Genomic DNA, 288,358 nt, shown 5'->3' with positions numbered 1-288,358 from the left:
GGATGAGTCATCTTTACAGCAGTGTGATCTTTGTTTCCCCGTTGTTGCACGTTAGACACCATAAACTATAACTAAAGGAGACTTTTTTTAGTTGGTGAAAGGTGAGAATTAATGTCCTCTAAAATGCTTTCCTGTTGATTAGAAATAAGTATAACAGTCATTCACTGGACTGTGGTATCAAGCAAAAAAAAAAAAAAATCTTACTAGGTTGTAAATATGCAACATTATATAGTCCTGTTACTGAATATATAACACAACAGTGTTTATGTGTGCAATGAATGGTGGTACCACTGTTGCTCTTGTTTTAAATAACTTGATTTCACAGTTTTACTGTTTGTCACAAGAGTGAGGGGTCATCTGAGAGTGGGAGTCCTTCGTCACCAGCACTGAATACAGATGCCTGAACGGATGAAGCCTGAATTTGGCAGTACTCTGCCACGTCTCAGTGGCATGTGAAGTATGCGTGACGCCTCTTAAAGGGTCAGTTGCGTTACTGCAGCTCAAGAGGCAAAAGATGTCAGTGTTAGAGTAGAAGTGATCCTCATGTCGCAATCTATGGTTTTCTGAGACCGTTAGCATGGAAAAGAAGCAGAGGACTGACTAAAGGCAGGAAATACAGTTAACCAAAACCAAGTACAACTACAAAAATATTTAATTTAGGAAGATTTACAATATAAAGACTTGCATTATCTTTCACAAAGGACAAAAATCTTCTAAGCATAATTTCAAGCGACATGGAACATGCTTTTTATGGAAGGGACACATCAGAATGTTTTAGCTACAGAACTAACAAAAAGATTCGTACTAGTCACACTTATCAATGTCAATTACATCCACAGTAATGGCACAGTCAAATAATATCACATCTACTGTAGGTAGCATGCCTGCATCTGACAGTACAAACTGGAACATTATCCATCGTAGAAAATAACTAATTAAAAAGTAGAACTTACCCATAATTTATTAAAGTTGTTTCCCCAACTCACGATGTTAACTCACATTGAACACATCATCTTATTTTGTGGGAATAGGCCACCAAATGTACCCTTTAATGGGGAAATTTGCATTGTTACAGCTATGTTTGTTTAGTTTTTTTTCCCACCCAGCTGGTTTTTCCAGTGTTAGTTTGAAGCCAATGTTTAACTGCAAACCAGTTCTGTTTTGACTGCCTATGCACTGGTTCCAGTACTGAAAAACTGGTGCATTTGAACCAAACAGGGCTTGTTTTTGGCCCAGTGAAAGCTCCACATATGATAGAGACCACCAAACCAGCTAAAATGTCGTATTTTAAAAACCCAGAGCATTTAATCCATTAAATTCAAGTGAGAATGATAAAAGATCAAGCTGCACATAGATGTGAAGCTGAAGCAGCAGAGGAAAAAACATCAGCACAGTGTTCCTCTTGTTTTTTTATATCTTGCTAGTGGCAGCTATGAACGCTGCCCCACTGCATTCTGTAGAACTGCATTCATGTTTGTTACTAAATTTTTAACATTGTCGGGTGCTGTCAGCCAGATCCAATCGAGGCATCCTAGAGCTCTTTTACTAATAAGTGGAGATTTTAACCATGCCTCTCTTTCCGCCTCTCTCCCGACATTCACTCAGTACGTCGAGTGCAACACCAGGAACAATAGGATGCTAGATCTGCTGTATGTGAACGTGAAGGACGCGTACACATCCGCCCCCCTCCCCCCACTAGGACGCTCCGATCACAACCTGGTCCTCCTGCTGCCCCAATACACACCCAAGGTGCGAAGGGAACCTGCGCAGAAGAGGTCTGTGAAGGTGTGGACTGTAGAGGCCAATGAGAGGCTACGGGACTGTTTCCAGACCACAGACTGGAGTATGCTCTGTGATTCTTTTGGTAATGACATCGATGGCCTGACGCACTGCGTTACAGACTATATTAACTTCTGCGTGGACAGCACCGTGCCAACCCGGAGGGTACGGTGCTTTTCCAACAACCACCCATGGGTCACCCCTGAGCTTAAAGCCCTGCTGAACCAGAAGAAAAGGGCTTTCACCTCAGGGGACAGAGAGGAGCAGAGGAGAGTTCAGCGCGAGCTCCAGTGGAGGATCAGGCAGGCTAAAAAGGACTATGCTAGGAAGCTGGAGGAGAAGCTGGCCTAGAACAACGTGCGGGATGTGTGGAGATGGCTGAAGAACATCTCCGGATTTGGGCAGAGTGTCAGGGGAACAGCTGAGGGTGACCAACACTGGGCAGATGAGTTGAACTGTTACTTTAACAGGTTCAATTCTCCCTCCATCCCTTCTGCATCCTGCCTGCTCCCCCCTCTTCACATGTCTCCAGTCCAGGGGACACCTTCCCCCTCCCTGGACCACTACCAGCTTCACCTGACCGCTCCTGCCCCACATCCACACAGACTGTCTCCAGCCCCCCTCCACCCCTCTCCCTCTGCAGTCCACCCCAGTCTCCCCCTCACTCCCCCCTCTCCCTCACGTCAGACCAGGTGAGGAGAGAGCTGAGGCGACTGAAGCAGAGGAAATCTCCAGGACCAGATGGTATCACTCCCAGGCTGCTGAGGACCTGCGTGGACGAGCTCAGTGAGGTTCTCTGTCACATCTACAACCTGAGCCTGAGCCTGGAGAAGGTCCTTGTCCTGTGGAAGACCTCCTGTGTGGTTCCAGTTCCTAAAACAGCGCACACTAAGGAACCAGCCCACTACAGACCTGTCGCCCTGACCTCCCACCTCATGAAGACCATGGAGAGGCTTCTCCTAGAGCACCTCCGCTCCGTGGTGAGCTCCTCACTGGACCCGCTGCAGTTTGCCTACAGGCCTAACATTGGGGTAGAAGACGCCGTCATCTACCTGCTGCAGCGGGCGCTCACCCACCTGGAGACCACCGGCTGCGCTGTGAGGGTCATGTTCTTCGACTTCTCCAGCGCCTTCAACACTATCATGCTGACGTTGCTTCGAGGGAAGCTGGAGGACGCGGGAGTTGATGGACATCTCGCTGCCTGGACCATTGACTACCTCACTGACCGTCCACAGTATGTGCGGCTGCGTGGCTGTGAGTCAGAGGTGGTAGTCTGCAGCACGGGGGCACCTCAGGGCACAGTCCTCTCGCCTTTCCTCTTCACCATCTACACCTCGGACTTCACCTACAACACGGACAGCTGCCATCTACAGAAGTTCTCTGACGACTCCGCCATTGTGGGACGGGTGTTGGAGGGAAACGAACTTGAGTACCGGTCGGTCATCATGGACTTTATGAACTGGTGTGAGCTCAACCACCTGTGCCTGAACACCAGTCAGACGAAGGAGATGGTGGTCGACTTCAGGAGGAGGACATTACCACACCTACTGGTGAACATTCAGGGGGAGGACATTGAGGTAGTGGACAGTTTTAAGTACCTGGGTGTTCGCCTCAACAATAGACTGGACTGGTCTCACAACACTGATGCCCTGTATAAGAAGGGCCAGAGTCGCCTCCACCTTCTGAGGAGACCGAGGTCCTTCGGAGTCTGCAGACCTCTGCTTAGGACATTTTATGACTCTGTAGTAGCCTCTGCTATCCACTACGCCGAAGTCTGCTGGGCCCCGGGCAGCACAGAGCGGGACAGGAAGAGACTTAACAAGCTGGTCAGGAGGGCCAGCTCTGTCCTGGGCTGCCCACTGGACTCTGTAGAGGAGGTGGGTGAGAGAAGGGTGTTGGCCAAACTTACATCCATCATGGACAACAGCTCTCACCCACTGCACCAGACTGTAGAGGAGCTGAGCAGCTCCTTCAGTGGGCGACTTAGACACCCTCAGTGCAGGAAGGAGCGCTACTGCAGGTCCTTCATACCCACAGCTGTTAGACTGTACAAGTCCACTGTGTAAATAGTGAAGATGCAGATGTACATATCTCGTACGTATAGACAGATGTATATATCTTATATATAAATATATATTTTATATATATATATATATTGTATATTACATCTTTAATGTGCATTGTATATAGTATTTTGCTCGTCTGCTTGTTTTTTTAGATTTTTTAACTCGTTGTGGATTTTAGTTATATTTTTATTTTTATTATTATTATTTATTACCTATTTGCACTATCTACTTTGTTTGCACCTTTCATTACTATTCGCACCCTCCTTGTTGTTTCTGAGAGCCTATGTAACAGTGAATTTCTCCACTGTGAGATAAATAAAGTCTTATCTTATCTTATTTTTTATCTTATTAAGGTCAGGTAGCCTTTACAGACAGGGCCAACCCAAGGCATAAGCAAACAAAACCGCTGTTATGGTCCCACACCACCATTGGCCCACCCAAAAGACATTTATATGTCAAAATATTCTGATTAACAACATAAAATTTAGCAAGACATAATTAAATAATATAAATAAACATGATCATTCACAAAAACAAAACAAAACAAAAACAGATCTTTCATATTACTTTAATGGGTGTGGTCCATCTATAAGTTTTATTCTGGGTCATGTGCGAGCATGTGTGTGTATATGTGTGTGTATGTATACACACTCAAACATTAAGAATCAACTCAAATGTTCATACTGTAGACACACAACATATTCCTCTTAGAGACTAATATTCACTTCACTGCTTTTTGGTACCTTAAGGGCTGTAGTTGACAGCTGCGTGTCAGTCTCACATGCATTTTATCGCTTTTTCTTTTTAATTCTCAACACCCTGCTTTGCACCTAATCATTCAGCAATTTGCCAGGTGTATGAAGGGATACGAGTTTCTCGATAGAAAAAGAAAGCTGTAATTCCACATTTTAGATCTGTTCTCTTTCTGTGTAGCAGTTGGCTTTTCACCCATCCTGAATATGGCTTTTTTAAAACGTATTCACGCTTGTGCCTCCCCATGAATAGCAACATCAGCTTAGTCCTTGTTACTGACTGTTCCACGGAACCCTTCCTCTTTAACCAGGTACCTTCGATAAATCAGTCAATCAGACTTAAGTTGTGAGGCACTTTGGATTACAACAGAATGCTATATAGAGCGCAAATAAAGCTACAAAATAAACATAAAGAGTAAAACATTTCACTCCACCACAGCCCATCTACAACCAACTGAAGGGTTTTCTGCATTTTACTCAATTTACGCTCCTGAACTAAGGAAGTGTGTGTGCAAGTGCTGTTCCTTGAATTTCAGATTTGTGTGGCTAAAATGGGCAAAAACTGTTGCAAAACCATTGAAGAAGTATGGAGCATCCAGTGACGTCACTTTTTACTGTTGCAGACAGTGGGTAAGCTGCTGAAAGCTCATTACACAGGAAATGTTATTTATTAGTTATGCAAATAAAGAAAACAAATGGGTTGATTTACATCTGTATGATTGATCTGCATATATAAAATAGATTTATATGTCCCCATTGATGTGGGAGCTATTCATGGGCTTATGTTTAATCATTGTACAAATGTCTGATCACAGAGAGTGTAAACCTCATGTGCTCAATAACAAAGACTGTTTGGTATGATTGCTGAAATACTTGATGTCAGTTTGAATTACAAATCCATGCATTTTCACTGCAATAGTGATTGAAGTAAAACTATTTGTCAGGTTAAAATGAATCTGAAAAATGTTAAGTTGTTTTCAAAAGTTTTAGTAAAAACATTAAACTGAGTTACAGTTTCTGTTTTAGAGAAATAAAATAATGTCACAAGTTCACATGCATTAGTGTATTTGTTGTGGGTTTGGGGTGGGTAGTTTAAGAACATTAAGTACTTTGGTGGGAGAACCGAGAGGTTGGCAAAAATGGGTTGTAGGGAAATGCTGAACATGTTAATCAAAAGTTTAAAAAAAAAAAAGTGTGAGGAAACATAAATGAATGGCCATGTGAATGCGCACACACACACACACACACACACACTCGTGCAAAGAGCCAACCCTCAGACTAACAGAGATCCCTGCTGTCACAACAAACAGAACAGTGGGTGACCCATGGAGTCTGATATCAGCTGTCTTTGTGCAAAAACAGTCTCCTGCTGTCCGAGCAGTCAGGTCAAACTCAGCGACCGGTGTGGAAACACGTGCAGAGAGCTGTGAATTTACAGATAATATCAATATACATGGCAGTCTGAGTTTGAGAACGCAATATCTGAGCAAACCTGATGAGCTACACTTTAGCAGCTGTGATACAAGGGTTGCATCCAGATCTTCCCATAGCAGACAGGAAACAAACAGTTTAAAGGGACATTTATTCAGCTGTGCATTTTAAGGACCTATTATGGTTTGCAGAAATAGTCTGTAAAAGTATTTGCAGGGAGATAAAGAGTTCAGCACATTGCTGCTGGGGAGTTGGCAGGGTCATAGTTGGCTCATGGGCAACTGTGCTGCACAACCTAATGGTTTGTATTCTTTCAGGTATTTCAAGAAGTTATTTTTTAAACTTAAACAGTTTAAACAGATTTTCTCTAATACTGCAGTCTTTTTTTTTTTTTGCTGTCCTGTCCAGCCTCACAGCATACAGCACGGCAATCTGTGTGCCATATTTTTGCCAGACAGATTTGCTCTGTCAAGGGAGACATGTCATGTACATTGCTGCTCTTGATATTCTGAATATTTTAATTATTATTTTTATTTAAATCATCATGTGACTTGAAATGGGAGTGCTGGACCTGACAGGGGAAAATTATAAGAGAAAAGAAATAAACAAAAATGAAAGAAAAGAAAAAGAACAGAAAATAGAAACTACTACAGTATTACAGTATAACAAGATATAAAAAAGTAAAGAGCGAAAAGAAAAGATAAAGAAAGGTGTTTAAGCTGCTAAAAGCCCGGTATTTGCAAAAACAATTAAACCTACTACAGTATTACAGTATAACAAAACACATAAAGTGGAGTAACAACGATATGCAAAAAAAAAAAAAAAAAAGGTAAACGCGTACACACACAACCGTTATTGGACATACCGGCAGAGAGACTTAACAGATAAACATCTGCAACATTTAGTAGGAAGTAGGTGGAAAGATTAACACTTTTGTGGGCATGGGCATATGAAAGTGCAACCTGTGGTCATGTCATCAAGGCTCAACTGAGTGTTAGTAAGGGGAGCGCGACCATTGTCGGGGAGGAACCCAAAGCCCCCAGAGCCCCAGCAGGTCCACCAAACACAGAACCCAAACATCCAAAGTAGAGAGTGCTGCCGTCCACTGAGCCCAAAGGAAGCACCCAGGCGGGAGCACCCAGGCAGGAGAACCCAGACACGACGGAGCAGGGGCACCGAGTAGCACAGGACGATTGCGAACTGGAAGCCGAATTGCAGGCCGGATGGAGACCCAGCACCCCACAGGCCCCAGGACCACCCATACCACTCTTAGTTGCACCTTGGAAAAAAGCGTTGTAATTTTTTCCAATTGCCTTTTTTTCCACATCCAGCAGGGTGTAATTAGCAGGATTGCAATAACGTGCGAGGTTGAACTAAACTACAGTAAAGATGTGACAGACTTTATTGTTCAATGTGAAAAGTTGTTTAAGATTTATCAAAGTGTTGAAATGTTGCAGGGAGCACTGTTGGAACAAATCCTTCATATTTAACTGTGATATTTGCAAATAAATTCCTTTGCTCCTTAAAGTGTGCAGCTGAGACCGATAGTTCACATTAAGCAGTCTGCAGAACTGCATGCCATCACACAAGCAACAGCTAACAACCGACAACGGTGCTATATATTAAATGCTGCATTTGAACCCATGCCTTGTATGTGTACCTGTGTACCGGTGCGCAAAATGGACCAATTGCTGAGCTGACTTCCGTTTTGTCCAATCACTGGAGAGGATTTTAACATTTAGCAAAAATGTGAATAACTTGAAAAGTTTACATGTTAGAAAGACCAAAAGTCATAGCACATATTACCTGAATGAGCTGAACAGTATGATATTTGACTGATTGAAGTGAGGCAATAGGTGTAGGAGGAGTAGCGTGCCAAACATTTTGCAGGAAAGACACTGGGGATGGGAACTTGATGAACCGGACACTGCAAACTGGTGCAGAGCTTTGAAACTGTTCAGTTTTTAGCTCATTATGCAATCGCAGAGCTGAATTTTTGCAACATCCAATGCACAGTGGGTTTTAAAGACTTTCATCCAATCACAAGGCTGAATTAATTTTTTCAAAATGTTGAATATCTCAAAAACTACAAAGATTTGAAACAACAAAAGTCATAGCACACTTCTCCTGAAGGAGCCACAGGGTTTAAGATCTGAATGGTTGAAGTGACTTGAACAGTGTAGGAGGAGTAGCACGGCAAAGTTTGGCGGAATAATAAAAATGGACGAACAGGATCTCAATAATGTTAATGCCCATAAATAAATACATCAGAGAGTAGGCAACCCTAGAGCAGTAGTTTCCAACCTTTTTCCAATGTCACTAAGCTAATATCGATTGGATAATCAACAGTTTTAACATCTGATGTTTGAGAGGAAATAAAATGTAGGCTTATAAGATTTGCTGATAATTGCTTTTGGTTTTTGTTTACATTTCGCTGTGTAAGTTAAAACATGAAACATGTCAAAACCTGTATTAAAATGTATCAAATTATTCCAAATAATTCTTTGCTATATCTACATCAGATCCTCTTCTGTGGGACTCACTCCTCTAGTGTTTGTTGCTAAGTGTTTTATTGTAAATGAAAAGATAACTGAGAAAGTTAAGGTTAGGTTTAAATAAGAATATATGGACTTCTTTTCCTGTCCTGTTGTATATGAACTTGTTTTCTGTTACAAATGAGCATCTTAAAAGCTATAAGATGAAAAAAGTGTTTTATACTACTGAGAGAATCTGCAAGTTGTGAAAAAATTTGCTACCTTACGCAACCCCTCTTACTCTACGCAGTCAGCATCTTAATAGCATGGAAAATATAACTGCAAATTGTTCTTGTTGGGAAGCGATGGCTTTTACAGGTTAAATGAGGTCACAGAAACAACTTTGATGCAAAAAAGAAGCATCATGCCTGATAAAAACGTCTTCCCTGTGGCCCCTCATCCTTCTGCAGACAGCAAGTTAGCTGTGTCATTGACCTGCCAATGGTAGATGTTATACATGGCTGTATAATAATAGAAGGATGAGCTGTCAGTAGTCGTGTGACAGGTGCATTTTTACCCAGAATGCTTTGCAGCTGTGCTTCAGTGCATCACTGAAACCCCTTAAATCTTTGGCTGATGAGCCAATCTCTCATGGACACAAGTATTCAAGCTTCTTTCCAACCGTACACCACAAACTGGAGACTCTGCAGCTGCTTTGCTCCCATTCTTCCTCTCTTTCACCTCCAATCAAGCTAACTCCAGTTTTCAGCTTAACCAGGGTTGCATGCATCTATTTATGAGACACAAAGAAAGAGCTGCTGGAAAGAGCTTGGGAGAATAAATGATGCTTATGCACACAACTCCCACAGCTAATAATGATTTGTTACAACAACTGTCAAAACACCTCATCCAGTAATGGAGTGTGGGAGTGGAGCCCTTGTCATTCATTTAAGCCCATGGAGCTAACGCATCGTCACATCAGCAGCCATTTATTTACATAACAGAGTTATATAATGAATATAAATTTCTGCTGCGGCAGCACGTTGCCAGTTTCTGTCAGATCATTCAGGATACAAACATTTATGCGCATCAGACTGAACTTGCTGTGAAACTGAGATTGCATTCGCAGGGTCAACTAAGTGTAAGCATACACACACACACCCACACACACACATTTAATCATTTTATTTATTTGATATGTGAAAAATATATCAAATATTGACATGATTAACTCAAACATAACAAAGAAGATAGATAGATAGATAGATACTTTATTCATCCCCAGGGGGGAAATTCAGGGTGTTCCTTTAAAAAAAAAAAAAAAATTGATTAAATTAAAGATTAATATTAAACAGTCTAGTTGCGGCTGGAGTGAAGGACCTTCTGAACCTCTCAGTCCTGCATCAAAGAGAGATCAGTCTCTCACTGCAGCTGCTCCTCTGTCCTGCCAGGGTATTATGAAGGGGATGTTTTTTGTTATCCAAAATACCCTGAAGTTTTCTCCTCATCCTCTGCTCCACCACAGCTCTGACAGGGTCCAGACTTCTCCCTGACCAGTTTGTCCAGACGTTTGCAGTCCTTGTTTGTAATGCTGCTCCCCCAGCAGACACCAGCGTAAAACATCACACTTGCGATGAATAGGTGATGGAACATCTGCAGCAGGTCACTGCAGACATCAAAGGACCTGAGCCGCCTGAGGAAGAAAAGGCGACTCTGTCCCTTCCTGTACGCTCTGTCTGTGTTTGCTGACAATTCCAACTTCTCGTCCAGAACCACCCCCAGGTACCTGTAGCATCAGAAGCATTAGAACAGAAGGATGAAAAGTTCAGGATTTATTTGTCAAAACTAAAAGATTACCAGTCAGCAGGAGAAGTTTCAAAGCTGAATGAAACTGCCTTCCTTTCAAACACAAAGGAAACAATAAATCAAATGACAATGAATCTATTCCCAGAGTACAATTGTGAGTTTAGGCACTGACTTTGGTTGAGGTGGCCTGGTTCGCAGTCTCCGCTGTAATCCTAAAGGTCTTCTATTGGGTTGAGGTGTTGAACTGTGTGGGCGAGTGAACTTTCTCCACATCAAACACAGTCAAACCATGTTTGGACGTGACATCTAAACGTTTAGATTTTATTTCTTTTTTAAAGATAATCCAATTTGATTAGTTGTCCTGCTGTAGTTATGAGCAAAGCTTAGTTGGAAGGATCCTGCTATTCGAGCATACTTCTTTCAATACAAGAGAAAATGGGCACTTTGCCCTTAGCTTATTAAAGGCCATTCAACAAAAGTAGGCCAACAGGAGAGGACGTAACACTTTTCAAAAGCACAATTGAAACAGTCAGTTTTACAGCCCAGAAGTAATGTTTTGGGTTATGTCGCAGAAAAATGTGAAATGATACATCTTGCTGTGTTTATTTTCCAGGCTAGATTCACAACGAGTCCTTCCATGGAGTGGGAACAAATTTATCTTGGCACTCACTTCCCAGCAACAGTCGAACAAGCCCTCAGTGAATCTACTGGCTGTCTCAGAGTTTCTGCACTATGACAAAAAAAACCCCAAAACAATTATTTTTAGCTGCAGTGTATTTTCTGCTGTGTGTGTGTGTGTGTGTGTGGGTATGTATTTGTGTCTTGGTGTGAAGTAAACAAAAACATGTGCTGTCAGTTGGCTATACCTTCAAATCTGTTCAAAATTTTTTTTTCCCTTTTGAAATATTTACACAAGGTGTAATATTCCAGATCTGAAAGCTGACACACACACTGTCCTGTGAAAGGTTTACACAGTTCTGGAGGGGCTGTCAAGAATCAAAAGACCAGCAGAAAGATTTCAAAAGTGTGCCATTAAAATCTACCAAAGTAAAGTTGGACCCTTTTCCCCAATAACCTAGGCATATGGAACGTATATTAATGATTTAAAGATAGTTCAACAACAGCAAGTTTCAAAGTGATGTTGACTGCTGATGAAGTATTAAATGGCCAAACCATAGACTGTATATAAAAGATGGACGTAGCCACGTTGACGTTACCCACAAGTTTCTGAGGAGCTGGATTGAAGCTCATTGAGCAGTTCTCACCGTTACCATCTTAGCAGCATCATATGTGTCGTCTCCCCTGGAAAATACAAAAATTGGCTAAGAGGTAGAGCTAAGAGGGCGGCTGTGAGCGTGGCAGATAATGACTGAGGTCTATCAAACTCCAACCTGCTTGTAGCTAAACAGTAACTGAGCTAACCCGGAGCCAATGGTAGCTAATGGGAGCTAACTGAGGTAGGCAGGCTAAATCATGCTATTAGTTAGCTAAAAACTGTGGAGGTGCCTATTTGCAGCGGGATATTAGGTACCTGACACTCCAAAGGACATGTCCCTAATTAAACCAAATCTAGAGATGAAATTGATTAAAACCGATAAGTTATTGAGAAAAAAAATCCCTCCCCCAACAGTTGTCATGAAGATAAGTCTGACCTATGAAACCAACAACGGTTTTTTGTTCCAGGCTGTAAACATCTTTGTTTCTGCTATGAAGCTGGTCTTTTTAACATGGGAGTCTTTGGAGATTTTCTCTGTTTTGGAGCCCCTGGTGGATGAGGGGGGAACTTCCATTTTTGACACATCTGCATAAGCTTCACTTTTAACCACTGAATATTAACAAGCATTCACTTATCAGACAGAATATGCTAATGCTGGGTGTTTTGGAAAAATCCAATACCTACCTCCGCCAAGGAGGTTATGTTTTTACAGGCGTTTATCTGTTTGATGTCTATCTGTTTGTGTTCAAGATAACTCAAAAAGTTATGGCTGGATTTTAATGAAATATTTACAAGTTGTTTGACATATGAAAAGGAAGAATAGATTTAATTTTGTTGGTGATCAGGATCACCGTTTGGATCCAGGAATTTTATAAAGGAATTACCCTTGGCGAAGGTTTGCTCTCCAAGTGCTTTTTTTTAGTTCAATTTTATATGCTTGAATTCAGATACAAATGCTGAGTAAAGTAAAACTTCAATTTTCTTTAATTCTTTCTCATATACTAAAATCCATCCATCCATCTTCTGCTACTTATCCGGGGTTGGGTCGTGGGGGCAGTAGCCTAAACAGGGAAGCCCAGACTTCCCTCTCCCTAGCTACATTTGACAACTCTGCAGGGGGAATTCCAAGGAACACCTCACCAGGGAGGCATCCAGGAGGCATCCTCACCAGATGCCCGAGCCACTAAAACGTAATTCTATAAAAAATTTCCGCTAGGAGGATACAGGAGCCTGACTTATGTCAAGGTCCTCAGGACACAAACATGGTTTCAGTGTCAGAAATCAATGCATGAGCTGAAAGAACTTTAGTTGATTTGGAAAATGATCGGACCTTCAATCTCTGCATATAAAATGACTCCACAGCGTGTTTTCATCAGCTATGCATCCTTCATCATTAGACGAGGGATAGCTTAGTCATGCGGAGAAAGGCCGATCTGAAAGTGGACATTCAAGCTTTGATAATCTCAGCTAACTGTAGAATATTTATTCTCATATCGCCCTGGAAGCCATAAATATGTAGAATTTACATGGCTAAAAGTTGTGCTGCTTTTCTGAGCGTATTCAGTGGCAGTTTGTTCCTTCTATGTAGCAGCGTCATCTGTTCAGATTCAGCCTGTCAGAAAATGTCATGAGCAGCGTAGCAAAAATGTGTAATTTATAGAAGTCTCAGATTGAAAGTAGAACAGCTAAGAGCCTCAGTGTTAAGTAGAGATGTGGTAAAAATGTTGTCACAATATTATTTAATATATTGATGGATCTCTGTCTTGATCACATTAGTGTTTGTTATTGCTGTCAGTTTCAAAATGATGCCCAGAGTGACTGCAAGCAGCATGATGTCACTGACCCATGATAAACGAAGGCACTGTTGTAATGTTTTTGCTTTGATTCAAGAGCTTTCTCTGAACATGACAGCCACAAATGATGAGATTATACTTTTCTTTTTTTTTTTTTTTTTGCTGAACCTTTTATATTACTCATGAGGGGCCTTTTTTCAACTACTTTAAAAGTTTGGGAAGATAATGCCAGTTCAGTCTGAGTCTCACTCCCACTTTAATGGCTACACTCATGTTCTCCTACGCTTCCACTCAGTTTCAACCCACAGGCAGGTCATTGTAAATTTTTTCTTTCCTTTTGGATTGTCATGGCACAACATAGGTGGATTACCACCAACTAGATGGGGGTGTTATCAGACATACTCAGCTGGTTTTATAGATAACTAATGGTGGCTCATGCCAGCTCACAGAGATCACCACAAACCTAGTTTTGATCTAGTTTTGTCATTATATTTGTGTGCAGTACTGTTGAGAAGTTTTTAAAAGAAATGAAATGCTACATGAGAACTATAAACACGTGGCTTTCCGAGACACCAGTTGCACTTCTCTGGTTTCCTGATTATAAAATTGTTTGCATAATTTTGTTGTTTGGTTTCTAATTTATTTGTGGTTTCTTAATGATGACCAAAAGCTCATCAGAATTACCATTTTAATGTCGCATGTATTATATTTCACATTCAGTTTTGAAGACCTTTTGCATTATTTTATGGTGAAAACTCAAAATCCTGTTGTATACAATCAAATATTTGTACCCTGATACTCTAATAATAAATAATGTATATATACATATATATATATATATATATATATATATATATATATATATATATATATATATATATGTATATATATATATATATATATATGTATATGTATATATATATATATATATATATATATATATATATATATATATATATATGTATATGTATATATATATATATATATATATATATATATATATATATATATATATATATATATATATATACATATACATATATATATATATATATATATATATGTATATATATATGTATATATATATATATATATATATATATATGTATATATATATATATGTGTGTGTGTGTGTGTATGTATATAGATATATATGTGTATGTATATAAATGTATGTATATGTGCGTGTGTGTGTGTGTGTGTGTGTGTGTGTGTGTGTGTGTGTGTGTATGAATGTTATTTTTAAAAAACAAAAAATAAAGGCAACATTAAATACTTGGTTCAGTCTTTAAAATCTTAAATAAATAAACTGTCAAAATCACAGCTCTCTTGACTTTATGTACAAATAACTTGTGCTTTTTTTTTTTATTTGGTGTTATCAACACTTTCATTTTTATCTCGAACGTACTTTAAAGATCTCATTTTTCCTAAAAATGAACTCTATAGTGGTGAGAAAACCCCTGGACTCCCTCAGGATGTCAGGATTATGGACAAGCCTCAACATTCAATTGTTATTTTTTTGGCTTTTCTGAGTTACTGGAGGCTGACAGGACAACTTGATGCCTGCATCAAGGTGCACTGTTCTGTCTTCACACTTACCCTCACCCTCAATATTTATATATTTCTTATTCATAACAAACTGATCTTTGACTATCCAAGCCAGTTGAATTATTACCAAGTGCCAATGTTGGATGTTAAGCGTTAAAACTGTGTCGTATGAAACTGAACCCTGGTTTGGCTAATGAGCACAGTGTGTGTGAGTCATTGCTCTTTCATGTCTATTTATGCAGATTGAAATTGGTCTCACCCATGTCTGTGATCCATATTTCAATGCCTTAGATAGCATAATTGCAGGCTATGCTGTTTCTATTTCAGAGCTTTCATTGGACTCTAAGAGCTCAAAGGGAATTTATGAAACCCTGTTTTGAACCACTGCAGAGAAGTGGACAGAGAACGTATTTAAAAGCAAATAAATGCTGACAAAGTCATTGTCTTTGCTGAAAACTTTACACAATTGTAAATCTTTTATGCTGTCGCATGTAACATCCAACTTAGCTTTTATTCCTCAGTGTGCAGCAATGCAATTATTTCAAGACTTCCCACCTTGGAATAATTTTCTGCAGCTTCGAGTGGAAAATGAGCACATGTGGTGGAAATGGACTCCCACACAGTGGAGTCAACAAAGCCCCGTCTTTGTGCTAAATGCAGTGCTGATGGACAGTCTGTGTCCAAATGAATCTGTCCACTGTGGAGCTCAGTAACACGTCCAGGATATCCACCTAATTGTTTCCTTAACTGAAGAGAAGTGGGCCCAAGCAGCACAAGAGTTTAAGGATATAATATAAACAATTGAATTGACTACATTAATAAATGCTGGCTTTGGTTACATTTGTAAAATGGTTTATGTAAATAAAAAAAAAAAAAGAGTAATGTAAAGATATGTGATGCAAGTTATAATCTTTTCAGAAACCTCGCTTAAAGGTGGAGTATGTAAGATTTTCAATATTTTCAAAATAAATTAACTAAAAAAATAACTACAATCATAATTAGATAGTTTTTTTTTTAAAACATGTAGGTTCCAGTCTGTCCATATTTGATGTGTTATTAAATTACAAGTTTAATTAATGACAAAGACCCTTCTTAAATGTTTGCCTACCACTAAAAAAAAGTGCTTTTTGTCATTAATTAAACTTGTAATTCAATAACGCATCAAATATGGACAGACTGGAACCTACATGTTCAAAAAACTATCTAATTATGATTGTAGTTATTTTATTAGGTAATTTATTTTGAAAATATTGAAAATCTTACATACTCCACCTTTAAACAAGAATATGAGTGAATAAAACAAAAACTTTGGCTTTTGATGTAAATAGACAATATATTCAATTGTGAAAAACAAGATACGCTGTTGTAGTTATGACATTATGATTGAAATAGTCTGATTCATAACATGTTTTACTTATATTTAGCTCAATACCAAGAATTACAAAAACAAATAATGAATTCAATTCAATTCAGTTCAGTTCAATTCAACTTTATTTATATTGCGTCAAATCACGGCAATGCCATCTCAAGACGCTTTGCAGACAAAGAAAAAAAGACATGATGAAAGGCAATTCATAATAGCCTACATCAGGAAACCAACAGATTGACAGTGATAATAAAACACTGTCATTTTTAATTTTGTAGAGCAAAAAATCCCAGCCAGATGCTGCTGATAGCTTTGATTTGATTAAATGAATCAAATCCCAAACTATTACAAGTCCATCAGTCTGTGTAAAAGTTTTGAGTGGAAAATATGAAAACAGTTTTCAATCAGGTGCATAAATTCCAGCAAGTTCAGCCCAAAGTCAATGCTCAGACAAAATACACCACACACACACACACACACACACATATATCCACATATCCACATCTCAGAAGCCCTAGTTAGAATGTAAATGTTAAAGTTCATGGCAGTGCATTTAATAAGAAAAAAACAAAAACATTAGCTTTAACACTGCACTCTTGATCCTGTTGAAACGTGTTCTGTAAGAGAGTTTCTTACTTGGGGGGGTTGTGGTTTTGTTGGAAATGTTGTCGAGAAATGTCTCTTCTCTCTGAAAAGAACATGGCAGCATGGCTTTGCAAGGTTTGCAAAGTTACATCTGAACAAACCACAAGACCTCTGGAACAATATTCTTTAGACAGACAAGACTAAACTAAAAATGTTTGGTTATAGTGTGCATCACCGTGTGTTTGGAGAGAGAACCAAACACAGCATATCAGCAGAAAAACCTCCAACTGTCAAATAAAGTGGTGGAAGGCCGACAATTTCTCCCTTTGCTTCAACCCCATTGAGATCCAGGCTGAAACCTGACTGAAATATTGTGGATAGACTTGAAGACAGCTGTGAATAAAGGCTGTGAAGCCTGTGTTAACAGAAGATTGGGTCAAAATTCTTTCACAAAAAGAGAAATTGATAACATAACAATTTTAAGTATTAAGTTACAGCTGTGTCATCAGGTTTTTGCACACTTCAGCATTTTGGCTTGTTTTTGTTGTATGTTGTACATGCATCATGTGACTGTTTCATTTGTCTTGTTGTTGTTCAGAATTTATTTGTATGTGCTTGTACACATCAGAATATTACACAACCAATCCTTTGGGCTCCTACCACAACTTGTAATCTTAGAATTAAGGGAGTATGCACAATGTATCTTGAAATCTATTCAAAAAACAACTTAGAAACAGTGCCACAACACATAGCCCCTTTTTCTAACACACTTTCTAATACACCAAGACAAGGCAGTAGCCTGTCATGCCGAGAGCAGTTGTGTCCTCTCCTCATGATGAAACAGTGGCGTCTTGTGATGATTAGCATCTCCTCCCTCAACACTGTTCAACACTGGGTTCGTCTGTTTGTTTTGACTCCAGAGGAGAAGATCTTATCTGTAAGGCGACGCGGCTCGTTCTGCATCTGCAAACTTCAAGAGGAGGCCTGGAGCCACTTCTCTAACAACAAAGTACAGTGTTGCTGCCGATCAGGAACATCGTGGATTTCAAAGCCATTTGCCTGACATGCTTTACCCACTTTACAAAAAAGAAGAAAAAAAAAAAGAAGAAAAAACTTTAATCCTGAAACAAACTCTTCCCATGCAACCCAATGTGTTTATTGCTAGCTTCTCTGGTTTAGTGTTAATATATATTTAATGTATTCAAAATAAATATATTATCTGTGATAAAATAAGTGTCTGGTACATATACTGAAAAAAACTACATTTACACCGGCAGTTAATAATTTATGAAAGGTAATCTGTTAGCTGTTGAGACGATTAGCTTAGTTAACAACAAATGTAAACGTATTGTTAGGAAAGTGTTGCTTAGCAACATCATCGGTTCAGGGCAGAATTCCAGTGATCCAGTGCAAAGCTTTTCCCCTTCGTAAGTTGAGTAAAGCGGTTCCTCATTTAGCTTTTATCAGCAGAAGAAACCAAAATGTCATGTCGATCCTGCTGCTGCTGTCATTTATAAGATTAGAGCTCAGTATAAAGCCATGACAACATAAGCATATTACAGATGGAAATGAATGTTTGCAAACAATTTCAGAGTTTGTATTTGGAAATCTAAATTTATCATCATTTAGATCATTCCCATGTGACGTTGCATTATTTGTTACGCCGCCCTGCTGGGTGGCAAAACGTGTTTTTGCTGTTAGCTGTTTCTCATAAAGGATGGTGCGAGCTTCACACTTTCTAAACCAGTTCAACAATCACTTGGTCAGGTCAGACAGTGATAAAAGTGGGCTTGTTAATGGTCAACACCCAAATATTTTCAAAATCCTTGTTTACAACTCTCCAAAACGGCCAATTGATGGAGTTATTGCCACTGGATTTAGCATACCATGACGTTTGCAATTACCTGCTCAGTTGATAGTCGCTCTTCATGAGGCAGAATTAAAAGCTTGAAGTCAACAGAAGCTTATAAATATTTTATGACTGGATGACTATCAAACTTTCAGTAGGAAATATGTTGATTGAAGCAACGTATTTCCTCTTCATGTTTAGGTGCAGGAAAATACAGCAGATGCAAATAACTTTAACACAATGTAAAATGGATGACTCAATGTTATATTTAGGAATCAACAGCAGAATTATTTAGAGAAATCACTGCTATTTTACAGCTGTTTATTGACACAAAGAAAGAAAATAAACACCTGTAACTTTTCATTAACACTGACACTGTAGTCACCGTATCCCACATTTACACTGCGGTGAAGGCTGAACCTATCAAATATCCAACCAACTTTACTCCAGTTGCATTTTCAGTGTAAGAAACTTAAGATTTACAATTTATTACAAGATTACAAGCGAGCACCTATCCAGAAGGGCTTTCGGGTATCTCGTTTGATGGCAAAGACCTATTAAGCCTGTTTATTTTCTTTCTTTGACCCTGAACAACAGGTTGCGAGCACTTTGTTGGTGTTAAGCTGTTTAGCCTGTTGTTCAGGGTCAGCAGACAACAAGTCCCAACACTGGGAAGCCGACTGAAACATGCAAAGGCACAGCACCAATCACCTTTATTTTTCCGACATGAAAAGCTAGCTGTTGCAGCCAGTGACTGCTTTGTTCATGTTTTCACCGCTCGCGATCTGATGACAAATCAGACCTTCCAATCAGAGAGCCTGCAGGTTCTTAAAGGGGAACAGACATATTTCTAAGATATTCTCCAAGTTTTATAAATCTATGTTCATAGAATTTTGTCACAGAATTGTTTTGGAGAAATTAATGTGTTTATATGAAAACAAAGTTTTTGCCAACTTAAGTGAAACACAGTATGGGAGAAAAACAGGAGCAGCATTAGTGACAGCAAAAAATTGCTATCTGGACTGGACTGGCCTTGATATGCAATTACAACTAATGGTGTGTTTTCACTGCCGAGACGTGTGGGAGTTGTTGCATTAATCATTTGGCGTCAACTAAACTTTGGAAATTAACGTTAAGATACTTTTCCTGTTATTGTCTTAGCTGTCTGGCTTTCTTTGTGTTTCATTCTGAGGTCAACCTCACCCATCTATTATAGAGGTTAAAACAAACAGCAAGAATTAATTGGAGCCATGTAATGATTTGGTCGTAACTGTTGTTCTTATAATAAAACATATTGTTCAGAGTCATACGGTTTCAGCAGTTTTTTAGTATTAAGAAGCTTACAGAGAATGATTCCAAAGTCTGAGACAACTTTAGACATAATCAATATAAACCACTACATCCAGAGGCTGTCAGGAATAAATTGTGGCAAGATATGAGAGGACAGGTGGAATGGATGAGAAAGAATGTGGGAAATTTTCTGAACCTTGTAGATGTACATCAGAGTGAAACAATAGGTTCAGGGCACCACAACACACTGCCTCCAATACGGCAGTCACACACAGCCAACCAAGCGAGGTGAGAGTTCATGCAATTATCACTGCCACAAGCTGCAAAGAGGGAGGCAAATCTCATCAGCCATGTAGTCAGCAGCTGTCTGTCACTATCTGGTTGTAAGATAGATAGAAGCTGCAGAAGACTCTGACTTATAATGCATTTGACATGCCAAATATTTTCATGTCAAAGTATTAGCACCAGCTTAATTTTAATTAAAAGAGTTTAGCTAGAACAATGAACTTAACAGAAAGACCCTTTTCAGCTAAATGACAGTCGAAATCAGAAGAAATACATCTTTTTCTATTCATTACTCTTTTTCACCCTGCTCATTGTTGCAGTTTGAGATTATTATTATTATTATTATTGTTATAATAATAATAATAATAATAATAATAATAATAATAATAATAATAATAATAATAATCATAATCATAATAATGAATTAATTTAGCTAATTCAAGCAAAGAGATATCCAGTCATGTGTAAGGCTTGTGGCCTTTTCCTGCATGTCTTCCATATTTTCTGTTCAGCAACTTAAAAGAAAGGTTTCTAGTGTCCAAAAATTATTCTAAGTCTGCTGTTGCAGTGTCAAAGGCAAAAGATGGGAAAAATGTTAGCTGTATTGGAAGTGTCACATGTATCTTTACAAAGATTAAAAAAGAGAAAGAAACACAATACCCACATATGTTGAGACAAGTAAAAGCTTTGAAAGCTCACAGCAGGAAACAACATCTCACGGAGGTCACAGGGATTTGCAACTTAACAATTATTGGCAAGTTTAGAGATGAGAAAGAGAGAGAAAAGCAAAGAAGAGGCAGGAATCATCACACAAATCTCTTATGAACATGTATATGGCAAGCTGATTGAGAGATCTAACATTAGAGGAACTCAGCCACAGCTGTACAGCTGGAAAATGTAAAATACAGCTGTACAATGGAAAAACTTGAGTTTAATTTCAAAAGTAAAGACAGCGTTTGCATCCCGAAGTGGGAGCCGGTTCTACAGGAAAGAGGCCTGATAGCTGAAGACGCTGCAAAAAAATTTGGACAAAGTGCTGACCAACAATACTGGATTATGTCTCCTTGTTAGTGGTGAACAACTAAAAACGGAAGCCAAGCTTCATTTTCATTTTCATAAAGCATTTTGTTTCTGGCAGAAAAAACACTTCATTACAACACAAGTTTGCAGTTCATAGAATGATGAAAACACCAGTAACATTTTGTGTAGCTACTGGGGATCTGCCCAAAAAGAAGGCTTTCTGTGTGTGTGTGTGTGTGTGTGTGTGTGTGTGTGTGTGTGTGTGTGTGTGTGTGTGTGTTGTGATAATTATCAGCTGACATATCTTGAACCGCTCAGGATGCAGCCAGAACGTCTACTCCAAAATTTGTTATGTTACCATGGTGACAATTTATGCCCATCTGGTTTCCTGTAAAGCATCAGTGACACAAGTTCCCTGAGGTGGAAATGGTTTTCAAAATAAACTTTTGGGCACAAACTAAAACCAAGCCCACTTTCCCAGTTTTGCGGATGCAGCTAGACCACTGGTTTAAGTGTTTTAAAATGGAAGGATGTATTTTCATCATGCCTTGTCAGAGTCAGAGTCACATCATCCCAGAAAAGGAAAGTTTGGAATACAAAGTGTGTTAATGACAAACATGTTTCCACTTCAGGTCTATTGCTTACAGTAAACTGAAAGCTCTGCTTTTCAGAGGACTGACGCTTTCTGCGCTCGTAAGCTGTGCATGAATTACTGATTAAACTGGACAGATGCTTGGGCATCGGATCCGACGTGAAGCCGAGAATATGCATTTTCCACTGCACATTCTCTGAGACAGGCTCCGCCTGCTGCAAATGAACAGAATTAATTCAGCTTGCCTTTCACTGATGGAGTCCGACAGTTTTAATTGAGTTGTTTTCTGAGTTCAAACTGGCAATTTAATCCCAGTGCAGGTGTCAAAGGCTTGAAATGGAGAGAGGCTGATTTGTACTCACAGACTCAGTAACCGGGAAACCAAGCTCAGCCTTAATTACAAGTGATTATCATTCATAGATTTGTGAATCCCTGGAGGCTGTGCTTATTGAATCTGAGGTCTGAAATGAGAAGCTGGATTTCAACTCAACTGCATGATTTTTAAATAAAGAAAGAGCAATAAAAGAGGCTTCATTATCGAAGGGACAATTTCACATGGCTGTATATTCAGTAGAAGATGATTGGTTTAGCAGGACTGTGTGTCTTTCCAAAGTATGCTTCTTCAGTTTCTGGCATTTCAATATAAAAGCTTAATGTGTAAACAAACATAGAAATTAATCTATATGTTGTGTCTATTTATGCAGAAAATCAGTAGGTCACATGGGGGATTCAGTAACACTGTAAATAAAAAAGAACCATAATATCAGTTTACTTTTCACAGTATTTACAAGGTCATGAATCAGCAATGAGAGTACAATAAAAAAATACTGTTATTTTTTTAACACTAATGAAGATAAATATCTTGAGAAAACAGAATCTGCGACCAAGAGCAGCTTTGCAGAATCCAACTCTGACTGAAAACAAATTCCACTTACTTGCGGATCAAGTGCTGGCTCCAGTTGTACCAGCACTGGACAGCACATGGGGTCCTACCATACAGGTACCCTGCATAGAAATCCCTGGTGGACACAGTGGAACACCTTTTCTATGTCCACAAAACAAGACCTCCAAGACCCTGCAGAGGATCCAGAGCTGGTGGCTTTGACTTGTCTGACAGATGCTCTTCTCCAGGACCCCTTAACAGACCTTACCAGGAAGGCTGAAGCCTCGTCTTGTTGTTGAAGCATCAATGAACTGTGTTAATAATTTAAACCAGTGGTGCTCAACCTTTTTGCAACACAGTACCCCTTGTAAAATATTTTTTTTCAGCCATGTACCCCCTAACCACTGCAAAGTATTTTATGGTTAAGAAAAAACATGAAATACAGCACTTTGTCATTTGTGTTTGGTTTATTGAACTTTTAACTGTGCAAAACAATGGAAATCTCTACAACGCTTCAACCAGGACTCCATTGTTTGCGTTGTCAAGGGAACAGTGACTGACGAACATGCTTTGGCTCGTAACGGATGGGGTTCAATTCACGTCGGAATGTGGGATTTTGGGAGGAATGAAATGGAGTAAATCTACATGTAAATTCAGTTTATGAATGTATACTTATGTGGCAAGAGGAGAGAGGTACATCGGCTCTCGTCGTTTGCGACAACGCCACCTTGGGAATTTCACCCAAGGAATTTTTTAACAGAAGGCACACAAGTTTGTCTACTAAAAATATCGGAGACTTATTCCAAGTTTAAGTTTTATTTAACAATTAAAAACAAAAAAAACTAAAATGGAGCACCAATTAAAAACTTGCAGGCGAGGCTGTGGAAAAAGGGGGGTTAAAACCAAGGGGACATCTCAAACTAAAATCACCCCACACACAAACAACTCACCATCACGCACAAGCACGCAGTGCCATCCCAACGGCAAGGTGCAGAAAACAACACACAAAAGGAGATGTCACCACCCGGTGGACCCGACCGCTACCATCAGCTCTCGTCTGCTGTAAAGAAATAAATATATAAAAAGAAAAACTCCACAATTACTCACACTGAGATCAACAGCAAACTAAAAAGCCTCCCTCAGTGGTGAGTTAATAAAAAAAAAAGATTAAAAATGTTCTAAAATAAAAAAAAGGACAACAGCACATTAAACAGAGTCAACTTCCCCACAAAAGGTAAAGCTAGGGGGGGAAATCGTCCTCACAACTGGACAACGCGGACCAGTCGAATGACGCCTGCGTGGAGGAATTCGATTTCTCTCGATTCCGTCCAAAGTATAAAAAGACAGAGGCAAAGCAGCAGCCGTTTTCCAGCGGCCCACTTCACGAGCCACGGCCCAGGAACTTGCTTTTATTAGCCAGGCCTTCAGTCCCGATCAGACATCTTCGCAGTCACTCAGAGAGCGGAGCAAAAAGCTTGATGCTTTTTCCCACGGTGAAAAGACCAGTAATGAACTGATCAGCGGGGGTGAAGGAGACCCACAAAGGGATTTATCTTGAGGAAGGACGGCCAGCAGAAATGTGCACTCAGGTATTTTCAGAATGACGCTGCTGTGTGCAGCACTTCCTTTATACCAGTCAGCCAGGTGCTAATCAGACTGATCACCAAGTGCCAACATCTGGAGAGGTTCTCTCACCACACTTACATTGAATGAAATATATTTAATATTTATAAAATTTTATATTTATATTATTTTGTTTAAGGATGCTTTAAAGAAAACATAAAAACATATTTAACGTACCCCCGAGAATGGCTTGAAGTACCCCCCAGGGGTACGCGTACTCCCATTTGAGAAACAGTGACTTAGATTTGTTGGCACATCTGAGGTGTTGAGGGGGTTCACTTTGGTGGTCTCAGGATTGGGTCACTGCTTCTTGCAGATGAATGACCATTTAAACAGGTGAGTGGAAGCGAGGAAGCCTTTTGCTTTTGTTTTCTCGTATACTTTTCCTGTATTTGGATCAAACGATATTTGATCTGTACTTTGCCCCTCCATGTGTGCAAATGGCCTTAAAATATGTTTGAAAATCCCAAGAAAAAAATTATTTTAGGTCCAAAGGCGAAGGAAAATGTATCCCTGCATCAAACTAACTGTGCCATAATTCACATGCAATTCTTCTGCGACATTAAAGCATCAGTGCTGCTTTTCTCTTGACAGGATCAATTATGGGAATGTTTTCTCTTCTAGTGGGTGGAATTTGTGGCGTAACCATGGAAAGTACAATTTAAAAGTATTATCTACAGAATCTAAATGTTCATTAGGCTGTCACTCACAGAGCAGATGCAGGTCGGTCGACCACAAGCCACTCTGAAAAGAAAAAAAAACTTACTGTAAACATCTCTTACTGTCATTTTTTTTTTCATTTAAAGCAGATGTATAGCTGTATGAAAGCCTGGCTGTTGCTCCAACTGAACAAAAAAAAAACAAAGTTTAAAGATGGGTTTGATCTTTAAACTTTCGCCATGTTGCCTGCAATTTTACAAGACTTAACAGGTTGTTTTATGATGTGTGTGAGGTTCTGCGTTTGGTTGGCATGGTGCATATTTCGCCTCAGGACAGAATCGGACATCACAGATTTTTTTGTGGTCACAAGAGAAGAAGTACGTTTTGACATTTAAATATGTATTGAAAGTATAAACAGAAATATTCCATAAACAACATCTGAAACAATTTTACAAGAGGGGATTTTTTTTTTCTTACTGAGTTCAAATGGATATTTCAAAATAAAAGTGTTATTCTTCTTGAGTAAACTTTTTAAGTTTAAAGTGTTTGTTAAAGTGAGTTTAAAGGAGTTATAAGAAGGATTTTGGATTTTTATCTGCATCAGAGTAAGATGATGCTTTGTTGTCCAGTCAGCCCAAATAAATAGATAAGCAGATTATCTATAATAAATAATGCTTTCAGATGTTTTTTCTCCTTTAAACCTCGGAAAATTCATTTTTATGGTCTTTCAGATAACACATTTTATGATGTTTTGTCTTTAGAATAGATTTATCTCTGTTTATTTATAGATAAGCTTTCAAAACAGAGATTTTTATTGTAGATTTGGCTTCTGCTTTATGAATATGTAGGTGTTGTAACGTCGCCGTAGCAGCAAACTACCCTGTAGTTAAACTGATGCAGGTTCTGTGTGGATGCAGTTCTTCCAATCTTTACCTCCGCTCCTCCTCACCTCTAATTGTTGACATCCTATTCAGTGATACTGCCTGCTGGCAAGTTTCAGCTCAGACCGAGGTCAGCACATTATCACCTCTGATGAATATGGAGATGGGCCTTTGGGTTTTTGTTGGAACACTGCCTAAAATGATAACTCCTCCTCCAGTACCTCCTCAGGGAGCCATATATGATCTAGTCTCAAGGTTAGAGAGACATTTCCTTGTGAGGATCGTCTGGTAGGACAGAGACATGCAAAGGAAAGTCCAAGCAGACAATATTTACTCTTTGTTTGTTTAGTGTTGTTTTAAAGGACCTTAAAGGATGACGGAGAACTTTGTGTTTGGGAGATTGGCACCTTATAGGTGCTTTTCCCTTCTCTGGCTACAAGGGCCAGCAAAGGATTAACCCTTTAACAATCGCACTAACAAAAAGGCCAGAGGAAGTATTTTTAGCAAATGGTTGAGATGTTAAAAAGAAGTAGAATTTGAAAGAGTAGTGTTAAAACACGTCTTTTGGGTTTTTCATACCCAAACCAATTTGTAGAGAAGTTCAGGCAGGTTTTTCTTTCTACAAGTTTTTAAAGAAATTCATCAGTTACTACAAATTTACCTCTACCAAATGGTAGACCAGGACCTTTTGGGTTAGGACTATGTGTGAAAATGAGCAGTGTTTTTCTTTGATGCTCTTCTGCATGTTTCATAGTTATACTGCAGTCAAATGATCCGGGTGTGATCAGATTAGACACAGCTTTATTTAAGCTTATAATGGGATGGCTGTGTTTTTGCCTTGTTGTTTCTAAAACTTGAGAATGAGTTCAGTTCTTAAAGCTGGGGTATGTACTATTGCTCAGAGAGATTTTTGTTTTACTCTGGGTGAAGTGGTTCCTCGTCTATACATTTTGTAATCATGAGCAATTAGAAATATAGTTAGACGCCTTAGTTTGCTGTAAATCTGTAAAAACTCTGATCAATCCAAACGTTTGGACCAACATGGAGTTGTTCATTTTTAATATTTCTGAAGCTTATTCTCCCAGCTCCCCTCCTCCCCCTCCCGGAGCGCATACCTGAAGGCCACACTCTGCATATAAATAGCTTGCTAGGGTGAAAATACAAAGTAGTGAAGAAGCTTTAATATTTCCATGCTGAGTGTTAAACCATTTGCCTTATACTTTAGACCTACAAATCACAACACCAGAGTGAGTAAATAATATGGATTATGTTCTCTGTTGTCCAGCTACATTTCTGTTGTCCTAATTTTTTCTTTTTCTTAACAATTTACTGTTTTTTCTTGCATTTTTGCATGTCTGTCATTCTGTCATTGGGGGAAATCTGTAGTTTAGCATCAACACAAACATACTGGAAAATAACTACAATAGGATCTTATCTAAATCATACCAGCTGGTAGGGGCCACTTTATCTTCCCTGTTGTGTAGCCGTATACAAAATATGACCCAGAATAAGCCTCACTCAGTCCAGTTGAGCCAGTACACCATGATGGATGAAGGCATACAGTCATGTGTGCACACAAACAGCAGCTGTGCATATGGGGACACAGTGAGGAAGCAACGCCACAAAGCTCCATAAACATCTAAGAATTGATCATAAGACAGAATATGATGAGGTTACGATGAGGCAATCTGAAGAGGAGGACAGGGACTGTTGCTATGAGGGCGAGGCAGCCATCTTTTTTCCAGTCCTTTGGTCCAGCAGGTACCATTGGCATTTCAAAGGGAGAAAACATGGAGATGTTGCCAACATGTAGCAGTGGTATGACACACTCCTGTATCCCACTCAGATGGATTTTCATTCATTTATCAATATTCATCTCTCACCATTAAAACATGAATGTGTTTTTATGTAAAAGATATCTGATCGAACTAAACAGCTGGGAAAATTTCCATGAATTAAATTGACACCAACTGGATGAAATGTGTTTTTAAGGACTCAATATTTTCCTACTTCAGCCTCACGTTTTATCAAAGTAAATCAAAGTAAATCAGTGTTCTTGTGTCCAGATGGCAGAATCCTGACATGATGAGTCCTCTCCTCTTCATTCCTGAGTTGGCTGACTCAGATCAGCTGGTGAGTTGTGGGAAGCTAATTAATATGGACAGTACAGGGTGTGACAGTCTGAAGGATGGCGTCTCTCATCCACAGTCATTTTCTCTTATCTCCATCAGACACTGAGCAGCTTCACCTTCCTCCTTAACACCCTCCCTTTGGCTCACAGGGGAGACGTGCGTGGCTGCATGTTAATGGTCGCTGAGGCCACAAACGGTTGCTAAATAAGAAGAAAAAAAACCATAATTAATTCTCTGAGTGATGTGATTTGTTGCAGCTTACCACACAACATGTTTTGGATGCTCATCCTGGTTTGATTTCATGATTCCACTGACAGGATGATGTTCATTATTCATCCAGGACTCCTGGAAATGATTAGGAAATTCAATCCATCCGTGTTTTCTGTCAGCTGAATTTTTATCTGCTTCCTGAGTGGCTTGAGCTCAGTTGCAGTCTGGGCTTCTTCATGCTGTCAAGAGAAATCTCGCAATCTGACAGAGTAGCACAGCTTGCGGAAAAAAAGTAGGGAGTGGTAGACATACAATATTTATGATTATTACTGAATCATTATGACTGTTCATGTGAAGTTAAAAAGAAAATACACTTTTTAATTCTAAAGTTTCACATAACAGAACATTGTAAAAAAAAAAAAAAAATTCTGGCCCTAAATACAAGTGTAGATGGACAAGAACACACCATATCACACTTCTACATAAAAAAAATTGCAGAAACAGAGTGTGAATAAGTATAGTCTATGATTTAATATCTTGCAGGAGTAGTTATTAGTGGCTGTAACTTGATCAAATCATTTTCATATGAGGCATCTCTCATATCACCGCGGAGAAATTTCAGCCCATTTTTCTTCATAACGTTGCTTCACTGCATCGGGCTTTGTGGGTATTAGTTCATGCAGAGCCTCCTCATGCCAGCTTCACACTGGGAATGTGGTATGTGGAATGTAATTACTTTCATTTCAGCTCCCATGTTAACAGATTAGACCAGCTACACCGGCTGTGTGAGCCATGCATCTTGAATGCAGCTCGAGCAGTCCTTCACCTTCTGGAGTTTTGATACGTTGCCTGTTTTTTACGGCATGAGGTAAGCATTGTGGAACTGGTTGTCATCAAAATGTGCAGTAAAAACGTGTGCTGATTGGATATTATTTTCATATCAGCTGTATGTGCCTTTCACCTTCAATGTGTAGGCAAAATGTCATCGACACCAAAGCTTACTTGTTGTGATGATAACGAATGTTTTCATTTCATTTCAGCACCCAAATATGATTGTTCTGAAGTTAGAGAGGAAACTTTCGTGTCTAGTCTTTTTAGACCATGTCAACAATGGACAGCAAAAACCTGAGTCTTCGGCATTACCAGAAATATACTATGTCAAAAAATAACTGCAGGCAGTTGCTGTATGTTGCTTCCACTCACTCCCAGCTGCTGCAGATATTTACAGTTATATGTGTCACTTTTGTCAAAATGGAGCCTCATCTGCCATTTTCAGCTCTTTGTAAAGACTAGCAAGCTGTTCCCCCTGCAGATCCTCCAGATGGAATGTACCTCCAGCACAAAGTCCAATGCTAAAGACCAACTGGACTCTGTACTTTGGTATCTATCTATAAAATTGGCTTATTTTTACTATAAAAGAAAAAAAAAAAAAAAACTCAACAAAGGCACCCAAACTGAAACTCCATCTTTAAGCTGCGTTCACACTGGACAGTCCACTAGACTCTGTTAGATTTGAGACATGATTCGTTTGTACTGAGGCTGCATTAGTGCTACTTCTCAAACAAATAGCATGTTTTAAAGAACATGTTTCACTCTTCGGCTCCACAGTGGCATAGTGGTTACCATTGTGACCTCACAGCAAGAAGGTTGCTGGATTGCCGGCCTGGGCCTGCTGGGGCCTGTTCCCCCTGACTGCGGGGGACTCTGGTTGGGGCCCTCCTTCGCCACCTCCTGGGTGGATGCATGGCTGGCTCCGGAGTGGGGTGGTTGGGGTCTATGCTTGGGGGTGACTGCCGGTTGCCCGGGTCTCTGGGTTCTCCTGGCCTGCCTCTAGCCATGGGTGGGCAGGGTCACATTGGCATGATCATTCTTCTCTGAACACGTTCCACTCTGAATGTTCTGCATGTGCCACAGTCACTGAAGAAAGAAAGACAGAGAAAAGTAAAAAAAAAAAAAAAAAGAAGATTGCTGGATCATTCCTCAGCTGGGGGGAGGCTTGGACAGTGGCCTTTCTGTGGTAGAGTTTGCCTGTGTGGATTCTCTCATTGTACTCTGTACAATGAGAGAATTGTACTCGTCCAAAGACATGCATGTTAGCTTAATTGGCTATTCAAAATTGCCCATAGTGGGAGCGTGAGTGGTTGTTTGTCTCTGTGTGGTCCTGTGATGGACTGGTGAGCTGTCCAAGGTGTACCCTGCCTTTCGCCCCAAAACTGCTGGAATAGGCTCCAGTTTCCCGCAACCCTTCATTGGTCTAAGCGGTTAGGATAATGAATGAATGTTCCACTCTCCACCAGAGATGGCGCTGCACCAACAATTCATGAACCAACATGCACTTTGTTTCGTGGTCCGATTCCTGTATTTGATCCGCTTAAAATGGATCGAGACCTGGGTTTGTAGGCGGGCCAAGTCCACTTCTTGCAAACTTTCTCAGCAAATGGATTTGAACCTTAAAAGCTGGAGTTTGAATGTAGTCTATCAATCTTTTACACTCAATACATTTCAAGGTTATGGGATGACTGGAAACTATCCCACCTGCTGTCAGGAGCCTTCCCGCTATGCGGTGACCACCACACCACCATACAGCCTCCAGATTCTATCATCAGATTAGTCACAGCTGGCTGATATAGACAAAAACAGCATTATTAGATGTTCTGTCAATTCTGTTCTCTTCACTTTTCAAACTTCAGTTGGATTAAATTATGCATCATAGACAAGATTAACGTAATAAAATATTGATAATTAGGAAGTGGAACTAAAAGTAATGAAAAAGTAATAAGGAAAAAATTAGACTTCCAGGAAATTAGATCTGAAGAAAAAATGGAACATTTGGAAAAAAAAAAAAAAAAAAAGTCATCCACAACTGTATTTAATTGTAGTTTTCTTTCTTTAGGCTTCATGAGTCCTGCACAGTTATAGTGATTTATTTGTACAAATTTTTGTCTGTTAAGTAAATCACTCTTCAACCAGTTCAGAAAAATGCCTCAGAAGGTAGTCTGTTACGCCAGACTAAATAATTTGTCAGCAAGGATATATTTAGTATATGCTGATTGCACATATAAAGAAAATATGTAAAAATAGAAAGAAATAGCCTAAATGGGACGGGATGGTCCCACAGTTTGCTAATCATCCTGCAGTCAGGAGGAACATTTGCCATCATTTATTCACTCAGATGACTAACTTATGTATATTCATGCAGACATGAATTTCCAAGGCTGATTAGGTGATGTGACATTTAGGCTATTTGGACTTTTATTCACTGTTCCACTCATCTTACAATGAATTAAACATGTCAAGTTGTCTTTTCCCTTTTAACAGAATCCTGCAGCCGGTGGCGATGGAAGAAACTTCTATTCCAAACTTCACAAAAATGGGATTCATAGTGATGATAAACATCGTCTGAAACAGCAGTAGCTTCAAGCTGTCTTAGTAAAGCATATCAGACTTGCTGTTACTATAGCCGCATGGATATGGGAGCTTTTTTGGAAACTACTTGAAAGGTTGTGAGGCAAAACAATTTCCGATCAAGTTTTTTTTAAAGTCTCTTTATTTGAAACCCTTCTGACTTAAAATGCAAAAGATAAATAATTTCAAAGTTTAACATTTAATCAGTCACATAAAATATATTAACAGTATATCAGCTGTACAAAGTAAAATCTGACTGCAGTCATCAGAACATTATTTTAACCTTTATTTTTTTTTAAATTTACAAATAAAATATATAACTCTACACCCGCTAGAAATGACTTTCTATAATGCAGGTTTGACTGATTGTGAAACCAGCGCTATCTTGTCATATTTTACATTTCACACAGCATTTCAACCTTATTTGGAGATAAGGTTGTGTGGTTCACGCTTGTGAGCATGAAGGCTTCAAGAATACAGACTATTTGATCTCAGGGATCCTTTCATACTTATGCAAACAGTTTTTGAAGCAGAACCAGAACTTTTCCTTTTGAAAATCTTAAAAGAAACTTTGAAGTTTTGAACTTTTTCTTCTTCACCTCTAGGATATATTGGTAGGGAAAGGGGGAGATGTGTTTTTATGGACCTTTTGTGTTGTTTTACCTTCCCAATCTCACAAGACGATGTTTAAAACGCTTCACATGTCCACATGTCCAAAATAAATGTCAGAATAAAGATGCACACATGGTAAGCCTCCATATAAACTGTTATGTTGCAACCTCACGTTGTCTTTGTACAACAAAATGCAAGCCAGAAACCTCAAATTTATTAATGTTTAAGCCTGATGCGGTGATTGTTATGTAAATATAATTAACAGCAACTTGGAAAGGTCTTTGGACTAAACTGGTAAGTAACTGTAGAGATCCACTGTATAAGGCTTTGCTGCATGACTAAGAAGCTTCCATTTAATACACAGTTGTGCAACTAGCTTGTTGTGGAAAGTGTGCGCTGTTGGCCTTTATTTTCAGAAGCTTGTGCAACAGTCTTCCTTCTACAAAAAAAAAGCTAGTTTATTAAATAAATTGTGTTTTTGTTATGAATAGAACAAAACTATTCTTATGTAAGAGAGGTAAAGATTGATAAAAAGGCCTCTTGTATGTTTGATTATACATATTTATAAGAGAGAACATTAGCTATTTGATGGAATATGAACAAAAACAAAAAGGCAGGAGTACAAAAGGTTATTTTTCTGTCAAAAAACATGAAAAGAAACACAAGTTCAGGAAGGTTAAAGGTATCTAAAAGTATCAGCTAGTATTTTCATTATCACACATTAGCTAAACATGCTAATGTCTCGAGTCCTTTCAAATGCTGAGATGCTTCAAAGAACAAACAGGTTTTTTAAAATGCTTATTCAGTGAGGAAAGAATGGCTTAAAGAGAACACAAATCAAAGTGGGAATTGGTTTTTGGAGAAAGGACGATTCATTTAAACCCATTGGGTCGTGCTGATGTACATTCAACACCCTTTCAACTGTTTTTAAAATATATTCTTCTGGTCTGTAAGTCTAACCAAACCATCATGTCTAGATGAGCTTCCTTGATCTTTTATTTTTAGTCAGGCAGCCCAGAGTGTAACCTCACTGCTACGTCTCAGTAGGAGGCTCACCACAGACAGTTTGGATCAGACTCATTTCTAGGGGGGAGAATGAAAAGGCTTAGTCCAATTAATGGTTGAAATGCTCCCTTTGAGAACCACCACACTCAACGCAACCACCGCCCCACCCAAACTGAGCAGCACGCCAGAGCGTGGCGTCTCTAGCCACCAAATACAACTCCACCGCTCACATAAAAGACTCCAAACTTGTCTCTTCTTCTGACACTGCATTATGTAACATGTAGAGTGTAGCCAAGAAGAGCATTGTCAGCAGTTGGACTCAGAACATGTCACTTCATTGTCATCTGTTCAGGATGCTGCAGGATGACATGTGTACACGTGGGGGTGGACACAGTTAGAGCAGAGCCCACATATAATGTAATCAGCTTAAACAGAAAGCATGAAAAACTACCATTCCTGCTTCCTTCGCTCCTTTTCTTTTGCACTAATTCAACTCTTATGTTAATATGCAATACATACATGTTTGCTACCTGTCTACTTAACTGCAAGACCTCTACTATTACCTTTATTCAGCTATCCATACCCACCTATTCCACTGCAGGGCCACCGGGAAGACTGGAGCCTCTTCCTGCAGCGTGAGCGGCAGGGTATGCCCTGGACAGACTGGCAGTCCATGACAATGCCTCTGCTTTTATTTAAAGAGAATTTTGCATTTTAAAGCTCAGAGAAGTGATTAATCAACTTTATTGAATTTTCTTTAATCTATCATTTTCACCAAATGATAGCTGGGATAGGCTCCAGCTTCCTGCGACCCTGAATTGGACGAAGTAGTTAGGAAAATGGATGGATATTACATCATATCTTGGAAGATGAGTTTGACATGAGTTTATTTTTACCAGCTCAGACCAAAATCAGCTGTGGAGATACTCATTTTAATCCACGCCAAGATAGGAAACATAGTTTGTTTTCATTCTCTTCAATTTGAATCTTCTTTGAGACTTTCTTTAAAACCATTTCATGCAAAGATTCATTTTGGCTTTTGTGGAAGTTTTATTGCATTTTTACATTTATGAATGGATCTAACCAACATATAAACTGATGTAAAAAATGGCAACAGAAAGGTGGCTTTTGTAATTTACTGAAAGTGAACCAGGAGGATAAAAACGCCAGCAAAAACCTAAAGCTTTGTCCTGATGAATAAGCTTCATTTGGGTATTTTGGGATAATTATTTAATGTCTACGTACTGGTCTAGTTTATTCTGTAGGGGCAGACACAGTTTATCAGATTAGGAAATATATGCAGGGCATTGTCACAGGAGGCAATGCATGCAGTTTAATAAAGGAAAAACTTTGTCAAGAGAATAAAATGTTTCTTCAAGAAAAAAAAAAATACAAGTAGCTTTTTTCTTTACCTCTTAAAGATGATCATGCGAACCACATGAGATTTTCTTTTTTTCAGTTCACTTGTTCACCAGCTTCACCAGCAGTACATGGGTCTGGGGAGTAAGAATGTCTAATACACTAAAGACTCTTTATAAACTTACCAGTTTAAAATCTTGCAGCTACTGAGTCTCAGCAACTATAAGTTTACACCAGTCACACATGTCCAGATCCACATGTGCAATCATATGATTATGTTTATCATGTTCATATTATGTTAAATAGGACATGTAAATATGAAATGTAAAATATTTGTAAAAGAAATGCTTCTGCGTAGCTTCCTTACTGTGCAGCCTTGGTTTATAAAAGAACAGGACAAGCTGCTCTAAGTCTGAACACGGCAAAGGACAAAAGAAATGTTTCCAGGCAACAGAATTCATTTTATCACCGGGAGCCAGCCAGCAAATGCTCACAGGTTTGTGTGAGCTGAACTGGATTATTTTTTACCCATTTTTAAGTTTTGAATGTTGATTCTCACAACAGGTTACAGAAGAAAAGAAAAGAAAAGACAAAAAACGCAAAGAAATATTTAATATTTTATCATTCTTACCAGAAATGACATAAAAAACTAATTATTAAACAATGATTATTAAAACTACAGTTATATAATAATAAAAAAGTACAAAAACTTTGATTAAAGGACCACACATCTTTCTTCTGTTCCATAAAAGGCAACATTTGCAAGATGTGATTGTGATTAAATGTGATTGTGATTTATTTCTAAACTTAAAAAAACTTTTAAACTAAGTCTGTACCACGTATTCTTCAGATGTGACAATAATTATACATTTACAAAACCTGACTGAATGTTAGTGGCACTATGCTAAGAAGTCAAAAAGACATAAAAACAGAAAATGCAGGGTTGGAAGCGGCTCCAGAGGGACTGTCAGGAACAGGTGGTGCATTAATGACGCCAGCCTCCACCTCCTACTTCCTCACTGATGTTTTTGTTGTTGTACAAATGACAACAAAGGTTTTTATGTGGTGTAAAATGCAGGCATGTCATCCAGTTTTCAGTGGCATATTTATGTAGATGTATGCTTATTTTGGGGACTGAAATTAAAGCCTTATCCTATTTTTAACTGTATTTTGTACTTCAGATGCATAATCCATGAAGAGTGATGTGTTATTTCTAAGATTGTACCCAACTATCCAGTTTGCTCTGTACATACAAATGTTAGTTTCCATTTTTGCACACTATAAAATAGGGCTGCACGATTATGACCAAAATAATAATCACGATTATTTTAAGCAATGTTGTAATCTCGATTATTAATCACAATCATTCATTGTCACGAAAACTATTTATTTTTTAATGCACCACTGGAAAATACAGCTGCATCAAAACACTGAATAAGAAATATGAGATTCCTTTGTGTACTTGTTTTTATTTTTCCAAAGGGGGGTTGCCTGCGCTGTATGAAAATATTGAGGAAATAATGGGGGAGAGCTATATATAAATATATATACATACATACATATATATATATATATATATATATACATATATATATACATATACATATATATGCATATACACCACCACGATTGGCTGTTTAATCTAAACAATACGTTTTACCGGCAACAGGAATGTCCAAACAAATCCAACAATACTTAACTGGCTGCTGGTAAAAGAAGTGCGCGCTTGGTATTTAGGCAGCTTGATGAAGCCTTAACCACCCTTTCGCCCCCTGGTGGTTGGCAGACTACTGGTTGAGAATTGTGTGATCAGGGACGCATGCAGCAGAGCTCGCGGTTTAAATGTAAATATCGTTGATCAGTTTTGTTTAATCGTAGCCATCAAAATCGTGATCACGATCAAAATCCGATTAATTGTGCAGCCCTACTTTAAAGATAATTGATGTTACTATGCTTAATATTAGCTGACAACATCTAACCAGTATTGTGTAGTTGATCCAGGTGAAAATAGTACCATTCACATATGCAGTGCATTTGCACCACACACTGATATTTATGTCTTTGAACCCTTAATAAAATTGTACATTTTACAATTAAGTCTCAAAAAAATGAATGACTTAACCAAATACTTTCTGCACACTCACTGAATACTAACAAGTAAAAATATCCTGAAAAATAAAAGCTAAAACTGAAAATGAACAGAATTGACACATTTCACTGATAGAGGAAAAGGCTGTAGCCTCATTTCTCACAGATCCAGATCTGCTTTGCAAAACAGCCGTCATCATTCCATACTCCTTGTGGTGATGCTTGCACAAATTCCCCACAATCCTGGTCTCCGTTGTAGCCATTAGGCTGCCCAGGTTCCCAGTACCTGAAGACATAAAAGGCTAATTAATTTCTCTTTTAGTTTGAGCTTTTGTTTCAGACATAAAGACAGATTATGAAAGTGATGTTCTATTCATTAGTTTTGCTTTCATAGACACAGTATGGAGTATAAATAGTAGATCCCCAGCAATGATGAACCCAGTTCGCCTGTGCCACCCAGTTTTCAGTATGTATTCTAACACTGGGATCCTCAGTCCTGGTCCTCAAGGCCCAGTGTCCTGCAGGTTTCCTTAATGTCTCTGCTGGAACATACCAGACTCAGACATGCTCATATCTGCTAAATACACATTGATTTGAATCAGGTGTGTTGCAGCTAGGACACTTGGAAAATCGGCAGGACAACGGTCCTTGAGGTCCGGGATTGAGGATCCCTGTTCTAATAGGACAATTTCAAAGTATCTGAGGTTTCAACTGCAATTTCAAAGAAAGACAAACGCAAAGAAAAATAAATAGTAGTTCACATGCCAGGCCTCTAGTCAACAGTAAAGTTTAACAACAAACCCAGGTGTGAGCCGCATCCTCATAAACACAAGAAAACACAAGCGTTGCATGCTAACAGCTAGCTATCTGGAGCACCTATCTTCTGTGACTTCTGTGACAGTAGTAATGTTTAGCCAAGTTTTGCTTAAACAGACCAAATAAATTCAAAAACATGCAGTTGCACAGATGTGACACAGTGGTCTGCTATTGTGCTTTTCACAGGGTCAGAGTGAGCGAGTTTAAAATGACGTGAAAGATGTCAACGTCGCACAAAGATCCTGATTCCAGTTTACACAGGCAGGATTTGCCTTGCGTTGGAATAAAAATTTAATTTCAGGCGGCCATTTTCATGTCATCGTGGTTTCATCCACGCAAAGCTCTGCAAAGTATAAATGAGAGGCTGGAATGCAAACAAAATTTTCAATTTTAATGTCTCGGCATTGTTGTGTAAACAGGGCTTAAATCACAAAACACTAAAAGGGTGCATTGCAGATTGCTGCGGCGGGTTAAAACTAAAGTTAACATCAAAGGTAACAGTGAGCAGTCATTAGGGATTGTGTGATTTCCAGCTAAGAGAACGTTATGCCAAAGGTGCTGCACAACCTCCTGATAAACTCCCGAGACAACAAGCAGCAGAGCCAGGCACGCTCGACTGCAGGGTCATGCCTGCACTTAGAGACTGTGACCTTTTCAGTGTTCTTAAACAATAAGAGAGGATCTGCCTTTAAGACATGCTTAAAAAACACTCCCCCACCCACCCTCCAGCACACACACTTAGACACACACTCTTTACATAAGGAGGGAGACATACATGCAGAATTGCAGACATGAGACAGAGAAATGTAGAAAATGAAATAAAGAAATAACTGCAGTTGGAAAAATTCATTGAGGAAAAAAGTGCAAAATATAAATTAATGAAGATATAACTGAATTAAAAATACACAGTTATAATATAGTCAATACTAAAGAATAATGATATGGGAGATGAAAACAAAATACAAAAATAAATAACTGTAGAAATAAAAAAAAAAAAGTAAAATGAAAATAACAGAAATAAATATAGGGATTAAAATAAAGCAGGAAAATAAATAAATTTTTTGAACTGAAAATTACATGCAAACATAAAAAAAAACAGGAAATTAATACAAAGTGTTAATACAAACTGTTTATTGAGCCATTTTGATCATTTTAGTTTTGTAATTTGATTTTTGACAGGTTCAATCCAGCATGCTCCAAATTTATTCTTAAAGTAAAAACCAACAAAAGAAACTGATGGTCTGGACAGATTTATTTGTTCTTCCAGTTTAAACTTACGTTTTGTTGACCGGGGACCCATCCGCCCACGTCCAAACCCCTTCGATGAGACTGTCAGTGAGACCAATCCAAGCATTTTGATTTGCATTCAGCAATCCATTAATAAATACCTGTTAAGAGCAGACAAAAGTTAAATCTGCTTTTCAGACTGGCCTGTCATGATTTTGACATCTTTTTCAAGAATTTATCATAATTTGTAGGCTTCACATACACAAGCACAATAAACATGAAAGAGTGCTAGTAATGATATTTTTGACCAGACTTACAAACCAGAATAAGTTAAACCGTAAAGCTCATCTGCTTTATTATCTTGGCAAATAAACACACGTGTAGTATTAAAGGAGACTATTGGCACTATATCCACTACTTTGATCCATAATATCTCTTTCATCTTATGCCATTTGATCCACAGTCCATCAGATATTTCTCCATAGTCCATTTTATAAACCAAATGGTTTATTCAACCTCAGCCTTGTGTCAAATCTGTCGAATATCACAGTGGCTGGAGCAGCATCACACATCTCATGGCATGGCTCTCATTCCTCATGTCACACCTGTTCTCTGTGGCTGTTTATGACCGCCAGATCTGCTCGCTCAGCAATGCAGGCTTTTCTGCTTTCCGTCCAGTTTTTCTTTTCACTTGAAACATAATAACAGCTTGTATCAAACTTCCTCCAGCTTGTTGGACAGAGCATGCCTGTGGATTTGGAAACATGGATATTGACCCAAAAAGTGTAAGAACAGCGAAACACATAAACTCTCTGTGTTGAAACAAAGCGTACCTCTGACTTTAACGGTCATCTTATCCATGTCTTTTTGCAACTGATCCTTGTCTGCAGCCAGATCGCTGTATTTGGTTTGTAACTGTACCTTCTCCTTTATCAGATTGTTAACGCTTGTTTGCAGTTGGTTTTTGTCTTCCCAAAGTGACCGATAGCTCGTCTCAATTTGATTCTTACTGATATTCAGCCAGTCAAGGCGGTTTTGCAGCTGGATCTTGTCCCTCCTCAGTGAAGAGAAATTGCTCTGTAACTGATCTCTGTTTGCTACAAGTGCATTAAATTGTGTTTCCAGTTCCTTCTTTTCTCTTTGTAAGTTACTGTATCCAGTCTGCAACTGGTCCATGTTTGCACTAAGTTTGCTGCGATCACTCTTTAACTGATCAACACTCTTCTGCATCTCATCATAGCTTGTCTGCAGCTCAACATGTTCTTGTTTTAGGCTGCTGTAGTTTGATCTGATCTGGTCCCTTTCTTTTGTTACAGTCTTGAAATTTGCCTCCAACTCATCTTTTTCAGTTGACAGAGACTTGAAACTGTCCTGCAGCTGGTCGTTTTCTTTAGTCAGGTCGCTCAGTACGACTTTAAACTGATCTTTCTCAACATTTGAAGCATCACGACTGTAATGCCCAGCGACCCTCTCATTGTTCAGGATGCCATTACTGATCTGTGTTGTGTTTGCTGATGCAGGACGGCTGATTATTTCATCTGTGAACAGGAAAAGTAAGAACAGGTTCAGTTATGTCTACAAGGTAAACGTAAAATGAAAAGTTCATAATGGCTAAAGTAAAGTTTTCAAAGTAAAAAAAAAAGAAAAAAAAAAAAAAAAGGGGGGGCTTACAGAAGATAGTTTGTCCAACATTACCAGCCAACAGGACAACACACAGAAACCCCAGACAAATGGTCACGCAGCTATTCGGCTTGTTTCTTCTGGTGAGATGCTCTTCATTAGAAAAAAAGAAGGTAAGAAAACATCTTTATAAAAGTTCATTTGTTATTCTACTTAAGCTTTATTGCATTTCACATGGGCCTGTTCTGTCAAATTAAAACCTATCCCAAATGATGGAGCATCTTCATTACATTTGTGATCACCTTTTAAAGATTTAAGCACTTTTCTAACAGAAGGTATTAGATTTAGCAGTTTTTAACCAGACGTCACCTCTGTGTCTCCTCCCCCACCGAGTTTCATAGAAACTGTTTAAATAATACAAAAAAAGCTATAGTAGTCTGACTAAAAATCTGATTTTCTTAATAGAAAATGAGAAAAAGTATTAAAAATGTTGAACCAAATGTAGTGTCTTCTGACGTCTCCATTTTTTTGTAAACAAAATGATGTTGTCCTGTTTTACATTTACTTCAAACATTAATATACAGACAAATAAGAAGCTGAAATAACTTGACTGTACCTTGATTCACAAGGTTTTTATAAATATTACCATCGCAGTGGTCATCAATTTCCAAAGTTTCCATGATTTTTAAAGTCTTGCAGATTTACCTGTTTAAGTGAAACAGACGTATATTTTCAGCAAGCTGTATCATTGTTTAACAAGAAAATGTGTTTCCTTTAAAATACTAGTAGATAGATAGATAGATAGATAGATAGATAGATAGATAGATAGTACTATATAATAGTGTAAAACACACTGTACTTAAAAGTTAATTACTTAAAAGTTAATTGCCTTATAAAAAAATCTGCATTAACATGTGGACAATGGTCTTTTATCCTGAAGTATAACAGCGTGAGAATATGCACTTACCTTGCACTTAGCTTCACATGCTCAGTACAGCTGCAGTCACAAGAGTCTTCTGGAAATTTAAACAAACAGCAAGATCGACTGCATGATAATTCAGCAAGTTTTATTCTTCAGGAAAAGGATGCGCTATGAGCCCATGTCATCAAATATGTACACCTACACTGATTGGTTCAGAACAAGTTTACAAAAAGGCACCAATGTCTTGGGTCACATTGGAGGTCATTTTTGTCCAAAATTGGTGAAAAAGAAGAATTAGCTAATTTCGTTTCGTTTGGGATTTACATCGCTGACATATTATCTGCTTATTCAATCTTTCATCTAAGTTTTTGTTCCCTTTTCCCACAAAGAAACTTCCTTTAAAGTTAAGAGTACCAGTACTACATAACGTTAGAGAAAATGGACTGGACTGACTCATCAGAATTAACCCTAACCCCCCCCAATAATGTTGTTATTAGCTACATTTATACACCTCGCAGTTTAGAACAAAGAACAACTTTGTGTCATTATTTAAGACGTTTTCCAGTGACCAATAATAAAGATTTCAGATGACCTGATTCATTCCTACATTGAGGATTATGAAGATGTCGCTCTCACTGGTAAAACTGAATAAATCAGACCTAAAAAACCAAAATGTGACCACCAACTGACCTACCATCTCTCTTCTTTACCCCTCTGGTTCAGCTTACCTCTTTTTATCCTTCCCTTTTTCTCTTTATCTTCCTTATTTTTATTTTTCTGTATTCTTTCTTGTCTTTCCAGTCGTCAACATATTCTTTAAAAGAAAAATGCATTTTTCTTTTCGCAGTGAGATCTTGCAGCTCTTTGTATGCATCCTTCAGGGTTTGCTTCTCCTCCCGCAGACCTTTTCTCTCTTCTTTTCAATTATTCTTTAGCCTACTTAATTTTTCTTCTCCATTTTAGCCACTTATTTCTCTTCATCCAGTTAGAGGTAGAGGAAGGTGTGACTCATCACACACTGTGTGTTGGTTTGCAGACAGTGCAAAGCAGCAAATGTTATGGTGAAACGAGTTTGTGTTTTCCATCTTTAATATTAAGACAAAAGAAGTTGATTGATTAGGATGAATAAATTGTGTGAGATAAGAATTATTCATTAGCTAAAAGTAAACCCTGAAATGAATAAAATAAAACTAGTAAAAACATGCAGAGAAATTATAAAAATTGGAAAAAAAAAAAAAAAATCTTACAAATAAAAGGGTTTAGGGAGACTTTTAAAGACTTTATAAGTGTGCTGCTTTGAAGGCTGTAAATCTGCCATAATAAATCTGCCAGACCTAATCTGGACCACTTTAGTAGTTTATGGTTCAGTTCCAGCCCACATTTGGACCAACTGTTCTTTGCTGCCAGGGATACATGTGTATCTGAGCCCTCAGTGCTCCAAATGGAGCTTCTTTGCATAACACAGTTCACATATCAGGGACTAATTAAATGTGCTTAACAGCAGAACAATCACAAGTACAAAACTATAATGATTATATTTATAAAACATGCATGACCAAGTGAAAGGTTGACAGAAAATATATTTCCTGTCAGTCGTTAAGTTTGCTTTGGAGTCATAGATGATTTAGAACAGATTTAAGTTCCTGCAGGTGAGTTATGTAGAAAAGGACCGAAATGGCTGAAGGCACCATGAGTAGTATGACCATTAATTCTGACTATGACGGCGAAGACGCTTGCTTGATGATCTAATGCCCTCAGGAGTGTTTTCAGTACACATTTCAACAACAAATGAGGAGACAGTCTTAGCAATAAACCAAGTTAAGTGTTGCAATTTCATATTAATTTGTCATTTTAGCCCATGCAGATGTGAGGATGGCAGTGACACCTTCTTGTTCTGTGTTGATGTTCTGTTTGCATTGTTTTAAATCTCTGCTATTGCAGAATAGTTTATTACAACAATCTAATGTAGTAAAAATAAAACAAGAACTAACCTTCCCACATCATTTTGTTACTGGTGAGTAAAACTCGGTGTATAAAGAGTTGTAACCCTCAACTATTGTGACATCAGAGACCTAAAAGACTACGTCTCTTGGGAAATGTGATGCAAAATTGACTGACATAAATGGCCTGTCTAGGAATCCCTTTTTACACCAGTAAAAGGTACGTTTGTCAGAATGATAGAATTGTTAAATTGATAATAAATGTATTTAAAAGCTTGGATTCACACAAGAATCTTAAAACTAAAATCATCAAAACTAACTCAGCCATATAATTATGAGGGTGACTGATGTAGAAACAAAGACAAAGGATAAACTGCATAAAATGAAGCTGAATTATATGATCTGGAGGTTGAATCAAGAGAGAAGTTATTTCAGTTTTCATCACTTATTTCTCTAAGTGCACAAAGAGCAAATGGTTCTTTCAAGACAGAATCCATAGTCCTGGTCTGGACTAAATGAGCTAAAACGTTTGCATTTCTCCAATGATGAGCTTTGTTTTTTATTGAAGTGTCAACGTGAAGTGTCCTGTCCTCACCAGCTGTGTGTGGAAATCATTCTAGACAAGAGGATTAGTTATCTAGAGATTTTATAAAGTAGTGCAATGTGAGATGGAGTAGTCGGCAGAGCTGAGAGCAGACGGCTGTTAATTTCATGCGGCTGCATCAAGCTTCAGGCTGAACACCAACATCCAAGGAACAGGAACAATTAAGGAGAGGAAAAGCCTGACAGCTGATAGTGATTTAATATGAAAAATAAATTTTCTCTTTAACCGTGTTTAATATCAGCGATACTCCACCAGCTGATTCTCTGAAAATCAGCAATACCAAGGTAGTAAACAGCCACCTACATTTTATCTCTGCTAAACCTGTCCTCACGCCAAAAATCTGTTTAACTCTTCAGATCCTTGCTCTTCTCTGGTCTTTTTGACACATAGTATTATTACTATACGGCCTCTGGGTGCTAATATATGATAATATACAGCTGCAGTGGCAGCTGTGGAAAAATCCAAAGAAAACATGAAAAAAAAAAAAAAAACTGCTCTAAAAATGTGTCCATCGAAATTTTCCAAATGACAGAAATGGTTGTCAAGTTGACACAAGCCAGATGTCGTAGCAGCTGATGTTTTGATTCTCTTCTGAATTAGACATTGTGGGGAGAAGACAGCCTGTCAGGACAGCTGCGTGTTCTACTTAAGTATTGATCCATGTGAAGCACTTAGTGTCCCCTTTAACTGTTGTAGGAAACACTGAGAGCGCCGAGTGTTTCTCTGGCTGACTAAACTGCTGAACTGCTTCAGAGATTAGATAGTGCTGAGTGTCAAATTAAAGTTCTTCTGTGCACAATTTCAGATGTGTGGCTACAGCGTGTACCATGGATATGTTCTAAACTTCAGAAATGTGACAAACTAAAAGCACATTCTTTTGACCGTGCTTTCTTGACATTTCCCTTTCAAATGACGAGACGTTTATAAGGACAATATTTTAGCTGCTTGAGTATGTGGGTGGTCAAATCTTCCCTGATATTTTGCTTTTAACTCATGTTTTGAACTTCTGGTATCCATGTACAGCATTCTTCTCTGCACAATGAGTTTCAGGTGCTTAAAGTCAGTCAAGAGGCAGCCTGACCTTTATATCTGAAATATAAAGGGTAAAAAGAACTAAAACTTACTGCTAACAGTTTGATGTTTTAGATTTAGTCTTTTACAGTGACACATCCAGGAGGAACTGTACAACAGGAACTCCTCCGCTTTCTGCAAACTTTGTCTCAATCTGGTTGTGCAACCGCATTTCCTTCAAGTTTTCCATCTGCCCTGCATTCTTTTCGTTTCCTCTTCAAGTTGTGGGGAATTTGGTAAGTTTGTCTGCCCGCAATATGTTTTCAGAGAGCTCAATCAGTTGATATTGCAATCAATACTCATGATATATGTATATATATATATATATATATATATATATATATATATATATATATATATATATATATATATATATATATATATATATATATTGTAAACGTGGTGTAATGGAGAACTAATCTCGTCAGCACAGCCTTGAAATCTGGGACAAAATCTAAAAAAAGGATAATTTGATAATGGATCACCCAAAAGGAAAGCAAATAAAAAGCTATGTTGACAATATGATCAGGCCTAATTAACTCTAGAATAGTCAAATTTAGTGACAAACTCATGAATATTAACTTAAATCTCTTTGTATATTAGAAAACTGACTATAGTACTATACTCTCTGCTCCTTACTGCGTGTGGCTGATCGCCTTTCATAATGACTTTAATAATCATACCTCATGCTGTGAGAAGTGAAATATTTGAACAGCCTTGAAGAAGACATCCAGGCTCCCTGCAGAGGAGGCAGAAATCCCTGCAGAGTAAAGCACCTCTGGAACTTGTCATAACATTGAGACATTAGGCCACCGGCTCATTTACACTGACAGGGAACAGAGTTGTTTAACAGTGAAAACAGGCTTGTGCACGAGCGCCACGATGCTGTTGGGCATGTAGGCAGAAAGTCTTCATCTGTCAGTCGTCCTTTGTGTTCTGAAAAATCACACAGAACAGGGAAAAAAAACTTAAAACAGACACAAGCATGTCTGTTTTCACCAAGTTGGAATCACCATAAATAAAGAGACAAATGTACACAGAGGAAATAAATGAATACACACACACACACACACCTTTACTGCAATTTTATCCAGGTCACTGCTTCACCACTGTAAAAGCATGTTTCACATTCATGCTTAACTGCTTTGCTCTCTGTAAAATGAGAATATGTGAATGCTTAAAGGATATTTTCCCCTCCTGCATCATTAGGGACTGAACTAAACCCCCCCCCCTCATTGCTCCTGGATGGAAATCATAAATCATATAATCAACTTTAAACTGAATTTTGCACAAAAAATAACTGCTGCTTATCCTGCACACGCATTTTCCTTACAAATGTGGCCTTATCTGGGAGGGTAAAAAACAGCCTTTCCATTTGTTGAAGACTTAAAATACGAAGAAGTGTTATTGCAACGAGAAATAATCCACCAAACAGAAATGTATGTACTTTCTATGCTTTATAGTTATAACTTCACACTTCACGGCTGTTCTGCTTAACAGATAAATGTCTCTTGAGATTCCCCATCTCTGCATTCCTCTTTACCGAGCTCCTCCTTTGAGCCATCTTTTTCACATAAAATATTTACTTCCATCAAGGTTTCGAATAGTTGTATGAACAAAGTATTTAAAATAAAAAGGGAAAAAAGGGAATTCATTCATTCATTGCTGCCAAGACATTTTAAATCTCTAACAGACTTGGGGAAGTGCAACTCTGGCTGAAAACCAATTTTCCTTCCATCCATTTTATATTTTGTGGTATCCACCATGCTTTTGGTTTATTTCTTGAAATGTTAATGTTAATATTCCATATGAGATAAAAGTTATAAAATAGCTGTCTAGTGGTTGAATGAAATCTTCTGCAGCATGGTGGTAAGCAGAGATATGACACCACTGATGCATGGAACAGCCCTGTCCTGATGCACTGATTTGCTTCATATCTCACTGACTTTTCTGATATCAATTATAATTTGGTAGTTGCAGACCGAACGTCGTGTGTTTGCTGTAGCAGAATAACAGCAAAGGCATGAGAAGTTTGGGGCAAAAACAGAATTAAACTAACAAGAACAGAAGTGAAGTCTTCAAACATATAGTTGACATCAGCAGTTACTGTCCAGCCTCAGGTCGTCTCTGAGGCAGAGCGGTGACGCACAGCGGCTTGTTTACTGCAAAACATCAAGGACACCTTCCACTTTTTGTGCCTTTTTCGAAATGCATCTTGATAGATAGGATGAAGTGCTTTAAGCTGTTTAAGTGTTATCATTAGAAAAACAAGTATAATGTATGAACACATGAAATTACAGTCAAACATGTTCCATCATTGTGAAACTTTATTTTTATTTTACTGTCTAAGATACATTTCTAAACCAAGATGTGAAAAATAATTACTAAATCCAATGGACAAAAAGTTCAATAAATGCTGAAGATAGCAATGGTGAATGAGGAAATCCGAGCTGTTGAGTTAGATGAGTGTTTGGAAGATGAACTCAATTTATTGTTAATAAAAGCTTACATTTCTAAGTCTTTATATTGTTACCAACTTGGCTCACAGTGGTAACAAAAGAGAAGTCACACATTAGAAAAGATTTATGACCATTATGCTTTATTGAAAAGAACTAAACCAATATACTAAAGTGGGGGTATAAATATGTTAAATATCAGTAGTTAAAATGCAGTGAATGGGTGTGTGATAATGTGTGTGATGTCGTGGAAAGATGCAAAACAAAAATTAAAACATAGTCACCGTAATGTGGAGGTAACTGCTGCCCAGCAAGAGGTAGGAAACAGGAGTGTTTCTCAATTCAGGGTCTGCACACTTCCAAGTGCGCACACCGAAGTGCGCTTACTGTCAGTAAAATGAGACGGCCTATCTAGTGTACGAGAATTTCCCATAGTGCTCCGGCCCTTTGTTGCCTGGCAACTACATAAGCCAAGTTTATCTAATTACTGACTAATTACTGGCGCTCTGCTGCTCATTCTTTTCTATCAGAAACGCAATGAATTCTGGGATAGGAGAGGGCGCTTAGGATACATCTCTTGTAGCCTTCGTTTTAAGCTAATCTGGAGCCAAACGAAGTGCGCATTTGATGGGTGGACTCGAAGGAGCCTTTGAATTGAGACAGCACTTGGTGTGCCATGATGACGCATGCAGCCGAGGAATCCGCACTTCTTGCACGTCTTTGAGGCTTACCGTTCACTAAATTATGGGGTTACTTTTTAAAGGTCTTGCAGCACTCTGGTCAAAGCTATTAAATTAGCTAATAATTTCATAAGAACTTGAAAAAATTGTGAAGTTAATGCTTTTTAAACCCAGAAGTTGCAAATGTTGTGATGTAAGCACCTGTGTGAATCTCCACATTATTACAGTTTCATAAACATCTACTGGCCACGTCCATCTGGTGAAGATCTTATATAATATGACAACCATCGCTGATTCCATCGATAACTGAAACTATTTCAGATGCAAGTGTGTTTTTTAGTCTGCATGGTTATTGAACATGTAGGAAAATGTTAAACTTTGCCAATAAAAGTGGAATCTGAGAAGGAGAACAGAAGCTCTGTCAGATGAAGGAACAATACTGCTGCTCGCATCACCTGCAGGCAAAAGGACCTGGCATACAATTACAAGTCTTAAAAAAAACTACAAAGCGGAGGCAGAGATAGGGGTGTATTTTCTGTCTTTCTCACCTGCAGGTGTTACCTGCACCGCAGTGAGCAGCTGAATGTCTTATTCAGCCTTTAAGTTGCTGCTCCCTCATATGCCCCTCGCTACACGTCTCTGAGACCACACTGGCTTGTTTACCACATTCCTCCGGCAGCCTGGTCGGATTTGATTGACACCTGTGGTCAGTGAGTCACAGGTACTCTCAACCCTCCAAAGCCCCACCAGCAGCCGCTAGCAGTGAGCCGCCTTCACAAAGACAGACCGAAAGCAGTAAGTTAATCTGACAGCTATCCACTTTTTTACCACAGACACCCCCTCCACCTTGCTTCACCTTCATCCTTTTTTCCCCCTTTTGCTATTCTTTGAGTCTTTTCATATTTCCTTTTTCATGTTTCCTATCCTTATTTTTTTTTCTTTCCAGCAGCTCCCTTTTCATTTCCTCCATCATTTTTCACACCTCCCCCATTTTTTCCTTTTTATGCTGTTAACGCATTAATGTTTCTGGTATGAATTAATCATATGAAGGTAAGACGAACTTTATTTGTACAGCACTTTTCACAGACAAAAGGTCACAATGTGCTTCACAACAATAAAAACATACAAAACATACGTTTGGAAAAACACAACAGTATAGTTACAAAAGAGCTAAGAGCTAAAATGCTTCCCTGAACAAATGTGTTTTTAAAAGCATCTTCTGAATCCAGAGAGCGCAGATCCTGGGTGTTACCAAGCGGCAACCTCCGGCGGTTAAAAGTGAAGCCTATGCGGAAGTGCATAAAACTGTAGTTCCCCCTTCATCCACTAGGGGCTGGCTACAAAACAGAGCAAATCCCCATAGACTCCCATGTTAAAAAGGCCAAGTTCACTGCAGAAATAAACATGTTTACAGCCTGGTTCAAAAATCCATTTTCGGTTTATAGGTCAGGTTTACCTCCATGACAACTATGGGGGGAGGGAATATTTTTCTAACTCGCCCATTTTAAAGTAATTTAATCTCGAAGTTCGGCAAATTTAGGGGCGTGTCCTTTTGATTGACAGGTACCAATCTCTGACTTCAAGTAAGAAGAACATAGAACAACTGTTTTTAGCTGGTTAACAATGTGACTTAGCTTTAGCCCGCTTACCTCCGTTAGCTGGGTAGCTCCTGTTATCTCGGGGTTAGCTCGGTTAGCTTTTAGCTACAGAAAGCTCGGAGTTCGCTCAATGTCAATCATCCGCCATGACGCTCATGGCTGCCCTCTCAGCTCCACCTCCATGCCCATATTTGTATTTTCCGGGCTGCCAACATGGCGATGATAGGAACCGCCCACCGAGCTTCAATTCAGCTCTCCAGAAACCTATGGGTGATGTCAGGGAGACTCCGTCCATCTCTTTATATACAGTCTACCGGTGTTAGAGGCGTTTCCCGGACAACCTCAGACTTCGAGCCGGACACTTTATTTAGTACCAATATTTTGAAACAAATACGATATTCGACCGGAAACCAGTGAAGAGACTTCAACACCAGTGCGATATGGGCTTTCCTGCTGGTTCTAGTCAAAAGCCTCACTGCTTGGTTTTGCACTGTCTGAAGACGAGCCAGAGTTTTCATGTTAAGGCATGTGTGTAGGCTGTTGCAGTAGTCTTACCGCGATGGCACAAATAATCATTTTAAGCTCTTCTTTACACACCATAAGTCTCAGCTTTGCAATATTACACAGTTGAAAAAGCTATTTATATACTTGTTTTATAATTAATGGTTAAAGTCCCATCCCTAATATATGTACATATATCTTCCATCATAGCCTCTTACCATGTCAACAGCAGAAATCCTAGTCTGTTATGATCCATGTCCGTAAGGCTTTGGGGCCAAATGCTGGACTATGACTTGAAACTAAACTTGAAACTAAAACTTGAAAGGAATAAAGAAAATTCCAGAAAAAAAAACAAAATTGAAGGACAGCCTGAATTACTGAAAGCCAAGGCAATAATGGTAACGGCAAAGCACAGTGATGGAACAAAGAATAAAGGAAACCAGCAGTTGACGGATTGATGACAAAACAAACAGGCAGGAAAATAAAATAATTTGATGAATGCAGTTTTTTCCATATACCAACGTGCTAACAGCCATGATGTGTGTTTTGTGAAGTCTCTTTAGTTTTTGGTTTCCTGGTTTATCTTGGAGTGTGTTCCTGTTTTGCCTTTGTCTACGTTCATTAGTTCACCTGGGTTCATTTAGTTTGTTTCGTTTCGTGTTGTTTATTTCATTTTAACAAATCACACTAAAATACAGTAACACACCAATAAATACATTGTATACTTGTAAAAATTGGACTCCACAATCTATCTTTAGCTTATAAGCAGGAGCCCAGACCTAACAGTTTACCATAGATATATAATAAGAAAATGATCCCAAAAATTACCACCCCAACCCCCTAAAACTTAGATCCCCAGATTTCCTCGGGTCCACAGATACAAGCCTTCAACACAGATATTGGCACAAAGAAAAACATATATATATATATATATATATATATATATATATATATATAAAATATACAATAGTTACACTAAAAGTGAGTTACATCATTTAATCCTCGACCTGTTATTATTTTTGGGTTAGTTCATTTGTTCCACCTGTGTTTTGTTGTGTACTGTGTATTTATACCCTCAGTTTTTGTCTTGACTTTGCTGGTTCATTTAGTTAGTCTTGCTATTGGTTCATGTGGTTTTTGTCTTGACTTTGCTGGTTCATTTAGTTAGTCTTGCTATTGGTTCATGTGGTTTTTGTCTTCTCACCTGCATTTTCCTGACTGCAGTTTTTTGGTTTTTCTTGGAATTAAATATCCTTAGTCTGCATCCCTGGCTCCCGTCTCTGCTTTTGGGTCACCACCTCCGCCACCAATCATGACACCAACAGGATATATTAAGCAATTCAGATATTACATGATTATTTTGTAAAAGTTTGGTACTTTGAGACTGTTCAATTATTTTCTATGGTATTTGTCCAGTTCAGCGTCTGAAATGCGTAGACAGCAATTTACCAGGTAAGAGGCACGGTATACCCTGGACGTAGCAGTACATTGTTATTTTGATTGTCCCTAATTATTCATACACATTCCCAATACTGACATATCTCCTTAAAACATCTTAAATATTTCTTTTTCAGCATAGTCCACTGATATGGGTTCAGATAGAATCAAAATGGTCTAAAATGTAGAGGTTCTTCTTCTGGATCAGTAGCTAATCTGCGTGCTCGTGGGTGAGTGTACTTCTGTGAGCAGTTATTGTTTCCCCAGAGAGATTCTTTCTGCAGATACACTCGTCCCTCGGACACACGGACATACTTGTGCCAATTTGGCATCAAGGAAATAACCTTGTGTTTGGGATTTCCAGTAACCCAAATGAATCTGTCCCCAGCAGAGACGAAGCATCTTGGCATTGTCTGATCTCCTTTTCAGATCTGGAAGAGGCTGACAGCAGAGAAACTCTGGTGGTCTTGAACGTCTGCCCAAAGAGGTCAGCAAGTGCAGATTTCTTCTCTGAGGGTTAAGCAGTACCAAGATCACTCGCTTTCCTAAAGTGAAATCTTTTAAATAAAACATTTCTCTTATTGAAATTTTTCATTTGTGATATCTTTCATAAACTGTAATATCATAAACGTAAGACAGCGTCTCCAAAAGATTTCTGTTGAAGAGCAGAGCAACACAGTAACATTGCAAAAAAAGATACAGGTGATATATTCCTTATTGTGAGACATTTACCCTTAAAGCTTCAATCCTTAACATCCCATCTTTGGCAGATTATGATTTATTTAATAGAAAGAGCAGCCATTTAAACCTGGGGTTAAACTCATGAAATATAAAGATTTTCCTCTCTGTCGAGTCCTTTCACAGGCTGCCATAAACGGTGAGACCTCCATGATCATTATTTTACTCTAAAAGTGAGCGTGAGCTGTTGCAATGACATAAGTCATCTTGTACAATTGCTTTGGCATCGAAATGTGTCAGTCATACAGCAGTCAACTCTGGGAAACAATGGGAGAAATTAAATTTGACACTTAGATTTAAAGTACATTATGTAATCATGCAGCCATTTCGAGTCACAATCTTCCAACTCATATGGCATTACTGCACAGTTAGTGCATTAAAACTTAGATAAGTGGAACCAAAGACACAACATGGATGAAAGTTGCCTGTTATAGCACCTAGTGTTTGAAAAGAAAATCGTTTTTATCAGAAATGAAGTCGAACAGAAATGTATATTATTAGCATTTTGTTTCATACTGTATGACAAAAACAAAGCTTTATTGTTTAATTTACAGCTAATTGAATTGTTCTGAAAACAAAATACTGAATGTTGGCATTCTGTATGCAGCTATTTGATTTTCTAAATTTATTCATAAACTTTTTCTTTATGATATTTATTATTGTGATATTATCATCCCATGCAAACCCATTCCATGCTTAATGGGTTTTTTGGGGGACATTTGCTGTTTTTGCCCTCATATCTTAAACAAAAATTACACTGAAGAATTAATTTGTAAACAGCAGTAAAATTGTGGCAGCAGAGACCCCATCACTGCTTCAGATATGTTAACCTTATAAATATCACGAATCTGGTACTTTCTGTCATTCAGATTTTGTGTTTCTGATGACTTTTCTGGACATATGTTTTGTATTTGAGACGTTTGCCACCAGTGCAAGACTAGATCATACATATAAGACACACTACAGAACTTTTGGCATTTTCCCCATCATCCCTCTAACAACGGCTAATTCAGGATCCATCTTGCATCCTACCTGACCTGTTAGCTCTCTTTAACCACCAAAAGACGGTCTTCTGATGACTCGTTTTGTCCCCTTCTTTTTTTAATCTTCTCGCATGTCTTTGCTGAATCAGCAACACTTGCTACGTTTACATGAGTTTTAATTCCTGTTTAATTCTGAATAAAAGTTAATCCCGCTTTAAACTGATGAAAAATGAAGATGTAAACACTTCATTCCTAATGCAAATTTCTATTCAGAATTTAACTTAATTGCGACGTAAGTGGCTGGTTTATTCACATTTTAATTCCGAAGTCTTTAATTCCTCTGTCATGTAAATCCGCTCTAAGTTAATTCCGGTCGTTCTGAGCATGCTCGTTACCTTGTCCTGTCCTGATGACATGTGTTGTTTTGCCTCTCGCGTTCGGTGGTCTGGCTTTCTTCTCCTTCTCAGTTGCTGCAAAAAGTGAAGTAGTATGCTTGTGTTGAGCTGGTACTTCAAAATAGTAATAAAAATAGCAGCAAAACTGGTACTTATGTAGTTTTTCACTGTATTGAAAAATGTAGTTTTCTGTCCAATCAGAACCCTTCCCAACCCACCGCTCTAAAGAGGAATTAAGTGAGGACATGTTTCATGTAAACGTTTATTCGGAATTATTGTTTTCATGTAAACTTGTAGGAGAATAAGTTAATTTTGAATTATTTAATTCCGAAATCTTTATTCCAAATTAAAAAACATCACGTAACCGTAGCCAATGTGTGTTTCTTATTATACCCTAGTTATACCCAACTCTGCTGCAGCGTCACGTCACGTCCCACATGTAAAAGTTGCATAGTGTGATTTCTCAGCCTTGGGATGCTGCTGGACAGCAGCGACTCTAGAAATGCACATGATAGATGTCACTGTGTCATCAAACACATCCGTGACGCAAAGTTTTAAGGTCAGAAAGTTAAGTAATGCGTGTTTAAACTGGGCTTTTCATTTTGCATGTCATTATGCTTTAATAGTTTTCCATGATAAAGTATTCTGTTTTTATTAACATCATGTCTGGACATGTCCATGACTGCAGATCACGGCTGTGCTCAGTATCCCTTCAAGAAAAAAGAACTCCTGGACACAAACATGCAGGAGTTTTAGTCACAACCAGACAGAGGTAGGCAAGGAGTAGTGTGTCAGCATCACTTAGTCAACACTCATCTGTCCACCACCCTCACCCTCCTGAGGGAGGGTGGAGGTGGAGAAGGGGGAACTGGTTGGATGATGCAGGTGACCTGTTTTCCCATACGGTCCATCAACTCTGTGACATGCTGTAAAGCCTTGAGGGGAAACACAAAGCTTCTACACATCAACGAGGCCACTGTTCTCAAGAATCTGATCATGTTTTGGGTAAACATCCTGAAAGCCTCTCCTTTAATTATATTAAAATAAAGAGAAAATCCTGGAGATTAGAGTGCTGACAGTTACCTCAATGGAGCTAATTGTGAGTCATTTCACAGAGCAGCAGAGTTGAAAATGACTGTGTTGGCCCGCGGCCCACACGTGTCCATTAAGGAGGGCTCTGAATCGCTCTTAGTAATGGAAGAATAGTCTGGAAGCAATGTTGGAACCAAACAACAATCCACATTTATGTATATCACAGTCAAGAGAAGGAAAACCACACCTCTGAGTGATTTTAGCACCGGCTTTGGTCATTGTTAAATCAATGAAGCTCAGATTGTTTGTGCAAGTGAGAAAAGTAACGTTTGATTAGATCAGATCTGTGTTACAACATTTTTAGATAATGCCCTGTGGTACTTTCAAATTAAAAACCTGCCTGTTGAATGAATTGGAGTGTTGTTGCAAATAGTTTTGAGTGGAGAAATAAAAGTATAAAAGATGTTTTCAATGACTTTCTGTAGTTTGAAGTACACACACATTTAATTTAGACTTGATAGTGTAAGTTTCTCATTTGTCGGCAGGTTGGTTTAGAATGAAATCAACACAACTTTAATAAAATAAAATTATGATTATGATTGCTATTATGATCACTATCAGTAATGATTAAATCAATAACAAATCCATTTAAATTATTATTAAAATACTGACCATAATTCGTAGCTGTATTTGTATTGAACATCGTTAGCTTTTGCTAACAGGAGATACCTGAATGGCTGCGATTACCATAATGGAACAGTACAGGAAAAAAGTGTGATCATATTCCTGTGAATGGCAGCGCTTTTAAAATCTGAAACTATTCGACTGAACAGAGCCAGTCACAACAGATTTCCATGGCACCACCAAAGTCTGCAAACAATCTAACGATCATGGGAAAGTCTACCTCCCAGAACAAACAGCAACTCCCTTTTAAAGTTCCAAGGTATTAAACCTGCACTTTTTCTGTACTTCGTCACAATGATTGACCAACCGCATAACAAAGCAACACAAACACGCAAACAGTTAAATGCAGTGCAAAAGCCTAATAAAGTTTTCACAAATAAAAATCTTAAAGAGTACATCAACTGTCATAAAAGAAGATCGCTGACCCTTCTTAGAGCCTGTAGTTGGCCTGATGATGCATGTCAAGTGGTTTATTACAGCTCTGCATGACTTATGATTCATAGAATGTTGCAGCGCAATTTAACGCTGGTTAACAAAACTTTTTGTGGTTTCAACATAGAAAAGGGACTTTTATACTAGATCACAGAAAACCAACATCTTACTCCTGCCAGAACTTATTTCTTAGAAGGATGTACCGTTTTCCAATTCTATTTATTCATAGATAGATAGATAGATAGATAGATAGATAGATAGATAGATAGATAGATAGATAGATAGATAGCTAGATAGACACACCATTGTGTTTGTGGAAGTATATGTTTAGGTGTTTAGTAGTAACATCTTACACTGTGACTCAAAACTGAAACTCAAAGACAAAGATGTGTTTATATCTTTTTTTTTTTTTTTCTAACATACTTGGAATTACAGTGGATCAATTATGTAAGAATTTTTCATATTTTAGAATCTGTGGTCCACCAAAGCTTGTAGGGTACTGCGTAACACCATCGCTTCATAGTTAGACTTGTCTTCTTGGAGATAGTGGTAGTTACTGGAGCATTTCTAAATACACTGTTGTTCCCATTGCACTGAATAAATACACTATACTGGCAGTGGGATGGGATTTAACTGGCTCGCTTTCCTCACTGCACCGTTGTAAAGAAAGGAAAAGAAAAATCAGCACACTGCTTTTGGTGTAAAAACGGCATAAATTAAAGAGAACTGTGTACATGTGTCTCCTGTCTTCTCTGGAGCCTCAGTGAGCTCAGCGTCTAGGAGACACACACAGTCAGAAAAAACGCGGAGGCTCTGAACATATTATATCACCTCAGCATTACTATAGGTAGCTCAGATGCTAACAGGAAAACAGCCCTTGCGAGCATGAAACTCTCAGTGGAGCTCTTCAGTCTCCAAATCCCCCCCCCCCCCCCCCAGGAAGTCATGAGAACTGTAAGGCCCAAAAGCCTCTTTGTCCTAACTGTACTCTTATTATTGCTCTTTATCTTAAAAAAGAAAAAATCCCTAGAATTTGCAGGGGATTTTCAGAAGAATAGCTAAATTTGTAACAAGTCATTTGAACTGAAGGTCATACAGGAAACACTGATTCACCATGCGCAAATTTAAAGATAAAATAAAGCAGAAATAATAAATGCAACTTTATTGGAATGTGTGCATCATGGCTGAAATACATCCTCTGTCACAGATCATTTGTTAGGTTTACAATACAAACCCAAGACCATCATAACAAGCATGACGAACAGCCTGATCTTGTGTACAGAGAAAGACACAGACCACAGCAGGCACCAGGGCAGATGTGATAAACACATTTTCCTAAAACTGGTTTTCACCCCTCTTGTCGAAACTGCAATCTCACCCGCAACAGAGTGGAACCAGTGTGAGTTATTCTGTCAGATTGAAACTGAGATGGGGTGTAGGCATGTGCAGTTTGTGGAGAATACATTCTGCTTCTTTGCACATTCTTATGCAGAGCGGACAGACGTGCAAGATGTGTAATATGATCTTAGAAAGGCTCTGAAGATGGCAGACCTCATTTTACGCTCTGACAAGAACCAAGATTCACTGTGGTTCAGTAAGTTCGGGAGTGTAGGAATAAATAAGCAGGACTTTATGCTGAAGAAGTACAACACTTTCACATGTTTATAACTGCCGTCTGAAACTGCTGACAATAAAAGTCTGATAAAGCAGAGTCAGTGAAGCATAAATCAGAAACCGTCTGCTTCTTGTGCTGCTAGAAAATACAGATGAAATATGAGATAAACCCTCAGTGCATAATAACCCCATCAACTCCGATCACAAAGATTCTGCATGAGCAATACAGGCGATGGAGAAGATACATGGGTTTTGTGCTTGCATAGTGATACCTAATACTACTTTGTAAAGAGGACATTTCTCCTCAGGAATGCAGGAGCGATTAAACTGGATTTATGACCAGTTATAAATGCCAGAGAGGCAATGTAAGTCACACATTGTTGCGACTTAATTTACTGCCATATCTTTAACTTAGATACTGTATTTCACATATTGTTACACATCTCCAGATAAAAATCTAATCTGTTAAAACCGCATTTATACTATTTCTTATTGTTTCACATTTATAAACATGTATATATAATTAACTGATACCATTATTTTGAACTGTTGGAAATTACTAAGAAAAGAAATCTACAAAAAATCTTTATATCACCAATTCATACAAATATAGATTTAAAATGTAAACATATGACAACATAAAGAAAGAATGAGCCCATACAGGGAGAACTGATGAGCGTAAGGATCAGTAAATAAATATCAGAAACGGTTTTGTGGTTTGGTGAGAACCATGGCAGCTACACCTGTGTGCTGGTGCGTTACATGTTCGCTAAAACTAGATACAATTTATATCATATGTTAGAGTATAAGTAGATGATGCGGTGGCAGAGAAATAGTCGGGACACAACTAAATACCTAAAGCTCATCAGTCAACTTTATTTATCACAATGTGTAACAGGGCAGCGGGAAAAGAGAACAGGGGTGTCGTGGAGAGAAATGAAAACCAAGCTATTATCTTAACAAATAGTAGAAAAAAAGACTGCTTGCATTCATGACAGCTTGATCTCTTACTGTCCCCTTAAAATTAATCCTGCAGTTTTATAGTAGGCTGCTGCAGATGAAAACAGAAGCTGCTGCTTGGAACTGCTGTCTGCTATTATTATCCAACACACTCCAGGGTTTTATATTTCAATATCTTGTTGTTCCCTGAAATTTGATCAAATATCTGTAGATCTAGTGCCCCACCAGGGTGCATTAAAACAGAGCAGCACTGTGCTCTGAATAGAGGGTGTGGCTTTGACCACAATACAGTGAGTTACATGTGCAGCTTCTTTGTCTGGCCAGGAGGAGGTGCTGTTGAGTCGTTTTTAATTAACCCATGAACCCCTCATTTCCAAAATCAACCGGCATCACAGACTATAAGAAAGTATAATTTGAACGATTATATTAAAAAATAATTATAGAATAATTTGAAAATATACAAAGTACTGATTAAAAAGTAATATTTTAATTTATTCTGCGATGGACTGGCGAGCTGTCCAGGGTGTACCCTTCCTTGGGTTAGGCTGGGTTACGCTCCAGCTCTCCCGTGACCCTTTATTAGACTAAGCGGTTAGGATAATAAATAAATTAATTAATTTAATTTATTCTGTTTTTGCTTTTGGTAGACACTGCGTTCCCTGACTGCACACCACTGGTAAGTGTCAATTCATCTGCACAAAATGCCCCAGAACGGAAAGATACTTGATTGGTCGCTTTATTGTGGAAGCACTTTCCTGCATTTATGTACTGAAACATAAAATCGATAGTTGCAACTGAAAGTAACCTATAAGATTAGTTTTCTTTGTAACTCATCCTGAAATCTTTTTAAGATGAACTCAAACGTTATGTTCAATAAAATAATTTCACAGCAGTATATAAAGCCAACCATCCTGGTCAACCCCTGCTTGAAGTCTGATCTCAACACTACAACGCTGTAGGGTGAATGAATTATGAGTTGAACCAGGTCAATGTGCAACTATATTTGTAAGACACCTTTGTGCATCACAAATAACTTGCAAGTTAATATAACGAAAATGCCTCTGAGTTACAGAAGCAAAATTGTTTGCAGATGGTGCCCTTATTGGAATATGAACACAGCCAGTCGTTCCATTTGCATTTGGAAATTGGCTCTTCGCTGAAAGTAACTTTTTATTATTTGCCTGGTTAGCCATGGTGTACTTACATTTCATATATCTGGGTGTCATTTGGAGAAGGTCTTTCCACATGGGGAGCGTTGTCTAGCTCAAGGGTAAATGAGAGATGCCTGAAGGTCATTTAGTCAAGATCAGACTAAGTTTATTTTCTGCATTGTGGTGTATTTTGAGCAGATATTATCATTGACCAATACAGATATACTTTACAAGCATTACAACTGCATGTAAAGCTTGTCTGGGGGTTTGTCGCTATGCTGATAAACAGCCTACACCAGCAGAGAAGAGGGAGTGTGAAGCTCACAAAGCAGACATTTTTATTACTCAGAACCCCTTGGTTTCCAAGGGAGCACATATTTAATTACAGACACGACAAGGAAGGCATGAGGGAGTTCAAATGCAACAAACTCCGACACCCTCCCCCTCCACCTCGGGTTGAAATCTCACTCTCACCACACAGCATTCTGTACAGATTAGCTCGAGGTCGGAAATTACAGAACATCTCCCGACCTCAGTGGAACTCTGCATGAGCTTGCCAACCTTCAGCACCAGCTTCCTCCAGCCTAATGATTCTCCCATTTCCCTTTCAAGCTGGCTAAATAGACCTTTTTGTTCAAGGTTGTTTCTAGCTTATCATACAGGAGATGAATGTTTGCTTTGCTTCATACTGAGTTTGGTAAATGTGATGATAAAAAAAGACTTTACTCTTATTCAAGCATTTTTCTTGCAATAGCTCAAGGCCGAAGTCCCAGTGTACCTTCAGACTTGAAAAATGTTTCCCCAGACGGTGGAGTATTTGATGCTAATGTAACTCAAGGAATGATATTCTTTGCTTAATGGGATGCTTTGGAGATTCATCTGCACCTCTGCTCTTATTTCGTCCCAACGTAACATCATCCATGATATGTGTTCACTGGAACAAGGGACACATATCATGGTATGCCCTCTCCCTTGTAGTCGACACAGCGTGCACTCACCCCCAGTTGGTGCATTTTAAGAGGTTCTCTTTTTCACATTCATCATGCATGGGCCTAACACTTTCAAAGCTATTATTTTCTGTCTTGACAAACATGGAATCTATGCCCCCCGGTAATAATAGAACTGTGGGGGGGATTTTAAAGAGGTGGCTCAATGTTCAGTTAAAGATTTATACACTTCTACTCTGAAGACAGCTTCAGGCTTTTATCTGCCAATGATACACAGCTCTCACATGGCAACAAAGGATCACACACACTTGCAGACCTCCATGCTAAAATCTCTGATGTATGGTGCATCATCCTTACTGTGCATTGTGAAGGACTGTTCACATCCTTGATGCGGGATTTCTATCAGTCAGGAGCAAAATATTAAATGTCTGCATCTAATATTAAAAGAATTGATTTTAATGACAAACTTACAAAGAATTATAATTTAACTACATAGATCATAATAGATAAGCTTATATAAATACTTGTTCTGTGTGCTGCACAAACTCTTTGAAAAGAATAAAAACTTGCTTTACATGTATCCTTATTTGAAAGCTTTAGTTTAGAATAACTGCCCTGAGATATTGCAACAGCCTCTGATTAGCAGACGTCATGCTGGAGATGGATGTAAGATGAAACCAGAGCTCGAAGAACCTCTTCTGTCATTAAAATCACCTCTTTGGGAGCATGTCGGACAAGTAGATGAGACAACAGTGCATCGCCAAATGCTATCTGGAATGAAGATTAGTTGAAAATTTGGAGATTGAGTTGAAGTTGGCCCTGTGATGGAATGACGACTTGTCGAGGGTGTACCCTGCATCTCACCCAAGGTCGTATTGATGATACAATACCAGCCATGTTTTTAGTGAAGGTGCAATACTTTAAGATTCAGTTTTATGTTTTTTTTCTTTTCTTTTTTTTTCTTTTAGTGACGCATTTCAGCGTGGCAGGATCCAGGTGGATTTGTACTCGTATATCAAGCATATTTTTGTGTTTTTGTACATCAAAAAGTTGGGGTATATTTTACATTCACTACAAACTTGCAGCTTAATAAAGAGACGAAGAGGAGTAAAAAGCATTTTCTTACAGTTTGGAGGTTCATATATGTTCCTCAGATATGCAGACTCTGAATGAACCTGTTTTTCCACTAAGGCCATATGTTGATGTAACAGTAGGAAATGTTTTTTAGCTCACCATAATCCTCCTACAAGCTTCTACTCTGATGCAATGCAGCCATCAAGTCTAATGTTGAAATCTAATTGCAGAAATTGCTTTTGTGCCTTTAAGTGCAGATTATTTCAACAGTGAGGCACTTCTCACTATGTAAGCCTGATGCTGCAAGAAACATGGTGTTCCTGAAATCGAGATGGAGAGCTCTGATTATTGCAGGATGATAGTCTGGAAGTTAATTCTAATGTGAACTCATCTGACAGGGCAGGGCCGGACTAAAGTGCATTATCTGAGCATTACAAAGAATTCTAATACTTAACACACGATGCTACTAGCCGGATGACAAATGTGTGCCTTACACATCCCCTCTTAGCCTGCCATGAAACCAACATGGCAAACCCTGCTATGTTGTCTCCTGTAAAGGGAATACTTTTATGGCTTTGGAAACTGGTGCCCCTGCTGATGTACGGCATAAAGTCTGTGGTTCAGTTTTGTGCCAAGACATTTGTTTTATTTGCAGTGAGGGGACTGGTTTATGAAACGTGGATGCATCTGTACTGTGTGAAAATGAGAGGAATCTGAACAAACAGCTGCAGTGTTTGATCTGTTGCAATGAGAATTTGATCATCGAGACAATATGATGCAGCAAGAAGAGATGTTGTCAGCAGAGAACCACGCCGTCTGTGAAGTAATGCAAGCCTCACAAAGTGTGCAGACTCTTTAATAGCCTTTCAGCAGGGGGAAAGAAAGTTACCGATGGTTTCATAAAACATAAAAGCTGCTGTTTCTTGAAAGAGGAATGGCAAGGAAAACTCCTCAGCCAGTAGTGAGTAAACTTCTCTGCTCAGTTGCAGCCATAGACTGTATATAAAAAGATGGACAGAGCCTCTGTGACGTCACCCCTCGGTTTCTGAAGAGCTGAATTGAAGCTCGGTGGGCGGTTCCTACCATCGCCATCTTGGCAGCATCGTGCGCGTCATCTCGCCCGGAAAATACAAATATGGGCAAAGAGGTGGAGCAGAGAGGGGAGTCGTGAGCGTCATGGCGGATGATTGACATCGAGCAAACTCCGAGTTTTCTGTAGCTAAAAGCTTACCGAGATAACCTGGAGATAACCAGCTAACGGAGGTAGGTGGGCGAAAGCTAAGTCACATTGCTAACCGTCTAAAAGCCATGGTTGTTCTATGTTCTTCTGACTTAAAGTCAGAGATTGGTACCTGTCAATCAAAATGACACGCCCCTAAATATGCAGAACTTCGAGATTAAATTACTTTTAAACGGGCAAGTTAGAAAATAATTCACTCCCCCCCACAGTTGTCATGAAGGTAAACCTGACCTATAAACCGAAAATGGATTTTTGAACCAGGCTGTAAACATGTTTATTTCTGCCTTGAAGTTGGCCTTTTTAACATGGGAGTCTATGGGGATTTCCTCTGTTTTGCAGCCCCTAGTGGATGAAGGGGGAACTGCAGTTTTATGCACTTCCGCATAGGCTTCACTTTTAACCGCCGGAGGTTGTCGCATGGTTGCAGCAAACAGAGTAAAAAGCGTGAAAATCAGTAAGCTGTATTTAGTGCTTTTAAACTTTTACCTGCGTTTATTTAGAGCCGAAAAGCTTAATGGTAATGCCTTATATGTATAAAAATGGTGATCAGGGCTGTGCAGTGGTGTGGTGGTTAGCACCGGGGCCTCACCGGGGCACGGGGTTGTTGGTTCAAGTTCTCAGCTGAGGAGGAGTTTGGTGGACTTTCTGTATGCAGTTTGCATGTTCTCCCCAGGTGTTATGACTTCTTCCCACCATCCAAACACCTGCATTTTTGGTTAACTGGTTACTCTAACTTCTCCATGAGTCTTTCTTGATAGAGTGGTGACCTGTCCAGGGTGTACCCTGCCTTTCGCTTGCTGGGATTGAGTCTTGCTTTCCTGTGACCCTGAATTGGCATACATGGTATTAATGGTCATAAATCCAAGCCAGCACATAAAAAGTGCATAATGATGTGTTGTATAAACATGATGGACAACAGGGTTTGACGCTGAAAGTTTAAGCCTAATTTATAAGTATAATTAGAATTTAAAGGTTTCTTAAAGGCAACTTGGTTGCAACACAACTCGTCACTCAGTGAAGCATAAATCAGAAGGGAAAAAGTAGAAATCTAAAAATAATACAGAGTTTAAACCTCAGCCGAGTTTAAAGAAAAAATGTAAAAAGAAAAAAAGGTAAGCCACAAGAAAGGATATTAAGCTTTGAGCAGCTACTAAGTTTAATTAACCATGTTTCGAGACAGTCTGGCAAAAGATGACAGAAACGGAAGGAGTGTGCTGAGTTAGTAATAAGAGTAATAAAAGTCTAAACAAAGGTGCAAAGTGATCAGTAGACAGGCCTGAAACAGTAGCAGAAGAAACAACTTCAGGAGAAAACAATGATATTTTGACTGAGGCAAAACTGCAACCAAGTGGGTTTGAAATGTGTTTTGTCAACAGAAAAAAAGGGAGCAAAATAATCTCAGGCATCAGATTTTCCAGGCATAAACAGAAACTCTTTGTGGAAAACAAGCACCAAGCAAGTCAGTTTCAATCATATAACTGTTTCTACTTTGATTATTAGAGAGAAAATTGCAAGTAAAAAGACATGGGGCCAATTTATTACTGTGTTTGGTGAGCTTATTTGTTCATTAGTTACAGAGTCCAAGTGAAAATGTATTTGGACGTTGCATCTAAGGCTTCAGTATGTTGCATTTAGAGAACTATGTTAATAGAAAAGCAATGTTAAATTCATAACCATGGTAATTATGCATGAATAAGAAGGCTGTTTTAACAGTCATGTTTTATGTTGTCATGTTTTGGAAGCAGTTGTTAAATGGATAAATCATTAAGTAACATGATGTCATTCAGCTGTCTGTAGATTTTCATTGTGAAGCATCATCTGTAGTATTCCGGCTGTTGCCATCCTTTTCCATGTTATGATGCAGTGAAAAATCTGAGCTAGAATTATGAAAACCATGCATTTCCACTGGAAACTGACTTGTTTGTTCTACTTCTTGTATTCTGAATTCTTGCCATAAGAAACCATTAAGTTTTACACACTGCCTCTAAAATTAAAGACCCTGATGTGTTGAAATAAAGCAGTGTAAGTTGCAGATAGGGACCCAACTCACCCATAGTTTGTCCATCTGAGCCCACTGTAGCATGCTGGAGGGTTGAGAAAGGGGTTCTGTAACATGACTGGAAAGAAATGCACAGCAGTTATTATGTTAAAGGAATTTTATTAACCAGTAGTTGAAAGTTGACCGTTGAAACTTCAATAGTCAACCATACAAATTGTTCTGAGTGCTGCTGTAAATGTATAACCACTAATTGTAAAACTGAAAACAAAATAACCAAAACAGCAAAAAAAAAAAAAAAAAAAAAAGACCCAGACATTTCTGAAACTTGTTTCTAGAACCTGGCAACACTTATCCTTCTAGCTTAATATTTTCCTGGAGCCATCCTCTTTGCCTCAGGATGTTTGCAGGAGCTCCAACAAACTCAAACTTCAGCACAGTGCGTTTGAAAGGCCATCCAAATAACAGGGTCCGGTGTGAGTGTGAAATGGGATAAGAGGTCCAGTGAACTGCAACACTCTCCACTCGTTGTGATTTGTCACTGTCCTCACTCCTCTGCAGCTCCAGTTTACAGTTTCATATTAGTTTCAAAGGAATCAAAGAGCAGAGGCTTTTTCATTTTCTTATCATCCTTCAGGATCAGCAATGCATGAGCAGAGCAACTCGCAGTGTGTGTGTTTGTGCATGTGTACATGTGAAAGCTAGTTTGTTGTATCATTTCAATCTGGATCTTTCCAAGTTGAGAATGTTATTGAAATGACTTCACTTACTTCAGACTGGATGCTTTATGCGACCTGTATCAGAGGTTGGGAGTGTATCTGGAGAATTATTTCCTAAATGGCACAAATGAAATTACTTCAAATAAACTAATTTCAGATAACTTTTGCATTTTATCATGCAGAAATTACAATATAACCTTATTAGACTTTAATTAAGATGTGTCCTTACCTTTTTCTTGATATTGTCTAAATGGTAGGTTTTAGGTTTCTTGTTAAATCTTCATAGTGGCAGTATGGAATTTCTTTTAAAGGCGTTTATTTAGCATCACAGACATTTGTTGATTTTTAATTAGTTTTATCTTTTAAACAACAGAGCATAATAGTTGTTTTGCTGTTTTGCGACTACATCAAATATGTGAAAATCAATCATATTTATTTTTTGTTTTCTAGTAATGAAGCATTTTGACATCGGAGAGGCACCATGAGATCAGAGAATTTGATCTTTTCCAACATTTCCATCAGCTTGATTCTGCTATAAGCAGACCAATCTGCTGGAGAATAATCAGTTTTGAAGGAAAAATGCATTTAAAAATCCTCAGGCTGTCTTCATTGTTAAAACAGGACAACAGTGACACCTGCAGGCCAGTTGTGGTATTGCATCTACAGTTACAAGACATTTTATTCAGCATTTTATTATTCTTTTATGAGGTTGTTTTTTTTTTTTTTTTCTTTTTTTGATGGTTTAATGGTTCTTATTTGTGTTTGTCGTCTGGATTTCCATATGTTGATCTGTTGTTATTCTAATGTTAGATTTGGTAACATTCATAATGTTACATTCATAATGTTAATAGAAAAAAGTTTGTCTTTAATGTGCTGCCCTTTTAGATAGATATCTGTAATTATATAACTTGTCTTTAGTGTCCAATAAACTGAAAATGTTTCAACTTTTTTAAGTGGCTGTTATGATTATTTACCTACAGCACCTCTTTAGTGACATTTTTCCCAACAAATACACTCTAAAGATGATCCATGCTAAAATAACAAGAGTGCTTTTGTAGAAAAAATAAATTAATATAACATAACAGTGTTAAACTAAGTATGGACCAAATCTGGCCCCAGTTATAAAATCTGCCATCATGTGTTAAGGTGGTTTCTGCAATTAGAAACATTTACAGCACTTTTTCAATATAATTATCAGTAATAATTACAAACAACTCATAGGTAGTGTTACAAAAACATTATATTAGTAATAGATTGTTTAAAGCTGTTAGACCCATTTCTTGCATTAATCATACATTTCCATGGCAACAATCTGAAAAAAAAAAAAAAACAGCGATAGGAAATTGATCCCAAAAATCATTTGTCCTGTAAAGTACCTGCTCAGCATCAGACAGCTGAAATAATAAAGCAGTTAACGGCCACTGTCAAACTTTTCCCTGAAGATTTTAAAACAGACCATAGTCTCTCTTCAAATCACCCACTGGTTTGTGGACAGTCAACCCGGAGATGTGAGTTTTCCATCATGCCATTGCCAGATTTCTGAAGCAGAAGTAAACTTAAGGACAAATATGTATGTCCAGACGACAGCAATGTCATTTACTTTTCCTTCAAAGATGATTTATGCAAATACAGGCCTCACAAGAATTGATCCAAGGACTTAGTAACATAAAGTGATACATTTCTTCACAAAAACCAAGTGGTACATTTCTTACAATGCCAAGTCTTGTTGTGGTGTGATTTTGGGTAGTCTATGTTAAAATATGGAGATCAAGCATGGCAAACGATGGTAACTCTGACTGGATCTAATATTATTAACCCTTGATTTCTGCAAATGTTTAAATATCTTAACATTACCCAAATCTTTGCTATGAAATAGAAACACCCTGCACTCGATGTAATAAACAATACTTGTGTCAAATAGAGCTGTTCATCACCAAATTAAATAACTGTCTCCTTTCAAACCTTATTTAGAGGTGAACTGTTGTATGACTGGAGCTTTGGTAACAAACAGTGATTTGTGTTTAATTCATGATTGTATAAAAATAAAAACAACTGTTGATTCTGGGAATCTTAATTCGGGGTGGACAGCAGTAAGAGATCAGAAAAGCTCAACAAAACAGAATGACAGAATAATGGAGCAGGACTAGATCAACGTATCTCCAACATGGTATCATCCTAAATAGTTTAGCAGCTGGCAAAACTCTTTTTCTCTATCAGTGTTGAACATCTGAAGAAGTAGACAGAAGGCAGTGGAAGAAGGCCATCTTCTCCTCTACCGTTTTTATTGTTCATGATGAATTTCTGTTTGACAAACAGCCAAAACAGCCTCTGATTCCAGCTGCCTCAGTCTGGTGAATCCTTTCGGCAGTCCTCTTACAGTTAAGGTGATGATTTAATGAGTTTTGATCCTGCTAGAAGATGGACCAGATGAAGAGGTACTAGAAGACAGCACCTGAGACCGAGTGTCAGTTTTGGATCTGTTTCTGAAACAGTGGTGCTGTCATCCAGGACAAGAATGGGTTTATTTCAAACTGCTCAAAGCACATAAACCTGCACCAAAAGCTGAACAGGGATGAGGAACGCTTAGACTGGCCCCCACAGTCCTTATTTTACAAAAACTGAACAAGTCTGGGAGTGAGAGCAACCATAGACTGTATGATTTCTAAAAGATCAGTAACATAAGCCCATGGAGTGATGCATTAAAAATTCTTCTTTCCACTTTTCAAAAGTAGTCTTTCCATACTCCATGTCAGACTGAAAGGGTTATTCCTGACATAAATGGATTAACTTCTAGTCACTTTCCAAAAAACTGTTTTAGCCCAATTCCAGATGGCTAATTGTGAGGTAACAATACAGGAGATCTTATATCAAGTGATTCCTCTATTAAAACAAAGGTTTCAGTCTTATATTCATATTCAACCAATAAATCGCCTTAAAAGTAAAACAACTGGAAGTTTTTACTAAAGGAAAAAAAAAATATAGGAAAAATTCATCTTCTTCACAATTTTGATAAAATAATAACTATTGGGACTGAAGTGTTTTTAGACCTACTGCAAGGATGTTCAGATGTGTAACTGAGCAGGAAGTCTGACTTGAACATGTGAGTGAGTCAAATCCAGAGCAGAAACGGAGTAAATACTGGAGTTGCCTTCACACTACATTTAAAGCAAGTTGCTTGTACAGCTTGGCTTGTACAGCTGTGTTTTTACTGTGGACTAAAAACCATCTCAGGATTTGTCAAGCAGTGGACAACAACAAAACACTCAAGTGTTTGATAGTTTAAATAAGCGCTGAAAATCTGCTAGATTTTCTCAGTGTAAAAAAATCTAGAACAGCTACTTAAACATCCATCCTGCTTCCTGTCTGTATGCCGAATTCTCACCCGTCAGTAAAAGTCAGTCTGATGTCAACACCGTCCTGTCCCTTCCTCTCTTTTTTCCTCTTTCGCTCCAGCAATGTGTGAATCAGCCACAAAGCCAGTCGAAACATGATATCCAGATGATGGCTGGCATGCAAAGTAAACCTCGGCTGTAATGGGATGCTCCGGGCCAAGAAAAAAAAAGCTGTAAAGTGCAATTTCTCAGCCTCAGGACACTGCTGGGAAACAGTGGCTGATGGGACGTACATAATAAATGTCACTGTACCATCAAAATGAGTCAGAAACATATATTTAAGACCAGAAAGTGTCATAGTGCTACTTCAAGGTCTCTGTTGGTGATGCTCCTCAGCACTGGACCATCTAGGAAAGCTCCATTTCTAAAAATGATATGCATCATGCAGACATTTCCCACCGTTCTGCTTATAATACTTCATTAACCTCAACATGCAAGCATGACTCACTATAATGAGAAAATACTAAATTATATCCTATCCAAAGATCTGAACATGACTGTACTGTGGGGCCTTGCACCCCAGTATAAATGACAGGTTTGTTTGGCGCAGGCATAAGGAATATCATCAGCAACACTCACATCATGTACCAGTAACAGTGGAACTTACTGATTGATATTTATGTCCCTGGTGTGAACAGATGGAAAGTGTGAGCATGCAGGCACGCTGGGAAACAGCAGGATCTCGCATTAGAGCCAACAACAAGAGGTCACCGCCGCAGAAAAACCAGGACGACAATTTAAAATCCAGAAACATGTTAAATAAATACAGACGTGCAACAGATCCACTGTCAGCGTTAATGCTTGTCCCTTCACACACACTTAGCGAGGAAAAATGGCAGCGTTGTGTTGCTGGCTCTCACTTCCCCGAGGTATACAATAGCCTTTTTGTGACTCGCTTTTTACAGCCTGTTTAAGTCAACTCCTGTTGCTCGAGACCAAATCCAGAATTTCCCTTGTAAATAATAATAATAATAATAATAATAGTAATAATTATTCTACGCCTTCAACAATCTTTCCCTGTGACTCTTTACGGATGAGTCAGCGCCACTGAATGAAAAGATGATGACGAACATCTCATCATCTATCTTCATTTTTAATTTAACTCAAGTTCAAACTTGATTGTCCTTTTTTGCATCAGTTCACTCAGGTCAGATCCCATTTCCTGGCACTTTGCTGGAACATTGTTCCTGATTAGCTGCTTTGGATTACCACAGCCCTTCATCTTGTCATTGACGTTCGTATTTGATCTTTATGACCGAGCTTTGACTTTACAATATGTTGATAGATTTTATGAGCGTAGGCACTGTAGTTGGACGGTGCTTTTTCAGAGACAGAAGTTGCCTTTGATGATCTGAAGTAATCCTACGGAGGGGATTTCACCTTCCCAACATGTCTCCTTGCTCTTAAAGTTTGGTGTAAGGGAGCCAAAGATTATTTAATCTCTTTGTCATGCTGTTCTGCCCTCAGCCTTCTACACAACTTCTAGAAAACAACACAAATTGTCCTCTTTGTACTCAGGTTTTATTTCAGCTTTGTCGGAACAGAAAGTGTTGCACTTATTTAGACTGGTGATATTGGTTTGTTATGCCTCTGAATCATCTTCCCAGTTAAATGGACCATCAGTTACCAAGCAGGACATGAGAGCTGTAGCAACTCCTGGAATGCACTGAGTATATGGTCAATGATGCACAAACACAATTCCAAAAGAAGTTGGGATGCTTTGTAAACCAAAAATGAAAATGCAGTTTAATGATTTTTAAAGCTCGAAGGAAATGGACAACCTCTGCACAAGAGAACATGAAAGACATTAAACGTTAAGAGTGAGACGTTTACTGTTTAATGAAAAAAATATGATCTAATCCTGGGATTTAATGGCAGAAGCTTCTACAAAAAAGAATGTTGTCCTGTTCCTGAAAATGTTATTGTATGTGTTGTTCCTACACGTACACGTAACATGCAGCCCTTTCGGCGCCTTTCCAGGTGCACATGTTGCCAGGTAAATAGTAACTATTACACCCTCATACCTTTTAGAGATGCAGACTTTTGAACTGAAATCTGATCACAAGCCAGATTTTCCAAAATGAAAGAAAAAAAAGCCTTTTTCATCTGACCACAGAAAGTTCTCCACCGTGTCTCGGTCCATTGAAATGAGTTTGGCTCAGAAGTTCTGCCAGCATTTCCAAAGCACATTAACTTTTTTTTTTTTTTCCATGGCGGAGCATTAACCTGTATGGCATAGCAATGATTTCTGGGATGGATTTCTGTTCCTGAACCCTTACAGTGCTTTCTATGATCTAATCAAACCTTTTTTTAAAAATGCAATGCTGCACCTGAGCCTAAATTTCCCAGACATCTAATATCTAATATGCATTCAATCTCTTTTTTTTCTGTATTTTTAGCACTTTGCATACAGCCTTGCTGAAGGAGTTTTTGAATCCAGTCTTTATAAACCGCTTTCATCTTTTTTTTCTCTTTCTATAAACTTGTCCTGTGGGTTGACTAACAGAAAGGCCATGGTGTCATTAAAAGACTGCATGACGATTTGCCTGTAAGAGCTGAATGGCCAGCCACCTATGCAGTGCATTCGTGTTGACAGAGATGGAAACTTCTGCTTTATTCACTACCTGGACTTTTAGTTTAGTCAGCTGAACACTTGCACTGTCCAGCCTTCAACCACTTCCCAAGCTTTTAAGTCACAACTGCTTCGCAACGTGGGACAACTGACGCGACTTGAGCAGTGCTTCCATTTGTGTGGTCCAGGCTATAAAAAAAAAAAAAAAAAAAAAAAGACAACAAACTAAATTGTTCCTCACATGTCTGACAACGGCACGGCTGACTGAGCCGCAGAGGAATGGGTTTACTTAAAAAGCGGAAACATCCTCATCAATCATTCTACAGTTTAACGTCTGGGACTGATGGAGATCACTTCTAGCCAAGTCAGCCATGTGTGACTGCTGCTCATCGGGGATTAACAAATCCATGTTGTCCACCTGCGAAACACATTTCAGCAGGATTGCGAGTGGCTGCTTCTCTGTGGAGACGATGGGGAGTCTGTGGCTGAAAGTACAGACATGATTAAAACTTCCCTTCTCAGTGTTGTCAGCTTTGTTTTGTTTCACTCTGTGGTGATATTCCTGTTAAGTGCATTTGTTTAGCCTTTAAAATGGCAAATTAAAAAGTCTGTAACAGCAATGTGTCATTTCTAAATGACCACGTCGACTTACTTGGGTTGATAAAACATCCTTGAACAATACTAGAGGGCTGCATGGTGGCGCAGTGGTTAGCACTGTGGCCTCACGGCCGAAGTACCCGGTTCTCTCCGGGTACTCCGGCTTCCTCCCACCATCCAAAGACATGCATGATAGGTTAATTGGTCACTCTAAATTGCCCCTAGGCATGAGTGTGGTTGTTAGTCTCTCTGTGTGTGGCCCTGCGATGGACTGGCGAGCTGTCCAGGGTGTACCCTGCCTGTCGCCCAAAGCCGGCTGGGATAGGCTCCAGCTTCCCCGCGACCCTGAATTGGAATAAGTGGTTCGGAAAATGAATGAATGAATGAACAATACTAGATCAAGCACAGATGTTATGGTGAAGCAGAGCTGTTGGACGAAGAAAATAAGGTGCATGGTGGCGTAGTGCTTAACGCTGAGGCCTCACAGCCAAAAGGTCGCTCGTTTGAGCCTCAGCTTCCGGGTACTGTCTGGGTACTCCAGATTCCTCTTACCTCCCAAAGACATGCATGTTAGGTTAATTGGTTACTCTAAATTGTCCCTAGGACTGAATGTGAGTGTGAATGGCTGTTTGTCTTGCTGTGTTGACCGTACGATGGACTGGAGACCTGTCCAGGGTGTATCCTGCCTCTCGTCCAATGATTGTTGGGATAGGCTCCAGCTTCTCATGACCCTGAATTGGACCAAGCAGTTCAGACAATGAATGGATGGGAATAAAGAAAAAAACAGGTGCTGACAGTGCATGTAAGTGTATGTTAGAAGTAAAAAACAAAGACCACAAAACCAGTAGCCTGCTCCAGACAGGAAGGTAAATTCAGTGCTGGTGCACTGGCTGCCACCTGACTGGGGGTCTTCGTTGTCATTGGCTGGGTCCTCTTCCTTCGGGGGGGTGGAGGGTCACTCTTGGGGCCCTGAGCTGGATGGCCAGTGCCCTGCAGGGCCGGTCTTTGCTGGTCTGGACCCACTGGGGTCTGTTCCCCCTGACTGCCGGGGTCTCCGACTGGGCCCCCCTCTGCCACCTCCTGGGTGGATGCATGGTTGGCTCTGGGTTGGGGTCTGCGCTTGGGGATGGCTGCTGGTCTCTGGATTCTCCTGGTCTGCCTCTTGCCTTTGTGTGGGCGGAGTCACATTGGCATGATCCTTCTTCTCTGAATACGTTCCACTATGTATGTTCTGCATGTGACACAGTCACCGAGTCATCCTGCAGGTTTCTTCACTAACAGCAGCTCGTTTTCTTTCTGCGTGTCTGATTTATATTTAACTTGTTAGTTTCTGGCGCTCCTAACAGTTGTTGGCTTTGTCTTCCCATAGGAGGACCATGAATCTGTGGTTGGCTTGTATACGCGTATGTGTGTGTAAGTACATGCGTATATGTTTGTGTGTATATGTGCACACGCATGTTTTTTTTCTCTCCCTCTCGCTCTACGAAATGCTTTCTCTGTCTCTTCCCTACTTTCTGTCTGCTGTCTTCTCTTTTATTTATTTATTTAATCTTTTTTTTATTTCTTTTTCTGCTCTCTATCGATCGTTTTTCTATCCTCTCCAGCCTGGTCCAGCAGTACTATACAAACTCTGTAATAAGAACACTTATGCCAAATAAATAGAAAAATAAAATAAAAATCCAGAATATCAAGGGGATCATTATATCTATAAAATTCCCCTTGGCAAAGTGAATTTGCTCAGCAGAACACAGCATCCAGACCACCATTCTGCTTGCTTAAATGCTGCATAAGACACATGGGGAAAAAATACAATTAAAAAAAAAAAAAATGCTCATAGTTGTTTTACCAACTCAAATTTCACTGATCTTGATCTGGAGTTGCTCAGCTCAGGGTACGTTAACCTGCTGAGCTTCCCTTTAGACTTTGACGGTATAGCAAAATCCACAACTAACACAGGGTATAAAATTAATCTAGGGCAAAAGCCAATGCAAAGTAAAACCTGAATGAAATGAACATTTAAGAACAAGCTGTTCCACAAAAACCTTCAAACAACCAAACCAAGAAAATGGAATAAAAAGAAAATGGAATAAAAAGAAAATGGAATAAAAAGTAATCATCAGAAAGCAGACCACAACAATGATGCCCTCAGGACAAATACTGTTTAATTTTTTAATTTGGTAATCAGCTGGTTATTTTCGGACCTGATCCCTTAGTGAAGATTTGATTTTCTCAAGATCTCATTACGAGCAGGGTGATGTTGCTTTTTAGCCTATAGCAGTGCTTTGGCGTGATCCTTTACACTGAGAGTACAGAAAATGCGTTTTTAGGCCGAAAGGTGGATGAAAAGATATCTCCCACCTTATTTTCTCACAGGTGCAACACATTGGCTCCATATGTAATCCCATGTTTAACCATTAAAGTTCATACTTATCTTCTCTGCAGTGTGTATACAACAAATATTGTCCCTTTAGTTTCACTTCAAACAGGGCTGTTAGATCACTGTGAATATGACATGTGTGTATGTTTGCTAAACTTGGTCATGTTATATAGATTTATATTATTTTGAACTACTTTCAGTCTGGCCAGTAGATAAATATTACAAAACAATGATATCTTAACTCAGACAGTCTGTAGGAGGATGTGATGACATGATAAAAGTCAAACTTCTTTGCAACCTATGCGACATACTCCTCACTTCGCAGCTGCATTTTCACATGTTCTCATCTGAACTGAATAAACTGAGACATGACAACAAGTTAATGTTTACATCAAACGCCTCCTGAGAGCTCCTCTGGTTCCCTGGTTATCTTCTCTTTATTATATGTGATAAAAGGCTGAATCCATGTCAGGCTGTGCAGCCAGAGCAGCAGCGGCCAGTTCAGCTCACACTTTAATTCAATTATGTTAGCTTAAGGTCCAGCCAGCTGACGCTCTGATTATGGAAACCACAAATTGTCAAATACCAAGCTTGGATAAACATTTATGTCGCTCAAAACCAGGAGGCGTGCAATTATCCCCTGTAATGGTATTTTGCAGGAGGCGGGGGGAGGGGTGGGGGAAGTGCAGAAGTTCAGCAACAAGCATCATTTCATAGAAACTCAAACAGTTTTTCCTCGCGCAATTATTTTCAATTAACTCATTTGACCTGCGCCTGACCCGCTTCATGTGCATATAAACATTCATTACACGAGTGTTTCTGGAATTTATAAGTCTGTTCTGCTCCGTGCGTTTTCTCCACCGTGCACACATATTGACCGTCCCCTGCAGATAAAAGGGACACCAGTCAATTTATGCGGAATAGCACTGTTTGATTATAAAGCAGTTCTTTTTCTTGTAAAGTATTTAATAAATCAATTCTTATAAATCCACTGCTTAAATCTAGGGAAGTACTTGTTCAATATTTTGATATTTTTGTCGCGAACGTTGCTCAGAAGTGAAAAGGTTGTGAACAAGTAAGTCAAAAAGTGTGTGTAAAACAGTGAAGCTAAGAATGGTTGGATTTACTATGTTTACAGATTTAAATTTACTAAATTAGAATGATAATAATTTGTTTGGGCTGAAAGTAAAACTAAACAGAAAATGTCCATAAACTGTCTTTTTCAAATTAGATTTTATGTAAATATATTGATTTAATTTCATTTGATTTAATTTCATTTGCAAGTCTGCCACATTGCATGTGAGTATAAAAACCTGTATGAACTTTACTTTTTGTGGATTTCTTCTTAATTTTGTGGGTCCTTCTTATTAGATTTGAAAAAGTACTAAAAAAAGAATAGATTTTTAAGTTTGTTAAAACAACTATTGAAATTCAATGAAAAATTTTTCCAATGTTTACTTTTTTCTGTGATGTATTTTCATTCATTCATACGTTTATTTGCCAAACCGGTTAGTCCAGTTCAGGGTCAAGAGGCAGCTGGAGTGTATCCTAGCAACGACCAGGCAGGGTTCACCTGGACAGGTCACCAGTCCAATGCAGCTATTGTATTTTTAATTGTCTGTTCATACTGTATCTGTTGCTGTCATTCTCATTGTTTAATACTTTACTATAAGTTTGGACTTAAAAAAAAAAAAATACAATTGCACATATGTAAAATTTTTGTATGTAACTTTTTTTTCTTACACTTCTGGGATGAAATTAATTCAAATGGCTCAGAAACTGAAAGAAAAAAAAATCAGATTTGAACTCTTCTGCTACATCTTTCAGATTTATCTCAGAACTCAAACTAAACAAATCCATGGGGCAAAAAGCAACTGAATCGTTTTCTCTTCCACATATTACCAACACCTTTACTGAAAAGTTGCATTGCAATTCCACATTTACCCACTAGATAGCGCCACATAACCATACTTGACAGACCTCCAGCGCCTCTCGTTTAATACAAATCTCTCACCTGATGGCTCCTTATCGAAACTAAGGGGGGAAAAATACTTTAATACACTTATAATACACACTTTCAAATAGAGATTTCCTTGTAAACCCAAACAGTTTTACATCTCTACTAATTCCATACTGAGTTTTTTATATCCAAATCTTCTTCTTCTTCTTCTTCTTAATAATAATAATAATAATAATAATAATAATAATAATAATAATAATAATAAAAATAATAATAATAATAATAATAATAATGGTAGTTGTGGGTTGCAGAGATGGTAGAAACAATCTTAGGATTAATAAAAGTGAGTTTTTTCTTTAAAATTTCTATTTGCATTGAGTTGAACTTCCTGTTTCAATTAGGTGCTGTGCGGTGTCTTTAAATCAAAACCTTGATGTAATTTCACAAGTTTGGTCCAGCTTCAGCATACCTGGGTGTTTGCAGCTAGTTAAGCTCTCCTGGCGCATCTACCTGTTTTATGTGCCTGACGTCCTCTTCTCCAAGCGGAGAGGGTGCGGCGGTGGGAGGGCGGGCTGGAGCGTTGCTATCCAATGGGATCGGGGATGGGAGGGAGTTTGCCCAACTCAAGCTTTGTCCTAACTTGCTGGGACTCCTGAGCACAATATGACTGAAGCGTCTGCACCGTTATTCAGCGGGACGGTGCGTCTGCTCAGCCGCCTGCACGCGCTCGACACCGCTCACCTCCAACCCCCAACTTTGGATAAACTTTTTTTTTTTTTTTTTCAATTATTATTATTTCCAAGGAACTTGAGAGTTTACTATTTCTTTGTCTTGCAAGACATTGTAAGATTCCCGCACTTGGAAAGTCTATTTTAGGAGCAGAAATGAATCTTCCCTGATCTGCAGGAATCATTTTCTCCATTCAGAGGATTTTGTTGCATTTAAACGGCGCGCTGCGCTGGAAAAGGATCAACTTCTGCAGCACTTCGGGACGCAGTTAAGTGCTGAAAGAGACGCTGCTGGCTTTCTCATTAACTTTTCCCTGCACATTTCCCTGGAATACAATGCTTTAGTGACTTTTCCAGCCTCAGTAAAGTTGATGCATCATCGGCATGGACTCTGTCTGAGAAAGGTGGACTGGTTAACTGACCATGGCTCTCACAGGTAGAGGCTTAGGCCAGTTTCATTTGGTTTTACTGATGTTGTGGACTCTGTCGCGGCACTCAGCATCCAGCCAAGTCCGTCAAGAGTTTCAGGTTCTGGAAGAGCAGCCCATCGGCACCTACGTAGGTACTATAGAGACCAGACCCAGCTTCACGTATCGCTTCAGTGAAAACCACAAACTTTTTGCGATTAACGGGACAACGGGAGTGATTTCCACCTCCTCGGTGATTGACAGAGAGATTTTGCAAAATGATGTGATTAACGTGGTGGTGCTGTCCAGCCAGCCTACCTACCCCACTGAGGTCAGGATAGTAGTTCTGGATATTAATGATAACTCCCCAGTGTTTCCAGACGCCTCGATAGTCGTGTCTTTTAAGGAGGACGCAAGCAGCGGGAGACAAGTGATCCTGGACACTGCCACAGATTCAGACATAGGGAGTAACGGAGTCGATCACACCACGTACAGAATAGTGAAAGGCAACGAGCAGAGGAAATTCCGCTTGGATATCACTGTCAATCCGAGTGGAGAGGGGGCATTCTTGCACCTTGTCTCAACCGGAGGCTTGGACAGGGAAATTACTCCCTTCTACCAGCTCCTGATTGAAGTTGAGGACAAAGGAGACCCGAAAAAATTTGGCCACTTGCAAGTAAACGTCACAATCCAAGACATAAATGACAATCCCCCTGCTTTTGAGAAAGATCAGTATCAAACCAGTGTGTTTGAAGATGCTGCAGTAGGTTCAAGTATTCTGCAGATCACAGCCTCAGATCGGGATGAGGGAGCCAATGCTGAGATCAGGTACTTTTTAGATGAGGGGACACCTTTCCAAATTGACCCTAAAGTAGGTACTATTGTCATAAAAGAAGGTTTGGATTATGAGAGTAAGAAAGAGTATTCTTTGACCATTCACGCAGTAGATAATGGTGTTCCTTCTCTGTCAGGCAGAACAGAAGCCACAATCAAACTTTTAGATGTTAATGATAATGACCCAGTTGTGAAGTTCAGGTATTTTCCCACTACTTCTAAATTTGCCTCTGTTGATGAAAATGCACAGATTGGCACAGTGGTTGCTTTACTAACTGTTTCAGACTCGGACTCCCCCACAGCTAATGGTAACATATCTGTCTCGATTTTGGGAGGCAACGAGCAGAAACACTTTAAAGTGCACACGTCTGCTGTGCCCAGTTTAAGTCTGATCAAAGTGGCCAGTGTGTTAGACAGAGAGAGGATTTCTTCATACAACTTGACTGTGTCTGTGTCAGACAATGGCAAACCCATGGCTAGGTCCTCTTTTGCCAGTCTGGTTATTTTTGTGAATGATATCAATGATCACCCCCCCATATTTCAGGAAAGCCTGTACAGAGTAGATATCAGTGAAGATATACCAAAAGGCAGCTACATTAAAGGGGTGTCTGCAACAGATGGTGATTCTGGGCAGAATGCCAACCTGCGCTACTCCCTGGTGTCTGGAAATGCTTTGGGCTGGTTCTCCATCAGTGAAAACAGTGGTCTGGTAACCAGCGCCGCTTTGTTGGATAGGGAAATAGCATCTGAAATTGTGCTCAACATTAGTGCCAAAGACCAGGGGCTGCAGCCCAAGATTTCTTACACTAAACTGATAGTCAACATCACAGACGTGAATGACCAAGTGCCTACATTTACACAGAGCACATATCATGTTTCCCTTGTGGAGCACGCTCCTGCTGGCACCGAGCTGGTGGTTCTGTCTGCTTCAGATGACGACCTCGGGGCCAATGGAACTATCCGGTTCTCATTTGATGCAGAAACTCCAGCCAGCGTCCAGGAGCTGTTTCGTCTGGATACCATGTCGGGGCGATTAAGCACGGCTGTGGAGCTTGACAGGGAGGATCAGGCCTCATACTTGCTCCACATACAAGCAGCAGACGCAGGCAGTCCCTCTTTGCACTCTATAGGAAAAGTCAACATCACACTGTGGGATATTAATGACAATAGGCCAGTTTTCTACCCAGTGCAGTATTTTGCCAATGTTAAGGAGAATGAGCCTTCAGGTTCTTATGTAACCACCGTTTCAGCCTCAGATCCTGATTTGGGTAGAAATGGCACCGTCAAATACATAATTACAGCTGGGGATGCCTCTAAATTCCACATTAATAGCAATACAGGGAAAATCACAACGCTGGTGCCCCTGGATAGAGAGGAGAAAACTGCTTACCAGCTGCAGGTGACGGCAGCAGATGGAGGAGGCCTGCGCTCTCACACCCAAGCAATTGTGACTGTTACTGTAATAGACACACAGGACAACCCGCCAGTTTTCAGTCAGAAGGTGTACAGTTTTGTCATGTTTGAAAATGTGGCTTTCGGGGCAGTTATAGGGACAGTGTCAGCCACCACTGTAGATCTGAACACAAACATTTCCTATCTGATCACCTCAGGGGATCAGAGGGGGCTGTTCACTGTAAGCAATTTAGGTCAAATCATAGCATCCAGTCAGATAGACAGAGAAGAGCAGGGTTTTTATCAGCTGAAGGTTGTAGCTAGAGCTGGAGAGATCACAGGAGAGGCCTTTGTTAACATAACTGTGAAGGATTTAAATGATAATGCTCCTCATTTTATTCATACCATGGAGCATGTGAGCGCCGTGGAAAACTGGAGCACAGGTCATGTAATATTCCAGGCCAAAGCTTCAGATCCTGACGAAGGTTCGAACGGCATGGTGGTCTACAGCCTCAAAGAAAACCCAAAAGGCCTGTTTCACATCCACGAGAGGCATGGCCTCATCACGCTGACCGGGCCGCTGGAGGTCACCACGAGTTCCTACGAGATTGAAGTCATTGCGTCGGACATGGGCATCCCCCAGCACACCTCCAGCCTTGTCCTCATTGTCAGTGTTTACGACGTCAATGACAACTCGCCTGTGTTTGACCAGCTCTCATACGAGGTCATCATCCAGGAATCTGAACCTGTCAACAGCAGGTTTTTCAAAGTGGAGGCCACTGACAAGGACTCTGGTCTTAACGGGGAGATTATGTATGACATTGTTGGTGGCAACACGGGTGATGTGTTTGGCATTTTTCCTGATGGACAGTTATACATCAAAGCAGAGCTGGACAGAGAAATACAGGACAGATATAACTTAGTGGTCGTGGCCAAAGACAGGGCCGTGGAGCCACTGAGCGCTTCTGTCAATGTCAGTGTGATCCTGGATGATGTAAATGACAATCGCCCTCTCTTCAACAGCACCAATTATGTGTTTCATTTTGAAGAGGAGCAGAAGAGGGGGTCGCTCATTGGGCAGGTTTTTGCTGAAGATAAGGATTTTGGCCCAAACAGTGAGGTCAGATATACATTTGAGACTCCGCAGCCCAACTTTGAGCTGAATACCATCACAGGGGAGTTGACCAGCACACTGCAGTTGGACCGTGAGTCACTTATGAGACAAAGAGGCGCCGCTGTGTTCAGCTTTGTGGTCGTCTCATCAGATCAGGGTCTCCCTAAGTCCCTCAGAGACCAGGCCAAAGTGCAAGTTTACATTCAAGACATCAATGACAACCCACCTAAATTCACCAAAGACATTTACCAGGCCTCCATCTCTGAGTCAGCCCAAAACATGACTCAGCTGCTGCGGGTGTCTGCTTCAGATGTGGATGAGAACAAAAATGGACTGGTTCACTATCACATTGCTGAAGGCAATGAGGAAGGACAGTTTACAATAGATAGCAGCTCTGGACAAGTGACTTTAGTCGGAAAGCTTGACTATGAATCTACATCTTCTTATTCACTGAAAATCATAGCTGTTGATGTTGGAGCTGTGCCCTTATCCTCCTCTTGCATGCTTAGTATTAGCATCCTGGATGAAAATGACAATTCCCCGTCCTTTCCTAAATCATCAGTCTCTGTGGATGTCCTGGAAAACATGAGGATTGGGGAACTGGTGGCCTCTGTGACAGCCACTGATTCTGATTCAGGTCAGAATGCAGACATAACATACAGCATTACAGCCACAAACAACCACGGCACTTTCAGCATCAGCCCCAACACCGGCAGCATCTTCCTGGTTAAAAAGTTGGACTTTGAATCACAGTCATTTTATAAACTTAATATCACAGCAAAAGACAATGGCAGGCCACCCCGCTCCTCCTCCATCCCTGTAGTCATTCATGTCCGGGATTTTAACGACAATCCCCCTATATTTGCACCTGGAGACATCTTTAAATCCATCCCTGAAAATCTTCCAATTTCTGCCTCAGTCATGACCATTACAGCACATGACACAGATGCAGACATAAATGGGGAGCTGGAGTACTCAATTGTTCAGCAGATCCCTCGGGGAAACCACTTCACCATTGACCCGAGCACTGGACTCATATTCACCAACAAGGAAATTGACAGAGAGTTCTCCAATCTTTTCGAGCTGACCATTAAAGCCACCGATCAGGCAGTTCCAGTTGAATCCCGCCGATTTGCTCTAAAAAACGTCACAATATGGGTCACAGACATGAATGATAACGTTCCCACCTTTGTCTCCCAGAACGCCCTGGTGGCTGAGCCCAACATAGTCATTGGCTCCATTCTGACAACAGTAGTGGCTTTTGATCCTGACGATGGTGCAAATGGAGAAGTGGAGTATGAGCTTGTGGAAGGGGATTCAGACACTTTCATCATGGACAGGTACAGCGGGGATATTCGTCTCGCCTCCCAACTGGTTCCTTCCCGACTCATGTACACACTCACGGTATCTGCAACCGACCATGGTACTGACCGCAAGAGCTCCAGAACCGAGATGACCATCATTCTTCAAGGGATGGATGGGCCTGTTTTCTCTCAGCCAAAATACATCACCATCCTTAAGGAAGGCCAGCCACCGGGAACAAATGTCATCTCCCTGGACGCCTCGAGTCCAAGAGGCTCCGCAACCAAAGTGGAGTATTTCATAGTGGCAGTGCGCAGTGGGGGAAAGGCCGTGGGACGCCTTTTCACCATCGGCCGCCACACTGGAGTGATACAGACAGCTGCAGAGCTGGACAGAGAGCAGGGATCCGACCTCTACCTGGTGGATGTGTACGCCATAGAGACTGATGCCAGCCAGCCCAGAACACAGCGTGCTGAGGTGAGTACACTGCTGACTTTTCTATTCTCCATAGGTAGCCAAAGCCTCCTCATGTTTTATACTGTTGGTGTGTTTGATCAGCTTGGCAGAGATAAGGCTTGAACTCACCCACTGATATTTGTTTTAGATATTTTTATGAAATAAGTGTAACAGAACGATGGTTCCAGTGGGAAAAAGAACATTGAACCCTCCAAGTGACACATAAAACAATGCCACCTTTTATATTTGTCTGCTCATTAATTAAATTCCTCTTTTGCTCACAGCTTGGGGTTATATTAAATCATAATTTTCTTGGAGAAGAGTAAGACGGCCCTGTTCTTTGGCATGATAACTTTATTGTTCCCGTTTCCAAAAATATACTAACCATAACAGTTCATCTTGAAAGTGCCTCCTCTAATATTTGAGCGGTCTGGGAAAAGGAAATGTGTTGCATGTCTTCAATACAATCTCCTCTCCTGGCTTTATGAACCGAAAAATCCTTATCAGCAGTTACAAATAATAATAATACAAAGAAGGACCACTTTTTCTCTCCATTGCAGGCATAAATCATTCAAGGCTGCTGTTTTAGTTTAAAAAGTCCCACAATGCTTTCCTCACGTTGAAATGAAAAAGAAAGTCATTCATATGGTCTTTTAGTTCAGGTATGCATGATCAGTGCCAGTATTACTTTTAGCGTTTGAGCCTGAGGCTGTTTTGGCACCGGGGTGGTCTTGGGGTGCCTTTATACCACTGGGGAATTGCTCCACAGGCAATAAGTGACCATTAAAATTGACTGACCTCTTAAGACTTTATGAAAAGATGCTGAGGGCAGTGAGAGCGAAACTTAAGCTGTGTCGCCGAGTTTGCAATGTGTGATGTATCTTTTTCAGGGTTTAATTCTCTTCAGTGTAATATAGGAACTCTTAAAACCAGTTTGGGTGGCTCAGGATTTGTTGCAAGCTAAATGAAAACCAAATGTGATTCTGTATGTTTTGGAAATTTTAACCAGGCTTTGAAATGTCTTGTTTTTACAGACTTGATGGCACAGACTTCATTCAGAACAAAGCAAAAAGGTGTAAGCAGGTGCCTCCCCCAGAAAATATTTTCTTTAAAACTTCATTCTGTAATAAAAAGCCCGATTTGAAGGGATTCAGGACTTTACAATTAGTAGGAGGCCCCTGACAGTTGTTATTGATGCCTTTTCAACTGCTGCAAATGGTATGGAATGGTAATCCAGTACAGTGATTGGTTATTTAGGGACAATCTGACATATTATTGAAATGAAGGATTACTTGGCAAAATCGTGTTAGCAAAGTTAACTTAAAGTTTTGGGTGGGCCAGATGGGAATATCAAATGTTCTTCCACATTGCTTGCAGCAAAGATGACAATCTGCTTTCCTGCAGCCTCTGCTGCTGAGCTAATCAGAGAATATAGTGCTTTGCTGCACCATTCCCAAACTTTAAACTCAAGACTGGTTTCATTTTAAACTTGAACTTTGTCACCCCACAGAGAGATGACTTTAACGTTCCACCTGGCTGCACAGTCAGTCTCCATACTTTTATGAGATCTAAGAACTTGGAAGAATTCAAATGGCAGTTCATATAAGTGGACTGATTTTGCGCTGCTATGCAGCAGGCTTCATCTTTGACCAGATAAATGAAGCGGTCATATTCATAGAGTTTGTATGCCTTCTGTCACAGAGATCTCAAAGAACAGTGTGGTACTACAGTGTAAACTTACAGGCTTAGACTAATGTTTTTCCAGTGCAGTGTTTACACATCAGATACCCAGTAGCAACTTGGGGATTATTTCCATCCCTGGGGTTGTGACCCTTTCACATTCTCCGTTTCCCATTTTCCCCATTGATTGGATACATAAGGGGAAGCTGGCATGTTTCCCTCTGCTATGCAGCATGTGTGATGTTTTGGAAACTCTCAGACAAAGAATTTGGCTGGACACGCTTTATCAGCAGTGGCGATCTTGAACAGCTCGGGAAGTTCGTCAGTGATTGTTGGTTACATCTGTCCGTGCAGGTCTGTTGGTGCCATCTGGATCGAATCTGGGTCGTGCAGTTTCATGTCCATTAGGATCTTCTTTTAGCCAAATGGCAGTGCTGCGTCTAAACGTTAACCAATCATATTTGAACGCTGTCATTCTGCAGCTTCAAAGTGGCATTTTTGGAATGTTTGACAGATGATTTCATTAACCAGAAATTTTTGTGTTTCTTCCTCTTATTTCCTTGTCTGGTTCAATGTGATGAGAAAAAGAAAATTGGCAAGCATTTCAGCTATTGTTGTTGTGGAGTTCATGGTGCTATGAAGGAAGTTTTTTATTTCCCCTAAATGTTTTGACTCATCACATCCTGTGATGTTGTCGTGTCGAGTTGGAGAGAAGCCCCTAGCTCATGCTTGATTAATTTATGTCTATATCATATTTAGCAAACCTCCTTTTTGGGCTGAAGGCTGGTTCTACTTTTTTTTCCATTGGTGGTTTGACAGCAGGTGTTTCCTATCAGCTTCCTCACATCGCTGAATGCAGTTTATATGTTATCTTCCAACAGATGAATCCTCCTCAATTGCTAATGTTTCCAAACAAATTATAGAAACGCTGAAAGGTTTCATCTAAGATAAGTACAATTGTGACGTAGACTTATTTAAAGGATGCTCTGATCCACTATAAACTGGTCAGATTTTTCTACAAAACATTGGTCCGTGTCAAGACAAGGTTGTTCCATGCTCTTTCTAATGAGATATGACACTGATTCCCACTACATTGCTACATATCTAGGCCGGTTGATAACGTATGCACAAGGACTTGGAATATTTTAGCTTTGAATTCTGGATCGTCAGTAGCTGAAGGTAGAGGAATCCTGCTTCTCTTTTCCTGCAACAAAAATGATTTCACTCAGCTTGGCATAGCTTGTTGCAATCTGTACCACCATTTACATTAAGATGTAATCTTTCTAAAAATCAATATCAGACCGATGTGGACCTCAGATATCATTGGGTTAGGTCAGAAGTATCTTCTTCCAACAAGCTTACACAGGTTAGGATGCTAGAAGTTCCCTGCCTGATTGCACCGATGTTGTTCCAAAAAGAGTCTAAATTTCTTTCTTCCACCAATAAAAGGCATTATTCCAAGTGGATATCTTGTACACATTAATTGTACATTTGATTTCTTGTTTTATAAAACATTATTAAGTCTATTTTTCATGTAAGCTATGTTTGTTAAATTTACGCGGTTGCCAATAACCATACTTTGGCTGCCAATGTTTGGGTTGATTTTCTAAGAAAAAGGGGTGGAATATGATACACAATGTTGCCTGCCAATAAATAAACACTTGCCAAGTCATGATACTTTCTGATCTCTTCAAATAGAACTTAGCAATCGTATTAGCAGATGTTGGCTCTTGCAGTCTGTGACTGCCCCAAGAAATCCTGATTGGAAAACACCTTTAATTGATAGATTATCCCATGGGTTCCCAAACTGGGGGGCGGGTCCCCCGAGGGGGGCAGAGTTATCCATGGGGGAACTTGGTAAGTCTAAATAAAACTTGAAATTTTGGCACTGGACAAATTTGTAAAAGTACTCATAGGAAATTATGATAAATCAACAAGAGAGACTTCAAGTAATAAATAAAAAAAATAAAAAAACTATGATGGAGCATATCTGTCCCTGCTTGACCAGTATTAATAATAATCAATGGTGTGTAATAAAGAGCCAGCAGTCTTTTGCATGGACCAAAATATTATCATCTAATATAATGAAGTATGAAGCAAAACAAGTTACACCACCACTTGGGGACTTTTCATCCCAAACACAAAGAAAAGCCTGCAAGTTACTTTGATATTAAATAAACTATTCAACTATCATATAAAACAAAGTTGTTTTACTAAAGCAGCATCCATCTCATAGAAAACTCCACTCACCTAGAGTAGTTTGCAGAGCTTCCTGGTTTAAAATGTTTCACACTGAAGCAGAAGAATGGATAATTGTACTGACACGGATTTAATTATAGTTACCTACAATACAGCCACTAAAACTGGGGGGGGGGGGGGGGTGTCACCATTATTGTCGTTGACAAAAAGGGCTCTGAAGAAAAAGTTTTGAAACCACTGGATTATCCCTTGATTAGTTGTTGTTTTCCCCAAGTAATGCCAGGGACATAAATCCAAATTTCTCAAAAGTCAAGATATAGATTGAACTGAAAATATGCAGCCACAATGACACATCACCTTTAACAATAGTTGCAATAATACTTGTGTTCCACAGATGGTCTGAAAGGAATAATTCATTCAAAAATCTAATTATTTCAAAATAACACCTGCAGTCATGCTTTGCAAGTCAAACAAGGGTATGATCTTTATATTGCTGTTTGAATTAAAATGTTCAAATGTTTTCGTTTTTTTGTTTTTTTTTAAATCTTTTGTAGCTTGTGTATCACATTTTTTAATAACCCTTCAAAAAAGAATTACACAGAAATTTAGATGAGAACAGAACTCAGGATCCTATTGGTCTCTGTTTATACTCCTCTTCAACCCCTATGAACCGGACCACTACAACTGTTTTCTTAACTCTCTGTGAATCAAAATAAAGTGCTATTCATTTTCAGTGAGGTCCTCAAGTGCCACATCGGGCCTTGCCCCTTCCTCTTAAAGGCATTGTTTCCCCTTGAAGGTAAACACATTTGAAACGTTGCACAGACTTCCCTTTGTTTGGCCTTTTCAGATAAAGTGTTGCACTGCCCCGACTGCGATCCGGGAGGCTTTTTATTATTTTTTTTGTCTGTGCCAGCGTCTGGCCATGGCAGATTTAGGAGTGTGTATGGATGCCCCTGTCAGCCTGCTTTCCTCCTCTCTCCTCATCAGTGAGGGACATCTGTAGGGCTGTTTTGCAATGAAGAAAGCAGTGTTTTTGGAAGGCCTGAGGACATGTCAGGTTGTGTTTTTGGGAGTTGTGAGAATGAAGGAAGAGGTGCAGTGATGGGAGGAGTGGTTTTTTTTGTTGTTGTTGGTTTTTCTTCCAGGGCTTTTCAAAGTCCCAGACACAGGCAGAACTGCAAGGATTCATGGGAAGAAAGGGACAAAAGCATGATGGTGATGCTCGCTTGCAGCTTTTAAACATTATACTGGGGGCAGACGGTTGAGCCCAACACTGCTGGGGACAGTTTGAGCTTAGTCAACCACCAACCTGCATGTCCTTGTGTCTTTGCATCTTTATGTGATGCTGAAGCTTTGCTAATGTAAAACAGGATTCAGACATCAGAGGTAGGGTTGAGCTCATAGAAATAAAAAAGAAAATAAAAGAAGTTTCACTGAAACACAAAACCAGCACAGCCAGCCAGGTCAGCGAGCCAGAGGAGGAAGGTCATGTACAGCTGGATGATATGATACCAAGGCTGGTTTTTGTTTGCATCTTTGTGTCTGTGTGTGAGGGTATTAATCCAAATTGAAGTATTGATTACTGTAGTTTCCAGAGAAAGGTCAGGCAGTCTTGCAGATGGATCCACAAGCTCTGCATATCTTTGTTTGAATCGAACCATCAGGAAAAAAAAAAAAAAAAAATGCTTTGCTTGAGCTCAATTCGTACACAAAACTTAGTCTGGAGATTTCATACTTCCCAGAAGGCGCATTCAATAAGCACTGGAACAGGAATGATGCAGAACAAACTGCATCCTTGTGTATTGTAATTCACGGTCTAATTGTCCTTTTCTTGCACGTGCACATGAGCGAAGGGGCTGTGATGCACTAACCAGAACCCAGGTTGTAATTCACGCTGTAATCTGGGCGGACACGCGTTTTTGAAATGGTCATCGAAGAAGTGATGTATCTGCTCAGCTCTGCTCGTAGGTGGTCCCACCGGGTCGATGGTGATCCTGTGGGCGAACCAGTGCTGAGGAAGGCCGCTTGTCTCAGAGCGTCTGAGCGTTTTACGAGACGCCATCGCCATAAAAGTTGAATAAACATTCACTCGTGCATAGATGCGTGAAAGCAGATGTTGCCAAAAGCACAGAGACACACACACAGACACACTGACCACACGCTCAAACTCCCATAAACGCTCACTCAAGTGCAGGAAAACAGTAAATGGTAGTAGCAGTCAAAGTAATTCAGCTCCATTTAGATCATTATGTTCATGATTGTCCAATATGATCTTCGGGAAACTTAAAGATGTGTTTTGCAGATTAAACATGTACCTTAATGAAGCCGGTGGGTTTTTTTTACGCTAGACTGTTAGTGTTTGTCTCCTTCCATTTATTTTTTGGCTCTCTGTAACTTTGTTTAGAAAAGTGTTAAGCGGATCCGACTGCTTTCCAACTCTTGTCACAGATGAATATTAAAGCCACCGTGCTCTGTTCTTTTCTGCAGTTCTTATTTCAAGAGAATAGTTTCAGGTCTTAAAAGCTTTATCTGTAGCTGTACAGCAGGCTTTCTTACAGTTCTCATTGGAAAGCACCGGCTGGCACAGCTCAAAATGCAGTTCTGTCAAACCATGGTGCTGAAAGGTCAAGGGCGGGATAATGTTGCTCTGCTATGTCACGATCAACAAAGCTAAGCTCGGTGTTACAGCAGTGATGAAATAACTAAACATTTTTGGAAAGGTTGAAGCCACCAAAGCTTTGTTTAACAGTTTACTGCACTTTCATCACTTCACCAACTGTGCAGTTACTTTATTGCTTGTTGAATGTGAAGCTGCAGTTTTATCTTAATTTTCCCATCATGCATATTAGTTTGACGCCCCACAGTGTCTCGGTTTGGTTCTTTGCAGACCTTACAGTCCTTCGCTGTCTGATGCCAAGTTATGGCACATTCTTTAGTTTCACCTGCTTGTTCAAACGATAAAAGTTATGGTGTGTAAAGATTTGATTTGCAGTAGTTAATTATTCTCCGTGCTTCTTGGATCCTTGTTTTATGAGCTCGTTGCAGTTTGTGGTGAAGGCTGGTGTTCCTGTTGCTGTATCTTGCATTACTGTCCAAAGCAAACCAAATGTAACTCAACGTTCATGCTGAAATACTGTAAATCCAGATCAGCTTGCAAATGCTCACAGATATCTGGGTGTTTAGCCCTAGAACATTCATTCATTCATTTTCTTAACCACTTATGGAACAAGAAACTGTGAAGTCCTCTCCGTTCCAGTCAGAAAGAGTTGTAACTATTTCTGACTCTACACTACTGGATGCTGCTCTATTCTGCAAGAGTGGGAACAACTCACTTTTTCTGAAAAGAAACAAACTTTTATTGACCCTAATGTCTCACGAGGTGTCTGATTTCAGTCACACCATATCAAGTTGACTTCCACAAACCAGTTAGTTAAGATAAAGTAACTTATTGTCACTGGAAGTCACGTATATGAGCAACTGCATCCCCATATGCCTTGCAGCATACAGTGTCGAAGAAGTTACAGACTCGTCCTCTGTGAAAATAACTTCAATATTTTAATCACTTTTCTCTTTGGGCTTCTGTGATTAATATGACTAATTTCTCAGTGCAATTCCCAGGTTTATATCATGAATAAAGTATCGAGAAAAGATCCAGCAGGCTAAAGATAGTAAAACATAGTAATAAACTCTTTGTTTTGGCACTTGTCTAACTTAAATCACATGATAGGAACTCCGTCGAGTTTAATGCAAATTTTCAGCCAGTCAACATCTAATCTACACAACGTCATCCTTATGGGTAACCTATGTCAACCTCTTGGAAGGATTGGACACAAGCCTGTCTCTGTAAACGTTGCATTGGTTGAATTCCCATAATCCTTTACTCTTCATGGGGCAAAAGTCATGTAAACAGATATATACTACGGGTATAAATCAACCTCCTCCTCCTTAAAGACCTTGAGCTTGTGTGTTTTTTTTTTTAACATTATTTGGAAAAGATATCCATGGCACAATAATTATACTTGCAACAAGTCATGAGGAAAACAGAAAGACTTGATTAAAGCTGGAAAATTAAACTGAATCTGGTGTTGCAGAGACAGGTTTTGTTAACTTTAGCGCCACATAAATTTGTCTTTTGACCACAATGTTTACCTGTCAGAAGAAATCATAGTTGTTAAATGTCAACTGCTATCTGTAAACAATTGTTTGTTGGGCTGTTGCTTCATGAGAACTTTTGTACCAGAAGATTTGAGCTGAACAGAAAAAAAAATAGGTTTGACTGTCACCAAAGCCGAAGTGTTGAGTTTCAGTTCTGAACCCAGTAATTGTTAGATCCAGGAAACGTAAACTAACTTGTAAAGACATGATATTACCTTTGAGACTTCAGTGCCATTGTCTGGACTTTGTAACAGACATCGTGCTGTATTGCTGTCTGTGGGAAAATGAATTGTCCTGGTGTGGTCACCCTGCCCCTCTCTACTCTAAACAGGTTAAAACACATTATTTACATGTTCTATTTTCAAGCATGGCTTGCTGCTGAATTATGTCCATGAGGGGAATGTACATGTGTATTAAAAGAAAAGTCTGTTAGTTCTGTGGTTGACTGTCCACAGCTTTTTTTTTCTGCCTTTCTGCCTCATGTAAAGTCAACGCAGGACCTCAGGTTAGAATAATAAATGACTGCGGCCAGAGCTGTGCATGCTTGGTGGAGTTTTGCATCATCTGGTTTATTTTTACATCAGAGATACATTTCTCTTGTCGTGTGACTTTGATTGTCATGCCTCATTTGAGAAGGGTCGTTTCCTCCATCCTGAGCGAACACACTCAGACCAAATGTGTGACTGAAATAGTAGGAATCTGCACAGGGAATGCCTTTCTGCTTTTGTCTGCATGCGGGATCGGCGCTGATCAAAAAGGGAGATACTTTCTCTACCACAGGGGAAGGAACGCTTTCAAGTACAATCAGAAAGGTGCATCAGAAAGCTGTGGCGTAAACTTTCCAAGCTTGTCGCCACTCCGCCATAGTAAGTTTGATTGGTAGCAGTTGAAGTAGGAGTCAAGTGGAGCTATGATTTGGGTTGTGCATTTTCTCTAGGAAAGTGCTACTCGAGGGAATAAATCCAGGTCGGAGTATGACTACATCCCAAAGATTTCTACATCCCTTCTCTCTGCTCTGTTCTGACTGTGAAGGAGCCATAAAATATACCCAAGTCTCTCCAGTATAAGAAAAAAAAAAGATTCCACTACTTTCACTTGTAAAACGAATGAAGTTGGAGGAAAAGAAGCAGAGTGCTGGGGTTGATTTTGGCACATATTCTCTGTGGTAATAATGGATCCCAGCTACGGAGTGATTTGTTCTTCCACGTGACTTACCAAGCTCCCTAGCATCAACAAACACTTGAACGTGTCCACATGCAGAAAGGCACACGGCAAATTTCCATTGTTTTCAAAGCTCAGACTTCACCTTGGTGCCTTGTTGACCTGTCTCTCTGCATAGTGACTCAAAAAAAAAAAAAAAAAAGAGCTTGCTGCTGCTCTTTTCCACATCTCACTTCCCACTGGCCGTCCATCAACAGCTCCTCTAGAGTGACATTTAGTGCGGTCGGCTCTCTCATACATCCTCCCACCTCCAGGGACATCAAACGAGAAGGAGTGAGAGGCTGAGCATTTCTGCTAAGTGTGCAGTGTTCTCACACACACACACACACACCTCATCTCCCAAGCTTGCGGTAAGACGAGCAACCCGCAGGCAGGAAGGGGTATCTCCCGCAGCCGGACAGATAATTTAGGAGCAAGTTGGGAGATGGAGGGAGGAAAGACAGGGAGGAAGGGCAGGGAGGTGGGGAGAGAAAGGCTAGAGCGGGGCTTTAGTGTCAGAGGCAGGAGACAAGCAAAGATAGACTGGCACCAGAGAATGAGAGCCCGTGTTATTGTTATCTCCCTTTTTATTTTATGAGTTTTCCATCAGGAGATCCGCCGTAGCTCTAGCGCTGCGTGCAGCTCAGTAATGCTTTGTTAAGAAGTTAACCATACCGGGATTTTGCATTTCCACAGAACTTCATTTTAATGTTTTCTAGCTTCGTTGTTGGGCTAAAATAGTTTTTCAAGCTAGCAAAAGCCTTTTGTAAAGACTTTCTTTGTTTGTTTGCTGCTGCTGTCGACTCAAAAGAAAAAAAAAAAGAAAGTTTAAAAAAAAAAAAAAAGCTAAACCACAGCTGATTTGCAGCTGCTTTCAATTTTTGAATTGAAATAGTTCAGCTCTCAAAGTGTCCCTGCATGACTTATCCGGCACTCAATTTTCCATGCAAGTTGTTAGATTTTTTAAACTCATGCAGTGGAGCGTCGGTCGTAACTCTGTCCATGCTCTTCTTTGACAGCTGTTTGGCCTTGTCATGGACGCTGAGATTAAAAGATCCCACCAGATCGACCAGAGGATTCGTAAAATCCATCCTTCCTGCTCTTATAGAAATATGTTGCTCAAAAGTACAGAACATCAGGCTGAAGTTTCCTGTGCTACAATTTAAACATGAAGAATGAAATGAACCGCTCTCAGCTCACCTAATGTAGAAACTCCATGATTTAGCATCTAACAGCAGTTCTATGTACGGATGTGAATGTGTCTGCAATTTAGATCAATGCTTACAGTAAAAGTTAAGTTTCACCATCTTTGAACTTCACAGCACTAACATCAGTCACCAAAACGCATTCACACTGCCGGTCTTAATCCTCAGTTCAGATTTTTACCTTAGATCTCATATTTTAGGCTTTTACACGTTTTAATTTAAAGGTTAGGTAGGGGATGTTTCACTGAAGCAATTTTTACTATATTGTTTGAAATCTCCTTCACACCCCGATCACTGTCAATAAAATGCTCCAGCACAAAAAATAAAAACTGAAAAATAATCGATTGAAAAACAGAATGCAACCATTTCAACTGGCCCATTTTAAATGATTGAACGGTGATATTGCTTTCAATCCCTCCCTTTAACGCCTCTCTGTGCGCCATGTGCTGCGCTTACAGAAGAAAAAAGGGATGGTGGACACATAAGTGTGTGTTTGTGTGTATCTTTTTTGAAGTTGTAGAGCAATCAGAGCTACCTAAGTAAGAGTATAATATAGTTTTATCCTTCGTTAACATTTGATATTGCATCGTCCCACCTCCTCTGTGGTGGAGTTGTGATGTTTATCTCACTTCAGTAACTATAAGTTGGATTTACTTTGAAAGATACTTGATATGTATCTGATTTAATACCAAGAGAGAAAGTCACCTCAGTCAGTTTGTAAAATAAATTTAAAAAAAAAAAAAAAAAAAAAAACTCATTAGTGCTGTTCCAACAAGCTGCAACCAGCCAAGTGAGATTGGTTTAATGTTAGGGGTGCTTCTCCATTTTCATTTCTAACATTAGCCAAGTTCTTTTAACACATAAACCTCATCATTAATAAAACCTGTGTTACAATAAAAGAAAAGAAAATTACCTAAAAGACTGAATAAAACTGAGAGAAAACAGCAACAAAATGAAAGATGTCCTGTTCTGTCCATCCATCATTGTATGAAGCATTTTGCACATGGTGGTAGTCATCCCCACTCCTAAGTTTCAGAGCAGATATGCACTAGCCTGCATGTATGACATGAATATGTTCCTATAAAACACTCTGAGATGGTTCTACAATGATAACATGAGGATTTAAAACACACAAAAAGAAGTTTGGATGCTTCAGGGCTTCCTGGCCTCTCTTGACCAATTTTTATGCTTAAAAAAAAAGCTGTGCTTGGGCTTCAACATTGTTTAGGAGGGCTTTGCTTGTCACATAAATGCCAAGGACAAAACATGGTCTATGTTATGTTGTGACAGATTGGTTTTAGCTTATAGTGCATTAACAGGTGCTCCCCACAGGTCTTTATGTGCAGCATTGGTGTCTTCGGAGCACCTCACCAACACAGAAAACACGCGCTTCCTCACTCGTTAAATTAGCCGCACACATCATCCTCTCCATGGGCCACTTTGCAGAAAGGCTGCGGTTGTTTGAGAATGCAGCTAAGTGGAACGTCTCAGGAAAAGCACTTGTGGTCACCAAGACAATAACTGCAGAGTACGAGCTTTTCTTTGGATGATTATCATCTCATTCGGGGAGTTCTTGGATCAGAGTTGGCTCTGTTGCTGGAAGGCCGCTCTGTATTTCAAAGCAATGATCCTCAAGCATCTTCTTACTTATCATAGAATAAACTGGTTGCAAACTTTGCCTTTAAACAGGGTTTACTGCATGGCTGTGCGTGGCAGCAAGAAACAGCCAGCCCCCTTGCAAGTAAAACGCTCTGTTTACGCAAATTCCGAGCAACTGGTCTGCTGTCAGACGGAGAGCAGCAAGAAATCCTGGCTTAGAATAGCTAACCATTTTGGTGAACGCAGCCCTCCTCTCCCCTCTCCAGTCGGGTTAGTTTAATTGAAAGCAGCTGGTGAGCGTTCTGGGCAGCGCCGTGCGGGTCTAGTCAACGTGACTCGTGGCTCTTGCTCGCGATGGAGGTACCTGAGCTGCCCCGCCCTGGGCTTTGTTGTCTGAAAAAACTGACGTTTTTATTAAAGTTGGTTGCATCTAAAAACGAAAGGAAAATCTGACTGTTCTGAGCTCTTAAAGGGCAAAAGTGAAAGCCGTGGCTCTGGTTTCGATTACATTCGTTGACATTGTGCAATTTTCTGCTCCTTTTATTCTTTTTTTTCTTTTTTCTTTTTCATCCACTCCATGAGTTTTCCAATGCAAATGGTTGAAGTGGTCTAATTTCACTAGACTCTATTGTTTGGGGATGCCGAGGTGTAATTTAACAGAATGCTGTTCTCAGAGTTGATTTTAAGGTCTTTCCTTTCAAACACTGGTCTATTTTGACTCTGCATACATTGCTTAGGTTTGCGTGGGTCTGTGTGTGTGTGTGTGTGCCTGCTCGCCTCACGTGCATGTCTTCTTATAAATGCTTAAATGCTGCAGTCCTTTCACCATTTTTGCACAGTCTACCGAATCTTGGCCCCCTGCGGTAATTTTCTCTGCTGTTCTGCTGCTTGGCGTCACTGGCACCGACACGTAGCTCGCTGTGATGGGAAATGAAATGAAATAAAACAGTCAGCTGAAAAATGAATCATCCAAAAGCGATGTCCAAACTTGGCTGCCTTGCCGTTGACAGACAGATCATAATGAAGTCTCCTTCCCAGGACATTGAGGTCTTATGGTATTACATGGTGATCAGATATTACAATATGTCTTCCATCTCCTTCAGGGGGCGGCTGCTGTTGCAACTTCACTCTTTTTGCAGACTGACTGCTGAAGCCAGTGGGTACATAGAGAAACTCCAACAGCATTCAGAATCTGCCACCTCGCATGCTTTGCTGGCTGTCACTGCCAAAGACCTCTGTTTAGTTTAGATGAGGAGGATGATCACACTGCAGCTTAAATAAACACATGGAAGTGGATGACTGCACTGCAAATTAAGAAAAACATCATAATCAAACAGTCAAGGATAGTTTAACACATACATGGAATAACATTACAACCATGGAATTCAAGTAATTAAGATCAGCTAAAAAAAAAGAGAAAAAAGCATTTAGCTCGTTTCCCCACTTCACTGCCGAGAAGTCGGCTGGAATAACTTTTGATGTCTTTTCTGCAGCAACATTGCTGTCAGTTCTATTCGTTGCACTTTTCTGGCTTGCATTGGGTTTCAGTTCTTGCAGCTCAGTTTTCTGCAGTGCACATTTTAAATTGATGAAAAGGGTTTCTTGATTTGCAGTAGTTATGATACCGTGCTTATTCTTCTGCATATTTTTCAGTCGCCATACTGTTTCTTAAAATAATATCTTAGTTAATAAGTAAAGGTAAAGGTAAGATAAATATTTTTTTTTTAATGTGTATCATTTTTTTCCAAACCATAAAGGAAACTTAACTTGAATCATTTGGATATTTATGTTTTGATGAAGAAAAGCAGACACTTTGCCCACCAGCAGAACATTAAGAGGCAATTTACATTTGTGTGGAAGTGGCAAACATACTTCAGCCTTCACTGAGGTCAATGCTGCATTCAGCAACTTTTACTAAATCGATCCTCTAAGTTGAACATATTCAACCATTTGCATGTATTCTTTGTTTGAAATCATTTGACATGCTAACAAACAAACAAAATGATAGAAATCACATGTCTCCGCCTTGGCTCCCGCCTTGGCAGAGGAATTATAATTGATTTATTTGTCATGGAGACATCAGTAATGAGTTCAGGGTCTGGGGAGGTTCAACAAAAAACTAAATCATAAACAAAGATATTTCTGCAACCGTCTTCATGTCCAGTCGGTGCCTGATAACTGAGAAAGCTAAATGTGTGTCACTGTGCTGACCTTTCGAAGGACATCTTCATCATTGCCCCTCCTGACTGTGCATGTATTCCTCGTACCAGCCATCAGCCCGCTTGGAGCTGCAGTACACAGCTGGCGTGTGTCTGTGCATGCTTTGTGTGTGTTTGCATCTTAGCCCTGGACGCCTGCAGACTTCAGGCACGCCAGCTGCCTCGGTGTTAATCCCTCCTCTTGCAGATTTACACATGATCCTGCAGAGTGCTCCGTGCCACTTGATGCAGCTATTTGATAATGAGTGAGTTATCCAGCAAGAAGCAACACTCTCAGGACCCTTCCGAGTCAATCACGCAACCCCTTCACCTGACTTGGCAGAACTTGAGCGGAAGCACCGCCTCTTGTCTTGGCAGCTAAACAAGCAGTGTGTGTGTCGGAGTGGACGTGCTTTTCTCAAAAGTGTGTGATCGGGGTGTCATCAGGCTAATAAATGTTTATGTATATGTGTGTGTGAGCATGTTAACATGTGACAGAGTCCTGCGGCGTGCTGGACTGGCAGCCCGAGCGTGAACTCTGCATGCTTTCTTTATTCCTCTGACGTCTGACAAGGCTGAAGCGCTGTTGGTAATGATGTAGTTATTACTTCCCATCATGCCTCACTGCAGGCTGAGCCGTAAAACTGGTGTGCTATATTCTCTGTCTCCCTCACTGGCCGAACTCTGCTGCTCTTTTATGAAGACATTTTTTTTTAACTCTTCTGCACATTTGTGGGCACGGTTTCCTGATATTGTTCCACCGGAGACGTCATGTTGGGACGACGCAGTAAAACTTTTGCTACATGTAAGATTCCTGGTTGATAAAAACAGGGAACAGAACAAACCATAAACAGAACATTTTTCTCATCCATGGTTAACGTTGTTGCCTAACTTGTATGAAAGCTTAATCATGAATTTTGTAGTTTGTGTTTACACACAGTTTGAAACCACAATTAACAATTAGTAACAACTATCAGTTCATGATATTTTTTTGAGGTTTTGCACAAGCAAAGTTTAACATGTGCCAGGAAGGTGTCCTAAGTGTTAAACACTGGAGCTGTTATTGTGCCAGCTCCTAATGGATGCTCAATGTGCTTCTGCTCTGTTAACACAGCCTTTTGGTACATTAACCCTTTAAGCACTGTGCCTAGTCTTTCTAGGGGTCTGCTTGAAAATCGCATGTCTATAATAGAATGAGTATATCTTTGAAACCACAAGATCTCTTGGAATACTTCTAGATTTATAGCGAAAGAAACTTGTGAGATTTATTAAAATGTGTAAATATCTGTATATGAGTTACAGGTTTGCTGAGATGAACAAGCAAACACTTAGGATCAATATGAATATTGTCATCTTTCATAATGCAGCGTCTAAATATCATCTCTGCAAAGGCCAACCGTGTTAAAGTGAAGCAGAAAAAAAAATTGAGAAGTTTTGGTGCAAACAGTTCAGACATGGTCTGCAAAATGGTCATTTTGACACAGTTTGCTACCATCTGTTCTTGAGATCAAAGTGTTTAAAGGTTTTTTATGTTTGTTTGTTTTTTTTTTTTTGTTTTTTTTATGATTGTGAAATATTTCAGTGCATTAACAGGGGGTTCAGTGTCATCATGTGGACAAATAATAATTGATGCTGCTTTTACATTTCCAAGAATGAGTGAAGCTAAATGCTCCTTGTCAGTACAATGTTGCTGTTTTGAGAAGGATGCCGTCATTATGCCGCAATGACACAACAATTTTACACAGAAGCTTTCAATCTGGTTGAAGTATGTGAGCTTTTTCTTCTTCTGTACTTGTACCTTTCACATCCTCTGTACCCTGTTAAGGAATTCAGCCTGGTATGTGGTTAATCAATCAGTAACAGGGCATGGGCATCAGATTTCAAATTTTCTTTGAAACTGAAGATTTATTCGTAGGCTTTATGCCCGACCCCTGCTGCTGACTTTTCATGAATCCACTACTTTGATTCAGAGGAAGCTGAAGTTGCCCCAGGCCTGAAAGGAGACTCGCTGTGGTCATATGGAACCAGTTTGATTCCCTCACTGTCAAATGTGGCGTCTACCCCCAGCGTGTCACTCTGTAAGGTGCTGTTTGGTATTAAAGCTTGTATTTACCTTTAAAAATGTGCACAGGAAGAGGTGGGCTTCGCTTGTTACATTAACTCGCGTTTGTAAGTCCATAGCCAAAGGCTAAATAGATAAAGATGATGCTGGCAAACTGGAAACCATCAGCCAGCTCCAGGTAGTTTTGCACCAGGAGTAGCACAATATTTGCATAAATGAGTAAAAAAAAAAAAAGGAAAAAAGAAAACAAAGTCAGTTGTCTGGTGATTCATAAGGTAGAAGTCAGTCACTGAAAGGTTTAAACAAATAAAACAAACATTATTTGGATTTAGAGAAACATGTAGACAGATTGGTGTCAAAAAAAAAAAAAAAGCCAGACTCAAGTGTTGGTCACAGAAGGAAAATCCCCCAAAATCTGCACCTCTTGCAAATCCACATGTGCATTATTCTGGATTTATGCTAAAAGGATGGAACGAGAAACATCTTTGAAGACTCTCATCTTCAGTTTTGTTTGCCTCATTAACCTCGCTCCTCTCAGAACATCCGACTCGTGTCATTACGACACAAATTAGCACACGGCCATGATTACCCAGTCTATTGTTGGTGTTGTTTACATTGTTGTTTTTCCACTGCTCTGCATACATCAGTTCACACCCGCTTTAATTAATTTTTGCGCTGAAATTAACTCAGGAGAAGTCCCGGGATGATTCATTTAGGGTGTATGTGATTAGAGGCAGCCTAGAAGATCAGAGGCTCTTTTCATTCTGCTGCTCTGATGTTAATTCATTTACCATCTCCCCCTACGACTCCCATCCTTCTCACAATCCTTTCCTGTTGTGTTGATGGTTCATTCTTTTCAATCATAAGGCAACCACCCCCCCAACCCCTTTTGCACAGTTGCGTTGAATGGAAATGAGGTTTCTCCATTTCTTTAGGGATGAGATGGATAAATCAGCCAATGGATGGATGGATGGATGGATGGATACATGGGGGGTGAAGTCTCCATTGATCGGAGATTACATCGCCGGTTGGTGGCTGTAAAGCGCGGCGCTCTGCTGGCAGAGACCAAACGGGGCTCACAGGAGTCTTTTCAAACCCCACCATTGTTAGCAAGGGATTATTCTTTGGGTTGTTATCCCATTACCCTGTAATGGTAGCAATTTTCTGCTTTGGAATTTGTCTTTTTCTGAAGAGGAAATACATGCCAGAATGTATTTAAATCAAGCATTTATCATTTGCAATTTGGATAAATTGTTAGATTGCATTTCCACGCTTTCTGACCTTTTAAGATGACTCTAAACTGTCTGCTAGATCTCGTCGGAAACCGTCGAATGAGCGATTTGAAGCAGATTCTTCATGTTTTTGATTTAATGTTGGAGGCAACAGTGTAGATTGAGATGGTGACAAGTATAAGGAGGTTGTTTTTTTACATCTCTGCTGACTGAATGTCAGAATTCCTGACTCTTAATGCTTTGGTCAGATTGAATATTTGAATATTTCAGGAATAATTATTCCTCAGACAAGCAGAACTCATTTTCTTTATCATGAGCAAGCAGAACATCAACAAGGCTTTTCAAGTAATGCTCTTAATAGGTCATTAAGTTTTTTGTTTTTTTTTTGCTTTTTTTTTTTTTAGGTTTTTTGGACGTTTGCCCAAACACTAAAACCTTGTGTCTTTCACGTCTGATTAGTGACACTTTAATAGAGTCGTTTAAAGTTCAGCGGACTGAATTTTCCACCTTTTCTAATGTTTCTATGGTCACAGGGAAACGACCCGCATTCAGGCCCGTACGCAATCTTTTAAATGCAAATCCTTTAAAAGCGACTGTGTCGTTCGGTCTATGGGGGGACTCTCCTGACTTGGCTGAAAGAGAAAGTGTTTTTTTTTATATAAGGCGACCACGGCTGTTTTTCTCTCTGTCTTCTTGATCTGACAGCAATTGACTAAGCCAGTCCTCGATGCGTGACAAAAGCTTGGCAAAATCTTTACATTGCTTTTCCTCTTCTTTCCTTTAACTCTTTTTTTTTTTTTTTTTTATTGGATGGGCCAAGGTGGACAAAGCCTGTCTTCTCTTCCACTTGATTGGGTCAGAAGGCTGAAGTTAAATGTTTGGTTCAAAATTGTCTTAGCATTCCCGGCGTCATGTTTTTTTTTTCCTTTTTTTTCCTTCCTCTTTTAAAGGCACTTGGGGAAGCTTGGAAAACTATGTCGAATCGGCCACAATCAAATCATTTACGGTGAGCTCACAGCGAAGGAATTAATGCATTTTATATGAGGATGCCGAGTCTGAGGCAAAGTATCCTCAGCAACATGTGAGAAAACACTCCCTCTTCCCTTCTCTGTTTTACTTATTGAAATTATAGCTGTCACCCACTTCACAAGGAGGAGAGCCAGGGGAAGCAGGTCATTGACTTGATTTTCATGGGAAGGCTGATTTGGCCATTCAGGGTCTGATAGGTCCAGTATTGACAGCCCCTTTTACGCGAGGGGAGGGGAGCATGCCGCCTTCATTGTACCCACGGTTTGCTGAGGAAAAACAAGAGAGCGCCTGGGAGACAAAGACCTCAATGGGAACAGTAGCCCCTGTGTCCCCTTGCTTCTGACTGCTGCTGCTGGGAGGCTTGTGTCTTCCATTCTGGCCTCAAGTGCTATACTCCCACCCTCTCTGAAACACCCCACCACCCTCTTCTCCCACTTTTTTTTTTTTTTTTTGAATGCCATCAAGTGGCTGCAGAGGTGTTGCCGTTTTCAGCTCTGATTGCCCTGATCCTCTCCTTCTGAGTCCCACTACCTCTCAGCCCAGAGGTTACTTATTATCTTCATTTGCAGAAGAGGATTTTTCACCTCCATTTGTTCTGAATTTTACTGGGAGCCTCGCTGCTGTTTATAAGAAATAGTCTTTTCCCTTTACTCTTCCCTCGTCCTTCTATCTGCTGCTGCTGTTCATGTCTTGCTCTCAAGCGCCTTCTCTTGTTTTAACAAGTTAATGTCAGCCAGAGCGCTCTTGCCATCAGAGCCAAGCACACAGGACTAGGTTTAAGGTTATCGGGTCAGTCTTATCGAGGCCTCTCTTTGAAGTGAGCTCTGGCTTCACTTTCCTCCTGATAAATACTAAATGTGGGTGTAGGGTGGGCAAACGTCCAGGATGTGTGAAGGATGGAATAATTTCTGTTCCTCTGTGTTACACCATCTTTCAAAACACAATATGTAATGTCACAGAGTTTTGCCAGGTGCAACTGTCGAAGACTGACTGGATGCTACTAGATGCAGGATTGCTTTTTAGGTGCAGATTTGTTACGTTTTTGCTTTTGTTTTTTTTTCAAAACATCACTTTATTTAGCTTGCACACCTGGAGGTGCAGAAGTTAGGTGTTGAAAAGACATGGTTGAGATTTATTCCTGGGATTAGTCACTGCATGTTAGACTTATTTATGTCATACATGGTGACCACCTGTCATTTCTTCTTATATGTCACATAATTTGTTCCCATTTTTGTAAATCTTAATACCAAAAAAAGAAGAGAACACCCTTTTCACTGATCAAAAAATCTGATTCCCAAAGAGATATAAGATGAAAAATAGTTCCTTATTCTTAAGAACCTCACTTTTATTTACTATTGATTTGTTCTAAATTACCTTTTTGATTTCATGTTTCATGATCTCCAAACTGAAGTAAAAATAGGTGAAAAAGCAACACATTTAGGAAGCCCAGTGGAACTTTGGCTTAAGACCACTTTACAAGATTAGAATAAAGCCTAATTCCTTGGAAACAACATGCTGTTTGAAGCCAGGAGTGGTGGATCAGGACTTCTGATGAGGACTTTGTATCTGTGGTATCGATGCCGGTTGGAAGGCGGTCCTGCCGCCTTCTCACAGCTTATGTTTTTAACAGAGCAGCAGGGCTGATCCTGTGGCTTTTATGAGCAGAAAAGAGAAACAGAACAGCACAGGCTGAACTATAACCCCCACCTCCTGACTTGACTTCCAACCTTTTTGAGCACTTCTTGACCTCTTCAACCTTTTGGCTAACCCAGGAAATTGCCAGCGCTCCCTCTTGACAGCAGTCAGCAGCATCTTTCTGACGTCTGGTTTGAAGAACCGCAATGGGAACACAAAAGAGTCCAACGCTCTAAAAGCATGCCGTGACGACAGTCCAAAGTCGCTGCCTGTGAATTTTTAGGTTAAGGACATCAAAATGATGAGCCGACTGGTAGCTATTAGGCTTTTTATTTTTTTCAATCGAGCCTTCAAAGAATTGGAAGAACACACACACACACATTAACGTCTTGGGTTTTTCCTTTTCTTCGTGACCACAGGCCTGCAGACTTTGCACAGAGCCTCTATCCTCAACACATCCCACACCCTCCTCCTCCTCACGTCTCTCTAACCCCCCTCTCAATCTAAAACTGGCTTCTTTTGAAGTGCGGATTTTCTGGAGAACAGCTCCACAGCCCCTCCCCTCGCCGCCACCGCGCCATCCAAATCTGTCTATTGATGTATCGGGGCCCCCGGCTTTCATACGGGGGGGATATGGTCCTTCGATATTGGGTTGTGAGCTCTTTATCGTAATTTACTGTATCAGGGAGTGCTTCTCTCTTGGTATGTGGGGATTGAAAGGAATGGTCATGTGCTGAACTGATTAAGAAGTTGGGGGTGACCAGAGGTTAAACCCTCGGAATGGGAGGAGGTGGGTGTGTAAAAAAAAAAAACACAAAGAGCGTCGGAGCGGCCATAGAGGATAGAGGTGCCAAAATGGGTCACAAGTAAGGTGAAAAAAAAAAGTATCCCCCAATCTATAAAGTGGCATTTAAGAGGAAGTGAAACTTTGCATAGACTGAGGTCAAGGATTTATTTTACCCACCACTGCCGAGGCCTCCAGCCTAAAAAAGTTTATGCCATTAAAGTTAACCTTTCTTTTGTCAACCTGACTTGTTTGGGTAACGCCACTTTTTCCTTATCATCCTCCATTAACTTGACATTACTTCACTCCCGCCTCTCCCCTCTCTGTACCCTCGCCACTTCTCATGATTCAAGGCACCGGCAGACTGTTTTTGTAGCTGGCTTGCCTCTTTGGAGGACTGGAGTAAACTGAATGGTGACAGCTTTCCTTGCCAGACGAGATGTGTGGCACAGTGTCTGTAGTCTAAGCTTGAGTTTTTGTTTTTTTTCTTTCCCCCCTTTCGCCACTCCCCTCCCAGTGTTTGATGAGAATCAGACAGATTTAGCGGAGGTTTGAGTGAGCACAGAGGCCGGTCGGCCGGCTCTACACTGCCACGCTAATAGTGGCACAGCCTGGGACCGCTAAGATTATATATTACCAGGCTGAGATGTCCCAAACCATCGGGGGGTGGGAGCTTTTGTTGCCTTCAAAGAGATGCCTGGTCAGTGTTTTCCACCATTAGTTTTCACATTGAATTAGATGACACACAAGAAGGGGCAGAGCATTGGGGAAGGAGTCATGAACTGTGATCAGTCTGAAATTCTCCACTTCCTTTTTCCGTCCCATTTTACAGCCGAGGACTTGCTGTCCGCCTGGCGATGAACTCCCATTTAAAAGAAAATCACTGAGCCTTTTTGATGCTTAACTTAATCCAGCTGAGCGGCACTTCCTTCTGCAATCCGATGTAATAGCATATTGTGTTTAATTTGGAAAAGAAAAAGTCTGTTAAAGACCTTTTCTTTGAGCTTAAGTTGTCGTAATGGGAGGCGGATCGGAAACTTTTTCTCTCCCAAATTGCCTCTCAGAGCGTCGCTTTCTCAGCTTCAGCAGCGTGACAGTAGCCTTATCAAAACTTTAACAATTTAACCCCCGAAGTGAAGATGTCTTAATGCAGTCTTTGTAGGGAAGCCTGTCAGTCACTGCACGGTGAAAGCCGTGCAAAATGGAGCTAAGTGGAATTAATGAGTGAATTGCGCCCTGGAGGCTTGAGCTGCCTCCGTCTTCATTTGCTGAAGTGAATGTTTTCACTGCAGCTCTTTTGGCCTGGCATGGGACTTGTTGAGATCTCTGGGGTCCGACAGGTAATTCCCAGGCATTTCCTCTTGTTTGGCCAACAGAGAAAAGTAGCATTCACCCATTTTACCCATCCGGGTGTGTTAAAGTCATCAGGCATTGAAAAAGGAAAAAAAAAAAAAAAAGAATTGATGTGTAAAGTGTCCGTAAAGCTCAGAAATTGTGTCCCTGTGTGTTAAAACAGAGGCATCGAGTGGTGCATTCTTTTTTTTTTTTTTGACACATTCAGGTTTCAGTAATGGGAATAAAGTTTACTCAAAGAGTACACTCATTTTCCCAAAATGACAGCCTTTCCATTTAACTGTGTGTACGTTAGGATGTGAGCTCTTAAATAAAAATGTGCCATTAATTTCAGCTGTCTCCTCCGAAGACATATGGGATCTTGTTTATACAAAGCTGCGATGGTTTGGGGTGTTATAAAGTTCCTCAGTGTCTGCAGCAGTAATGCTCATAACATCCTTATCCCATTTCAGGTTCGGAGAAAAGACAGATGTCCCGTCTTAATCCTACTTTACATTAATAACATTTGTTATGAATTTTCACCGAATCCTGTTTTTGACATTACAGCTTTACAGCTTTATGCAGCTGTAAAGCGCAACCTCAGTTTCCTTAGTGCAGTGCATTGTGGGACGAGTCAAAATGTAATTAAGGCGGCCTAAATTCACTTAATTTGCTGTCAATTACTGAATGAATTACTGGATCCATAAAAAAGCAAGAAAATAGCTAAGTTTTTTCCACATGCCGTATATCATTTGTTGTGTTCCAAAACTAGAAGACATCCAGACCAGTGTCACAGAAAACACATAAAAAACCAGTTGCAAAGAAGTTTAGGAATATTATTTTTAGTATTTCTGCAGGAAAATCCATCAATAATTCACGGAATGTCTTTTCTACTTTTGTGTGTGTGTTCACAAGGTCGGTGGGTGCTTTGTGGGTCTTAGTGGGGATCCTCCTGGGCCTCAGTGGGAAAATGAAAAAGGCCTTGTGTGACACTGAATCACCAGCCTTTAGAGGATTTTCACGGCCTTGAAAGGCAACTGTGATAATTCAGACACGGTCTACTCCGGTGGTCTTCCAACTGGCAATAACTATATTAGCAATTAAGAGACGAGGCCGAGTGGTGGTTGCAGCGTATAGCGGCCCCGCAGATTGTCCCCTCGTCCCTCCTATCGCGGCCGACTGTGGCCGGGCTTAATGGGCTGTGAGAAGACATCATCCATGTATCCTTTAACCCTCATTCATTATGGTCTCACCATAATAGATAACAGGCTGAAGATAATGTCACCTTTTAATATAACACCATGCAACGTGTTTATTTTCAGCCGCAGCCTCTCGACAGTTGTGCGAGATAATAAACGAGGAGTTCAACGAGCAGCTAAGAGCGACTAAGTTAGAGTTTGAGCTTTCAGATCTGGGTATTTTAGCTCAGATTTCAACACCTCCAGGCATGGTGAGGGATGCGGGGGCCTGAGAAATATCTCCTGAGGCACTCAGAGTAATAGTCTCTCAGGCAGGCATTAACTCAATTCAATTTAGGTTTTTTTCACCAAGGGGATAACGCGGATTTCAGTCCGCAGTCATTAAACACCTTTATTTGGATGATTTACAGATCATCTCACAGACCTAATAATCTGTCAGTAAACCTCCTCATGGAGATCCTCTGAGGCTCTGCAGCATGTTTGCAGAGCTGTTGTTATGAAATCCACATTTATGAAATATTTTATAAAACCCTCTCATTTACATGCATGCATTGAGTAGAATGAAGTTTTTCTCTGTTGGATCCACTTCATGATTTTTCTGTTTAATCCACCAAACTTACAAAATCATTTATCACCACCGGTTTCATCTGCATATAATGAAAGACTTGACTCGATCCCCATGGATTTTGCAAGTGCTGATTTTCAAAGGGAGTATAAATGTACAGTTGATATTTTATTATACTGAGCGAAGACATTCCTGCACAGGTTCAGACTGTTGGCAGCTACGACTCTGTGTGGGACAAACTCAAGGTCTCTGAGCCTATTTTTCATTTCAGATTCGAAATTAAACTTCACTTTTACTGCAACAGAAAACATCGCAGACAAAGTAGAAGAAAAAGAAAAAGTCGATCTTTAAAGCTGGCTGCTGAAAGAAGAATGCGCTCTGAAGTATACATTTGACAGAAGAATGCATGGTTTTCACTTGTTGTTCCTTCTCAGCAACATTTTCTGCATATCTGAGGCTTGGATAAAGGATGCAAGTCAAAAGTCAAAGGGAACTTTATTGTCTTTCAAGCCAAACAGCAAGGAGTGTGTTTACAGCACAGCGGATTTGTGTTTTTCTTCGCTCAATGTGCAGAAACAGAAGTGTGGATTTAAATAGACGTAAATACACAAGCTAATACAGAAATAGTGCAAAACACAACATACATTTATCCACAGTAAATACCCAGGCACAGCACTGCACGTGGAAACAACGACACTCCCATCAATTCTTTTACATTAACATTTCTTTCACTACTAAATAAAGTAAAAACATTTTTTTCTTTTTTGAGAAATTATAGAAGAAATTTGAGCTTATTTAAAAATAAACATGCTGTTGTTTCAGAAGAATTACTGCTTATTTGTTAATGTGACTGATGAACCATCGTAACTCCTTTTCCTCCTCCATGTAGCGGGAACAGCGCGCAGAACGAGCATTAGAACAGCCCTTTATCTGACCGCCGTTTAACTATGGAGAAGTAATAAATCCCCTCTGTATGGTGAAATCTCAGCTGGAGAGGGGAAACTGAGCACAGCAGTCCTCTCCATCTCGCTGCGCCACAGGTTAGTCGGCTGAAGAGCTACGCGGACTCCAGCAGAGAGATGGCTCTTTGATTCCTCTGTGTGTCACTGTGTCGTACCAGATGGATACATTTACTTATCTGTGGAGATGATCGCCTATCTCTCTGCAACCAGACCTGAGTTTTCCTCCTGTGCATTGCTCATGTTGCGTTGCACATGCAGGGACTGCACCTATGTTCTTAAAGTCAAGAATATTGCGTTAGAAAAATTCCTTTGTTGCATCTGTAAAACATAATGAAACCGTTACAGCTGTTGTGTAGCTGCTAGCTGTTAGCTGGCTTACCTGACAACCATTTAAAATGCTAATTTCTTCTTCTCTGTTCTTCACAAAAACCAAAACTATTTTTTTAAAGAAGCTACATGCATGGTCCTCCCATCATCTGTCAGTGACATACACATTGAATCAGTTAAGTTCATCGGTAAGATTATTGGCATGGCAACATGGAAATCCAGCTGCTAAGCCTCCGTTCCTGACTTGAAAAGGCACCTAACATGACACTTGCTGGCAAGAAACTTTAATAAAACTGTGCATCCAGTAATCCTTAAATCTCAGTAAGTTATGCTTTCTTCAGGCAAACATTTCATGGAAAATGAGAACTGTGCAACTTTTCATTCTGTCATGTAACTAAAATGTTATTGCACAAAGTGTTTGAGGTCATTTCTATTTCCATTCGACAATGTGACTCGTGCGTGCGGTGTCAACGCCAAAAGTAGACACTGTACAACCCTTTTTTTTTTTCCTCTTTTTTTCTTCTTCTGTAAATGATTTTGAAGTGGTTCAGGTTCAGACCTTCCCCACGCTGGGAAACAAAGATTTGAGAAGACAATTTACAACTTTTTACAGTCAATAACAATGAAGGAAGTGATCTAAATGGACCCATGCCTGTAGGTTATGACCCGCTGCGTCCATGAAGAACCGCTCCAACGAGCTTGTGATTTGCCTTTTTCACAGACGGTAAATATCTTTTGGGAAAAGCAAGTTTTACCCTGAGAAGAGAAAATTAACTTGGAATCATTTAAATCTTTTTTGTCTTTGCATATTTTTGTCTTTACTTCAGCCTGTCTCCTCATCAAGTGTCGTCAGAGTGCATTTGGGAATTATGGATGAGCATATTGATGATTACCCTCCCCCATCCTTTCCTCTTTCCTGGGGAGTTTCATCCTCCAATCTCAGGTCCACCCTGCGGAGGCCCGTGATCGGGGGCTGTGCATGGTGGGGAGAAACCAGGGATGACAAATAAAGGCTGAACTCTTCAATGGCAAGGTTTTGCTTCCCGTGGCTCTGTTTGCAACGTGGACCCCGGAGGCCATAGCCCCTCGGCCCGGGGGGTTGTCAGTTACTGATGGCACTGTTGTTGGATCCAGTGTGAAGGGGGCCGAAGAAGCCCCTCCACAATCCCACTTGTTAAATAGCATGAATTAATGAAGTGGCAGAGCTGGGAACTTCCTACCCCTGAGCGACTTGTGGAGAAGAAAAAAAAAAAAAAAAAAGCAGCACTTTCTTAGCATTTCTATGGGCCTCCAGCTTCTTTTCATCCTGTCGGCTATTCCCCCCCCCCCCCCCCCCCTTCTTAACCCCCTCCACTCTTTTCTCTGAATCCTACACTCTCAGAAACTTTTTTTTAAAATTTTTTGTTGGAAGTCCTCTAATTTTCCAGGATTTATGTTGGGTTGGGAAAAGCAACTGATAAGCAGCTTCAAAAAGAAAAAAAAAGAAATAAAAAGATGGCTTCCTCAGAGTCGCATATGTAAATGCGAACGTAAGCAGCGGTCATGGCTACCGGCGCGGAAAGTTGAGATGAAAGAGAGATGCAGATGTGAGCGTTTGTTTCTCCTCCTTTCTTGCTTCCTTGCTGTAACACATCCTGCAGACTATTTTTTCCTCGCAGCTCCTTTTACAGTTCACGTTCCAGCTTCGTCCGACCAACTGTGCTTCTTTAAATATCATTTCAGGAGACCGTGCAAAAAGAATAAAAGTTGTCTCAGCAGCAGGACAGCGTTCCCGTGGTGCACCAGTCTCCAGTTTTATTGCCACTCCACCTTCTTAATATATGATATTTATTAAAGTATTTCAGATTCAGTTGCTGGTTTACTAGTCTTATGTCAGGCTTTCTACACACCTGATTTACTGACAGCCAAAGACACTGTAAGACTTTTATAGATCTGTAAACTGCTCTGGTGAGGCTGATGGATGGCAGCGGCACAGTGCTACTCATGATCACAGGGAGTGGTCGATTTAAATTCCCCATCAATTGCAAAGCTGGGTCTACATTTATCAACTCCTAAGCAGAATAGTCCAAAGGATAATCCCACCTTAGGGAAATTCCTTCTTTTTCTGCATGTGTCTGGCTGAGAAGGCTTGTTCTTAATGGTCGGCAAGGCTCATTCTTGTTGATTTAATGCACACTTAAAACACAGAGTTCACACGTAGCAAGCGTAGCGCAGTCTTGTGAGATGACACACGTGAATCCAAACACGCGTGAACCTCTCGTTCTCCCGTTTTGGGCAAACGAGTCAATTTTATGGAGACATATTGGCCTTTAAGACTGCGGCTGCACCCAGACCTGGCTCATCTCAAAGTCCTCCACAAAAGTCACGGCAGTGAATCACACGGACTCAGACCGCGCAGTCAACGTGGAGCACTTTCAGGCAGGGGCTGGTTGTCCGCCAGTTCCCCTAATGGGACCGTGTTTATACTTTGAGTTTTTATCTGCTGTGAAGGCTCCTCCGTCTTTCCAAAAGGCTGCGAGATCTGCTGCAAGGCCCGATACTTCAGTGCAAATCACGTAAATAAAGAAATGAAAGCAACAATCAGTCAAGGTGGGTGGAAAGGCAGCAGAAGGCTCGTCGCACGGGCAAAAATTGGCCTTCGATGATATCTCCTGCCCTGGAGGAGACGTTCATGCCAAGTCCAGCTTGCTATAGAGAGGAGAGTGTAAACATGGAGTGCAGAACCTCGGTTCATTTGCTCACTTCAGGGCCAAAAAACACTCTGATCCCAAGCTTCGATAGGGAGGTTTCCATCGGACCTTTCTTCCATGAGAGAAGCATTTTCATGGCGACTCCTGTGGGCAGAGTAACTGATGTAGACATTTCAGTGTCTAACTGCACCAATTTTGAAGGCGACCACTTAATGCAGTGATTTGCTGAGTGATTATATTTGGCTGTTTTGGTCACGGGCAATTGTTATTCATTCAGTTTGCATTTTTTCAAGCATACCAAATCTATTTTCAGCTTCATGTAGAAGAAACAAATGCCAAAAAGGCATTAACACTGAAGCACGGACCCAAACGCTGCCTTAAATGAACAAGCTGAATAGAGATTCATTCAGAAGACAAGAGGCGGAGGATTACATAGTCACGGATACAAAGATTGAACTATAGTGGATCCAGTTTTAGATCAAATTTTTTGTTAATATAAGTTGTTTATCCAGTTGCAACTTAGAAACATAGATGCCTAACATTTGACACATTAGTCACAGGCTGACTGATGAGTGAAGCATCAAAACAAGAAAATAAATGTTGGAAATGAACCATTTTTTATTCTTCGTTCATCACAACTAAATTAGCATAACATTAGAGACTCTAATAATAGAAGCATTTGTATCACAACTTGATAACTACACGGTAATCATCTCCTTGCAGCGGGAGACTCACTGATGTTGACCCTCAGTTTGTGACCTTGTCAGAGCCAGACATTGCTAGCTTGACCAAAAACAGTCTATGAGCAGGAAGGCATTAATCTGTGGACTTTCAAACAAAAGATTGTTGTGCCACGACTTATTGTGACATTTATGCTGCGATACACAAAGCATCGAACTGCCTCAGGATATGCTGCAATATCACAGTTTTGACTCCATATTGTGACGCTGCGAAGTTTAGAGGAAGTGTGACAGCACACCTTTTGCACACTTTCTGATGACAAAGTTAAAGCACATTGGACTCCAATAAGAGACTACTGTTTTGTACATTTACAGTTCCAATTTTTAACAAAGGATAGTTAAACAGACATTAAGAAATACTTTGCTTTGGCATGTATTTACTGAGGAAAATGATCAAGTCGCCAGGAATGACAACTGCACCAGAACATGTGGCATTAGCAGTTATTTAAAATGACCAGACCAGTTTTCTCTTGTGAAGCGTTTTTTTGTTTTGTTTTGTTTTTTTTTACTCTGTAGATTTTATTTTCTCAAATAGGACAATTACTTGTATCTAAATCCTGTTTTTTTTTGTTTTTTTTTTGTCATTTTTTAAAGAGATTTCAGGAGCTATTGACACAGCAGATGCTTGGTAGCAAATCCACCATCAGAACAAACTAAAACCTTTAACCTAAATGTGAACTTTCTGAAACAGGATAACTGGATGAGTTTGCATAGGAAATAAACTGTCACGGGCACTCTTTCTTACAAAAAAAAACAGTTTTTCAGCTGTAGTTTGAAAAGTAATGTTTATTCTTTGCTTGAGTTCTAAACGTAGACAAAAATATGGCATGTGTTGGATTGACTAAGACTTGATGAAACATCCCAGATTTGACTGTTCTGAAACAAAATACAAGCAGTTTTCCATTTAAATGAATTTTTCCAGGCATCGCATCAAATTTCTCCACTCCCTTTACCAGCTTGTTAGCGATCATATCACAGTAGCACCCCCAGAATGAAATAATGAGCGGGTCATGGACTCTCCCCTCAAACAAAACACTGAGAAGTGACCAGCTCACAACTGGACTCAAGCGGCAGGCCCATTATGTCCCTGCTGTATCTCCTTGTGAAGGCAGCCCCCCCTGCAGTCACTGACTCTCATCCCCCCCACCGCTGCAGCTGCAGGTAGCCTCGCTGAACTGGCTCCTGTTTTTTTCAAGTAGAGCGAGGGAGGGCCCAAGTTAGCGGCCCTTTGAGAAGTTTATAAAATTAACCAATTAGGAGCTGCAGGGTAGTGAGATGGAGACAAGGAAAGGAGAAGAAAGAGCCTTCTCTTACTCTCTCCCTCTTCCTTTCACATACTAACACCGCTCTCCCGGAGCCCAGCATGGATTAATCACCCTGTCTGAGCGAATGAATGGTCGTTCACATCGCCGAGGCCTGTTTTTTACAATTAAGTAGTCCGACAATAAAATTCACGCCATGGAGTCTGCTCAGGCCTCTCTGGTTTGTTCTTCACTGTTTTTTGCCCCCGTCTTCTTGGACTTTTCCCCTCTGTTCCTCAACATCTTCACCCCTAACCCCTATTTTTTTTAATAAGACATTCTCTGTCTTGCCTGCTATCAGATTTTTTTCCTCTCTTTTTCTAAAAAAAAAAAAATCTTTTGCCGCTTTCTTCCACGTTAACGGTGAGAAGAAGCAGAACCAGATAATGAAGTGAGGAAAGGTCCCGCGCCATTAGTTACTGATGGAGGAGAGCAACAGATTCGACCAGCTCTCATGTGTTGGTTTGTTACGATGTCGAGTCAGTTTTGTCAGATTGCACACACATAAACACGCTGATGTGCTGCCTTATGCAGCCGCGTGCACACACACATTCTGCACAGCAAATATCAACAATGCTGAACTTTGTAAAGCTTTGCCATCATTTTGTTTGTGGTTACAGTCTGTTTGTGCTGATGGATATTTTGATCTGCAGGAGATGTTTGTTTTTAGTTGAGGAGTAAATGCCAGCAGATGGCTTTTCTTTTTTTTTTGAGGGAGCAGCAGCGTGTCATTAGAGAAAAGGGAGAGTAAAAGAAGCACGATAACTTAGCAGCTAATTTAACTGGACCATGAGTAGATTCATGGACTCATAAATAAACCAATTAAAAGAAGATAAAGGCAGGTAAATAGATATATAAACAGATATATAAATAAATACTTCATATTATAGCATACAGCATGTAGTTTTTCAGGTTTGGTACTTTTTTTGGTGAAATTTGTTAAAATTGGAACCATCCAGCCTGTTACATGAAGGACATTTTCAGACATTTTTACAGTGTAATTTGAGACACATGCAATGTTCAGAGATTTCACATCCTCACATATTATCCTGAGAACTCTGAGAACAAAGCAGTAGACAATGGAGGAACTATTTAAGGTGGTCTGAAAGGCACCACGCTCACCGGCGGAGTTTTATTGCTCGTTGCAGTTATTTTAATACCATCAACCCACCGCTCTCAACAAATAATCTAGTTTCTGGAGGTGACATTGAGGCAGGGACAGTAATAATAAATAAGATGATGCCACCAGAGTTGAGTTTCAGAAAAAACAGAGACCCAATCGGAGACATGAAGCAAGCACGACCATGCGAATAAATCAAACGAACATGCAGCGAGTCATGCAGACAGCAGACAAATGTCAGAGGACAAACGGCGACTTGTGTCCAGCATTAGAGGCAGTCATATCCCCCTGAGGGTCGGCGTTTACTACAAAACAAATAACAGGAAGCCCTGCTGGCTGGGCTGCCAGAATTCCAACAATCCCCACCCTTGTGTTTCGTTCCTTCCCTTCTTCTGCTGACTTGACTTTACGACCTCCTTCAGCCTCGTGTCGCCTCGGTCAGATGTGGCCTGAAGTGGTTTGACACTGAACACTGGCACTGCCTATTGTTTCGCTCACATTGTGGCTTACAGATTGTTTTTTTTGTCCACTGTTCGCCTGATTTAGAAGCAAAGACCAAAGATGGAAAGGTAGCAGAGAGACTCCTTTTACATTCAGGTCCCACAAGTGTTTCATAGACTACACTGTAAAACTACTCGCTTGCTGTAAACTTTATTTGTCTTTCAGCCTCAGCTGCTCTTTGTCAAACTCTTTTTTTTTCTATATTGCTAATGCAGAGGTGGAATTTAACTTGGAATCTCTTGTTTCCATCTCAGATCTTCCTCACTCGAGTCAAAGGAATCGTTTTTTTGTTTTTTGTTTTTTTTTTTCCACATAGTTTTCTTTAAAGTCATTTGTAAGAGTGCTTTTCTGAAAGCTTTTCTTCCTTTCAAGCTTTTGTTTTAAAATTGAGAAAGACACCAGTTGAGAGCTGTCACATTTCCTCTCCTGGCATCACAGCAAACATGTGAGTTAAGGAATGATTGGGTCTACTGTAAACAGTCGTGTGATGGATAATTAGGCCAGCTGTTGTCTCAAACATATGGCCCGAGTTGGTTTTTCAGGAGGAAAAGAAGCATCGGACACTGCTGTTGTTCATCCTGATAGGTTCAGTGTTTCTGACATGACCATTTAGTGTCCATGAGTGGATAAAATTCTTATATCTCATGTTATTGTAGAGCTGATTTTACGCATATCAGGATGTAGCAGATTTGTGAAGCGCTGGGCCACCTTTCATTGTCTCCACACTTTGTTTCCAAGCAGTCAGACGTTTTTTTTCCTCATTTGAAGTGATCTTTAGCAATTCATCTGCAGCTTTCTGAGGATTTGTCAAGTTCTTCTTCAGGCATTTCCAGTCCAGTCCCTTTACCTGACCATGTTCAATGGATTGTGTTTCCTTTTTTTTTTAAAATATGAAATCTGCACAGTATCTTTTACCTCATCTAGATGGTTGCTTACTTTTAATCATTTTAAGTCTGTAATTATTTTATATTGATTTTTCCATGTCTTTTATATATTTTTATTGCTTCTTCTTTTGCACCCCACAGTTTCTTTTTGTGCAAATCACTTTGAGGTATCTGGCACAGGGTACGTACCATAAAAATAAATGTGCCTTGTCTTGAGCCACTTAACACTGACCTATGAGTCCTTTAAGCATAAAACAGACTCCTAATTCAATAGATGGACCAGTGGCGTGTCTGCAAACAAACAAACAACTTAGTAAATAACCTGTTTTAAATTGGATCTTCAGCACTTTGTTGCTAACAGCCAGTCACTGACGCTTAATTTGTTCCCACTGCTGGTCGCATGAAAATACAGAAAATAACAGTTTGGCAACAGGCACGGTATGCCGTGTGATCCAAAAAACCATAAGGAAACTGGACAAGAGGATGAAAAGAAGATCTGTCATGCCTAAAAACAGTCCACTACAGAATAAAAGTTTTGAAATGGATTTTTGAAGAAAAAAGAATAAATAAAACCTGACATAGGACCTAAGAGATGCATCTGGATCATCTGTTGACCAATGTTCTCTGAAGCCTCACCAAAATGCTCTCCATGGAAGGAGGACTGACAAGAAGCCCTTTTTTTTTTAAAAGAGAAACAGTGAGAAAAGGATGAGTTATGCCAAATGACAAAAGAATTGGATTGAAAATCAGCAGAAGGTCTGATGGTGCAACAAATCATCCACCAGCCGTGATGTCAATATTACTGAAGCAGCGTGGGAGAATGGAGATAAACATCAGCCAACATTCAAAGAAGAGGTTCAGAAAGTCCTTGAAGAAGACTGGAAAACTTGAAGAAATGACAAGAAAACTGATCAGGGAGGGTTCAGACGATGCTAAAGAATAAAGATCCTAACCTGATTAGGATTGCTCAAGCTGTTTTACCTTGTTTTACCATTTATGTTTGTATGTTTCCACAAATTTGATTACTTTTTTTTTGCAATTTTTGTTCCCTACATATAAAGAAAATTGTATAGTTATAGCTGGCTGAACTGTCCCACTACACCAAATGTGTAAATAAAGAGGAGTTTCAAGTTATCTGGTTAAATCTAAATAGTTAAATCAAGGACTTTAGATAGTTTAGTTAAAAATACTTCAGTCTTTGCTTTGCACAGTTGGTCGCAGTGTGAGCTAAATCTGACTTAAATTAGTTTAACTTCTAGTGGACACAGTAGAACTTTTAATAAGTGTCAATAGTGGCTTCATTATTCCATTAGTTTCCGTGTCATAGGTTACAGGCTGCGTGCTTTGTAGCAGAAATGCCCTCGTGTTACACTCGTGGAACGCATGATTAATGACCAAGACTACTCTAAATTTGTCTTTCTTATACTCTGGAATTAGATCCTGAACACCCTCATGGAATAAGAAGGAAAAAAGCAACTGGGCTCTCCTGACATTGTTTAAACCAAACAAGAGTCCCGCTGCTTCATACTTCAGCATCAACTGACATTGGACAATGTCATCGAGTTAGAAATAAACAGCTTGGCCGAGTGAAGGCGGGGAGCTTTCCAAAACTGATTACAGGCCTTCGATTTCTAGCCCACACTTGACCAAAGAATCAACATATTCACTGTAAAACATTTCAAGAATAGATGAGAAGAGAGGCCGAGCAAGGAAAAAAAAAAAAAAAAAAAAAAAAAAAAGCATAAAAAGAGAGCGTTTAACAGAAAATAGCATTACCCTCTTGGATTGCCAGCTACAGGGCGTTTGCCAGTAACAACATGAGGGGAGTCTGTTGCAAAGTGGAGTGCTCTCCTTTTTGGATAGATTACATTTACAACCTTTGTTGAACTCTGCCCAAGAATGGGGGAGAAAAGCAAAAAACCTCTGTGACTCTTCTGAGAGTCATGGCAGCATGGTGCCCTTGTCTCAGCTCTTTCAGGGTCTCTTAAAAGCAGATTTACCACATTTAGGGTACTTGGGATAAAAGCTTTATCCTTAGTGCATTCCGTCGTTTTAACTTATCAAGGATAAATGGCATCTGCAATCTGTGTTTGTTTTCATACGTGCGTGCGCTTTGCGTGCTTGTGTGTGTGAGTGTAGGTGAGATAATGCAGAATACGTCAGCTGCTGCTAAGATTAAGTTTAGAGTATGTTGAATGATTCACTTTGAGGTTATCTTAATTCTTTCAGATAAGCCAGACAGTTCTCAGACTCCCATACTTTCACCGTTCCTCCATCTTCACTGTCTTGGATCCAACCTGCAGTCTGCATGACGGCAAATTAGTGTCAGCCATGAGAATCTGCCACAGCAACGCTCAGACAGCAACTGACCTGTTTAATCAGAAGTTTTCCAGATTGAGCCTGGGAGCTCACAAAGTGCACAGTCTTCATTAGGCAAAAATTACGCTCGGTTTGGGTTCGGCTCCAATGCATATGTTACAATGGCCTCAGATGGCTCGTAGTTCAGCCTCGAGCCAATGAGCTATTCTCCACAGACAAATGGCAAAACTATAATACCACTTATTTTCTTAACCCTGGCCAAAACACAATGAACATCTGCAAAAATAACACATCTTAATAAGACTTTCCAACGTGCTCTCCACAGTTTGCTTGACTTCACTTCTCCCCTTTTCTCTTTGCCATTTTTTTTTGCCCCCAGTTTCACTTTTTTTTTTTTTTTTTTTTTTACCCTTTGAAAACTTTCCCCACTTCTTACTCAGGCTCTCCCCACTCACAGTGACAGACTCCATTCATTAGTCCCCTATATTTGTCCATGCCGGTCGGCCTATTCTAAACAGTGCGGATGAAGCAAACACCCAGGAGTGTCTAATGGCCTCCCCAGCTGTTGATGCACTAATTGCAGTGGCCTCATCTGTCTTTGTGGACTTGATGGATCTTTGAGAACAGTTGCAGACGAGACCGATCGCAGATGAGACCATGCATGCAGAGTTATGGTTTGCATATATCACTCCCTGTTTTTGATAAATCGTTTCCTTTTCCAAACACAGCTGCTTTGTCCAATTTGGATCTCTTTCCACTCTGCTGCCGCTTCAGGAAAAAAGAAAAAGATTTTATGGATAAATGTTAGTGTCCATTCCCACCTGAAACCACTCAAGAGGTGCCGCATGGGATACAGCGTGGGTTGCAGTATCCATGTCCCCCCTGACAACACCATTTTACTACCCTTTATGGTAAATTATTGAAGCAGACATCCCTTTTGTTGACATCCTTGCATTCATGACTTAATTTCTTGGAATGTGGTGTAATACAGCGTATAATTCACAACAGTGTTCCTGAAATGACCAAAACTGTACCACATTCAGCAATAAATTCATATTTAAAGCCCTATACATTTGGTGCATGTTGACTCTGTGTCACTTTGTTAATGTGGATTTACCTTCACATACTTAAATTCCTGCTAGGTCCCCCTCTGGTATGCGGTAATAGCCACAGAGTGAAAAGTGCAACACTTGTGTGGTGTTTGGCATTGTTAGAGATTAATCTAAGGCCCCTCATGGTGCTATGAGAGCTTTATGAACACGGCAGTAAGCATGGTACACACTAATCACTGTGCTACAGTGTACTATAGTTACAAAGTGACACATATGAAGAGGAACCCATGCTCATTCATCACCACTGGCATTTATTAGACATTCCACATTGAAATATTTTTTACACTTGCCAGCAGTTTAGCAACATCAGAGAACAGTTTCACAGCTGCAGCTGAAGATTTGGATACGGGTAACTGTCTTCCTGTGGTCAAGATAATTTGTATAATACAGGTGTCTTAGTTTGGTTTAAAAACTCAGTTTTGATTTCCCTGAGAGTTCATAAATAGCTGTAATACTAAAGCATTAAGATTTGTACAGTAACTATTGTGATGGTTTATTAATCCGATGTTATACTTATAAGGCTGTCATTAGTGGATAAGATATTATTATGGCTGCCCAACATAAAGAAAATGTGTCATTAACTGGAATATTAGAATAAATATCACGACATTTAGGCTTGACAGTAGCAGGTTGATCACAGCTGTTTTCCTCTAAGAGAAAGTTCTGGATAATTTCATATTCCGCAGCCAGCATAAAGGAGTGCACAAATGGAAGGTAGCTCTCATAGACCAGAAATTCACACCATATAGTACAACATATTTACATATTACTCCCAGACACATTTGCCACCTCATCCTGGGGGATCTCTAGGCGCTCCAAGGCAAGAAATTAAATCCCTTCATTATGAGGGCTTAAATACAATTATTAGTAATAAATTAAGTAATTATAATAATACAATTATTTTCCTTTTGGTTGTTCTTATAAGTATATAATAATGCACAAAAATGCACATCTCAATTCAAAGTGTCTGTTCTGGAAATTATTAAATCATTAGGTCATATTTGTAAAGCAGAAAAAAATGTGAAGGAAGAAAATTTATTAAACTTTTTTTTTAACTTTTGTTTTTACTTTTCACCATTTGCTACTCCAGAATGGCATAAATGGAGCATGGAGCAAAAGCTTGGATGATCATCACTTTGTCACACTTTCTTTGGCAAGAATCACTGCCTGTAAACACTTTACGTTGCAGCTAAGAGTCTTTTTGTTGTTGTTTGGTGGATTTTTGCTCATTCCTCCCATAAAGGGTCTCTGGTACACTGCTTTTCTGGGGTCAGCCGAAAGGGTTTTGATGTTAACAGCTGATGGGTTCACACACACTACCCGAACAAAATGCAGCAGAAGTGTTGCAAACATAAAACTGAAGGTTTTTTTTTTGTTTGTCTTGTTTTTTTTTCGTAAGAATTTTCTCAAAGATCTTTTGCACGCTTTCTTGTAATCCTCCATCCGGAAGTTTCTGCAACAGTTCTCCTGGTTTCACAGACCTCAACTTGACTTCCACCATCCCTCCTAACTGTTCTTTCTTAATTGCATTACAAACCCGGGAAACAGATATCCGGAAACTTTCTTTTAGCTAACAGACTTTGTGGGCATCAGCTGTTTTTCTTTTCAAAGTGCTCGCTGCCTATGGGAGCCTGTGTCCTCATAGTGCTGGGAAAGGAATGAGGAGTTTGAAGTTATTGCAAAACTTTTCTCTTTGCATCATCTGAACTTTTTATATTTGTAAAATAAAAAAAAATAAAAAAAATAGCTCAGAACATTAAAACTAACATTTTGTCTTTTACTTTTCTCAGTGTTTCCCTCTGCAGCGATTCGGGTGCAGTATAGCTTTCAGTTCTCTGTGCTTTCTCACATGTTTGGTTTTGACTGAACACAGCATGAGCTTCACCATATGTCCTGCTGTTTCATTGATGTGATGAACAGAAATGGCATAACCTTGCAATATCCTCTACGAATGTGTTACCAGAGTAACGGAGAACTATTTAGGAATTTTATTCATCAGCGCTCCATAAGGATATGTTGTTGTCCCCCATTATTTTCGTTGTGGGTGAAGATAGGAGTGATGATGAAAGTAATGCTGAAATGCTTTGGCTGTGATTGGAGTGAGAAAACGTGTCTGTCTGTAGGCAGGAGATAAGGAGAAGGCGAATTAGAAACAGTGTTTTAGCAATGAAATCGATAGGCGTGTCAACCGCATCTGCTAATGCTATCAAATAACCCTCAGTCTGCTCGCCTCTCACACCTAACAACTCTCTTGTTAAAATTCCATTCATGGATCAGTCCAGTCACACATTTCTCACACTGATCTTTTCCTGCTTTAGATCCTTGGTTTGGCAGAAAATAAACAAACCAGTAGTATCAGACTGAGATTATGTCAGAATCTTCTCACGGAGCGACAAAAAAACCCTTCAAGTCCATTTGGTGTTTGTTTCACGTGAGCATGTTTGGCTTTCAAGTAATGAGCCGGATCTCTAAAGGTGCCCAGCAGGCCGGGGGAGTGCATTTGACAATTCCATTCTCCGTCTGGCTGACCCTAATCTGGATTAGTTGATTTTCTTTCCCTGGATTAACAGCTTGTGGTTCAATTAAACATCACGCAGCCCAGTGAGTTTGAATCGTGGCATTACTGAGTGCTGTAGGGAGGTTGAGGCGTAACTGAAAAAGCTCCAAACTCAGTGTTTCCTCCGTGGGAATCCAACCCTTGGCGATCCGGCCAAACCATCTGGCTCAAAGAGATTTTTTTTTTTTTGGACTGCCAGGTTTTAAGGCAACCATCCAACATAGAGGTATTCCTAGACAGTTTAGAAATATATTAGCTAATGAGATCTGAAGACTTTATTTACTAAGAAAAAGCTTAACAGACAGAAATAAAAGTTTAAACATATAGAATTTTATATTAAAAGTGTATTTTGATCAAAGCTAATCTAAAAAGTAGAAAGAAGATATAGCGGTTTTGTTATTTCTTTTAAGCTAGCTCTGTTAGCTTGTTTGGTATCCAGTTTCAAGCAAGTTCCTCAGCTAGGTAATTACTTTCTAGTAAGTGGCTTATATGACGAGCTGTTACAGGCTTATAGATAATGAAGATATTTTAATGATTTATCTTCATTTTATTAGAACTGGACTACGATGAATTGGGTTGAATTAGGCTGTGCAATGAGAATTATTGCAATGAAAATAAAGCTGAACTGAATGAACAATACGGAAACATGTAGGCTAATGTTCACTACAGCTTATTAGTAAGGAATTAAGTAGGTTTTTATTTTTATTTATTTATTTTTTTCCCCCAGTATCATCTATCCTTAGCTAGAATTAAAAAATGCCTCACATTTTCAGGTTTGTTTTGGCTTTCAGTTTTACCAACCTGTGAGAGATTGTAGTTATCAGTCATCTAGTTTTTTTCATTCATTCATTCATTTCCCAAACTACTTAGTCCAATTCAGGATTGTGGGGGAAGCTGGAATCTATCCCAGCAGTTGGCAGACGAGAGACAGGGTACAGCCTGGACAGGCCGTCAGTCCATCACAGGGCCTAGTTTATTTGTTTTTGTTTTTTTGTCTATTTTTTTATTTTATTTTATTTCTCTTTTTATACCACTACATGAAGACATTATGGGATGTTGAATTAATTTCCAGCTTTCACATTTCACTAATGTTTAGCGATTATGGTGACAAATATAACCTATTTCTGTCGAAGCAGCTTCAAAACTATGACAGCTTGGGAAACAAGAGCGTGTACATGTTGTCTTGAAGAGAAGGACTTGAATGAGAAACATTTCTTTAGTATGCAACATTTAGGTGCCCTTGAGGAAGGCACTTAACCACCCTTTAAAGCCAAAAAACAGTTTAATAAATGCACACGGTTGCCAGGAGTACGTGGCTGCTTTGGAGCCAGCACCATCCAGGTGTGAATATAGCTGTAAAAATGTGAAGCACACCACTTGAGTGTTGGCTCAGCACAACCTCTCCCTGGGTGGAAAGATGAGAATTCAATGGTCTGGTGATGTACAGAGCTTTGTGTCAGATGGAAATTATATCACCCTAACAGAAAATAAACCTCTCGCTGTGTGACAGTCTGGTGAGGTAAATTTTACAAACTGGAGCCATAAAGTACAGAAGGATTTGTTTTTATTTTAAGAAATATTCTGGTATTTTTCTCAACTTTCGGGCTATTTTTTCTTTTAAACAGGCAAGAATAAACAGTTGCGTGTAAGAATTGGATTTTACTTGAAAACTGAGATACATGTCAGGAATCTCGACTGAAAGTGGAGCTGTTGCACTCAGTGGCAAAATAGAGACAGGAATTAAAACCAAGACAGGGACCGGTCAGACTGATGTGCACGTGAGAAGATAAATAGCTTTACAAAAATATTTGAATTATTTTCCAATGGTCGAATCCACCAAAGGAGTCATGAATGTGAACAAAATGTTGTACAGTAGTTTTGTTGTCCATGGCACTTACAAAACAATGTAAATAAAAGCAGAAGAGACTAAATTGTTCTGTGTGTCCTACAGTCAGTCATAGATTAATAAAGCTAAAAATAAAACAATATCAAGTGTTCACTTTCTGTTCAAAGTGTCTTAGAAATGTGTTCATTTAACCTTGAAGATGTTGTGAAAGCCGAAGTCTGCGGTGCTGTTGAGTTGTCATGCATTAAAGAAGCTGCTGCTTTGATTTTGCTTCCCGTCATTAGGTGAGACTAAATCATAAATTGCTAAATTAAAGGCCACAAGGAAAAATACTTTCTTTAACACGGTCTATTTAGACTCTGGCAGGAGGATTTGATTGGCTCAGAGAACAGTAAATAGCTATATTGAATTGCTAAAATCACATTTTAAATTATGCCTGCCACCTTATCATGAGGCTACAATTAATAATAATTTCTTTTGAAGCACTCAAAATGATGGCACACTGAACTTAAGTAGCTGTTCTTTATCACGTCCACGTTAAATCTTCCATCTCTTGGTTGACTGGTGAGCCATCCTGGGACGACTGTGGAACAACGCCAGTAGAACAGCTGAGAAACTGGCTGAAATACAATGTGTAGACGACAGGAAAGTGGAAGGAAAAAAGCCACACAAAGGTGACAAAAGGGGCCTAAGTGACTTTAGAGTGTAAGTTGTCTTCTTCTGCCCTCGTTGCCCTTTTTTCCACTCACCAGGTCCCTCTTTACTTTCAGCTGTATTGTCCCAAGTGGTTGATTTCATCCATGCATGTTGGGCTAGAGTTGTTATGGGGGGGCTAGGATGGATGGAGGTGGAGGTGGTGACTGTTCCTGTCGGTGACCAGATCATATGTGACACTGTAAGCCCTTTTACCCCGGTGCAGGCCTTCTTAAATCCTCCTCTGTGCACTGACTGACAGCAGCCAGACGTCCTTCGGCTTAGACTCTAGAAGATTTTTTTCTGTCCTGGGTAACATGCAAACATCAAACCCGTGTTTTCATCATCTGAAATTACATCAAAAACTCTCGCATAAAAGGCCACCACACTGATTGTTCTTTACAAATCCACAAAAATCATATAAATGGTTTTGACAGTTTGCAGGTAAACATTGTCTCTGTTACGTTAACTTACCGGTGATGCTGTTAAAACGACCTCCAACACCAGAACCAAGAGAAGCGTATTTGACTTTCTAACATTTTAGATGCTCTGGATATAATCTTACCTCTTGTGTATTTGTGTTATCCAAAGCCTTTCAGTCTAAACATTTCTCACAAAGGTTACGGTTCTGAACACAATCTGCTGTTCCCAAGGCGCATTGTTTAAAATGTTCTGTAAATGTTGAATTAGGATGCCACTTCTCAGGGCTGAGTTTGTGTGTTTGCTTGGGTGTGGAGTGAGTTTTGGACGTCTTGTTTATCTTGTGTTTCATCTCCACATTGTTTGCTACAGATATTGATAATGACTTTTGATTTTCTTTTTTTTCTTTTTTTTGTTGATGATTTTGTCACCAGACTAAACAATTTCCTCACAGACTTTTATGGACTTTGCTGTTCTCCATTTCAAAAAGTCTTTTTGTTTTAGTTCCCATGTTTGAAGACTAGAAAAGATGGCAAAGCTCTTTTGTTGTCTTCATATTTTTTTTCTGTCAAATCCCCCAATGCCCACACGCCTTGCTGTCTGATCATTCTGTCTCTCTATTTCGAGTCTGGAGGATTTATTTAAAGCAACAAGTGGTAGAAATGAAGACCAGAAGTTGTGTGTTGCCTTTCCTCCTCCCAATCCACAATATACATGTCAGACCTGCAGGAGAGGTCAGCTAACAAATGACACCCTTGTACTAAACTGCAGTTTTGACCCCATTGTAACCAAAGGGCTCCCACAATGCAACTGCTTAGAGGAATAAATCATCACCTTCTGACCTCGCGCGCTGACCCTCTAAACCCCAGAGAAAACCCAAAGGTGTAATGGATGGCAGCAGATACAGACAGAATGGAGGAGGAGAGTGAGAAAAAAAAAAGTCTTAGAGTATAAGCTGCTTCCTCTCTCATGGGGTGTCTATGGAGCCTTTATGAGTTGACAATTAATAGTCTCTGTAGGTTTCCTGAAAGCGGAATTGAGACGAATTGTCTCTCAGTTATTTGGCTGCATTCAAGCGTGCCACCAGACAAAAAGAAGAAAAAGAAAAGAAAAAAAGCAATGGCTGCGAAGGCGAATTACCCATAAGGCTGTTTTTGAAACATTTGCTTTTTGTTTTGCGGACACAAGCCCAATGGGAAGCCCCCCGTTGCACACACAAAAATGCACACACACAGAAGTGACCATATCGAAAGCCAGACATCTGCTCAAACACAGACACTTTAAAATAGCGATCTTTCAACAGCTCTTCTTTTTTAAGAGCCATTTAGCCACGGAACTGGTGAGAGAAAACAGATCATATGGAGGCCGACATTTGTTTGTTCGTGCTTGACATCCGAAGGCAGAAATTATATTCACTCGTTTCAGTGGCCGCATGCTGTACGTCAGTCGCTTTTGCTTTACAAACAGCGAGGCATTGATGTTAAGTCTGGGCAGTAAATCAAGAAGAGGGTGCCTCAAATTATGTCAGACTATAAAGGAATAAGAAGTTCAGTTCCTGCTCTTTGGAGAAAGTTTTGGTTCACATCTGTAAAAACCCAAAGGATGAAACTGGGAATTGCCATAAACAGTGGGAGATAATCAAATGAGCAGGCAACGTGGGAGGATGGTTGAACGTTTCCCCTTTTCTTGTTTCGTTTTCTTTTAATCTGCTAAAATCGCCTTAAAGCTCTGGACTACGTCTTTGGCCACAGAATTTCTTCCCATGCTTTTTTGTTGCGGGGTTGAAGCGCATACAAATGGCTTGTTAATTAAGATGGATGGTACTTCTAAAAAGCTCATCTTCATGATAATAAGACAAAGTTAAACATGTGAAGCCTTGTAAGACCTCCTTGTAGCTTGCAAGTACTTTTGGAAGTATGTGTGCGGGCTGAAAGGGGGAAGGGTGCCTTCAAGCACCGCGCATGTATGAATGAACATGTCATCGCCTACCATGTGATTGGTGCACAGTTTGCATTTTCATCCATGTGTATCTATGTGTGTGAGAAAGTGAAAAGGGAGGCAGAGCTATCTCAAGGCTCTCCAGTCTGTTTCCATGAATGGCCTCAGCGGGGGAGAAACTGTCGCTCATTGTCAAGTTATTTGGCAGAAGTCTTTTTTTACGCCACCTCATGTTAAATTCATCAACATTTCTCCGTCATTTTTTTTTTCCTCCTGCCCCTTAGAATGTCTCCAGATCAGGTTTTCTTGCCAAACTGTTTCCTGCTGAGGCCTAAATGACCACGGCAGATGTATGGTACGCCAAGAAAGCAAGGTATTTCACGATGATGAATGAAAATGGAATAAGGTATTTCTTGGCTCAGGAATAACAGGATTGAATCAAGTGGTGTGAAGCCGTGATTGTGGTGGTCGGTGTGTTATATACCAGATTTGACTAAAAGGAGATGAACAACCTAGGCCAAGGCGTTAAGCTGCAACATTACCTTAAAGTTTCATTTACATGTTTGCATCCTGGGTTTATTTAAGTTTTTTAGGGTAAAACACCAACATGGTAAAGTTCATTTTGATGGGAGGACTAAACACACACACAAAAACCAGTTTGTGGTTCTTTCAATCAAGTATTTGGCATAAATTTAGTCCTCACTTTAGATATTTAAGAAAAACAATATGAAAACAAAAATGATGCTTTTTCAGCAAATATAAATCCACTTTTCTGCAGTCTTCTGTGGATGTTTACATGGTTCTCGTTTATCCAGGTCATGATGGGTAACAGGCAGAGTCAAGTCAACTAGATTGGATTTAGTTTGCTCTCATCTTCTCCTTCAGTTTCATTTAAGATGGTGGGAGATTTCTATGAAGTGAAACCACTGATGTCTTACAGTCTACAAATATCATTTAGAGTCTTATTAGAGCAGGGTCTAAAACTATGGTATTCAAGTTTTAGATCTTGAATACCATAGTTTTATGGTATTCAAGACCTGACACAAAGGTTTTAGGTACTTCACATCTTGTTGTCAAGTTCTTTATCAGGGACCCTTAGTTATGCTCGTAGAGGTCCAGTTTCCTATGTGTGTTTGGAATCTCCCTGCATACAGCATGCAGGACTCATATAAATGTGTCAAACGTGGACTTGTGCAGACCTTGATGTCAAGCTCTGCACAAGTCTGAGTCTTCATCAGGTGTTTTGCAGCAGGAAAACTTCTAAAACCTGCAGGACTCTGGCCCTTAAGGAATGGAGAGTGAGATTCCTGCGTTAGCATGAGCATTGTCTGTACTGTCACAAAGGCAGTATAAATGATGTTGTCAGTCTGCTTAGGGCAGCTGGAAGGATGCTGTGGAAGTTGAGGAGAGGTGATGTCTCAGTACTTGTCCTCTGTTAAGTGAAGGTTCCTCCCCCCACTGAGCCACTTGTCCTTTCTGTCCAAGAATTTAATTTCATAGTCCTCAAAGACTATCCTTCCCCATAATGATGATGATACACGTGTAAACGGTAAATGTTCTACACAGAAGCTGTTGTTTGAGACACCTGAATTGTATTTTTTGAAGGCATCTATGGTTCTGCAAAGTGTTTTACATGTTTTTTTATCCACACTTTTATGCATTAATACAACATATAAAATAAGTGTCATTATTTCTTCTGAATTTGTTCATGAAAAAGTATAAACATGTTTTTTTTTAACCACACTTTTATGCATTAATACAACATATAAAATAAGTGTCATTATTTCTTCTGAATTTGTTCATGAAAAAGTATAAACATGTTTTTTTTTTAACCACACTTTTATGCATTAATACAACATATAAAATAAGTGTCATTATTTCTTCTGAATTTGTTCATGAAAAAGTATAAACATGTTTTTTTTTAACCACACTTTTATGCATTAATACAACATATAAAATAAGTGTCATTATTTCTTCTGAATTTGTTCATGAAAAAGTATATTGGGAAAAATGTGGGTTTTGTGTCTTGTGTCTTGTTTTAAGATATTATGACTCACTAACTGAACCATAACCTTCCAGTCTTTAGTCCCATTAGAAATCGTGTAATGAATCATTTTTAGTCCCCTTGTTAGGTTAATAATGCTGTAAAATTGATGACTTTAGATGTAAGTTGGTTTCGGTTGGGAAACATTCACACTTTCTCAAAGTGCATCAACAATAGCCATAAGATGATACGTTTTGAAAATGCCTTGCCCTGTATCTAGCAGTGCAGACTCATTCCAACTCTTAAAAAAAAAGAAACAGAGAGAGAAAAGTGCCGGTACCTGTTGAAAACATTATCCAAGATGGGTCTTGAACCAGCCATCTGTACTGCTGACTTTCAAAGGATCATAGATCTGTGCTTTCCAACATCCTATTGCCTCCACAATAGTGTTGAAGACTAAGTGAAAATAAACAACTTGTGGAAAGTGGACTTTATCTCTATATATAAGGAGACCATATGGAGATATAAGACATGTGCGAAGAAATTGAAACTTAAACTGCATCCATGTGTAGAATGTAGAAACAATAATTATAAAATCTCAGAGACTATTGTAGCAAAACATCCATGATGCCTCAAAGGGCTGTGTTGACTGTTGTGTCTACATGTGTGTGATGGTGCAACACATCATACAGTTGAGCTGTGGTTGTAAGGGTAAGATTAAGCATAAGTTTAAGTTTAAGTATATACATCAGTTTAGTTCAGTCACAATCATCCTTCAAGGAAAATCCACAGAAGTTGATGTCAGTGTATTGGTATGAGTTTGTATTATGGCACCAAAGATTGAGGAAAGCATCAAATAATATGCAAATGCATCACTGTGTCAGTATCTCTCCTGTCCAATATAGACACTGAGCTTGCACACATATGAATGGAGCCACATTTATTGATTATAGGACAGATTCATGCATACTTTGAATGGTGCACCCAAAACGTACGCATTAATGCAGCACGCATCGAGAACAACACGCTGTCCAGCATCAGTATGTGATTCTTTTCTGTGGTTTGGTCTTCAAAACTGAAAGTTCTCCTTTAATTATTTTTCTTGATGAAAGTGGGCATTTAAAAAAAATAATATACAGGACATGATTAAGATTTTGCTCTTGTTCTAGTCAGTTGATATTTATTTTGAATTATTGCAGAAGCTCTGTGCTGAAGTAGATACTGGAAACAGTCATGTGTCTCAATGTGAAGACACAGAGAGTACTAGTGCAAAGTACAAACATATGCTTACCGCAGTTAGCTCTGATAACTTTCTCCCCAGCTGAAATAACTCCTTATTACATACAAAGGCATAATAACGGTATTGGAGTCTTTCGACATACTTTTGTTACTCCTAAAAACAAAGGATGCATGTTCTGCACATGTGTTTGGGTTTTTATTGTTGCATTCAAAAATGTCTGTGAGCTGCTGTGTCAGGTCTGGAAAATATATTTTATTTGATATTAAAAAAAGGAAATTAAAAAAATTTTTAAAAAAATTGCAGTTGCTGAAGTCCAACTTCAGTCCGTTTCGCGCCAAATAATCACTTAAGTTACTGTGTTATTTTTAATTTGATCAGCAGTAGGCTTGGGTGGCAGTCGGGCTTCCGCCAGGAGCATAGGTCAGCCACAAATTTGACTACTGCATCCCCCTCAACATACACACACATACACACACATACATGCACACAAGTCTTATGGGCCCAACCCACCCCCACTCTGTTGCTGCTCTGCACTAATGTTTTCAGGGTTTTTTCACATAAACAGGAGCTGCAGGGGGTGCCTGGGGCTTTTCACACAACAATCCAAGTCCTGTTTTGGATTAAAGCTGGTTTCTACACTATCCTTCTTATGGGCACACACACACACCTACGTGTTTGTACATTCCAGACTTGTTAACCTCAACTCCTCCATTTGTCAAAGCCTATAGTTTTTGGAAGCAGACTTTTCATGTCAAACATATATATAGTCTCCTAACTATATGTAAATGCATGTGCAATAAGATTTAATAGAAATGAAAAGGGATGCGTGTCAAAACCCTGACAGACAGATGTAGCATTTGGCAGATGTAACATTTCTTATCATTTAATGCCAACTATAACAGTAGCCACAATGGAAATCAGATTTAATGAACTGATAATCAGATCAGGCCCTGCGATGGACTGGCGAGCTGTCCGGGGTGTACCCTGCCTGTCGCCCAAAGCTGGCTGGGATAGGCTCCAGCTTCCCCGCGACCCTGAATTGGAATAAGCGGTTCGGAAAATGAATGAATGAATGAATAATCAGATCAGTCCTGAATATCATTACACTACAAGCTAATTGTTTCACCAACATTTCTAGGCTCCAGTTTTAGCTTTCTGCAGGATTTTAGGTCAATTCCAAACAGAAATCCTTCACTGATGTGTTTCTCATCCCCTGAGTTCCTGAAAATCTCATGCATTCATCATTTTTCCAAGGAACTATGAAACTGAGACCATAATAGTCTTTAAAGCATCCTGCAGCACTGCCAAAGTCTTGGAAACCAACATTGGCTTTAGGGAAAGATGCCTGATATCTTTGGTGTATCACAATTCACGATTGAGCATTTATCAGTTAAAATCCCTCTGATTTAATGTCTAAGCTTTCCATCTGAGCTGTGTGGAAACAATCCCCCTCTTCTGATATATATGTATAGAGTATATGTATTTATGGTGGCCGCTCAAGACATATTGCAGCAAAAATGCATTGAAGAAGCAATGATATTACTTTTGGGACATAATTGGGATTTTATTTAAGCACAGATTTTTCTGCCAAATTTCATTAATACTCCATTAGGTAAGGTCCAGCAGTGAAACATACTAATATAATAAAAAGTGCATGTGTGTTTGGTAAAAAATGGTTCTTTTCAATGTAATAAATTAATGATATATTAACCTAGAATCTCAAATTTATGTTGTGAGTTGTCCAAGTGGCACAAACTCTGACTCTGACTCAATATGCAGGTAAAGAGTTTCAGTTGTACTAATATGCTCTACAGCAGCTTTTGGATGACAGACGAAGCATTTTGTCTGTAATTTCTCAAATTTATTTTGTTTTATAGTAGTCTAAAGGGTGCAAAACGTATCCTTTAACCTTTTATCTTTCATAAAATAAAAAAAAAAAAACATGCTGTCATTAAGTTTGTTGTTATCTCAAAGTTACACACAAGCTTATTGTATGCTGAATGTTGAATACTTTCTCAGCTAAGTGATAAGTGGAGCGACGAGGAGAATTTTTATTTAATAAGGCAGCCCTTGATGTCATTTACTGAAATGCTTAAACAAGAAAGAAAGAAATTTTTAATCTATTATCGAGGTGTGTTTCGGAGCAATTACTAAAAGCTTTGTTTCTCAGATTCTCTCATGGTCGGTGTGATCTGAATGTAGTAATTGTGGGTAATTGCGGCGAGAGTGGAGTGATAAGGCCGTCGACTCACGCAGCGTCAGTGGCACCAACGCTGAGCGGGGCAGCAGACTTACGGTCTCCTTCCATGTTTAAGAAGTCCTTAAAAAAGACAGACAACTGATAAAGAGAAAATACATTTCTTTCCTTCTGTCTTCAAAGCATAGTTTTCACAAATAGGCTAATTATTTTGTTTTTCAGCTTTCATCTCACAAGTAGAAGAAAATACCCGTTTTGAAGTTCTTCTAACCTTTCAGTGTGTGGATACACAGCGTGCCGCATCTAATAGGCTATGGTAATTTGAATGATGGCTTTGAATTGTGCTTCAGCTTCAAGGAGAACCAAATCTTGCCTTGCCTCTATTAAATCTACTCTGATCTTCCACGAGGTCTAATTAAACTTTCCATCCGAGTGTTGCAGGTAAGAGTAATAAGGAAAGAGTTATGTCTGTTCACAGGGAAGAGGAACCACAGTCCGTACTCTTTGTGACCACATGCAGGATTATTACAAATGGCAGTGTGTCATGATTTGTTTCCATTCCTCTGTTTGCAAAGACGGACACAGAGTCTCTATGAAACAATATCTTGGCCCACATGACCTGGTAGGTTATTCATTCTGTTGGATTATATATCCGATCAGGAATGCTCGGAGGGAACCTTGTTTGGCAGGGTACGCAGGGGACTTGAGGGGGGGCCTGCTGTAGACAAACAATCTTTTAACAGTTGGTGAAGTGGTCCACAGAGACGAGAGTGATCCCCTTTATTAAAACCACTTGTCCAACACAGCCTCTCTTCTCTCTCTCTCTCTCCCCTTGTTGGCTGCTTGAAGCCAAGGTACTTCTTGATAGTTTGCAGACTTTTGTTTTGTTTTGTTTTGTCTGACTTTTTCTATAACTTACCCTGTTGTTTCCTGACACAGGTCTTGCAGGAGATTTTGGGGGGACTTGAGGGGGGTGTGATCGTACCCTGACTTCTCCCTTGCACAGCATGTTGAGGTTTGGCTGACGTCCAGCTTTGTCTGCTTTTTTCCCCCCGGCTCTTTCCCATCTCCAGCTCACTCCAATTCCTGTCTCCAGAGCACGAATGCACTTTGCCGAGCCTGATGACTGTGGTTGGAAGATGAATTACCCCGCAGGCATTTGTTTGACAGATCCAGCCAGTTGCGATTGTACACGTGTTGAAGAAGCCATGCAGAAGAGATTGGTTTGACCTTGTCTTAATTATTTAGTTTTGTTTCCTTTTGTTGTTTAAACACGGTGCGGAGACGGCACTTTTACCAATATCCTTGACCTTCAGAACCCATGAAGTCTTAAGCCCCCATAAATCTGGAGGCGAGAGTCTATGACATTCAGTCTAAACATTTTAAACAACCAAAGGGAGAGGTAGACATAAAAATAAAGTAAAAATAATGATGGTCTTTGTCTGTAGACTTCCATAAAATAGTTGTGTTGAACGTGGCCTTCCTTCACTCAGGTCCCACATTTCAGATCTCGGATCCCATATGGTTTTGAGATTAAGGAAGAGGTATATGGTCCTGGCTCTTTCTAGACAGTTGGTTATTAATTTCTGGATTTAAAAAGATGACAGACTCCTTCATCCAGTGCACTAGACCTTAAGTAGAGCAAGAAGATTGGGAAAAGTATGGCTTTCCAAAATGTACAGAGTTCCTCAGAAGCTCCTGGAGGTTTGATCCATTTGTGAAGCATTGTGGGAATTCGTCTGGATGTCCTCACTGACCTTCACAGGTGCAGACCCTCAGAAGTTTCGGAGACAGTATTTGGAAAGGATGTAGCCTCTCTGTCTGAATATGAAAAGGCTCTGTGATGATTTTTCTTCTCCTTTTAGGAAACATAGCAAATGGAGCCTTTGTATTTTTCTGCTTCTGTTGGAATACTCTAACTAACCCAAGCTGTGCCAGCCTACAGCTTCTCTTAGCTTCCAAGAGCTGTCCTCACATTACACATTACATTAAACCAATGTAACCTTAGATAACCATCGTGTCATTGTAAACAAACCTCAGATTCAATTAGTTTAGCAAGTTCGTTGATCACGTGTCGTTGAAATCAGTCCATTGAATGGGTTTTTGAATCCTTTATGGCTGTGTCATAAATGCTTTTTCAAGTTTTCAAGTTTCAGTAATTTATTTTCACATCATGTAATTCTTGCTCTGGCTCTATAATGAAGTGTTGCATTTGAGATTGTACTTTGATCTCAGTTTTGAACACATTAGGCCCAACTTGGGCTCATGCACATTGGTAAAAAATGGATGATCCAAAGTGGAATCACTCAATCTCAGAGGCCAAGAATAATGAGTGCTGGAAATCGGTGCTTCCCCCAACCCCTGACCCCGAGTCGTCAACAGCAGCTAATGAGACGTTTTATCATTTTGAGATGGTTAGTTCCTGCAGGAGGCGCACCCTGTTCTGCTTTTACGATCGAATGATCTCACATTTACAGGCGAAATCTTGCATCAGCTGCAATGGGAGAACATTGTTTTCTCCAGTTGGAAGAGATTTTTTGTGCTAATGATGTGGATTTCACTCAGAGGTTGTTGGTGTTCAGTGGAGTATCCATTGTGTTACCTATCTGCAAAGCCAGCCATTACTCAGTTTATCAGGCTTTCCAATGGTTATTAAAAACAACTGAGTTTATAACCAATACAATATGTGCACTGCTTTCATGGGGCTGTGCTAACAAAATAGATGTCTTTTCCCGCATCTGTCTGTCTGGCTGTCCATCTGTCTGCAGTGGACTTGGCGGAACTGCAAGTATGAGGTGCTTTTAGTGGGAAAGTTGAAAACTTGACTTTGGGAAAGTGGGTTTCATGCTTTCAGGGATGCAGGTAATGCTTTTACCTTCAGCTGTAACCAGAACTGTGGTTTCTTCTAGCTGTGGAAACGACATTGCGGTGGAATAGAAGACGCATTTCGCTACATTGTGTTGCTTTAAACTCTATGCCTGTGCTTTCATGTCTATTTCTTGATGATGATTTCAAAGATTTGAAAGTGCATTCTTGGACATTTCTAATACTGAATTATTAAAAATTTACATTTCCTCATACTTTGACCTTAACAAATTTGAAAGTTAATTCATCCCATTTAGTTTGGAGGTCTCAGCACAAAAATCTCTCCAAATGTCTGTATGTATAAATAAAAAACATCTGTAAGGCGCTATGCTTCTCGAGGTTTGTAGGAAAATATGTCTTTTTTGTAATTTGAGTGAAATGGCCCTTTAAATTTCAATTTTATGAGAGAAAAGCCTAGATTGCATAACACGAGCCGAGATATCTAAATAATCCCACCTGTCATTTCTGGGTATATCATACAAGCTTTGGGAATTTTGCTCCAGGATGAATTTATCATGGCTGAGTCTCAGCCTCTTGGACAAATACCTTCCATCACTTACGGTCTCATAATCGACAGAGCTCAGAAACCACTTGACGTGTGAATCATTCATACCTCCCTATAAATAATAAAAACCTGGCAGCCAGTTAGCAGCACCTGCAACTTGAAACAGTAGTTCGTGAAACACAATCTTTTAGCTTGTAAACTAATGTGTTTCACCTGCCTGGGCCGTGGCGTCTGGGTTCACCGCCTGCCCGCTTTGAGCCGCAGACAGGTCGAGAGAACAAAATCCACTCTTCCTACCCCCCTCCACTCCCAACTCTGCTCTAACTCCCCCCTGACCTCGCTTCCTCTTCCTCCATTGAATTTTTACCAAAACCCTTTGATATGTTTCGGTCTCGTGGGAGTTCGGGTAATGCAAACTGGAAGCGTGAGGCGTAATTATTTCTAAAAACTGCACTTCTACCCTAATTAGTTCACTCTTCAGAAGTGGGCCTTGCATTATTTACACATCAAGGGGACACACAGGGCGGGAGATAAATATTCATTGTTTGTTGACTTTGCCCCGGTCCCTCAGCTCAGGCGCAAGTTGAGTGGAGAGCCACTGTCATTGTGACTTGTTTACGCGACTTCTGCATCGCTGCTGCCTTCGACATAATCACTCTTGTTCTTTAATTATCTCCACTCATGCTGACAGACAGACACCAACTCAGAGTGGGTTTTAATAAGTGGACAACATCCTCGTCAGGACACTGCCAGATCAGATGAATACGTTTCCCGTGATGAGGTTTGTTTAAAGTGTGACGTCGCGCAGACTTCTCCATATGGTGTCAAAACAGGGAACAGTAGAAAATCATGTTTTATTCAGTCAGAGTGTGACACCATTTCAGCCATCTCACCCTCAAAACATTATGGTTCTGGGTCATTTTTTTTTTTTTTTTTTTTTTTTTTACCAAAAGAGTCTGTGGCAGTTGTTGTTCAGAGTTTCCTGCTTCTGTTGCAGTGCAGATTTGTGGGACACATGAAGACTGCTTTTCCTGTCACAGCAGTGCATGAATAGGCTGCTGAGTCTGACCCTCCACCCCAGTGGTCATGCAGCCTTGAGGCCTATTGTCTGCACTATGAATAACAAATGGTAAACTGTTTGCTTCAGAAAGCTGCATCCATTGCAGATTTTTGGCTGTTCCATTTTTACCTCTTACTTGATCTCACCAACTCTTCATCCGTACATGTTAAAGGAGATTATGAGGTGCAGGCATCTTCTGATCTCCTGACACATGAATTACCATAATCACTGTCAACATTAATGGAGATCCTATCACTGGAGAATTTAAACATGGCTTTTCCATATTTATAGAAGTAATAAACAGAGAATGTGCAACAAAATGTCTGTTATAATTCAAAGGCCGTGTTTACTGGCTTTGAAATGCATATTTGGGTTAGTGGATGAGGCGGAGGGGATAGCAATTGTGAGTTGTGGAGTTCGAGTGGAAATATAATATTGCTACTCTAGACTCTGAAGTGAACCATAAATGTCTCACTCTCACTGTCTCCAGGGTTTCCACTTTCCCTTGGAGAATTGGATAACCCACCTTGTGTAGCTGCTTTCTTACTGCACAGCTAAAGGTGGTTTTAAGTACAACAGGAAACTTGCTTTCTTGATTTAAGTTGTTTGTTGCTTATTGCTGCAATTTTGATTTAATTTAGACAGCATGCCAAATATGTCTGTTGTTGTCTGATGTCGGAACATGAAACAGCTTGTAGTATGGTGTTTCAGCATGACTGTCTTAGATAGTGTGAAATTTTGTAAATAATTTAAAAATAAAAATGTCTCTGTTAATGGGGCAGTGTTGTTTTTAAAGAACAAAATGCTTCCTATAAGATGCTAGGGTGTTTACACATCCTGTTGTCTAGAATGTCATTGAATACCAATGGCTTAAAGACTGCAGTTATTTTAATACCAATGTTTTGTCCAAAACCATGACAAAACAATATCACAACAATGTATAGTATAGCCGGAAGCTGAACTGTTGGCAGGAGGGTTTCTAAGTGTGGTAAGAGTCTTTGGGGCTCCATGGGCTCCTTTGTTAAATCGGGAATAAATTACACATCATATTGATTTACTTTAAGTTGCTTAATTTACATAAACAATTGATCTAATCACAAGTTTTGCTCATACCGCTGCTGCATCTGCATTACATTTAACTTATCAGAACAAGTCACTTTTTACATGGGGTAAAGTTTATCTACATGGGGGGTCTGTGGTCTACTGTAATGTATGTTTATTTTAATTTTGAAGACTTGAAAGTGAAACTCCCTGAGCTGCAGTTAGTTTGCTCTACTGTTACACTCGCTGCACATCTCTGTGGAAAAGCACCTGAAGTCACTTTGTAAACGGTACAATTTCTAGGATTTCCAGTCACAATGTGGTATATTAAGCCTGCAATGGACACCATATATTATAACAGTTTACCATTCAACTATTATATCAAAAGGAAAACAATGATTTCAATGTCCCTCTCATTTATTGACCACTTAATGAGCAACTTCAGACATATAATTAAAGGAAAGCTTAAAACAAAAGTGAGTGAGCTTTCACGTTATGTATTAGACTGAATAAACTCCTCATTACCAATGTTTAGACCCTGCCACAAATGCAACATTTCATAATAGCTGTATGCAGTAAAATAAGCTTGAGTAGAACTTCATTGTAGTTAAGGTGTTTTTTTTTTGTTTTTTTTGGGGGGGGGCATTTTGGTCCCTTTGTCAACTTTTTTGTCTTTTTCAACTGGCTTCTGTAATTGATTGAATTACAGCTGAATATTTACAATGTTTCATTGCATCTTAGCCATATTAAACCTGGAGAGTTATGCTAAAAGCTCATTGTTACACTTCATAGCACAAGCAAGCTATCCATTCAAGCTAGCCCTTCAAGCTAGCCCTTTAAGCTAGTCCTTCTCTTTCAATTTTACTGTTAACTTTTTTTTTCCTATTATATATTTTCCAATTACATTATGTGGGATTTTTTTAAAGTGATTCCTAACATATACTGACATGCAGAATAGGCAAATTAGTTTTTTGCTCAGGTTATCCCACCAGTTGCATGTAACAAAGGTAATTTTGTTGCTCTTTAAAATATATACCCTCTTTTCTATCAATCTAACATATTTGACTTGTTTAGTAAAATACAAAAAAAGCTCATGTCAAATAATAATTTTTAATAAACTGAAAGACTGAGCATATGGATTGTTTTTGTGCTTTGGATTTGACACTACTTCTTCCTCCTTTCATCCCTTTTTGACCTTTAAAGTAATGTATGTTGTCTAATAAGCTCACAGTTTTTCCTTTCTAACTTTTTGGGAGACAGACAGTGATTCATTTCCCCGACAGGTGCATTTTTTTCATCTTCTGAAATCCAAGAAGACAGAAATGTTCCCTTCTTTGCAATGATCTCAATGTGCAGACAGGAGCCTTTTGGCAGCGCTTTAATGGAAACTATGGTGTTTATTCTCTCTCTGCAGGTGGAGATCACACTGCAGGACATCAACGACAACCCGCCTGTTTTTCCTAATGATATTCTTGATGTGACCATAGAGGAGAATGTTGGAGATGGCTTCAAGATAATGCAGCTAACAGCCACCGATGCAGACGAGGTAATGCTTCTGTTCTGACTTTCTGTTCTGTCTGAAAGTGTTTTTGCATTTTTTCTGTGCCCGTTTTCCACTTGGCTTCATTCAGAATAGATATCATGGAAAGCCAAATTGAAAATGGTCAATCTTTTTTGTTGTTTGTGTCTTTATTAGGTCAGTTTGCGCTTTCATTTTAAATGGACTTAAGTCTGGATTAAGTATGTTCACATTTGATCACCTTCAGATATAAAATTACAAATACTCAAGGCAGAAAAGCTCGATCGGTTGAGAAATTATGAAGAACCGGTGTCACATTCTTTATGCTATAAGGCAGGGGTCACCAACTCCTGTCCTCTGCGGCTACCATCCTGCAAGTTGCTGTGTTTTCACAAGTTCAACAAGCTTTTCAACAAGTTGTTGGATAACCTTTACATTTAAATCAAGCATGTTGTACGAGGGAAACAAAAAAAACCTGCAGGACAGTAGCCCTCGGAGTAGCCGGAGTTGGTGACACCGACTAAAAGGTGCACCTTTTGATTCTAGTTCGATCACCATATACTTAGGCTCTATAAAATTATGAGCGACACATCAAGCAAACAATGGAATAATCACAATGGAATGATCAGAAGAGAGAAGATTAAACATAATAAATATTAGTTTAAAGAGCAGAGTGAACAGACGAGTCCAACATTTAACTTTGACACAGCAGTACAAATATCCACATCCTCCCTTTACTGCAGACTCTCTTCATGCAATTTCTCCCCAAAGCACACATGCACAGAATTCTTCTTTTGTAGTTTATGCGCTGATATTATCTGAGATGTTTTTGAGTCCACAGATGCCACACAGCGGCTAGCGATTCTTTTATTTTGGCCAGTTATTCTCATAATCTCTCGATGGTCCCTGCAGTTCACATTACATCAGCAGCATCACTCCCAATTAGTTAAAGTCTTCGTCTTCGGCTGCTTAAGGCAGGATATGGACATAAATCCTGCAGTGAGCAAAAGGCAGGCCCTGCCTGCATCTCAAAGGTCTGTGGTCCCTCACCTAAGCCAAAGGACACAGTTGAAATGAATGGAAAAAGTCCGACTGGAGAGAGGCAAGAGATTAGAAAGAAAGTGTATTGATTCAGATTTAATGTTAACTTATGAGGCCACACGTTTTTTATTGCGCAGCTGTTGCCTCACTCCCTTCTCTTCACTCTGAATGTGAGAAAAGTTGAACAAAGACCCACTTCTGGCCATTTCTCTTTTATCGAATACTATATTGACTGTAAATCTCAGACCTGGAGGCAGGTCAGTCTTTTCAGTAGGGGGATTTCAGGACATTATTTGATTGTGTTCCTCTTTTCAGAGCCAAAGAATTCCCAGTTTTAATCTTGAAAGGTTTAGCATGTGGTATGACATAAAAGTTTGCAGTTATTCACTTTTTCCTCATATCTGAAGTTATGAATTGGGTAATCCTGAGCTGTGATCCATAAGCTGAAACCTCTCAGACAAGATTTGTAGAAAATGAAACATTTGCTCATACAGGAACATCAATACATGTAAGACTCAACTTTATTAACTTTAGTTTAAGAAAAGTCACATTTTGCTTCCAAACAGGGATTATATGAGGGAAAAATTACTTAGAAAGTCAAAGAGGCTGTTTAGAAGTTAGAAATCCAATGTTTACTCCAAGCTTGAGCACTGCCATGAATAGATTGCTAAATAGAAGCCTATGCTTCGTTCCAGCTCTCATTTGGAGCCAGATATCCAGCCAGCCAAGTCTTTGCCCACATCCTTACGCAGGAAACTTAAGTTGACAATCAATGTACGGAACGCATTGGAAGCCTTTTTGAGAAAACCACATGTGTGAGCAACTGCAGAGTAGCCAAGAGTGCAAGCTGTTGGCCAGCTGACGGGCCAAATTCAGACATCATAATGATCCCATCTAATTTAACAGCGCTACATGTGAGATTCATGTGGAAGGGTATTAAAATGCTGGTTCTACACATCCGTTTTACTCTACATCCATTTCCTTATGTAAAAAAAACAAAAGAATTGCAGTTTGGGTAAAAGCAATAAAAAGTGCATAGCTGCGCATATATGTGTCTAATGCAAGTTAAGCTTCCCGGAATATACTTCTCACCTCATCTGAAAGAATTTTCTAACTTTTGTTTGCCACTGGAATGTTTTATTAGTATTCTGACCTGATGTGGAAAATATGTCGCTGGTGGGGAAAAGAAAGAAAAGCAAAAAACTAAATAAAGAAAAATGCAATAATGACCATTTTAGCAGAGGTTCCTGAAAGTCAAAGCAGCCTGAAAATGAGCAGTGATGTGTTGCAAAAACCTGAAAACTCACTGCAAAAAGTTTTCTGTACTTGCGAGACAGATTTACACACACGCACAGCAACAGGTTGAGCCATCTGTAACTTTCAAAGGCTTTATCTTTGAACTGTCATTGCCTGTTTTCCAGAAGTCTGTGTTATGATTGGCCTGCTTGCTCAGTGCTGTTACATACAGGAAGCTCACCATCCCCGACGGTGCTCTCTGCTTCGCACCTCTTTCCTCTCATAGGAGCTGTGTGCTCCCAAAAACCACTCATCTGCTAAATGAGTTTCCTTCTGCTCCAGTTTGGTACGCCTTGCTCTGAAACACTGCTCCATAACTGGTCAGCAGGCTCACCACCCCCTCCCTAACAACCTCCCATGCCTTTGGAGAGCTGTAAAGTACTCGAACTCTCGAGTCAAGGTCAAGAGGCCGAGCAGTGCAGTTGTACTGTTGTGCGCTTGTGTGCGTGTAAGATCTTTAGCACTCGTGTTGTTCTCGTAAAGTGAAAGAGATGGGGCCAGTCAAACAAATGAAATGCATTTAAATGAGAGTAGAGCTATTTTATAGGTGTGTAAAGACTTGCCAGTGTTCATAATTTGCATTGGTATGTGTGTGAGTTGGACTGTGGCCTAGATGGACCGCCTGCTCTGCCTTTCCCACCTCCCTGGCTCTGCCTTTGAACCCTATCAGAAAATTAATTGGCAAACCATGGGTGTTGGGTTCCAGACTGAGGTGCAGGTGGCTAATGGCATCACCAGATCTGGAGCCAGTGATTGATGACAGCAGGGTCCTTAGATGAGCAGAACCTCACTTAGACCTCCCTCTTTTTTCTTCCACCAGGCCTGAATCTCAGATACAGCCTCTGTTAATGTAATGAAAGGCAAGGTCAAGAAGATGGAAGTTTTATCTGTTGTGAAAAAAAAGATAGATAAATAAATAAATACGTATATAAAACAAGCTACCAAAATAGCATTAGAGGAATTAATGAACTTTACTTGATGATATTGACTGTCTAAAGCTTTTGGCAAATAACTACATTTTCAGACTGGTTGTTATTAAGATGATGGAAAAGATAATGGCTAAGACGGTTGTAAAAATGATTACTAAATAATTTTAACATTACCCATGTTACACATGTAAAATGTTAAAATGCCTCTTCTAAATCTATATAAGTTTTTATTATTTCACTGCTCACTTTCTTGCAAGCAGCTTGCCAGCAATATTACTTTCACAGAAGGTGATATTGTGATCTCTGTTTCTTGTTCATCAAAATAAGTTCAGAATCTGATCAAAAACATTCTTGAAATACAGTCAGCAGTTGTACCATTAAAATATTTTAACTATTTGGCGGTTGTACAAATACACACTCTGCCTGTGATCTATAACGTTTGGGTTGCTTATACATTAGGTGAACTCAGCTCACTTAAATCACAATTATCTGGGTATTTGGAATTTGAAAGATCAAAATTTCTAAAACATTTTTTATAACAATGTTAAACAACAAGATTATACAAGTGACCAATTTTATTAAATGGTAAGAATATGGCTTCAAAGGAGAAACTGTCCTTTTATTGCTTACCTGGATCTCATTGTTAAAAGGGTCCTATTATGCTAGTTTTTTTTTTTTTCATCACCTAAATGCATGCTCGTGTTTTCCAGCACTCTTTATGTTTGATTTCCATGGCAAAAGAAACAATTGACTCTAGAGGGTTTTTTCTACTTCAAAATTTTAGTCTCGGGGGAGGGACTTAGTGATTGGACATCTTCTCTAGGTTGTGCACATTCACGAGAAGAAACCACACCCACCTTCACTGCTCAGTATAACTGCTCCTAGCAGCTGACCAATCAGATGCCCGGAGGCAGGACATAGGGTAGAGCTTTCTGTGTTCACTTGTTTCTGGAAGAGGCGGATCTGAGAGGATCAATACGAAATGAAAGAAGGGGTTTGTTAAAAGTGCTTGAATATATATTTACCTTCTGGGCTTGCATAATAGAATAAATTCGACTGAAATGTACATAAAATAGCCACTTAAAAAAATGGGAAGCAGAGCGTAGGCCTTCATAGAGGATGTTTTTATGTTCTGCACTTATAAACATTGCACAAAAAGTAAGAAACTTAATTACTTAAAGGGGGATTAATTCTCCCCTTTAATAATGCCAATTTATGTTGGATAATTAACAACTGGAAAGCCTGATTATTCACTTTTACCATGAGGTATAAATTGTTTGGATTGTGCTTCTGTGGAATGAGCAACACAGATAAATGTGTTAGTGTACCTAAAAAATGTGCCAAAAACCCTACATTATTCAGATGATTGCACTGCATCACAGTAAGAAAGGAAAAGCTCAACACATATTACCCATTTTACAATTCCTGCATTTTACACTGTCAGGGATCTTCACTAGAACGTGGAAGAACCACATGCAGCAGAACTTCCTGCCACCTCTTTCTATTTACTCTCCTCTGTCATTGCATAGACAGAGTTTTTAAAATGCATATTATGTAATGTATATCATGTATGTAAGTATATCAATCCAAACCAACTTAATGCAACACCTTTCTGTGTAAGCCCTCCATTGTCCAGGTCGGATCAAAAAACGTCACACAGACTTCAGGCAAAGCTGAAAGATTCTCTTTTAGTTTAACTGTAACTGAAGCCTTCGCTTTATCTCAATGAATAGCAGCAGCTTTTTGAAGTTGCTTTAGGTGTTTCGGCAGAAGACGCGCAGAGAGACAGTTGTCTGATCTCTCATTGTCCTCAGCACAAACGAAACGTCAAGCTCTGTCGTCGACCTCTTTCGCTTGTCATATCACATTCAGTCCTCCTCTCTTATTCCAAAGCCTCCTGCTATAAGCATGACATGTGTCATGGCCCGAGTACTTGTCCAAGGTAACAGGGGATCTATTAGTTTGATTTATAAAGGAAAACACTATAGCTGCCAAAAGTTCAAAGATGGAAAGCAGTTCTCAATGGAATATCCCCATTCAGCCTTGTGGGGTTTGTTTTTTTTTTTTTGTCATTTCATCTGTAAAAAATTCTGTATTCTTAGTCTTATTGAGGTTTTGTTTTTCTACAAGATCTATCATTGAGTGAATATCTTAAACACTGATAAGTTACAATTTAGATTTTAAGTATTTATTAGAAAACGCGGTTTCCCAACAAGAAGATTAACCACAAAAACCCAAACAAAGTATCTGAACCATGAATCATCCACGGAATGTTCTAGTATCTGAAAGCGCTTCTTTGTTATACTGTTCACATTTTGACATTATTAGACCAATGTTACACTTAATAAAGGACAAGTCATTATCACTTTTTTTTTTTTTTTAAATACACACCACTGTTATAATTTTTTCCCATTTCATTTCATTTATTTTGGCTGTGAACAACCTCACATCACAGCGAAACAAAACAGTTCAAAAGCACATCTATCTTTGTCCACCCTCATGATAGAAAAGGAGCAGGAAGAAGAAAAGCTTATAATGCCTGCCCCTTTCTTGATCAAAAACACACGTAAATAGTCTGTCAGCTGATTATTTCACAATCGACACTAATACTTGAAAATAAAAAAGTAAAAAGATAAACAAATAATCTATCACACTTGTTTATGATCAATATATTATCCATCATTTGTTTGATATTCAATATTTAAAATTATTTTTTAAAATTGAAATGTATTTTCGCCTTCAACTCTTTCTGCAGCAAACTCCATATTTTGGCTTCACATATTAAAAAGGCTCATCTGTTTTAATGTTGTCCTTGTAAATTGGTGCTTAAAGTGACATTTTCTCCTTTTTTCTTGATCTTTTCCACTAAAAACACCTTCTGTAAACCTTCTGGTAATACTTTATTTTTGGCTTTATACATAACTAATAATGTCTTTAACTCAACTACATTTTTGAGTTTCCTAAGTTTTAACTTAATAAACAGTGTGTTATTCTGGATCAGCTTTGTAATTAATTCTTACAGCTATTTTCTGTAAAATAAACAAGGACTTTATATTACTATACAGGTTGTTTTGAACAATAGGAATACCACTGCATGATTCCACCTAAATGTATATAATTAATTCTAATGACACTTGCCGTGCATTATTCTTGTATATACGCACACGCAGTTTGGCAACTTAAATCACTGTAATATCCCTCTGTTACAGGGCATCACCATAGCAACGCATTAAACAACTGATTTTACTTGACAGCGGTTGTTTAGCATAAAAACTACATCAAGGCCAAATTAAAATATCTCCTATACTTTATCATAGCGCAGGTGTTGCAAAAAAGAAATAAATAGTTATAAAAGGTTTATGTGTGGGGCCATGGTATAGGCAGATTAAACAACTTGGATCTTGGATTGCATGCACGGCTCCTCATTGTTTAATCTATACATAAATAATAGATCTCAGCTGCCGTATGTTAGCAAATTAAAAATCTTTTTTCATGTTTGTGATAATCAATCTGATATAGTCCCATTAACCCTTAGATTTCTTTTGGCTACTTTATATTCTAATCTCTTTCACAGTCTTAGAAATCACAAGCTTTCTCTTTCCCCGTGCAAAAGACACAGTGAAAGGCTTCATTCATCCTAAACCAGCACATAGTTTGATCTGGAGACAAGACACGCTAACATGGAATAAAACAATCTGATTTGCTCCCAGATAGTATCTTTGATGTCACTAATCATTATGCTTTTCCTCTCTGTCCTGAGAATGTTACTCTGAACCAAAGATCCACTAAGTACAGCTTATTTGCAGGCTTCCTTCTCAGTCTTTTCAGTGCCACTGCTCTCCTTCCATGAATTCATGAAAGCAAATTGGTACTTTACCTCTGAAAATAGACTTTTAGGGCAAAATGGAGGATTGCAGTTGGCCTGAGAGAGTTGAACATGAAAATAAACAGGTAAATGTGACTTCATCTCTACTTTCTTCCTCAGGGTCCTAATGCCCTTGTGACGTACACCATCATAAGCGGTGCAGACGACAGCTTTCGCATCGACCCTGAATCTGGTGATCTGATTGCCACCAAGAAGCTGGACAGGGAGCGCAGATCAAAATATTCCCTTCTGGTGCGTGCAGACGATGGAAAGCAGTCATCTGACATGAGGCTAAACATCACTGTCAAAGACGTCAACGACCACACGCCCAAGTTCTCCCGTGCAACGTATTCGTTTGACATCCCAGAAGACATGTCACCAGGTGAGGTCACCTAATGGAGCATACAGTTACAAACTAAACACACTAAAATGCGTTGAACAGTTGGTGTTTTGTCTCCTGCTAAAGCTGTTAGACCAAACTCAGACCAGTCTAGGGGCAGATTTCTTCTTGCTTTTTCTTTTTTTTTTCTTAACATTTTTATATAAGTGTCGTAGCTCTCTTGAATTCTCTGGATTTTTCTCAAAGGGAAAATCAAATGTTAAGTAGGTCAAAAGGACGACAACTGAATTTAGGTTTATGTGGAAAGATATCAGCAACCGGCAAGATTTACAACAACACTGACAAGTGTCTGGCACTGCTAACTCATCGCTCTCGCTGCTTCAGTCACAAGATTATAGGTTTGGTAATTAAAAAAGAATGTCCAGTGAGGATGCAATCAAGATATAATCATGTAAAGTGCTAATAAAACACTTAATAATGAGCTGTTTTCTCAGTTGCAGTGTTAAAACTTCATCCATAATTCATCAGTTGAAACACCAGTGATGGGTTGGTTCCAACACAGAGCAGTCCAAGTACAGAAAAAAAACAAATGTTATTTTAGCATCTGGCCGAGCAATCAATGAGTCACTGGTATTAATAAACTACACTAATAACCTCCCTGCTGTCATTTTCTTCTGTATCGGAGTGAAGGAGTAAACTTCTCGCCTCTGTGTCACAACCCATCAGGCTCCATCGTGGCGGCGATCCTGGCCGGTGACTCTGACTCGGGAGTGAACGGAGAGGTCACCTACTCACTGGAAGAAGACGACGAACACGAAACGTTCCTCTTAAACCCCGTGACAGGAGTTTTCAATGTGACGCGTCCACTGGACTATGAGACTCAGCAGTACTACATCCTGACGGCAAAGGCTCAGGATGGCGGCGGACAGGCCAGCACTGTCAGAGTGTATTTCAACGTACTGGATGTGAATGACAACCCGCCCGTCTTTAACACCACCGTGTACAGCACGTCCGTGTCTGAGAGTCTGCCGGTTGGATCCAGCATTGTCACCGTTGGAGCTACTGATGCTGATGACGGTATGTGTGTATGTGTGTGTGCGTGTGTGTGTGTGTGTGTGAGAGGGAAAATTTTGGAGCCACGTTGGTTTGGAAAGACAAGGTGATTAAAAATCAGTTTTATGCAAATTTTTTTTTCAGCTTATGGGGCAACATAGTTGAGACATCTTTAATGAACTTAACTGGCTATCAAACTCTAACAAATACAAATACAAAGGATACCCTCAGAACAGTGCTACATCACCAGCAATATGTCTACTCATTAAAGCTATAGTGTTCATTGTTATATATTTATTTTTTGGAATCATTTAGTAGGTCTCATGTTTTATAATCAATAATGCCGAATGTTGAAAGAACTTTGAAAAATTAGAAAAGTACAACAATTATGGCTCTTCTTTGACTCAGTGCAAAGTTTAAAACTACTTTCTTTGGTGTTTTTTTTTATTTTGCTGGTGCGTAAAATAGTCCTTACACACGAGCTCACTGATAGTTGTGTCTGTATTGATGAAACACACTTTGGCGATCCCTAATGAAGATTAAATCAGCATCTGCCTTGCACCCTGCCTCTTCTCTGCGCTCTCTTCAGCTCTCAAAAGCCAGTCTGATGTTGACTCTTTATCTCTTGCTCTGTCAGTTTCTCTCTTTTTTTGCTTCCACCAATAATGGCCTCTTGGATTACTTTGCTAAGTCAGCAATGTTGTTGACTTGTGACGTCAACAGTGATGTTGACATAGCAAAACAGCTAATGGGTTGATATCCAGTTACTAGTGCAGCTGCTGTGTGACGCTACAGGCGGGAAAACAAGTTGTGAGATGTAGTTTTGAGCTGTGGGACAACAACAACTTCAGGGATAGTCTGAAGCACAACGTTTTGAGGTCTGACATGTAGTGGACCTTTAATAGGACTTCATAATAAGGGAAAACATCAAGATTAGTTAAAATAAATAAATGACAAAGCCATCTACACACATCCAAAGTCAAATGGGTAATTTGTATTTATCTGGAACAGAAATCTAGCCCTCTTACTGGATAATTAAAAGTGTTTGCACATGTAGACATGTAGATGCTCTAAGCCTGCATAACTAATAATGGTTGGAGAGAGCGAAACTTTGGAAACAGAAATTCAATAATCTGCGAGACTTTGTCGTGGTGCCGTTGCTTTATTATCCAACTATATTTGGAATCTGTAGAAAATTAATGGTATGAGATCAGTACTTCTTATTGTTTTTGAAAAATCTCACAACTTTAAGTTCAAATCTAGAAGTTCTCCAGAAATGTCATCGTATTAAAAGAATGTAGAGAGCTTTAAGGTACTTGTTTTTGGGGTAAGTGTGTGTTGGGGGAGGGGTTATAAATCAAGTCAGGTAGCCACAGGAGATTAATTAAATGTTGGCCTGTCATTTTGTTATGACAGCCGGTTACACAGAAGCTCTCAAACCCACATTTTCATTTTTTTTTCATTTTGGTTCACGTCTGAAAGACTCGATGGAATACATCTTCACCGTGTGATTAAATGGCTGGAGTTATTTCTGCGTTTCAGGTGGTGGGTTCCGTGATTGTGAGGTGCCTTGTGGTATTTGAACAGTCGCCGCTACTCTCCCCTGCTGTAATTACTGCTTCACCCAAGCCTAATGTGGTTATCGTGACCTACATTCCTGGGAAATACGCTGCCTCATTCTCAACCCAGAGTCTGGCTTCTTTCTCCGCTGTCCACATAATCTGACCGCGTCGTCCTCTCAGACGCAAAGTGGCTGTTTTCTGCTGTCACAATAATACACTGCCATTGTTAGCACTTCCTAAGCTCTGACCCCCGACCCCAAGACTTTGTCTCTCCAAGGAGTAGCCTAAACTCACATGGAAGCAGCACTCAAGCTTTTGATAAGGGATTACTTGTTTACTGTAAATACACAGTGGAGTGTGGGAAGGTGCGGATGCTTTCCACATGAATACCCTGTTGAGTTGAATTACAGACGCTCAATTTAAGCTCATTTTAGCCCCCGGTTCGAGAGAGTTCTGCGGATTAGGCCAGATAGTTTACTGCATCCATGCACTCAGACACTGTGAAGTTATGTCATTCAAATAAATGTTGTGACGGAGAGGGATTTTCCAAAACTAAACAACCGTACTATCAGTATAGGAAGTGGTTTTGCCGTGTTTTGCTTTTGATAGCAATCATGCTTTGTGAATGGATTGTCCTGTCAGAGGACAAGAAGAGAAGGCTGCTGTTGCACATTCACAATGCAAGGAAATGGATGTTGATAAGGTATATAAGTACCTAATTCAAATACATGCAACAATTATCAATAATTACATCATGGACAATAGCATAAATATAAGCATTTGGCCTCTTTGATACCCTCCTTTTTTCTTGTTATCTGTTTCATTTTTGTTTCTCGAACTTACTCAAGGTCACTTTGGACAGATTAAATTGAATTCTTTCTGTCTGTCTTTCTGTCTGCCATTGTTATTCTGTATCTTTTGGTTTGCAGCATTGACAACATTAATAATTTCTTTCCCATGGCTATTTTAAAACTGGCCGATTTTTAAGTTTTGTTTCAATGAATTAAATACATTAAATATTTCACTAATTTTTCTCCTGATGTTTCTTTTTTCCAGGACCAAACGCTCAGCTTCTATACAAAATTGCGTCAGGTGATCCTCAAGGTCACTTTGTCATCACCAAAGAAGGGGTCCTCCAAACTAAGAAGGTCTTGGACCGGGAAACCCAGTCGTTCTACAACCTCGTAATCACAGTCAACGACCTGGCCCCGCCTCCCATGCCCCGCTTCACCAGCACTGCTCAAGTGTCAATCATTCTCCTGGATGTAAACGACTGCTCGCCGACCTTCACCTCCCAGAAGATGACTTACATCCAGGAAAACACACCAGTGGACACCGTTGTGTTCACAGTCCAAGCCTCAGATGCTGACAGTGGGCCAAACAGCTACATTGAGTACTCCCTCAGAGGGCCCTTTGGTAACAAGTTTAGGATTGGCACAATAGATGGAGATGTCAGGTTGGTTGGGGAGCTTGACAGGGAGGAACTCTCCAACTACACCTTGACAGCTGTAGCTACTGATAAAGGAGAACCCCCTCTGTCCTCAACCATGGAAGTGACTATGATGGTTTTGGATGTCAACGACAACACGCCAAGCTTCTCACAGAACATCTACGATGTTGAGATCGAAGAGAACATCTTAACAGGCACTGATGTCATCCAGGTGTTTGCTAGTGATGCCGATGATGGCACCAATGGTCAAATTCGTTTCTCCATGAGTGGGGGAAACACAAACTCAGATTTCCGGATTGATTCAGTCACAGGGGTAATTTCAGTGGCCAAGCAGCTGGACCGTGAGACACGTTCAGCTTATTCGCTGGTTGTGCAAGCGGCAGATCGTGGCAGCAACCCCAGAGTGGACCATGCAACTGTCAACATTGTTTTATTGGATGTGAACGACTGCTCACCTGTGTTCGAGCTCTCTCCTTACACCATTAATGTCCAGGAGAATCTCGAAAACCTGCCCAAAAACATTCTCCAGGTCAGTGTTTGTGTTTTTTTTTTTTTCTTTTATCAAAACATATGCTGAAATTTAACATTAGCAGACCGGACCTCCTGAGTGAAAAGAAATTAGTTCCTTGAATGACAGTTCAAAGACCTTAAACAAGCTAATGCCTTAACTAAATTTGTAGTAATACTAACTTAATAAGGGCAAGTATGTAAGTGGTGTAAGTGCAGTAAACCTGTGAGCACGGTGGTCTTTTTGGCTAAATAACATGAAAAATACCTGACTGAAATGATAAAGAAATGATAAATGACTGCAATTAGCTTTGCTCAATTAGGGTTTTATAGTGTTTCACAGAAATATGAAACCAGGCTAAATTCCATGACAAGGCAATTAACTTTCTAACCACCCTGATGACTAAATGAGCCATATATAAAAAATGGAGAGGAAAAGCTTATTTCCAGTAGCAGAGCAGTTCCACTTTCTTTCACTTGTGTACCTTAAGAGGAAATGAGAATTCAGTTTTGTGGTGGGAAGGGGTCCAGATATGGTGACTACACATCTGTGTGCTAACCTGGCTGTGTCTGGCTCTAGCATGTATGGCAGGATGGGCTTGGAAAACCAATCTCTTTGGGCTCAAATCAGACTGGAATCACTTTATACTAAGAAAACCATTTAAATATGATTGTGTGAATCCCTGAGAGCAGTTTCAAGCAAAGGACCCATAGAGACTATGGTTTTCTTTTTTGTGGATTCTCTGGGAAAGCCTGATTAGACAAAATGAATAACTAATGATGTTCCTTCCCTAAACAATTACTTTCATGGTGCCACTGAGCACCACGATGGTAATTAACCCACAGCTGCTTGACTGGAAAGAGACTCATACAGCGGTAATGCTGGGTAGGCTGTTTGAGCTGAGAAAGATCCTTGGATCTGATAGGAGAAAAGGACAAAAAGGAAAATTGAGATTACCTGTCAACTTTCCAACATATATATATATATATATATATATATATATATATATATATGTTAGGGGTGGGAAAATTAAATCGAAAAATCGGAAATTGAGATTTTTTTCTTCACAATTTTCAAATCGATTTTTTAAAAATAAATAAATCTAATCCACTATAAATTTCTTGTCATTTTAATTGTTTTTATTGAACTTTTTACTTGTCTTCTGGGGCATTATAGCAGCAGAATGATGGTCCGGCTCCTGTGTTTTTTCCTAATTGAAATCAAGAAAAATGACCAGCAAAAAGAAGTTTTATAAAAAAAAAAAAAAATTGTTTTTAATCTCCAAAAATCATCAATATTGAAGAATTTTGAGAATCGCAATTTAAATCGAATCGGCACCCAAAAAACTCGTCACAGCATATCGTCACAGCCCTAATGTGTATATATATATATATATATATATATATATATATATATATATATATATATATATATATATATATATATATATATATATAAGACTGTAATAGGTAGCTGTGCTTAGTCAGCATCTCCTTGTAATCTCCTTGTAATTTACCTATTTCATTTAAACTTGCAGCTTTCAAGGTCTGAGGCATATTTTCGACCGTTGTTTTCTAGGTTGTTGCCAGAGATGATGACCAGGGTGCCAACGGCCAGCTAAGCTACATGCTAAGTGGTGGAAATGACGAAGGCACATTCACACTGTCGTCCAGTGGTCAGCTGAGCATCACCCAGACTCTGGACCGGGAGGCCCAGGGGAAATACATCCTGCTGATCACAGCCACTGACTCAGGTACAATCAAAGTGTAGGCATGTGGGAGTACTGTATGAGCTTGCAATGCTGTCTAGGAAATGACGTTTTTGGTTTATTTGTTCAAATCTGACTTTGTATCTTTTTGGACACAGTAAAGCTATTTTGTTTCCTCTGGGGGACTGAGTGCTGTACAATATTATTTTCTGGTGTGCAGACTCTACTGAGTTTGTACAACGAGTCATTTGCTGCAATCAGTGTGCATAACGGAGCCGAAAAAAAGTATTTTCAAAAACTAACAGCAATGTCATCAAACAGCATTTTGATTTGAGAGTGTGCACGCAGCTCTTTTTCTGTGGCACAATAACATAAACAGTAAAGAGTTTTTAGCTTGGAAACTAGTGGGTGTTTTTTTTTTTTTTACCTATTGCATGGTCGTTTTTCAGCGGGTTCGATTGAATAGCATCCTTTGTTTATTTGGATATGGCGGTAGGGCTTGTTATAGCCAGATAAAAGGTTAACTTGTTATTGCGTAGAGACCAGTTAATGTGCAGTTAAAGGAGTATGTGCATATCCCCATTGCAGCCAAATCACATGGTATCCCAGTTAAGTATATGTTTCCCTGCGCTGCTCTGGCACAGCTGTCATGGTCTGGGGGTGGTTCTGTGTCATTCCTGGACTGACCATGTGACCATGCATAACGCTGTGTATTTTTGACCAAGCACAGACTTTGGTGAGAATTGGGACTCTGTTGCATGGAAACATATCAGCTTGTGAACAACAGGCTTGAGTTGTATATTCATTTCCTCATTTTTTAAATAACCAGAAGACTTGAAAATAGTTTTTGTGTTACTTTTTTCTTTGCAGAGGATTATTATAAGCAAAAGAAAAGGTAAAAGCTTACACATCTATGAAAATTCAGACCAAACAGTAACATTTTAAGATATTTCTGTCAGGGTTTTCTTGCCTCATATGCTGTTTAAAGATCTGTGCCACATGGACAAAGTTGCCCAACAAGTGAACATGCTAATTAGGATTCAATCCCTTTTTTTATGACTTTCCATATATAGAGCCCCGACAACAATTCCAAAATATTTTGACAGGACATTTCAGTACAATGTTGAGGCTGAGAGAGGGATTTGGGGTAGAATATCAAAATATCAAAAAACCCATAATCATAGTCGAGGCCAAATTACCCAGCAGCATTTTCTCACATTTTTGAGGCCTCGGCTGAGACAGTCAGGGAAAATGGTTCTCCTCTCAGGCGCTATCTGGCAGGAAATCTTGAAGGTGGACCGGGCAGACGTGTCTCTGAGCCTGCTGTCTACCATGACCTACTTTGAACCACTGACATCCATCTTAGCAAGTTAAAGTCTTCCTTTGTCCTAGCATATTTGACTTGCACCATTCTTAAACAACGTGCAAGAAAGAGAGAAGACTTTGGTTTGTTGCGGTTGTCTTCCATAACATGAGAGCTTAAGCTGTCTGTTTGTTAAAAACTATGTTATGTTGTGATGTTTGGTGTTCGGTAAACACCGTTGTAGAGTCCTGCTGCAACCACTGCACCCCCCAAACACTGCTACATGACAAAAAGAGATAAACTATTGCAGCTTAGATGGGTTAAACTGGAGTTGTTCTGCATATGAATCATAAAATCGTTTCCACATTTATGTCCAGGATTCTCCCTCTTTGCTTTATGCTCAAGTTATTCCTTTATTGGGACTTTTTCAGTTAAGAAAAACTCATTACTGTTGTTGAGCTTCAGCTCCATCTCTCTTCTGTGCTAGCTGCTGCAACATCATTAAATCGGTGTAAACAAAAGTAATGCTGGGTCTAATAACGGGTACTTGTTTGTAAGTGCTGCACAATTTGGTGTAATTTTGCAATTATTTGGAAATCTGCACTCAGCTTCCCCTAAAAGTGGCCTCCACACAAGCTGTATTCAGGTGTTTCATAAGATTCTTGTTGAGAGAAAATTTGACACAGGATATTTCTTTCTTTTTTTTTTCAAACCCTCTCTGCCTTGTTTATAGAAAGTTGTTTTGCTGCATTTTTTAGTTAACTAGTTGAGCAGATATACAGAGATACTTGGGAGGTTGCGTTGTCCCGAGGTGCTCTTTCTGCTCAGCCAACATCTGGGATCAGCTGCAGGCGAATCAGATTTTTAAGCTGCCGCTGAGTAATGTACAAGTTTGGCCTGCTTGGAGGAATGTAAAACAATGAGATCTCCAACAGAGTCGCACAGTGAAATGCTTTTGTCAAGCAGTCTTGCTGTAATGGCTTTCAGCAGGCTTTTGCGGTTATAGAAAACATATTTTCATGCACAAATCAGTTATTCAAGTTTGGACTTTTGAGTTATATTGACTTTAAAAAAGCATTAGTATTTGCATTTTTTTAAACTACACATTAGATGAATCCATTGGATCAACCGCATTTCTAAAATGGAAACAGTATTCACCAAAAGTGAGGAATGTATTGTTGCTCTATTCTAGACAAGGTTGTCCAGTATATTCATATACTACCAATTCCCAACCAAAGCCTTCATGGGGCACTTCACATAAACAGTAAACATGTTAGATACAAGCCCAAATCCAGACCAACATGAGCAGGTTATTTCACTGTCAAGGATCAAACCTCAACCACTAAGTTGTGGCTAAATGTGAAAAACCTCTCATGAGGTGTGTCTAAAACACTGTCAGGAAATAAATTCAAGAAGATTCAGAAAAAAGATAGTTAGAAAAGAAAGGAATGGATGGATGGATGGATGGATGGGTGGATGGAAGAATGGATGGATGGATGGAAGGATGGATGGATGGATGGATGGAAGGATGAATTGATGGATGGATGGATGGATGGATGGATGGAAGGATGAATTGATGGATGGATGGATGGATGGAAGGATGATTGGATGGATGGATGGATGGAAGGATGAATTGATGGATGGATGGATGGATGGATGGAGGGGATCAATATAACGTGAAAAACAGCACTGAATGAATAAACCACATTTAAGAAGGCATGCTCGATTTTTAGCCAAGCCATTTACATGTATGTATATATATATATATATATATATAATGTATATTTATGTGTGTTTGTATATATTGTCTTTGCATTTAGATGTGTGTATTAGGAATGTCTCTTCTTCTTGTTTGAGTCTGCGTGGGGTGTTGAAAGCAACCTCCGGGTGCATTGACATGCACAACATTTATTAAAGCGAAAGCACAGTAAATCCCTTGGACCATGCCTTTTATGGTGGATACGGTCGCATAGAAATCCCGTGTCTTTCACATCCTTCCAGCACATTTCTCCATAGTGCCACGCTGTTTGTATATGGTCTTTTGGATGGTGGGTGAGGGTAAGTTTTTTCGGGGCTAAACGACCGCTTAGCAGATAAAGAATTTTAATGACCATCCCTTTTTAAAAACAGGATCTTTTATCCATTTGACTGGCTCCCATGAATCTGGCTTGTAAACCCCAGTTCTCTTTAGTTTTTGTTATTTTTCCTCCCCTCTGACTTGATTAGTTGATTAACGATCTGTCAATCTCCCGTTTGTCACACGGTTTATGAGCAGGAAGAGTAAAGAAAATCAAACATGCCAATCTTCTACATACAAAACAAACAAAAAATAAAGCAAATGAAGTACGAGGGCTGATAACGTGGCGTTAAAACATGGCCGCGGCATTTCCAGATCACTGTCCAACGCTCGCCTCAGTAAATGTCTGACGGAGTCTGTTTCTGAAGGTTTCAAGCAGACTGAAGTCTAGTGGCAACACAAGAGTTTGCCAAATAAAATATCAGGTTCCTCGAATGAACTTTAACAGAGCAGTAACTTTCTGGATCAGCTCTTTAAAACTTTGCCGTAACAATTGGTCTTGCAGAGGTTTTTCCTATCGCCTGTTCTTTCTTTTCCACTTATAGTACAGCCTTTATCAATGCTGGATCTGAGTGTTTTTGTGAATAACTTTCGTTAATAATAGTGGTGAGCTATTATTCGTAGCAATTCACTAAAATGAATGCCTAGTTAAAGGATGTTTTCTAATATATAATTATGGTTGATGAGGATGGTATATTTGCAAATGTGCCACTTCAGTGGACATTTGGAGACAACTTCCACTCACTGAAGAATAAAAAAATATTGTATAAAATTTCAAATACAGGCATATATGTACTTACCTACCTTACCTCAGTGATAAACTGGACAAGAAAATGATACTATGATAGACTGTTTCTATTATGTCAATATGGCATTAATATTACAGCATTTATAAATATTTGTATGGAATAGATGAAGTAAATAAAATAAATATATAGTTAAATAATATTAAAGACAAAGGAAAATGTATTTGTACATGTCTGGTAGTAAAATATTACATGTGTAAAAAACATGTAAGTTTTAATAATTTATGCATCAGAGGATTAAGAATAAGGTGGTGTAGGTTGATTAGTGCCTCTGTCTGGCAAAATCCCAACTCTGTTGCTGACTTTCACGAATGTATTTCTACAGTAGATCTAGCTGTTTCCTACTGGAATAAGTCACTGCAACATATGTGAATAACTATGCACGATTTTGCTCTTAAACACTTTCCCAAACTCTTGATCCAGCTTTATGTGGTCCATGTATGAACATTATAGACTTGGATTATGAGCGACTTCCAATGGCAGTATAAATTTTCCACAAGTCACAAACCTTATATGATATGTTGGTGCTGCTGTGTCAGAAGAAAAAGAAAATATGGAGTGGCCCAAAGAGATAGGAAGGGATTTCCAAATCCTCATCAATGCAGCGAGTAAAAGCAGCACTGCAATAAAAAAAAAAAAAATCAAATCACTTCATTAAATTTCACCACAAGCCCTAAATATGAGACAAAAACAGCACTTTGTTTTTGTAAATCTGCCTTTTTTTTTGTTTTGTTTTACTACTTCCAAACCACCAAAACATTTCCGCAACATACGGGGAAGAAATTGTACACAAGCATTTAAATGCAACACTCCATAAATAACTGTAAGCTGTACAACATAAGCCTAATTTAATGAATGCATATAAGATTTCTATATTATAAGAATTATTCTATTCCCTTTGTGCATCATGGAGGCTTTGAGTGCTCTGCGTAGATATCCCTTTCACTGTGTTGCTTGTTAACTGTGAGAAAACCTCTGTTTACTCTGTTATGTTTGGCAAACTGTGCAGAGGGACAACTCGCACCCTGCACTCAGCTCCACGAGGCTTTTCATGAGTGCCGGACAGGGCTGCATTAAAAGAAGCTTTGTCGCAAAGCAACAGGTTCTCAGAGGCAGAAAAATGTCAATTTTGCCTTCTTTGGCAGCCAATTCTCTCTCCCCCCTGAGTAATGATGTGTTTTATTTACGCTGTCCCTCAAGAGCACAATCTAGCTGCAGTCCATAAACCGTAATTAACCGTTTAGCCTTAAGCTTCAGGCTACAGATGGGCTGTCTCATAAATTTGCACATTCATCCGTCTTCCTTAAGTCAACCTGTCCTGGTCTTCCCAGTTTAATGAAGCCAGTTGTTTGGACGTTATAGCTCTATCCCTCTTTCGCGAAGCTTAACGCAATTCTATTTTTGATGAAACATCAGTCAGTCATACACTAGAGGAAGAGATTATCTCTTGTGCGAGTCAGAGACACTCAAACCTGCTTCTTACCACAGCTTAAACCCAGCAACCCAGCCATCTTGCAGCCTTTCCCAGGAGGTGGGTGCTGCTGTTTGCTTCAGATCAGCCCCCTGTGAGGCCCTCACAGCAGTGTGCCCCCCTCATAGCAGCTGCAGCAGTCAGAAAACAGTGAGCTTAATTGTCATTAACACATGTATTTGTACCCCCTCCAGTTCAGAAAGTATGGCCACATCACCTTCTTGGAGGTTAATGTGATTTGTTCGGTGGTAATGTACACTGATAAGGTGCTTAGACCCTGCCATATGTTGATGCTAGACAATGCTTTTAGGGTTGAGAGGCTTACAGAGAAAACTGTCTGTGGCTTGTTTCAGTGGGAGAGGGGGCAACAGATGGTCAGCTGGTCAGCTTCAGCCTCAGCATGTTATTTCCAATGCAGTATCTTTAGGGTTAGTCTGAGGTCTCCCTTCTTCTCTAAACATGTTCCACAATGAAACAAAGCTGTTAGGTTTGATATCAGTGAACCATTAGAAGACGGATTTATATTTCCACCTACCTCCAGTCTAACTGCTGCATTAAGTCCTTGTGGGTTTTTGCAAAATATCAAGAATAGGGATGTATTTTAGCTGCTGTCACTGTCCCAACTGTCATTTCCACATCTGAGGGGAATGTTCTGCATTTAATGAAATGGCAACAATGTTTCTAGATTCAATTAAAGCAGGGAGGAGTGCTTATGCAGCATGAGCACTTTGAGCTCCTCGACAAATTGAGATGCTTTGTGTGACACAAGGTGAACTGACGCCAGCGTCTTTTGACCTCATCCCACTGCGTAATAGCAGCTTATGGGATAAAAACATTTATCTGAATACCATCAGTCTGATGTCTTCCTGTAGAGAAACCCTGCTTTGGAGACAGGCTTATCACAAGGCTTTAGCTTTCATACCACCTCAGAGTTGAGCGAGTCCAGCACCTCATGCAAAGATTTTCTTTTTGCTGATTGAGGGAAAAATCTCCTCTGGGCCCGAATCGTGCTTTGACACGCACAAGATGAATTTGGTTCACATATGTCCAGACATCAAGAGCGATGAGTGGCAACTGCTTCAAACAAACAATTTTCTAAGCACATTAAAATGAATCTTGTGTGTTACGAGTTTTTAAGGAAAGATCTTTGGTGTTGACAGGATTTCAGCTTCAGGTAAAAACAATGGCCAGGAGAGTCGTGTGAGGTTGTGGCGGTTTGCTGACCTGAGGTTAACCCTGAAATAAGATTACGGTCGTGGTGCAAACCTGTGACAAAGAAAAGGTTGAATGGTTTATTTGAATTGCCCATGAGTGACCTACAAATTACATCCCTGCAGATATAATGGTAGCATCTTGAATTATATGCACTGATTGATGGATATATGTTATCCAGATTGTTCCTTAAATAAATAAACAGACTGCTCTTAATCCATTCCAATAAAAGGTGTCAGATTTATCCCACTACAGAAAGACAAAGAATAAAGGGTCTGGGGACGGGATTTGCCAGTGGAAAAATACTTGTCTAACCACAGTGAATGGCAGCCGCCGGTAGGCAGCTGACTCCCCACAGCAAATTTCCATCAGCTCTCTTTCCATGGTAAAATGATGTCATTTGTCATACAGGGATGGACCTTACTGGGCCGATCCTGATAGAGGCATATTCCTCTGCCAGTTCCCCACTGTGCAAAAGGTGTGACACCTACCTCAGCTGCAGTCATCTACATCATTGACTCTGACAGCAGTCTTTCCTGGGCTTTCCAATAAAGATGGAGGAGATGTTGGCATTTCTCAGCCCTCATGGAAAGCATTCCTCTCCCTCTGAGTCACTCCCTCCATAACAAGAAGGAGGGGATGGGGGTTATACCGGACATAAAAATGCTCTATGATTGCTTCTTTCTCTATTACAGGTATGGTATTTGGGGGGAGTTTAAGAATACGAAACAGACAACATACTCAGCTGCGATGTTGACGCCGTTATTTAGCACCAGCCGCTGTCATTTAAATCTTAAGAATGTCTCACCTAAACCATAGGGGTTTCAGACAACTGTCATTTACATATATTTGCATACCTGCCAAGATATACTGTTCCCTGACTAAATCTGTCATCCCACGCGATGTAACAAGATATATCTGAACTATTTACACATGGTGAGGAGGTATAGAGGGGTTACAGTAACAGCTGCCAGGGGATATGTGATATCAGTGAGCCTTAAAAGGCTTAGGAGGCACGTCCTGACTCCTTTGACTCGGCAGAGGCACATGATGCTGGGAGAAGCGTAACACCGAAAATGATGTAGAAAAACAAAAGCTGTTTCGGTTGATGTATAGCCGTGACAGTGGGGTCAGCACAGGTTCAAGTTTCATTGAAGAGTGTCATGGAGGTTTTGGGATTAGATGAGCAGAGTTCAGAGCTTCAGTAAGGGAGTGGGATGTCCCTGTTCTGTGCTTACTTAGAATCAATTGGAGGAACAGCGTCCTGTGCCTCAAAGTCTCTGATGTGCTTGGCGACAGAGGCGGAGGCCAAAGGTTCCAGCAGAGGAGGCTGTTGATTCTCCTGAGGCGGTAAACAGGTTGTGACATCACATCCTGCACAAAAGTGAAATGCCTGAAAGGAGGGCAGTGTGTTCCACCTACACACAAGCCTTGTAGCTTGGTCCACTTCCGCTCTCAGTGGGTAAACAATAGTATTGAAATGCAACCACTGCATTCCCTTTGTAAGAGAAGGTACTTTTAGTTTCACTGCCAGCTCCATGTTAAAAGAAAATTAAAAAAAAACATTTTCCTCATGAACTCAATCCATTGGTAGGTGCTAAGGGCTTTTTACAGACAAAGCCACTTAGCTCCCAGAGCCACTTATCAGCCCAGCAGCTCCAGGCTGTACAGAACATCTTTGATCAACAACAGTCTTAGCAGATTGTTTACTGGCAAACACTCTGCCCAGCAGCAGCGGCTCTACACCAGTTAGATTAAAGTGATATGGACACCTTGCTGACTTGGGTCGCTCCTCAATTAAGAGGATCAGCTAAGGAAGGAGCAGGAAATACTCTAAGTTGTTGCTATGGCAGCTCACCAAATAATGACTCATCGATTCAACCATGCTTTGTATTTACAAGGGTAACAATGCAGAGTCAAGTATATATGGATTAGAAAGCTACAGTCAGTATGATATTGGTTAACTAATCTAGTTGGCCGCATTTGTTTGAACACTTAGTTGCTAGTTATGATTGTTTAATACACAATAGCAGCATGATTATTCAATATAAGCGGGATCATTTCATATTTAATGGTTGGATTATGTTTCTAGGGCCGGTAATGATTTGTATTTAACACCAAAGCTGTGGTGAGATATTCCTGTGTAAACTGATAGTTATTTTAAACCCTCTGTTTACAAACAGGATTTGCAAATATTATTTAAAGATGGGTTAGCCTTAATTTCAACATTGCCTATATATGGTTATAAATACAGAAATCTTCAAAAGTCTCTGAAGTCTAAGAGAGATGACTCAGTTTGGTGATGAGTCACTAAAGATTAGGTTCATTTGGTTTCTGGTTTTCTTTTTAGATTAAAAAAAATGTTTACGGATACATCTGCTTGTGTCATTTGTTTTGCTTCTGGAATTCAGCTGTGTTTATTCTGAATATGCATGTAAGCCATTTCTGCTTCAACCGAAAAACCTGGCTACATTAGGCTTGGGTCGAGTGTCTGTTTATTGTCAGAAAGCCAGGCTCTGATGTGTTGTGCCGGTAAACAAACTTGAATCTCATTTTGTGAAGGATTACTTCCCCCACTCAAAGTAGCTGCAGCGGTCTCTGAACCTCACAGTGATGCTGAAAAGCAGGGAAATTCTCTTTTGGCTCGCAGGGAGGTCAGAGTTCACAGTTACCCGCTGAACAGCAGAGGTAGCAGTTATAGCAGATTTTATTTCTTGATTTTATTTCACCTGGACTTCTACATTCTCTGTGGTCCTGCTAGTTCATTCTGTGTGCCAGATGTGGATCTATAAACTGTTGTATTGTTGAAAAAATATTCATAGTTAGTGACAGAAGTTTGCTTAGTGTGATGTCAGTTTTGCCAATGCTAACTTGACTATGTTTTAGGACAAGGTTTGACTGATCAGACAACATTAAGGTATATTTGAACAATGTAACTTTTTTTTTTTTTTTTTTTTTTTATGAAACATGTTGTGGACTAAATAAAGAATATTTAATCTTGCTAAATCTAAAATTCCAGAAAATGTGGTCAGTGATGACTGCTCATGTAGCCATTTTAGGCTAATTTAGTAACATTATATCTGTCAGCTACATGCTAGTTGTGCGAACATGATTTGTTTTTAGCAGGTTAGCATGTCGATTTTGCTAAATTCTGCTTTAGAACTCATAACACAAGGTTCGAACATTTCTCTCGCTGCATATGTCATTTTTTTGTGATGATGTTGGAAGATGAATGATAATATTCAAACTACTGCTAATTGCAATATTCATTGTATACTTGACAATAACTAATGCTTCTTCCTGCAACCCAACATTATTGCCGCTCATGTCTTTTGTTCAATGCGCAACAACATAAAGAGAAGAGACTACCACTTTATAATACAGACATTTGGCATTTTAATTAATCTTGCCCTTGCATTTTTTCAGTTATACTAAATGGTAAGCATAAGAAAGTCATGTCATGAAAGAAGTGATGAAAGAAGTTAGGAAACACATCCCCATTTGCACATTGTAATCGATTTATAAGGTACAAAGCTAAACTAATACGCTGAAACACTGAGTAAAAGTCAGACCACTCAATAATTCAAATTTTCCTTTGTTACCCTAAAGTGAAACAAGTATGATGGAAAAGAGTCATTTTATCATCACGGTGCCTCATTTATAGAGGCTCCTGAGGCACAGATAATTACTGTATCTTAATTCCAAAATGAGCATACCAATTGAAAAAGAATAATAGGAATATTGCCCTGGTTTTCTCATATAAATATGAGAAAACCAGGGCACCTCCCCCAATCACTAACTCTCTCCACAGATTCCTTATGTTTTGATTTTGCACGGCACAACATTAAGGGAGAAATTTTGTGGCCACAATCCAAATGTTTTTATTATCTCTTATTAATCCAGGCCTCCACAGACCACAGTTTCAAGCATCTGATGTTTTCAACAGCTGTACACACACACACACACACAGATAGGAGGCACAAGCTCAGGATTGTGCATGTTCTTACTTGGGAATATTATATTTGATATATTCATGCAAGGTAACAGGGTTATTTTAGAGGAAGTAAAAAGGCTTCTTGCAGCTTTCTTATATGAGTGTGTTCTCTTTCCTCAGGTGAACTCTGTGTTTATAGCATTTACACTGTAAACCATATGCACATCATTAAGAGCTCAAAATACCTGCAGCTTTCATAGATGTCCCCATATCCCACTGTGTGACTCTCAGTAACAAGGATGAACTTGTGCTTATGTTTGAAATATAGATTAGGCAGTTCAGCGTGCCATTTAAGGAAGGATTATAAAGGGCAGCTAAAGCAGGGCAGATGTCTGAAACTTTTTTATTCTTCACCTTTTTCTGCAACGCAGCTCGTTTTCATCTGCTATTGATTAAAACCAACTCCACAGGGCCCAGCTAGGTCTGTTTCGTCACCCGCTCTGGGAGAAAAATGCTGAGATTATGGCTGAAAATAGAACTTCCTTGCTCAAATTCCACAGACTAACTTACTCTGCTATGCACCTTAAAATAGATACCTCGGTGTGAAGATTAAATCTATAAGCATCAAAGACTCCAGGAAGGACGCCTGAAAGATTTGGTTTCATAGACATTGAGCCGCCTTTAATGTGTTTTCTGCTGATGTGCGTTGATGTGGAAATACAAAGATGTGCTCAAATTTGGTGAATGAAATACAACAGGAAGCATCTGAATCTTCATACTGCTGATCAATAAATCATATCTTTGATCAAATTTACTGTGAGTGAATGACATTAATGATACAAAGTGACATTGATCTAATGCTTTTCATATGTGTTACCTTTACCACTCACTGTGACACTAAATGGTTTGCTATACTGTCCCTTGGAAATATTCCAAAATGTAAAGGGCTACTTCTGTCAAGGTTATTGAAGCGATATCATCCTTGGCCTCTCTTCAGGATGTGCACAAGGACAATAGAACTGCAGGAGACATTAATCTTTATTTAAAATTTTCCATGTCTCTCTTCGCCTCCAGGCTCTCCATCCTTGAGTGGAACGGGTACCGTAACTGTCCTGGTGAATGACGTCAATGATAACGTCCCTGTTTTCATGTCCTCCACCTTCCACACCACTATCACCGAGGACGCCCCGACAGGGACAGATGTGCTGTTGGTCAACAGCTCAGATGCCGATATGGGCATCAATGGTGTTATAAGGTAGTCTACTTTGACTGTTTTTATTTTGTTTTGTTTTGTTTTGTTTTGTTTTGTTTTGTTTTGTTTTTTGTTTTGTTTTGTTTTGTTTTGTTTTGTTTTGTTTTGTTTTGCTTTGCTTTGCTTTGTTTTGTTTTGTTTTGTTTTGTTTTATTTCATTTTATTTTATTTTATTGATTACAACATATTTTACTCTATCAAATATTGACTATTGTTCTGTAGTGTTGATTACAATACAACAGCAGCTTATAAACTTTGACTCCCCACTAGTTTTTATAGTAACAGATGATGCAGCTTCAGGGAGAATCAAAATAAATCCACTTTCTTTATACTTAAGCTTGTGGGATTACCACACAGTTATTACAATAAGTCAAGTGGACCCCACTGCTTTTCAGTGTTATTCCTGCAGTTTCTTTAAATAATCATAGGTTCATTGCTTCATCATCATTGTGATACCCCAGAAATAAATCTTATATCTTATATGTCCATAACTTTAAGAAATTAATTTTCCACAGTGTATTGGTAATTTAAGTTGCTCTGCATGGTTTCAGTGTGAGTAATCAGATCAGTTTTACTTCGCTTTGATTCCTTGATAATACCCTTTCAGGGCCTTACAGGACTGGGTTTTGGCTTTCCTCAAGTGTCCAGTAAACGGCTTTACCTCATCATCACCTTTTGTCAAATTCCAGGCTGATGCAGGAATTGACGACAGGAGTTTAGTTCCACAGTGTAAAGTTTTAGTCAACACCCAAAGTCTTTAGTTTAGGTTGTGGTTTTCAGGCTTGGACGACAGCTTTTTCACACTTACAGCTCCCTTGGTGGGGGAGCTTGTAAGAGCTTCTGGCCAGTCTCTCTCAAGCCGGACGCTGACTCAGGTACAACCCCTCCTCGTTCCTCAGCAACCCCACTGAGTACACATTGGGGGTACCGCAGCGTGTTCCAGTTTCCCAAAACAAAGTAATGAGGATGTTAATTGTCTATGACAGTACAAGATGTGCCCATCAGGGGTTCCAGGGTGTTCAAGGCCGTTAATGGAGACCAGGACCAGTTACCTTCCGTTATTAGTTTTGATTCTCACAACCCATTAAGTGTTAGTCCCAAATTTGGACTTGTCTCTGGACCATATTCCAACCACAAGCATCTGTAGACAGTTTATAGTGGTGACAATGTCCAAATAAGCTTTGCATCCACTCTTGGTTCACACGTTGTTCTGCAATTTGTCGTCCCATCTCTGGAGGGGGATGCTCTTTCAGGAAACCTTTTCAAAATATGCACTGGTGTGTACATGTATGTGTCAGTTTACATTTATGTCTGGAGTCCTGCTGGAGCCTCATGAGATACAGGATGAAATATGATATTTGTTTGAAAGCCAAATAGAGTGGCCCCTCAGTCCTGATGAGTTTTATGTTTCACACTGTTACGCATGTCACATCTTGTTTGTGTTGCATGTGGTATATTTTTTAGATATTAAGTTATCAATCAGTTTTTATTTGTAATTGTAATGTCACTTGAAATCATTTTATTTTCATTAGAAAAAATCAAATAAAAGATTTTGAAGTTTTCCAACTACAGGAGAGAATGCAGCCTGGACAGAAAAGACTGTGAAGTGGAAAATAGTAACTGCATCTGATTGAACATAAAAGAATCAGTCACTTTCTAAACAAATTTTTTTGTCTCCAGAGTAAGTTATAGGGACTATCACTTAACACATTTAACTGTAAATGGGCTTTAGTAAACTTTGAAACAGTGCCCTCTGTAGACCACATTGTAATAAAGGTGTACAATTCTCTTCAACCAGCTCTTTTAGTAGGAATGAATCACCTAATAGTTGGTTTTCACATTACAGACACTTTATGATATAACCCCATAATGATTTAAGGTGTTCTCATTTTGCAGGAATTGAAGCATTTCCACAGACATTCAGAACACAATACAAGCTTTGTGTAAAAAAATAATTGTGCTCTATTTAAAGTTCTGAGTACACCAATACAGTTGACTTGACTATAAAGACTTGATAAGTTTGTTTTTTAAATATGGCAAAGCTTCCACCAACATGTCTTTTATCCTTCCCACAGCTATAGCCTGAGCGGAGGACATGGCCAGTTCTCCATCAACCCTGCAACCGGACAGATTATTACCAGCTCCCTGCTGGATCGAGAGTACCGGGCCAATTACCAGCTGCTGGTCATGGCAACAGATGGAGGGCAGCCTGAGGGCTTGTCCAGTTCCGCTACAGTGTCCGTGACGGTGGCTGACATCAATGACAACCCTCCACGCTTCCATCACCACCCCTACGTGACTCACATCCCTGCCTCTACTGCTGCAGGTTAGTAGGTGCCTCAAAAGGTGAGGAAATGTCACTGTCAGCATGTGTTGTCTCTGTGTAGTGCGCTCAGAGAAAGGATTAAGGTATAACTGCAGTGTTGAGCTCAGATTTGGCCTGATATGACTGCTCTTGTAGAATTAAGATTAAAGATTATTCTTGAACTGAAACTCAGTATAAAAAATAAAATGATATTTGTCTCATCATGAGCATATTTTGTGAAAATGAACTGATCGGAAAATAATTTCTATCCACTTGTGTCTTTAGGTTCCTTGGTGTTTGCTGTTACTGTCACTGATGAGGATTCTGGTTCAAACGCCCAGCTACACTACTCACTAATGGGGCGCAACTTTGAGAAATTCAAGATTGACCCAGTAAGAGGTGCCATCACCGCCAATGAGAGACTGACTGGAAGCTCAGAGGTTACCCTCACAGTTCGTGTCAAAGATGGTGGAAATAATCCCAAAACGGATACAACTACTGTGACTGTACGCTTTGTTACTGGAGGAAACTTCCCTGTCATCAAGCTGAAGGAGCGGGAATTTACCTTTCCAGAGAGCCAGCCAAACAACCACATTGTTACAACGGTGACTGGCTCGTCTATGAGGGGTGGGCCACTGTCATATTACATTGCTAGTGGCAATTTGGATTATGCTTTTCACATAGATCAGCTATCGGGTGAGTTGTCTATCAGACATCCACTGGATTATGAGCATATTCAGAAATACGTCCTATGGATTGAAGCCAGAGATCAAGGATTCCCACCTTATTCCTCCTACGAAAAAGTGGAAATAACTGTTCTGGATGTGAACGACAACCACCCAGTCTTTGATAAGGATCCTTTCCATGCCGAGATATTAGAGAACCTTTCACCTCAGCGAGTACTGCTGGTCTCTGCTGTGGATCTGGATAGCGGACCTAATGGACAGTTGGAGTATGCCATTATTGATGGTAACAAAGAGAATAGTTTCAGTATTAATCGAGCCACTGGTGAAATACGAACCACCAGGCCCCTGGATCGAGAGAAAGTGGCACTCTACACTCTGAAAGTGAGGGCCACTGACCGCGGTTCACCACCAAAGAGCACAACAGTCAAAGTACACATCAATGTGTTGGATGTAAATGATAATGCCCCCAGGTTTTCCAAGATTTTTAGTGCCACAGTGGCTGAAAATGCACCGGTTGGTTACATTGTCACCAGAGTCACCACCACAGATGAGGATGCTGGTTCAAATGCCATTAGCCGATACTCTATTACAGATACCAGCCTTCCATTCAATATTAATCCAAACACAGGAGACATAACAATTAGTCGACCTCTTAACAGGGAAGATACTGACCATTACATCGTCAAAGTCTCTGCACATGACTCTGGATGGACAGTTAGCACAGATGTAACCGTATTTGTTACAGATATTAATGATAATGCTCCCAGATTTAGCAGTCCATCTTACTATCTGGACTACCCGGAGCTCACAGAGGTGGGCTCCCTGGTCACGCAGGTGTCTGCCACTGATCCCGATGAGGGCTTCAATGGCAAAATATTCTACTTCATACGATCACAGTCAGAGTACTTTAGAATCAATGCCAGCTCTGGAGAGATATTTGTCAAGCAACTGTTGAAGTATCAGAACTCCACAGGTGCTAGCAGCCTAAATATAAACCGTCACAGCTTCATTGTCACAGCTTCAGACCGAGCAGTCAAGCCTCTGATGAGTGAGGCGACTGTGATTGTAAACATTGTAGACAGCAACGATAACCACCCCAAGTTTGACTCTACTAACTACTTCACTCCTGTCACTAAAAGTGTCAAGGTTGGCACTAAATTAATTAGAGTCGTAGCTCATGACAAAAAAGACTTTGGTCTTAATTCAGAGGTTGAATACTTGATTACAGGGGGAAACAGTTCTAGTAAATTTAAATTAGACAAAACAAGTGGGTGGATTACTGTGGCCTCTTCCCTCACTTCGGATATGAATAAAATGTTCCTCCTCGAGATTACTGCTAGTGACAGAGGAAACCCTCCTTTGTCTACACGGACGACATTGAGGATTGCAGTCACAGAGGAAAACCACCACACACCTGAGTTCTCACAAAGCCAAATCTCCGCCACTGTACCAGAAAGCCTTGCTGTGGGAACAGCAATAAGGACTTTGTCTGCCAGAGACAAAGATAAAGAAATGAATGGCCTTATTACATATAACATTACTTCAGGCAATGAAAAGGGTCTGTTTGCACTTAACAGTAAAACTGGAGTGTTATCTCTAGCTCAACCTCTAGACTTTGAAGAGAAGCAACAACATGAGCTTAGAGTTTCAGCTACTGATGGTGGTTGGATTGCAAAAACAAGCTATGTTTCTGTCAAAGTGCACGTGACTGATGTGAACGACAACCCTCCCGTGTTTGAGCCTGATGAATACTTTCCAATTGTACAGGAAAATGTTCCCAGTGGCACCACAGTGCTGAAAATGAATGCCATAGACCGAGATTCAGGAGCTAATGCAGTGATGGCTTATGTGATCCAGTCATCAGACAGTGACCTCTTTGTTATTGACCCGAACACGGGCACCATCACCACCCAGGGCTTCTTGGATTATGAAGCTAAGCAGGTCTATCATTTAACAGTGAAGGCCTTCAATGTCCCAGACGAAGAGCGCTGCAACTTCGCCAATGTCAACATTCAGCTGAAGGGAGCCAATGAATACGTTCCCCGCTTTGTCTCCAAACAGTACTACTTTGAAATCTCTGAAGCTGCTCCAAAAGGCACAGTGGTCGGGGAGGTTTTTGCCAGTGATCGAGACCAAGGAGAGGATGGAGTCGTTTGCTACCTCATTTTTGGAAGAAGCAGAAAGAAGGGCTTTGGCATCAACAAGAACACTGGGCAGATTTATGTCACAGGTACTCTAGATCGTGAGAAAGAAGAGAAGATTTCACTCAAGGTGTTAGCAAAGAATGCAGGAAGCATTCGTGGAGCAGATATCGATGAGGTGTTTGTGAATATAACTATTCTCGATGCCAATGATCCACCTGTTTTTACCCAAGAACTGTACGATGTGCAGGTTAGTGAAGGTTTGTCACCTGGTGGCCTGGTGACCTTTGTTAGCGCTGAGGACTCTGACTCGGTCCCAAGTTGGAGCAGATTTTCATACTCCATCGCTCCTGAATTTGAAAAAAATGTTTTTACAATCAACCCCAAAACTGGCCAGGTTTCTGTGGCAGCAGAGCTGGACAGAGAGACAACCCCTGTGTATAATCTGACTGTTCTTGCTGTAGATACCGGAACACCCCCAGCCACAGGAAGTGCCACTGTAATTGTGAATCTAGAAGATATCAATGATAATGGCCCAACTTTGACAACTTCTTATGCCGAAGTCATGGAGAACCAAAGAGCTGGCACTGCAGTTACAACACTGACAGCTTCCGACCCAGACCTACCACCTAACCAAGGCCCTTTCTTATACAGCCTCCTGAGTTCTGGCTCTGCCAACAGTTACTTCAGCCTTAGTTCAGCCGGGGTGGTAACCACTAGCCGGGAGATAGACAGAGAACAAATCGGTGACTTCTACCTCTATGTTGTGATTAAAGACTCTGGTGTGCCTCAAATGTCCTCCACAGGAACAGTTCACATCAAAGTAAATGATCAAAATGACAACCCTTCAGAACCACGATTCATGGAAATCTTTGTCCACTACTTTGGAAATATGTTTCCTGGAGGTTCTCTGGGAGATGTTAAACCACAAGACCCTGACATTCACGATAGATTTCATTGCTCCCTTATCCCTCCGTCCTCCAGTCTGTTTAATATCCCAACAGGAACATGCAACCTCAACTCCAAAGCCCGTTCAACAGATGGAACTTTTGAACTAACCGTGCGCAGCAGTGATGGTGTCCATGGTTCAGTCAGTAATACAGCCAGAGTTCTCTTTATTGGATTCACTAATGCCACTGTGGACAACAGCATACTCATCCGACTCCAATCCGAAGGAGTCAAAAGCTTTCTCACCAATCACTACCTCAGCTTCTTACGCATTGCCAATTCTCAACTGGCAGGACTAGGCACAGGGGTCCTGCTTTATGGAGCATTTGAACTCAACAATCAAACTTTCCTGATGGCAGCTGTGAAACGTGGCCACGGACAATATGTGAACCCCAGTGGTGTGGCCACATTCTTTCAGAGTATCAAAGACATTTTATACAGACAAAGCGGGGTCCAAATAGATGCGGTGGACCATGATCCATGTATGCGTAACCCATGCCAGAATGGAGGCAGCTGCAAGCGGCGTCTCAGTGTCGGGCCTGATATGAAGACAGAAGAAAGTGTCCCTGTGATCCTTGTTTCCAACCAACCTCTGCAGCCGTACGCCTGCAGCTGCAGACCGGGATATGCAGGAGGTCTGTGCGAGACAGACATCGATGAGTGCCAGCCATCGCCCTGCCATAATGGTGGCACCTGCCACAATCTGGTAGGGGGTTTCTCCTGCACCTGTCCTGAGGGTTTCACCGGGATGGCCTGCGAGAGGGATATCAATGAATGCCTTTCCAACCCCTGCAAGAATGGGGCGCTGTGCCAGAACTTCCCCGGCGGCTTCAACTGTCTCTGTAAATCCGGATTTGCAGGTACTGCACATGCAGGAGTCACATTTTATATCTGTCCACACTGTCACTCATGTAAGGCCTGGAAAAATCATGCAGGGACACTCACACACTCACAGTAACGTAGTCACACACACAGCTTTAAATCCAATGAAAATATTTGCTTCTGAATGTTTCCAGGAGATGTTTTAGCCATTGCGTCTAAGCAAGGCTGCCAAAAACAGTTTGGTTTTTGGATTGCTTGTTGGGGGGTAATCAGCTGTGATAGATATCAGCCCGCTATGTTTGCTTTAATAAAAATGATAATACGAAGCTGACCTTTGTCAGAACTTAAGTCCCGGCTGCACACACTGTTTACCAGTATCCCATTACAATGTGAGGCTTCATGCTTATGCAGCTATGACCACACACAGGCACATTTCTAATCCAACTGCATACACAGGAATTTCTTAATCAAGGATTTTGCATTTGGCTGTGTTTTGAGTTGTTTGACAAATGAGCAGCTTTAGAAAAGATGCAATCAGGCTTTTTAATTTGAAAATGTAATGAATACGCCGCATTATTGGCCTTAATAAAAAGGGAGTGGAGTTTGAGTGGAAATACTAAGAGCAGTCATTTGGATCCTGTATGATGTCCAGCCCCTGACTACAGCATCTGAAAGACATTTGCAAAGCTGGCTGTAGAAGGCGATTTGCCTCAAGTCAAGACATTACTGTCCCTTTTTGTTATTACAGTAAAAATGACTTTAAAATGTTAAATTTCATCAAGATAAATGACCCTCTTGCAGAAATGCACCTATTGACTTACAGTAGTTTGCATGTCCTCAATGTGAACTCCCAACTTCCTGTTTTCCCCTTAACTGGTTTTTGGCAGCAGAATTTATATCCATTAAGCAACTTTTATCGGGATTTACAGCCTTAAATGTATTCCCAAAGTTCATTGTCAGTCTCACTCTTTTGCTATGTGCCATGCATCATTTGTGTCTGTTATTTTTAGCATCGTGCACCTTATCCTGGGCCTTTAAACCTTTGAATGTCTTTAAGTTTGCCTGCATGTGTGGCAGCTATTCATGTACATTTCAGCTGTTTGTCTGCACTGTAAAAAAAACAAAAAAAAAAGTCTTATTCTAATGCAACTTGATTCTAAAGTAAGAAAGAAAGGCTGATTATTTTAGTGCAAAGAATCAGCCAATAGCATGAGATCATTTCTTTCCTATGAAAGGTTTTTTGGTGGATGAAAAGATGTCATTCTGGACATGTGATGTATTTTAAAAGAATTTAAATTGCAATAAGAGAGGTGAATTAGCAGCTTCCTGTTTGAACATTCCTTGTGTTTTGGATGTCATTTTTTTCGCAGTGCGTCTCTCAGCTGTAAGGTGATTAAAGGCCTGCATGACTTGGACTGTTTAGAAAGTGAACTGTATTCCACTTGTATTTTTTTTTTCTGCTTGCCACTTCATCCATTTAAATTTGTGTTCTGTGAACTCAGGCAAAACGTGTGATTCCATCATCAATCACTGTGAGTGTAACCCTTGTTTTAATGGTGGGTCCTGTCAGAATCGTGTGGATGGATATTACTGTCATTGTCCATTTGGTAAGTCATAATAGGAGATATTTAGAGTCTTAAAAAGTTTTCTTTTCAGTAAGAAAGAAGAAAGTCCTTTCATACTCTGGATCTTACATGTCATCTCATTGTTTGCCTCCATTTTTAATTTTCTGTTCTCGTTAAAGCTTTGAAATTTGGCAAATGTATGTATACATATTTGCTTAATTCTCCTACAGCAGTAACATCTGCTTTGCTCAATTCAAACAGATGTGTAATGATTTTACAAATTTCGTTTTAATTGTTAATCATTTTATCATAGTGGCTTTGAGTCATTTATCTGAGTCATTTATTGGTTTTTTCTCTGATTCATCCTTTTTTTTTTTTTTTTTTTGCCCTACAGGGGTTTTTGGCAAACACTGCGAGCTAAACAGCTATGGCTTTGAGGAGCTCTCCTACATGGAGTTTCCTTCTCTGGATCCCAACAATAACTACATATATATAAAGTTTGCCACCTTGAGGAACAATGCGCTACTTATGTATAACCACGACAACCAGACTGGAGACAAGGCAGAGTTTCTGGCTTTGGAGATCTTCGAGGGAAGGATGCGCTTCTCTTTCAACTTGGGCAGTGGAACATATAAACTGATGACCATGATAAAAGTTTCAGATGGGCAGTTCCACACAGTCATCGCCAGAAGAGCTGGAATGGTAAGAAGGATCATTTCTATGACAGAAATGAGCCCTGTTACGTTTTACAGTCTAGTTAAAGGGAGGAAAATCTAAAATGGACATATTCTGTGCATTTAACATTTATATCCTGATTTTGACTGCTCAAAGCTGCAGCCACATTTGGCTTTATACTCTTTTTTGCACCATCAGATGATAATTAAAGCTCTCCAGACCAGTAGTAGCTTAGTTTAAGGTTTCCATGGTTGGTAATTATATTTTACTGCTCATTGTGATTTACAATAGCAGGATCCAAATAGTCCCTGAAGGTCAAAATTATCTCCTTTACTCTGAATGAGAGGCTTCTTCCTGCCAGCAAAGCAGTGGCAAGGACAGAGGGGGAAAAAAAGAAAATCAATTGGGCTATGTCAAATCTTCTTTAATGCAACTCTTCTGCTGGACTTTGAATCTGTCATTTCCCGCCATGCAGTGGGATTTCATAGGAAGCTGGTAAAATCATTAAATTGTCAGTTTTGAGGTGGTGCAGAATGACGGGATGGAAAACAATACAGCACACATTGAGGACTGTCTGCGTAGAGCGGCCAGTGAATACCGAGGTGGATGTGTTAGCACTGTTGAAGGGTGAGAGAAAAATGTTGGCATGTCATGCTCAAAGTACCAACTCCTGCAGGCAGTGTAAAGTGAACCTGATCACCATGTTTGCAAAAGGTGATGTGGGTCACTTCGGTGGTCAGGTTTTGAGGTCTGTTCCCGGTTCCTGTGCCTGAGTTCTTAGCCAATCTGCAAAGCAGGCCGAAACCACAGACACGGTCATGCACTGTTCCTTCATAAAGCTTCCAAAAACGAGAGGGAGCAAAGAGTTCATGCATATAGTTAGAATCAGAGCAGTCATTGCATGACACGAGTTGTTTCCATTTAATCAGACCAGTTTTTACAAGACTCATTATAAACACTTTTCCATATATTTCTGTTTGCCAGCTACTTTATAATGTGTTTCATGTATATTTTATCATTCACTTTTTGTTTAGTGTGTATACAAGGATAACTGTTTCCACAGAGAGATTGATTCTCAATTGAAATCCTCTTTTCAAATTGCAGCATGTAGGTGGACAACTGTTTCTGCCTTCGAAGTAAACAATATCAGTGTCAAAATTCAGCCATGTTGCTGCCTGTTAGAACTCTTTTCACAAATGCTATATCAGCATAAACAATACATTAAATCCCAATCGATTAATACTCTTTAGTAATAGAATAGAATAGAATAGAATAGAAGACTTAAAAAATTGAAGTTGGATCAGTGATAAATCCAGTGGGATTTATGTGGAGGAGTGGAGTGGTGGAGGCAAGAGGCACTGGGATAAAGGGGACACAATTTCAGCTCATACAGCGCTGAGGGGTAGAAGCTGCTCCGTAGCCTTGTTGTATGGCACTTCAGGGCCCTGTAGCACCTCCCAGAGGTTAGCAAAGAGAATATGGTGTAACTGATTCTGCAGGCCTTGCTTTGGCAGCGTGATCTGTAGGTGTCTTTTAGAGAAGAGAGGAGGAGACCAAGTATATTCATGTTTGCTACCCTCTGGAGAGCATTTCTGTCTGCTTCTGTGCAGTTTCCAAACCATGCTACAAAGCAATACGTTAGCGAGCTTACTTTAGAACAGTGGTAGAAAGTTTCCAGCAGTCCAGGGGAGATGCTATTCTTCCCCAGAATCCCGAGGAAGAACAGTGTCTGGTAGACCTTCTACATTCCAGTAGTGGTGTTGAAGCCCCATTTCAAGTTAATGCTGATGTGAAATCCCAGGAACTTGGGGCTGCATACCTGCTGCACCTCCTGGTGTCCGACCCTCAGAAGCAGGTGCTCATTTCTGCTCCCTTCTGATGTCCAGGATGAGGTCCTGAATTTTCCTGATGCCCAGGGACAGGTTTATTTCCACACACCAGATGGTCTGTCTGTGGACTTCTACTTCCTTGTATCATTGTATGAGATGAAATCTATCACATGTGCTTTAAACTTTATAATGGTGTTTGTCAGATGCTTAAAAAAAACTCTCAGACATAGAGGGTGTATAGGGTACGGCTAAGGAAGCCCACACTAAGATACTCCTACCAAGTGTAAGAATAAGGGAGGTGTAGGGACCAAGTGTCATTCCCTGTGAGCGATTTGTCAGCAAGTCTTTGATCCTCAGACTCAAATGTTTATGAAGGCCTAGGTGCTGTTGCTTCTAAGCTAGTAAGCTGGGGTCAAAAGTATTAAAAGCGAAGCTAAAACCCATGGCTAAAAGCCTCACATATGTCCCCTTCTGCTCTAAGTGGGACAAAGCAATATAGAGAGCAGAGCAGCCAGAGGACTACTGGCTTTCTACTATGGTCGTATTTCAGTTTGAATCTGACTAGTTGCTGGATGTGAGGGATCTCAACAATGAAAGTACATTAATCTCATGTCAGGCTTTCACCATGAAAAGGGCTGCACATTGGTTGGTCTTGTAACACAGTAGCTCCTGACCTTTTCTTCATCCTCTTCTTGAAAAAAGATAAATGGATTGTTGAACTATTAATGTGATTCTGCTGCAAAAGGACTATGATAAGACACAAATATGGAAAGGATGTGTTAGAAAAAGACCTCTCTGCGGTTTTAAGTGCCATATCAACAATAGCATCTATCATAAAATACAATCTGTCAAACCACTTATTCATTCATTATCCTAACCGCTTAGTCCGATTAAGGGTTGCAGGGAAGCTGGAGCCTATCCCGGCAATCTTTGGGTGAAAGGCAGGGTACACCTTGGACAGCTCACCAGTCCATCACAGGACCACACGGAGAGATAAACAACCTCTCACATTCTCACTCACTCCTAGGGTCAATTTAGAGTAACCAATTAACCTAACATTCATGTGTTTGGATGGTGGGAGGAAGCTGGAGTACCCAGAGAGAATCCATGCATACACGGGGAGAACATGCAAACTCCATACAGAAATGCCACTGTTCAAGCCTCACCCCAGCCGAGGATCAAACCAGCAACCTTCTTGCTGTGAGGCCACAGTGCTAACCACTATGCCTCCATGCAGCCCTAGCAAACCACTCCTGTTTCCTAAATTTTACATAGTATGGGCAAATAATGAAAAAAACGTTGTTTTGTTAATGCATTTCTTATTCTGCACTTTGAGAAGCCAGCCTTCGTCTTGAGTTAAATAAATGCCATTTCAATTTAATACTGACCTAGAGCTGGTTGGCACTCTCTGCCGGGCCACTAAAGCTGACCAGTTAGAGCTTGGCTATTTCCCTGTAGTTTGTTTTAGCATGTAATTCTCCACTAAAATTTGCATTGGAAGAATTAGGACAGCATTTAAAAGTTGCAGGATGGCAGATCTGAAGAACTGGGCTTGGGCACCCCTGTTGTAAAAAGATGCAAATATTAAGCTCATGACAAATGGTTACCATGTGGAGGTAAAATGGCTGCCCAGAGGTAGCGTGTGCCCTAGCAAGCTTTTTACACTTAGCCACTCCTCCTTTTACAGGTAGCTCCAAGAATACAAGTGGAAAAAACCAACATACTAATTTAAAATTAGTCTACGATGACGACCAACCTGGGCATGAATGTTCCCTTGCCCGGACGCGGGTTACCGGGACCCCCCTCTGGAGCCAGGCCTGGAGGTGGGGTACGAGAGCGAGCGTCTGGTGGCCGGGCCTTCGCACATGGGGCCTGGTCGGGCTCAGCCCGAAAGGGTTACATGGGCCCCACCTCCCGTGGGCTCACCATCTGTGGGAGGAGCCGTAGGGGTCGGGTGCAATGTGAGCTGGGCGGCAGCAAGGGGCGGGGACCCTGGCGGTCCGATCCCCGGCTGCAGAAGCTGGCTCTAGGGACGTGGAAAGTCACCTCTCTGGTGGGGAAGGAGCCTGAGCTTGTGCGCGAGGTTGAGCGGTTCCGGCTAGATATAGTTGGACTCACCTCGACGCATGGCTTGGGCTCTGGAACCAGTACCCTTGAAAGGGGCAGGACTTTCTTCCACTCTGGAGTTGCTCATGGTGGGAGGCGCCGAGCAGGTGTGGGCATTCTCATCAGCCCCCAGCTTGGTGCCTGCACGTTGGGGTTTACCCCAGTGGATGAATGGGTAGTTTCCCTCCGCCTCCGGGTGGGGGGACGGGTCCTGACTGTTGTCTGTGCTTATGCGCCGAACAGCAGTTTAGAGTACCCACCCTTTCTGGAGTCCTTGGAGGGAGTGCTGGAGGGTGCTCCTTCTGGGGACTCCATTGTTCTGCTGGGGGACTTCAATGCTCATGTGGGCAATGACAGTGAGACCTGGAGGGGAGTGATTGGGAGGCATGGTCCCCCCCCTCTGAACCCGAATGGTGTTTTGTTATTGGACTTCTGTGCTCGTCATGGATTGTCCATAACGAACACCATGTTCCAACATAAGAGTGTCCATATGTACACCTGGCATCAGGATTCCCTGGGCCGCAGTTCGATGATCGATTTTGTAGTCGTATCGTCGGACCTGCGGCCACATGCCTTGGACACTTGGGTGAAGAGGGGGGCGGAGCTGTCAACTGATCACCACCTGGTGGTGAATTGGCTCAGGTGGTGGGGGAGGAGGCCGGTCAGATCTGGCAGACCCAAACGTGTTGTGAGGGTCTGCTGGGAACGTCTGGCTGAGTGCCCCGTCAGAGCAAGCTTCAACTCCCACCTTCAGAAGAGCTTCAACCATGTCCCGAGTGAGGTGGGGGACATTGAGTCCGAATGGGCTGTGTTCCGTGCCTCTATTGCGGAGGCGGCCGGCCGGAGCTGTGGCTGTAAGGTCGTTGGTGCCTGTCGTGGCGGTAATCCCAGGACTCGTTGGTGGACACCAACAGTGAGGGATGCCGTCAAGCTGAAGAAGGAGTCCTATTGGGCCTTCTTGGCCTGTGGGACTCTGGAGGCAACTGATGGGTACCGGCGGGCTAAGCGGCATGCGGCTTCGGCTGTTGCAGAGGCAAAAACTCGGGCATGGGAGGAGTTCGGCGAGGCCATGGAGAAAGACTTCCGGACGGCTTCGAGGAGATTCTGGTCCACCATCCGGCGGCTCAGGAGGGGGAAGCAGTGCTCCATCAATACTGTGTACAGTGGAGGTGGGGAGCTGCTGACCTCAACTCGGGACGTAGTGGGTCGGTGGAAGGAATACTTCGAAGACCTCCTCAATCCTACCAACACGTCTTCCGATGAGGAAGCAGAGCTGGTGGACTCAGGGGTGGACTCTCCTATCTCTGGGGCTGAAGTCGCTGAGGTGGTCAAAAAGCTCTTTGGCGGCAAGGCCCCGGGGGTGGATGAGATCCGCCCGGAGTTCCTTAAGGCTCTGGATGCTATGGGGCTGTCCTGGCTGACACGCCTCTGCAGCATCGCGTGGACATCGGGGGCAGTGCCACTGGACTGGCAGACTGGGGTGGTGGTCCCCCTTTTTAAGAAGGGGGACCGGAGGGTGTGTTCCAATTACAGGGGAATCACACTCCTCAGCCTCCCTGGTAAGGTCTATTCAGGGGTCCTGGAGAGGAGGGTGCGCCGGATAGTCGAATCCCGGATTGAGGAGGAGCAGTGTGGTTTTCGTCCTGGTCGCGGAACAGTGGACCAGCTCTATACCCTCTTTGGGGTCCTGAAGGGGGCATGGGAGTTTGCCCAACCAGTCTACATGTGTTTTGTGGACCTGGAGAAGGCATTCGACCGTGTCCCCCGGGGGCTCCTGTGGGGGGTACTCCGGGAGTATGGGGTACCGGACCCACTTGTACAGGCTGTCCGGTCCCTGTACGACAGGTGTCAGAGCTTGGTCCGCATTGCCGGTGGTAAGTCGGATTCGTTTCCGGTGGGGGTTGGACTCCGCCAAGGCTGCCCTTTATCACCGATTCTGTTCATAACTTATATGGACAGAATTTCTAGGCGCAGGTGAGGTGTTGAGAGGATCCGGCTTGGTGGCCTCAGGATTGGGTCCCTGCTTTTTGCGGATGACGTGGTCCTGTTGGCTTCATCTGGTCGTGATCTCCAGCTCTCGCTTGAGCGATTCGCGGCCGAGTGTGAAGCGGCTGGGATGAGAATCAGCACCTCCAAGTCTGAGACCATGGTCCTCAGCCGGAATAGGGTGGATTGCCCTCTCCGGGTCGGGAGTGAGGTCCTGCCTCAAGTGGAGGAGTTTAAATATCTCGGGGTCTTGTTCACGAGTGAGGGAAGGATGGAGCACGAGATCGACAGACGGATCGGTGTGGCGTCTGCAGTAATGCGGGCTCTGCGCCGGTCTGTCGTGGTAAAGAAGGAGCTGAGCCAGAAGGCGAAGCTCTCGATTTACCAGTCGATCTACGTTCCTACCCTCACCTATGGTCATGAGCTGTGGGTCGTGACTGAAAGAACGAGATCTCGTATACAGGCGGCTGAAATGGGTTTCCTCCACAGGGTGGCCGGGCTCACCCTTAGAGATAGGGTGAGGAGCTTGGTCATCCGGGAGGGGCTCAGAGTAGAGCCGCTGCTCCTCCGCATCGAGAGGAACCAGTTGAGGTGGCTCGGGCATCTGGTCAGGATGCCTCCTGGACGCCTCCCTGGTGAGGTGTTCCAGGCATGTCCCTCTGGGAGGAGACCCCGGGGAAGACCCAGGACACGCTGGAGGGATTATATCTCTCGGCTGGCCTGGGAACGCCTCGGGATCCCCCCCGCAGAGTTGGGAAATGTGGCTGGGGAGAGGGAAGTCTGGGCTTCCCTGCCCCGGATAAGCGGCAGAAGATGGATGGATGGATGGATGGATGGACTAATTTAAAATGCTTGCATTTACCTTTAAAAACAAATGTATATGAATAATTATGTTCTTCCCAAGACCACTTTTCCTAGTAATAACAGCTCCTGCTCTGCTATAAGAAAGAAAACAAGCTAAATGTGGACTAAAAACATGCAAAGAATCAAGTAGTTTGATACACCAAGAGTAGAGGACAGAAAGAATGAGATGATAACGACAACAGGAACTGAAATCATCTGTAAATGCGGTTTGCAAATGCAGCTTGACAGCTCAGTTTTTTCCGTTGTCGATCCGCTCCAGCAGCCAATCAACAAGATCTTGATTAGGAGAATTATTTGTCCCTGAAACAGGCACGAAATAAATGCAGACCAGCAGTGACTCGGCCCATGTACCACAACAGAGAGCAATGCTAAGGTCTCTCCATCATATTAGTCATGGGGAAAACAACGGTCTCCATCGGCGCTTTCTTCACGTTTCCATCAGTGTTAGCAGAACAAATAAAACACGCTTGTCATCTTTTCATCTTACATTTGTTCCTAATTACTGAAGGGTTTTCTTGTGAGAAATCTTTTCTTGTCCACAATTTGAGACACTTGTCAGTAAATCTAGTGCGCGTAAGGCATGACTCCAGCGCTTTGATCGCCGGAAAACACATTAATTTGATGTTGATGTGCTTCTTTATGGGGCTTCAGTGAATCGCAAATGTTTAAGTATTCAAGATATTTGGACTCCACCTCATTGTAATTGCTTTTGTTTTTTATGTATTTCTTTGCTTTTCTGTGTGGGATTCAGATTTGACAGATGTGTAATGAATAAAAGTGTGCGTGAGGGAGTTTTTGTGTGCATGTGTGTGTGTGTGCATGTGTGCATGCGTGCTCGACAGGGTCGTGGTCTCCAGGATGATTTGTGTCAGAGATCCGGGCCGGTGTGGTCCGTGTTTACTTAAACTCCAGGAGAGGTGGAGCGTGATTGCCCTGGTTTTTCAACACTTTCACACACTTTTCCGGACAGTTTCCTCACTAGGCCATTTCTTCTCTACCTCGCGGGGTCATTCCCTCTCAGAGCACACAGACAGGAGAGACAACAACCTACATCTGGGCAAAAGCTTTGGTGCCACTAACGGGAAACAGGAAACGTTTCCTGTAATATCTAGCATTTCTATGCCACTCTGGTCAGCCGTCAATGAAAAATAATTTGCTTCCTCAGGTTTGTCATTTTAGTTGTGACACATTCTTGGAGACGTTGGCTCCGCTTGTAGTGCTCAAAACAACCAAAATACCACAATTTAAAAATGTCTCTCCATCCAGAAATCCTGACCCACTTAGTTATTAGTTTTCTCAATAAAATTAAAACCACCCCTGAAATACTGTAAATTGTATATTTTTTGTTTTAAAGCTCAACTTTGTTATTGTGTGGCTGGAGGTCGTCATTATGGTATACTCCAGGGTTGAGCTGTGACATCATCTGATGTGGTTACAGATCCGGTCTCCCTCAGTGCAGATGAAATGGACTATTCAGTTCTAATGTAAATTGGCAAAAATAAAACATGCATTTGAACAAAATGGGTTATTTAGGAGGCTAAATATTCAGCTTTTCCAAATACTTTTGGAATGTGGAAAAGAAACTTTAGGATTCCTTAATTGATAACAGGATGTTTACAGCAAACTGCGTCATTTGATAACAAGTTCCCTTCAGATGTCATCACAAGGTGCCATTTCTAACAACAGATACTCTTAGATGGAACTCGCTTTGGATAAAATAGTCTGCTAAATTACTGTAGAATAGAATAGAATAGAATATATTTGGTTAAAACACCACCATGAATGGAGATGCTACAGCCTGAGCCAACAGCTGGGTTAGCTTCTCAAGTACCCCACACACCCCCACAATTTGGTCTGTACTCTCACTACATACATTTACTGTAATTCCTTCTGTGTGTCATCAAGTTGAAAGGAAATTAGTCATTAGTTTGTGTAGATTCTTGAGTTAGATAAAAACAATCTTTAAAGGAATAGTTGAGCATTTTGGAAAGTCTGTCTTTACACTCTGGCACAGAGTTAGAAGAGTAGAGAAGATGGATATTACTGTTGTATCTAAATGCCAGATGTAAGGCTACCAGCAGCATTCCCGTTTTTCATCGTCTGCTAAACTATACAGCTTCTGGCTCCAGTCTGACAGTACTTTTCATGAGCACACAGGACTCATTTTGATCTTCTCGCCTTACTCTCTGCAGGAAAATAAATAAGCACACTGTCCAAAATGTTAAACTGCTCTTTTAATAATGATAAATTTGTTTATTTAGTAAGTTATGTTGAAAATCAGACAAAATGAGAAGAAAAAATGTTTGGTCTAGTATTGAATATTTTCCTTGTACTGTAAAAACAAGGAAGGTAATTGGGCACTGAGGACCTGTTACCTCTAATCAGTTAACATCTGAGCGCACTCTGCACCCATCCATTAGCTACACCCAATAAATCCTCTAAGGGGTCAACGAGGTGCTGGAGTTTGTCCCAGCTGACACTGGGTGAAAGGCAAGGTACTCCCTGGACAGGTTATCAGTCCATCAGAAGGCGAACACAGAGAGCCATGCACATCGATGCTGACTCCCAGCTCATTTAGAATCACAAATGAATCATTTAAACATTCGTGCCTTTGGACTGTGGGAAAAACCAGAATAAAGTAAAGCTGCTTCTTGCTTTTCATCCTTTTGGGCCATCGTGAAATTATTACATGAAATTATCACTTCATAACTTCATTACTTCCAAGATATTTATCTTGCAGTAAATAATAGTTATATTCTGGTAATTAAGGATCACAAAAACCTAAAGTTAAGTATTTACAACTTTAGAAATAGGCAAAAAAAAAAAAAAAAATATGAGATGAATATGCCAGACTCTGCAGGCTTCAATTAGCATGTCACAACTAACATCACAAACACTGGATTAGTCAAAATATGAAGTAGAAAAAACACAAACTTTGCATTTCAGAAGATCATAGGAAGGTCATATCTATTACAATGAAACTCTGCCCTTAGCTGTGTAAGCAGAGCAAGATGAACAATGCATTTATTCACTGTTTAAACTGTCCACAAAACAGTGTCTGTATCAAAGTCCAGACAGAAAGTAAGAAGAAAAGTGTATCATTAAGCATTTTCAAGGTTTTACATATGATGACATATTGCATTTAACATGTACAACACTCCAACCCTGCAAAAAACGCACAAGCTAGTTAGCATGTTGATGTTAAAGTGACTGTTTCACGGGAAAAAAGCCTGCAGAGGCTTTTTGCACATTTGGAAAACAGAAAATAAATACAAACAAACACAGCATAACAGCAGAAACACTTCACATCAACAGTCATACGTAGTGGGATTATGATTTGGACGTGTTTAGCAAACACAGGACCTGATACATTAGTCATTACGTGGATCATAAACTCCTCTGTCGTCTGACTGCTGAATCTCTGAAACAGGTTCCTGCACCAATCTCATGAAACAAATCTAGAATAGATTACTAAAAACGAAAAGAATCAAGGTGTAGTCAGAGTCCATCCTTCAATGTGACTGAAATACCAACGTGGGACCTTAACAAGGTTGTGTATTAACAAATGCTTCAACCTAAATGACCTGAGGCAACGCAGAGACAAATCCCTCCACTGTGTGACAGTGTGCATTATTGTTTATAAGCTGTTATTTAACCATTTTAAGACCTTCTAAAGTCCACATTTGAACAACTTTAGTCAAAGCAGATGGTTTACTTTCCTTTTCACGTGACTGTTGTTACTTTAGTATCTTACTAAATCTGTACATATATCTGTACACTCTAATCTGTGCAAGAAGCCTGTTTCTTTACTAAATATTAAATCTGTGGCTCCACTGGTAAATCAAAGATCCTTGACACGGAATCCAGTCAATAAGTGTGTTAATCCTCTTCTAAATACACTTCACATAAAATTCATGCAGGATGAGTGAGTGAAACAATTTGATGAGATGGTCGCTCCCACTTTACAGCGGCTTTAAGAAGGACATGACAGATACTGATGGAGTACTTGCAGGGTCGCCCATCTTCCTCTCCCATCCCCGACACAAATAACAGTGATGGACACAGTTTGTTGATATTTGTGTAGACCACAGTCAAAGACAATTTGTCCCTGTATGATATTTGTTTAAGGAAAATATCTTAAAGCGAGTTTGACGTGAGTGTGTGTTTGTGCCATCGTGTAGGCTGCATCCCTGACTGTGGACTTGTGTGGTGATGACCAGGAACCAGGCTACTGTGCTGTGAGCAATGTGGCAGTACACACAGACTGGTAGGAGAATCACACACACACACACACACACACACACACACACACACACACACACACACACACACACACACACACACACACACACACACACACACATATCATTTACTCAACAGCTGCTCTCCAATCCATCCAAAGTGTAAACCAGAAAAAAAAAAAGAAATTGGGACAGTTTTTATTCCAAGGCCTGAAAAAACTCAATAAATTATTCAAGACAGAAATATCATGGAAACTCAAAGCTAACCAAAAGGTTCCATGTACCTGGCACCAGCATATCTGGTTAACCTTTTACAGCTGTAGCGCTGCTCTCTGACCTGACAACAGGCTGTGTCTGCAGTGAATCAACATTACACAGGGAGGGGGTTTAATTGAACACAGGATGTATTTCTCACAGAAAAAAAAAGTGATTGCCAACAACTTCGAACCATTTTGTCCAAAAATTCACTGGTGTTTGCATTTATTTCTGTCAGTTTTACAGTTAAATGTGATGTTTTTAGTTGTTTCATTGGTTCAGAAGTTCACAAGAACTGAATAGATTTCATGAAAGTTTTGTAACACTAAGCAGATTTTTTCTTACCTTTTTGACTTTACTGACGCATTTGTCATCACACAACTCATTGAATTAATCTTATAAATCACTCTTGGGTTCTTACACACAGGCAGCCAAAAAACTTCCATTAGGGGTGGAATTAAATATATTACTCTTTCTTGCAAGAAAATACTATTGAATTTTGTAAAGCATAAAGGAAGGACTCTAACGGACTTGATTATCTGCATAATCAGGTCATCATTAAATCATTGTGATCATGTGATCACAAAATATGACCAGATGCACGGTCATCTATGGAGAAATTATGACATTTAAGTTGCATGGACCCAGTCGGACCTTCACACACTCATAACCCTTGTTAATGTCTGACTCTGGATGAATGTTTTTTAGTTGCTTAAGATGTCTAACGTCTTTTTCTGACATATTTTTATGATGATGCTATGCAAACCTTTCACAGTCAAAATGACATCATCTTTTGCTCCATATATGATGCAAACTTTCAGACAGCGACAGCTCAAAGCCAGGCCTTGTGGGGTGAAAACTGAAACTTTCCATGTGCTTTTTTGCGTGTGCACTGTGGCATGCGAGGCGTTTGAATACCTTTAAACACTTGAATACGTTTTTAAGCGTTTGGATTTCCATGCATGCGCGCGCATTCGAGCATCTGCATGTTTGTGTATGTGTAGGATCCTGGACGTGCAGCCCAACAGGCTCTCGGTTGGAGGGGTGAGGTCAATAGAAGCTGTCCTTCATCGGCGCGGTCAGGTCGCCACCCACGACTTTGTCGGCTGCATCATGGAGTTTGCTGTCAACGGCCGCCCGCTTGAGCCCAGCCAGGCGCTGGCATCTCGGGGCATCCTTGACAGGTCAGCCCACATTCCACCCTCCTCATTTCAGACTCTCACCATCTTCTTACTCTTCTTTCTACTTGTCCATAGTCTCTAACCTCCTGGACTCTCTCTGTGGGACATCTGTTCACACTTTCCTAGCCTCTTAGAGGTTTTTAAAAGATGTTTTTTTTAACTACAAATGGAAGATTTTTGACGAGGGAACCCATTTGCTGAATTCGAGACATGTTTTTTTTTCCTATCATGCTGGTGAATAGTGATGTAAAGACAGATCTTTTAATATGTAAATTCTCTCGGTTCTTTATGGGTTTTTGTGTTGCCACGCTGGGAGCAAAATCACAGCTCATCTGCCATTTTGGAGTTTCTTTTTCAGCGGACCCCCCCAGCTGCTTACTATGAAGCTGACTGTCAAACTGCTGCTCTAATTGTCAGTTTGTGTATTATTCTGCCTGTAGATGTCCGAGACTGGAAGGAGCCTGCACCGCCAGCCCCTGCAGACATGGGGGCACCTGTTTGGACCACTGGTCCTGGCAGCAGTGTCAATGCGTGGACGGTTTTACCGGAAAGTTCTGTGAGAAATGTGAGTATCTGTAGTATGTTGCTGAGCTTGCTCTTAGTAAAGAATATTCTGTCATGTTTATTTATGATATATTTCTCATGAGTCATCAAGCTGCACCGTGTAGCTTAATATAGGCCATGTTGTTGCCTTCTGAGCTGCGTTTCAAAGCCTTTTATAACATAAATCCTGGCATTCAAAGTAAGTGAACTAAAGAAAGACGAGAAACCTTTGGGGGCTCATGAAAACGGCCACAAATTTCCAACTACTGTGTGAGGTGCCACAGTGTGTTTTCCAGTGTTACCAGTAATTATTAGACATTAATTTTGTGGCTTTTGTATTATTCCTTGAAGCAATCAAAGAAGCTTTGGTTCTACATCAGGTTTGATTTTGTGGGATACCTTTTTTTATTCTACTGCAAATGCCATGGGTTTTTTCCGAGCCATACACAAAAGAAGACAAGATGAGACATTGGTTTTTTTTTTGTTTTTTTTCAATGACACATGTCTAAAGTTTGAGAAGAATTGCACCGGTAATAAGAAACAGAAAAGTTCCTCCTCAGATTGTCGAAGAATGAGTGGCAGCAAGGCTCAAAATGGTCTTTTTGGCTCATCTAACAAAAGCAGATGAAGAAGCCAAAGTTTTTTTTTTTGTTTTTTTTTCTGGCCCTGAAATGACATTACAGTTTTTTTTTTGTTTTTTTAAAAATATTATTTAAAACATCATTTTCTCAAGTTGTTTTATGCACAGACATCTTTACCTTCGCTTTAAAAAAAACTCAATGAACAAAAACATGCCAGTTCAATTCGGTAAAGACTGCCATTAGGGGTTTTTCCATTCTAAAAATGACAAAACTTTTAGAGTTGAAAACATAAAAGATTTCTAATGTGATTCACAGACCTCACAGAAAGCATGATGGACAGTGAGGTTCATATTAGTTTCACTTGGTCCGCATGAAAAACAGGACTGTCTCTGTTCAGTCCAGCTCAGCTTTATTTGTATAGCGCCAGTTCACGACAAAGTCATCTCAAGACATATTAAAGACACAGTACTGTCCAATTATAATCCAACCCAGTCCAACTCACTATTACGCCATAATAAACCCAGTCAAACCAAATGGAAATTAAAATGACTATTAGCTTAATCTGTATAAATTATGTTCATATTGGTTAGTTCATTTAAATAAATAAAATAATAAATGAATGCAAAGTAATTAAACCTCTGGACAGCATTGAGTCTTTTCTTTGATCAATCCCTGTCCTAACAGTGGAAAGAAAAATTTCCTTAATAAGAATCAAAACCTCCAACAGGACCAGCACCAGAAAGTTTATTTTCCAATCCCAAAACCAGCTTCCCTTCCCTTTCAGAACCAGTCAGAGTTAAAAGTTTGGAGTTTGGACAAAGAACTGTTGGTAGTGAAGCAGCTTAGAAATTGCTAATTGCTAAGGACATGTTTAGCTCAGAATGTGCTAGCATGCGAACGTGCTAGCATGCTAACAGGCTCTAGACATTGTGTAGATAGCTCCTTTTTCTGACCTCCCTAAACCAAGAATTACAAAAAACTACTTGAATACAATGAGAAAAACACATGGAACAAAAGTCCAATCCAAAACTTTCAACTTGTAGATTTTCTTCACTTCTAAACAACAGTGATTTTCTCTGTAGTTTTGACGCTGCAATTGGCTTCACCCAAGTCTTAATTTTTTAATGCTGCAGAAAAGCTCTGCATTAAATTACAGGAAAATGAGGTCTCATCTCTCTTTAAACATGACATTTCACTCTCTCTCTGCAAGGGAAGATGTTATACTCTCACATTTCTTCCCATTACAGTCATTTTTGGCACGTGTTGGTTTCTTGCTTAAAAAAAAATAGAATTATATCAAGCAATAAAACTGCAAGCGCTTTTTTCATTTGATAAACAAAAAAGTTGTATTAGACAAAATTGTGTGGACAACATTACAGTTCAAGCATTGAGGTACAGCTGTTTACTTAAACCAACATTTATGAGCAATCACACTTTAGGTAAGGATTCATTGTCTTGCTCAAGGGCCCGATTTTGGTGCAAGCTATAACTGGGAAAGTGTTTGTATGTTCTGGTTAAAAAATACAGATCTGTTTAAAGTGCATTTAAAACTAAGAATGTCATCTGTCTCTGTTTCACAGATGTGACAGCAGACACTGCTCTGTCTCTGGATGGTACAGGCCGACTGGACTACTCCCTCAAGCAGGGCCCCAAACGTGACGTTCTTCTGAGACAGTCACTGGAGTATATGGCCTCCGACCCAGTCACCACCAGCAGCTTGGAGGTCAAGTTTAGAACACGCAGCAAGAGCGGCACGCTGCTGCATGTGCAGGAGAGCAGCAACTACACAACTGTCAAGGTGAGGGAGGAAGTGGAGATCAAATCGGAATGCTTAAAATGCACTAAATGGCCTGGAAAACTATACATCAAACAGCCTATGTTAAAGGTTTAACTGTTATTTCTGGTAAAGATGCACTTATCATGATCATTTAGCCTAAAAGCCAGAGTAGCAGCAGAGATTAAGTCACAGTGAGTCATATTAATCCATGTCTTGTATTCATCTTGTTTTATGAGGGGACCCCAGGAAGACTAGCTGCTGCCTCAGCAGCATTTAATGGGGATCCTGGAAATAAAACAAGCATTAGGTGCAGCAAATGCTGCCAGAAATATAAATCCTCTCAGTTCTTCCAGTGACAACCTGTAAAATAGAGGATGAGAAACATGCAACTCAACACACTGATATACAATGATAGCATGTCAGCAGTACTTAAAATTATTGCAAAAGATGATAGTTTATGCACTGATGCAGGACTGTGTAGTCTTGTGCTTCGACCTATGCAGATATCTACCAGATGTTGTCTCTGAAATTAGAATATTCTAGACTTACCTGGTATCATTGCTGTCAAATCAGCAAATACATTATAAAGTTTGAATCCTCATTTCAGCTAAATGTTGCACTGCATTAGCAAATGTTCGAATGAAAGCTTTGTAGGTCAAGTATTCCATCAAGTTGAAGCACTGTGTGGAGGAAGTGTCAGCTCATATTTGCATAAAGTGTTTTTCCTCATGCAGAAAATCTTCCCACAGCTGACAACAACCTTACAAAGAACGCTAGGATAAAAGTACATTTACCAGCAGTACTGTCCTATCTGATCACACAAAAGGGCCTTTCTGCCTTTTTTTGTTACAATGTGTGAAAGGAAAAAGTCTAAGATGTTTAATGTTTATGTAACAACCAGGTTTGCAGGCCACAGTATAAAATGGAGACTGAACACAGACTTTAGAAAAATAAAGGCTTTCTTGGACGAAGAAAGTACTGGAAGTTCAAATTTAGATGATACAATGCCAAAAAAAGTACTATGTGTCCCAAGTCTCACCTCTTATACATATCAATTAAGACAATGAAAGCCAAAGCAGCACCTAAAGACTGTGGTAAGGTCAGAAAAGAAGTAGAGAGATGAAACCTGTGAATTCTGTCAGATATTATTATCAAATGGGAGTAAAGAATAGAATATATAAGTAGAATAGAAGTACTTTATTCATCCAAACTTGGGAAATTTAGTAGTTACAGCCTCCGTGTGCACTTGTGTTTATAAAACAACAACAGAACAGTGTAAAATTAAAAAGTATTTGCGAAACTGTTGAGAGGAGATAAACAACATTGGTAACGTGATGTTATCTAAGACACATGGGAGAAACATTGAATTGTCTTATTGAGAAAAGATGAGAAGTAAAAGAAGAGGATTAAAGTAAAATGATGCAAAAATGAAATCTTTTATCTTCTTGGTTTCCTGTGTAAATGGTCCAGCTGGTATGATTGGCTACCTGAAACATTTCAGTGGAATCAGCTGCTACTATTGGGAGGCCCTTTAAAATGTAAATCAATTTGAAAAAAGTTACACATAACCTGAGGAAAATTCTCTGTCCCGTTGGATTTATGTTGTTTTTTAATGTTTTGTGACAGGAAACTGGTCTTTGCACACCAGTAACTGTAGCCTAACCTTCTACAGTTGTAAGCACAGATAAGTAGCATTAGCCAATTCTAACCAGCATGAACATTTAGACACCAGTGGTTAGTATGATTTAAATGGTCTGGAAGACAACATACAAACCCCAATAAAGTACATAATTGTAGTAATTAATCTTGTCAGATATACCAGCTTCTCCTCAGCCATTAAACATGGCAGAGCCAAAAGCCTCCAGCATGGCTGCCGGCCTAACCCTAACCTTTTCCCCAAAGCATTACACTCCACTGTTAAGATACTCTGAATGTTAGCACCCTAAGCAGTTGTGAAAAAGAAAATGCATTAAATTGAAAGATTTTATTTATATGGTGTTCAAAGGTCTTAAAATTAGGCAAATACAGCCTCAGATAAAAAACAAACAAACATGAATTTATTATGTTTAAACATCATAGAGATATGCTATTGTTGCTATATTTCCTGTTAAATGAATAAAAAAAAAAACATTGTTATGTATCATATGTTGAGATGTATTTAACTTTAGAGGAATTCATATGCCCTTATATGTAGAAAAATATATTTGTTTCTTTTTTATTCACATGGATGTACGTCCACATATGTATCTGTAGAAATTCTTATCCTTGCGCTGTCTCACACCAGCAGCCATCACCACACACCCTCTCCTTGTATAAAGTTCTGAAAAACCATGCAGTTCTTTCTCAGTTACCTCCATTTTCCTCTTTTCTCCCCTCTCATCCTGCTATGCACCCCCTTCCTCTGACTGAACCCGGGCAGCTGCCCAAAGAGGCCCAGACCTTCATTTATCCTCTTTAATTTTCCTTTCAGACACCCTCCACTCTCAGCACCATCAACCCCTTCCCTCTGTAGCGTCAGGCCTTCCCTCTTATGATTTTGCTCTCCGGCCCTGAGCGACTTCTGCTGCTCATCAAACCACCGTCAGCCTCCTAAACAATCCAGAAAAGTATTATAAGAGCTATGAAACAAAAAAAAAGAGCAGTGGGGGAATACATGCGCATGTATATATGTTGAGAGAACTATATAAACGGATATATAAAAAAAACAAGATGTTTAATAGATAAAGCCCATGATTGGTTTTCCAGCTTTAGAGTGCTCTGTATTTTTTGGCTTGGAGGATTTTCCGCTTTTCCCATTCTACATCAATTCTTCCGGAAGCTACTTATCATTGCTGAGTTTTTGGGGTCTTTGAAAAGGGTGGAGAACAAGATTACTTTTCCATTGAAGTGGGGAGAACATGAGAATACCATACACTCTCAAAGCCACACTTTTGTTTTGCTCATGCCAAATCAGGCTTTATTAATTTCCTTTAAAGACACCCTCTTGTGCGTCCTCTCTCCATAAAGATCCCTCTCCAATACGCATTTGAAAGATCGTGTTCCTGCAGGCTTCTGATCGTCTTCTGGCTGAGTGACATCAACAACACGCACAAGCCATGAGAACATGATGAAGTGCAGCGTGTCCTGCCGGAGAAAGATTTACGAGCATCACGCTGCATTTCTGTTTTTGATCTCTGACCTCAACAGCAGTGTGATGGTAGTGCTGTGGAGACTGACAGAAGACTTCCCCTCAACGGCCATGATTGATGCTGACACAACAATGTATTGCTTTAATCTAAAAAGCTGCAGTTTTGCCCTTGTTTATGTAGCCTCTCCTCACAGAACATTATTTTTCATGTGCTTGAAATGAAGAATTATGACAGCATGCAGATTTAGGAGCGGGTGGCTTATTAAGCAGGCTGTCATCTGTAATCTACGATGTTTAGTGTTTATGTTTAAATGGAAACATTACTGCACTTAGAGAGCATACTTTATTCACATTTACAGCAACAGCAACTAATACGACTATACACACATACACACACATGCAACTGTAAATATCCAAAATGGATGATTGAATTATGCAATAATAAAATCCCAGAGAATGCAAACCCAGGGAGCGCAAGCAGTGATTTAATGTAGTCGGGAATATGTTGATACACTTAGACTTATTTTAGCCTGAACTAGTTTAGTCTGTATTATTATGCTATTTACATCAAAACAATGATAAAAGATGTATAGCAGAAGTTTGAAAACAAAGACCCCTGTCTTTATTTATATCCTGGTATATTGGTTGACAACTGTCTGACTACCGTCTGCATATCCAAGAACTTACCCACTTTTATGTTACTGAAAGTCCGACTATAACAGAAACACAGAATCATATAATCCAGTAGTGATATTATTATTACTATTTAATTTCAGATTATATTTGGTCAGTGCATGAAAATGTTTTTATTAATTAATGTGGCATAAATTTTAGGACATATAAACCCTGGTGTGATGAACTGATGACCCATCCAGAGTATACTCTGCCTCTTGCTTAACACCCCCCCACCCTTCTTTATAAGTATGGGTTGAACAAGGGGACAGTTGAATACAATAATGTGAAAATTGCAGCAGTTTTGCCGGAATGTGTTTCTGAAGACCCTAATTTTGAGAAAGCACCTCACAAAAAACCTTCACCTCTATGAGGCAGCTGACCGCCTTATCGCAGCAATAAAAAGTCCTTTTCTGTAACAAGAGTCACGTCTAACAAATGTTTCTGCACATTCATGAAAAGTTAATATGCGCTTATAATCTGTTTTTGGCCTCCAATTTTTTTTCTTTTTTTTTTTTTTTTTTTTTTTTTTTGAGGTCAGAGTAAATTAAATAAGTAAATTGTTGCTTCTGTCAATCTAAAATATGTCTCATTTTCATCAAGCTTTGTTTAACAGTCTGGATTCTGCATCCCATTCAGCAACACACTGTAACTAACTCAGGCTCACATGCTCATTCCAAAACAGGAACACCTCCCACAAGACTAGGCTCCTTTATTGCTGCTTCTGTGAAAATGGGGCCATATTGTATTAAGTCGGTTCTTTAACTAAATTTCATTAAACTCAACTTGGCAATTTTGTGTCATTTTATTCAAAAAGGGATAAACCACTGATCAGATAGTTAGCTTGGGGTAGGGGGTTAACACCATGAATTTACGTCTCGTACATCTCAGTGTTCATGACCAAACCTCCATTTTTTATTCTTTCAGTTAAGAAATGGCAACATCCACTACATCTCGGATGCAGGCATTGGTGGGAAAGTGGAGCGAACAGTGGGAGATGTGGTGATTTCAGACGGCCAGTGGCACAGGCTGCAGCTGATCAAAAACGGATCGTCCACCGTGATCCAGGTGGACAGCATCTACCCCAAAGTCATCCAACTCGCCACCCAGGACTTTGGCGGTCTTGGTGTTTTAACCTTTTCTTTGGGGGGGATTCCACCTGGACCTGCTCAGCAGAAAACTGCAGCAGGTAAAGTTTCCTCATTCTTTTTCCATATTTGGAGCTTTGTATGACTTCATTAAAGAACACATCTGATTCTTTCTGTATAACTCTTCTTCATTCATGCTGTTGAAATATTATAAATTGGGTCTTTGCCAAAGTGGTTTTTATCATCTAAAATGAGGTTAAATAAAGAGTAAATGTCAAGGTCTTTTGGGGGCTTTTCTGAAATCTCCTGTCACACTTGCTCAGTTTGTTCCGAATGTGCATCAGATTAAATTTGCAGTAGTCATGATTGAAATTATGTATTTTGGGTTGAGGCAAAGTATGACGGCAGGTCATCAAATCAACTTATTTCTGTCTGTAATTAAGCACAAGCAACTTAATTTTCTAACTAAAGAGTGGAATATCACATGTTTGATGCATGAGCAACAGGATCACCCCTTCCTTATTTCTACTACTACACCAGATGTGAAGATTTCATTAAGAAGGATATTTTTTGTACATAATGTAATTTTTCAATGTTTCTTATCAGCGTACCAAAGGTTTGTTCATTTCACGGAGGCTGTAGCGACCAGCCCACATCGGAGCTTTTCATTACTGACTTTTCATTAGTTTTTTAGTTTCATTATAATATAGTTTTTTTCAAGCTTTTTCCACTTTTAATACTTTCATGAATAAGTAAAAAATTTCCCTGAAAAAACTACATGTAGGTGTAAGACGTTTTAATAGGTAGCTCTTAGACATATATTTATCCTCAGAAATTTGAAGTCAAGTTTATCTAAAGGTCGAATTTTAAGTTTAAAGAGGGTTCCAGCTGATCATGTAGATTAAATATATAGGGGAAAAAAGTAGTAATTGTCTTCATTTAAACTGATTATAAAATTAAGTATTATTCCTATGACAAAAACATTAATTCAATTTTTAAAAAAACAAAACTAAAACTGTGAAGAAATTGCTTTTTGTGTTTTTCATGTTGAAACTACTATGCAGTTGCACTTTGTCTATATTTGTGTACAACACATGCTGATGCTGTAAATCATGGCAATAGTCGTGATTCTTCACATTACTAAAGCTCTTCTGCATAGAAAAACTGTGGTGCATGTATATGTCACAGCTCACTCATATGTAAGTAAATTCTTTTTACCACTCCAGACGTTTTTCTTATTCCAAAATACTCCCAAAAACTGCCTTTAATGTGTGGTGACTCTCCAAGAGGACTCAGAGAAACTGATCTTAAATCTGTTTTTGTTTGGCAATGCTGAGATTTACCTGCTACAAATTTAATGGAGTTGCTAAAATGTTTCTTTATCAGAATGTCATTTATGGACAAAATAACTAGTTTTAGCTTCATTTGACTTCATCTTGGAACACTCATAGACTTTTAGTGTTTCTCATCCTTTCCCCCATCAACTCTCCTCTTAGCTGGGTCTTAAATCACAGATCAGATGTCCTTGAACATGAGTTTGGAAAAGGTAATAGAGAGGTTTTCCAAGAGGTAATCTAACACAGTAAATTTTAGAATTTCAAGGGAGGGAAAACTAAGCTTATTCTATGGACTAATATGGTAAAACTGAGCCATTTGAATGATTTGTTGACCTCCTTTGCACATGGACCGTTTCAAAACAAACATATTCGCAGCACGCAGACCTGTGGCATGGTGCCTGTTACCTCAGTGTGTCTGAACGGTTGTGTTCTGCTGTGTACTCACTTTTCAAGAGCTAATGAAGAGACACAAATGGATTTAATCTGCATGGGGATAAATTCAATAAAAATCTGTTTACATCGGTGAGGCGGTAATACACAAAGCAGTGGACTGAATCAGACACAGAGATCTTCATTTAACCCAGATGCATGTCTTGAAGCTATAATGGCTCTGATGATGAATCCTCTGTAAAACCATATTTCATATTTCTTCTCTCAAATTGGCCAGTGATGGATTCAGCCAATTTTTTTTTTTTTAAAGATATAATTATTTATGTCAGGAGTAGCCTTCCATTAGAACTTTCACTCATTTTTATCTTTTGTTTTGCTTTTTTTTTTTGACCTTGTTGTTTTTCCTGAGCTTGAACCAATTACCCATCTAAACAAAATTCCTGTAACTCTGATTATAGCTCCCAGTTCCTGCTGTTTATGAGGAAGCAATCCAGCATCAGAAGACATTTTTAAAAACAATCAGTCTGCAGCCAGTCGGAAATGATTCACCTCCAGGCCTTAGTTTTGTCCTTGTTAGCTGCTGTTGGCTGTTTTCTTTTTAAACTAAACCAGTTTCCCCTCCTCTTCATCTGCAGGTTTCGACGGCTGCTTGGCCTACGTAAAGTACAATGGGGAGAACTTACCCTTTATCGGAGAGCACAGCCTCGTCACTTTAACCAAGACCAGTTCTTCCGTCAAGATTGGCTGCAGAGGTCCCAACCTGTGTGAGAGCAGCCCGTGTTGGGATGGCCTGATGTGTGTCAACCAATGGTACACATACCAGTGTGTTCCACCTGGAGACTGTGCCTCCAATCCCTGCCAGAACCAGGGCAGCTGCGTGCCTGACCCACGCTTAGGTTACACCTGCGTCTGCTCTGAGTTCTACACTGGCAGGACTTGTGAGACATTGGTAGCCTGTCTGGGTGTGCAATGCCCCCAGGGTACCATCTGCAACTCAGCCAATAATGGTGGATTTGTCTGCAGCCCCAGCCCAACAGCAGAGACTATGTCCCTCCCCATTTGGGCGGTGCCAGCCATTGTTGGCAGCTGTGCCACTGTCCTTGCCTTGGTGGTCCTCAGTCTGATCCTGTGCAACCATTGCAAGGACCGCAATAAGACTAAAGTGCCAAAGGAACCCAAGGAAAAGAAGCTCAAGGAGAAGAAGAAGAAGAAAAAGAAAAAGGGGAGCGAGAATGTAGCCTTTGATGATCCAGATAATATTCCACCATATGGAGATGACATGACAGTTCGGAAACAGCCGGAAGGTAACCCCAAACCAGACATCATTGAGAGGGAGAACCCTTACCTTATCTATGATGAAACAGACATTCCGCACAACAACGAGACTGTCCCCAGTGCCCCCTGTGTCCCCTGCAATGGTCCAGAGGCAGATATTGAACATTATGACATAGACAATGCCAGCAGTATCGCCCCTTCAGATGCTGACATCATCCAACACTATAAACAGTTCCGTAGCCACACACCCAAGTTTTCCATCCAGAGACACAGCCCGCTAGGCTTCGCTAGACAGTCTCCTTTACCACTCGGAGCAACAAGCTACACCTATCAACCTCAGTACACCCAGGCACTAAGGTCCACTCCCCTCAGCCACTCCCACTCAGCCTGTCCCACCCCAAACCCTCTCTCCAGACACTCCCCAGCCCCGTTCACCAAGCCTTCCTCTTTCTACCGCAACACTCCCACCAGGGAGCTCAACCTGTCACGTCGTGAGGGCAGCCCACTGGACATGCACAGCGACATGTGCCAACCACCTCCCATGTTCAACTATGCCACCCGACTGGGGAGGCGCAGCAAGAGCCCACAGACCATGGCCGGCCATGGCCACACCTCAAGGCCTGGCAGTCGGCTGAAGCAACCAATTGAACAAATCCCCTTGGAGACGGGGCCTCCTGTGGGGCTGTCTATTGAAGAGGTGGAGCGGCTAAACACTCCACGTCCACGCAACCCCAGCATCTGCAGCGCCGACCATGGGCGCTCCAGTTCAGAGGAGGACTGCCGAAGGCCACTTTCAAGGGTCCGCAACCCGGCTGACGGCATCCCTGCCCCAGAGTCCTCTTCAGAAAGTGACTCACATGACTCCTTCACTTGCTCAGAGATGGAGTATGACCGAGACAAGCCTGTCTCTTACAGCTCTCGGGTTCCCAAGCTCTCGCAAGTCAATGAGTCAGATGCTGATGATGAGGACTATGGTGGGAGGCTCAAGCAGAGGCGGTATTCGAGTCGGCGTGCAGAAGGAGGGCCTGGTGTCACCCAGATCCCCTCTACTGAGCAGCACCACACTCTGCCTCACAAACTGGGCCAGCAAGCAGGGGGCTTCAACTGGGACAATCTGTTGAACTGGGGCCCCGGCTTTGGACATTATGTAGATGTGTTCAAGGACTTAGCCTTGCTTCCCGAAAATGCGGCAGCAAAAGACATTGAAATGAACAGTGGGGATGGCTCAGTGACCATCCTAAATGAAGGAGAAGCTGAGCAATATGTATGAGACTATTTATTACTGTGTTGTAGAATATGGTGACTTTATCCATTAGAAAAAACTGAAAAAACTGTATATTTTGTGAGAACATTGGTCTTCATGTTGGCTTTCTTTTTTTAAGTTTACAGTATTGATTTTAATAAGACGACTTTAAATGCAGTAAGGCAGAAAAATGGCATATTTACGGACATATTTTTTTTCCCCCATCTTGGATTCGTTTACCAGTCTTTTTTCGGCTAGAAGTCTGCTATCGTGCATTCATCTCTCCAGGCCTCATTATAGCGTATCCACTGACACCAAATGGCTATAGAAAGAAATCCCTGCCTGAATTCAATTCATTGGCTGCAAAGCTCCACTCATAATATCTTGAGCAAACATTTCTGTTCTTTATTACTAATATTAGCTCTCCTCTCTTAAAAAACGTCTGTCACATTCACAGCTGAGAGATAAGAGTGAAGATAACACTCACAGGAAGAGAATTCCAGCTTAAGCGTTAGAAAAACTCCCCTTCTCTTTCTGTTAAGGGTTTAGTTTTAATTGTCTTTACAGGAAGCATGTGCATTTGATCCAACTGCACCTGAAAGGATGCACCCCTTAGCGTGAAAGTAAGTGCACAACTAGGCCTTGCACGGTATTACAGACCCCACCCATCTTCTGATCCTTTTCTTTCTCGGTCTTTCTGTGCATTTTCTCCCAGAGGACTGGCTAAGCACTTCAAGAGTGAAATGTAATTGAGTCTCCTGCCTTACAGACATTTGAGGATTTTTTCTTTCTTTTTGTTTTCCACTGGTCTGAGCAGAAGAGGCTTTCAGAGGGAAATAGTGTTGTTTGTTTGAAAAATTTCATTAACATTCTCTGACCAGCCAAGTGTCTCCCGGGCAACTACAAAGATGATGGTGATGATCCTGTAAAATAACTAAAAACACTATGAATTTGTGTACATTTTGTTGTATTTTTCATGAGAAATCATGAAGTCATTTGTCATGTCCTTGGTCATTATTTTCACATGTATGGTTTCTACATTTTTGTACTGTTTATTAACTTAAATTACTTAAGCTGTGTTTTTATGGATATTTTCATATGCTGAAATGTATGCTCTTACTTCCGGGAAAGTAAGATTGATGACTTATTTTTTACATTTGTTACATATGTAACATCAGTATTTTCCACTTTTGATAAAACTATAACATGCTGTATGCTTTGTACCTGTAAAAAGCCAATAACTGAATAAAAAAGTATTTATTTAAGTACTTTTTGTTCTTACTTTCTAACAATGGTGAGAACCTCTTTTTTTTATTCATGTAAAGCTTTGCAGTTTTTACAAATAGTTCTGTTTAAGCTCGCATTACATCCATTTCCAAAGAGTTATTCTCTATCAGTGCAGTTGTTAAATAATCCAAAGTCTCAACAAAACATTTAAAAAGGCATTTCAGGACCCAAATGAAACTGAGCCACTGCGCTCACAGCCAAACCAAACATCAGCCAGACTTCATGATACAAGCTCCTATATTGCTTTCAGCAATTATTTACATCTGGCTTATTTAACAGAGTACTTTTTTGTCATAGCTCAGTGATTCGGCATGCAACATGCTTATCTCTTCCATCATCGTGGGGCGAGAGGCCACGCTGGGTACATGCAGGGAGCCGTGAACCCAGTGAAGAGTGACAGTCCGAATCTGGGTGAGTTACTGCGAGGGGGCTCAGTCCTGCAGAGACCTTTGTTGACCGAAGCCTGTGCCATTTTGACGCTGAGATAATAATAACACTTGTGCAGATAATGAGAACTTAGGTGTGTGGTGGGGGGAAGTAAATAGTAGATGAATCCAAATAAACTTCACAGCGTCTCTTCTGGTGTGATATTCCAGCGTCTGAAAGATTCCAGGCAACTTCAGAAGAGAAGTCTCCAACCTCTTTTCTATAGGTGCTCAAGAGAGGCACTGATGCACAAAGGGCACATTGTTATAGTGTGTGGCATATAAAATGCTCACAAGGACTGACATGAATCTGTCTTCCTGGTTTTCTTGGAGAGGAGGGAGCTGCTGGTGGTGTGAGGCGTATTTCCTACTTTTTTCCACAAGCGTTGCTCTTGGATGGTTTCCAGATGGCTGCTTGACTTCACTGGATTGCAGAGGAGCTTATGATGTGCTTAAGGATTAATTGCAACATATATCCTTAAGTACGAAACATTGCATGTTACATTAAGAGGCATGGTTCTGAAGAACATTTAGCATATGTTTTACCTGTCAGCTCAAATGTATGTTTTTTCAGTAAGCATTAAGCTATTTGTGTTAGTAATGACACAGAAATACAAGGAGCATGCCTTCATGATTGGGCTTCTCATTTGTAAAGGTTAGGCGAGATGTGTTGTGCAGACTTGTTCACTAAGCTATGAAGGTGTGAAGCATTGGGTTTCCCATGGAAGAGGAGCGCTGACTCGCTTCTTCAATGTTGGATTTTCAAATGTCATCAGAACTTAATTCCCATTAATGGGATTTACATGTTGATTTAATAGCTCTTTTTGTATTTATGAGGTGAAAGGGCATCAAAAAGATTGGAGAATCTATGTCCCTTGTTGGTAGTAGGTCCTAAGTGATCCAGCTGGGGAGTCATGGCTGCAGTTATCACATCTCAATACAACATCATCCTCAGCTGTCATCCTGTCACCATTCTTTTACACTTTGTGCTTGCCATTTTAAAAGGATTATTTCTCACTGTGGGCAACAGCTCTAAGCAACAAATACGGTTTTCATTTTACAATTTATATCACACCTAGAGTCTAAAATATGTGAAAAATTATGCTCTATTGTCAAAGATATACCCAATTTGTAAATGAATACGTGTTACGTCATCAATGGTTGCCAACAACTTGGCAGCCGAGTCTTGATCTTGCATGCTTTCAAGTCTCCATCAGCACATTTAGATTTCTCAGCACCTCTGGGACAGTGTTATTAGTTTGTTTTACAGAAAGTTCCCTTTTTCACATTTTATATACTTAAATGTTTTAAGATCATTTAGTTGCCACAAAGTCTTAAAATGAGGTAAATACAACAAAAGAATATCTTGACTTGACACATTGCTGTCATTGTTTATTTAGAAAATAATTATTTAAATAATCATAATTATTCATAATGCAGAATCAATGTGGGAAAACTACGAACATGATTAGATGATTCTGTAGCTTGTAGAACAACTTTAAGGAAGGAAAAACTAATAATTTTCTGTTTATCAGTCTGTTGCATCTTTATGGGGGAAATTTGGCCCACTCCTCTTGGAAACACTTCTTTAGTTTATTAAAGCTTGCAGTGTCAATTTATGCACAGCTTGTTTAAAGTCCCAAATTCTATGGCTGCAAAACAGCCCAAGTTATCAGCTCTCCACCACCATGCTCGACAGTTGGTATGAGGTGTTTGATCAAAATGCAAAGCAGCATACCTTCCCCAGGGTGTACTTTGCTTCGCTCTGAGTAGCAGGATAGAGTCCATCCCCCAAACCCTGTATCACAATAACCCCTATTACCTCCATCCACCACCAAAAACTGAGATAATTACATTTTATTTGGGGAATAACTATACTACATCTACCAAAGCAAAATACTATGTAAAGAAGATTAAACAGGTACTACAGAGAAATGCTTTCAAGCATTTTCACCAAACATGATAGTTTAAACCCAACACTGATTCCAAATATCACTTTGATAGCTGTCAGGTGTTCCTGTTTTGACACCTCCTCATTATCAAGTTGAGTTTACAGTGAAGTCTCATCAAATGGTTCATTTTGTGTTCCATCATTTACCAAGTATTTGTACAATTGCCTCTTAAAGGACAAATCGCCGCTACGTCATCTGAAGGCTTGCTGTACATGTGAAACAGCATCAACCCTCCACAAGTTATCGCCAGATCTTAAGGACCCTCATCATTTCACATCTGCATCAAAGCTGCAAGGTTCGCCTTTCGATAAATGATGTTTGATGCTGTGTGTACTGCAGCCAGATTGTGCCTTTCAACACACATGAAAGCTTCAGTGAGGAGCCAGGACTGTTGGGGAATGAAAGGGAAAGATAGATGTGTGTGTCTGTGGCTGTGCAATGAAGACGATGACTGTCCCATCTCTGGTGAAGCTGTTTTTCTGGCTGAGTGAAACTGTGCGGTTTGACTCCGGCACTGCGGGGCTCTGACTGAAGGAGGCTCTGGTTGCCACCAGCTTGAGAACATTTACAGAGGCGTATGATGGATGTTAAACAGACAACATTGTCATGATGAGACCCCTGGCTCGCATGTCACTGTTCTGTCAGGCTCTGCAGAGACAATGCATCTGTTTGTGATCAGCTGTATGACACTCTGCTGTCTCAGCAACTCTTTACTTTTGTTTTGTCTACTAATTTTGGAGATGCTGCTGACTTAAGTGCTGGTTAGCTCACGGTGTGCTTGTTTGTTTGGATCCACTTTTCTCTTAATTATTTGGATAAATAAAACAGTGTGAGCAGACGATTGCTGTTTTTTTTTTTTTTTTTTCTTGTTAGGGCTCATTAAAAACATCTTAAACTCTGGATTAGATTACTTTTGAATGCCCAATGTTTGGAGCAACATGACTTTAAATCTCAATTTAAAGTTTAAAGTTTAAAGTTTATAAAGTTATATAAAGATGTCAAACAGGCTAGTCCCGCTTTAAAGAAAAGATGTGTTGTTGAGAGGTCAGAGCAGTTTTGGAAGAGAGTTGAGAGATGATCCAAGCTAGCAGCTAAACAAAACTGAAGTTGTTTCGTTTGGCATAACACTTTCTCAACCAAGGAAGGTCCATGCTTAGAGGACAGAGACACAGATTGCACTGAGTACAGGGCTGTGCAGTCCCACCTGTTCAGTTCAGTATCTAATGGAGAACTGAAATAATGATTTTAGAAAAAAAAGTGGTACTCAGCTAGTTAATTAAACTTCAATTCATAACACAAAAATGTGCTCTTCATATGTACTGATATTAAAGGAGTGAAATGAAAATGAAATTAAATGAATGCATGTAGACTATTTAGTTGTGGAGATATTTAAATAGAACACAAAGTTTAAAAAAATGCATCTGCTTTTACACATTTTTCCAAATTTTGTTCAATTTAGCAGCATAATCAATGTGAAAGTCTGTGAATGCTTCGTAGTGTTTATGAAATTAAATGAAGAATGAAAAATACTTTATTAATCTCCAAAGGGAAATTCAGTATTGTAGCAGATAATTAACTAGAGGAGGTCATGTTCCAGAGGCTGATGGCTGCTGGCAGGAATGATCTTCTGTATCTTTCAGTCTTGCATCGGACCTGAAGAAGCCTCTCACTGAACACACTTTGTTGTTTCATCACTGTGTTGTGGAGAGGGTGTGAAGAACCCTCCATCATCTTCATCAGCTTGTGCAGCATTCTTCTTTGGACAATCAGCTCCAGCGGCTCCAGAGTTACTCCAAGCACAGAACCAGCTTTATTTATCTGTTGAGCTGCAAATAGTGTTGCTTGCTTGTTCACAATCTTTACTTACTTTCTAATATAAGAACATTCTGACTTTTGTCACATGCAAGTAGGACACTTGTCTACACACAGTCCAATTGGCTTACGGGTGTTGTTGGTAAAGTGCTGCACGGATCTAAGGTTGTTCTTCTATGAGGTCCTTGTCTCTCTGTAAAGCAATCCTGGATTTTATGTATTGTCAGTGCATCTGCATGCTAAGTTACTCTGAGCTACAGTTAAACCTGGATTTAGCTTTCACTGCCACAAAAAGGATTAGTTAAACTATCCAATTTTCTGTTGGTGATCCACATCATTCTAATATTGTACAGTGATATTGAAAAAGTACTGCATATTGTTTTGTCAGCGAGTGATGTGTGGATGGAAACAGTTCTATATAGTTATACAGAAACTTGTTCCATCAAGCTGTTTGGAGGTCCAGTAGCAACATATTTTATGGATATCTGAGTGCATAGATCACATACTGCGATTATGACTAATGAATTAAAAAAAAAAAAAAACCCTCCCTGAGCCGTCACCTTATCATGGTGGAGGGGTTTGTGTGTCCCGAAGATCCTAGCAGCTATGTTGTCGGGGACTTTATGCCCCTGGTAGGGTCACTCATGGCAAACAGGTGTCTAGGGGAGGGACCAGACCAAGCACAGCTCATCGACCTCTATGATGACGACCAACCTGGGCATGAATGTTCCCTTTCCCGGACGCGGGTTACCGAGACCCCCCTCTGGAGCCAGGCCTGGAGGTGGGGTACGAGAGCGAGCGTCTGGTGGTTGGGCCTTCGCCCATGGGGCCCGGTCGGGCTTAGCCCGAAAGGGTTACATGGGCCCCACCTCTCGTGGGCTCACCATCTGTGGGAGGAGCCATAAGGGTCGGGTGAGATGTGAGCTGGGCGGCAGCAAGAGGCGGGGACCCTGGCGGTCCGATCCCCGGCTGCAGAAGCTGGCTCTAGGGACGTGGAATGTCAGCTCTCTGGTGGGGAAGGAGCCTGAGCTTATGCACGAGGTTGAGCGGTTCCGGCTAGATATAGTTGGACTCACCTCAATGCATGGCTTGGGCTCTGGAACCAGTAACCTTGAAAGGGGCTGGACTTTCTTCCTCTCTGGAGTTGCTCATGGTGAGAGGCGCCGAGAAGGTGTGGGCATTCTCATCAGCCCCCAGCTTGGTGCCTGCACGTTGGGGTTTACCCCAGTGGATGAAAGGGTAGTTTCCCTCCGCCTCCGGGTGGGGGGAACGGGTCCTGACTGTTGTCTGTGCTTATGCGACGAACCACAGTTCAGAGTACCCACCCTTTCTGGAGTCCTTGGAGGGAGTGCTGGAGGGTACTCCTTCTGGGGACTCCATTGTTCTGCTGGGGGACTTCAATGCTCACGTGGGCAATGACAGTGAGACCTGGAGGGGAGTGATTGGGAGGCATGGTCCCCCCCCTCTGAATCCAAATGGTGTTTTGTTATTGGACTTCTGTGCTCGTCATGGATTGTCCATAACGAACACCATGTTCCAACATAAGAGTGTCCATATGTACAACTGGCATCAGGATTCCCTGGGCCGCAGTTCGATGATCGATTTTGTAGTCGTATCGTCGGACTTGCGGCCACATGCCTTGGACACTCGGGTGAAGAGGGGGGCGGAGCTGTCAACTGATCACCACCTGGTGGTGAGTTGGCTCAGATGGTGGGGGAGGAAGCCGGCAGGCCCAAACGTGTTGTGAGGGTCTGCTGGGAACGTCTGGCTGAGTCCCCTGTCAGAGCGAGCTTCAACTCCCACCTTCAGCAGAGCTTCAACCATGTACCGGGTGAGGCGGGGGACATTGAGTCCGAATGGGCTGTGTTCCGTGCCTCTATTGCTGAGGCGGCCAGCCGGAGCTGTGGCTGTAAGGTCGTTGGTGCCTGTCGTGGCGGTAATCCCAGGACTCGTTGGTGGACACCAGCAGTGAGGGATGCCATCAAGCTGAAGAAGGAGTCCTATCGGGCCTTCTTGGCCTGTGGGACTCTGGAGGCAGCTGATGGGTACCGACAGGCTAAGCGGCATGCGGCTTCGGCTGTTGCCGAGGCAAAAACTCGGGCATGGGAGGAGTTCGGCGAGGCCATGGAGAAAGACTTCCGGATGGCTTCGAGGAGATTCTGGTCCACCATCCGGCTCAGGAGGGGGCTCAGGAGGGGGAAGCAGTGCTCCATCAATACTGTGTACAGTGGAGGTGGGGAGCTGCTGACCTCAACTCGGGACGTAGTGGGTCGGTGGAAGGAATACTTCGAAGACCTCCTCAATCCTACCAACACGTCTTCCGATGAGGAAGCAGAGCTGGTGGACTCAGGGGTGGACTCTCCTATCTCTGGGGCTGAAGTCGCTGAGGTGGTCAAAAAGCTCTTTGGCGGCAAGGCCCCGGGGGTGGATGAGATCCGCCCGGAGTTCCTTAAGGCTCTGGATGCTATGGGGCTGTCCTGGCTGACACGCCTCTGCAGCATCGCGTGGACATCGGGGGCAGTGCCGCTGGACTGGTAGACTGGGGTGGTGGTCCCCCTTTTTAAGAGGGTGTGTTCCAATTACAGGGGAATCACACTCCTCAGCCTCCCTGGTAAGGTCTATTCAGGGGTCCTGGAGAGGAGGGTGCGCCGGATAGTCGAATCCCGGATTGAGGAGGAGCAGTGTGGTTTTCGTCCTGGTTGCGGAACAGTGGACCAGCTCTATACCCTCTTTGGGGTCCTGGAGGGAGCATGGGAGTTTGCCCAACCAGTCTACATGTGCTTTGTGGACCTGGAGAAGGCATTTGACCGTGTCCCCCGGGGGCTCCTGTGGGGGGTACTCCAGGAGTATGGGGTACCGGACTCACTTGTACAAGCTGTCCGGTCCCTGTACGACAGGTGTCAGAGCTTGGTTCGCATTGCCGGTAGTAAGTCGGATCCGTTTCCGGTGGGGGTTGGACTCCACCAAGGCTGCCCTTTATCACCGATTCTGTTCATAACTTATATGGACAGAATTTCTAGGCGCAGCCGAGGTGTTGAGGGGATCCGGCTTGGTGGCCTCAGGATTGGGTCCCTGCTTTTTGCAGATGACGTGGTCCTGTTGGCTTCATCTGGTCGTGATCTCCAGCTCTCGCTTGAGCAATTCGCGGCCGAGTGTGAAGCGGCTGGGATGGGAATCAGCACCTCCAAATATGAGACCATGGTCCTCAGCCGGAATAGGGTGGATTGCCCTCTCCGGGTCGGGAGTGAGGTCCTGCCTCAAGTGGAGGAGTTTAAATATCTCGGGGTCTTGTTCACGAGTGAGGGAAGGATGGAGCATGAGATCTCGTATACAGGCGACTGAAATGTGTTTCCTCCGCAGGGTGGCCGGGCTCACCCTTAGAGATAGGGTGAGGAGCTCGGTCATCCAGGAGGGGCTCAGAGTAGAGCCGCTGCTCCTCCGCATTGAGAGGAACCAGTTGAGGTGGCTCGGGCATCTGGTCAGGATGCCTCCTGGATGCCTCCCTGGTGAGGTGTTCCAGGCACGTCCCTCTGGGAGGAGACCCCGGGGAAGACCCAGGACACGCTGGAGGGATTATGTCTCTCGGCTGGCCTGGGAACGCCTCGGGATCCCCCCCGCAGAGTTGGGAAATGTGGCTGGGGAGAGGGAAGTCTGGGCTTCCCTGCTTAGGCTGCTGCCCCCGCAACCCGACCCCAGATAAGCGGCAGAAGATGAAGATGAATTTAAAAAAATGTCTATTTACCATGTTTGGATTTACAGATTGTTTTGAAAGAGTTGAGCTCTATTCACAGCAAGTTGACATTTATGCTCTCCTGAGCCTGTTGCAGACTCACCCAATCCCCTTCTACATTACCTAAAATTTGTTTGGATAAAGGTGTGTTCTGAAATAATTAGTTACCTCACTGACCAAAGCCTTTAAGAATAAAAACCTGCTGTCACTTCTTCATTGTGGTAGATCGTTTTTGAAAATTGAGAAACTGAAACAAAAGTGGGAAAAGGTCTGCAGCCTTATAAGTTTCACTTTCTTAGATGCACCGAGAAGCTACAGTCTATGCACCTTTTGAAATGAATAACACTGTCATTTAGTTTGAGTTTATTTTCTTCTTTTTTTTTTCTCTTCATCTTGATTGATGGGTCTGGAAACATTTTGGAAGCTCAGGGGGTTAGTGGTTGCAAACTACAGAAAATGATTGCTTTTCTTTGATCATTTTTCTGTTGTATTGCTGCAAAGCTTCTCATTGTTTACACATGTAACATGAACTCAGGATCCTAAAGAAAAATTTCTTAGCCAACTTACTAAGTCAGCTTTTTAACATTTATCTCGAGAATTACCTGTGTTTTGGCTTGAGGCATCGGTCTGTGAGATTTTGCCTAGAAAAACAAAAAGACCTTTAATTAATTCATCCATGGAACATAGATCTCAACTTCCATGTCATGTAGCGCGCAGATTGATGCATCACAACTAGATCTGTGAGGGTGGACAGTTTTACTTAGCCTTCATCCATGTTTTCTGAGTCTGTGGCTGCAGTTCTTAAGTCACACTCGGATCAGTAGGACCACAACTCCATGTCACAATCATTGTAAGGGCTCTGTTGCAAATCAATCATGTTCTGTGGCTCACACACAAAGATATTGCACAAATGATGGTCAACAAGCAAACTGCACACAGTCAGGGCCAAAACCTCAGATCCAGTATATAAAATAACACACACAGATGTATCCATGTGGTTGCGTCTGGTGTGGGTGGACCGGCTATATAAATGTTTTAATAACAGCCGACCTGAATGCCTCGGCTGGTAGTAATGCATAGAGTCAACGGACAAAGTAGTGTTTTGTTTCTGTTACCATTTGTAGGTCACATGAAAGTTGTCAGGTGAACATGTTTGTCCTCAACTTAAAGATGCAGAATTATTGATCACGTTTATTTAATGTTTAATCTTATTTAACCTTGATGATAATTGGTAATAAGTGATGAGCTCCAATCAGAAGCAACCGGAGATAAACCTGAATACAATAAAATAACATTACTTCCATCGTCAGCAACCATAATCTTTTACTTCAAAAAGGGACCTTGTGGATTTTTGCAGTTTTCGAGAGGTGGTGTGTGTGTTCCCTATGTTTGGTTAGTAGCTACAGTAGCATTTCTTATATTGTGCTGAGTTAAAGAGAAGCCTGCTAGGAACTGAAAACAATGCTGGCTCTGTTGCCAAGACTTCCATTCAACAAAACAAACACCCCTGATGAAGTGAGGGAGGTTTTTGTTTCTCAGTCCAAACCACAATCACAAAAACCATCAACAGAAGAGTAAGGGTGGGGGGGGGAGTTTATTTTCTATAGCAATGTAGAAAAGCGATACCTCACCTCAAATTTAGATTATGTGAAAACAATTTGACTGCCATGTCATACAGACACACACACAGTAAATGGAAATGTGCAGTCATCTTGCTCGCATCAATCACCAGACTTAATGTTTTCCATCTCTATTTAGCATGACATTGTCAACACTTTACATCAACGCAGCTTTATGGATGATGAACGTGTTGATTTAGTCCAACCTAGTTTTGCTTTACATCTTCTGTATTATATATATATATATATATATATATATATATATATATATTTTTTTTTTTTTTTTTTTTTTTTTTTTTTTCACTGAGCTACAAGGAAGACTTCCCTGCAGAGACAAACAAGATGAGCTGAAAGTGTGCTCTGATATGAACAGCAGTAGCTGCAAGCTGGGATTCAGCTCCTGGTTGAACGGACCCAGTAGAGTTTCTAATAAACAGCTGAATATTGTGTTTAAATTTAAATTGGGATTTGTGTACAAGCTAAAAGAAACATTGTTTTCTGTTGCCGTTGGGATTTAATCCTAGAACTCCAACATAGCATTAGTTGCTAGCAAAATACAATGCAGCATGGGTGAAAATGTTTTGAAGGTTTGGACTTTTTTTTTTTTTTTTATTTGTCTAAGTAAAATAGAGTTTCATTGTGGGCAAATGGGAAAAACCACTCTAGATGAGCAGAGCAGATATATGATAATAATATTAAGACAGAGTTGTGAACATTTCATAGAATTATACCCAAAATGTGTCTGCTTTTGGACATATTGACAAATAACCATTATCTGACCATAACCTATGTTAGCTGTCAATGCTATCAAAGTTTGACTGTAATTCACAATATAATATACAACATAATAAAAATGAATTACTCACAATAATAGCAGTATTAGCGATGCAAACTTACATAGCAGTGATATTAGAACAGAAATGATTGGCTAAACCTCAGTCAGTAATGAAGGCTTACTTGCACCAGCTTCTATATGTCTGTGCAGGATTTTCTCAGCGAATAAAAAAAAAATGTTGAGTAGTTTGACCTGTTTCTGTAAAATACTAGCAAACCATGCAGCCTAAAACTTAGTATGTTGAACAATATGAATAATCATCCATTCAGGTCTTTCTGAATAAAAGCTGCTGTATCTGTCTTTTCTGCCTTCCCTGAGCCGGGTTCTGCTGGAGGTTTTGTCTTCCTGTCAAAAAGGGAGTTTTCCTTCCCACTGTCGCCTCATGCATGCTTAGGCTATTTATGAATTGGGTTGAACTGATATGCCTGTAAAGTGCCCTGAGACAACATTGTTGTGAAACAGCGCTTCACAAATAAAGCTGAGTTGAACTGAATCCAGATGTGGGTAAGAAGCAAAATATCAGTGTACATTTAGAGAAATAAATGTACTGCAAATGTTTTTTTTTTTTTTTTTTTTTTTTTTTTTTTTTTTTTTTTTTTTTTAAGTAACTGAAAGAATTTCTTGACCAAAAAGAAATGGTCCAGAGGCACTATGGTGGGTAGGAGTTTTCTCAGATTTGTGTAACCTAAACAGACTGGAACTTGTAGTTCTCTCCACACAAACAGCTGCTTTTTACTGGATATAATTCCCACAATTTCTTTGCAGTCTGCTATTGTGATGTTTATGTAATCCAAGTATTTCTTCCTGCAAGCTGGTGGGTATGAATGTGTGTGGAGGGCTAACAAAAAACATAAACTCTTTCTCACACACACACACACACCCACCCGCCCACACACACAGGTGTAGAAGTGCACATACAGTAAACAGTTCACATGCTACATGTATACACTAACCAGCTGTAACTGCTCCTTTTTGACCTGTCAGTCGCTGCTCTCCAGACTGAAACATTGACAGTTATTAGTTATGATGTCTGTAGGAAATGGCAAAGGCTAAATGTCACAATCCACACCACCAGCGTGGAGAATCTGTTTCCTACATTTAAAATTGGTTGTGCAGAGTTGCTTGGGAGCTGGCAGCATTTTGATGGAGCTGTGCCTGATATTTTGCTCCAGAACGCCACGGATTAAATCAATCTTCCTCTCCAAACTGAAATTCCAGAAAGAAAATGCAGCAACATGTGAAAGGCGGGCTCATTAAAACCATTAGCGCATTATGGGCTTGTCATTGCCACTTGAAAGCTATTAAGCTGCAGGCCAGCGACAGATCCACAGTTTTGCTAACACCTGGTGGAATTTGGTCATTGAATAGATATGGCCTCAACTTCACTTGTCTTTCACTCTCCCGACAGGCTTGCTTGTGTATGCAGAGGGGGAAACAAAAGTCACGTGCAAACAAATGGCACTTTTTGGGTACGGAGGAATGTGCGCAACCTTGGCAGCTGACAGAAGCACATTAATTTTCAGGAAAAGAATAAATGTTCATTACCTCATTGTGCCTGCTTTGCTCATTGGCCACTTCAGTCGCTTGTTTCTCTTTGGATTTTCCCATGCCCCACTATCTTTTCTCAAGTCTTAATCTTTTCATTCTGTCAGGCCGGCTCTCGGCAGCCTCTGCGCCTTTTCCAAAGGTCTGGACTTCATGCTAATTGTCTCTCAATGGCAATGTTACCTCCCACCTACATAATGCACCTTGTTTCCTCAACTCAGTCTGGGCTGCACAATTTTAGCTAATTTAAATTCAGGAGGGAGACGGACTGTAAAAGAAAAGCCTCGGGCAAGTGAAAAGGAACGCAAAGTAACGACGCACAATATTTTTAGATAGCGAATTGATGTGGGTGGGCTCACCGATGGGACATTTTGTTGCATGAGCTGCACGCAATCGCTAACTGTGCGACCAAATCAAAGGCGTTCTCTTTTGAACAAGCAGCGATTCAGTTAACTTTTCCTACTTGCTACGTCAGCTAACAGTTCAATGCGTAGTCTTCAGATGCAGAGAAAAGGCAAATGGAGCTAAAGGCTATGAAAATCGCAGTTATGATGTGAATGCCGAGCACCTTTTCAGGGTTAAATGGGAGTGCTGTTGAGAAAGGCACAAATGAATTGTGCTAATTGTCTCCACGAAGACCCAAATTGGCTGTTTTTCTCTCACTGGAGAGGTCTCAACCACTCAGGACTAAGACGACAGCCATGCACCATTAACTTCTATTCAAGTGCACACGCTTTGATCTTCTCTCAGAAGGAGAGCGGAGAGGGGGAACACGGGGGGGAAAAATAAGGAGAAAAAACATCATCAACAATTCAAATGCACCCCAATTATTGGACCATAAATAAAGGCCTAATTATCATAAATTGCTTCCACATTGTTGCTATTTTTACATCATTTCTTCTAATTTTCTGGCTTTGCTGTTTGTATTCTGTGTGCACAGCCTTCTGCATTACAGTGCTTGAGTTATGATGGAGATGCTTAATTTCATTGTGAAATTGCTGTGCTAATTAAAACTGGAGGATAAATATTTGCTTTCAGCTCGGCATCCACATGTGTTTTTATTTGGAAACATAAAAAAGCCAATTAGGCTGCGGGTCTCAGCGCAGCCTAATTTTGATCCATATCGCAAAACTGTCAATGCAGCATCTGTGACATTTCAAACTAATGACCTTCCTCTAAATCTGCTGTCACCATCGTCGTCGTCAGCAGTTATTTTGCCATGACAGCTTTCGTTCTATGCATAAAGCTGGCAGTTATATAAGGGCTCGATTGATATAGTTTTTTTTTTCTAAAATTAGGAGCAGAGCGAGGGAAAGCTCTGTAACACAGCAGCCAGAACTGGATTCACACGTCGGCCTGAGAGGTTTTTGTTTTCCAGCCGTCCTGCCGCGATGGTGCTCATAAAGGGCGGCCTGTCTGCTGTGTCTGGTTTGGGTTATGAGGTCATTTTTCAATACAGAAACAAGACTGCAAGGATCAGGTTGGATCACGGTTCTTTCCCAGCCGCTCCTGAAACATTATTTTTGATCAAACAAACCAGAAATCCAGAAATGGAAACAATATCTCCTCCCGTCAAGTCTTTTGGGACATGTAGTCAGGAATTGTCTTTCTTTTATGGCACAAGGTTCAGTATAATTGATGCTGGGAATCAAACCTGCATAGAGGAATCACAATTTCTATTGACCAGCTATATATATATATATATATATATATATATATATATATATATATATATATATATATATATATATATATATATTATGGAGTCTGAGGTTTAAAAGCTCAACACCAAGTGATTCTCCACTGTCTTCTCCCACACACTTTCAACACGTCTGGCCAAAGGTTTGGCTTGCCACTTGACTGTAAGGCATCTTTTCTTCTCTCGTGGTTTTTAGTTTAGCTTTTTATTACACACTGTAATTCTTCTAAATCCAATTTATAATTTCCAGTCTGAGACACGAAATGTTACAATAATAAGCTATAACTTCTCTCAGATTTGAGTGTTTTCCTTGGTCACTGTTGATGTCACTCGCCTAATAAAATGCCAAAAAATGACTTAATTGTAATTTCCATCCAAGTTGCGGAAGGAAAGCTCACTGATTTTTCACTAAATGTCCCAACAGTTTAGTTGACATGGTCAATTTGGGTGGTGTTCTGTAGGTTTCATGGTCACAAAAAGGAAAGTTCAAAGAACTAAGGTCTTTTACAAAGTGGTGTGGTTTTTATATAAATATAACAGTGTCTGAAGGTTTTTTTTTTTTAAGTCTTTAGAAGTCCTAAGAGTAATTATACAATACAAAAGAAGAAAAAGATCAGATGAGCATATGATAGTTCTTACCCTCTCCACCCTAACCACTTGACACAGATATCTGTCTTCTTCCCATTTACAGTTTTTCCTCTCCACTGTTTCCATGTGTAAGCTCAAGGGAGAGGATTGCATAAAACCAAAAAGCAGATTTAGCTATAAAAATGGTGTATTCTACATCTCATGTATCATGCACTTACCTGAATTTAGACTAAGTAAGCAGACAAAAAAAAGGAAACAAAAAAACCAAGTCAGATACCATTCATCCATTTTCTGAGCTGCTCAGTCTACTTCAGGGTCATGGGAAGCTGGAGCCTATCCCAGCAATCATGGGAGACAGGGAATACCCTGGACAGGACGCCTGTCCATCACAGGGCCACACAGAGTCCAGTCCAAACAACCAGAAGGTACCCTACAGTGTGCAATATTTATACGCTTTGTATTTAATAGAAAAAAGTCAACTTTATTTTCTTTATTAAGGTTTGCTGCAGTGAAAGCCTCAAATAAGGCAAAAACGAATAAAAATAATAATAAGCACGTGAATATAAGTATATGTAAAATATTATGGCAGGAGACAACTAATTTAAACAGGCATGATGCCACAATTCACAGCAACAAATGCCTATTTTAGTTTTTAATTATCTATCAAATATTTAGGACTGTATTTTAAATATAATTTCTCTTTTGGGTTTTTTTTTTTTTTCTTTTAAACTATGCAACTCTACAATTTTTAAAACGTGTTTTTAAGGCAATTTATTCAAAAATTTTCTCGCAGTAAAAAAACATAACTGTGCATGTGACCCTTTTTGAAACTCTATTCTCTCACGGTTTGATGGGAAAAAAGAAAAAAAAATCTTTGTCTTTCTCGCTTCACAATATGAGAGAGAGTTTGCATGTAGGTCAGATGTGTGTGTGTCCAGGACACAGACCCTAGACCACCTCCCTGTGTTGATCAGTCAAACACAACCAAACACTTCCTTCACTTCACATCAGACACCATGAAATCACACAAAAAGAGAAGATCTTTGCTCGACAGATGCTGAGGTTCAGTCTGCCTCTGAAAAGCTCCCATCATGGCTGACCTGCCTCTGAACCTCTCGGCTCTGTCTCGTTCTCGCTGCCAATGTAAGCAGATGCCTCTTCGGGGTCTGCTTTCAGTCTCTTATTTATGCATGCGGTGATAGTGCTATCCTGCATGCGATATTTAGGGAGAAGGAAGATTCAATGATGGAATCCATTCTAAACCAGCACTCCTTTTCCCTTTGAGTATACCACCCAGGTTTTCCTCTAAGACTCACCTCAGCTGAGCACAGCCATTGAGCCCACACAGTTCGTCACAACAGCTTTAGCTCAATTACTGCCGGTCTTGCTGGATTGAGACCTTTATATCTCCAGCTGGGGAGGCTCACCCATCTAAAACCCAAGTGCAGGGAAGCTTTTGGAAAGATCTATAAAATGACAATGAGAACAAAAACCTCCCTTGCTGCCTCTCCCTCTCCCCATATAATACAAGATTTTTACAGTTTGGAAGAGATCATCAGTCTCTGCTAAGTCCTGCAACTGGATACTTTTCAAGTTCAGCAAACATTAAATCTTAGTTGTTCTTCAGAGTAATGTTTGATTAAAGGATACATCTGGTTTGAGAGTCATCACACTCATTTGGGTGAACTGTAATCAAAATCAGAGTGTGTGAGACTGCACCAAACAAGTGACTGAGTGTCTCCCATGTGAAATATTCAATGGACTCTGAGATGTTAATAAAAAAAAATAAAAAAAACCTTGACAGTTCAAAACGTCAGTGTCAAACCTCTTAGCTGATGAGAGAGACTGTAAATAGGATTTGTATCCAAGACATATTGCCTTGTTTTATAACTGGAAAAGTTTAGTTTTGGGGGTTTTTGTTCAGGAAATTGGCCATGTTTTCACCATCAGAAGGCTGGTCACCATGGTAACATAGATAATGGAAGGGAATCTTGTGGCACGTGGGTTACTTTCACCTCCCAACATGACCAACATCACCTCCCAATTTATCTTGTAAAAGCTTAAATCATATTTAAGGAGTAATGTAGTCAGACAGAAATCAAATGAGAAGTTTCTCATCATATAAGAAAGATATTGCTGGGACAGGCTTCCCCGCGACCCTTCATTGGATTGAGCGGTTAGGATGATATATATATATATATATATATATATATATATATATATATATATATATATATATATATATATATATATATATATATATATATATATATATACAGTAATGATGCTCCAATGGCGTGCCCAAACTTTACAGGTATATATACACACACACACACATATATATATATATATATATATATATATATATATATATATATATATATATATATATATATACATATGTATATATACACACACACTGAGGTAAACATGCATGTGTGGAAAGCTAAAACGGATATGACCTTCTCTAGTTCTGATGATTGGCAGCGATTATGTGAAAGTGAACGTGAAAGCTGGAAAGAATACATTGTTTGTTTTACAGCAGCTAAACATGTGTCCACTGACTGACTTCACATTACATACACCGGTATGCAGCCACCGTAATGGAATAATTATATCCTACTGCACAAAATAAAGATCTAATTGGCTCATAAGTGCTCTGAGAATAAGAGGCACCATCTGAGAGTTCAGTGGGTCAGCTAAGAGGAGGCATTGCCTGAATATTTCCATGTGATTTAATTCAGTGGTGAGCGTCTTGTGAAGACCCTCCAAACTCTGCACCTGGTCTACATTCTGTCCCCGCAATCTGCTTTCTTTGGATGCTGCATCTTCCTCCGGTTTGATTTCAGCTCTTTGAGACATAAAATAGTACACGCCAACACTTAAAAATTGTCTAAAGGGATAGATAGGTTGAATGGAGAGACAGACCTTCTGAGAAAAATAGATTTATTGAGGTTTGGCAATGAGGCAAAAAAGGAAAAATAGCAACAATTCAGAGATCTATTCATGCACTTTTTGTACCAGTCATGTGAACAAGTTTATTTTGGGGTCTATTTGAGTAAATCATTTGAGTGTTCAAATGATTTATGGCACCTTCACATGGTTGCTGTCTCTGCTGAACAGTGTGAGCAAACTTATCATATGATTAGATGGGGGATTCAGATGCAGGAACTCACACAGGTCTGAATTTCCATGTGTCCAACAGTCAGGATGGTCTACATTATGGTTTTATTGCTTAGCAAACGGAGGTGGCTCCAAGGTTAACAGATAGCAGTAAATTCCAGTGCTTCATGCCATTATCTTTAGTAAGGGCACATATAAAACCATGATAGGTTTACTGGTCCTACAAAGTCTTCTCTGGCTGTAAGTTTGGAAAGCTACATCTGCTGGCAAAAACAAAATAATTCATCAGAGACATGAAGATATTTAAGTAATCGAGGCTGGAGACTAAATGCTTTGACTGCTTCAGGTTTTGCAGTGGAAACAGTTGAATGAAGCTGTAATAACCTTTGAGCCAAAGAAAGGGATTTTACTCAGTCAGCATGCTCTTTATTCACATCAACTGTCTGACTAGCTGATATTTGGATCGAATTCATAATTTTTGCATTTATTCAACCATGGCAAAAATTCTCTAGAAATCAAAAATAACAATGGGGAAAAGTAGGAAAAACAAGTCAGAACATCCCAATCAGTCACCAGGCCATAAACAGGAAGTTTGTCTTCCAGCACATTCATAGTTCCAGCCGGTCAAATATGAGGCTCAATCAAGATCAAGAGCCTTCCACTGCACTTTTTATCCGTTAGCAATTCACCAAGACCAATTATGGAGGTGAGAAGGGTGGTATGTCACCCAACTCCCCAAAATCAGAGTTATTTCCAACTGACTCATTACCTAGGACCACTCTCACCTTTTATAAATTTATTTTTCCCCCAGACAATCAGCTCTGCCCAACATCCTGCCAACCAAGCTAATTATAGGGGCAATTATGTTCACTGTACTGGTCAATTTGGAAGCAGACTGATTTCAAAAGCAACATAACCATTTGTATCAGTGCATGAGACAAATATAAAAACACTGCAGTCCTCATCCTAAACTGCAAGCGTTAGTGATACACGATTCAAGCTAAAAGTATTTGAATGAACACGAATCACTTCAGATAAATGTATCAAAATCGTTCGTCTAACTTTCTGTTTCATGCTTATATGGTGTTTTTCTAGTCACAATATTATCTTTTGTTACAGCCAGCCGGCTCAACCCATAAGGGAGGCAGGTACAATGTACTCAAGTACAAAAATAAACGTCATTACAGACACATAAGAAAAATTAGAAACTTAACCACAATAGGACAAAACCAAACAAAGCAGCCTAAACCAAAGTGCCATGCCTGCACAAACCCAGGGTGATATCCCAGCCCAAGCCATGGGGACACACTGAGCTCAGGCTTGGCGGAGCTTCTGTGGCAGAGCACACTGGGCCTATGTATATATATATGTGTAATATATGTGTATATATATATATATATATATATATATATATATATATATATATACATATATATATCTTTATCATCGCTTTCACCTCATTTTGCATAAAAACGTTCCTTTTTGGTGCACAGCCTGTCAAACTTCCTTTATGGCCGATGTGATGAGCTACCTGTGAAAGTAATTAGATCATCTCCATAAACACGCATCAAACTGAGAGGCTCAGAAGTTCCACTTAGAGACCAATGAGATGTTAAAAGACATGTAAAGTCAGAGGTCACCCACAACTGTGATCCACAGAGATGTGGTGCAGTAATTGAGGATACTTTGGCTGACACTCAGCCCCAGAGATGATTTACGTTGTCCTGATGGTTTTCCCAACTCCACGATGCTGGCGTTAGAAACAAAGGAGATTGTGTTGCCAGTCGCTCAGATGGATGAGAGTTGAATGAACCTGAAAAGGAGCGAAGCCTGGAGTCTGAATCTGTAATCTATGCTGCATGCAGCTCATTGATGAGGTGCAGCAATGAAATGCTTCCTCTACAGCAGATCTGACAGGACAGACTGTCAGTGATATCCAGAGCCAGAAGTTTTCCCAAATGAAGAACTTTCCAATTCTAATTACAGTCTCCAGTGGCTTTTCAAGTATTCATAACTTTTCCTGACAGAGGACCTGTGCACACTGGTTTGATTTTAAGTAGTTCAACATCAGTTTTGATCAACTTGTGAAAAGCACATGATTGGAGCTTTGATTAGGCAGGAGTCCTGGTCACCAATGTAGTTGGTGGTAAGTGGCACTATACCAAGAGAGAGAGCTGAGTATGTGTGTGTGTGTGTGTTTGTGTTTTATTTTTCTACATCTGTGTGGAATTTGAGGTTGGACAAGAAAGGCAGGACATTTGAGAGTAGTCGGAGGGCCTGGATTTTCCTGGCACACAACAGCAGGAAGTGCTGCCACACGATAAATGGAAGCTGAAATGGTGGCAAACTGCAGTCAATGAGGCCTTTCTGCCACCAGCCTGTAAGATTTCTGTCCTTGTTCTAGTCTTGGGTCCTCATCCTTCAAACTATGATAACGGGGCTAAACAGACAAATGTAGAAAAGGTCGTACAAGCATGCTAGAATGAATTGTCACGATAGTAACCGTCTATAATTGTAACAGCAAACATTTGTAATCATTTTCACCAGTAGGGTCTGAAGTATGAGAAATTTATTGCTTCCCTCCTCGAGGCACCACCTGACTGTGGTGGAGGGGTTTGTGTGTCTCGAACATCCTAGCTGCAATGTGATCAGGGGCTTTATGACCCTGATAGGGTCACCCATGGCAAATAGGTCTTTATGGGTTGAACAGTTCCAGCAAGATACATTGCAGGATGTTGGATGAGGGTGTAGCAACCCTTCACCTTCAGGGTACCTGAATGTTGTTTGTGTCCATGCAACAAACAGCAGTTCAGAGTACCCACCTCTGTATAGAGTGTTAGAGAGAACTCCCTTTCCAGGACTACTTTTTATGCTGGGGGACTTCAATGCTGACTTCATGGACAGTGACAGTAAGACCTGGACGGAGCTGAGCTGTTGCTACCCAGCAGCGTCCCGAGGCAAAGAAACTGCACTATATAACTATAGAACGTGATGTGACATTGCAGTAGAGTTTCGCTTCATGGTATAGTAAGGAACTGGAACTTTTTTGAACACTCAACATTACTGATTCAGCAAATAAACGCAAAAAGATTAAAAGAGAGAAAGGGACAAAACAAGAGACATCATAAGATAGTTTTTTGCTGGCTGGAGAGAGCTAACAAGTCAAGTAGGATGCAAGATGGATGCCAAATTAGCCGTCAAGTAGGGGGCTCATGTTGTGGAAATGTCAAAAGTTTTGGAGTGTGCCCGGGACGTCACAAGGATTTTCAAGTAGAAAAAACTCTCTAAAACAACGCGTTTTTCATCGCCATGGAAACCGAACGGAGAGAGTGCTGGAAAAAGTCACATCAGTGAGGGAAGCTGCAAAGAATATACACAGGAACATGTTCATTCAGTCAAAGATAGCACACGCACAACAGCATCTTAAAACTGCAAAAACTAAAGACAACAGGCTTAGATTGGACTTCTTCTGAAGCAAGTTGTCATCTCTATCTCATATCCTAGTTTAAAATCCATTACTTCTGGAAAACATATTACATAGCTTCCTGCTTCGCACTGTCTGACTTTCTCTCAGGAGTCCATGAAAAACTTCACAACCTCTCCCAAATGTCAACGATAACCTTAGTGGGAAGAGCAGACAGGAGGGGGGAGACTGGGGAGAAAGAGAAGCCAGCAAAACATTTTCTCGCCATAAGATGTGGACAGAAATGTTTAGTCATACAACAACCTTTTTATACACACACAAAAAAACAGAAGCACTTTCAGTCTTAAGTTGGATATTTGGTATTAATGTGGATTGCAGTTTAGTTTAAATTCAATCAAACCTTATTACGAAACCATAAAACATGCCAAACATCTTGCACAATAAATTATACTTAGCCAGATTTTACAGAGAGGTAAAACTGTGGGCAGATGTACCTGAAGATAAAGAAATCCTTTTAAGAGGCTAACATTTGGAAAGCCATCTTTAAAACTAAATCATGTGGATTAACCTTCTGCCCTCCATGAACCAGACAGCAAAGATAATGGATCCTTTACAGCACAATCTCTGGCCTTAAACTTTGACAGCTTTTTGACACTAAATGCAGGATTTCTTTTGCATTCCTCTGCGATAGCGCCGCTTCAGGTTTTCGTGAAAATAAATCACAGTTGCTTCCTCAGTTTCACGCATTTTACTGTTTATTCTTTCACCTGTGAAGTTATATAGCACATTTGCAATGGCAAATTAGTGTACCTTGCCAAAAGGCTTTAACAGCCACGTTGTGAAAAGAGCTGCTTTCGCATTCCTTTTTTCTGTAGAACATTTCATCAAGCTGCCGTCTGACAGCCGAGTCATAGTGCATTAAAATTACATCCTTAAATCAGATCTTTTTCTTAAGCAAAAGTGATATGCTACCCCTCAAGGGAGTGTATGCATCACAGAGTAAAACAGCTCCGCCAACGGTTTTGAAGTGAATTAAGATGTTGGAATGACAGAACAAAAAAAGTAAACTGGGACAAATGGCTGCATTCTTGTGCTACCAGTCAACTTAACATTCAGATGGAGACTCGTATATCCATACAACTTTTGTATTTTCGTTTCCTGAATTTTAAAGTTTACTTTGAATATTCAAACACCCCAAGGCATTCAAATTCCCCTTAAATGTCAATGTGAACATTTAAGAATTTGAGGAAACACAAAAACCTCTCTGTGTTCCTATCTCACAGGCATAAATCATGCAAGTATCTTCTGACCTGTAAACTATGATCTGTTCCGTAAGTTAAAAGCTCTGGCTGCTATAAATCTCAGCAGCAGCTGAGGTTTGAGCCAAGGGCGGCTCTGTGTTTGTTGGTCGGCCTGCCAAGAGCTCAGCTGCCATGTCAGCCTGCTCTGAGATAATGTCAGCACATGAAAATCCAAATGGTAACCAAGGACCTAACAGAGCACAGAGATTCTTAAAAGGCTGTACCTCGTTTGTTAACCATTATGAGGGAATCTATGAGCGTGCTGCTGGAGCAGGAAGGAGTGAAAGGCCAAGTGGCCTGAGCAAAAAGTGCTATTTATAATCAGCAATTTTTGAATGATTTATAAATATCCACAAAAATTCTGGATAAAACATGGGGGGTCATCAATCTTGGGGTAATGAACCAGACGAGCTAGTTCATTAAGGGTTACTGCAGGTCCAACCAAGCTAAACAACCAGCAACAACCACCAAAAAATAAAAGGTAACCCCAAAACTAGCTCAATTCTCTCCATGCATCGTCCTACATCTGCACGCACACCAGACTCCTGAAGAACCTCCCTCCCCTCTTGCTCCAACCCCTTTCACTCTGTAACCACATATCTGTGTTAACCCCACACACATGCAACATCATAGCCCGTTAACTAACAGAACATTCAAACAGTAAACCTTGGCAGGAACATTATAGGATCGCTACTATATCAAGAGTTTTGTTAACATAAATCTCGAACCACATGCATTTGGTTTGGGACTGGATCGGGTGGTTGAGCTGAAGGACCAAGAACCAGAGGGTTGGCACTTTGCTTCCCAATCATTCTGGTTTTGTTCCCTGATCTGTTAGTCCTCTGAACAGTTGAGCTGAAACCAAAAATCCAAGACTCCTTTGGATTCCTGTCACTTATTATGCGTGATTTAGGATTAATCTGTGGGAAACAATATGTAAGGAAGCCTCAAAGTGTCCTTTCCTCGTTTCAAGATAGCAGAAGTCAATTTTACTCATCTCAAGAAACTGGAGCTTTCCAAAGAAAGAACACCTACTTTTAATGGTTATTGCACTGTACTAAGAGGTTTTGTTTTCTTTATCACAAGACGATCGGGGCAAGTTTGATAATGATTGGTTGTCAACTGATTAAACGGGTCACTTTCATAACTGTTCAAAATCTAGAAGAGTAAATAAAGATGTGCATATGTTATTCTGTTTCCTTGTTGTAATTTTATTTCTAAACTTTGACAAAAATTTAAATTTTTAAGCATGTTTCTTCTGAATTCTTCATATTCTGTTGCAGATGTAGAACTAAAGCACCAAAATGCTCCTTGGTGCTTCTGCATGACAGACATCTTGAAAGGGACATTGTACAAGAATTACTGCATCTAATGTTAAAATTGTGTTGTATTCAAGCAAATAATTGTATTGTAGTGCCTCGCCTTTTCAGTTATTGCAACAACAGTTTGTTATTAAGACTGAACAACAAGAGGAAAAAAAAAACCTACATGCTAATAAAATAATTTGAGTCATATAACAGTATCATCAAACAAACCACATTCCAAATTTTCATGTGTTTACTCAAATGATTTCAAATTAATGGGTCAGTGTATTGACCCAGTGCCTATCTTAAATTTCTAAACCTTTTTATTATGTAGAAAAGTACTGACTGAGAATATTCATATAGTTCACATTCTCCACAAAATCTTCACAAATAAATATTGATAATGAAGCATGACAGATTGAGTTTGTTTTGTGCAAAAAGATCTTCAAGAATGCTGAAATGACCCAAGAACCCCTAAAACCTTTGACCTAAACTTTCTGAAGGCATAAAGATAAAACAAATCAAGTTACAAAAGTTTAAATTTAGAGTAATCCACTGGGATGAAACTGGGACTAAACTGTAAGAAGAGAGGGAATTACATGGGAAGACTTCCTTGTACTCTCACCTGGCTATCCACCTCTTGCTCCTCTGCATCTGGGATCAACATGTTCTGCTGCAATACAAATAAGCTGATTGGATATCAACACAAAGTATGAGATTGTGATTGCTAATACAGTATAAAGAATCCTGGACAGGTTGTGGAATGATAATTATTTTGCCCGCTGTGACTCACTCAGAGTAAACATTAGCTTAGCTGGTGGATATCTCCGGCTGTGTGCACCTGTTTGCATGTCACGAGCTAATCCATAACTCTTCGCACACCGCGCTATGCAAGGAACACATGTTGACCTTAAACGAGTCCATATGGACAACTTGTTGAAAATTTGGTTGGACTCCTTACTCACTGTGCTAAATTAGCTCCATATCAGTCAGGCTTGTTATAAACCGTGGCTCTAATTTGAGAAATAAATTTGTCTCGCTGTAGCTTGTTCCAAGGATGGATATTCTTCTTAGGAATTAAATACTCAATTACTTTAGTGCTACATGCTGATTGGTTTGTAGAGACACGTTTCCAGTGTTTCACCCTCCTTGTAAACTTTGGCTTTAATCAGCTTAAGGTACTCATGACATCAAAAGCTACCACAGTTACTCCACCATGTGTGAGCTCTCTAGTTTCACTCTGATGCATCGTGCATCACTTAATCTGAAGTTCTGCCTGTATAAAAGCTGATTTGACCTGGAGTGCTTCATTATGCTTTTGCTCTTTGTTTCATTTTACCCCAAATATTCACATTAAAAAATACTTTGAATGGAATCTGTTCTAAATTCTCTTTTCATAATGAAGCAAAATTAATGAGTGGATGGAAGTTTTTGTCCCAGAGCTACAGACCAAAGTGCTAACTTGAATATCCTGCAGTGTGACGTCCAAAAAGATAACAGATTAGCACCTTTTTAATACACTACTATCCACATGGCCAACATCTGAAGATTAGAAACTAAACATATATCTTGTTCCCTCAGTTCATTGATGTTTTTAGTATTTATTTATGCACAGCCCACTAAGTGTTTCTCACAGCATTTCCAACAGATTGAAGTAAGGACTTTGGCATCACCATCGCTGCATCTTGAATCATTTGTCAGCCATTCTGTTGTTGATTTGCCGCTGTGTAGGGATCATTGTTCTGTTGTATGACCTTATTTCATGCAAGCTTTGGGTAATGACAGCCTCAAATTTGACTGCAGAATACATTGGTATATAGAGGAGGTCATGGTAGACTTAGGGTGTTTATCAATTCAGCGTCTGCGCACTTTCACGTGCGATTTGTTGGCTGCATGTGTCATAGTGGTGCACCAAGTGCTGTCTCAATACGAAGGCTCCTTCGAGTCCACCCTTCAAATCTGCACTTCGTTTGGCTCCAGATTATCTTAAAACGAAGGCTACAAGAGATGTATCCTACGCGCCCTCTCTCCTATCCCAGAATTCATTGCGCTCCTGACAGAAAAGAATGAGCAGCAGAGCGCCAGTGTAGGTACCACACCAGCCAGACCGTTTATTTATTTATTTTTATGTATAAACGCACACATATTTGTCCCTGCAGACAAGCTGGGAGGACAGCGGCATTGTGTCCAATAACCACAAATGAATTTCATTCCAGTCGTCTTCAGATGTCTTCGTCCCCTTTCATAGAAGAAAAGGCTGAATTTATTACACTGGAGACTGAAATAAGGAACAATAATAAAAATGTGCTAATTATAATCAAGTGATATAAGACACTGTTTTGTCATTTACCTGAGTTAAAGAAAGAAAACCACAAATAGATCCTGGACAATTTAGAGCATTTTTCTGATAAACAGTGGGACAAAATACCTGTCAACAGGTCTGACTGAGGAACAGAAAACATTTGACTGGAGTGAAATTATTAAAGGATTTTTTTTTTTTTTTAAATATTAGTTTGAGTGATGTAACATATGTTATTTTATCATATTGCTTTGCTTTTCAAAAAATCTTTATATCAAACCAGAATTAGAAAATAATGTCATGGTTTTCATAAAACTTTTATTTATTATTACTATTGTCAATTACAGCTTATTTCCCAGGCAACAGTTTTTCTCCTTCTTTAATGGGAGGGTATGAATACCTATGAGGACGACTGTATATGCGTACAATGAGGATTATTTTTCACCGAAGTTAATGTCAGTTTGACAGGATGAGCTGTCAGCCAGAGGAGAGCTCGTCTGAACTGCCTGCTCCTCATGTTGGTCATTTAATCACATAGGGAAATGAAAATAAATCAAAATTAAATTATTGGCACCATTTTCTGTCATTTTAAAATTGTCATTATTTTGTGTATTAGAATGGGATCGGTAATTAGATAAACGTGGCATATGTAGTTGCCAGACAACAGAGGACCAGAGCACTGTGGGTAATTCTCATACACTAGATAGGCCGTCTCATTTTACTGACAGTAAGCACACTTCGGTGTGTGCAGACGACGTAGAACACTTTTTTGCCTACGCAGTCTGTACATTTGGAAGTGTGCCGACCCTGAATTGAGAAACACCCTGCATGTCTTAAAGAGTCTGCATCAGGAGGCTGCAACAAGCCTAAATCATCAGCCCTGATGCTGCTGTACATCATCTTACGCCTTTCTCTGTTTTAGCGGTGTATGCTGCTGTACATTAGCTTGCGATTCTTTTCTTGCTACAACTTTCTTGATGTGTTCCACTTTCCAACATGTTTGTGGTCTTTCAGTGTCACACATACTTCTGTCTGCAATCTTCCCATGCTAGAAAAGGTGTAACCTTGTAGGCCAGGCTTAAAATAAGGTCCAAAATAAGCAGTCATTTTATATAGGAGCCTTATATGAGTCAGTTCTGTATTTGGCACATTTTTTAGCAACATGAAGTCAAAGAGTAGCAGCTAACTGATGAAATTATGAGACACATCTTGAGTAGATAAAAAACAAACAAAAAAGAAATGTTAACAAAACATGGCTACTACATCAGTGATTAGCGATGTTAGCAATTCAATATCTATAGGAACCCTGAGCAAACCTGAACGAAAACAAAAAAAAATCAAATAGCACCCTGCGGCCATTACCAGTCAGCAAACTGACTTAAGGGCACATCACATCAGCCTTTTTCATCCGAATCCTAGTCCATGTGCTTGGAAAGTCTGCTTTGCTTGGGGAAATGTGAATGTGTCAAACAAATTCTGATTCAGATCAAATAGGTGGAGTCAATCGGCCTACAAATGCAGGTCTCGCTCTGTCAAACGGAACAAATGCAGGAAGCGGAGTACAAAGTCACACTTCATTTGGTGTAGCATTACATTGTGGATAAACACATAGCAATCGCATTAATGGTCCTCTGTCTCATCTGTTGTTCATACTGTGTCCATTGTTGCAGTGTATTTCTGCAGTATACTTGCATAAGACAAAATAAAAAAACCCAAAACAGTAGTTTTGTGCTTCATGTTTAGCTCGTTAGTGGAGGAAACGTTTTCTTCTTCACGCAGGTCATGTCCTCTTTTTTACTAAAACCTAGTGCAGCGCCACCTTTGGTGAGAATGGGGATACATTATTCTAATGATTTGGCTCGTTTCACCGAAGTGCAGCATGAATACGGTCTCTGTCCGCATGGATACAGCCCCCCTACAACTGAGCCGAGTCCCCTATTGGTCCGAGTCTAGCAGACTGCCCTGATGTGAATGCACCCTGAATCTGCAACGTTAGCTCCAAACGTTTGTGGCCCTGCATTTCAAAACAAAAGGACAAAAGTCAGCAAAACTTTTGGCATGTTATGAGGAGGTCCAACTTTGAAATATAAATTAGCTACCTAGGTTTACTGGAGTAACTGAACTTATTGTACATAATGTGTAAAACTTACATTTTCAAGTTTGAATAGTTTAAAATACTTTTTAATGCCAAAAGATTCAGGTTGGCTTTATACCAGTGTAATTACAACATGCTCTTTTATGATCCTGAAAAAACAGTGGCTGTGCTGCTAGAAAATACTAAATATCTGGAGCATGATTTGGCAAAACATGACTAATAACATTATTGTTATGAACACTGGGATCATTTTTTTTAAATAACCTAATTAACTGTTAAAGAAAATAAAAGTTCATAAATAAAAGTAGGTGTTTTCCCTGTTTAAATTTAACTTTTTCCTTTGTTTTTTTTTCCAATCTTGAAGACAAGTATCAAATAAAACAATCACCCTGCCCTGCATAAACACCATTCTGCATCATAACACGAGGCTACTTGTTAATGATAGTGAAAATACACCAGCTTTCATTTTCACAGATGACTGAGCCCGTCATGGTGATGCTTTTCACTCTTTTTCTCTTCAGAGTGATTAAAGGCAACACAAAGCACCATGCTCTCTCAATGACTTTGAACTTTCTTCAAAACAAGTTTGGAACGCCGGTTCTCACGAACGAACACCCCCGAGGTGAAATTTCTGAATCGAGCCATAGAGAGTGAGAAGAACCGCCCGCCCCGGAAGAAAAGCCCTAATTAGCTCAGCTGTCCAGGCAAAGAAAAAAAAAACCTCACACCCTGATGCTCCCCTAGGGGTTAAGTGATACGTTGTTCAAACTTAACATTTTTCGATGTTTAATATTTTTATTTATCCTTTTTACAACTCACTGTCAGACCAAGCTGATAAACAAAAAGCTGATATGAATAAAAACATGACCTCATATAGCTGCAGCAGCATCAGAACAGTTTAATGATGAGCTGATTACACGATTCCGTGATAAATGAGGGAATCCCTCGGCTTTTAGAGCGGAGGTGAAGTCATGCAGAAGCTTCTGTTCTGGACGGGATCTGACACAGCAGGGACCACTCCGAAGCTGATTTCTGATTGCGCTGATCAAAAGAAGCACCATGTCTCGATATTTCACCACAGGCAAAAAAAAACAAAAAAAAACAGAAACTTCAAAAGCCTCCACACTAAATCCCATTTGGATTATTTAATTAAGCTCTCTGGAATATCAGAAACAAAAAAAACAAAACATGAGTTGTCGCATTGTGTGGTGACCTGAGAGTTACAGGTGCCGGATGAAATCACCAGTGTATTACACAACCTTGCAAAATATTAACACAATAGTCCTATGTAAGACGTTGGGTTATATGTGTGTTTTTCTTTCATGTCATTAAATGCTGCTGCTCGGTTATAGATTTTGGCAACAATTCACTCTTCCCATTTGTTTTGGTTCATTGCACAGGTTTCTCTTTGTTCATTTAATTGTCATTCCGGAGAACATTCCCTGGCCTGGCTTAGATTGGTTCATGATGGCTAAAATAGTGGAAAATGAGTACAATATGATCATAACCAGGCTGCAGCCGCATTTTATGTTAGATGTGGAAGTGATCTCAAACCCACTTATTATTAAATCAAACTCAAGGGTGATATTTTTACCCAGCGGTGGTATCACTTGGCAGGATATACACTACAGTGTGTGCACAAATGTGTGTGGTTTAGATGTTTTGTAGACTGACGGCATATATGACGTTAACTCTATAGTCTTCCAAATAAGGATTTCTCAGGAAAAGCACTGTTTTCATTGCTTTGAATTGAACTTTTTGTTGCATTTTGAATGATTTATGTTTCCAATGTAAACACAGTTTTCTCTGAGGAGATTGACTATTTATACCTAAGTCTGCAGCATCTATTTAAGACATTTACCTTTTAGAGAAAGATGAAATTCGGTTGTCAGTAGCAAAACTCCTGCTCTGCCTCCAGTTTCAGAAGTCAAACGGCCGGGACTGGTCAGCCAGTCTTTTTGTTGTTGTTGTTTTCTATGTGGTCTGCTAACCCTTTCTCCATTGCCTTCTTTAATTCTGTGTAGGCTTGACTCATTAGTTTGTGTCTTTTGAAAGACTTTTTAGCCTTGGTATTTGTGGGGTAAGTTTAAGCACTGGCTCACTTCTTCCCTGTACTACCATTTTGTAAAACAAAAAAGACATATTAGCAATTTTTAGCTAAAAGGTTTGTGTGGTTTACTACACTGGGAAATGATCAAATGGTGACTGTGTTTATACCACTATAAATTTCCTGGAGGGTCTTCCTTCTGGGGACTCCCTTGTTCTACTTGGGGACTTTGATGCTCATGTGGGCAATGACAGTGAGACCTGGAGGGGAGTGATTGGGAGGCATGGTCCCCTCCTCTTAACCAAACTGGTCTTTTGTTGTTGGACTTCTGTGCTTGTCATGGATTGTCCATAAAGAACACCATGTTCGAACATAAGAGTGTCCATATGTACACCTGGCATGACTCCCTGGGCCACAGTTTGATGATCGATTTTGTAATAATCTCATTGGGCCACATGCAAGTGAAGAGGCGGATGGAGCTGTCAACTGATCACCACCTGGTGGTGAGTTGGTAATGGTGGGGGAGGAAGCCGGTCACACCCGGTAGGCCCAAACATATTGTGAGGGTCTGCTGGGAACGTCTGGCAGAGTCCCCTGTCAGAGCAAGTTTCAACTCCTACTTTCAGCCGAGCTTCAACCATGTCTCGAGTGAGGCAGGAGACATTGAATGTGCTGGGCTGTGTTTTGTGTCTTCATTGTTGAGGTGGCCAGCTGGAAGTGTGACCGTAAGGTCGTTGGTGCCTGTCGTGGCGGTAATCCAAGAACCCGTTGGTGGACACCAGCAGTGAGGGATACCATCACTGCTGGTGTGATGGTATCCCACCATCACACCAGCAGAGAGTCCTATCAGGCCTTCTTGGCCTGTGGGACTCTGGAGGCAGCTGATAGGTACTGACAGGTTAATCGCAATGCCTTGGCTGTTGCCAAGGCAAAAACTCGGGCATGGGAGGAGTTTGGCGAGGCCATGGAGAACAACTTTCGGACGACTTCGAGGTGATTCTGGTTCACAATCCTGCGACTCAGGAGGGAGAAACAGTACTCTGTCATGCTATATAGGTACAGTGGAGATGGGGAGTTCCTGACCTCAACTCTGCACATTGTGGGTCACTGGAAGGAATACTTCGAAGGCCTCCTCAATCATATCAACACAACTTCCAATGAGGAAGCAGAGCTGGGGGACTCGGGTGGACTCTCCTATCTCTGAAACTGAGGTTGCTGAGGTGGTTAGAAAGCTCCTTGGTGGCAAGGCCCCGGGGGTGGATGAGACTGGCAGACTGGGTTGGTGGTTCCCCCTTTCAAGAAGGGGGACCAGAGGTGTGTTCCAACAACAGAGGGATCACTCTCCTCAGCCTCCCTGGAAAGGTGTATTCAGGGGTCCGGGAGAGGAGAGTCCATTGGGTAGTCGAATCTCTGATTGAGGAGGAACAGTGTCAGTGTGGTTTCTTGTTCTGGTCGTGGAACAGTGGACCAGCTCTATACCCTCTTTGGGGTCCTAGAGGGGGGGAATGGGAGTTTGCCCAACCACTCTACATGTGCTTTATGGACTTGGAGAAGCTGTTCAACCGTGTCCCCCGGGGGTTCCTGTGGGGGTACTGGATCCCCTTGTACGAGTTGTCTGGTCACAATACTACAGGTGTCAGAGCTTGGTCCACATTGCCGGCAGTAAGTCAGATTTGTTTCTAGTGAACGTTGGACTGCCAAGACTGCCCTTTATCACCAATTCTGTTCATAACTTATATAGACAGAATTTCTAGGTGCAGCCAAGGTGTGGAGGGGATTCGGTTTGGTGACCTCAGGATTGGGTCCCAGGTTTTTGCAGATGACGTGGTCCTGTTGGCATCATCTTGCTGTGATCTCCAGCTCTTGCTTAAGTAACATGCTACAAAGACACATGTATGTACATGCATTGCCCATTTATGTACAAACGTGTAAAATGACTCATTTGCATAGGTCTAACAAATGCCTCTCATTCTGATGTTGATTGATATCAAATCGATTCACACAATCTGCTGTGGTAAATTGATGAGCGTCTATTGTTCCCATGTTCTCACATTCTGGGGAATACTCAAGAGTTCTTACAAGGTAATTCTGCATTTTCTATATTTCAATGGAAGAAGGTTCCTTTCTGTTGACTTGCTGCTTTAGCTGTTGCTATGGTAGCCTTGAAAATGTCGAATGAGGTTTTCGCAAAACGATGTGGTGTTTCATTCTTAGTCTGTCCAAGCTCATTTCCAAGAGAAACATTATGTCTCTAAGGAGCTGGTCCAAGGTAGTGGAAAGCCAGTCTTAGCGGTTAAGGGGTGAGGGGATGTTTTATTTCAATGTCTTTGGATTTTTTACATTTTAGCAACCCAGCAAAAATCTTTGTGGTCTTCCAGTTAAACACTTGTTCTAAACAGCTTACTAAGGTCTTATATCATATTATGGCTTGTTTTGTAACTTATATTTGAAAAATAAAACTGTAGCAAATAGTTATGAGGATGAAATCCAAATGTCCTAGGGTTGATGTGTTTGTGTCAATTATCTTAAACGGTGTTTTACTTAAGTATTTTTGGTTTAATTCCAGAGTAGATCAATCATCAGTATTCACCAAGTATAATAGTGGTCCAGCAAATGTTTACCTTTTAGACTGTGAAACTTATTGTGTCCAGCAAATTTCTCTTGCAGTTTGTATAGATCAAGTTGACTGTCATGCCATGCTCCTTTTTGGATTCCTATACATTTAGAGCTCAAATGCTTCAACATCGAACAGAGATTTATTGACACTGTAAATGGCATCTAAACCTCTGTGGGTTTGGTAGATGTTCAACTTGACTAAATGTATACAAGTTTTGAAATTAAAATAAGATGCTGCTTCTCACCGATAGAACTTAACAGTGTCGGATATGCTGCTCCCAGACTCAGACACCCAAAGTATTTTATATCAAATATTCACTACAACCTTCAGTTTTAACACACAAAGATCTTTGACTGTTTATTCTGGATTTAAAACACATTCCAGTGTTGCAATGCGGTTGCTTGTGGGTAAAACGATGATATGCAAAAAACACTTTTTAGAGTCTGTTGTTAGTTATTGTGGGTTTGGATGGAAAAGGTTACCTCTGTATCAGACCAAACAATAATTGCTTTGGTCCAGAAGATGGTTTTAAATGTCTCTGCCCTCAGAGGCCATCAGTGATCACAACTCTCAGAATAGCCAAAAGAGATCAGAAAATACCCAGCACACTGAAGCTGGGTGCCAGAGAGGTTAAAGATATTCAGTCAATATAAAACTGTGCAGAATGAGTAAATATGTCTGTGGATAACAAAAGTTAGCCAAAACAAGTAATTTAAGCCTACAATATATCCTGTGCAATTAACCTTTACAGAATCACAAAGAAAGAGGCGATTCTTTGAAATTGAAAGGACCTTTATAGCAATCATCCAAGTGCTGTTTTGGTGTTAGGAATAAGGAATCTGAATATCAATGTTATTACTGAAAATGGGACTTGGGGACATTATTGCACCTGGTGGGTTTTGTTGTTTGTGCCAGCAGCAAAGTTTTCAGAGTTGTTTTTTTGTTGTTGTTTTTTTTTTTTTTTTTTGCCACTGTAAACATTATTTTGATTAACAAAATTCCATTGATTCTGACAGCTTTACTGTTGGTGATAAATATCCTTTTGACAGATAATGAGATTAAAGAGACAGAAAATGTAAAATCATAATGACTGCCAGGATGCTGACAGAAGAGATTTCAGGAGACATTTCAATGAGAAAACTTTCTTATCTATTAAAAGTCACTTTTCAGCACTCAATGACCGTTGTCTTTCAGCTAATTCTGGTAGTTATGCCCAAAAGAATCATATTATAAAAGGGAGAAAAAAAGGGCTTGAAGAGCATTTTGAACATCTCAAGTGCTTTCCAAGTCTAGAAGATCACAACCATATAATATGCAGAGGAAGGGGTGAGTAAATGCAACACAAACATAGGTCATGCATTATGTCCACCTCCGGTCCTCAAGGGCCACAATCCTGCAGGTTTTAGATGAATCTATTGTCCAACACACTTGATTCAGATTAAAAAGGCCTCTTCTATGGCTTGTTGTCAAGTTCTGCCCGAGTTCTGCCCGTGCAAAAACTTCAACTACAAAGAAAAATGCCATATCTGCCATTGCCATGTAAATTAGGAACATGATATTGTTTACAATGATGAAAACCACACAGGATTATCCAAAAATCTTCATTCTGGAAAGTTTTCCTCCTAAAAGTTCATTTTCAGAGCTTGTAAAATGGTTTCACATGTGGACAAAAGGTGCAAACACTTAAAAATCTGCATTTGTACATCTTGACAGGGCCTTAGCATTGGACTAACAACTCATTAGCTCTTCTCAAGGCAACAACACATAAACAAAACATTTCCAGATTAAATTTCAGTGCAGTACAGATGAATGTAGTAAAGCTCAGATCATAACATAACAAATCTGCACTCACACTTTTTTCTTCATATTCTTTTCCTTGTCCCCACTCACTGCAGACTGGATGCATATGTTCTAACCTGTGTGTCAGGTTAAGAATTGTTTTAAACATCAGGTATATGGAAAATCTTATGGAACAGTGTATATGTGATTCTAAACATTTATAAGCTCACATGCATTTTACACTCCATTCAAACCCAACTAAGTATACATATAGAGCATAAACATACTTGTGTGAAATATATTGTTGACAGATGGCTCACTCGCCAGTTTTGCCTTTTACCTCACATCCATTTGAGCAGCTGTTAGCAGTGCTTTAGGATATAAACTGAATTTAACAATGAGCTAAATGGCTTTGATGTCTTCAAGAGCTTCAAAGCTGAGAAGTTTTCCTTCTTAATCATTAATCATGCCCTTAAAGCTGAAAAGTTTCTCCACAGAAATACAAAAAGATTATTTATAGTGCAGATCATAATGCAGATTCATCTGGGCCAGGCCCCCAGTGGGATTTCCAGAAAATAAAGACATGAGGACACACATTGTAGTCCAGCATCAGCAGAGGAGTTGCTTTGTGAAAACTCTGCAAGGTAATCAGATATAATGACTACAAACAACGTCGATGGATATTAGAGATCTTAAAAACACAAAACTTGTGACAAACAAGCTTCATCTTACAATCTAATGCATTTCTGGTCACTTTGGCTCGAACTTTATCTAAATACAAGTACTTATTGATAACATAAACTTCATACATCCAAGACTAACTGACATCCAATTCTCTTCGCTGCACAACTGCCTTTGTTTACCTTTGAAACACAGTTAACTAAATAGTTTGAATGAATGTCAGATGTTTGCCACAGCAGATATTTAAAACTATGTAAACCAAGTAATAAAGTGGGAATTCAATAAGTGCTGGAGGACCATCCTCCCTTTGAATTTTTGCGTAACAATTCCTGCGACTACAAAAAATTATGCCAGTTTCCAAAAGTTTGCTTACTTTAGAATAAATGTAAAACAAACCCAAGGACATGAAAGAAGATCTAACCTAAAACAGCACTTCTGAAAACCCTGCGGGGGGTGTTTTATCTGCTGCCATTTCACATCTCTGACATTCTTAGCTTTAGGGCATCATATTCCCAGCATCACTGAGGAGAGTCTGCACTTCTCCAGGAGAAAATTCAGCATTTCTTAACTAAGTTGATACTTTTTTGGAATCATCTAGAACTGTAATCTGATTAAAACATTGTTTGCTTTTGAAGTCTGAAAATGAGGAATCAGTTATAGAGTGCACACCCATTTATTTCTGTGTTCCTGGAGAAGAGCAGCCATTTGTCTCGTCCTAACTGTGTCAGTACTCTGCGATTAATTTGCCACAGTGCCGACGCACACGTCCCAGAAAAAGCCTCCAAACACCCTCCAGCCTGTTGGCACAACTTGCCAACTCCAGTTAACGCTTCCACCTGTTCCTGTTCGTCCAAAGACAAAAAAGCTTCCCTTCTCTTGTCAGTTGTGCGAAGTTCATCATCCCAAACTGACCGTGGCTCCAACAGACCAATCACTTCACAATAGTTTTGATTCACACAATAATGAGCTAGTTTGACTACTTGGCTTTTGAAATGACTGTTATGAAAATATCAGCGCAAAGTTTATAATTAAAAAAAAGAAAAGCAGGAACTAATCCATTCATTTCACTTCAAATATATTCCAGAAATTTGTCAAAATGAAAGTAAGGAGCTTTTATTCCACCTGCTTTTATTCCTCAATTCACAGTCTACAATGAGGGCAATTTGGCCCTTTTTAGGCATGACCTTCTCACCACTCAAAACCCAAGACATTGGTTTTTATAACCACTTTTCTGATGTGTTGACATAATTCAAGGGTGACTGAATTATCAAACTGTTCTTAACGGAGACTACAATTCCAGAATGTAGTAGCATCCACATCGCATAATAAGATGTTACCCATGAATATCTAACAGAATTTATGCCATACATTTTTTTTTTAACCATTTAAATCTACTAAATGTCGTGACATGGCTCTGCAATGTTCCTCCACATGCACATGTCTACTTGCTATTGCATTCTTCTGCCACATCACCTTGTTTTTTATTATGTAAGGTAACTTGGAAAGGAGTCGCTCTTCATACTTGCATGCATCTTTTATGTTGCCATAGTTATAAAGTTCATTTATCTACTAGTGGGGAGTGCTCAGTTTAGTGTTCACTCCTGCTTTCTGACATCAGTTTCAGACACCAGCTGGTGGTGGTAATGCATTATAACAGCTTCAATGCGTACAACCTTGGATAATGTTGCTCCCCTAAAGAAGAAGAAATTAGGTAAGATTATGAAGGCTCCCTGGTTTAATTCCCAGCTTCGAGCTCTAAAACAGGCATCAAGGCGTTTGGAAAACAGATGGGGTTCATCAGGACTAGAGGAGTCTCACTTAACCTGGAAAGAAAGTTTAATCGTATACAAAAAAGCCTCACGTACGGCAAGAACAGCTTATTATTCATCATTGATAGAGGAAAACAAAAACAACCCTCGGTTTCTTTTCAGCACTGTAGCCAGGCTTACTAGGAGCCGGAGCGCTGTGGAGCCATGTATTCCTTTCTCACTTAGCTGTGATGATTTCATGTATTTTTTCAGGAATAAAATTGACACTATTAGAGATCAAATTCACAATACTCTACCTTCTACCTATAATGTTGAGCCTGTTGTGGTCTCCGAAGCATCCTTAGAACCAGGATCTGACTTGTGTCTAAATAGTTTCTGTCCTGTCCAACCCTCTGAATTAACTAAAATAATAGCTTCATCTAAACCATCCACCTGTATCTTAGACCCTCTCCCAACGAGCCTCTTTAAGGACATTTTCCCTTTAATTAATACATCACTACTAAGTCTTATCAATATGTCTTTAGTGACAGGATATGTACCACAATCATTTAAAACTGCTGTAATCAAGCCTTTACTTAAAAAGCAATCTCTGGATCCAGAGGTGATAGCAAATTATAGACCTATATCTAACCTCCCGTTTATGTCCAAAATTCTGGAGAAAATAGTTTCCGCTCAGCTACATGCCCACCTGAGCAGAAATAATTTATGCGAGGAGTTTCAGTCAGGATTTAGAGCTCATCATAGCACTGAGACAGCATTGGTGAAAGTTACTAATGACCTTCTTATGGCCTCAGACAAAGGACTTGTGTCCGTACTTATCTTGCTTGATCTTAGTGCTGCATTTGATACAGTCGATCATAACATTCTGTTACAAAGACTAGAACAGGTGATTGGAATTACAGGTACAGCGTTAAGCTGGTTTAAATCATGTTTATCTGATAGACTTCAGTTCGTTCATGTAAATGACAAGTCCTCCTCCCAAACTACAGTAAGTCATGGAGTTCCTCAAGGTTCTGTACTTGGACCAATACTCTTCACGCTATATATGCTCCCTATCTTTTTGATAAGTCCTATAGCTATGGATGGTTAGCATCCCTTAGTTATGCTGCTATAGGTTTAGACTGCTGAGGGACATTTCCTGATACACTGAGCTTCTTTCTTTTTCTCTTTATCCTTTCTTTTACCCCCCCCATAACAGTGTTGCATCATTAACATGTATGTCTCCTGTCTCAGCAGGTCTCCCTGGCCGGGAGTAGCAGTTCCTGTTGTCTGTTGTCTTTCTGTCCTCTTCCCCCCACACAGCAGAGGCAGATGGCTGCCTGTCCTGAGCCGGGTTCTGCCGGAGGTTTCCTTCCTGTTAAAAGGGAGTTTTTTCCTTCCCACTGTTGCCAGTGTGCTTGCTCAGGATGGGAGATTGAGTTGGACTCAACTCAATCTGTTGGTTTCCTTATATAGGCTATTATGAATTGGCCTTCATTATGTTTTCCCCTCTGTCTGTAAAGCGTCTTGAGATGGCATTGCCGTGATTTGACGCTATATAAATAAAGTTGAATTGAATTGAATTGAATTGTTTTACAGCTGTTTGCAACTGTCCAACAGACCTACGCATACTTTCTTCAACATCTCTCACCATTTCTGCAGTTCTTGTCGTAATCATAGTCCCTTTCTTCTTTTCTGGTTTATTCCTATGGCTGGTTGCATGTCCGCTACACTGCTTAACCCTGACCGGTGGTTTTGCTCCATGAGCTAATGCAACAAATGTGAGTGATCAGCCAAAGCATAACCATCCATGCTCCACTCTGTGGAAGGTGAAGACACAGCTTGTGAAGGGAATGTTTCATGTTGTGTTGATAATTGTGTATAAAATACTCTGGGGACATCATCAAGTTTCTGAAGGCCAGTTTATACTCATGCAGCATGGGCATCTGGTCAGACCTGTGTTTGTGTGTTTATACTAGAGAATAGGATAAAGTACAAAAAGTATTTTCATCTTCATTTTTAGACAAAAATATTGCATTACAGGCTAAAATGGTGGTGAAAAAAAATTGTAATAGTGAGCTGGTGACCTACACCATGGTCTCTCTCCAAGTACTGAGTGGTATCAGAAAGTTAAACTTTGAACTCTACCCCTTTACTGAGAAGTACTTTAAATACTCCAGCAGTTCATAATGCCTTAAAATCTCATGTGGATCCTCTAAGTTGTGTATTTCCTAGTCAATACCATGACAAAACCTTGATTTGGGTGACATGGGTTTGACTCACTTTCATTTCCATGAATACAGTGTGTATGAATATACTAATCTTGCCCTGCTCACATTTTCCCTTGTTAGCAGCAGTTAGCACCAACTTGCTAAGCACCACCATGATGCTATTAGCTTTGACTAGCACCTGACTAGCTTTGTCTTGGATTTGTACTGGCTTATGAGTTTCATAAAACATGCAAATTGCGTGCACCATTGGTGCGTGCTATTACCTTTCTGGAGCTTTAGATCTATCTTTAGATCTTATTGACTGATTTGCTCAGAAAAGTTCTTGCTGCATATGGAAAGACATTTACCTGTCAACATGTCAACTTTGAACTTGCTGGAGATGTTTAATATAACCTAACAATATTAGCCCTGCATATTAAAATATTCCACTTGATTTTCTTTTCTTTTACATTTGTTTTGGCTACATTTGAGTTTTGACTAATTTATTTGACTACAAATTGAAAGACTCAAATTCTCAAAATAGATACCACATGAAGCATTTAACTATTTTTATGTTTTGGAGGCAACATATGAAATACTTTTTTGTCAATAAAAATAAGTCTTATTTCAACTTAGATCCAAATTGACTTGTCTGTTCACAGCTTAACTAATGATCTCATGGCAGGAGTGGGGTGAAAGTGAGTGATGTGATCCTTGTAAGGTCAGAAATATTTGGTGTGTTTTTTGTTATTGTCGTTTCATTATTAACAATAAAAACTATTTTAACATGGAACTTGTTTACCATTTAGGCAGTTCAAATGTTCCGCCAACTGGATTTTATGGGTCATGATACAATTCAGTGCAGCCATGTAACTGCTGTACTGGGGCAATGACTTTGTGCTGTTGTGGCTGGTAAGTTCAGGTTAACAGTAGACATTTGGATTCAGGATTTCTCCTCCAGTTTTCAGTCCTCACCAGACTGGCGCCATTAAATTATCTGACTTTTTGTTCCAGTCATGCTGTCTGTCCGACAGTGTGTGATACACAGTCCATCGTAGTTGGCCCCCAAATTAGTAACGTCCAGTTAGCTACAGTCCGAATCATTGCTCTGCAATGAACTGGCAACTGGTCCAGAGTGTACCCCACCTCTTATCCAATGACAGTTAAGATAAGCTCCAACCTCTGCGACTGATCTAAACTTAGTGGCTACAGACAACGAATGAATGAACAAAGAATCGTTTCAGCCCTCTACAGTTTTAATCTCACTAATCTTGGAGAAAAAATGTCATGGGCCCCTGCTCTGCTGCTCCTACTCTTGCCCTCCCTCTCAAGTCTTTTCTGGTGTCCAGATTAGTGTTTTTTGGGACTATCACCATACCCCCCTAAAATATGAAAGTTTTCTTGCTTGCACACACATTGCTGTGAGGAAGAACAAACCGTAGATCAGACCATTTTAAAAGTACAAGTGGTTATTGAAATACTGAAAACTAAAATATTGCACCATTTATATCAATTAATATATTTGTTATGGCTTGGTGTGTGTCTTGGCTTTAATGGGCTGTACAACTGTCATCCCCTTTCCGCTCTATTCGATGCCACTGGTCGGGAGCGTTGAGGTCTTTGCTCCGGGCCTGACTGTAAGGCCATTAACCCCCAACTCTCATTGCAAAGATGCACTGTGTGACTATCCAGCTTTGAAACTCAGCATTTGAGAGCCATTTAATGGCACAGTGACATCTATTATGTACATATCTAGTGCTGTCACTGCCCAGCAGCATTCCAGGGCCAAGTAACTGCTCTATACAACTTTTTCATTCAAGACGGCATGTGAAGCATATGAAGTTTACACACACATGACATGCTAACAAATGGATATAAACACATCATGCCCACTGTGGCTGATTCAACAAAGAAAGAGAGAAAGAGACAGAACAATAAATAAGACAAGAGTTAACATAAAACATAAGTCATTTACTGGACAGGTCACTGTATAGGTAGGATGCAAGATGGATGCCAAATTACTGGTCATCTTAGGGAGGTCTTCACCAGCAAAGTCTGCAGACATTCTGCAGTGTGTCTTTATTAGAGGTGGTCCAAAAGACATACGTCTTACTTCACCAGCTGGAGATTAATATTTTTGTTTTAACCTTATTTTCTAATAACTACAAACACGATTCCAGGCTGAAACAATAAACTCATTATGTCTATATTTACATGCTTGTCAGGTTTGCATAATAATAATAATAAAATATGTTTTTCCATTTCATAACTCTGATCATTTTTGAAAAAACATCTGGTTGGTTTTGTTGAAATTTATCGACTTCTTTATCTTTTTCTCTGTGTATAAAAAAAAATACTTTTTTATTGTTATATTGCTGCTTTGATTTAAATGATCTTTTCCAAAAGCACTCTGCCTGTCTAAAATGTTGATTTTATCCCAAATATGAATTTTAAAGGATATCTAAATTTAAATCAAACACAAACAATCCAAGATACCATGCTTCTTGGATGGCAGGGACTGGGAAATGAGGGAACTATTTTGGTCTTCCTGCTTCTTCCTGTTTTCAGACTATTGTTGATGCAACAAAAAAATGGTCCCACACAGAAACAGGTGGAGTCAAAAGTTCACAGAAACTGACCTGTAATTGACTGTAGATCCTTTAACTGCAATTGGGCCCAAATTTCTCAACACACACACACACATATCTCTGCCCAGCTTCCACACACACGCACTCATACAGACACATACAATAATGACTTTGACTTAAGAACTTAATCCTTAAAACTGACAATAGGATTACAGTGTTAAGGAGCATTGCCATCACTGTTCTACTTCCTGCCCCCTCTGTGTCATCTGAACTGTTTCAAATCCTTTCAAAGGCAGAACTGTTGTGGGGTGAGTCCTCCTGCTGGGTGCATCCTCTGAACTGTACCCTGATGTTTAACTCAAGCAGACAGGTTAACTTGGGCAAAAATTAAAGTCTGCACCACCATAACATATAAACGACACATTTGAGGACTGTTTTTTTTCTAATTGGTAACTGTTCAGAGTAGGAAATGATGACTCATGTCTGAATTATTCACATGCTCAGGCTTGGTTACTGCTATAACACTAAGCAGTATGGAACAGACTGCAAGAGGAAACCATTAAACTATGTGGATTACAATGACACCTGTTCATTACATCTGAATTTTCTAGTGTAATTTTGCATTTTTGAACAGAAGTGGGACAAAACAACATTAGAGTCATGCGAGCAACATCACCAAACAAGGATGGTAAAATGTACAGATGAACAAACCATCACCATTTGTCTTTGAGTACAACAGACACCCCTATTTTCTATGTTGCCTTTTAGTCGACCAAGCATGGACTCCAAAAATGGTGTCCCAACCTTTTTGCAATTACTCAGCCATTAAAGAAAAACCATAAACTTCTCAACAATGTGACGCTAGCTTCTGCAGGCTTCTTCAGGCTTACAGATATCCTGTAAATGGAGCTGTTGGGGAGGTTGCATTAAAAATCCCCCTCTTCTGTTTTTTCAGCTTCACAGGCCAGAACAGGCATTACACAGTTTTCCACATAAACTTGACCTAAATTCAGTTCTGTTTGATTGGATAATAAATGAGTAAGAAACCCCCTGCAGTAGAATGAATCATTAGCATTTTTCAGTTTTCCTGGAAATGACAAACTTCTGCTGTGCAGTGAAGACTTAGATACGCATATGCAATTTAAGTTCTTGTTATGGTGTCTTTTTCAGCATGCCTACACTGGAAGCAATAACTTGGGGATGGATTCAGCTTGTACCACTGACACTAATGAGTATAAAACACAAACTCAGGCTCCCATTGTTCCACAGGATCCAACAGGAAAACAGCAAGTTTTCTAAATTCTGCTTGCTGGATTGTTGTGACATTGGTTTTCAAGAGCAGAAAAAAAATGATTCCAAACCTTACTAAATATTAATGAATACAAGTTTTATGTTTTAAGTCCAGCAAGATGTCATAATAGAACAGGAATTACCTAAATCAGTCCACAGTAAATAACTTTAAGTAAAGAATAAGGGCCTAGTCAGCAGTTACTATCTTGGCAACTATGTCAACAACCTTTGTAGTAGGGATGTGTGGATCAGCAGTCTGGAGTCAGTACATTGATATCAGCCAGTTAAAATATCAGATCCAATACATATGCTTGAATATTGATATACCACCGTCACGTTTTTTTTCTCTTCATAGTGTTTAAGGCAATAAAATTGTGTGTGAAGCGCAGCCACAGTGTAAGTAAAAGTAAAAATGGGATCAGAACACACTGAAATGAAAGAATATTATGTGTTATCATAAATCCTAAATTTCCTTCAAATTAGCACTTTTACACTTGTTTTACACTTGTTTTGAAAGCAATTCTCCTACGTTAAAGCAAGGACAACTATTAACTTCAGAAGAGACGCCATTTTGTTTTACATGGTTCAGTCCCAACTCCTGTTTAATGATGGGTTCTGATCAGATATTTTGGAAAGAAATTCATTTTTTATTAAAGTGGGCAAGGAGGACACCAACAATATTTCAGTTAAAATATTATCATCTCAGAACTACAGATTTCCAATTTACATTGTTTTTCTCTAGTTAATTTGCATTTTACTCCAGACCTCATGGGTTTAAATACAAAGTTCAACTTTTCTTTCTTTCTTTAAATGAAGGAGAAAACTATAGTTTTAACTTTTTAAATAAATATATAATGCTAATATTAATGTAACATTTGAGTTATATCTATACTATCATATCTTGTACAAACATGTAATTAAATTAAGTTATTCCTACAAAACCAACAGAAGTTGCCACAATGTTATTATAGTGTTCCTACTTTTACTCTGTCATTTAAGCTCTCAGCATTCTAAATAATAAACCCTTTTCTGAGCTTAACTAATGTATTCATCATTTAAAGGACATTATATGTAATGAGTTGGCAGTTTCTTAGTACCTTGGCCTATTCTCATGTGACATCTGATGATATTTTTATGCTGAGATAACATTGTGTGAGACTAATATATATGCCTGTTTCAAACAAGTCTGTGTGACGTGATAACTTACGAGCTTTAAAACTGCTTTTGTTTAACAGGCTCTAGAACACCGTTTAGGATGAGTTACACGTGTACACAATGTTGACGTTGTTCCCTGTAGTGCTGTCGGTGCTACACCTGAGAACACTGCACATGCTCACAGATAAAAACGTGTTTGTCTGGAAGGATTTTGACCACAGTCCATTCACCGCTGTGCTCAAGATTTAAAGTCATTTCTATGGTTGCTTTTACATTTAGATATGAGTCATACTTGCACACTGTACCTTTGAACAAGTTCTTGTTAAAATGCATTTTGATGTCTGCCTGTAATTCACTGTGTGTATTCTGATGACTGTTTTGATCAGATAAAGTACATCAGGGTGTCTTATGTGTGAAATATGATATGTATTTGATGCAAAATTATTTCATCCATACATTTGTGTATGGTTTCTATTTTTTTTTTTTTTTTTGCTTAGAGTAGACATTGCATTTGGAAGTGTGGCACACTTATGGAATTAGTTGACAAAATGTCTTTACTGTGGCATAAAATGTTTGAGAATTTTACTTTATTGTAAGTCAGAGACTATCAAGGACATCAAGGATGCTTTTAGTAATTTTTCTTTAAAATTAAAACAAAAGGAAAAAATAACCTTATTTTACTCATTGTTATATAATAATCATTATTCTTTCATGGCAAAACAGAATTTCTTAAAGGTTGAACTGAAATCTTGGAGCATCTGAAAGAGATTTGTACTAACGTGGCTTGGGAGAGTTGAGTCTTAAACACCAGAGCAGAGTACCATTCTCTGCCTTTTCATGTTGGAAACCGAACATTAAGACATCGCCCAGAGAATATACTCTCAGGAGGTTTCTCACGCTGTGTAATTTTTCACTCATGCTTTCTGCTCTCACAGGAATCTAATGACATCATCACCGGCCTGATTTATGTTGTGAGAGCTGTTTTGCTACCACTGCAGACATACACCGTCTAACTTTTTTCCTTTAACAATATATCAAACTTGAACTGGGCCCTGAGAGCAGATTGTTCACACAGCATGCAAGTGTCTTCCTCAATTATTCACTTAACCCGCTCTGACTTTAACACAAGTCAGACTGTTTTTCTGGGATTTTTTTTTTTTTCCTTTCGTTGCATTCAGCAATTTTCATCATCAAAAATCTGTCCATCTATTCATATTCTATACCTGTTTATTCCAATGCAGGGTTGCATTGAGCTGGAGCCTCCCCCAGTTCCTAACCAAGGGCTGAAGCAACAAAAATCTTTTCCAGGTCCTAATTTGTAAATAGACAATTTAAACAAGTGTATAGTTATAATATAATGGTCAAAATAAATGACGGAGTCTTGCTTTACTCTCCTTCTAGCACAGCAAAGCAAAAAAACAAGCGCCATTCCAGAGGCATGATTAAACCAGCATTTATCAAGCTTTGAAAGCCCCTGCAGACTTTGTTAGTGTTGCTGCACCTGTCAAGCCTTTTTAATCCTGCATGGCATGCACGTAATGATGACAGACATGGCAGATTTACCACTTGTAGTTCTTTATTTTAAACAAATGCCTTGCAGTGTGCTGCATGGCTTAAAGTGGATTTTTATTGTGTAAACTGCAACACCACAAACTAATTGAGTAAAACCATGATGTGTTCAACAGTCTGAGCCATAAGAATAATGTTATGTCAGAGTGCAACTGCTTAAAAGTCTATGACTTTAACTTTTTATTGATTTTGTTTGTTTCTTCAAGTGGTAAATGACTGTTTCTTCTCTTAAATCTGGTTTATCATTAGCCTCACAGCATAACTGCCTGTCATATTTTAGAACTTGTAAAATCTGCCAAACTCTTCTTTCATAACATTTTTTTTTTATTCGCTGCAATTATAATTTCCGAAAACCTTCAAACACAGCTTGGGCAAGTATGTTGTGATGCTAACAATGTGTGTCTTTTGAAGAGGGAAACTGAGTACTTAATTTAACATCTAAATGTGTGCTTTAAAATCTGCTCTTTGTCTTTATTGTGAGGATGCAGTGCAGGAAATTAGCTGAGGTCACTGCAAAGGATGTTTGTTGACATATTTATTTTCATAACAATTCATTGCTGGTCATTGTTACCATGGGGATGAATAAAAGGACAAATACAAACACCAGCAGATGATGCTTGTGTCATCAGTCAGTGAAAATGGGTTTGGCTTGGTTTGAAACATCTTTTAATGGAAATCAGATCAGCTCACAAGATTTAAAAGATGTATATATTTGCTTTAGTAACAAAACACAAGTTTGCAACCTGGATGCAAGCTTAATCCAGTGCTGGGTTATTTATTCCTTTTTTCCTCTCAACTTGTCCCATCTTGATGATGTAAAGATGTCTCCCCAGTGGTTCATTATTCATTATTGGTACCACAGTACAAACTCATCAAAGGCAAACATTGTTTTATTCTACCAACAAAACCATCAAAAGTGGTGTCCTGGTGGCTCAGTGGTTAAAAACACATGCCAAGCAACCATTACAATCTGGGTTGAACTCTGATTGAAAGCTGTGTTGCATGTCAGCCTCTTTTTGTCTTTCAGTATTTCCTGTTGCGTTCCAAAGTCATGAATCTAATTAAAAACAAAAAAGGGTCAATAACACTGGCCACAAGATTGAACTCAAATATGAGTTTGAGTCACACCACAATTAAAAATCCATATAGCTTTGTTGCTATTTAAATGAGTCAAAAAAACAAGTTTCTTTAGGATATGAAACTTTTTTTATTTGAATGACACACAAACCACAATTATTTTCAACTGCAATTGAATTTAGTAAAAGGACAGATTCATTTCTTGTTGTATATATTGATAACTTATGTGTTTTTTGGAACAATAAATCATTTGTAAAGACTAAACTGTTCTTAAGACTTAGTTGACAGTATAGTGGAGTATGTGTAACAGTATAGTATATATATAAAAAATCTTCTTCAAATTCAGCTGGAGACATCTTAGCAATTCTGCAAAAGCGAGAGATTTGTGGACAAGGCTCCAAAAAAAAAAAAAATCCTTGCTTTTAATTACATGTGTTGATCATGGCGTCGTCACATATTTTTAGTTTGTTTAAAGGGGCTCTGTTATGCTATTTCTAGTTTTCTTAGCTTTTAACAGTGTTATAGTCTTGAATACTCATCAGACAAATGAGCAGTGTGATTTTTTTTTTATCACCTAAATGCATGTTTGAGTTTCGAGCTCTCTCTGTGTTCAGTTTCCATGACAATGGGAACAATTGGTTTTAGAGTTTTTTCTTCTTTGATATTTGAGAGACAGCCCAGAGGATGGACTCAGTGATTGGTCATTTCTCTAGGTTGTGCATGTTCACGAGAAGAAAGCCACCCCCACCTTCACTGCTCAGTTTAACTACGCCTAGCAGTTGACCAATCAGATGCAGCCTGCAGGCAGGACATAGGGCGGAGCTTTCTCTGTTTCCTTGTTTCTGTCAGAGGCTGATCTGAGAGGATCAATACAAAATGAATGAAGGGGTTTGTGAAAAATGCTTGATTATTTCTTGCCCTTCTGGACTTGCATATTAAAATAAATTAGACTGAAATATACATAATATAGCCACTTTAAAGTGTAAGTGTGCATGTCTTTATATATGAACACTACAACAAGACGTAAGGTCTGAGGACTGGCTGGGGGGGGGAAATGACTAAACTGTTTTTTATTTATTTATTTATTTTAAAAAAAAAAAAAAACGAATAAAGTTAAATAAATGCTAACTTCCTATATTTCATCTATATTAATTTTTTTTTTTTACATCCAACAGCTCAATCTAGTCTGAGTGCATTAGTGTGCCCCTAAAGGAATCCTCTGGTAGAAGTATATCCATAGCATGTGAAATGGGGTTGTTCAATCACCCAAACAAAGAAGCTAAAAGCAAATTTGTTTTTAGTCAAAGATTTGACCATCTGCAGTTCAGTTTTGGCTTTCTTTGCTTTCGGACTGAAATTCTGGGGCTCTTATAAGACACTGACATGTTTTCAAAGACCCTTTTTGCCACTATCTTTACAACTAACTAACTAACTAATAGCTTTTCTGCTGTCTACACATAATCGTCAAATTAACTCAAACTTACAGTAACAACACACAATTTTCCAAATGAGATTTTAAAGATTATGTCCAAAGGATCAAGTTTAAAAAAAAAAGGAAAAAAACATCCCCACTATACTTTAGTTTTAACAAAAAGGCACAAAATTTCATAAATTCAAGATAAGCTGGAGTTGCTGGTCGTGTCTGTGCAACACAGCAGCTTAGGTGCATTTCCTTATATGTGCAATTCCACCTTGGTCACAGCTGAGCATGTGTTTGTGGGTGTTATAATCGGTGGAATGATGAGAACAGGAGATGTGCTTCTCCTGAGCTGGATGTGAAATGGTAGCGTGTGATCCCTGCTGAGGTCACCTTTTGTTTTTAAATCTTTAGAAATCAAGTTTCTCATTCATGGGTTCTTTAGTTGTTGGTTACAGCTAAGACGTTGTTTAGAGAGGTGTTATGTGTGCCTGCCGTCTGCAGTTGCTGTGTTTGGGATTGTGATCAGGTGGGGGATTATACATTTACCCACTTCTATATGGAGGTAGATTTCTTTCTCTTTTAATCAGTTTTGTTTGGGTTTGTAACTGATTTACAGCAGCTAACATTTTATTCGCTTTACAGGTTAGCCTGCTACTGTTTTGGGCCTCTGTTATTTCTTGCTTATGTGAATTGTTTTGAGCCTTTAGGAGACCTACACCAGTTTTTATTGCTGGAACACTTTAATGTTGTTGTTTTTTTTTTTTGTTAAATAAATCTACAAATTAACCCATCCAGTTGGTTTTTGTGCTGCTTCTGGGTTTGACTTGGAGGAATGGTTGTCCTCTCACTGTCGGACAGGTTGCCTCCTTCCCCTTCAGTTTTTCTTACGTTTTGTGTCACTTTTAGTTGTGTGTGTGTGTTTGTGTGTTTGTTTTGTAAGGGAGCACGTAGGCAACTTTACTTCTCTTTAACATATGAATGGTAAATGTTTCAATTTGATAAACATATTTATTTCCCTTACAGACAATGCGGAGTCCATGCAATTTGAAACCATTGTGTCATTTTAATAAAATTATTTGACTTATTTTTTAATTGGTTTTGGTTATTGTTATTAAAAGCAACATGTCCACTCTTTCCATTATCCAAGGTGATCTCGTAAAAGCCCAGAGGTTTGAGCCAGGACTGGAGTGAAGCTACACTGGGTTACTGTAGTCCACCTTGCTAAATGTGGAACATGACCTAATTGTTCTGCATTGAATTCAGATTTAAACAGATCCATCTCCTTTGTGAAACCAGAGCTGGATGTCTGTTGGGAGTACGGTATGTCATTTATCAGTCTAGGTTTGAAGCCACCAGACAAATGAAACTGAGCTGGGTTCCAGAGTTTAATCCGCGCAGGTGTCGAGTCTAAACTGCCAGCTGCTGATAATGCAGCCTCTTTAAATGGGTTCTGCAGGAGGTACAAGTCTGTTAAATGATCATGTGTTGTCCTGATGTTTCACAGACAGGAATTATACATAAAAGCAACATTTTAACAGCTATTTGTAATTTTAGTGAGACAGTGTATTTTTGTAAAGTTGACGGTGATTTATTTTCTGGCCCTGTATGATTTATGCTAATAAAAACCTTCCCCCAGCTGAGGATCAAACCAGTGACATTTCTTGCTGTGAGGCCTCAGTGCGCCTATCATATATCTATGTGTTCCTATCATATATGATTTACAGCAACTGCAGTGTGAGTTGAAAATGGAAAAGCTGGATATTTCTACTCTTTGACAGAATCTAACCACTTTACTCAATAACATTTCCTGGCTTTGGAATCCATTTACTCCCCAAAGTTCCTGAGTTGATAGTAATTTCAGAAACCAAAATGAAAGTATATATTATTATTACATGTAGCCATAGAAATATTATTACACTTTAGAATAAGCTCAGTTATGAGCTCACATTTGACTCTCTTGCCCTCAAACTGGTCAAGGAGGAGCTGACTGAGCTGAGGCTTCACCAGTGTCCTGTATTTGGTATTTGTTGATACATTTGACATATAGAAGAAGTCATGCACTAGCAGTAGTACAAATACTTACTGCAAAATGCAAGGAGCTCATGGTCAACTGGACCAACACAAAGGAAATGTAGTAAAAAAAAACAAAAACAGAAGAGCACTATACCTCATGGGTCCCACTGTCATGGAGCACAGAAAGCCTACTGTAGCTGGGCCATTGGCTCTGTGTAAACGTCATGTACCATTTAACATCTCACCAGGTTTGTTTTATATCGCTTGTAGGGGGGAAATCCCATATGCATGCGGTTCGCTCTTTGACCTCCCCTCTTTTACATTAAATCACACATTGTTTGCTTGTGGTTCCATTGCCCATTTCCTCAAGACATTTGTTTCATCCAGCGATAATGATGGCATGGTGGAGTCGATGGAATCTGCGGTACATGATATGGCATCAACCACAATGGGCCTCCTGTGTTGTTCATCGGATTTCAGCGTTTATATTGGGACATCTGTCCTGAGAAAAGATTTGCATGCCTTTCTCTTGATCCTGTTTATGTTACGGACAATGTTTCCATGACTTTACAAAGACTTTTTTTCAAAAGAAAAGTTTGATTTGAGAGAGTCACAGCAAATGTGTTTTAACTAAATGACAATTGCTATACAAAAACGATAAAAATGAATGAGAATAATGATATTATGGCACTTTTTTATGTAATTCTGCACAGTTTGAGGGGAAAAACCACTGTAATATAGTTTTATGAAGGTTTTTGATCCACATACTGCAGATGCTAAATGGACCAGTTTGACATGAAAATGAAAAAAACAATTTAATCATAAGAGCTTTGCAAAGGAAGGGTTAAGTCACATCTTTTCTTCATTCATGGGAACGCAGCAATTCTGCCTCTTTGAAACCAAATAAGCACTAATTTCACAGGGACGGTACAAAGAGCCATTAACTAAATCTGCGTGAGGCCCAGCTTTGCACAAGTCACGCGTGGAAGGGTTAACTACTCTGCTGCAATGAGAACCAGAAGTGGCCGCTACAAGATGAGAACCACTCTGAGGGGAAAAAGCGTTTGCTTCTCATTAACACGCAGTCCTGTATGACCATTTCTGGAGTTCGTTCACATCCACCTGTTGACCCTGGCTCTGCTCTCTGGCTTATCCACCCCTCAAGGGAGCCTGCACAGACCAGGTGTTTTCCATCATGAATGATGCATCTCTACTGTATGACTAGTGTAATGCTCCGTCTTTATTGGCCTCTTTGCTGGAGCAAAACAATATGTTTTTGACACAATTCTCTGTGGCTAAGCCAGCATGCCAAGGATCTCACATGTTTCATTGTGAGGGCCTCCTGATCAGGGTTTATCCCCGGCTGCAATATCAGGAGACTAGACCTCAGGAAATCCGTAGTGAGAGAGCACACAACTCCTATTCTACACAGTGACTAGAAGCTTTATTTTTGAACAAGGGAATGCCACACACACACATACACACATGTAGAGGCGAGTACGGCACGTGTTTCCTTGTGGCATTGCATGTTGGTGGTAGGGGTGAGCAATATTGTATTGTTCACAATATTACTGGTAGAAAATGTAATATCGTGAGCACACATTTCTGGTGCAGGAAAGTCCTTTAACTGTGCCTCGGCCCGTGCAGGACAGGCGAGCCCAGCTGAGTGAGTAAACGAGGAAACATGGCCGAGCAAAACAAAAGTAGGAATCTCAACAAGAAACAAATCTTATTAAATCTAATTTGCCATAAAAAAGTTGTGCTATTTTCTTTATGTGCTCCGAAAGACACATTTTTCTGCCACGTTGCTCAAATATCTGAGTAGGTTGTCCCATGGTCAGGAGCTACCTGGTGCAGTAGGTTCAAGTCTGGGCTTGGGTCCCTTTGCTGCATGGCATTCCCCACCCTCTCTGACCCAGGAGCTTATTGGGTATAAAAATTAGCTCTGGCGTTTTGGCCCAGATCAGACCATATACAATGATGTACACCGCTTGTCTTTGAGTTCCCTTAAAGTGTGTGTATCAACCGTACAACTCATTAAAGCCACTAAAACTACGCAGTGAGTTAGCAGGAGTTTATGAGTTAAATAGTTTAATAGATAAATAAACCAAGTTAAATAGTGCCATTGAAGGTAGTTTGTTGTGAAAAAAATCTGTTCTACAGCACATTGAAAGACCTTTATCCCGCTTTGATAGAGAAAGAAAACAGAAATGATGTGATAAATGATGAATCAGATGGAAACATCCTGAATAAAGTGTAGAAACAGCCTCTCTGTGTCTGTTGCCTGCTCTTCTCTTTGATGTAATCTCAATCTTGAATACATATTGGGATTTTTTTTGTTTTATTTTTCTTCGGATCATAATGATGCAATCAGGTCCAGAATTATTGGACTCTCAGGTTAAAGAGGCAAAAAGCTGCATCAGTATTAACATGAGATACATGAAGGCTGAATTTAAAAAAAATATCCTACAAAGTTTTATTTCACTATATTTTTCAAGAAACACCAAGACAGAAGCTGTCACTAACACGTTTATACCCTAATTAGTCCAGGCTTACAACCAATAACAGGTAGGCACATAAATAAACATGAGAAATTTGCTGTTATTGTTAATTATGGTGAGAGAATAAAGTTTTCATTTTCAAAAAATGTTTTAGTTCAGAAAAATATTAAAGCGCTTAATTTAAGATATGCTGTTTTAAACCAGTAAACATAACCAGTTAACCAGGTAGTAAAACAGCTGTTTAATTGCTGTGTTTTTCATCTCTTCATCATAACTTTGTAAAGAGCGTTCACCGCTAACTATTAGCATGTTCGCCTCTAACTGGGTCCAGTGTATTAAACTGACTGAGTCTGATGGCTCAGCCTAGTGTGAACAGAACCTCAGTAATGTGAAAACAGCACAGCTGAATCGGATATAAAGTATTTGATTGGTTCAGCTTGGTGTCTGCAGGTAAACGACCAACAGACTGTGAGTGTGAGTGGGCCGGGCCAGCGTTAGGCTGATCTACCAACTTATATGGATCAGTCAGACCTATACACCCCAATAAACATGTCCTCCCACTGGGAAAACATCCAGTATGCCAAATGGCCATTAAGAGCCTGCTCTGACCCTCTTTCCTGTCAGGTCAGCTGAATCCGGGTCACTAGATCCCAAAAAAAAAGCCTGAATAAAAAAACAAAAATAAACAATTGCAACAAATCTAGCAACTTTTTCAGTTGTTATTTGAGACTTATGATGACTGTCTTAAAAGTTGACACCTCCACATCAGAAACCACTCAGTGTGGAATTAAATACTTGAATCCATGCTACACCGGCTACACCAGGCCACATGCAGCCGTTCCTCAACAGCCTAATGTTGCCCACCAATAACTTTATTTACAAATTTACACACACTACCAATGGACACACTTTCCCAATAAACTTTTTTCTTTTTATTCCTTTAATCTAATGGGAAAGTGTGTCTAAACATTTGACTGGTACTTTGTGTGTGTGTGTGTGTGTGTGTGTGTGTGTGTGTGTGTGTGTGTGTGTGTGTGTGTGTGTGTGTGTGTATGTGAATAGCTTCCCTTACATGAATATAAGATAAAAATGGGAGTGACTTCAGAAGTAGTGTGTACTACAAAAGGCAGAAGAACACAGTGAGAACAGGATGGACTGGAGAGGCTTTATGCTGCTATACATCTCATGAAAAGTCAGATAAACTGTGGAAGGATGGTTTATCTTCAGCTAAATCCATTTGCACTGTCAGAGAGTATATTTGGCTTTTAATTTAGCTACGCCTGCATAATTACCTGATCAAGCCCTTGATTCGTCCAGGCTTTGGTGACCTACAGCGCAGTGCTCACACACAGCAGAAGATAAAACTCCACAAATGTTGTTCTAACATCCCTGTGAGTGTGACGTGCAGCTGTATTCTGAGCGGCTAGAAAAGCACTGACGAGTTCAGCTCTGAGGTACAAAACAACAATGTGAGGGATCATTTTCTTGTCCAGAAACAGAAGGTCAAAAATAGAAGTCAGACTGAGACAAAGACTGTCTGAAACAATAGTTTGGCTCCAATCCTGCTCCTGTTTAAAAGCAGATACCTGCAGTATTCCCTGTTTGTTTCTGAAGATCCTCTTTTTCTCAGCATGAGAGTGACCTTCCCTCACTTCCAGCTCCTCTATGGATTATTAGCAGCAAGATGGCTCACATACTGCGGGTAGCAGAAACCCATTCAAACCAATGAAGGCAGGAAGCCAGAGTCCTCATCGCAACTTAATTTATCACAGTTCCTTTCAGCAAATTTAATTTGTTGGAGATGGAAGATAACATCCAGTAAATGACACAGCTCTCAGGTGCAGTAGGAGTTGAAATTAGACTGAAAGGATATTAAAAAAAAGCTGACCTGAGTGTTGGCAGTACAGAACAGATAATTGACTAAATGCAAAGAAAATAAGTACTGAGGTGTTGTGAAACCTAAAGCACCTGCAAAAGGTGTGTGTGCAATCATGGTTACAGAATTTGGCTTAAATTGACTTGGTGTCATCTGAAAAAAACAAAACAAAACAAAACAAATCATTAAAAACCACAGATTCTACTGGTTGATGTGACTTTAGGATAAGGCAAAGTTATTTTATATCTTAAAACATACACGGCCGTGGGACTGGGAAAAGCTGTTACGCGGTATCCAAATGGGAACTGATGCATATGAAACAAGTGGTAACAAACAGCAATTTAGTGTCAACTTAGTTTTAATCCACATATTTAGTTTATTTCTCACCATCTGCATTCATTTACAACAGCTTACACCCTCCAGACCAAGAGATACTAACAATTCGACTGAATATGCTTCAAAGTTTGCTTTTTGTGCACAGCTACTTTGTAAAGGCCTTCTTTTAAGTGTCTTTTATTTCCAAATTCTCCTTTTTTTTCCCAGAAAAATGTGTTAAATACTTTTACTGCACTATAAACATTGTGTTTTAATGTCTTGGAAAAGGCCAAAATGAACAGTGTAAACAAACTTGTAGATTGGCAAGTAAGCATAAGTTACTAGTTACAAGTATTTCTAATGCAAAAACACAACCAGAAGGAAAGATTAAATGGAAAAAATATGAGCCAATTGTGATATGAGCTTCAATCATCACTGAGAGAGGCTTAACTTCAACACCAGGACAATATTATACCCTGCTCTTCGTGTGAGCTTTATTCAAACAAGGCACTAAATCATCAATCTTTCTCAGATGTGCCTCCAAGAAACTCAGGAAACGTAAGTGATAAAAAAAAAAAAAAAAAAAAAAAGGTAGTTCGAGAGCTATTAGAATACAGAATGAAAAAAGAAGATGACAAACATATGCTATTAATGAGCAACATCTGCGTTGTCAAGAAGATGTTGCTTTTCAAGCCTTCCATATGAATCAAAGACACATGCGTGGCAGAGGGTTAGCCGCGCAGAGTTCAGCCAAACGTTGCCTGGCACGTTGTACCGGGCACACAAAACAGGCACGGTCTGTTTAAGAGAACTCACTCAACACGGGAACAGCTGCTTGCTGATTCAATTCTAAACAGACAAGAGGGTTTGGTAAACTACTGTTGTTCCAGAGTAAAGTTTCCCAATACTTCCCCTCTCTCAGCCGTCGCTGTTTGTAATGAACCACATTAAGTGGGTCCCCAATCACTGGATGAAGTCAGTGAGAATGAAAACCACATTTGGATCCTCGTTTTCAAGATTACAGTTGGTTTAATCCTGTCTTAAAGCCAAAGATTGGAAATGCCCACATGTGCCTTACTCTTACTTACTTTTATTAGGATGGAAGGTAAATTTCAGTCCTGCCTTAAAGGAAATGGAGACCAGGACCACAGCAAACTTCAAAGTAAACACGCTGTTAGGGATTTTCAACATTGTGGGCGTTAATATCGCTACAATTTTCAAATGAAAGACTACAAGGATATCAGATTGGATTAAACGATCCAGCACCCCCCAACATGGAGGCAGCACAGTGGAGAAGGAAAAAAAAAGCGGACTTGTGTGGCAACGGGCAAAATCTGGACAAGGCTTTTGCAAAAGAGCTTTATCTACCTCAGAAGTATTTACCACCTTCGAAGTCTTCTCATCCACTATCACCCATAGACCCCTGACAAAATTATTCTTTCTTTCTTTTTATTCTTTCCCTTTTTATGTTTCAAGCCATGTATCCAACATCAAGTTGAACTGCTACAAAAAATGGTTGAAATTCTCTGAACATTGAGAAGTTTTGGTCTGTTATTTTCAGTAGAAATGTGTTGACTGGTCCACTTTTGTCTTGAAATTTTTTTTGTTTTGTGTGTGATGAATATCAAAACTCAATATTTCTTGTGACTCAATAAAATCACTATTATGTCCGATGTAATAAGGAATTTCACATCATTGAATTTGATTACTTCGTCCAATGCCTGCAAAAATTATCTTGAAAAGACATTATCACTCCTTTTATATCACATCTGATTAAACATTTATTAACAGAACCCTTGGAACAGATTATACACAAAACCAAATGGTATAATACAGGCCTAAAAGTACATCCCGAGCTTGTTCTGTGGCTTTAATATGATCTTTTTTGTTTTCTGTTTAGGCTGCTTCTTGAAATGAAATGTCCAGTTGTTGGACTGGTGGATGGGAGAATAGTTTTGAACTTAAATTTCACTTTATTCATAATCAGTTATGGAAAAGCAGGTGTAGCAGAAGAGCAGGCAGTAAACATGACAGAATCAGTGAGTGGGAAAAAAAAACAAAAAAACAAAAAGAGGACTCCATCTCAACTACAAGATACGCTTAAACAGAAAACCAATCATTCACCTCTATTATTCCTCAAAGCAGGAATACCAGAGTCTGTCTCAGCTGCAGGGGGCAGGACACACCATGGACAGGTATGTAGGGCTGACAAACAAAAAGGAAAGAATAGAGAAGAGGCACATTGAAGTTTAGAATAACTCTATCATTAAATCCCAAAAGACAGTGATCCCTATCTTTTGACTTGTAATGTGCATACTCAGACACAGCCTTCCCATGCAGGAACTAGGCTTTTTATTGTGGTATATTTGAATGCTTTTGAAAACCCTTTTCATTTATTTAATATTCTATTTTATAGTGGCACTAAAGACACATTCACATCATCCTTTTTTATTCAAATCCTAGTCCGATTGCTTGGAAAGTCCGCTTCTCTGGCGAAATGTGAATGTGCCAAACGAATTCTGATTTGGATCAAAGAAGCAGACTTGGTCCGTCTACAAACACAGGGCTCGGCCCATTTCAAAAGGACCAATTACAGGAAGCAGACTATAAAAAAGTCACTTCCTGCATTTGGCGTAGCATTACATTGTGGGTAAATACATAGCGATCGTGTAGAGTCCTCTGCCTCGTCCGTCGTTCATACCACGCCCATTGATGCCAAGGTTTGGCTGGTTTGACCAAAGTGCAGCAGGAACGGGATACCGGTCTGCATGGATACACCCCCTTACAACTGAGCCGAATCCCCAATCGGACTGAGTCTAGCAGACTATTCTGATGTAACGGCACCCTAAATCATCTTATCTCTCAAGATATTTGCAATTTGTGTGCACACTGTATGTCTGTGTATTAAAATGTATGTGCGTTTGTAATCATCCAACCTTGTGCTAACACATTCTATATCTTCTATTTGTTTGGTGCAAAGTCTTTAGTAGTAGCAGGCTGATACCTTTTGACGCCAGACATAAGAAAGTGGATCTACACTAACATGAAGAAAGGAACATGTCAGATATCATGTCACCAGAATGAACCACTTCCAGCTCATCTTAATGATGATTCCATCCGTGAGATGAGACCTAGCAAGATAACAGCAGCTGCCTCAGATATGCGTTCATCCTCATCCTCTGCCTCTGGAGATATAAATTGCAGCTGGATTAAACTCAGTCTGACTGGCAGTATTGTAGTATGTGAGGTTCTGTCTGCTCCAGATGTTTCTTCAGTGATTTACAGAGTAGAAGTAAGTTGCACAATATCAACCAGAATCAGTTCGGCTGAGCTCTAGTAGCCTTTCTCTAACATTTACATGTACAGGTTAGCTACTGAGTGTTCCTTCACAGCTCCTCTGACTGACTGGATGTAATAGTTTGTTGAGTGGTGAGAACATGATGAAAACATTATGCTGAACATCTGTGTTCTGCTGTGTGAAATATAATCCATAGTACTGAAAGTATCTCTCATAATATTGCTGAGCCAAGATTCTTAACTAATCTTGGCCTCATACAGTCTGGCATTTTATTATCAAGTCTAATGATTGGTTAAGATTACTAAACTGCCTTTGCAATCCATAAATGAAATGTTACATTTTCTGTTGTATCTATTGGTCACAGCTGATGTTAGCTAAATCCAGTTTTAAACTGTGGGCAAAGCTTTTTTTGTTTTTTTTAATAGTAAGGAAAAATAATGTTATTTTCTATCTATCTATCTATCTATCTATCTATCTATCTATCTATCTATTTATTTATCTATCTGTCTGTCTGTCTGTCAATCTTTCTATCTATCTATCTACACACATTAAAAACATACACATACATACATACATACATTCAGTCATTCATTTTCTTTATCCAATTCAGGGTCACGAGGAAGCTGAAATCTATCCCAGCTCGCCAGTCCATCGCAGGGCTATATACACACACACATCTTGAAATAGAAATCTAACAAGAAATAAACTAACAGAACTTTGGAGATCTTGACATTCCTGCTCCTGTTAGACTCTGTGCTGCATTAGACAAAAAAAATTACACAAAGTAGTTGGTCCTGCAAATAAAAGTACTTGAGTTTGCATTAGCATTAAGATTTGCATTAAAGTCTTTTGGACATGTTAATCCTCCTTAAGGTCAGTCAGAGAACCTACAACATTCTTCTCATGAAAATTCTGCTGGTGAAACACAATTGACAGTATCCAGATTTATTATTAACATGTGTTTCTTTTATCCTTATCATCCTTTCATGTCAGCGATAGGAGTATTTTGTCTCATGTTGAAAGTTTGCCATGAATTCGTTTAAGTGAGGACACGAGAGGCACTTAGGTTCCTCCTCCAGATATATATATATATATACAAATACGCCCGTAAAACTGCAGCCGCACCTGTTTTTTTACAAAGATGGAGTGGCTACACATACTGCAGATTTTATCCAACCTGTTCTAGTATTCATCTCCGGGTTATAAACAGCAGGAAGTTGTTGCCAGACAGATGGGGAAGAACAAAGTATGCCAGCTGTGGGAATCTGATGCTGGATCTAGACCAAACTGGATTCATCAAAGGGATCTGCCACATCTTTAGACCTAAAGAAGTGTCACCATGAGACCTTGATGGTAGATTTCTTCAATTAAGATCCAGTCTGTTTCCTATCAGTATTTGATTGGAGCTGATGGCTTCTGTTGGCATGACAGTGATGCTTGAATCCTTTAAGGAACATTTAAGCTCAATCAGGAGATGCAACTGCAACATATGTTTTCCGCTAAGCTAAATTATATTCATGTTGCTGACAAAAAAGGGTTTTTGTTTTGTTGCCTGACAAGTGCATTCATGAATGTGATGAAGAGTAAGATGACAGTTTGAAGCAGTGTGTCTTTGCATGTGTTTTCTTTCTTTTTTTTTCCCCAGAAATCTGACAACAATACTTACCTAATATGGTTTAGTATTTTTAGATTTGGAGTAGTTTTTTTTAGATTAGAGTGGAATGTATATGCTAAATTTGTATAAGTGCATGTCTATGTATGTATATATGTACATGTATGTGTATGTATATGTGTCTGTGTATGGGCCTGTATGTATGTATGTATGCATGCATGCATGCATGCATGTATGTATGTATGTATGTATGTATGTATGTATGTATGCATGCATGCATGCATGCATGCATGTATGTATGTATGTATGTATGTATGTATGTATGTATGTATGTATGTATGTATGTATGTATGTATGTATGTATGTATGTATGTATGTATGTATGCATGCATGTATGTATGTATGTATGTATGTATGTATGTATGTATGCATGTATTTATGTATGTATGTATGTATGTATGTATGTATGTATGCATGTATTTATGTATTTATGTATGTATGTATGTATATATGTATAGATGTATGTATGTATGTATGTATGTATGTATGTATGCATGTATTTATGTATTTATGTATGTATGTTTGCATGTATGCATGTATGTATGTATGTATGTATGTATGTATGTATGTATGTATGTATGTATGTATGTATGTATGTATGTATTTATGTATGTATGTATTTATGTATTTATGTATGTATGTATGTATGTATGTATGTATGTATGTATGTATGTATGTATGTATGTATGTATGTATGTATGTATGTATGTATGCATGTATTTATGTATGTATGTATGTATGTATGTATGTATGCATGCATGTATTTATGTATTTATGTATGTATGTATGTATGTATGTATGTATGTATGTATGTATGTATGTATGTATGCATGTATGCATGTATTTATGTATGTATGTTTGCATGTATGCATGTATGTATGTATGTATGTATGTATGTATGTATGCATGTATGTATGTATGTATGTATGTATGTATCCATGTATGTATGTATGCATGTATTTATGTATGTATGTATGTATGTATGTATGTATGTATGTATGTATGCATGTATGTATCCATGTATGTATGTATGTATGTATGTATGTATGTATGTATGTATGTATGTATGTATGTATGTATGTATGTATGCATGTATTTATGTATGTATGTATTTATGTATTTATGTATGTATGTATGTATGCATGTATGTATGTATGTATGTATGTATGTATGTATGTATGTATGTATGTATGTATGTATGTATGTATGTATGTATGTATGTATGCATGTATGTATGTATGTATGTATGTATGCATGTATTTATGTATTTATGTATGTATGTATTTATGTATGTATGTATGTATGTATGTATGTATGTATGTATGTATGTATGTATGTATGTATGTATGCATGTATTTATGTATTTATGTATGTATGTATGTATGTATGTATGTATGTATGTATGTATGTATGTATGTATGTATGTATGTATGCATGTATGCATGTATTTATGTATGTATGTTTGCATGTATGCATGTATGTATGTATGTATGTATGTATGTATGTATGTATGTATGTATGTATCCATGTATGTATGTATGCATGTATTTATGTATGTATGTATGTATGAATGTATGTATGTATGTATGTATGTATGTATGTATGTATGTATGTATGCATGTATTTATGTATTTATGTATGTATGTATTTATGTATGTATGTATGTATGTATGTATGTATGTATGTATGTATGTATGTATGTATGTATGTATGTATGTATGTATGTATGTATGTATGTGTGTATATATGTAGTATCTTGCCAGTTCACAACTCGGGAGACATCACATGTGTTTAATCAGATCTCTTTTATTGTTCCTTTTATCTCCTTACTACGGATTTTTTCTCACTCGGTAGGATCCCTCTCAACAGTCTGCCTAAGTGCCTGACTTAAAGACAACAGCTCAACTTCATCTTAACTGCTTCAACATAACATCCAAACAATATGTGTATATGTGTGTATATGCATGTGTATGTGCATGTGTATGTATTGATAAGCTTTTGTATGTATACAGTAAACATGTGTATGTGTGTGTATGTATTTATGTGTACACATTTGCATATATGTATGCGAATATGAACATCAGTTTATACAAATCTTAACTGTAACAAACAAAAAGACCCCAGGAAGAACAGCCGCAGCTAGCTGCTACAGGCTAATGGGGATCCATACAAAAAAAGAAAAAAAAAAAGTGCTGTCCATTTTCCAAATGTTTTATCCCAAAATTTAAAAAAAACACTCTAAAAGACTTTTTAAATAATATTTTATGTTTCCACAAGAGACAAAAAGTAGAAAAATGCTTATAATTTATGAAGAGGAAAATAATGAGTTGTATAGATTTACCTATATTCAACACAAAACACAAGTATAGAGAAACCCATGTACACAAGCTCAACTCCATCACAGTTTGCGCTGATCTATACTGCTAAAGCCACTGATTTAAAGCCGTCACTACTAACTACCAGTGTGGGCATCACTGGTGTATGTACAAGAATGCAGTGGTCATTGGAAAGGATGCTGGCACTAATTGGCTGCCATGTTTCCATCAGTATGCCCCAAGGCAGCATGTACCTTACCATCACCTAGTATAAATGTGGATGTGTGAATGAATAATGGAATAACTGTACATCTGGATGGGATTTGGATACCTTGAAACATGTTATATAAATCAAATCCATTATTATTATTATTATTATTATTATTATTATTATTATTATTATTATTATTATTATTATTATTATTATTACCTTTGTCCGACAAATATAACAGGTATCGTGAATTAATTTTTTGCCGCTGTAAGAGAATACAGAAGCAAACTGCAGCTTCTCAATCCAGGTAATTTGTTCATTTTCTAAACAGAGTAAGGCCCCTGTAAACAACTTATTGATTCAATAACTCACAGCTTGTAGCAGTAAGAGAGATATTGACAGTGAAAGGGGCAACTGAGTTATGTTTTTCTGCAAATGCAGGAAGTTAATATATGTAAACAAATGCATTTTAAATAGCAGCTTAACAGACATTGGTGTGCTGTATGGTCTCTTCTTTGCTGTTAGTTGGTGAGGGTTAACTAGTAAAGTCTGTGAATGAATTAATTGAAGTGAGGATTCTAATAGGTAAAGTGATGTTTGAGTTTTGAATGATTCATTCAAGACTTGCATCACTCGTGTATGCAGTTCTGTAAACGCTGCTTTAGGTAATCAGTCCAGCTCTTTGTAGGAATATGGATAACATAGATCCTCCTGAAAAATAAGCACTGATGTTGTTTTTCTGCTCACCATCTTACTCTGGTGCTTAACTTCTCCAAATGAAGACTGATCCAAGCAGATTAGTTTGTGGATTCAGTGTGAATGGTTGCAAGTTTTGGGTCTGCATAGGGACCTGGTGGGCCCTTCCAGACTGTTGATGGAAAAGAAATTTTACTTCAACTGACCTCATAGCCACAGGAACGGACTGGTAAGTGTGCAGTTCTCTGAAATGATGCCAAATTCTATACTGCAGTCTCCTGTTCTCACTTTGTTTAAATTTATGGTGCAAGCAAACACCGTAGCACTGTCAGTTTGACTTGTGTCTGGGAAGGAGCAGCGTGTTGGCCACCCGACCAGTTCCTAAACATCCAAATCAACCTGTCCCAGGTGCTCTGTTTGCCTCCTTCCTCTGAGTGACCCACTTCCTCTCACTCCAGAGATCTCCATGAGGCAAACGTCTCTACCAGACATGCAGATATAATCCGGCTGTCTGTGCAGGTTTCATCCTTGACAAGGCCACAGAGCAGAGACCACAAAAACTTATCACATGTGCAAAATGAGTCTGAATTCTTGCCCCTCGTTTTCAGCAGCCAGGTTTATTAAAGTGTGATCCAGCAGGGAAAAAAATCTTGCTGCTACCACATGCGGTGGCTTAAATCCAAGGCAAACACTCCCACCAGTGTGTACACCAAGACAGATGACTACAGGACTCCAGGCCTGGCTAGCACAACGTAGCCCTCTCACTATTTATTTTCACAGTTCAAAGCACTGGCAGTAGCCCACTTAGTGTCTGCAGTCCAGTCCAATGCACCTCTGATTGCCACACTGAGGCTTCGCAGCCCACAAAGTTGTATGCTGTAGCCTGTGCCAGCTACTAACTCCACATCTGCAGAACCCGAAGAAAAGGGAAGGCAGAATCCAGAGGGAGGGTTTCTGAGGCTTAAGAGTCAGGGGAAAAGGGATTCCTCTGAAACCACACTTTGCTGTGGGTTGAACGACTGCTTTGTGCAGCTTGGCGTGATCACACACGCCACATTAAAGGACAAGGTTTGCTATTCACCAGAGCATTGATAAGTAATGTCTCGCAGGCCTCTCAGCGGTCTTGGCTGTGAAGTTTATCAGTGTACTAACTGAATATTGTCATAACCACCCACGCAGGGTTTGAATCTATAAAGCCCTTGCAACATGCGAGCTACTGTATGGAAACAAGGAGGATGCTGGGTTATATGGGGACATAGGTGTGATTCAAAAGCAACTCTTTTAGGAACTTTTACTGTCTAGGAGCTCATCATCTCCTGTATGTGATGGAAGAAGTTGGAATTTCTGTGGGACATGTGATTCTTTCTGAAAAGATCATTGTAAAGGATACAGATGTGGATCAGTTTGCAGCGGTGTCACCAGAGTTGAGATCACTTAACTTTGTCCAGGGCAGTTTTGCAAATTGCAAAACATGTGCAAATTAGTTGTTTTTTTGGTTTTTTTTAGGTTGGTTATGATATTTTCCCTTGTATGCAAACAGAATAAAGTCCCAGTTAGACTCTTAATCCAGCTCCAGCAGCTTCGCTGTGCAAATCCAGCAGCACTTGGAGCTTAACTTTAGAGCTGTTGGCTTTCATATTTGTTGGCTTTCATATTTATTGCCACATTAATGAGTTAAATTTTAAAAAGTATCATCGAGCTCCATTTAAAGCTCAGCTCTAGAAAACTCCCAAGAGGGAAACTTACATGAACACAATAAACAAATATACTTTAAACACTACCACAGATGCCAAAAACATCTTATGCTTGGATGGCAGCTGCTTAAGTTGCATCAACATGTTCATTTAGAAAGATTTCCCAGCTAAATTAACCCAAAATATTGTTACAGCCTACAACTGTTTTTATACATTTTGTATTTTTTGACCAAACACTGTATTCTGGGCTTTACCAGTTTGGCCCCGAAGTCCTTCAGCGCTGTAAAAAGAGGGAGAGACTTAAAGAAGGTTGGCCAGAATATGCATTCACTCCAGTTTTATTATATGGCTACTTGTCTGCAGTTCTTCGCTTGAATGATAGATATGAGCGAAAGGCTGTTCAAATCATACTCATCAACCTGACTGTGGATCACATTGTTGGGTTGGGAAAAGGAACGCAGTCAAGTTTAGATCTCTTAAAAGAAAAAAAAAACAAAAAACACCAGTGAAGGCTGCAAGTTCGACTATTTTAGTAAAGCATTTATCAACCTACTTTTCTGAGTTCTTATCAATGACCTTGTTGGAAAATGTATCAGACAACAGTAGGAGAAATTTGGATGGGCCCAGGACAATAAGATAGTGACAATCCAACTAGTTACACTAAGTTCAGATCAGGTTTGCAACAATAAAACTATTTATGTTCAATAAAGTGTTTTTAAATACTTTGTTTACTAATGCTGTAAAAAAAGACTATCCATCATGTATCAATCAATATATTGTTCTTTCATAAAATATGCTATATATACCTTTTTATCATTTCTTCCTTCAGCCAAAACCCTTATAATAATCTGATGAACCCCTTAAAGCAGGCGTGTCAATTTCTGCCATCAAGGATCATGATCCTGAAGGTTTCAGATGCTTCTTCCTCTAAAATACCTGGCAGAAATTAATGTGCCATTGTCAGCATTTGACAATAAGTGGGGGGGGGGGGGGGGGGGGGGGGGGGGGGGCACTAATTTTGTCCCTGCTCCAACGCACCTGACTTCAATTAATGAGTCATTGTGCAGAAATTCTTGGTGGATTAATCCAAGGTGTGTTGAAGAACTGACACACTGAAAAACTGCAGAACTGCAGCCCTCACAGAACTCATTTGAGAACCCCTAAAACCTGCAGTGGCCCTCGAGGTCTGAAGTTAGACATTCCTGCCCTAAACATACAGTTAGATGTATCTAAACCAGGGGTGGGCAACTCCGGCCCTCTAGTGCTGCATTCCTGCAAATGTTAGGAGTTTCCCTGCTGCAACACACTGATTAGAAATCAATGGCTAATCAGCAAACTTGCGCAGAGTTTGATGTCAAGCTCTGCACAAGTTTGCAAATTTGGTAAGATGTGTGCCAGGTGTGTTGCAGCAGAGAAACTCCTAACATTTGCAGGACTCAAGGACTGGAGTTGCCTACCCATGATCTAAACCCTAAGCAAGTGGTGTTGATCCTCGATTGCAAGCAAAATTTAAGTCAAAAATAAAAACAAAAATTACTCAAAGTATAAACCAACTACCATGTTGCACTAAATGTTAAACATTTGGACCGACTAGCTTTTAAACACGTTTAATGACAGCTTGAGAAAATGCACTGAGAAGTTAGTATAGTGTTACACTGAAATAAACAATACACGGGATTAGGGAAAAAAAAAAAAAAAAGATCTGCAGACCCAGGTAAACAGCTCAATGGGAATATATGATTGTTTAATAAATGCAGAAGGTGGGAATATCTATGTAATGTAAATGTTTTAAAGATATTGGTGAAATATATTTTTTGAAATCATGTGTATCCACCAGACACTTAGAGACCAATTTTAAAAGAAAGTTGCTCTCTACACACGTATCACTTAGCTTCTGCTGTTACAATATACATTATGTGTATGTTAAGCATTGAATTTAGTGTACATTAATATTCTATTTAATAGCCTGTGGGGAAAATATTATCTTAATATATTGTCCTTCAGTCTTAGGTGGTGGTAAAAATAGAAGTTAATACATTTAATCGTAATTTCCTTTAGTGATGATAGTTCATGGAAAATCAAAACATTCCATCATATTTAAGACTCATCATCAACAGATGGAGATCAACTCACAATTTTATCCACTACACTTTCAGGACAGAATGTTTATAACAGCTCCTTTCTAGGTCAATAATAAATTTAAATGTGGTTTCCTCTGGGCTTAGAGGCTAAAGGTGCTGTAAACCACAGCGTTCCTGGTTTCCAGCCAGGGACCTTTTTTCTTGCATGTCTTTTCCTGTCTCTTCTCTCTCATTTCCTGTATTGTCAAAAGTTACAGTAAATAATGGCATTATCTGGCTCAAAATGCAGGAAAAATAATGAAATGTAGGCTTAAATTTTAATCTAGCTCTGATGAACATGAAGTCACTAAAGACAGTGAGATGAGTTTGAAAGCTCCCAAGGAAACTACTTAATGGACTCTAAATTGGGATCATTGTAAAGCAGAAATAATGATCTCTGAGGTTTAAACTGAATTTACATGGCGAACTAGAGATATTTGTAATATTTGTTTTTTTTTTTTACTTTCTAAGCTGAGGTAAAGTCCCATTTCATGGCACATTTGCTGCAGTTGTAATGAAGGAAAAACATCTTTGTATTCTGTCACATGAAGCCTTTAGCCACACGCAGCTAGTTTTATTGAAAGCAACAATGTCATATGGAGGGCGGCTGTGACTCCATCCTCTCTCTTTTGTTCTCAAAAACCCAAAGACAGTTTCCTAATTACAGACTCAATATAGAACTGTCCCTTAAAAAGAAAAAGGATGAGTAAACCAGTGATGAGAAAATGAAGGAAGAACCTCATTTTTACACGATGCATCATTGGAGGAGAGGATGATTAAGGGCCTGCACCCATGTCCGCCCCTTTCTGTTTGTTTGAAAAAAGCACCATGCCAAGGCTGAAATCTCCAGGATTAGATGGCAATAAATCTGTGATGGAATCATCCTGTTGGGCAATCCCTCTCGAAGGGACGGGAAGTCAAGTTTCACAGCAATGGCTGTCCAACTAATACACAATATTTTATGGATGTGATAAATGATCCTCACTGAGCCCTTTCATGACAACATGCAGGCATATTGCACTTGGATCTTTGCTTGGTAGACAAACAGTAAACAGATAATGCCTTATGAGGAAAAACTATACAAACAAGCCTCATAGCCTCACAATGAGGCTGTAGTTAGACAAACAGTGGTTAAAAAAAAGTTTTCTGTCACAACTTAATTTAATATTCTAATTACAAAATATGTTGTTTTTTTTTTTTTTACTTTTAACACTTTCTCTGATATTTTGGTTGTGACTACTAAATAAATTGCATTTGGAGAGCCAAGAGCGATCTTTAATGCAATATTTCCACTGGTATTAATTTGCAATTTAATTATTTTAAGTTCACATTAGTTCAAAGTGTAACAGTACATTTATCTGTATTAGGATTTTTGGGTGTGGAACCTTTTTGTTTAAAACAGAGGCGTATAGCGTTTCCATCCAGAAGTACATTATAAATAATTTCACTCATTAGTGGAAGGATCGGTCATATGACAGGATAAAAACAAACAAATATGCAGATGAAGATTAAGTAAAGCCAAAAACATGTCTGTATTAAAAAAAGCTTACTTTGTAAGAATCTGAATTGAAATTTGTCTGGTCTAATACAGACAACGCTACAGGCTCTGGAAGCGACCAGGAAAGTGTTTGACCAGGAAAGAACAGGTCAGAGAAAAAATGCTCACAATTTCTAGAAAGATGATCTTAAAAACAGGATAGAAAACTTGATAATGCTCCCATCTGCATTCAGACCAGACAGTCTTCGCTCCAGATCAATAACAGTAACTTTTCCATTCATGTGCTTCCATAAAACAGTCTAAATGACTTCTGTTAAATGCATCTAATGTGTAGTTGTAGCACAAAGATATTTTCACCATTACAGATCTGAACTGTAGTGAGGTCGAAAAGTCTTGGCTGAGCATCTGAAAACAACAAGTTATTTAGTAACTTCACGAAGGACTAAATGTGGTAGACGGAGGGGGGGGCTGAACATCCTAGGAATCCTAGTCATGAGACAGCGTTTAGTGTGGATTTTATTGCATTCTTGGTTGACTTCATGCGACCATCAAGGGTTTTTTATTGCAGGTAATACATTATTTTCCCCTTTTCAGACCAGTGATCAGCAGTTTGAAGATATTATGGATCTAAATCATATTCTTACTTTGTTTGTGTGGAGTTTACAAACATTCTCGACATACTTTCTTACACCATAAATCTGAGCTGTTTATTTGTTTGTTCTTGGAAAATTGGGTCAGAATTCAATGAGGACATCAGTAACAGACTGGATAGAAAGAAAGAGTTGAGCGGCTGTAGCTCAGGAGGAAGAGCAGTTGTCCTTCAACTTCTCCTGACTAAAATGCCAAAGTGTCCTAGAGCAAGACACTGAACCCCAAGCTGCCCTCCGATGTGCCTATCGGAGTGTGTGTGTGTGTGTGTGTGAATGTGACAAGTAGTGTAAAGCACTTTGAGTGGTCTGCATGACTAGAAAAGTGCTATATAAGTACAAGTCCATTTACCATAATGGTATTGATATCAGTAAAATTAATTTTTATCTTTTCAAATGTTCCCTGCACTTTAGCTTCAGTGATAGGAAATCTATCTTCCAAGGCTTTTTGAGCCAAACAACATTGTGCTGGTGTACGAGTTTGATGGGAAGTTGACCTAAATACTGTCAGAGAAAACTGAATTAGAAAGAAAAGAATTGTAAATGCAGTTTCCAGTTTGTGACATGAGCTGAAAGCATGGAACAAATTTTTATTGACTAATGAGTGAATTAATCTAAAACATTTACATACGACATCCGTCTCTGAAGGCTCTGAAGTGGCAACATGAATGAAAGAAGCCGATATGAAAGGACTCTGAAGAGTATTAAAGCCGATGGCAGATGAGCGGAGCTCGGAGGAGGCAAATACTTCTGATGAGGCTCCATGGGTATCAAAAAGAGGTGAAGCTGAGGAAGTTGTGCCAAAGTCAACCTGGAGCAAAAATAAAGAGAATTTTAAAGGACAAGCATCCAGCTGAACCGTGTGAAACAGAAGTGATGAAACATAGCGGATGTAAATGAGGGTAGATGAGAACAAACAGCTCTTCTTTAAAAAACTCATCCTAAATCTTAACTTGGTTAGCTGTCTAGGAACAAAAAAGAAAATCTGGTCCAAATTTATAAGACGCTAAAAAAAAAAAAAAAAAAAGTCAAATCTCATGGTGTGTTTGAGGAAGCATTACGAAATCATTAAAAATCAAAGACACGTTCTCTGAAGATCTCTAATGTTTCAGGGTAATTCAATCTGGAAGTCAGGAAGCTTCAGTATTTTGAAATGTAGAGAAAACTGTGGGCTGGCTCTTTTTTTTCTCTTTTAGTTTCCCCAGGATAATTACTTTCTTTAGCGCCTTTCTGGTTCTTTGCAGCCGAGCATAATGTTTTCTGCGGGTTGTCTGTATCTCTACAACACCGGTAACCACTGCAGCTCATTTCCTTCTGTGGATGTGAAAACTATAGCCAGTATTTTACGCATAATGGTGGTGAAACCAAAAAATACCAGATCAAAATCCATCCGCCTTGCCTGTCTGCGGCAAACAGGAAGTGGTTTGGTCCAGTCCAGACGGAGATTAAAACAAAAAAAAACAAACTATAAAAGCCGTGTTATGGGTCCACAGTGACTGACAGCTGTGCATAATGCACATAATTTTGCATGAAGCCACCAGCAGCCCACCCACAGCAGAATATATGGCATCCAGATCGAGTGTGTGCTGTTTTGTTCCGTTCCTTTTACAAAGCTGATCGTTGTCAGGTTGATCATATGTAAAGCTTTAAGAGATCACATAGCGTGTGTTATTCTGCAGCATGTGGTTTGATTTGTACGAGTTCATAAAAGTCCATTGTTGAAATAACTCTCCAAGAGTCAACCACCAACAGTTGCACCATAATTCACACTGTGGACGTAGGATGCGCTTATGTGTGGAGCACAAACTCCAAACTGATTCCTGCAGTGCATCGGGGACATAATTATTAAAAGCCAAATTTCTATCTTCTATGAATATGGATTGTCAGAAACCACACGCTTCAGCCTTTTTTTTTTTTATTATACATGCTGATTTGCTGACTGTCTGCTCTACAAGCAGAGTTTCATTAAAACAGATGTTTTCTGCACCTTTAATATGGGACTCATGAGAGCTGTGAACCAAAACATTAAAACTGCAAGCTCTAACACAAAGACAATATGCTTAAACACTCTGTGGAGCTGGGAGAGAATCCAGAGACGAGTTGCGGTTATGTTAAAGATGATGGATATCACTGTCATTTCATATTGTCATTAATTCATAAAAGGTATAATATACAGAAAAGTTCAATTATTATTATTATTATCCAGTATTTGTACTTTTGGAGTATCTGGTTTCCATAAAAACATAGAATGCTTAAAGAGTATTAAACTAAATTATGTAGTCTGGGTCTGTGCAGCATATTTTTTGTTCTATTGCAAAGTAAAATTAGATTAGGTAATATAGGTACACCAAGTTAAAAGTCATGACTGTCACATCGTCATGAAGCAGGAATTTGTCTGCTGCTGGATCAAATTTTAAGACTGTAAAGGTGGTTTGTCTTTTAGTTGCAAAATCATTTCAAAATGAATTTCCTGGCAAGTAAAAAGTAAATGATTTAAATCTCCATATTTTAAGGAGAAATCAGTGCTTTTGGCTAACATTCCTCGTATAAAAGTGCCACTATTAAAAGAGATTTTCCAACCACAACCTTTCTTAAAGGGCACTGGGACTGAAAGCAGACGAAAAGATATTTGGTGGAAGTACAACTTCAATAAATATCCTCAAAGACAGGACAGTAGGACACGCGCCTGCACAACTGACATCTTTACGTGTACATCTGCTCTGCTGACCCTGCCTTAACGCTGCCACATTACAGCACTGTTTGGGTTTTGCAATACATATTTTCTGTTCATACTTCTCAAACTTAACAACATGGCACAGGCCTCCACAGTCATAACAGAGAAGCATGACATCAGAAGCTATAGGAGTTGGCCCATGCTCACATCCATGTCATAAAGGAAGCTCCCAAAAGTGCCCTAACCCACAGACTTTTCATACAACCTTCTGAAACGTTTACCCCCTCTTGGTCCCGTCATAGTATGATGGTAAAAAATTGGTAGTGCACAAACCAAAGTAAACTTGGGAATCGAAGCTTTGCAGTCCACTGCTGCAGTAGGATCACTATGATGTGTGATTGGTTAATTTATCTACACGTGTCCTCAATGTTTACTGCCATAAATACTGTGGAGAGCTGGAGCAGCTCCTTGAACTGCAGGTTGTCATTCTCATCATCTTCCTGTTTTTATGAGGACCACACTGGGAGGGTGATTTGATTCCAGAGGATGATCTAATGATGCTAAACCCCAACACCACTCACCACCTATCCCTTAAGTTAAATAGGGGGTGACCAAACAGGCTCTTCTTTATCTGATTATGGATAAAAACGTCATCAAGTCAGTCATGCAAGAAGAAAAAAAATAAATATATGAAAAAGTTTGATTCTAAAATGAGTTGTACTAAAATGCCTCTCATCTCCAGATCATATTTCACAAAAGGCCACCTAGTGCTACTAGCATTTAGCATCCTGTTGCATCATAATAAATCTGAAAATGTGCAAATTTAGATTAAGTTCAGCAGCAAAGATAACTGACTCATCAACCTGATCTTGGAAATTCATGAAATAATAGTTGCCGAGTTCTGACACATGGAAATCAAGTAGCAGCTTTTACACAGAGAAGCTTTTTTGTTCATCTTATAAGTTGCAAGCTGGATTGTGCAACAGACATGTTACACATCTGACCACATTAAGTTTGATGTATGCAGAGTGCACGATGTTAATACCATATGGTGTGTGACTGTCAAGAGCAACACATTAACGTCAGGTTATGGGCCAATGGGCTAAAGAATGTGTTAATATGTCGACTGCTTTGCTTTTCACCATGGAGCTGTTCCTCTGCTGTTTGCTTTGGGCTTCCATCTAAACTGTTTGGGTTTGTTTTGGCTTTTTCACCAAGGCGCCACTGTCACTTTGATCAATTTTTCACTCCATGCACATACCAATTGATGTTGGTTGGAGCTGCTCTTACAAAGATGATCATTCCATTTCAGACACTATCAGATATTTATGGTCACCAGGCCATTGCAAAAGCATCCACTGAACGTCATTATCGTCCGATGCAGAAGTACTGTTGTAGCTACAATCCAAGATGTCACTGCTGTTCTTTTATACTGGTTATCTGTCATCTATACAGCCAAAAAGCATGAGCTATATGCAAGGTTCAAGATGTGACAGGGATGGTAGTGTTTTCATAAGTAGAGGGCTTTTAACCAGTAAATGATGGTTCAGTTCATGCAAACAATTTTTTCCTCATTACCTATAAGCAGTTCTTATTTTTGCTTTTAGCCACCATCTGATTTTCCAGGAAATGAAACAGTTTGACGTTTAAATCTGTTATGAATCAAATCAATGATACTTTATTCATCCCCGAGGGGAAATTCAAAGTTAAAGACAGCTCGTCCAACATTTGACATTGGACATTTATGATAGATAAATGTTGAATTTCTGTCTGTCAAATAACAACTAACCTTTTGTTTTATCTGTACTTATCTGTCTTACTATGTCTTCATTTTAGCTGTGTTGAAACTACAGATGACAATTAGCATTTCTGCCATAATCCCAACTGTTTAAACCCTGCATTTCCGTAATCAGATGCATTGACCTGCACCTGTACATACCAGGGGGCCAGCCATGTTGCTTTAATGCTACGCAAATTAAATAAAATTGAAGACTGCATTTGGAGAAGAAAAAACAACAACAACAACAAAAAAAAGACAGACTGGCTTGGGTCCACAATTAGAGACACAGAGAGCAGACAGTCATGCAATTATTGATTTTTGATAGGTGATATCCCCTGATGGGATAAGCTGAAATTTGTCATTATCTTTAAAAATCATCCTTATATTATCTATTGATATATATTATCATGGCATTAGAAGTTTGGTATTTCTCACTGCTGGTCAGAATGAACAACAGTAAGTTAAAACATGCATATGTTTCACTGAAGGCTTTCTGGGAAAAGCCTCATGAAACTTTTTCAAAGAAAGCTCTGTTCCTTTCTTATAGTTTCTAAAACTAATTTAATTGTTTTAGGGTTTTTTTTGTAGATAACAACATAAATTATACTGATCTCATCTCAACAATTATTCCTTGTTATCTCCAATAAGCTTGTTTTAGTGGTAATAATAACTGTGACGTCTGGCGCATGAAAGAAAGACAAAATTATATATTTTATTATTTACTGAGGTCAGTAACCTTTTATGGTGCAATAAAATGCCATAAAGTATCCTTATTTATTTGTTTTAATATTAAAAAATCAAGTTTAGTTGTAGTTGTGACATGAGCCTCTTAAAACTGTTGGTGCACCTGGTTAACAAAATAAACTCTTCTGGTGTGTCAGAGAGGGGTCAGCAACTCATCCATCAGATATGATGCATTTTCATGGTATAATTTCAGCTTCAGCTTTCGTACAGGACCCCTATCTTACCATACCGTATCGTATTTCCATTGTATTAAAAAAGGTTTTAAAACTCACACTTGAGTCAGTATGGTTGGTGGAATTTCAATGTTTTTCACATGATTTTTACATCTACAGATAAATCACGCGTCCACGTCACCACTCAGGGTTCCAGCCTATCTTGTATCTCAAAAATTGCATGAAAACCGAATGAGTTTTCCCCCTTACATCCTTTCCCACAGCTAATGGAAATGATTTGGAGTGTGTGCATGTCCACTTGGGAGGAAATGAAGCTGGCGTCTCAACTGCGAACAAGCCTTCAGTATTATGTGAGCTGCCACAGCAGAGAGCCGTCACACACCCACACACGCTTCTTCATCATCACTGCATGGCTGTTGCACTTCCTCTCCCAGTGCCTTGTGGGTACATCTGTAGAACCCGTATAATATGAGCTTCACAGAGAGAAGTGGGGAACACTGAGCTTTCCAGATGACTATGAAAAGGGAAAACATGCTGACAAGTTCAGTTCCAGACAAACTCAGATGAATTATAATCAGAACCGATCGGCTTGTCTCATAACGGGACATGAACTCTTTGAGTAAAACTGAACAGCTTCAGCCAGATATGTCTGCACTACACTGCTCCCCATCTCATGTCAGTGTCATGTACATCGTGTCTTTGCTTGAAGATTTTTATTTTTAATGTTTTGTTTACTTACCACAACATGAGTGGATACGTTTATGCTGTAAAATCATGTGGTTAGATGAATGCATTCAAATTGCCATGTCTCCAAAAAAGAGACTTTTGCTTTTTCTTAGCTAAATCCATGCTTCACATAGGAATAATTACATGTTTCAAGCATGGTAAGATACCCACAACCACAGCTCACTATTGCTGGTTGGTGTGCAGCTTTGCTGAAGAACTAAAGGAATGCAATGTTTTACGGCCATCAGGCCTCTTAGCTAATCGGATCATGTTTAAGATGTGATATACATTTACTGTTTTTATGTATTTACTATATTAGTATTATATCTCTGAGGGAGCGATGGAGATGTGGACCAAAATGCAGGATGAAGAGGCATGAGGCAGGTGGAAAGCAGTTTAACTGAACTGAAGGACAACAGGGGAGACGACAGCGATGAACTGGCAAAGCAGAACTGAAACTAAGGCCTTGTCACGAAACAAAGATATTTTTCTCTGATTTTGCTTTTCGTCCGCACAAAACAGATTTGTGCACTCAAAAATGACTGTTTTAAAAACTTCTGACCAAAGTGAAGATGTGTGAATACACTGTTTGCGCAACTGCATGTGGACATATATAACTATGGTTTTATGTATTGAAACATCACTGTCAGCATGTGTTGGCGTTGTCCGTTGTCCAGGAGCTTTGTGTTTGTTTGTTTATACAAGCACAAATACCGCTCCACATAAACGACCAAAGGCGAAGGACAAGATTAGGGACAATTATTTTACCATATCACGTTCGTGGCATGTTTTGTGTTTTATGGAAGTGACGTCATGAGATGGAAAGTTATTCTGATTGGATAGGATTAGGGGCACTTCGGCCTCCTAAAGGTTTGATATGTTTAAAAAAGTGCTTAACAAAGTGGTTATGCAGATGTGTGTGGGTGGATTAGTTTTTGAAAAACAAGGTTTTGTGGACTAAATAAAACCAGGTGAACTAATGAACAGGAAGGGGAAGCGAATCCATATACACAATGGATGAAAACTTCAAAATAAAACAGGAAACCAGAACTCAAGACAACACAAAAACTCCACACTGTGATAATATGTCCCTTTCAATCAGACTATACAATATCATCCTGAGTTTACATCACATGTCAGTTTATATAAAACTTAACCATATGACAGTATTTCATACAAAAGTGCATCAATGTGCTTTCTGATACAAATTAAACTACAATTACCAAGTTCTCATTTTTCCACTTCATTTTTCAAATTTTTACTCCATGGTTCTTGATTTATTCTTTTGTTGTTTTCTTATTTATTTACTCAGTTTAGGCGGTGCAGGTCAATGCAGCTGATTACAGAAATGCAGGGTGTAAAAAGTTGGGATTATGGCAGAGATGCTAATTGGCATCTGGAATTTCAACACAGGTAAAATGAAGGCATGGGAACACATAAAAGCACAGATAAAATGAAAGGTTAGTTATTATAACATAACAAAAGCAACAGAGACCCGTCCTGTTTTTGCTATGCTAAAACGATCTGAGCTAGAAAATAACATGAGCATGAAAAAAGCTATGAAATTTATATCACAGTCACAAGATAAAAAACAAATATCAAAGACATTACAATTACAGAAATTAAATTGACAGTAAATAATCAATAAAAAATGCAAAGAAAAATATGAACATGATAAAATTACAGCATCATACAAAATAAAAATGGAAAAAAAAAACAACTTTAAAACAGAAAATGACTGATGGTGAAGTGAGATTTATTGAAAGACTGTTTCAGAGTAAAACAGTATCAAAAACCTCAACTGGAGTTTAGATTTAACCTCACAGAGTCTAACGTGACTTAACTGAAAAATACAGTTTCAGAAATAATTTGTCTCACATTGTGGTAAAAACCTCGAAATCCTGTTGAGTCCAATGTGATCCATGTCTTCTTCTCCCTAATGAATACCAGGAAGCTGCAAACTGCACTATGATAGTTCAGTTCAATGCAATTCAGCCTTATTTGCACTTCACAACAATGTCATCTCAGCGCACTTTATAGAAACATTAATTAAGCCAATTCATAATTAAGCATACTTTAAGAAAAAAAAAACAGACTGTATCAAATCTGGACTCTGATTGAATTGCCATCCTGAAGATGCACAAGGTGACAGTGGGAATGAGAAAACTCCCTTTTAACATGAAGAAAAATCCCCTGGCAGAACATGGCTCAGGGAGCTAGGCTACTTGCTGCGACTGGTTGGGATGGAGAGGACAGAAAAGAGAGACCAACAGACACTGCAACCTTCAGCCAGGAAGACCTGCAGAGAAAGAAGAAACACGACAATGATGCCAATATTGTCATATGTTTATAGACGGAAGATAAGGAGCAGAGAGATGAGAAGAAAGTGCCAGAACATCATGATATGTTTGTCTAATGTCACATGGTAATAACTGGTAAAAATTCCCCCAAGAAATGTAACTTTTTTGTTACATGTTGTCAAAGCACCAAACAAAGATCTTGTATAAAAAAAAATTTGGATTGTTTTTATTTTTTACTATTTCCCATGGGTCTGCATTTAAAGGGTTACAGTGTGAATGAGGGACTGACTGAGGAGAGTGATTGTGACCTGCGTGACCTGTTGATGGAACGAAGGGTAAAAGTATCAGTAGTGATTTATGGAGTGAAACTATGGATTACTTTACCAATAAAAGCCCTAAAATCCTTCCTTTGTCTCACTATCAACCATCACAGGTCAGTACTGGAACAATGTTTGTGCCTGTTTACAGTCTAGCAGCTGCTTTCTGAACTAGTTATAGTTTGGAAAGGTTATATGATGAGTTGCCCCATCATACATGGAGTTTTTGTAGTCCAACTAAGACAAGATAAAACCATAAATAATTGTTTCCAGATCCCCATGGGACAGAAATGTTAGTTGGCTATATTTGCAAGTCTGTACTTCACAACACTGCTGCTTCCAGGAAAACATCAAGACTTTTTTTCTTTTTTACTGTATAAGGCACATTGTTTGTCAGATTTCCCAGTTTATTGTTGGGACTGTTGATGGACAAAAAGCCATTTCAGTCTTTTTTCTTCCTCACAAACCTGCCTGGACAACATTAGAACACCCTTCTTGAGTCAAATGGTAATGAGAAGAGTTGGGTCTTCAATACTGTCTGTTTTTAGTCTCACATAAAAAGTTGAGCACTCTTTAAGACGAGATCATCTTTAAAATTGTCTTTAGATCTTAGAACATCTGGTTGCTTGACCTTAGTCTAATTAAAGATTAAAGTTCCTGCAGACAAGGAAAGGTCAGACTGTTAAGAGCCTTAAAAATCAGCAATAAAATCTTAAAGTTAATCCTATAATAAACAGGAAGGCCACAAAGCGAAGCTAACACTAGTGTAATATGATTACATACACTTTAACTGGTGCTTTTTAAAGATGAGCAGCTGCATTTTGTACCAGCTGCAGATGACTTAGAGACAACGCCTTTGTATCTACTTACATGGACTTAGAAGAATCCAGCCGAGCTGACACAAAGACATGAGTTCGTTTTGGAAAGTGAGGCGTTACATCCATTCACGTTCTTAACTGAAGAAAATTGTACGTTTTCAAAAAGATGTAAAACAGACAAAGAGGATTTTGATTTCTGAGCTATTTAAAGGCTGTATGGAGTCAAAAAGCCCTGAAGATAATGTCATTAGAAAACCATGTTTCGATTTAACCTTTTCATGCATAGTGGCCCTGTAGTGAACACCTATAAACAAGATTTTTACTTGCATATTCATGAATGAGGATGGTATTTTTGTAAAAAAAAACAAAAAAACAAAAACACTTCAGTGGATGTTAGTGAGTCATCCAATATGTTTCCACTCACTTCAGAGTAAATAAAGATTTTATATAATTGAGCATAAAGTAAATAATCAGGTTTGCTACTAATAGAAAAAGAAGGTGATACAGAAATATTTTTTAGAAGATTTACATAATATAATTATGATTATATATTATTTTATAAATATTTTATAGAATAAATTAAAAGAAATCATGATAAATTCTAAATGTCACTAATAAACAAAAGTATTGACTACATGAGTAAAACACTGTATTTAAAAAAAAGTTTTTTTCTATTAATTCATACATGAAAGGGTTAATAAAAGTAATTATCGACCTCTTTTTCGCCATCACAGCTACAAATCAAGAATCAATATTAACCATTTTCTATCCATCAGTATTCTTCTGCTTGTGTGTTATTGGGTGTCGGGGGCAGCTGCCTCAGCAGAGAAGTTCGGACCCTCTTCCTGGCCACTTCTTCCAGCTCTTCCAGGGGAGTCTCTGAGCATTTCTAGGCCGGCCCAGAGATGTCATCCCTCCAGGGCATCCTGTGTCTTCTCTGCGGTCTCCTCTTGGTGGGAATTTTGCCATTTTCATTCATGAAAATATAGTTTTTACTTTCCGCTTTCTCTGGCACATTTAACTGGAGTGGACCAGAGCTTTACTGGCTGAAGAGAAGTCTTAGATCTGGCCTAAGAACAATAAAATGTTTTATAAAGTTTTGTCAGGATTGTAAAATCTTACAGCGCTTTAAAGGACCCTGAAGGTGACCTCTGATCTTCTTCACATGGATTTATGGGGCCAAACTGCATCACATTGTGCATCGCTGTTGTTTATTTTATTGATAACATCCAACCTCACTTTTAGATCATTGCATTTTTGTTTTCCAGAAACATGTCAGACACTCATCAGCCACTTCATCAACTGCATTTGTTAAACGTTTTGTTTGGACACGTAGCTGGTCAACCAGTCACATGGCAGTAAGTCAGTCCATTGAGTCATGCAGACCTGGTCAAGCTGCCTTGCTGAAGTTCAAACCAAACATCAGAATGGTGAAATGTCTGAATGTGGTCTTTGAATGTGGCATGCTTGTTGCTCTCAGGTGGGCTGCTCTGAATTTTCCAGCAATGATTGGGATTTTTACACAGACATAGAGTTTATAGAGGATAATCTGGAAAAGAGAGACAGCCGTCTGGACCTAAATGCCTTGTTGATGTCAGAGGTCAGAGGAGAATGAGCAGACTTGCTGAAAATGAGGAAAAGACAACAGCAACTCAAATCACCACCGGTAACAACCTAAATATATGTAAAATCCTCTCTTTTACAGCATGTACAATGTTGAACCTACAGCAACAGTAATCCAATCCTTGCTGTAAATAAGAGGAAACTAAGGTGACAATTCACACAGACTCATCAATAGTAGAAGATGCAAGACTTGAAAAACATTAGCTGAGTCTCCATTTCAGCCGCCTCACGCAGACAGGCTCGGATTTAGGTGTAAACATAAAGACATGGACAAGCATCCTGCCTTGTTTTAACAGTTCAGACTGGTGGTGGCAGTGTAATGGTGAGGGGCATGCTCTTTTGGCACACTTTAGGCTCCTTAATATGATCTGGTAAATCATTTAGGGGCCACTGCCAACCTGAGTATTGTAGCTGACCGTTTCCATCCCTCTGTGACCACCATGAACCATCTTCTGTTGGCTACTTCCAGCAGGATAAACAGAGGTCTATGAAGTAGAAGTAGAAAGTAGAAGTCCTGTCCGGCAGCTCTTTCCAACCAGTCTCTAAATCCGCTAAATTTAATTTAATTTGCAGGTAGATGAGCCTGTTCATGAAAACACCTGTTCTAAAAGCATCTGTAGATCCAAAAACATGGCAGGACTTCTACTTTATTTTTACTTCTACTTCTACTTTATACACCTCTGAGGATAAAGCACCATGTCACAAGGATCAAATCATCTCATCATCATGTCAATATGGACCAAAATCCCAGAAGCACATTTCCAAACCCTTGTTTCATGTACACCACAAAGAATTAAAGCAGTTCAGAGGGCAAACTCTGTGCAAGTAAGGTGTACATAATAAAGTGGCAAATGAGCCTTTCTGGTTCTTATATGGCATTTGAGTATGTCTAATAAAACCAACATGAATATGCAAACGACGTTTTAAATAAAAAAATCTGAAAACTGAAAAAGGGGGAATGTCTCCTGCAGCATGTGCTTAAGGGGGGATAGAGGTTGTGGGGGGTGTGCTTGTGGTCTGATCACCTTCTGCCGCAGCACACAGTAATTATTGTGACAAAACGGTGATAGTGGGGGGAAACATTTTATCAGATCTTTTATTGAGTCAGAGCACATTATAAAAGGGACTGAATCCGGCACAGTTCAGGCTCCAGGCAAGTATACATCCAGTAATGAACATTGGGGGGGGGGGTGGTTTCTCCTCTTTTCTAATAAATAACATGTGAGTGTATCTGAAGGTTGCCTCTTATTTTCTTGTTGCTTCTTTTACTCCCTCATTCAATACTTCTCCAGCGTCGATGACTTGAGCTTGTAATGTCTTCCAGCTGCAATCCTACCCCCCACCCCCCCCACCCCGACCCCCATGCAGTCTTATCTTCACATGAGGTGAAGTTTCCACTTGCAGGATTTGCTACCCCACCGCTCCTTCTGCCAGACGAAAAATAAAAATAAAAAAAAGATGCAAGTCAAAATGAGCTCTTCTTTTGGTTGTGGTCTTGCAGCAGTCATCCACCACATGAAAGAATCATCCATCACGAATCTGGTATTAGGAAAGTGAGACAGCTTGCTGTATCTGCTCAACATTCAGGATGCTTTAGTTAAAACATGTCACTCTTCTCATTCGTAAATAATTCCTTTTAGTTGGCATAATTTTGCTGCCCTGCCAGCGACTTTGAGCAATAGCCTCTATTAGAATGCTCACCATGTTGCATGAAGACACGCACCACCTGGTTTTGACATACTGCAGTCCTCCAGACCTTAAACCAAAATGCATTTCACAGGCCTGCAGATTCAAATCTGAGAAAGCTAGCAAGTGTCAGAAAAGAAATGGCAGACTTCAGCAGAGTTTCCGCATGAAACAGATTAAGATCGTCATTTTTCTTTTCTTCCACATATGCTGCACATTCATTTGGTTTCATTTTATGTTTTTATTAAGTTTAACGCTTTTTTAAAATGTCATTATTATGAGAATATTCTAATTTCATGGCACGGAGGCCACTTGGCAGCTGAAGATGTTGCACTGTAGAGTCGGTGTTCAGGCAGCAGACATATTTACATTTAAGCTCGGTGATTTAGATCTAGCCAGGGGAACAAATTGTACTGGAATGAGGTGAATTAGATTCTTAAGACTAGACTGTTTTTTCTCTGCTGAACACAAACAGACTCAAAGCCAAGGGGGAAAAGTACAACGTTAATGCTGAGGTAGATTCTCTTTCTCTTGTTTTTTCTTTCATCCAAACCACAAAATCTGGCTGACTGGGCTGATTATTCTTTAATTCTGTCCAATAAAATAGGAGAAGTTAATGGCACCTGTTGTAATGATGTAACGCTTGTAAGATCTGTTCAAATGTGTAAACATTAGCATGCTGACTTCTGGTGAAGACTAAATAGAGATTGCACTTAACCCAAAATAAGTTTCCAGCTTGGCTAATAAAACTGCTGGGATATATATAAATATCACTTTGGAATAAGGCAGTTGTAGCTTTTTTTTTTTTTTGTCTTGTCCAGTATATATATATATATATATATATATATATATATATATATATATATATATATATATATATATATATATATATATATATATACACACACACACACACACATATACATACATACATACATATTACACACACACACACACATACACATACATACAAATACACACATATACATACATATATACATATCCATACACACACATATCCATCCACACACATAAATATATATGCACCCACACAAGCCAACTCTAGATTCATGGTCCCTGTGGAGAACAAGTTGTAGCTTTAAACATCAGTCAAATCACAGATTTTAGTATCGACAGTTCAGTCTCCAAAACTGATATTTTGTCCCAGTTTGGCAGCACCAGCTCTCAGTGGGACCCTGTCAGGACATGATGCACAACCCAATCAAAAGTCCCAGTTTTATGGATAATGTGGACAACGATTATGAGCAATAAAATTAATTAGTTATATACAAACTTTTCATTTTCAAGCACGCTTTGTCCATTTTGTGATCTTGAGAAATCAAAGCATTAGACTCTTTGGTTATTTATTATTTTGATTTTTATATCTGAAGTTAAAAAGAGAAAACAAGCTTCATGACAATGAAACAAGAGCATCAAAATAAATTATTTTAGATGAAACACATTGACTATTCTGAGTCTGGGAGTCTAAACCCTCCCAGAAGCAGTATTTTCATACAGCCGTTGTTCAGGGACAGCTGGATTAAAAGATCAATGTAGCCATTGCTTTCAATCTTAATGCAGTTTTAGTGACTAAACAGTGTTTTTCAGTTGTTACCAGACATTTTGGATTAGCTTTGTGAAGTGAGTCCTAATTCCCAAAAAGTAAAGATGTTGTGTAAGAAAGACATGCCATCACTATGTCAGCCATACAGTTATAGTCAGGACCCCCATGCACAATTTTATTATCAGTTATCTTCTTTTTTAATGAGCGGCACAAACATTATGACACATTTTGTTTATATATAGTGCGTAAGTTCCATTGCATTTGCTATTAAATATGTTTGTTTTTATCAGTGAGTCACACTGATAAACATATCTTCTTTAATTACTGATTTTCTTTTTTTTTATTTGACTCAGTTTTTGTCATTAGAAGATCACTTGAACTGTTGAACTAACTGTAAGATTTTGTTTCTTCTGTTAGATAAATTTGCAGTTTAAGTTCCCTCGTTGTCATTTGTTGTTTGTCTTTTTTTTTGTTTTGTTTTGGTAATTTTTTTCTTTCTCTGTTTTCTGTTTGTAAGTGTGTGTGCGGTCAGTTTTGATGGAACAGTTTGGACTTGATTTTTCATAAGTGTTACTTTAGTTAAGTTTAATTTGTTTGCTATCTTAAGGGCTCTTTTTTCAGTATTTTGCATCATTGTCCTGAAACCACCTTTGTCTTTATCCTTATCAACTCAGTCTTTCATAACATGAAATGGTGAAAGTGAAACCTTCTGCAATGTCATGAAAGCTAATCACTCATCTTAAATTTGATGATAAAAAAAATTGGCCAAAACCAGCTGGAACATGACCATGTTTACTGTGTAAAGTTAATTTTTCCTTGTAACAATGGTCTATAAACATGTGGGAACTAAGGAAAGTAGCTGTTCGTGATTTGTTTTTTACGCTGTGCCCCTGAAGGCAAGGGGATCGCAGGCATCAAGTTCTGATCATATTTTTTGCAGAATTTCAATGAACAATTTCTCCAAATTCTCAGTCTTTTGATGATATCATAGTTGTACATGAAGTCTTTGCAATTTCACATTGAAGCAGATATGGGTTAGCTGTATGCTACTAAAGAAACTAACAAAAACATGGTGCCAGCCATCGTCTTTCCTTGAATGCTCTAAAATAAACGCATTGAGTCCTCATGTATTTCAGGGTTGATCTTAATGATCTTGTGCTTTCTCATCTATCTGACCTGCTTTTAAATAATGAGTCCTCACAGACCTTCAGGCCTTCTAGTACCAGCCTTTTAATTGCTCTCAAAGTCAGAATTAAAACCTACGGCAAGGCCTCGTTCCATCATTACAGAGCTTGTGAGGAGCCTGCCAAACAAACCTCAGGGTTGCAGATATTATTATTGATATCATTGAAAAGAGGCTCAAGACCTACAAAACAGCCTTGTTGTTCTCTGACACATAGGAAACTGTCGAAAAAATGTATAATATGGAACATTTAACTTACTTATTGTGCTTGTAGAAAGTGAGCATCACTAGAATTTATCTGCAGTTCATGTTATCTCCTGCTATATTGTAGAAATATGAAGCCTGGTACTTTCCTTCTGTTTAATTCTGGCTTTACTTTCTCAAATAATCATCTCTAGCAAGTTGATGATGCTGCTCATTACAAAATTACTGAAAAAAAGCGACATTGTGTTATTTAGTCCCGAAAACTGCTTTATTCTCCTTTATTTTTGGTTTGCGTGTTTTCCTCAAGTCATCCTTGCATCATTTGTTCTTATTCTCTCAGGTCAGAGGAAATGTAACATCACGTTTCAGCCATTTTTTTTTTTGTTGTTGTTTGTTTTGTTTTTATGTCTGTTTTGTTTTATTAAACTTATTTTATTTTGTCATTTTGCATTTTTTTTTCCCAAACTGCTTTCACAAACAAGCTTAAGATCTGCCTGTCCTCTGCTGCATCTGCATTTGGTTTCCTTTTTTAACCTCTCTCTTAACAAATCAAATAACTTCTATAAATTACATTACATTGTTTACATCCTCTAATTATCTGAACCTAATTATGCCACATTGAATGAATGGTAATTCTTGGACATTATTTAGTGGTGATGTCTCACAAAGATTGCAGGTCTTGTTGGATCTCCACTGCAGACAGAGAGGAAAGTATACACAAGATTAAACCAATATGAATTCTCTGTATTACAGTAGTCTGGCCAAAACGTTTGCAAAATAACCATGAATCACGACTGTTCTCGTACCGAATGCGACCACAGAAGTGAACTCTTTCCATACCACTGTGCATAATCATCTTCAAGCAATCCAATATGCACAGTGCAAACAATACAGAGTACAAGCCCCCCCATAGCTTAGAGAATAAAAAGGAGTATTTCTGTATCGTGCTGAGTTGTGGAAAGATAATAATGCATGACGAACATCCCAGGCTGTGATGATGCAGACCTGCCAGTATAGTGCATCTTGATCCCGCGGTGGCTTCTCACCAAGACATGTTACAGCGTGCAGCAACGCAGACCTCCACCAGAGCTTGGAGCCAACCCCACAACACCAGATGTTGTATGAAATGATGAGGAGAAGCCAAGGGAGGAGTTGTGCTCCATTTGAGATACTATGATGTGGGCGATGCGAGGAACACTGCGGATGAGTGCAGCAAGTCCCCGTGTCTGTTTTGGCAAGAGCGACTGTGATGGCGGTGGAAAATTAAAACCAAGTGAGAGACAAAGTGATAACCTTTAGCACTTTATCTTTGAGCGTTTTTTATTTTCATACTTCGAAACAGTGTTTCTGTTTTCGGTGATTTCAGTGAAGTTCTGATAATGGATGGGGCCTAGCTGCTGGAGTCAAGAAATCAATCACAGCGTTGACTTGATGGGATGACGTGTTTCCAGCAAGTCATTTGTGCAGCTGGTCTTGTTGGCGGGTTCTTTACCCCACTGTGCAAAGTATATAACATCAATGCTGCCAAAATAAGAATATGGAGGGTTTGAGGCTCTGCAGTTTATCAAAGCTTTAAACTGACTCCAAAACAAATCTAAAAAAAAAAAAAAAAAAAAAAAAAAAAAAAAATCCAATGTCAATCCAAATTTTTTTCCAGGCCCATGTTGCTGTTGCTAAGCAGATTTTCACCAAAAAAAATAAAAAAGTTGTTTTATGTTTTATTTAGTATATTTGTTGTAAATATTTTAGGGAGAGAAACATCCCTGCCCATTCTGTTGCTGCACATTGGTTGCAGTGTTGCCACAACTCAAGAGATATTCAACACAAAGCAGTTTTTGTGGAGGAAATTGATGCACGTGAACCAAAACATCCAGTGCAATGCCTGTTTCCCTTAACATGCCCGGAACTTAGTGCATTGTCCATCTTCTGAGAGTGCAGTGGTCTGTGTTCAATAGAAACACTCGCTCCACATGACCCCATGTGTTAATCTTTATTAGAGAAAACCCGTCCTCCTTCAGGCTGACCATCGAGCAGACAGGCGGTGTTTTCAGTAAACAATTTAGAAAATGATTAGCAGATATATGAGACGTCTTAGTGGTTCCAAACTGAGATCTTAGAGGATTATGCTTAAAGGAGACTTCAGTGGAGCGCATTTTATCTCCTGTATCATCTCACAGGGTCATTCACATGACAGCAAGCTTCTTGAATTGGCTACAGATGTGTCTCGCTGAATAATAATCCTGTCAGTGATGTCTGCAGAGGGGTGAGGACCAGCTGATCAAACAGTGACCAGGACAGGGTTTGAGGGTCTGGACAGGATTAAATATCTGTCTGAACTAATGAAAAATCACTGACTTAGTTTGGAAGTGTTAATTAGGAAACCCCGTCATTGATATTATCCACATGTACTGCTTGAAACGATGTTGTCCTAAAATCCACTTACAGACCGGAAAATTCAAGATTTTTTTTGTACGATTTTTATACTTTTGAGCCATTTGTGAACTTTAACTAATTCTATGATAAACTTATTCAAATGAGAGATATTTATGTGTTGTCATAAGGTAGTCATTGTAAATGAAAAAAGGTTCTTTGTTGTAATTTTTCTTTTAATCTATGAGCCTGTGATCACTGTGATGTTTGACCCATAGGCAAGGATGTGCCACTAAAAACTTGCCTTATCACCCCCCCCAGCCCCTCCCCATTTACAATAATGAGGCAGAAATACAAATGGAAATGTAAAACTAAACAAAGATATGTAAAAAGGAAAGAGAAATAAATTGGAGGAAAATACATGACTGGAAATAATGACAGACACAAGACTGATTTCAGATGAAAATAAAATGCAAAAAGAAATCTTTTCAGGACAAAATGTGAACGAAAAACAATTCAGAAATAAATACATGCTTAAAAAAGACAAGATTTCTTAAAAATCACAGAATAGATGAATAAATCAAATACAAAAAGGCAATTAAAAGTAAATATGTGAGATGTGTACTAATTAAAAATAAACTACATAAGCTGAAAATGGCAAGAAATATATAAATTTATGTCACTTTTTATGTATTTCTTATCGTAATTTTTTTATTTTTATTTATTTTTACATAATTACTTGGTATATCAACTTGTTGAGTCAGTTTTATATTAATGCATTTATTTTTTATTTTGTTAGTTTAAGTCCTCCATATTCTTCTCTGTTCCCTCCACAAAGTTCACCTCCTCTCTTATCCACTTGTGAACAATGAAAATCATCATAAATTGAGGCTGAGATGACTGAAACTCGTAAAGCAGTAGTTTCTGAGGAAACAGTCAGTAACAAGGGAGACAATGGAAGACATCTGCGCATCCTCTCTGATGTACATTTAGGCCTGTTCCATCTCATTCTTCTGGATTAACTGCAGGTTCTGGCTACACCTGGCAGCTTTATAAGGTCAGTTTCATACCCAGACTTGGTCACACACTGTTTTGGTAATTCCCATCTGCTCAACAAATCCAACTGTATACCGTCACTGTTCGGAACCTCAAAAACCTTTTCACTATATTTAAAGTTATCTGTATAGTTGTTGTTGTTAAACCATTCAGATGGCATTTACAGAGTAAGTTCTCACACACTTCCTTCTTTGGTTTCCCCTTCAGGTGTCGTCTTTGTAACATATTTCTTAATTGTGTTGTCTTTCACTACAAGTCACCCTGTTGACTGTTGAAATGACGTTTTCTGAAGATTGCTTTGTTGCTCATTAGGGTTGTTGCTAACCCACCTGAATCTTAGCTAAGTACGCACAAATTTGGGTACTTTCACACCATGTCCAGCAGAAGATCATCAATGTTGGGTTGTGTTTCTTAAGCATAGTTTTATTTAGCAGTGTACTCCATAACAAGTCATCTTCAACTGTTCACTTATTTGTAAACATGTAAATAATCCTGCAGCAGTAGTGCTTTTCCAAAAAGTTGGTTTTCAGTGCCAGACCTTGACTCTGCACTAGTCTGCTAAATACATTCATTTAAATCAGGTGGGTTGCAGCAGGAAAACTCCTACTGGAATCAGGTGCGTTGCAGCATAGAAACTCATATTTGAATCAGGTGTGTTCCAGACAGGAAACTCCTATTGGAATCAGGTGTGTTGCAGCAGGGAAACTCCCATTTGAATCAGATGTGTTGTAGCAAGGACACTCCTATTTCATTCAAGTGTGTTGCAGCAGGAAAACCCCTATTGGATTCAGGTGTGCTGTAGCAGGGAAACTCATATTTAAATCAGGTGTGATGTAGCAGGGAAACTCCTCTTTGAATCAGGTGTGTTCCAGACAGGAAACTCCTATTGAAATCAGGTGTGTTACAGCAGGGAAACTCCTATTGGAATCAGTTGTGTTGCAGCAGAGAAACTCACATTTGAATCAGATGTGTTCCAGACAGGAAACTCCTATTGAAATCAGGTGTGTTGCAGCAGGAAAATTCCTATTTGAATCAGGTGTGTTGC

The 288,358-nt window shown here is 39.7% G+C and overlaps 1 protein-coding gene across 1 annotated transcript; it reads left to right on the top strand.

Moving 5' to 3' along the window:
- The first annotated feature begins 77,541 nt into the window (after window positions 1–77,541).
- fat4 (FAT atypical cadherin 4) lies at window positions 77,542–199,250 on the top strand. Its single transcript, XM_079249921.1, has 17 exons — window positions 77,542–82,699; window positions 138,472–138,603; window positions 145,828–146,089; window positions 146,774–147,124; window positions 149,719–150,641; window positions 152,199–152,373; window positions 164,206–164,386; window positions 166,459–166,709; window positions 166,974–171,323; window positions 172,788–172,892; window positions 173,245–173,552; window positions 184,492–184,577; window positions 185,811–185,990; window positions 186,428–186,552; window positions 188,692–188,909; window positions 193,615–193,876; window positions 196,138–199,250. Exons 1-17 carry the CDS (start codon window positions 77,597–77,599, stop codon window positions 198,045–198,047), a joined length of 14,922 nt encoding a protein of 4,973 aa, XP_079106047.1. The 5' UTR covers window positions 77,542–77,596; the 3' UTR covers window positions 198,048–199,250.
- Window positions 199,251–288,358: the final 89,108 nt, after the last annotated feature.

Source organism: Telmatherina bonti, assembly GCF_933228915.1.
Source record: "Telmatherina bonti genome assembly, chromosome: 12".
Lineage (NCBI taxonomy): Eukaryota > Metazoa > Chordata > Actinopteri > Atheriniformes > Telmatherinidae > Telmatherina > Telmatherina bonti.
This window is presented reverse-complemented; position numbering and strand designations above follow the sequence as displayed.

What these genes read in the sequence shown, in the direction of transcription:
- fat4 (XM_079249921.1), top strand. Translation starts at nt 77,597, where the DNA reads ATGGCTCTCACAGGTAGAGGCTTAGGCCAGTTTCATTTGGTTTTACTG. An exon ending in CAGCCACCGATGCAGACGAG is followed by an intron (nt 138,604 to 145,827) that starts GTAATGCTTCTG and finishes TTTCTTCCTCAG; the next exon opens with GGTCCTAATGCCCTTGTGAC. An exon ending in TGCCCAAAAACATTCTCCAG is followed by an intron (nt 150,642 to 152,198) that starts GTCAGTGTTTGT and finishes GTTGTTTTCTAG; the next exon opens with GTTGTTGCCAGAGATGATGA.